Raw genomic sequence first — 288,358 nt, 5'->3', positions numbered from 1 at the left:
TATTTACAGAAAGGTTTCCTGTTGGAGGGAAAACCAGTGACCAGTTCAACACATATTCTTCTTTTTTTAAGGAAAAATTATACTCTCAGGGGTATCAAAAGTCATTTTTAACAGCCAGGTTCTAAATTTCTGAAATCTAAGATGTATTACGGGAACTTATAATATTAACTATATTTAGTGGGCGTTTTATTGTCCATACAAGCCATGCTATTAAAGAAAATATTTCTTTCCTAAGCTATATATATATACATATCTCTGTGTGTGCACATGTGCATGTATGCATGCGTCCGCTCTTGAAGAATTTCACATGATCAGCAAAATGCTTTGTGTTTTATTTTAAAACTAATATAAATGCTCAAAAGATCTTACACTAAATGCAAAAGAAAGAAAAAATGGACAAAGCATTTGTGACTGCAAGCAGTCAAAACAGTTCATAATCTGCATACCAGCAAGAATTGGTCATACACCTTATAATAAACTTCTTGCTAGATTTGCCCACACACCAAGAAAATATTTCAAAGGTCTGTGTCTCTTCAGACTTCTAACTCACTAAATAATTAGGAATGGTTTCCACACCAAAAAGCAAGCAGGTATGTTCACATTTCAAATGAGAGGGACAAAAGCACAAGAATAAAAGTAATGCTTCTGCTTGAGCACATGTGACAGTCTACACTGAAAAAAACAACAGACTGGGTCTGCAGGCACTAGAGGGTTGGGAAATGCTGAGTCTGCAGAAAGCAGAAATGACATCTGTCCAGCAATATCACATATGAGGTGGTAGGTCCAGCCACATCCTCCAACACAGACACTGAAACGTTTACTCAGAATTCCTAGTCATAATACTAGAAGTGAGCTCTGCTTTCCCTTTTTTCCTCTTTTACCAGGAACCTGGGAGGTTAGCTATGCAAAGGTAGCTCTCACAGCCATCTCAGACTTGTTCAACAGCAGCATGAAGGGAACATGGAAGGAAGCTGTTGCCACAAAAGTAGTCACCATGGATATATCCATTTACTCAGACCCAGCTGCTGGGGAGCAAAGAAATGTTTGCCAATAATTGCTGCTTTCAACCAGTCATCTTCCTAGCACAGAGAGAGGCATTAAAACCGTAGACCTGGCATCACACTCAACCTCAAATGAGAATAAAAATCTTGATGATTTTTTACTTTATTATTTTTTTGAGTCTGAAATGTAGCTGTGACCTCTTTAAAGGTGGAGGGTGGCAAGCCATATCTCTTGTGAACTTTTCTACTTTGTGTAAACCCTCGTGTTGTCTTATCTTACCAGGGGATCTGTTGCACAACCACCACTCACAAAAGAAATCACAAGGTCATGAAAATCTTATGATCTGTCTGTGGTGAAATTTCAACCAGCAACAATGAAAGTCTCTTCAGTGCGTTCACACTGACCTGATTTCTTACAGAGGTTTCAGCAAAGCTCTGTCCTTAAAGGACAGAGAAATGTACCTGATTGCACCACCACCCTGTAGACCGAGCTGAGTTGATCTGGTGAGCCCTCCTCATATGCTCAGCCAGCCCCAAAAACCCAGTGTCTTACATGTTGAGCCATGTAAGAGCAGAAGCTGGTGCTGGGCTTTGTGGGTTTTGTACAAGGAAAAGCTGTTTGCCAGAGGATGGTCAGGGTGCACCAGAGAGACGGCTTTTCTGACAGTTCTTCTTTTACTCATCAGCTCATCCAGGGAATCCTCTCTTCTACCATTGCCAGTTCAGGTGCAGGTCAGGCTGTGTGCACTTCTTTCTTCTCCCTCTTACAACACTGTTTCTAACCTGTCCACACACAGGTGTGCATCCAAATTGCTGGATGCTGCTCTTCTGCCATGGGCATTCAAAGTGCTCAGCCTTTGTCCTGGAAAGCAAACAAACAAACAAACAAACAGTCCTGAAGCTATCAGAAATAGAAGGCCAAAGTTAAATATGTCTTTCATAACAAGATTTAATCCAATTTATTCCTGAATTTAATGTCAACTGAACATATATTATGGCTCAGAAGGAACATCAGCTGTATCTCAGGCAGACCAGTCCTTGAATATAAAGGTAAATGTCCTGAGGATGAGGTGGGCAAGCAGAGCTGGGTTTATTATTCAAACTTTTTGAGCTTGCAATGATGGGTTAGAAATCTCATGAAAACATGATTTATTGGAAGATTTCTAATAGATCCTGCTTCTGCTGGGGCTGGAAGTACCACAAGAACTACATTTCTGTGGTATTTTGGTATTTCCACTTGTGGTCCCAGCTGGAACTAAGAAAGGAAGAGGCACACACACTTGGAAATGGTGGGGTTTTGGTCATTTGCCTTTTTTTAGAACCACAGGAAAGGTTTTTTCTAAGTCTACTTTGAGGCAACATATTTGGGGGGATATTCTTATTCTAGCAGATGCTACATAAAATTATTACTTTTCAATTACATAAAATCTGCACTTTAGGTTGGAATTTTATGAAAAATGCCTCTCTGGCTTACTGGTTTATATGAACTCTAAATAGTTCTGCAACATAAGAATTTCACTATGTCAGTCATGCATAATAATAATATAACAATCTAAAATAATAATGTAATAAATCCACTCACTAGTCATCATGGGCCAAACTCTGGCAACCCTTTGTAAAAATGTGCTGCAAACACATGTACAAAAAGTCTCTTAGCTCAGTCCTTCTGGCCCCAAGCCAAGAAGTTATCTAACAGCAAATCAACAGACAAGTGTCACCAGAAATATCTCATAGCTAAACAGCTCTGCTGTGAGCATAAGTTATTCCATTTCAGATGTGGAAAGATTTAATTGGGTTCTATGCAATTAACAAACCTCAATTATGAGTAATTTGTTAGTCATGCTACTTTTGGCTAAGCCTTGCTTTTTTCCTTCTCTCAACTCCCCCTCTTGAAACACCTGCAAATAGATGCATGAAGTGGGGACCGTGGTTCTGGCCAGAACTCTGATAAAATGTCTCCTTGGTACAGATTTTTTTAATGAAAACAGCTGCTCTCCTTAGAGAACGTGCCCATGGGCAAAGCTGTTTTCACTTCTAACAAAGGCCTGAGGAGCTGCACTGACAAAAATTACCTGCTGGAAACAGTGAGTCAGTGTGTCTCCAACCCAGCCTGGTGCTCTCCCCAGCTTGCTAACCTGGTCAACTCTGCATCCCTGCTGGGCAGGTCTCAGTCACCTCTGGTAGAGAAATGGTCTGGTCTGCCTCTCATTTGGACAAGATAAGAGCTGGGGCAGCAGTCCAAGGCAGGGTAGATGCTTTTGAATCACCTGGTGGAACACACCTCCATGCTGTGCTAAATACTCTGCTTCCACTGGGTGGGTAATGTGTGCTTTCCCTCCAGCTCTCCTATTACACCCAGCATATCTTGAACCATCATCTACCTCCTGAAATTTTAACCATATCAGCTTTCTAAATACAAGCCTGTCTCATATTACTGCTCAACAAAAGTCTTTGGAATCAACAGAGGATGAATTTTATTCATCTACTTCAATCTATTTACGAAGATCATTGAAAAAAAATTAGAAACAAAGAAATTTGACTGTGAAGAAAGAATTCTGAGACTGAAAGCCAGGGTTTACTGGAGAAAAGGTCTTACAGATGATGATTGTGCTCATGATGGGACAAAGAACAGCAGTTCCTCCCGACTTAAACTCAGATTATTCATTCTCCACAATCAGCTGTCCTGGAGTCTATGTAAACTTGTGCTCCTCTGCAACTTTAAATGGAAGGGAATTTTGCTCCAGCTTCAGTAAAGCAGGGCTCAGAGACCTCAAGCAAATGGGCAAAATCTTAGTCCAGAGATGGAAGCAGTATAACATGACCAGAAGTAATCCTCTTTAGCAGAGGCTTAGAGGCAGGCTAACACAGCAATGTTATTTTCAGGCCCACACTTAAGATGACTGCAAATACTTGTGTTGATGAGCAATAACTGGCATGCCTTTGACCAGTGTGGTATTACAGTCTGCAGCCTCTCACCTCTCACCCTGGCTGAAGGCACCTGTCAGAAGGAAGCAGTACCTGGTCTGACAGTGTAAAACATAACCAAGGGAATGGCATAATGACATCTAAAATGTAGGAGTGAAAAGAGAAATCCACGACTGTGGTTCTCTGAGCTTGTCTGCAAGGTTCTGCCCTATTCTCCTGAACTATTCCTTGAGAGACATCTGATGAGGCTGCCTACAGATTTGTACACCTGCTCCAGCTGCTTTTATTCTCTCTGATCTCTTCCCTCATCTCCCCCTACGGCAGTTACCATCTCCCCCTTTATGTCCAGTAGGTACACAGGACACCGTGTCTTCACTACTGAAGGCAACAGGTTCTGTCATAGATCAAAATTTCATTTATTTCAAACTCTCCAGTCTGAGGCAAACATCATGAAGCTCTTTTTCCTCAAGGACATAACAGAAAGGGCAGGTTACCTGGACCTTAAAAGCCAAAACCTTACTTGGTTTTACACAAAAATAAATTAAACCTTTGATGGAAAAACAACTGAAAATTTTGTTCCTGATAGAGCAGTTATTTTCAATTAGAAAGGAAGTCTGTCACAAAAATTCACAGTTACCAAAAACTATCAGAAATGTTTAATATTCTCATGAACATAACCAGAGAGTAATTAAGCTTTGGAAAATAAATCTCTGCAGCAACAGTGGTTATGTGCTATGTCCTCATTTGCTGGGGTGAAAACTAAAATTTAACAAGAGAACTTGCAGATTTAACATAAAATAACAGCCAGGGAATACAAATAAAATATAATATAGCAAATGGGGAATAATTATTTTCTGGATTTATGACACCTGTTTCCCTGTTCCATATTCAGGACTGCTAGGGGAAAAGAAAAAGCTACTCACAGAGGTGAAAAGTTCTCATAATTCTTTGTTATTATTATTTTTCAATTAATTTCTAAATATATGCTTACCACACAGTTCTTTATGAAGAAAGAAAGGCTGAGCTATAAATAATATTTCCACCTCAGGGAGTTATTTTAACCTGTAGATTTTTTGCTGTTGTCAGAAATAGGAAAACATTGAAAATACGCAGGTTTTGATTAATTTTAGTCTTGGATCTTGCTTTTAATTACATTCTTTTAAAATACTGATAGTGGTCTGGCAAAAAAAAAAGAGCACTGGAAGACCAAGACACATCTGGAATTCAATCTGGTCAAGGATGTCAAGGACACCAAGAAGGGCTTCTTCAAATACATCAATGACAAAAGAAAAACAAAGGATAATGTGGGACCATTGTTAAAAGGGCGGGGAACCCTGGTAACAGAGGAGCAGAGAAGGCAGAGTTACCCAGTGCCTTCTTTGCATTTGTCCTCACTGACAAGAGCAGCCCTCAGGGATCTCTGACCCAGGACACCAGGGGAAAGGGATGTTGGAAGGAAGACCTTTCCTTGCTCATGAAGGATTGGGTTAGAGAACACCTCAGCAAACCTGACATCCACAAGTCCATGGGCCCTGAGGGGACACATCCACAAATGCTGGCAGAGCTGGTGGACACCAGAGCCAGGCCACTCACGGTCCTCTTTGAAAGGTCATGGACATCAGGAGAGGTGCCTGAGGAATGCAAGGAAGCAAATGTTGCCCCAGGCTTCCAAAACTCAGTCAACCTCCCCTCAGTCCTGGAAAGGTGATGGAGCACCTCATTCTGGAGACCATCACTACCCACATGGATTACTAGAAGGGGATCAGGAGTATCAGCATGGAGTCACTGAAGGTCGATCATGCTTGACCAGCCTGATTGCCTTTGATGATGAAACAACTGCACGGATGGATGAGAGGAGAGCAAGGGATATTGTCTACCTCGAGTTCAGCAAGGCTTTCAAGGCTGTCTCTCACAACATCCTCACAGGCAAACTCAGGAAATGTGGACTGTGTGAGGGAACAGAGAGGTGGTTTGAGAACTGGCTGAACAGCAGCTCCCAGAGGGTTGTAATCAGTGGCACAGGGTCTGGTTGGAGCCCTGTCACTGGTGGTGTCCCCCAGGGCTCAGTACTGCGCCCAGTATTGTTTAGCATTTCACCAATACCTTGGATGAAGGGGCAGAGGCCTCCTCAGCAATTTCCCTGACAACACAAAGCTGGGAGGAGTGGCTGATACCTCAGAGTGCTGTGCAGCCCTTCACAAGGACCCTGACAGAGATGGGCAGAGAAGAACCATCTGAAATTCAGCAGAGGTGAGTGCAGGGTCCTGCCCCTGGGGAGGAACAACCTGCACCAGTCCAGGATGGGGGTGTCCTGCTGGAAGCAGCTCTGCAGAGGACCTGGGAGTCCTGGAGGACAATGAAATGTCCATGAGCTCGCACTGTGTTCCTGTAGCCAATAAGGCCAAAGGTACCCTGGGGTGCACTAGGATGAGCACTGGCAGCAGGTCCAGGGAGGTGATCCTGCCCCTCTGCTCAGCCCTAGAGAGGTCACATCTGGAGTTCTGTGCCCAGTTCTGGGCTCCACAGGACAGGAGAAACAGGAGCTGCTGGAGTGGGTCCAGAGAAGGGCTACAAAGATGCTAATGTGACTGGAGCATCTCTCTTATGAGGAAAGGCTGAGGGAGAGATGACTCAGAGGGGATCTCATCAATGTCTATCAGAAGGGAGTCAAGAGGATGGACCAGGCTCTTCTCAGTGGTGCCAGGCAATAGGACAAGAGGCAATGGGCAGAAACTGCTGCACAGGAAGTTCCACCTGCATGTGGGGAAGAACTTCTTTACTGTATAAGTGATCAGGCTCTGGAACAGATTGCCCAGAGAGTCTGTGAAGTTTTCCTCACTGGAAATATTCAAGAACAGTCTGGACACAATCCTGTGAGGAGAGCTCCAACAGAGAGCTTGGGTCAGATGACCCACTGTGGTCTGTTCCAACCTGACCCATTCTGTGATTCTATGAGTCTGTGAATTTGGGATTCTGGATTCTCTCCCTCAAGTACATTCAGGTAGGTACACAGACTTCTATACCAATTACCATAAACATGCTAAAGGGATTAACAGCTTCTGCCCTATTGTCTCTTCCATCCAATTTCCCTCTGACTGGCTTCTAAGTACGGTGTCTCATATCACAGCAAGTCAAATACTGTTACAATCACTCCACCTCCACCCCAGTGGTGACTCTGGTACCAGCAGGTTGCACACTTAGCACTATTACAGTTAGTGATGGGTGAGCTCCCGGGCGGCAGTGATAAACCCCTGAGACCTTGCCCTGCCTCCCAAGGAATGCAGCGGGGTCACGGCTTGAGTGGCCTCAGATATTGCAGAGGCGGGCACCCTGGAAAGGCTTATCAATAAATAAAGCCATGACTTTAGGTGCTTAATTAAACTCAAGGGACAAAATCCTTCCTCCACTAACAAGCAAGGAAGAGGGATAACTACCCTATTTGTGAATGCAGGAAAAATGCCATACTTATAAAGAGGTCTGTGGAATTCACACTAGGCTAGTAATTTTTTCATTGTTTTTAAATGCTAGTGCTGGTTCTTTAATGCATGATGCAGTTCTTGCAAAAGCAATCACGTTTTCAGAACAGATGCCAGAGGATGGGTAGACAGTAGGATGCAAGGGCTCTAGACTCCATTTGCTGCCCAAATGCTTGCCCCTGAACTCCCTGTAGTCAAGTAACTTCATGAATTACTTTAACCTTTGCTTCTCAGAAAACGCACTTTACTTTGATCTTTGAACCATGATCAATAGAAGGTGCAGAATGGCAGGGAAGAATTTTTCAACTCAGGGGGAAACAATGTAGTTCAAGATGCTCAAATAGCCTTAAAAAGCTCCCAGTAGAATGTGTCCGGAAATTGCAGACCAGTTATTTGCTTCTTCCTGACAGTTTAAAATAGTATCACAAATTCAGTTCCCCATCTTCATTCTGTGGAATATGAGCAAGACCTCTATATGACAAGGACATTTCCTCGTAGCAGCAGAATTTGCTTGAACCCAGACTGAACTCGATCCCCTGTCCCTGTCCTATTGTGGCTACAATAAAGTGGATGCAGGTGGCATATGACTACACTTCTAACACATTATTCCAGAAGTTCCTACATACAAATAATGAACATTTAACAAACAGCTACATCAGCTGAGCAGTTTCCAAGGTGCATTGGTCTACCACAGGAAAAATGTACTTTTTGCAGCAGAAATAGCAGCATTTCACAGTCACTCAGGGAGGTTGTTTCCAAGAATAAGAGCCACAGGCATGTGTACAAATTAACTGGTAATAAACATTCTGACTTTGGTTACAGTCACTGGGCCAAATTCTCTTTGACACTATATCTGAACTATCTTCAGAGTGGTTTGCTGCAATCCTGAAAATTATTGCCTAGATCCACAGGTGCATTAAACTGATGCCATTCATTCTATTCTAATGTTAAACACATACTGCAGTAGTGGGTTACATAACTAGTTTGCTTTTTTTTTTTTTCCTCCATTAAAACATGAGGTTGGCCATATTCCTTGCTTAACCATGTTGAACATCCTCAGGTCTGCATCCAGTGAAGGTCACTCAAAGATGCTAGAGCTCCTTTCCTGTTTGTGACTCTGAGGTTGAGTCCAACACTTGCCATCTCACCCTGCCCAGCAGTCAGAGGAGCTCAAAGACACTTTGAGGGAGAGAAGACAGCACTGGGTGGTGCCCTCTGCATACACATTCAAAAACATCATCACATTTACAAACAATTAGTTCTTGTAGTGCCACACTGAGAGTTGAGACCTTGCTGCAGGTGCTTGGACATCTGCTGCCTGCATCACTGCTCCCTACCTAATCCTCCAGACAGATATGGAGGGTCCAGTATTTACTGTAAATCAAGCAACAGAAAAACGAAAAGAAATATTTTGGCTCCAAATGGATCCTTGTGATGGACAGCAGAACACACTGAAGAATCAAGAAGACAAATTGCAATCCATGACCCAAATGAACACACTTGCTTTCTTTATCTGTAACCCAGTGGTGGGCACTCCTCTCAAATATCTTACTAGTCAATACATAATCAAACACACCTGTAGCACCAGTGAGGCTCATGCCATGCCAGTTCTCAAAGTGTTGACATGGTGTGAGAAGGACCCAGCAGCAAAGGGGAGGAGGAGAGCAGTGAAACCAAGACTTCAATACATCAGTGCTGTGTAGGGGGCAGGATGGGTGGCACAGAACCATGTTATGCTCTGTTTCTCTCCTCACTGGTGGCAGGACAGTTGTCGTAGCTAAGGCCAGTATTAAAGCAGTTAAGAAATTGTCCTCACAGCCTGCAATTCACTTTTCAGCTTCTAAATGATAAACACAATGCCAGGCTTTACTAGATGAGTATCTCGTAGCAATTGCCAACTTTATCAGACCATGTCTTTCAAGGGATAAGAAATTTTAGCATCTGCTGACCTAAAATACCTCCTTGAAGTTTAAGCTGACATTTTTCCCTCCTGTTTGCACAGACAGTAAGCATGCACAGCATAGCTGTGCCAAGCACAGCTCAGCCAAGTGGTATTATCTCTGCTCTTACCAGGGTGGTGTCCAGATCTTATGCTACACTAAACCATAACAGGGTACATTTTTTGTTGGCAAAGCAGATATTTGAGAGATTTTATATCAATGTATTCTCTTTGCATACTTTTAAGTACAATTAGGGGGTGATGGTAAAAAATTAGCAATATTTTTGTGGAAAGCCAAACAATTCAAGACAGCTGAAAAGCAGTTCGAATAAGGCGGGACATGTCTTTTATTCATAGTCCAGAGGTGGAGCAAAGCAATTATACTTTCTGTACTGCAACCAGACTTACATTTTCATTTAGATCATGTGTAATAACTACATACCTTCATCTCAAAAAATTAGTGTTAAACTAGTAACTGCCTTTGTATAATTGGATTCCACCAGAATATCTCATCAGGATTTGGTTCTTTTGGGCACATAGGAAGGCAGCTCACTCCATTCTGACCTGATGTAAACAAAATAGTTCAGCTCCACAGCAAAGTTGACCCACATGACTGCCAGCAGTCCCTTCCAGAAAACAGTTCTGTGATTCAGAAATGAACCACAGATAACCCTTGTTTGGCTTTATGTCGTGTGTCTTCTGATGAATTACTTTATGTTTTGTTATTCAATTACTTAAAGTTGCTCATAAATAAACAAAATATTTTCTTAAAATTAGTGCAAACACATGGCTATTTCTGGCAATGTATTACAACAATTTTTCAGAGCTTTGATATCAAAAATATTAAATTAATAATATAAAATATGTCAGTATAGATATTTTAAGATTATTGATTCACAAGAATATTCAGTTGTGTGGTACAGAACATCTTTCTCTTCCCAAATCAAATGTTTTGAGCTTCAATAGCACACACTCCTACCTCTATTTGCCTTAATTTTAAAATGCCTTACACCTGTGAATGTCTAGTTCTGTAGTTCTTATTGCCTCTTTTTTTGGTTATTGTTGTTGTTATAAAGTGTTGGTTTTTTTCAGACTGTGAAGTATGTGAGAACAGCCCTCCTCCGTGGGACAGTAGTCCTTGCTGCATTCAATTCATTGCAGTTAATAATAATATGGCAATTTATACCAATGGGGATAATGGGCAGCTCACTCAAAGCATTATTCCTGAAAGAACTGTGCATGGGAGCTTGTCTGCAAGCAGCAGATTCAGAAAGATACTGCATGGATCTGTAAGCAGCATGTTCAATATCTCAGCCTGCTGCTGAGAAGGAGATGCATGTTCTAATTTATTTTTTTTTAAACCTAACCAACCATCATATCTCACTGCTTTTTGCTTCAGGAAATCAAGTTCCCTGTTTCACAAGGTCCTGGAAGACATTTTTCTCAGATCAGCCTGACAACATCATCCTCATGTCAGGGTAAAATGTCATTAAGGATGAAACATGTTCCCAGCATAACATTTTCCACTCTCTTTCCTCATGCAGAAGTTCTTTCAAACATGCTCTCATGGCCATAAAAGGTATTGTTGTCAATGAGGTAAGAGCTACTAAGCTCCTCTGACAATTCAGCTTTCCAATCCTCAAAAGCATTGCCTCACTTTGGATATTTCTAGACCATTTCTGTTTCTGTTTTTTATGCAGGGTCTGAGATGATGTTTCACTAAAACACTGTACAGCTTGTGACTGCTGGTGAGTACACAAGCAAACCATAAACATTAAATATTACACCCATTAAGTAGTATTAGTTGTTCATGAAGCTGAAAGTGAATCTCTGAAGGTTCTTATACTTCCTGGCTCTTATACTTCCAAGTCTTTTTTGGATGAGACGGTTTTACTAACTGGTTTCATTAGACAGATTTAAGCTACAGGCAGTTCTGTGCTGTTATGTTTTAAAACTTCACACACTCCTTGGTTTAAAAAGTAATCCCTACTCTACTGTTTTCTGCTTATCTCTTTTTCCTCTTGTCTTTACTGTCTTTATCTTCTATGTAGAAATAAACACAGATTCCTCCTTCTGTGCCCTATGACTGCAACAAAAAAAGGCACTACATCCTAGTCGAGACCAAAGACCCCTCTACCAGCCATCTTTCCTTGTAGAAGTCGACATGCCAGAAAGTTTGAAGGTAGAGCCAAATAGAAAAGGTCTGGTTTGGCTGGCATAACTAGAAAGCATGCCAAGTCATTGAGGTGACTGTACACATATAGAAAAATAAATACATAAAATGATATATAGGGTCACTTTGACCACTGCAAAAGCATGCCAAAATATTGTCACTGTCTTGGCTCTGCTGTTTTAATGGGTTTTGCAGCCCAGCCAAACCAGGCTCTCCATTAGCAGCTTCATTCATTTGCTCTTCTCTATGCAGGCAGAGCAACAGAGCCACTCAAACCCCAGGTGCTCAGCGTAGCAAACTCCTTGTTTGTAAAGAACAGGGGTTCTGGTTTGAATCCCTCTTCTTACACTTTCTGGTTTTCTCATTTTTAAGATAGCAATGAACCTCCTGATGCCTGGAATACTTGGAAAGGGGTGCAGTTAGGAATGTCTCTGAGGTCAGCTGTGTCCTAGCACTTTCCTTTCAGTATCTCCATAAGACAGTCTCTTCCTGTGAGAAATCTTCACTCCAGTTAATTATTCCTACTGGTTTAAAAGCCCCATGCAGACATTTGAATTTACTTTCCCTGCTTCCCTGACACTACCTTTCTTCTCTGCTTTTCAAGGAAGGTATGTGCCAGGCACAGTGATATTTTCCTTCTCAGTGAGGCCACCAGGTACCAGAATGATAAGAGATAACATGACAGTGACACAATACATGGTGCAGTGTAGCAATAGAAACACCTCCCTTTGTTCCCACTGGACTCATCTGATGAATATCCTGCCAGGTGACTTCTGTAAGTGCAGTCAGTGAGCAACCCACTCACTCACAGGATCAACTCCTGGCCAGGGAAAAGTAGCTGCCTCATGTCTTACCTAGGATGTTCAGCTTTGCTGAACAAAGATGATTATATGCCCCCTTTTTTCTAAAGAGGACTCTTACAAGTTTTGCTGTAGTGTATTGAGCTCTGACAAACTGGAAAACCAGAGAAATATCTCAGCCTCTGAGCGCATGCAAATTTCCCCTGGCCCATGATGCATCAGTGAACTCCTGCTGTATAAAACACAGGGATGAGAATGTCTCTTCAGGGAAAACTTCACAGATATTAGTTTAGCAGGAAGCAGAAACACAGTAATTCCCAATGGACATCCTAATTCTCTTGGACAGTGCCTAAATGCACATCTGGTATTCAAGAGCTGTGTTTCTGTGTCAAACACCTGTGGTTGGGTATACCTGTGTGCTTTTTTAATGTTGAAGAGCACAGTACTGGTACTTGGAGAACACTCACAATATTTTTTAATGACAACCTCAATCAAAGACATACAGTTTTTTACTCATTTCCATTCAAGTTATTATCCCAGTCCAGTCTTTTTCTTGCTGTATCATTTTTCTTGCTGTATCATCTTTCTTGCTTATACCAGACTGATGGACTTTAGGAGCAGAAGAGTTTGCCATCTGACTTCTTTTCAATCATAAAATTTTGAGGAATTAATTTCTTTTTCATATTGAGTTGAACTCCCATGTTCTTGAACTTTTAAGTTGGCTTTCAGAAGAACATCCAGTCTTAACAAAAACATTTTCAGGATTTTCAAGGGTGGAGGTTCCATCAACACCTTTAAGAAATCTCTTTCAGTGGAAAGCTGTCTTCACTACCAAAGTTCTAGAATGTTTAATTTAGTTTTTAAATATTTGGTTGGTTTGCTTACTATTTCAGTTGTCATGCTCCTATAGTACTTGTAATTTATGTGCATGTAATTGAGAAAGGATTCACCTCATTTGGCTGTATCCATCTCAGAGCTGGAATTCCAGCTCAGAATGTCTCTGCAGTTACCCTGGTGGAGGACCAGTGTGTCCAAAGTTCCTCCACAGACCCATGTGAATATGAGAATGACTGCTTTCCACATTTGTCTCTATGATCTGCCTAAGAAGGCCAAGTACTTAGATCTGACCTGGAAGAACAAAAATACATGACTAAGTTTTAGATTGCCCTAATCTCACTAGCAAAAATTTTAAGAAAGAGAAAATGAAGTTGTAGAAGCATTGCCATTGAACAAGGCTGCCCTTCTTTAGCAGTCATTGTCTTAGTCTTGTTTCTGCTGTTCTACCATCTGCCCAAAACACATGTGAAACTGTCTAGTCTTTACTTAGCCATATTTAACAATATATTATCTTCTGCTTCTTTTGAATGATGGCAGAATAATATTAAGGTGGTTTTTTCAGTCTTCTTGACCACCACCTAATATTTCAGGATGGAGAAACATTACCTATGGCTCTAGACCGCTTTTTTGAAAACCTGTTTTGTGAGCTGCCTGTAGCTTTTGTTTTAACATCATATACTTTGTTTCAAAAAAACCTGTAATGTTTAATAACTGCATCTGAACGTTCTCCTCAGCACGTGTTTGAACTGAACAGAAATGATCAGTCTCCATTAACTGGCTTTTCCTCAAAGAGTAACATGTGTTGACTGTCATAGCCAGATCAGTACATAAGCATGCACTGCTTTCACCATAAAGGCAGCTGAAGGACAAATACCACACCTGAACCATGGGCAGAGCTCGGTAACATACAGGGAATTGAATCTGTGGCCACACACATGAAAAATGGTGGAAAATCATGATCTGAAGCACTCTTCCAAAAGTCTAATTCCCAGTTCTTAATCAGGTCAGATATTTTTACACATAATCAGTTATTTGTAGCATTTAAAAGGCACAGAGTTCTCCATTCTGTTCTGAGCATCATCTTGGAAAACAACTTCCACAGCTTAAAAAAATTACCATAATCAAAAGTGCAGTGAATTTCCTGCTTCCTCACAAGCCCCAGCCACACCACATGTTTGAGGGCAGTAAAATTGGGGCAGTTTGGATGTAGCACTATTTTGTATTGACAGCCCAAGGTCCGAGAAACAGCTCTTGAGCTTGACTGAGGACTGGAAACAAAGGGAGCAAAAATTTCTTGGGGAGTGACCCAGGCCACCAAAGGTGCCCAGGCTGAGATGCTGCAACACCCATGACCGGCTGGCTGCCACCACCGCTCTTGCAGGGGACACCTGGGGGGGACACCTGGGGGGGACACCTGGGGCTGCTTCTTTTTTTTATGGTATATCCTTCAGCAATAACAGTTCATCCTTTAATGGAATATTAATTACTTGTTTTATTACAGAAAAGCAGCAGCTGCTCTCTTCTCATAGCAAAAGTTCTTTCATTTCTTTCTCCCTGTAAGCCCTTAACTGGTTCCCAACTCCCAGTTTCTGAGCACCTCATACCCTTTTCACCTTCTCTTTTTTCAGTCTTGCAAGGCAATGAATGCCTTTTTCCCTAACAGAAAAAAAAGTATATGACTCAGAATTGATACCTGAAGTTGTGGGCTAACATTACAGATTTTACATTTCCAGATGAATGACAGACTCTGCAAACACAGGTGATAAGAAAAATTCTAAACCTCCTAGTTTCTAGCAAAAATACAGGAAATCTAAGAGAAATTAAATATAGCTAGTTTAAAGAGCAATGCCAATATCTAAACTGCTGCTCAGTTTACAGTTTTCAGGCCAAAGTTTCTAAATAAATGTTTAAACACCTTGGCTGCACAGCCCTTAAAGTATCACAGTGTGTTACTGCAAGCAGATTTTGTTTCATGCCAGAGAACAAAAAGTCAAGAAGTATTTTTTTCTTATTAGGTCACAAAAAATTGTCTGCTCTGGGGTCTTCTCTATGTGCCTCAACATCCAACCCTACAACCAACACAGAGTGATGGTCACCCACCAAGGACAACTTGTCCTAAAATAAATGTTCATGATAGCTTGAATGAATCAGCCTGGGAACAGCCATTTCTCTCCACTGAGGTCAAGGAAATAGATTCAACACTTGACTTAAAGATGTCAATAACTAGGTGGTATGAGTACATTCCAGAGTCTAAGAAGCCATTACACTGAGTATTTCTATGAGGGATTTCACAGAAAGCTTTTTTCTGCTCCCCATTAAAGGGCATGGAGAACCCAATCTTTCTCCTAAGACCTGGCAGATCAATAGAGGGAGCTCCCTTCACACTCTCCATCCCAGACAAGAGACTGCTACTGCTCACCTACCCTTAGCTGTCAGCCTCCTCAGACCAGCATCTCTAAGTCATTGCATATTATGCACAGAGGATTGGTGGAATAAAGGGCTCTATGTGTATGTGTTTGGGACATTTGGACAATCAGTGCACTTTTGGCAGGCTATGGGAAGTTTTCACTCTAGAGGTACCTGGTGTTATTTGCCTGATACACCTACAAATATTGTGATAGAAACATGGAAAGCTTGTGAAGATCTACAGAGGGTTTGAGAAATATCTTCATTCATAGCTTGTGAAAAGAAGGAAGTGATGTTCATGCATATCTGCTAATTTTGCCTGGCTGCCAGAACAGGGAATTACACAAAAGAAGACCTGAAATCCTTCTTGACAGGGTGAAGTTTGTACACTGAAAGACAGGGAAGGGATTTTTCACACTGAAGATAACATCTGCAAGGGCTGCTTGGAATAGGTTACCATTTCCTCTAATTCCTAACAGTGAATATTCCTAACTGGTAGTTAAAAAACAAACCAAAAAAAAAAAAAAAAAAAAAAACAAAAGGAGAGAAAAACAACCAACCCAAACCACTAAAAACAAACAAACAAAACCAAAACAGAACTGGACAACCAAAATCCCAAACAAACAAAAATAAACAAACAACAGCAAAACTAAAACAATTAAACAAAAAACCCTATTAAAAAAATTATTCTGAGTGCTTAGAAGGCATCAGGATGGGATATGAACAGCTGGGGTCTTCCAGGGCCTTCAAAAGGAAGAAGCTTACAGTGGAAGGACTGAGATTTGCTAGGTCAGAAGGTAATGTTGGAGATACCAGGCAAGCTTTGGAAGACATAAATCCTCAGCATTCACCTACAGAGTAACACAGGGTAATCAGGACAAGCAGATGTCATGGACTCTTCATTCTCTCCTTTCAACACCAAAAAGATCCTCTGTAATTCCTAAAAAAAATGTCTTTGAGAGGATATTATCATTAAAACAAAATTCAGCAGATTTGCCTAACCTTGTCATGTAAGATTTCTGGAGTTTTGAAAAATAAAACTAGATCCCTGAACTGCAAAATGCAAGTTGCCCCTTTGCACCAGGATGTCCCAGACTGTATGATGCAGAAGACTCAACAGAGTCAGCATGAAGTAATTTTGTTCCCGTCTTGTGAGGCTGGAGACAGACCACTTTCACACAGCCTCTGCTGAAGACATAGATATGAGAACCCTGAGAAAAATCAATCTGCCCTGTTAATCTCTCAGTCCTACAGAGTTTCATTTTTCAAATAATTACACTGCAGAAGCATTCTCTGGAATACTGGTTGGTCTGTTAGGGCTTCCTTCACCACCACGATATATAAGTTATACGGAGAGCTATTACAGCTTCCTTTCTGTGGGAGAACAAGGTTTGAGAAGTTTAACAGCATGTCCTAAATCTTTAACTCATGACCTCTATTGCTTGTTTGGTTTTTATTCCAAATTGAAAGCACTTGACAGCTATTCTGATCTCAGGCTACTGATAATGTGCCTGCAGCTGAAATGTCACCCATTTTAAGGGGGTTTGGTATAGATATCAAAAGCAAAACAATCACTTCTCTCTTTGGCTTGATCTCTGGGGCATCCAACCCAGATTGAACATTATCTGAAGTATTCAGCGAGTGCTTTCACAGATGTGTAGCTCCTTTTGAAGAACTGTCTCAAGCATCTTTTAAGTCTTGAGTATAAAATAAACTTCAAATCTGTTACAGCTTGAACAAAAAGCAAAGCTGGCAGTCATTCTTTCCTCTGAAGTCTACTGTTTATTGTAGAGAGTTTTAACCATGTTTTAATTTCAGAATTTTTAAAATATGTATTTTCTGAGAGATAAACTTTGATGACTTAACTGTAAATTAAACCTGAGTTGCCTGGCTGCTACCCAGGCATATACCAAGAAGACCGACTGTCTAAAAAGTTCAGCTGCATCTCCCTGGCTGCCCTATAACCAGGACAAGCTCTATTTATGTTTCTCTTAAAATACATATATTTGCTGGCACAGGAATCAGCAAGCCAGAGCTTGCACAGCTGTACTTTCTGCTCCCAAGGAGTCTCACATGGCTGCTGTCTGGCGTGGTGACATCCACACAGGTACAGCATAGAAAAACACCTCTCTTGGTGTAGAAAACCTCCTGCATCTGTACTGAGCAACAGAACTGATACAGACAGTTAGACACTGTGCAGTAAGCTATGTCCTGGAAAGGCAAAAGAAGAATACAAAATTAAATCAGCCAATAAATCTGTGGGAGTGGTTGAAAAGGGAGTGGTGTGGGTGGGATGGGTGACAGGAGAGCAAGTGTATAAACAGTACATTGCATTTGCAGGTAGGTCTGCACCCTAAAGCATTCCTCCCTTGCCAGAGACAAACACAATAGCACATTCTTTAAGAGTCTTTAAAGACTGTTTTTGACAAAGAATAGATGTGGTAGATGAGCAACACAAATTTCAGCAGCAGAGAAAGTAGCCAAGTGAGTCAGCAGAAATCGTGCTCCTTGTTTAAAATAACAGATCGTTACATGTCAGTCAGAGCATGGCAAATGGAAGGATTTGAGTGTATTCCCACCTGACCCAGACCTGGCAGAAGTTTAAACCATCACTGATGAGACTAAGTTGGATATAATAAGTATGCAAATGATAACCCAGAGTACACTAAGTCAGCAGTGGCTTTGTGTGTAATGATTAATGGGTAATTATAGTAACACTGCCATGCATCCATAAGCTCTGTGAATTACTAACAAGCAGAGGAAAAGATGCAGCCCTCACAAATCCACACAATGGCACCCTGCAAATGAGTTGGCTGCTCCAATGAAGAAAGCTCAGTATGAACCCCTACAGACAAATGGGGCATATGACTAAATTTCAGCAGAAGTCTCTGCCTCCACAACAGGTATCAAAAGTTACTGATCCAAGGGAAGTGTTTTGAATGAGCATAGATGCAGCAGCAAACACATGATGTGGTACACAGCACTGGGGATGCTTCTCTTGTGTCAGGAGGGCACTCACAGGCTACTGAAAAGAAGCTGGACCATTATCTACAGCGTCTATGCCGTCCCAGTCACTTTATCTGCAATGTCTGGAGCCACCTGAAGAACTAAATTTCTAACCTGCCTGCAGAATCAAGTTTGCGTATCACAGATTTGTTTTGGCCTTAGGTAGCTCATTTAATGATCCTGCATGACACCTTTTTCCAGTGATCTGAAACATAATAAAGGTGCATTCTCTCTTTGATGCTTTCATGTCCAGTGGCAAATAAAAATCCTCTGTGGAAAATCCCAGCCAGGTCAGAAACAATGAGAGAGATAAAGCTACCAAGATATCATATCTTGCACACAGTACTGAGAGTTTACATAACAGCTTGATAAGAAAGACAATGTACATCAAACTCCAAAAGGTCCCTGGAGACCTGAACTCTCAGTGCTGATGAGAGGAAGCCAGAAAGATCTTGAGATGGCTCCAATCTTTATATCTGTACCTGTGATACCTGTGAGAACAGGGACTTCCTGAGAATGTGCCACAACAGATACAGCAATCCAGGAGTTGCTAGAGCAGGGGAACCATGTAAGTCTCTCTCACTAATCAAGTGAAAATCAAGTTCCAGACAGAATAAATTTTTTAAAACAGCAAAACCAAGTTTATTTTTTTTTAGCAGCAGCAATTTTTCAAGCCAGGAGACTACACTGACACTTTCACCATCAGTGCAGTCATCTACACAAGGAGCTGGTGTTCAGTGGGGCAGTGTGCCAGGAATCTCACTCCTGGCAGCAGGAAAGAGCAGGTGCCTTGGAGTCATGGTAGCTGCAACCTGTGGTGATGGGACTGGTGATACTTTTAGGTGTGCAAGATGTAGGTGAGAAAAACTGAGATTGTGGTTAATGCTGTGGGATCCAAGAGATGTGTTCAGCTCTCAGAATATCCCCTCTCCGCCTTGCATGCTGCAATCTTTTTCCTATTCAGCTGCCTTGCCTACTTTGTCTAAGCATGGAACTGCCATTGCTAGTCCCATGCCTAGAGCTATTTCACTGTTGCCTGGGCCTGTAATAACAGAAAATAATACTCATAATCTTAGAAACCAGAACTTTAAACACAAATTGATTTCCAGAGATGCTTTGGTCAATTTTTTACTTTCTCTGGGTGTGCAGCTCCCTCAGTGTCAGCATCAATTCTGAATTTGCCCAGGTTGGTATAAGAAAAAACTTTGTGTATAGATAAAGGATTTTTCCCCATAATACTCCATTTTTGTATAAGTGAAATGTAAAAGACTTCAAAAAACATTGGAGGGGGAAAAAATGAAGGAGGAACTTAGTCACCAGGATATGAAAAAACTGCTTTTTCTAGACATTCTGGTTGACTTCCAAGCAGCATCTGACAGCTAGAGAAGCACAGTCCATCATGGCTGTTTTTCCATTTCCAGTCCTTTCCCTGAAGCCCTTCATTCTGTAAAACATTCCCTCTCAGTGTCCCCCACACTTCATCCTACTCATGACTGGCTTAAGTGATGCATCTGAACGATCTGAGCTGTGTAAAACACAGCTTTGTACAAGCCTGACACCAGTGACAGATAGAGGGACTCAACACTTTTTTTTCTTGCAGATGTGGTGATTTGGGAAATGCATAGATGCTGAATATGTGCCACTAGATCCATTAGTCTTTGCAAAGAGTACTGAGTATGCTTATGTGTGCACATGGTCATTTAGAAACATGCACAAACAGAAAAAAATCAGTAAAAATTCTAAAGCTTTCCTTTCCATTAACTGATCTTTCAGCTATACCTTACCAACCAGAGAGGAGTGGATAGCCTATTTTCCTTTTAAAAACAGCTGACATACTTTTTATTTATTTATCCTGTATGTTCTAGCTTTAGCAATAGCCTTATCATGCCAGACTTTATTGAAGACATTTACATTAAGAATTGCTTTACTCCATCAAGTCACAAACTTCTTAGTCTAATATCTTGTATTTAAGACTTACCAAGATGTTTCAAAGGAAATTCATTAAAATCCCAGTGGTAATCAAATTGTGGAATAATCTAATTCTAAGATGTCACCTTCTTTTTAGTTGTTGGCTTATGTCCTTATTATTCCTGCTTTCCATTTTCAGTATTTGTGCCAATAATCAAGGTCAGATCCTCACTTGTTATCTAAGAGAGCATTGCTCACCAATTTCAGCTGAGATGCATAATTTCAGATGAAGATGTTTTCCTCTCCTTATTGTGCCCATCATTCCTGTGGTATCAAAGCATTTGCTTTTGGTACAGGAGGATTTTGCAGTTGGTTGGGTTTGGACACTGCTAGTTTAACAAAGGATTTAATAGATCTTTCTGCTCGGGTCATTTATTAATTATCAAAGTTCATTTTAATTCACTACAATTCCTGTGAGTGATTCATGTACCTTTCCCAAGAGTTGCATGGCACCCAGTGAGCAGTGTAACCCTGCTCACATCCCAGAAATCCCCTCACAATTCACCTCTTTCTGCAGGATCCCCAGTGACATTCTGCAGCATGGATTGCACCTGTTTTTCTTTCAGCCTATCTAAACCTAGTAATTTTTCCTTTTTCATATGTTTCCTCTTGTTCCATTTCTAATCATTGATAGTGCTTTCTTCTTGTTCTGTGATTGCATACTTTCATCAACAGAATCATTTGAGGGATTTTGTAAGAGACTTTTTGAAAGGTTTGGTGATGTCCTGAGCAGAGGGTATGAGATAGTTTTAGAGTTCAATCATTCCTTTTCCCTGTCTCCCAACAAAATCTCTCAAGGTGAGAAGAGTGGAGAAGACTGAACAGCCATTGTGTGCATGCTGGCTGGCATAGCCTCCTCCATCTGATGGTGCTTTCCATGGAAATTGTGGCTGCACTAATTTTGGCTGAATTTTGAGGGCTATTTTTGGAGGGTTTAAAAACCTCAAGGGACTTACTTTTATACATGTAAATGGTCTTGACTTAAATTTATTAAAGAAATAAAAACATGCCCCCTCTGCTTAACTTCAGTTAGCTTTCACTGAGTAAAAAGAAGTGGGATGACTGGAGCAGAAGCCAGGATCCCTGGTGTTGGGATGGCTTCTCTGAATCAAGACAGGATCAAACAGGCTGACATAAGTGGAGGATTGTCAGACCATGATGATGGTTTGGGGCAGTCAATAAAAGTCCTTAAATCTTCTGTAATACTTCCCTCCACATCAGGGGTGGAGAAAGGACCAAAGAAGTGAGTTATGGACTATTTGCAAGCACACAAGTGCTGTAATCACAGTTACTGCAGGGAAGGTAAGTCTCAGGGACCTGTAGACAGAGTGACTATAATCTGTCAATACTCTGTATGTAGTACAGAACATAGACTACAGGGCTGCTGCTCAGTAACTCTGAGTGGAGGGATTGTCTGGAGTTTTAAGTCTCTCTTCAGGTGTACTGGGCTATGTGGACCCATGAAAAGAGAGGGAAGTACCAGTACAGGCTGGGGGCTGACCCACAAGAGAGCAGCTCTGCAGAGAACGATCTGGGAGTTCTGGTGGATGACAAGTTGACCATGAGATGGCAGTGCCCTTGCAGCCTGCAAGGCAATGGGATCCTGGGATGAACTGGGAAGAGCACAGCCAGCAGACTGAGGGAGGTGATCCTGTCCCTCTGCTCAGCCCTAGTGAGGCCACATCTGGAGAGCTGTGTCCAGTTCTGGGCTCCTCAGTACAAGAAAGACAAGGAGGTACTGGAGAAGTTGAGCAGAGGGGCACAAAGATAATGAGGGGTCTGGAGCATCTGTTACAAGAAGAGACTGGGGGAGCTGGGCCTGAGAAGAGTGAGAGGGGATCTCATCAACACCTATAAGCACCTCTGACCTCAAAGGCAGGTGTCAAGAGGATGGTGCCTTTTCATCATCTCTTTCCACTGGTGCCCAGTGACAAGACAAGGAGCAGTGGCCATAAACTAAAACACAAGAAATAGAACCTCAACACCAGGAAGAACTTCTTTACACTAAGGGTGGCAAAGCACTGTCACAGGTTGCCCAGGGAGGTTGTGGAGTCTCCCTCTTGGGAGACATTCAAAACCCACATGAATATAATCCTGTATAAGCTGATCTAAGTGACCCTGCCTGAGTGGGGAGAATTGATCTGGATAATCTGCAGAGGTCCCTTCCAGCCCTAAGAATTCTATAATTCTGTGAAAGATGTAATTTTGGAGAAAACTAAGCCCTGTTGGCTTTTTGCAAGTGAGCAACCTGTACATTAAAATAACAGACATTTGAGATCATGTCAGACTTTGATTCTCTAAGGGTAAATCTGCCACTGTTTGGATGAGAAGAAATCAGCTGAAGTTGCATAAGGTTTTTTTTCCTGTTTTAATTTGGGCCTCCCCAAAACTTAACAAATGGCCTTAGAATTTGAAATATTGTAGTATTTAAATAATAATTACTGAACCGTTTCCCAAACCAGGCACATCTTCTCCAGACCATCCTTTCCTTGTCGTATTATGTGGGAATTCACGCACACTTGAAGGTATTTTTTGTGGAGATCCAGGAACTTCCACCTACTGCTCTATCTTGTGGCAGCAGAAGGCTCTGTTCACAGTTGCAGCTACATTTTTTCAATAAACTCAAGTGCTGGCATGTAGGAATGGATGCTGCCTTAGGGGGCTTGGGGAGCTTTCAAGGAATTAAAACTAAGCATCCTTTGGCCACAGGTGAGAAGGTAGCATGCTGTAATTTTCTAGTTAGACAAAACGGGATTGCCTGATTGTTTTCCAAAAGGTACCTATCTGACTACAGTATTAATAAGACAGTCAAGAAATGCTAATGCCGCTGTTTTCCAAGTTAACAGGTGTGGTTGGAAAGAAAAACATTAGAAATAAATTAGATCAATGAAACCTAGGAATTAAACTGTCATTTACAGTAATTTTACGACCATAAGGCACACAGGACTATAAGGCGCACCCCCCAGGAGTCAGCAACTTTCACAACTTTGTTGATGATATAAGGCGCACCGGACTATAAGGTGCACTAGTTTTTTGCAGCGAGGAGCCGCGCGGCACGCAAAAAAGTAACGAATTACTAGCAGGTGCTCGATTTGCCAACATTTTTCAAAGATTGGTGTAGCCTTTCAATGCAGCCCCAGGCACCCTCCCCGTGCAGCGGGCCCTGGCACTCCCACTTGCCTCTGGCACCCACTGGCATGGCTCACGGCTCCCGGCTCCCACCGCACGGCCGTGCCGCATCCCGGCTTCCCCCCAGCTGGCGGCGGCGCTGTTCCCACGGTGCTTTTTCACCGCTTTTCCGTGCTGCTTTTTCGCTACTTTTTCACCGTTTTTTCGTCACTTTCCCACAGCGCTTTTTCGCCGCTTTCCCGTGGCGCTTTTTTGCCACTTTTCTGTCGCTTCTCAGCACTTTCCCATGGTGCTTTTTTGCTGCTTTTCGGTGCTTTTCCACAGCATTTTTTTGCTGCTTTTCACCACTTTTCAGTGCTTTCCTGCAGTGCTTTATCGCCGCTTTTCAGTGCTTTCCCAGGGCGTGTTTTTCCTGCTTCCCCGCGGCGCTTTTTCGCCGCTTTTTGGTGCTTTCCCGAGGGGCTTTTTCACCGCTCTCCTGCAGCGCTTTTTCACCGCTTCTCAGCGCTTTCCCGGGGTGCTTTTTCGCCGCTTTTCGGCGCTTTCCTGGGGCGCTTTCTCGCCACTTCTCAGCGCTTTCCTGTGGCGCTTCTTGGCGCTTCCCTGTGGCCGCGCCGCTTCCCCCTGCTTCTCCCCAGCTGGTGGCCGCGCCAGTTCCCGACTCCCCCTGCACGGCCGCAACTCCCGCGGTTCCCGGCTCAGCTCGCAGCTCGCACTTCCAGGTTCGCAAATTTCCAAACTTTGTCCATCAGATAAGGCGCACCAGACTATAAGGCGCACTTCCGGGGTCGAGGGAAAATTTTAGTCAAAAGGGTGCGCCTTGTAGTCGTGAAATTACTGTAACTTCTGTAGGTGGCCTTTCTGTAGTAAATCTCAGACATATTAGCAGCTAATTAATTTTTCATCTGTCCTTGGAACAACAGATTTCGTTGCCATCATTATCAATCAGGTACTTTTCACGAATCATAAAATCTTTTGTTTGTTTGTTTGTTTATTTTCAACTATACAAGTAAGATAAATGGTCATTTCAGGAAGAACAACTATGATTTTGTCTCAGAAAATGGATAGGTATCTTCTATAATAAATCTTCACTGAGATTATGTTACCAAAACAGATACAGCAAGTCCAGTGCATTCTCCTTTCCATCTAAATAGCCTTTTTCTGTCTTCTTGTATTCCCTGACTGCACCATTTGGCTCATTGAGAGAGCAGAATGATTCAGTGTAGCTCAGAACCAAACTTTCTTCTATCAGTAGGCACTTGAAGGGTTTGCCAGATAGATAAACTGCAGGCTGTACATTTTTCTGAGGGTATCAGCACATACACCAGCCCAAGTAACAGCAAACTTCAGGATTAAGGCGGGAAAAAAATGGAATGTAAATAGATGGAGGTTTCAAACAAAAGTATACACCTGTTGAATACAACCCTTGTTGGTTTTTGGTTTTGTCTTTTGACAGCCGACAATTTATAATATACTGCACTAAATTATTCCCCTTTTAAATTCTTATTTCCCTTATTTTCTCTCTCTTCCAGTAAATGATGCTGTCCACAAAATTTCCAGCATTATGACACTAACTCTCACCACAGAGGTGCAGACCTCACCTCTACCAATGGCAGCAATGCAGACCTGAGAAATACTGGTGTGAGGAGTGCAGGAAGTCACTATGAGAACACAGCTATGCCAGCAACTGCAGCACACCTAGGTTTAGATACCTACACTTTTGGTAGCGACTGGAACAGCACTCCGTGGTTCATGACACCTTCTGTCCAGGAGCTGTCTGGCAGAATGGTCAAAAGCGTGCATGAAAGCATGCGGTAGCAAAGGCAAGCACTCAGCAGTTCTGCAGGACAGTGCCATTTCCTTGGATACAGGGAGTCACCAGGGACAGACAAGCCCAGTGCAAGCAAGGCATGGGTGCAAGGGACTGATAGGGAGAAAAATGGGAGATGAAGGTAGATAAAAGTTATGTCAATATTACTTTATCTTTAGAAATCATAAATGCTGTGGAATACATAGTATGATGAAAAGGTAGAACTAATACAATAATTAATTTGCAGAAAATTAGCTTCAAATACATGGATGAGGGTAATTAAAAAGCTTTAGATGTCAGATGGTAGTGAGGTTCTGGCATGCACTTCTAAAGAGTGCAAACTGCTTTAAAATGGAGCTGGTTCAGTTTGAGAAGGTGATTTTCTAATGTGACTGACAACACAAGAGCTGCTGTATTACCTGGGGCTGCAGGTGCAGGAATGGCCCTGTCTAAATGCAATGATACGTACAGTGGTGTACTTGAGCAGGGCCAGCCCCTTTGCCAAAGAAGCTGACAGCCAACAGCTTCACAGAGACATCCTTCTCTTACAGGCCAGTTTCTGCTGGCTCAGATCAGCAAACAGCATCCATCTGATTCACCCTCTAATGGACTTAAACTATCAGGATTTACTCCCTACATCTACATATAAGATCAATAAATCTGTGCTTAAGTCCAAATTAAAAAAATATGGTAAATTTTTAATGTATGAAGACTGTTCTTATTTTATTTGATTGGTTCTTAGCTAAAGACAATGGACTGCCTTGCTCTATTGGCATGCAGATGTTATTCCCGTGTGTACAACCATGACCAGCTTTGAGCCAGCCAGCTTCATTAAACCACTCTTCAGTAACTCTAATCCTGGTGTTATATACTCCCTCTGGGACCAGCAGGCAGAACCTTGTCTTCTCCCAGAAGACCAGTATTTTCTCTCAACTGTTTTCATTTCCATTTATTAAAGCTCACATGGGAAAAGGTGAGATTAATGTGGTCTAACTCTGTGGCACTCAACCAGTTAGCTTTGCTAAAGCTAATGGGAATTGCTTGGGGCTGCAAATGAAGCAGTGCAAGAGCAAATCTGATTGTGGGCTGAAAAACATGTCTTCTGCATTTACCTGATCACAGAAGTTCCATCTGGTCTTAAGGCCTTACCTTAAGGTCAGAATTGCATACAAAAAAATCGCAGAAGTGAATTTAAAAAGTACCTAAAAACCTTCATTTGTATAATTCTGCCATTAATGTCACTGATACTTTTCCCACCCATTTCCCAGCTGGATTACCTCTGCTGTGCCATACTCCAAGTTTGTGTCTGCAATGCAGGTACAGGACTGGGAAAAAGAATTCTAGATCTTTTAACAACCTACAACAGAGGACCAAGAGACTTTGGTGTAACCAAAGCATGCACCAATATCTCAACTCATGTGCTCAGGATACAGGAATCCCTTTCACAAGCTGCTGCTGGATCACCCACTGTCTGGATCATCAGCAGCCACTTTGCCTTAGCAAAATCTCTATTACCTCTCCAGTAATTAATCAATTCCAGACAAACAGTAATGTTTTTTAGTGACTTGAAAATTCTCATGTCCTAACAAAAAGACTTGGTAAATTGGTATGACATTCTCTAGAGTGAAGGAAAACTGTGCTTTGTGGTCTCTAATAGACTGCAAACCAATCAAGACATTTCAACTACAGTAATGCATTTTGTTAATTTCTCTAAGGAGGTTATGTTTTGCAACAACGAAGCAGAGTTTATCTCTTTACATAAATTTACCTTTCAGCAAAGATTCCTGAGAAGGAGGCTTCCTAAAGGTGCCTTACTTGTTGCAAATCCTGCACAATGTTTAATTTCCTCCAAATTTTCTGCAGTGTTTTTGTCTCTGTAACAAAATTCTCCACAGTGGGTAGATGCTTGATCTTGCTGCTTTGAACCCCAATTTTATTCTGGTTGAAAAATGTTTGAGCAGCCAGTCAGAAGTCTGGATTTCAGCAAATTGGTATTTCCATGCAAAACCCAACCTTGTAGTTTGACTCACTCCACATTGTACCCACTGACAGCCTGGCCCATTTTTTTTGTGCAAGTTGAACTTGAAATAGGGGAAACTATACTATTTCCTTCAAGCATGAGGATCATATACTCCATTTTAGAGACAATGAAATGCAGCACAAAAAAGAAAAAATTATTTGTCCAAATGCAAGAAGACAGGCTCTGAAGGAAATTTTTTAAACATTATTTTGTTTGTTTTTCACAAGGGATTGTTTTGTCAGCTTGACACTCATGTAGTAATGATTTCTATAGCCATGATTTCAGGGAACTGGAATATGGAAGATAGAAGATGGAGGTGAAAGATTTGAGGACTTATTTCCTCCAAAAATACAAAGATGGACATCCCCCTAACTGCTAAAGGCAGGCCTGTGATTCTCTTTATTTGCATCTGACTGTGGTTTCTCATAAATCCCCTCATTATATCTCAGAACTTTTGTGAAGACAATATTTTCAAGAGGTTTAAATGACCCTTCTCATATCAAGTGGAATTAATTGAGACATGTAATAACAGTATTTTTTTCAGAAAATTCTGATTTGCCAGAAGTAAAGCATCATACTGTACAACACGTACTCCAAGACCTTGCTTTCAAGAGCATTTTATAAAGTCTTGAAATTATCAAAATAAAATGTCTCAGAACTTTTGATACTCAAAATTTTGTTTCTCCAGTTTAGCGTTATTTTATTTAAAAATATAACCAAATTAAATTCAAAGCCTTTACGTAGAGTGGAAAAAAAATGCTGCCACATCTGACAATGCATTTGTGAGCATTAGTTACACCATGAAGCAAAGAAAAAAGCAGATCCTGTAAGCAAAATTCATCACTTCTCTGTGTCTTGGGTAGTCAGTTAAAGCAGTGCAAAATAGGTCTGAGCATTATTACTTGTTTATGAGTACCATTGTTCAGCAAAACACCATTACTTAAGTAAAAATATGTTTTAAGGAACAGTTGTAGAAAGCTGTTTTTCTGCCATCTGGAAAAAATGAAGCAGATGGATTCTAAGACATGTTTGTGACATTTGTAATGTAGATATGATGCTATATGCATGCAGAAAATGTGCAGGTAATGGTTTTTCCTTGTGAGCATATGAGGCATTTCTTGGTGATTTATTGAAATCCTTTTCTGCAAAGGTAAGGAAAAAAAATTATGAAGGACTAAGTAGGGGAATAAATCTCCCAAAGGTGCTCTCTGCCCCTCAGTGCAGCACAGCCTCAGTGTCCCACCAAGGTGGCTTTTAGTGTCCCATCAAGGTGGCTTTTTCAGACACCATAAATCCCCTACTCGTGGCAGTCCCACTGTGCTGGTCACCCCACTCCACACTGAGCAGGGGCTGAGGCTGCAGGAACGGGGTACAAGGAAACCAGACCCTTGTTTTCTGGCCATGCTGCTATGAGTCAGAATGGGAGATGGTTAACATAAAAATACGCATACCATGGGGTATGTAAGGTCACAATGAGTGACAAGCTGGGGTAAGACACGGCCAGGTCTGGGAAACATGGTTTTTTCCTGGATAACCCCATAATTGTCTCATCCACCTTGCTGATACGTTCACCTACTTTAGTGGGCATTTACAGTTTCTGCCCTCGAGGCTGCTGACTGACATAATGGCCCTGCTCTCCCTTCCTGCCCCATCCTCCTCTCACTGGGGTGTCTGCAGTGAAAAACCTGGCTGCAAGAAGGGCACCCTCAGTGTGTGTGTGTGCATGAATGCACAAGTGCATGCTTTCAGAAGATGCAGCTCACCACCATGTTTTCCCAGCATCTCCACCCAGCGCAAACAAAGCTTCAAAAACAGGCAGCCTGGGACGGAGGCTGTGTCCAAAACTGACCAAATCTTGTATTTTCTCTGGCTTCACTTAAGGTAAAGAACTAAGAGAGAGGTTCTCTCTCCTTTTCCCCTCTTCAGACCAAACCTGAATCAGAGAGATGAGGGAAACCCATGTGCTGTGCTTACCAGAGGCAGTGTGTACCCAGAGATGAGGCAGGACTGGTGGGAATGGGCATGCTGTGACTTCTACCATTTCTTCTACCCACCCATGCTCTCACCTGTAGCATTGCCTGACCTCTGCCAGGCTGCAGGAGCTCACAGCATCTCTAAAGCACCATGCTGGGTATCTTGGTACCTGGCTGCCAGAGAGATGCCTTTGATTGTAGGCACCCTTGGCCAAAAGCATTACCTGACATGTTGAGCATGTTTAGTGTAAAAACTAATTTCTGCCCCTAATCAGCAATAAATTTTGCCAGGAGAATGCTCAAGTCAAGGGTCTGTCACCCACTCTAAGGGCTGAACATGGGCTTCATCATACCTATACATCTAGGAGAATATTTTCAAGTACTTACACACATACATGCGATACAGCATCGTGAAATGAAACTAAAACATTCACATGTTCTGTGAGAGTAGGCAGACACGAACATTATCAAATAATCTGGCTGCAGTTATAAATATATAATAATATTTAAATACACAAATCTGTCTGCTTATATCTAAAAGCCATTATTTACTTTGTACATAAAAGCACTTTAGATCATACACACATAATAAAGAAATGGAAAGTCTGAAATACTCTACAAGCATGGACCTCATCACCTTCTAAGATTTAAGAAAGAAAAAGTTCACATGGAAAATTTAAACTTAGGCTATCAGGATAAATTAGAAGATCTAAAACATATCAGAAAACTAACTCTTTTGATAATGGTACTCTTTGTAAAATATGCTGTAATTCAACAGAGGTATACCAATCACAGAACTTTTTCTAGTGTAATTCAGAAATATTTTGCAATGGCTGTTCTCAGTGTGAACAGATTTCATCTGGTTTACCTTATGATTTATGTTTCAGAGATACAACATAGAAATTACAAAATTCAAAATGTGATGTACGATCCACTTCTACACATCCTGATTAGTATTTTTAAACTTCAAGCATCATTAGTTTTTTTTAAGGTGAATAATTTAGAATTTTTAGTATTTGCTGTAGTTTTAATCTCATCTTCAAGGTAGATTTTATTAAGTAAAAATTTTTAAATGAGCAGCTGTTAAGAGTACACCCTCATGTAACAGTAATCAGTTTAATGGTATGGTGAGCAAAAGAAAGGGAAACTAGATTAAAACTGAGATTAAAGGAGAGGGTAGAGAAACCAAACATCCAATCCTGTTTTATAGCTCTAGTTCACCACTATTTCTGCACATTTTGTCTCCTTTGTTTAATAATTGCTTCTTCTTCTTCTTCTCTGCAGGAAGAGGTAGTCTTTTAGTTAAAGTACACAATCAGCAATCAGGACACTTAGCTTCTGCTTTCAGTTGTGCCACATTTTTTTTTTTTTTTTTTTTTTTTTTTTGCTTTGGGGAAATTACTTCTGTGATGGTTTTGGCAGGCGTAGAGTTAATTTTCTTCATCGTGGCTAGCTATGTTTTGGATTTGCGTTGAGAACAGTGTAGATAATTCTGGAATGTTTTTGTTACTGCTGAGCAGGGCTTGCTCAGCATGAAGGCCTTTTCTGCTTCTCATACTGCCATGCTGCTGAGGAGACTGAGAGTGCATGGGAGGTTGAGAGGGGACACAGCTGGGATGGGTGACCCCAAATGACCAAAGGGATGTGCCCTACCATGTGGCATCATGCTCAGTATATTAAGTGGTGGGGAGAAGGAGGAAGGGGGGACATTAGGAGTGATGGCATTCGTCTTCCCAAGCAGTCATTACACATGATGGGACCCTGCTCTTCTGAGAATGGAGGAACACCATTGCCTACCCATAGGAAGTAATTAAATAATTCCTTGCTTTGCTTTGCTTTGCTTTGCTTTGCTTTGCTTTGCTTTGCTTTGCTTGCATGTGTGGCTTTTGCTTGCCTATTAAACTGTCCTTACGTCAACCCATGAATTTTCTAGCTTTTGCCCTTGCGATTCTCTCCCCCATCTCACTGGTGGGGGAATGAATGAGTGACTGTGGGGCTTGGTTGTTGGCTGGAATTAAATCACAATAACATCCTTCCTACCTACTGTGATTTTCACAAATGTCAGGGAGGTTAATGACCTTGGCAGGGAGCAAGAGTATTCACCTCCCCACTCCAGGTGAGCTGCCCAGGTAACCTTCAGCTAGTCAATCAGAGGGATGCTCCATCCTCCTTACAGGAAAACTGGAGCAGAAGCCCATCTTCAGAGCCACTTATTACCCTCACCTCTCTCTCTCCCATGACTGCAGAAAAACTGCAGACCCTTACACAGGCACCTTGCTTTAGATGTCCAAGGAAGAGAGTGTGCCCATCCTCCCATGTCCACGGGTAGAACAACATGTTTTCATGTAATTGGGAAGAGGGTTTACCTTAAGATTGATCACAGATACTTATTTTAACTATTTTCATTTAAATAAGCTAATATTCTAGCAATCATTTGTAATCACATTGATAATAACCACTTTTTCCTCATAAATAAATCAGTTTTACATTCCTATTAGCCTTAGTGCAAAGGTGTGAATAATTTAAGTGCATATTGGAAGCATTATGCAAGAATAGGTTTGATTTCTATAGTTCACTTCTGTTTCAGTTTTGTGCTCAGGTATATATAGTGCCCAGTCCCTCAGCACTGAATCAGCACTTAGAAAATCCATTGAAGCTTTGGGCTTTTTACTTAAAACCAGAAATTTACCTTAAGCTCACTGCTTGCTTAGAAAGTCCTGTATGTCTCAACAGCAGTATTTTGGTGTCTCAAATGTTACATGAAAGATCCATTGTTAACCAAGGGAAAATGAATGAGCTATCACTCGTTTGAATACAATGAGGAATATCAATCTCGTTATTTCCCTTCAGCAAGCTTGCATGCTCTGTGGTTGCTGGTGGATTGACCTAGTCTTCAACAAACCATATGTACAATTTTGAAATTGATGAGAAGAGTAAGACAAGAAAAGTTTTGGGGACAAGAGCAATAAGATGGATTTCAACTTGTAATTGTGTTGTTTAACCTTTCACAGCCCTTCAACTTGGCTCTGATACTCAAAAACATGGTGTATTTTCTCCCATCTATTATTTGCAGTAGGCTACTGAAGAAAAAAAATCCAGTGAGGTACACCTCTGAGTTAAAATGGTCTTTGCCAGGAATAACAGCAGAGCTCTTGCACCAGTGCCTCATTAGTTTATGGAAAACAGGTCCCTAAGGAAATGATGGGGTGTAAATAAATTTAAAACAGTTTAGTCTTATGAGTAAAGGGGATGCCAGATTTTTAAAACACTGGTGGCTCAATGATGCCTTAACACTGTGTTTCACATATAATAAATTTTAGCTAGGTTCTACAAAATGTTTATAAATACCCATAGAATGACACAATTACAGACACATGCTTTTAACCTGCGAGTGCACGTGTGCTCTTTGTCATCTCTAAGGGGTATTTTTACTAGTGACAGCAGTCCCAGTTAGATATATTTGTTAGAGGCACAGAAGGATTGCTCTGCCCCTTGACAATCCAGCCCCACTCTGCTCTGTCCAACTGACTTGCTTTGTGTTCGTGGGACATACACAGACCTCACAGGGCCAGTGCAGAGCATGCTGAATAAAATCTTCTCTGGATGGGAACAGAATTCACACTTCTGGACAAAATCCTACTGCCAGCAGAGACTCACATGCAGATAGCTCACACAGGTTTCTGAAGATCCCATACCTGGAATCAGCCTAAGAACCACACCCAGTTCCTCCATGCCAGCTCCATGGATACCAACTGCTGATCTAGCTTGTGATGAGTTTTCCCATTTGGAAAGATCCCAGACTTGGACATCCCCCAGGGAAAGGGTACCAAGATGTCCAAAAAACAGGTGCTGACTTCAGCCTAGGAAGTGAGACTTATACACCTATATCCAGGGGTCCTTATACAAGCTGAGAATCTTTCAGACAACAGATGTCTGAAGACAGATACAAAGGATTAATGAGTCAGACTTTAAGATGGAGCTATATAAAATACTGTGTAAAACCATGTAGAGGTCATGTGAAATATTTGTTTAGGAAAGTAATTTAACAAAAGATAAGCAAAACCAGAGATTTATATGAGAAAATTTCCAAAGCACAAAAAGACTAAATATATCACCAGCACAAAATCCTTAAAGCTTTTATGTGCAGTGGCAAATAAATGTCCCTTGTGGCATAACCCAGTCAGGTCAGAGACAGTAAAAGAGAATACACCTTTGTTATGTTTCAGATCACTGGAAAAAGGTGTCATGCATCACTTATATGAGCTACCTAAGGCCAAGCAATTCTGTGATATCCAAGCCTCACATGTACCACTGCAGCAACTCCTCTCAGGAATTCTGGTGAAGCAATAATCCTGTCTTGTTATAAAACACAGGCAGGAGGCAGTACCTTATTCAAAGGTGATATTCACGCACATTTTAAATTCTAAGTCTCAACATTCATGGCAAGTGTATTTCTGTGTCCATTAATAAGATATCCCTTATTGCTCTAGGCTTCAGTGTAGCTATCTGACAGCAATAGGCCCTGTTTCCACTTAACACATAGGAGCAGGATTACATCCATCCTGAGCTGCCAAAAATTTATGAAGCAAAAATTCTCTAGAGAAAGCTGTAACTTCATACAACATTACTGGGTATTTACATTTACAGTGGGACATAGGACTTCTCCATTAGCAGATATGTGTGAGAAAATATGTGAACCCAGCCATCCTCCTTGTGCCTGTACATCTGGGAAAGCTACTGCATATCAGAGATTTCATCTGAAGGCTGCAATGACTATTTTTACTGGCTCTAGTATTCCTCTAAGCCAATATCAGCACTGGAAATTTGTTTTTACAATGTATTTCCCTGTTTTGGAGATGGGAAGGGGGTTTATCCCCATCACCACCACCAGGAATAAACTCAGTTATGGGCATGCAACTATCAGGAGTAAGCAGCCATTCAGATATTCACTCAGATCACTCATGCTTCATTTCTGAGACCCAAAGATATTCAGCACAAAGAATTCCCCAAGAGAATATGTGGAGCTGTAAAAATTAGGCATCTTTGAAAAAGCCACATATTTCTATGTGCCAATTTGAGCAGGACAGTTTCATTCTGAAATTTTTGATTGTGACCATGGACAAGTCTCCCCCTGCCTTTGCTTCATGGGATGGAGAGCAGAGAGACAGCATGCCCCCACCATTCCCTAGGAGGAACAATACAGGTTGTCCAACACCCCCTTCAGCCCAAAAAGGACAAGGAAAAGGGCTGGAAAAGCTCTACCAGACCTGACAAGGTGGGGCTTCTTACAAGTGAGTTTTTGAGATATTACAGGAAAGATTTTTCTGCAGGAATAGAACTGGTGTCTTGAGTGTTGCTGAATAAAAATAAAACACTAAAGTATTTGGGAATCCTGTCATTTGTCCATAGACAGGATAAGCATTTTTGTTTTCTCATTAGGACACTTTAGTTCAGACAGACTGTATTAATGAACATGCCCAGAACCCTCTGTGGAGGACTCCAGACATCCTCTGAAATGGGCAGAGGAGCCCCACTGTGACAGTGCTGCTCTCCAGAACAGCACTCCAAGCCTGGACATTGCAACAAAATTATACTTTCCCAACTAAACCAGCCAAGGGGAAAGGAGAACCCTCCCAGGTCTATGAGTGTCCTTGTAATCCAGTTGTATCTTCTCTGTCCAGACTCATATTCAAGACTGAGAAGCACCATCACATTCTGGGCTAAATATTTCACTAGCACAAATGTAGTTCCCCAGGGAATAAATGTTTTGCCCATTCTCTCTTATTTACTGGTCCAGATGAAGAACTGGTTGCCACTGGCATAATCACAAGCACTGTCCTGGCATGCCCCAAGCCCAGAGCCCAGGCAGAACTTCCCTGCAGAGCCAGCCCAAAGCTCAAGCACCACTCCCACACAGCACTTTTAGGCAGGCTGACTGCTACAGACACATCTGCAGTAAAATAGCTCACATTTCTGAGGTCTTCACAGCTCCTTGTGCACCCTCCTGGTTCTTCCAGCACTGTTTAAGAAGACAGAGAGGGTAGGGGCTGCCTGTCCTGCCTCTGGCAAGGCAGCAGCAGCAGAGCAGGGCAGGGTGGGTCAGCAGGGTCTCTGACACACTGTCCTGCTAGATTTCCTACTACTCCATCTCTCAGGTCAAGTGAAAAAGCTGCACAGTCTAGTGGGAGATAAATCTACCACACATACACAGAGGAATAAGCCTAACACTAGGTTTCCAGCACTCCCCCATAGAGCTTAGGCACTAACTGATCCCACAAAAGCTGCCAGGGGTCTCCTGTTACAGTTGAATATGTGACACACCACAACAGCAAGCCATCCGTCCTTTCCAGTGTTCTCAGGTCTTCAAACAGACTCAAGCTGGATTCAAGTTTGAAGGTAAGAAGAAGACTTTTAGTCAATTGAAGTAGCTATAGGTCAAATACAGTAACTGGTGTAGCATTATCCAGACATTAAGACCAGAAAATTGACAGAAAACATGTCAGATTGCAAACTCCAGACCCGGGAGTCTGAGATAGCAGGTGATCCTTAAAATTGTAAAGGACATTTAATTCAACACCACTATAGTTAGTATGACTAAACTATAGTTTGAACCTTCATTTAACATTTAACTAGAATAGTCTAACATATTCTAATCCTCAGTGGGATTCCAATGACTAAATTGCACAATAAAATTGAATGAAAAGTCTTAAAGAGGTTGAACTCAAGGCACTGTTTGTTCCTCCTCATTTGCTTTTGTGTGTTACTTGGATTTAGCTGTAACAACATTACATAAAACACTGGTGCATGTTCAGTAATGCCTCTGGAACAAAAAAAAGATGATGATAGGAGATCTCACTACAGCTTCTGCTATTAAGTCTTTGGGGGAGGTGAGAAGAGATTGCTCATTAAATAAGTGTTATAAAGCATTCAGCACTGACAGACCAGTTCAGAAGTAGAAAGTCAAAGGTCAGCTGTTCCCACTAGAAATGTATCCATTGCAGCCAAGCAGTTGTTATTGCCTACTGTCACAGCACCCTTCTCAGAAACCAGGGAGCAGTCCTGGAGAAGCTACAGAAACACCCACAGTGATTAATCAGTACAGCAGCACATCAAGGATTCAAGATGACAAGGCAATCCAGAGAACAGTCCTGTGCACAAAGAGGAAAGTATCTGGAAGCTGCTTTTACTGTATCCTTCTGCCATTCACTAATGAGCATACATATGTAAACTGAGTTACAAAACAGGCTTTGGGTCTGTGTCAGCTGATGAAACAGTTTATAGAAAAATCATAGTACAGTAATTTCACTATTATAAGCCGCATGTCTGGGTGTTGGCAACTGTCTTGGGTTACAAAACAGAATGTGATAAAAGGTATCTATTCTATCACCATCTGTTGAGGGTGGGGGCAGTGATCCTTATCCCCTTGGGAGATATTCTGCTAATGGGCCATGCACTGAAACCAAGCAGGGCATTGTTCTTTATCTTTTCACAACCCATCCTTCCTCCAGGGAGTCATTTTCTGCTAATGGCCCATTGAGTCCCACTGTGCGACTGATAAAATTACTTCATCCCATTGGAAGTTGCTCCAGCCAGGGGGAAGAGCCCAGCATTTCTTACCAAGATAAAAACAGAGGTTTGGGACACTAAGGGAGCCCCTTTCTCCACTGGACTCCAGAGGAAAATTGGATTTCTCCACATCACCACTGGACCTCCAGAGGGAAACTGCACCTTCTACAGGAGCACTGCTCCAACTGAATCACATCTGTCACTGCAGGAGGATGCAGCCACCATTTAATGGGACTGCTACCAACACCCTGCCTGACAGAGTGTCAGGTTGTACTCTGACTTTGTCAGGGTTTGGAGTTTGTTTCTTTGTAGTACTGTATTTCTATTTTAATTGCCCTCATAAAGAACTGTTATTCCTAATTCCCATATCTTTGCCTGAAAGCCCCTTGATTTCAAAATTATAATAATTTGGAGGGAGGGAGTTTACATTCTCCATTTCAAAGAGAGGCTCCTGCCTTTCTCAGCAGACACCTGTCCTCCAAACTAGGACAATATATAAACCACACCTGATTATAAGCCGCACATCCGGATTCGGACCAAAATTTTAGTCAAAATGGTGTGGCTTATAATCGTGAAATTACTGTAATTTTAATTGCTTCTTGGAGGTAACAAAAAAAATCACTTTTCCTACCTTTTTATCTGTACTTAAAACATCTAATGTGCTCTACAACAGAGCACACTGTAAATATTACTGAAAAGCAGAATCTGACTCATAAATTATTGGCATTTTGTGCCAGACAAGCTTGTACTAATGTTTAAACAAGCAGATCACCTGGGAGAAATGTGTTGTACAAGTTGCAGGAGAAACTGAAGAGACAATTAATGGGCATTGGCTGTGCAGCACATATTGTTCCCATGTTGTTCAGGCCAAGGTTGACTGCCTGCCAATAGATATAGAAGTAATTGTCAGCAAGATTTACAGTTACTTTTTTCATCTGTGCAGAAAAATAGAAAGGTTGAAAGAATTATGTGCTTTGTTGAAGGTCTATGCTAACAACTGATCGACCATAGCATCCTGCACTGGTGAATGGTAAATACACAGAACACAGACTTCACATTTTTCTTTATTCTGGAAGTTGTTCTTCATGGCAGAAAGCTGAATTGCCTTCTGATCACCAGCAACAGTTTCTTTTATTTTACACATCCATTCATAAAGCCATCCTTTCTGTTGTCAAACTATGCACCAGGAAAGTTCTAATTCTACCAGTGATAGAAAAAAAGAATATTTTTAGCAAGCTGCACTTTAATGTAACAAAATTAATGGCATGGTCTTTCAGCTTGTGGCAGAACTGCTAGCAGCTCCTGAAGAGGCCACTCTTGTATGTGAACATGGATGGAGTTATTTAATTAGATGTGTTTGACTACAGTCTGATTATATGTATCTCTATTCTAAAAAACATAAAATGGGAAGGCGACCAACCTCAGAATGTCCAGGAAGTTGGCAAAAATAATCACATAACAGCAGAAGGTTAGACATATCTTTTCCGTCTTTAGAAAACCCTGTTGCAAATAATATTACATGGGCATAATTGCATTTATCATTCAAACACAGAAAACAGAAGATAAAAATTACTCTGAAGGAACAAAAATCCAGAAACCTTGCTACGTTCTTCCAGGCTGCAAAACGGATGAACAACAATTCAGGATCAATATGGAGACCCAGACAGTCAATCTGCAGGTGTGTCTAGAAGGTACTGGATTCAAGAAGGATTCATAAAGTTTTCTCCTGGGAGCTTTCTGTAGTATCTCCAGAACCTTTAGGAAATTCTCTCCTGCATTAGTATATGGAAGGCAATGAAGTGCATCATCCCATCAAGGCCTAGAACATCCATTACTAGACTACCTTTTGCAAAAGTGTCTGTCTGTATCTCTTTATTGGCTCCCTCACAGCTCCTCCTGGACAGTCTCACAGACTTCTCCTCTTGGCAAATCCTCCCACTGGGGCTCACAGGGAGGCAGTGCTTCTGCTTTCCTTATGCCCAGCTAACACACCACGCAACAAGCTTGGGCTGGTTTGCAGCTGCACCCCACTGGCTAGTGCTTGTTTTGTGCTCTGACTGTGACACAAGTGGCTCTTTTAGCCTTCTCTGAACAGGGTCAACAGCTCCTGAAGGAGAGTGCAGTTTGCAAATGTGACTCTGAAACAGTCTGGTGTGATCCACACACGTTTGTGAAAACATTTCATAAGCCATCTCTGCTGGAAGTAGGCTTAACTTTGTCCTCTAGCAGAGGTGAAGCTCCCTGTCATGGCCAGTGTAAGCAGAGTTTAACTTCAGCAGAAGTTAGTTGAGCTAATTTAGGGACAACTCTTAATTAGTAGGATGAATCCATTAAGATATACATTCCCACCAACATTTAATATAATAATTAACTGTGTTATTATAACTGTTAATAATTAGCTGTGGCAAATATTAGTCATTAGAGTAATTGCTGTGTGTTTGTCACAGACATACTGCAGGTCAGAATCAATAGGCTGCAGTTCCTCAGCAGGACCAGACTCAGAAATGATGGCAAATTTTATGTATCAAAGTTAGGGCAATAAATGATGATGAGGCTTAATAAACATTAAAATGGATTTTGAGATATTTGACGACATTTTTCAGTCTTGCATCCCCATGGAAAGGAAATGTGAAAATTCTAATATAAACTCTCACATTATTTTACCTAGTCATGGGACTAAGGGATCCCAGGGATGATCCTGGACTCTGAGAGGCTTTTCATATCATCCTTGCATTTTCTGGTGCACTTTATTAAAAGCATGAGTAACAGAAGAAAGAGTAGTTCAAGCTTCAGGTACAAAAGTCAGTAGAACATAAAATTCCTATATGTTTAGGTAGAAAAGAGCCAAGTTTGGACTCTTGAGACAAGCCTGACTAATTCTTCCTCCAGAAATACCATTGTCGTGAGGGGTGAGGGAGAAAAAGTCAGAGGCATAAAATGTATTTCTTCTCCACTGCAGAGGAAACTTTCCCACTAGCAATGCAAACATCAGCTCTTAGTTCAAATCATCAGCACTGATGCTCCATGACTCCACTGCATCCACCTTCCAGAATCTTCCAAGAAGGGTATCTGCTACCTTCCCTCTTTAAGGAGGGATTTCTAAAGATGGGCTTCTTGGAAATCATGAAATGTGTGACTCCTCAATCAGTTATCTGTATGATAGACCTGCACGACTTGGCACACATTAGTACACATTAGCCCTACTCAGTAATACCTTCTCACCATTTACTTTCATTTTCCACACCACACAGTGACCACAGAGATTGACAATAGATAGGTAACAGCACAATGTTAGTCTCAGACCTTTGGGCTGACATTAACACAAAGATAACATTAACTCAAAGATGGGTAACACACTGCCTAGCTGGGAAGAAATGTCTCACAGCAGGGACCCACTGTGGCTAAATGCTGGGAAAATAATTTTCCCAGAATAACTGTCTTCTTTTCTATACAGAAGGGAAAAGAAAGAAAGAAAGAAAGAAAGAAAGAAAGAAAGAAAGAAAGAAAGAAAGAAAGAAAGAAAGAAAGAAAGAAAGAAAGAAAGAAAGAAAGAAAGAAAGAAAGAAAGAAAGAAAGAAAGAAAGAAAGAAAGAAAGAAAGAAAGAAAGAAAGAAAGAAAGAAAGAAAGAAAGAAAGAAAGAAAGAAAGAAAGAAAGAAAGAAAGAAAGAAAGAAAGAAAGAAAAAAAAGAACAACTAGGAAGGTTAAGAGGTTTAGAAAATATGACCTATGAATAAAAAGCTGAAGGAACTGTGTCTGTTTTGCCTAGAAAAGAGGAGTCTGAACGAACACATGATTTTCCAGTATAAAAAAGCCTGTTGGAGACAAATATGAACTGTTCTCTGTGGTTATGGAGAAAAGGATGAAAAATTAATTTGCAATAAAGAAGATTTCAGAGCAATGCAGGAAAGGAGGGAAAGAGTTTTCAGTCTAGGAGGTCAGAGTGAGGGGTGGCCCAAAGCTCCACTCTGTTGGGGAAGACAGTGCAGATTGTAAAGAACAAACCAGACATGTAATGGAATACTGCTGGGATACAGGTGATGGGACATTTTGTGACCCCTTCCAGTCCTACAGTTTGTGACTGAGTTTTGATACAGATCAGCCTCACATTGAATCCAATGGGTTTCTTTGTCAAATCACTACTTCAAAATCAAAATAGAAGATTGAAAATCAGATCACAATCAGATTAGCCAGTTAGAGCTAAATTTTTGTGCCTAACCCTGACTAAATACAGAATAATCACTCAAAGAAGCAGGAATTTGACATGCTGAATCTTCATGCTCTACTTTCAGAAGATAGACCACTTGCTGTGTGACAACATAAAGAGAAGTCTCCTGGGTGTGCCTGAATGATAAAATACAATTCTTTGGCAGCAGCAGACCCAACAAGACTGTAAGGCTGGTTACAGTGTTGTAAATCCAAGGTAGCACAGAAGAAATCAGTAGATTTATAACAGCATAATTGTGACCAGCATAGAAACCATTGTATTTTTGCTTGGAAAACAGTAGTTAGGCATTCAGCAAAGGTTCTTTTTACTCCCCTCAAGCTTTTCACATGATTCTCTGACACATTGCTGTTTTTTTTTTCCATGATCAGACTTCACTTTTTTTACTCAGAGACTTCAGTCAACTTTTAGGATGTCAGGGTCAACCATACATCTGGTTGTTCAAGCGTTTTCAGATTTCATTGTGATGTGTCTCAAACCAACTTCCACAAGTGATGGCTTCTCAAAAACCCTGGCAGTGCCAGCATATCTTAAGCAAGCCTGGAGTGCCTATAAGAGAGGCAAACATGCGGACCACTAGTTCATCTGTATTGTTACACACATGTTCCTAAATTGTAGCTGCCCCCAGGGCTGTTTTGATCTCACTGCTGAAATATTCCTACAGAGCATGTCCAATTGGTGTAGTTTGAACATTGCATGGGCCCCCTCTGTGAAAAGATCCTTTCCAACTCATCTGTAGGGTGTACCACAAAGTGTTGCCATTCCCTTGAACACACCTTCAATGTGAATAAAAGCAAAAGACAGAAAGTTTGGGGACATGGTTTCATGGTGAACATGTCAGTGCTGGATTAATGATTGGACTCCATGATCTTAGAGGTCTTTTCCAACCTAAATGCTTCTATGACTCTAAACAAAAAGGATCCTAATTTCCTGACATCTAACATGTCTCTAATGCTCCACTATCCTCAGCTATTCCCCAAAGGAAAAGTCAGTGGGCTTAGGACGAGACTGGTGAAAAGGCTGTTGAAAACAGGAGTCTAGACCCCAAGGAAATCTGCAGTTGGATGAACCCTAGGTTATATTTCCTCTGCTAACCTTTGATAACAGTTATCTCAAGGTGTGCTGTTACCAGATCTAAGTGTGGACTCGTTCCATCCTGCCTTTCCCTTTGTCCTACTCACAGAGCTCAGCTGAACGACTCACTTGTTTTACAGTTAAGAAGACATTTTTTGGCCATCTGTGATCTTCCTGCACTTCACCAAAATGAGCAGCCAAGACCTTCTTTCAGAGTAACTCTGGAAAGTTATGAAGAATTTCCAAGTCTGTCTTGCACCACCAGCATGCTGCATCTGGAGGTTTTTACATAGATAAATCTAAGCAGGCAGAACCTGCTTGTCACCAGCACAGCTGGGGTAAGTTGCCCACATACTCAAATGCTGCTTACCCTGAAGTCATAAAACCTTAGGGAAGCAGAACCTGCAGCATATCATAGGCCCTAGTTCAGATAAAAGTATTTCCAACCAAGACACAAAACTATGCAGGACCTAGAAACTCAGGCTCTTGAAAATTCAAAGCTCTCTCAGAGAGAAAGAATTGCATTGATTTTTTGATATTTTTTTCCTTCTTTTTAAGATAAAAATAGTGTGCTCCAATTTTGCACCCAGGACCAGTGTAAATTGAATATATAACGTTCAAAACATGCAAAAAGTGGGGTTTCTATCTGTACTTAGTACTCAGTCTATCTGTTCTCAATGAAGTCATGAGAGATACCCATTTCAACAAGGCAGAGGTAACAGCACTTAGGATATGAGTTTTGGGAAACAACACAGAACGGTAGCTTGATTGCTTGGAAAGGAATTCCCTTACTTGCTCAATACGGATTCACCCTCTCCCATGTCTTTCCCTCCCAACCCTGTCTTACTGCTCTTACTCTGCCCTTATTTTATTTTTCTTCCCCCTTGCCAGTCATTTTCCTGTTGCACCTAGACACAGGAGAGTCCCAAATTCCCCTTATAATCCTTAGAGGAACTCAGATACCAGAATAAGCAAGGAAAGCATAACTTGCACAATGATGCCAATAGAGGTTTTCAGCATGTCCATAAGAATGTTGAAACTGTGTTTGGGAGGAAACTTGGTAATATATTAACTCTACTGGCAGGCCACGCATTAGGTTTTTAATCATACTTTAATTTTATATTTATTACTTTAATCACACTAAATCAGAGAGATTTAATCTTTTAGTTTCAAAGGAGACATTCAGCAATTAAAAATACTGCTAATTTTTCATACACATAAAAGCTACTAACACTTAGCTCCTTAATTATCAAGAAATGTATTTCACATGTCACAATTGATCTGTCACATAATGGTAGCTGTGGTGAAAAAGAAAGAGATGATAAATTTTGTGTGTTCTACATACACACCAGTGAACAGTAGAGTTGAGTTAGCTAATTTCAGATTCATTACATTCAGATCTAATTAATTTGCAAGGTGTATGGCTTTTGCAAAGAGAGAGAGCTCTGTAGAGCTGTTATAAAAATAATCTATTTGCAAAGGGTTGAGGTAATGTGTGGAACAGCACATGACATTTCACGCTCATATAGGAAAGAGTAAAAACATGGCATTTGCAGTCATAGATGCTATGATCATTCCCAGATGGTGTCAGACAATAACTGTGCAGTGATACCAAACAAAAAACTGATCATTCTTCCTTATGTTGAAAAAACAATAAGGTGTGCACTGAATTAATATTGAATTAATCTCAAATTTCTCCATGTGTTTGTGTAGTCAGATACATACCCTTTATGGACACATGAAAGTATATATTGGAAAAAGATTGACAAGAAGGAATTCCTTCCAATTACAAAGCTTCACATTAAAAAATCACAGCCAGCTCTGTGGATATGTCAATGAGAAAGTCAGCATGCTCCAAGGAAATAAAAATTTGAATGGACATTCAATGTGGTCTATTTTGGAAGGACCAAGAGGAGAAAAAGAATTTTAAGTTACTTAAGATATTATATGTGTTTTTGTCAGGAAAACATCCTTGTGCCTCTCATGTAGCAAACCTGGTGCCATTTAGACAATTTTTAGACAAGCAATAAATGTATTGAACAACTGAACTTTGTAAGGAGCTCAAACTTAGGAGTTTTTCTCATGTTTGGAAATATTTTATGGCTGAGATTAAAAAATGGAAAAACTATTTTTTATGTTGAAACTTTTCATTTAGCAAAAGAAATACTTGTTTTTGTAAATGTTGAAGCATGACTTTTAATATTCTCTAACAGAGACCCATCAGCTCTTGGTTTTGAACTGATGTTTCTCTTTTCAAAAATTAAATTGTAAGTCTGTGTGGGTGACAAAATGGTGTGGAGGTAAAGACCACCTGAGTCACATCCACCAGGAAAAGAAGTATGGTATGAACACACAGCTGGGGAACCATAAGTTCCACACATAAAGGAGATCTGCCACATAAAGGAGAAAGCGCATTCATTTGAGCCAAAGGCTCCACAAAGCCCTTCTTTTTGCATGCACACACATCCTGTAATCCAGCCTAGATTCCAAAGGCTCCTTAATTTTTGAATAGGCTCAAAAGTGTGTTAATAGTTTTACAAAGAAGACAAATGTCGCCTTTAAGGTTTTACAGGTCTTAAGCACACAATCTGTTACAAAGAAATGGCCTTTTTTATGCTTGTCAGAAGTAGTTCTCATTCATACAGTACTAAGTATAAAAGTGGCTTCAATAACTTCATACCTATTGGTGGGTATGGGTAAAATTCTTTATCTCTAGGAATGCAGAATTTCATATCAGTTTATCATAACTGGGTTTTTGACATCTGACAATTTTGGATATTTTCACAGCTATTCCATTTCTGAGTCACATATATTCACCAAATTATTCTTCATACACCTTTTTATTATGCATTGAAGCAGCTAAGACTGGTCCCAGAGAATGCCACAAAGCACTTACAAGGTTAAGTCCCAATCCTGTAGTCTCCTTGTATTCCCCGGAGCACTCTGTGGCATTTCTCATGTCTGCCAATGTCCTCTAGTGTTCCTCAAACTACAGGATCAACACCTTGGTCAAAGGAGAGGGTCACAAGCTTTTAACAGATCTGCACTAAAATTTTTATCATATCTTTTATGTCTGTAATGTAAGCACAGTTAAATAATCCATGGCACTGAACATTTCACTCAGCTATCCAGGGGTGAATATTACCATTTATTTGGGGACTTGTCAAAGTATTATTTTCATTACACTAATAAATACTGTAAAAGTCAAAATAAAAAATGTTATAAGTTCTGGAACATGTCTTATCTAAATCTATATGATCTGGAAATATTTAGCAGGGGAGTTCAGTAATACAAAACAGAAACAGAAAGGGTCCTGGGTAAAGCCTTAGGGAAATGCCAAACTATTAATTACACATTAAGCGAATGGTTTTTATTTTTGTATTGAAACAGCAACTATTCAAAGTCTATGCTACAGTACAACAAAAATTATTCTCCGGTATAACTTAGTGCAGAAGTCCGAGTTATTTTGATCCCAAGAGTCAAAGTACTATAAAAAATTTTTAAAAATTGCATTGGGATTTTTTTAAGATTAGGAAATGGGAGAGACAAATTCTGACCCATTAGCACAGAACTTGGCAAACACTAATTATAAATCAAAGCTATGCTCTGCAAATATTCTTGAAAGTTTCACTGTATACTTGCAATTTATTTTTCTCACCTAAATTATTTTCCCAAATTGAATTTCATATTGGTAAATATCACCAATACTCCTAACAGTTCTGATGAAATCAAAAGGACTACCCTCATGTGTAAAAGGAGAATGTTGGCCCAATCAAACCCAATGCCTGTTATATGTTGCTGCTTGCACTGCTGGTATCCCTCTAAGGTACTAATAAATAATGACAATTATCTAAAAAAGGATCCCCAAATACTTCCTTCCCAAGGGAATATGCCTTCCCAAGGCATGGCCATAAGCCTTTCACACTCTGTACAAACATGGGAAATTTGCTTTTGTGTGCAAAGCCCCCTTCAATACTCTTCAAGTCTTGCTACATACACTTGTGTGTGTGTTTACACAGAGGTACAAGCTGCATCATCAAAATGCAGACACTTCCAGGATGGAGAAGAGACTCTAATCAGAGTCTGGATGTTCCTTTGGTCTGGGGAAAAGGTTATGTTTTGGTCAGAACATGAGGGTAAATCCTCCCCTAGTATGTAAAGCACCATGGGATCTTTAATGTCTAGGCTGAGCAGACATGACTTCAGTTCTCTAAGGTTTCCTTCATTCCTCAACTCCCACCTGTGAAAGGTCACAGAGCAGTTCCAGTGTTACTGAATTTGTGCTTTACTTTGGATTTTTGGGAGGACTGTTTGGGGGTTTAGCATGTTTGGGGCTTTTTTATTTCTTTCATTTGACCAACCTGTTTTCTCCTTTTGCCTGGTCCTCAGTACCATGAAGTCATTTTCTGTGAAAGCCTTGGATACAGGGTCAGGGAGAAGATGTAATCTGGAATCTGAAACTAGACAGAACACATCATTCCATTAATCTATGTTCATCTTGGTCTTCTTCAGCCTTCAGTGGCTGAAAGCAGACCAGTAGCTGCAAAAGTACAATAGGTAAGCACAGAAAATTTGGACAGTATGAAGAGGAACTGGAGAAGCTAATGTTCAAAAATCAAGTGAAAATAAAGTTACAAATCTGTCTTTGAGCAAAAAAAACTTCTCCACTAACTACAGTCCTTCATTTGTCCTGGTCTGCATGAAACCCTGTGCATTGAACTCACCATCCAGCATGAAAGGGAACTCAGGAACTCCTGAATTAATGAAGAAAGTGGAAGAGAACTAAGGAGAAATTTATAAAAGAAATCCTTAAAGATTCTTGTTTAGTGGAAACCCTTCTCCTTCTTCTTCTGACAGTTCCCATCCAATAAAGATGTACCCGTCTCATTGTTGATTTCTGCCAGCTGTGACATGTCAGCAATTGCCTTCCCTTAGGTAACATTAGCAAACTACCTAAGTATATGGGACTCTTAGCACTGTCCACAGACTGCTCCACAGAAGATGCCTAAGATTTACAAAGGTGTATGGCATTTATATGACTAAAAATTAATAAAGCTACCTTTTCAAAGGACTGCAATTTTCAGGACAGTCCTACGATCCCTTCCCAGTTACATCCTGTAATTCTTAAAATTGCTGCATGTGAAAGAACTGAAAGCATGAAGTCCTGCTTAGCAGATAATGAACTGTAATTCATTGACTTGGGCTTGGATGCAAGCTACAGTGACTCTAATGCCCTTCAAGTCTTCTATCAGAAATTAACACAGCAGTGATGAACACTCCTTCCAAATGCACATTCTAATTTGTGTGAATGTGATAGCATTCTTCTTTGTAGTCTCCCATGAAACCTGAGAGAGGACTTACATTATCCAGGCTCACTTAGTCCTCTCCTCCCACAAGGACATTATCCACTTGACTCACTAGTTAAGGTCAACATAACCTTGAGGTTATCACAGTAATGCCACACGCTTTTGTCTGTGGCAGGAGGAATAGCACAGCACTCTGCAGAAACAGGGATTTGCTTTAGGAAACTCACAGACCTGAATCAGGTGAGATCTCATTATGTGCCAGGGCCATTTAAAACTTAGAGCTGATCTGTGTCTACTGGCACAGAGGGCTACCAATGGAAAATGGGGTGGAAGTCATTGCATAATGGTAGAAAGGAGGGACTGTCCATAGTAGTTAATTGTTCCACTTTAAAAAGTCAAAATAAGCTTACCAAAAGATGTTTTATCCTTTTGCACTCTGTCTTATGTTTATTTTCCTCCCCCAAGTTCCACTGGTTACATCCTTTGCTTATTAGTCTAGAGTCATAAAGTTGTAAAAATACCTTCGTTTCAACTATTGACCACTCTTAGATCTCCTAGTCCATAGCTCCTTTAATGAAGTCCTCAGGCAGCATTTCCCTGTATTCTTATCTGAGTTTGGTAATAAAGCATATCTTAAGCCAACATCCTTTTACAATATATGAACTAGAGCTGGGCAAGCTTTTCATAGCAAATATTTTATTTAGTTAGACTAAGCCTTTTGTTCTCTTTCTGAATTATTACAGAGAAACTTTGACTTCAATTCATCTGGTTGTTATTCACAACTGTTCAAACAACATTGTCAGTGAACATATTTCAGCTGTTTAGATGTTTTCAGATGATTCACTTCAGTTCTTTCTTTCACTATTTGTTAGATGCTGTTTGGTCTTCAAGGGCTGTACTTGGTTTTACCCCACCTGGTGACAATACTACCTAATTCTCACATCACTGGAAGTTGTATGGAGAGAAGCAAAATCAAAGAGATTTCATTATGCCCTCTTTTCAACTGTTGTCTGTTCCCAACATGTATTTCTTACAAAATTTTGTACAAATACATAATAAGTATCTGTGATGAGGCCTATTTTCCATTAATAGCTTTTTAATAAAAGTAATTAGGAATCCCCATACTAAGGGAAATTATTAAAATATCAGAGAACTTCATCTATTTGAAATGACAGCTTCAGTCAAATATCCAAGGTTCCACCTAAAAGTAATAAAGCAATGGAATATGAGACTTCATTAGTTCTGTACCTCACTGAGCTCATTCTTTTGTTGAAATTAGCATTTCTAAATATTTTGTACAATATTTACCTGACTTTAACATGATCTAAGTAGCATACATATCTTCAGATTAACTATTATAAACACATAATATGTTTCTGCAAGTATAAATCAGACAGAATACATAAACGTCAGTTAATCTATTTCAAATTATTTTGATTGCCATACTTCATAAAATAGTATATCCTGTCCATAATAATTGATCATTAATCTTCTTTTTTGCATTTCAAGAGATTCCCAGAAACTGTAAAACTTTCATCTAATCCTCTATTTGCAGTGCAGTAAAACTAGAGTGTACCAAGTCAGGATTTTGTTCTACTCTATATTGTGTCCTTTATGGCCCTGAAAATAGAGTTTCTGCAATGATTTTCTCCACACATGCAGAAATAAACAAAAGCAACACAAATTTGTTAACAAGAAAACAGACTGAAAGAACTGCAGTGGACCAATTTCTATTGTGAAATCAACAATGGAGTTGCAAGCACTTTTTTAAAGGGAGATTTTAGCATCTAAGTTCTCACATTTGAACACAATATCTGGTGAACTTTTTCTAATAATCAAAGCTTTTGTTTTGAACACTAATGAACAGTGAGTCAGGGAACCAAGTAAAAAATACTTCAAAATCTCTTCAGGTGTAGCAAATATTTGAACCTGTATCCTCTATCACAAGCTTTCACTTACTGTATTATGTGATTCTGTGTTTTCCTTTCAATCTGGTAAAGTTATCAGCCATGAATGCAATTTCTTCATATTTCTGCTTAAAATTGTAGCTTTAACATTTACTGCATTTTTGCAATTTATCACTCTTTCTACCCTAGTATAGTATGAGGTCTTCAATTAGCTTAAGCAAATATTGGCAGCAAATCAAAGCAAATACTGTAAGTCCATGGAACACAATTTTCAACTATGGAAAGCGTGGCAGGGATAGCCATGATGTGAAATATGTTAGGCACACTAATTTTCCTACATGGTATATTCTTCCCTGACTATATGCACACAAAGGAGAAAACATAACCTATGAAATGTTCTATTTACTAATTCCCGCAATGTTTTCAGAAATATTCCATTGATTTTTTTCCAAGGGTCATTATAGGACTATTTAGACAGAGCTGGAAACCTGACTAATTACATTTATTAATCTTAGTATCATGTTTCATCAGTATTTTCATTAGTGACATTTTTCTCTCAGATCTACATTTTCTAGAGATGTACTACAGCTTTTTATTAAGCTTTCTGGTCACCAGGAGCTCCAGCAGGGCACTAGAAAATGGTACTATAAAAGACAACTGGGACACTGTCTGTGAATGTGCCTGGACCTGCACACATCCACCAAAGGCTATGTCCACCAAAGGGTGCCTTGCAACATGCTAGGCACAAGCTGTGTTTAATTCAGCAGCAGTGTGGTCAGGACCTTGTTAAACTCCCTGTGGAGTTACACTGGATTTATACCAGTATGATTGTGATTAAGATTTAACTGTGACATCTAGCTGTAAAAATTTCTCTCCTTCCAATTTCCAGTGGCTGTAGAGCTCAATCTTCGCAAGCACTTATCTTCTTTTCCATTTAAATTGCATGCAGGTACCCCAGAGCATATGAACACATTTAACACTCAAGACTCCGTGCTGTCCTAAAGGAATTGCCATAAATAATGGAGAACCCATGACCTAAAAAACAAAAATAAAACAAACACCAAAAACTCCAGACAAAACCCAAAACTGTAATAATCCATGATACACATTTTTCATCACTACTATATAGTCTTGCTGCAGGTGCAGTTTTGCAGATACTGTATTTTTTTTTTCAGTCTGGAAACCAGTCACAATCCATAATGATTATAAAATACATGATTTTATAAAACTCCATTTTACATTCATAGGAAAACTTGGCTTTTGCAGCTCAGCTTTCACTGGCTAGTTTTAGTTTTTTCCATGATTGACATACCATGGAATTTGTAAAAATTATAGAAGCAAACTTAGAAGTATATTAACAATTTCTCTTAATAATCATACAGGAGCTTCATGCTTGGGTGGTAGGCATAGACAACTGCTCACACATTGGTCTCCAACAAAAAGCAAATCATCCCAGGTTTCCTATTAGAGGAAACTCCCTTCCCACCCTCTTTGCTTTTTGGTAGCCTGTGGTGAAGACAGCAAGCACTGGTCAAGCCCAGGCTCCTCCTCCACTACTTTGTGAATGTGCTCCCCCTCATCAAGGTCTCTGTTGGTCTTCACCACCCTCCTTCCTCCCCTGTTCCTCCCTCTTCTCTGCCCCTCATCCTTTTGCCAAAGCACCAAATGAAAGACCACTGCCCATCATGTGATCCACACAGAGGAACTGCAGCTGAAAATACTTGATTAAGGTAATGATCTAATGCCATTCTTTACCTCAGTCATAGACTACATGCTTTTATTTATTCCATTGCCAATTACAGTCAAGATTTCTACCATACACTGCCAGAGAACTGGAAAGGCCTCAGAGAAGCCTTGAGTGAAGAAGATGGATGTCTCTTTCAGGGTGGACTTACACAGAATCTATTGAATGAGTACCTGGTTATGCCTTGCACATAAAACTTGGATTACCTACAAATAAAAATACTATGGAGCTGGATCTCCTTCCAAGTGTATTCCCCAGATAATAGGTAGAAAGGAAAGAGATTCATTAATCCCAACACATTGAGATAGACATGAACAGCTGCATAGCTGGATTCTAGTCTCGAGCAACCACAACACCAGGCAACTGTGTGGTTCTGACAATGCAAGAAGAAAGGACTGAATGCCAAAAGCCACACTGCCTGAATTATTGGTGATGAAATAGAAACCAGCCCTCCCCACACATGCTAGGCTTCCCACATGTGCAGTTTGAGTCAAAAATCCCAGGAATGGGGCCCAATACCCTCAGCAGCAAGGGGACATATATCTAGAGCTAGCTAACATGAAACATGGGCAGCAATGGGGTATTAGCAGCCTCCTTCCACCCCACAGCTGAAGCTCCTTTCCTTTTTGCTTCTGCTCAAGGTCAAGAGCTCCAGAGTAACTCCTGAAGCCCTTTCAGAAACGAGCTACTGAATCATTATGGTGTTTAAAAGGTAGCACAGGATTCTACCCTCAGTGTCTTATGCAGAAGCCTACTGGGTAGAGCACTTGAGCAGTTCACTTCTCTCCTGGTGAAAATCACATAAATGGAGCTGTATATCCTGCTAGGAGACTCACCTGGAAAAAGCAGGACTCACGTTCCAGTGTCTGCTCTAAGGCCTATGGAGATGTTTTCCTATCCATCAATTCCTCAATGCGAAAAAAATCACTCTAAACACTCTGGAAACACACTTGAGAAGTCCCTAAGAGCACATCAAAGGCAATTTCATTAATGTAACAATTAGAAAGCATTAAATGGTAGCCACTTAGTCTTGTTTTTTCTTCTGCACTGTTTTTTTTTGAGCAGGGAAGGGAACTGAGCATGGATTTTTCACACCTTCAGTAGGAGCACTAATCTCTAGGTCTTGGGCATGTGGGTCATAAAAGAAGGGACAACCACAACCTGTGAATGAAGCAATGCTCTGATGCATTCCTTTGAGGTTTTAGGGATCTTACCCTGAGAGCTGGGACGGTCCTGTTTCTCTAAGAACGTGAAGTAGATCTTTCACGTCTGGAGATATAAATCTAACTGAAGTGTGAGCCTCAGCTGCAGACATCCTGATTTGTTTATGTTATTAAGACATTCCGACATTTAGCTGACTGAAGGTGATGAGCTATGTAAAGCTCGCAGTAAGATAATTTCACCTCAGTCCTCACAGGCAGCCATTGTGTAAAGACTGGGTGGTTCAACAACAGGAAAATACATGCTACCTCATCCTAGCTACCAGCAAGTGTTTGGGAGACCTGTCTAGTTGCCATGTTTCATACAACTGTCCTTGGGATTGCTACAACAGAGACATGTATTATGTTTGCAATTCCCCTTAATCAGAAGAGAGACATGAGATAAGCTCCAAAAGGGTTATTACTATTTATTTCTCTACTTGCTACTCTTCTGAATTATGATTTAGATGAAATTTTAGCAAATTTGTGATCTTTTTTGTCCTGCAGACTTTCCCAGACTACTTGCAAAGCCACAGATGGAAAAAAAATGAAAAATAGGTACTCCAGAGAAAATAGAACTATCATCAATAAATAACTGAACAAGAGAAAAATATTAATTAATTTGGAAGCTGAATATTTTTTTAAAGAGTTTCAGAAGAACAGCTTTCTCTCCCCCAGACACAAGCAGTTTCCAAACTGTAAAGCGGGTTTGGAATTGTCATTCACTTTCGGTAGCATTAGACACAAAGAGCAAGATGCAGAGGGGTAAAAGGAGAATTGACATAGATCAGGAGCACTTAGAACTTGCTATCTAGAGAAACATCTGCTTTACTTCCATCACAGATTAATGAAACACCTTACAAATGTTGTGCATTTGTGGAGACCACGAAGGTCTGTAGGCAGCATGCACATTACACAGTGAGCACTACTCCTGTGCGCTGCTTTTGAGCATCACCACCAGAGGTGTTTTAAGACTCTGCAGCCATGGAATTAGCTGTGGTATTGCCAGCCAGCTGTGTATCCTCCATGGACTTTGGAACAAGCAATAAAAGTAAAAAGAAAAACATACTTTGCCAGCTCTTCACAAAACAGAGCCAGCGCTTTAAAACCAAGTGGGTCCTTTTCCGCCTGGCAAATCTCGAGGTCGGCCTCACAGGTCACCATTTGGGATTACGTCAGGGACCAACTGGTTGGGTTCAGGCAGGCTCAAGTTGGTCTGGCAGCCTGCATGAAGTGAACAAAAGCCAGACCAAGACAAGAAGTTGAGGGAGTGGGATAGGAGGAAATTAAGAAGACTGTTCCAAAGGCTTTTAAATTATGATGCCCGTGTTGTTACAATACTATTGGAAAACTAAATTAATTGCTCCTTTCCTTAACCTCCTCCTGCTGTGGCTGTATTTCATTTAGCTAAGGGACTGTGCCACTAAAGATACATCCAATTTCCATGCTGTCCAAATGCTTGTAACCACAGATTTATATTAAACTGAGCTATCATGAAAGACAAGACTGTTCATTAGGTGTCTCTTGGCCTTCAAAATTTTCAAGACTACAGAAGTAGTAGGAGATAACAAATCTACCCCAGAGAGGGCTAATTTCCAAAAAAATATTATCACCTATTTTCTCTAAAAGCAGCAGACTTTAAAGAATCAAGATCAAGAACTCAAATGCTGAGGTACCTTGACTCTACAGCCAGTCTACAGTCTACTGGTAAAAGAAAAGGAATCTTTATAAGATTTTTTGTTACAGTTACATTACTGGAAAACCAAAGGTTTTCTAGGCACTGTAAAGCCATATCATAAAAGCAGACCCCATTTTCTGTAGAAACCAGAGGTTCTGTAACTTCACAATCAATCTGCAACATAAATTGTAAGCATGCAGCTAGATAAAAACAAATTTTATTTAGTATATCACAGTAAAAATCATCTAAATTCTGCTCATTGCAGCTTCATTTTGCTGTCAGAATCTCATTGGTAGCACTCCAAGGAAACACTACTTGTTATTTTTAAGATCTATCACCTTTTCTTGAGTTATTCCCTAGCCATTAAATAGCCCAGGAGTGCAATCACAGCTATGTACACTAGTAAGTTCCCTGTACAGCAAAAGGACTATCTTACATTGAAATGGTAAAGCATGAGAAGTTCCATTTGTTTGCCCTTCTCCCCTTAAACACTCAATGTGACTTTTTAAAGACTGAGGGTTGTTTTCTGTTTCTTCTTACTCTTGCAAGTTTTGTTTCTTCTTAGTTTACTCATGTAATTCATTGCAGACTTCAGGACAGCAACCTCTGTAGAAATTGCTAGTGGCCCACAGAGCTAGCATAAAATAAAAAGTTACAAGTCTACATAACCTTAATTTTATGGTTATAAGCTATATTTACTGCTATATCATAAGTTTGAAAGGACTGCTAAGTGTTCAGTGTGGGAATGGAGGGAATTTCTCTTAAGTTAGTTTTATGGAGAAATGTGTTGTTAAACTGTAGGAAAGGTTACAGTCCTTTCAAGTCCTCCAGAGCTGAATGCCTATTAGGCATTTTTAGGGTATATATAAAATACCCCAACCACTCCCTCAATATCACTCATTGCAATTCAGATTCAAGACCTTTGCTCTGTTCAAATCCCTTTGGTCTTAACACTGTAAATCAACCTGAGTGAGAATGTTATCAAGAATCAAGGTGGTAGAATTTAACTCTTGCCCACCTGCACTCCTTTGACTTGGAAGCATTTCTCAACATAGCACGTAGACACGGTGCAGCTCAGTGAGTCCACAGCAAAGCTGAGACTTTCTCAACATGAGAGATGGGAGTGCTCTAAGTACTTCTATTCTGATTTTATCTAATGAGTCTGGTCAGGCTACAATCACCTGGGTGACTCAGTTTCTCCACCTGCAAAACTACAATGACTACTTTCAAACACACTGAATCCTCTTGTGTCCTGCCAAAGAACAAATGCTAAACAAGAGAAGGCACTGTTGCTCCACACATTTCTCAGCCTCTCCTGTCCTCAATCCCTCACTCTCCTCTGCCAAGGTATGTGCCCACTCAGTTTGCTGGGTGACAATACAATAAGCAGGACTGAACACTGCCTGTAAACAGATTTAACAGAACACCTGTGTTATGGAGTCAACCTGCTCATGTACATTAAATCCATGTATCTGCCTCCAGAGGTGGATTGGCACAACTGCTATGTGACAGAACCAGCCAGAATGTAGAGACAGGATCATCTGTCTGCTTGATGGTACTGCCCTGTCTGCCCCTGAATGTGCTCCTGATGTGTCATGTGTGAGGAGATGCAGGGCTCAGGAAGAGAGAAGCCTGCATTGAAGGCTGTGCACTGCTCAGGGAGCCCTGTAGCTTCTTGGTTTGACACACAACATGCCCCAGTCTTTTGAAAAATCTCCTTTCTTATCTCCATTATTTTAAATTATGCCTGTTATCCACATCTACTGCAAACGTTGAAGTTTCTCTCTTCTTTTTGCTCACACCATTATCATTATCATTTTAATGCTGCATTTTTTTTTAATTGGAAACGGTTTGTTATTTTTACAGAACGTCAAGAGGATCTGAACATGAAACAAGTCTTTGCAATTCAGCCTAGAGTATCATTTAAAACATGAAAATAAATTGTGTGATAGAGAAACTGAGGAACAAATGCTTTCTGGTATTTGCTTTCTCTTTTAGGCATTAGAGTTTTTTAGAGTACAAGGAAAAATTCATTTCGTCTTCCAGCTAGAGTTTTCTAGCAGCATCTTCTGGTTTTAAACAATTGATGATCTACTCTTCCAGTAGAGGTCATGAAAATTAATTTTAGACTGGCCAAACAACCCCTTAAAGTTCAGTTTATCTTCTGCCAGATTTCTGAAAAACAGTAATGTCATTCTGCAATGCCCTCTGCTGGGAGACGCAGCCTGGAGCTGAAAGGAGAGTTACCAGTTCCTGTCCTCCAGCAAGGAACAGATATTTGCAATGAGATGGACTGGATTTTCACCTTCTGTATGAAATCCTGACCTTGCTAAAATCAGTGAGGTCCTAGCTTTTAATTTTCACTTTGCCCTTAAACATTCCTTCCTTTGAAAACTGCACTGGAAAAAAACCTGTTTATTTCAAGTCCAAATGAAAACCTCATTACTCACTTACAGATATTAAGACCTCTTTTAGCATTTGAGCTTCTAGAGGGAGTTTTCATGAAGAAGCTTTCATCTGAAAAAGTCTTTGTTCTTCTTGCCATTCTTTTAAGTCTTTTAACTGTAAAAGCCTGCACAAAATCACACATTCATATTATACAGGTGTGATTCTGCCTAACATATCTTTTCACTGACCAGGATTCTTGTACTGAGAAAAGGAAGCTATGCAGTGAAACAAAGGAGTATATCTGGAAACTGATGAGTGACACCAGCCCTGTCAGCTGCCACATCTGTTTCCCTCTGAGATGCAGTATCCTGGGGCCTCAAAAAGAAAAATATTAATCAGCCCCACTGAGCAGCTAGATATTAGTGTGGTGTTCACACAAACAGCACCTTCACCCCCACATGCACACTCACACCATGCCCCTGTGGCTCACAGGATAGCTTTTCCTAACTCACAACTCTTCCGGAGAATGATCCCTGCAGAATACTTTCCAGCCTTGGCAAGGGTGGTGGAACACTATCTCTGCTTTGGTTTCAGCTCCCTCAGCTAGGTTGGTTTTACATGGTGTTTGTCTCTTACCACAGCTGTGCAATGGGCAGCAAGCAGGAAGGATTTTTCCAGAGTAATCCTCAGTCCTCTGTGCTTGATGCTTTCTCCTTCCTCTTAACGTTCTCACAGCCTAGTCCTTCCTGGCAGGCCAATTATCCTATATTTACTTCTAATTATTATTTCTATCCATTAAATGGAAACATTTTTACCTTGTGATACGTTCTTTGCACTGACCTGCTTTATACCCATGTGCCTCCCTCTGCTCCACTTTACAGGGACTGACACCCTTGGTGCCAGAGAATGCAGGTGCAGTAAAGCTGCACAGTGCCCAGCAACACCACTTTTATTCAAAGTTACACATAATCATCATTGATTTGGAAGTGTGACTGCCTTGTTACACAGCCTTAAAAGCTGACAGGTTTTTTTCCAGAAACAACTTTCCAATGTTTGTTATGCCCTCATAGAGATCAAAATGTCATGGTACTAAGAAGCTTTGAGGATTATGCCATGTTCATTAAAAGGCCCCTAAACAAAGTATTTTTTTGTTTTGTATACTGTCCTGAAAAAATCTTCTGCTTCTCTTGGTAAGCACTACATCACACCCATTAGAAAATGAGCATGTATGTTTACAAACATCCAAAAGTAAGTTTACACCTCACAGCAAGGGCTAAGGTTGTCATCCTGCACACTTACCTGTTCTTCTCAGGAGCAGTTTTCTTTACAAGAGAGCTGTGCAGCCCAGGCAACAGGTGGTGGCTGCTCACATACTCTAGCTTTGAAATTATTAATTGAGAGGAAGGTTGGAAGTAACTGGAAGGTGTTCCAGTCCTCACGCCCCTCATGGGTAAGGCAGCTGTGCCAGCAAACTGAACTGAAAATCCACCCTCTGAGCTGGCATCTTTGATGGAAGGATTTACAGTGAAGTCCAAGACTGGGATAGCCTCCAGCATAAACTGTCCTTTGATCCAAGGCTGTCTCTTAACATCACAAACCAGTGTTATATGAGGAATCTTGTACACACTGTTAGTTTTGCTGCCAAGACATCTTTCAAGAAGTTGTCTCCCAATCTGGTATCTTTAGTAGAAAAATTTCCTTCACAGGAATGCTAGTGGTTAAAATTATGGCCAAAAATCTAGATTTAGCCCTGAATTTTCTCATGTTGATGCACTGTACTACTAATAAGAAATTAAGAGAGTCACTCAAAATTATGTTACCCTGGATTGTGACAAGGAACAGGATTAGAGTAATACCCTGTAACTGGGAGCAAGGAGCTGTACAGTTCTACATACTTTGGAGGCAGCAGAACACCTCGGGGAGAGGCAGTCACTGCATTACCTCCATCCCAACTTCTGGGACAAGAGACTGCAAGGTAGAAAGGCTTGCAACATCTTAGCACCACATCAAAAAGAAGAGTGCCTCCCTGCAATCATTTCCTTCTTATATGGCAATGGGTAGCACTCAGAAATGACTTAGGTATTACCTGGCTCTGCTGACCTCTTATTATTACCTGAGCTCTGGAGAATTCATTGTTTAGAGAAAAGGTCTGAGAAGAGTTCTGGTCAACCTCAACTCAGGCTCACTTTGGTTCCCAGAGAAAAGAGAAGAGAGAGAAATTAACACACTGCCCTAGAAAGTTGGTTTTTTTGTCTTCATCACTGCTGTGCCAAAATCCAGTTTTATCAGCACCACTGAGAAAGCTTTCAGAAGCTTGAGGATAAGAGAACATTATGGCTTCCACCCAGGACAGCCTTCCAGCTTTCTGTCCTCTCTTCCTCCTCTCTTCCTAAGGATATATTGAGATATTAAAAAAAAAAAAAAAAAGCCATCATCATCAAGGTGGTCATTCTGTACTTTTCTAGCCGTCAGCAATCAGTGACCTTTCCATTTGCACCCAAGCAGTCAGTAGCAGACATGATTTGAACAAGCCACTTCACTGATTTCCTAAGAGAGGACAAAATTCAGGGCGTGACCTCAACTCCTTTCTCCTGGCCACAGCTTAGCTGAAGGCCCAGTATGTCAGATTCACCTCAGTGTGATTCCAGGGACTAGTCTGGAATCAATTTGACCCAGTTAGTCTCTTTGATTGCATCAGGCCTTTCAGAAGTTTTGAACAACAAGGATCTAAACAGCAGGCAGCAATCTGCACAAAGCCAATCTTTTCAGTTCAACAATTTTTAAAGGTCTGTGCCTTTTTTCTTTTCTTTTCTTTTTTGTTTTCTTTTGGTTTCAAATGCTTTCCAACTGAGCAAATGCTGCAAGGAGTTCATGGGAGAAAGCCTCGAGGCACCCCTGACTTTGGCACTGTTATCCCATAGACACCCCATACATTTTTGGCACCTTGCAACAGACACACTGACAGCCACAGGATTGATGGAAAGGGAAAGAAGCTGTTTTGCAGTCAAAAGAGAATGTACTCAAATTTCTAAGGCCATTTGAAAGAATGCCAGAATGATACTGGATTTCGGCATTCTTAAGCTCCTTCAAGATGATGCAGCAAGTGGTCTTTTCCACATGTGATGATGTATTTCAGGACAAGAGTTTCTTCAAGATTTTCCAAGCCTGTGGGCTCCTGATCCTTTTTCAAATTACAGAGATGATAGCATACTGGAGAGAACTGTGATTAGTTTATACTCTCCACAGCTGCAAGAGATGAATGTAAAAATTCCACCCCAAAATCCACTTCTTCTGGATTGAATTTACCTACATGACACAGAGTCCTGGCCAAGGGACCACTTAAAAGAGCTGGAGCAGCATCAACACTATTTAGTTTCTTCCATCACATCAGCCCAGCAAAGACTCACAACTCTGACCCAACACATCTCCCCCAGCAGCACTGCCATGGATCGGGTGGGGGCATTAACAGCGACCTGAGGTATGTGGGGAGGAAAATGGAACAATGAAATAAAAGCTTAAGTACGAGGGAATTCAAACAGGGCTTGCAACTCATTAATCGAAATACCCAGAGAATTGTAAAGTACCTTGTTACCGAGAGCTTTGCTTGGAGCTCTTAAGGACAGCAGACCCCACTTCATCACAGGCTGACAAATTTTGAGCCATCGAGGCAACGGGAGGGTACAAGCCTGTGATTTCTGTCTCAGCTGACCTAAGGAGATGGCAATGCTCTTTTTCGCTTAACAGGACCGCTCTCTCTATACTGCTTCATTGTATTTCTTAAAAAATATCATGATATACAGCATCCCCTGACGCTGTGGGCGATGCTCTCACCTCGGGATGTCTCACCTCCCGTGCGTCTCTGACGAGAGCGGCGGTGGAGCTGGCACGGGAAGACCGTGACTGACACCTCTGTGTTTGTCTGGATTTATTAACAGGGCCATTGCGAGAGCCGCCTGTATGGGACTTTGCCCAAAATTGCCTGCCCCAGCTATGGGGGCTGCCAGCTGGGGAGTGCTCCTGGTTTTAAAGGGACTGGGGCGGCTCTCTCCGCAACCTACGCCAAAAAAACAAAAAATAAAGATTAAAAAAAAAAAAAAAAAACACCCACAGGCTTCTCCCACGGGACTTTGCAAAGCCTAGACGTTTTGTTTTGCTCTAAACAGACCAATATCCAGCCCAGTGAACTGCAGTGAACAGACATTAAATCTAACTTCTATTTCAAACCTTTCACTGCGCCCCGTGAGGAGCATGGAGCCAAGTTCCAAACCATGCTCCTTCTCGGTACAGATCATGGACGGGTGGAAAGGCGTAATGCAGCATGCGTAGTCGTGGCCGAGTGGTTAAGGCGATGGACTAGAAATCCATTGGGGTCTCCCCGCGCAGGTTCGAATCCTGCCGACTACGGCCGCAGCCCCGCGGCTTTCTTTTCCCTTTTTTTTTCCTTTCCCTGCCCGTTGTTCAGCGCCGAATCCCAGGAGCGGCGCGGCGAAGGCGCGGGCCGAGCCCCGCGGGAGCCCAGAGCCGCGCCAGCCCCCGCCCCGGGCCCGGCCGGGCGGGCAGACCCCGCCTCTGCCGCCGCCGCCTTGGCAACCGCGGGGCGGCAAGATGGCGGACGAGCTGGACACGCTGCTGGACGAGGTGGAGCGGCGGCTGTGCCGGCGGCGCGGCGGCGGCGAGGAGGAGCCCGCGGCGGCCAAGGAGGGCAGGTTAGCGGTCCCGCCGCGGTCCCGCCACCCTCACCACCCTCCCCGCCGAGCGAGGGCCGCCTGGGGGGCGCGTCCCCGCCTGCCCCGTGCGGCCAGACCCGTCCGGAACCCAAAATACGCGGGCTCAGGAGCCGGAACCGGGCTGTGTCGGCCAGTGTCACCTGCAGCCCGTGTTTTTTAAAGACCCAAATCGTGTGCCAGCGAGTTTAGTTAGTTCAGACAGTCTTTGTCTCCTGTGTGTATCGCAACCTGGGATTAAATATGGCGTTAAAAGCTGCACTAATTTCCCTCCGAGTTAGGGTTGGGGATTACTTGGCTCTGTAACTCACCTCATGAAAGCTCTCTGCATATAACTGGCCTCAAATATCTGTAACTCTCGCGAGAGCAGGGAGAACTTTAGCAATAGCATTGTCAATTATTTTATTCTCTTGATACTTGAGTCATTTCACTGAAATCACAGAATATTCTGCTTTGGAAGGGACCCACGAGGATCATCGAAGTCCAGCTCTTTGCCCTGCCTAGGACACCCCCAGAGTCACACCGTGTTCCTGAGAGCATTGTCCGAACGCTTCTCGAGCGCTGTCAGGCTGGTGCTGTGACCACTGCCCTGGGGAGCTGCTCCAGGGCCCAGCCACCCTCTGGGTGAAAAGCCTTTTCCTGATAACCAGCCTAAACCCCTCCTGACACAGCTTCATGCTCTTCCCTCGGGTCTGTTTTTTCTGTTCGTAATTTTTCTGTTCATAATTTTTCAGTTCATACTTTATTAACCATATCTGCTACAGTAAGCACTTAAGTTACATGCTACACTTTGAGGTGTCTGCCTCAAATTCCACAGTTTTCAAAATGGTGATTTTGCAAGTTTGGTCCTGACAGGGTCATTGCTGACAGTACTGCCAAGCATTCAGTGTCCAACACCCCAACCTGCCCTCAGGCTTCCATCCCAGACATCAGGTTTCCATCCTGCCCTTGGTTTTCCATCCTGACCATCAGGTTTACATCCCAGCCCTCACAGGCATCTCAGACTCCCTTTGGAAGGGCTGTGGACCAAAGAGGCTTGGCCAGATGTCTCCACAGGTGGGGTGCTGAGCACTTACCCAACACATATTTCAGAGTCTCAGGACAGGATCTTGAAGAATCCAATGACTAATGCAAGATGAGCAAGACTTCTACCCTTGACCACATTACTGGACTTCCACATTGTTTGCATAATGATTAGATGAGCACTTAATTCTAATTGATCTAATTACATTCTTGAAAAAAAAGAAGTTACACAGTTTTCTTCTTTCTCAGGAGTAGATTTGTTCTGGATTGGTTAATGCAGCAGTACTACAGGCCTCTCTTTCTTTGACAAAGAGCTAACAAACAGCAGACTTGAGTGTTACTTGAGCAAAAGCAAAGTGCAGATGATCTTTCTGAATGCATGCAGGTAGGCAGGAATTCTCTTGAGGATCCCTGCAGTTGTGTAGCTTGAGTAGAGACTTCCTCTGACCTTATCGTACTCCTGCTGCTGAAGCTAAATGTGAAAAATCAGGGTTGTCCAGTTAATTGCCCAGTAAGTGTAGCAGGGTTTATACTGTCATAGTTTTATTCACTGTTGGGAGTGGCTGGAAGTAAAAAAAGCAAGCAAAAATAAGACCTATGATGGGACAACTCAACAGTGACTGAAAGGTGTTATCCTGTAGTTTATATCTGTTCAGTCATGATTTGGATGGCCTGCCTGAGATACTATAAAAATATTAGGGGAAAGAGGCTATAACTGTTTATATTTTTTAACTCAGAGCTCTTAGAATTGCTGTAGTCTTGCTACAAAAATGAAGGCTGATTTGTTTATTTTTCAGCTCAGCTAAGGTGTTAATGAGGGCTGGCAGCAGTGAAGAAGATCTAGACGACATTATTGATGAAATCTGTAATGACAGCAGCTTTACCACAACACCTCCGGTGAGTAGGGGTTTGGAAGTTCAGAACAAGTCAGGTTCAAATGGAAGTAAAAGCATCATAAGCTAAAAAAATTCAAAACATTAATGAAAACAAGCTGTAGAATAAACTGGGAAAATAAAGCAGAAAGGAAAATGCAGTAATCCTGTGGTGAGGAACAGGAAAGGTATAAAGAGATGTTGTTACCTAGGCAATAACGCAATTAAAGGAAATGCTAGTTTAAAATAGAGGATAGCATTAATGCTCAGAATTGCAGAATGGTTGCAGTTGGAGGAGGGACCTCTGGAGATCATCTGGTCCAACCACCTGCTTAAGCAATACTGCCTAGAGCCAGTTGCCCAGGCCTGTGACCAAATGGCTTTCAGTTATCCCTGAGGATGTAGACTGCTGCCTCTCTAAGTAGCCTGTTCCAGTGTTTGACCACCTTCACAAGTTGTAAAGATTTTTTGTACATTTGAGTGGAAATTATTGTACTTCAGTTTGCACCCATTGCCTCGCCTGTCAGTGATCCCCACTGAGAAGAGTCTGGCTACATCTTCTTTATTTTTCCCTGACTTACCTTAATAAGGTTCTCCTGACCATTATTTTCTCCAGGCTAAACAATTCCAACTCTCTTAGCTTATAGCTGGATGTCAGATGGTCTAAATCCTCAATGATTTAGAGGACCTTCATGGTCCTTTCCTGGGCCCACTCTGTTATATCCATGCCTATTTTGTACTGGACATAGTGCCCCAGACATGTCTGTGAGGTTGTATCTGGAGTAATGTGACCCATTCTGGTCTCCCAAGAGTGAGATGGTGCTGCTGGAGAACCTCCAGCAAAGGCCCATGGAGATGGATAAGAGGCTGAAATGCCTGTCATATGAGGAGCAGCTGAGGGAGCTGGGACTGTTCAGTCTGGAGAAGAGAAGGCTCCAGGGGGATCTGATCAGTGTGTGTAAATAGCTGTGGGTGTAGTAAAGAAGGGGCCAGACTCTCCTCCATAGAGTGACAGTGACTGGACAAGAGGCAATGGGTGTACACTGAAACACACAAAATACCATCTGTACACAAGAAAACACTTTTCTTACTGTGAGAGTGGTCAAACACAGGAACAATCTTCACAGAGAGGTTGTGGAGTCTTAGTCTGTGAAGGTTTTCAAAATGCAGCTGGACATAGTCCTTGGCAAGCTGCTGAAGCTGACCCTGTGTTGACAGGGGAAGGTCCGAGCTGAAATGATTCTTTGATTCTGTCTCATCAGTGCTGAGTAGAAAGGAGGGATCACCTCCCTGGACATGCTGGCATCATCCCTCCTGATGTATCCCAAGATACTGTTGGCCCTCTGTGCTGCAAGGGCACATTGCTGGCTCATGGTCAACTTGTTACCGACTGAATTTCCCACAGCCTTCTCTGCAAAGCTGCTTTCTGGCTGGTCAGCCCACATGGTGATCTGTGCATAAGGATTAGACCTCCCCTGGGGCAAGAGTTTGCATTTCACCTTAGCTGAACTTGAAGAGATTCTTCTCACCCCATTTGTGGAAGTCATTTGAGGTCCCTCTTATTGGCAGCTCAGTCATCTGATATACCAACCACTGCTCCCCATTTTGTATCGTCTGCAAATGTCTTCTCCTCTCACAGCAGGAGATGGAGCTGAAGCCACAAATTTGCATTCTCAAGACAGTTACAATGATAGAAAGCATTGAAAATAGATATTCATTTGGCTATCAGCAGTAGAAAATGGTGTTACTTATACTTCATAATCTCCTGCAGATTTCCCTTATTTTCACAAATGACATTATTTTTGGGTTTTTTGTCTTTGATTTTTTACAGAGTGGCTAAATCTGCACCAATAAAAAATACTTCTATACATCTAAGAGAGAGAGAATTATGCCAGTAAATTAATATAATTTTATCATTTAATGTCATAAATTATATCATTTTATATCATAGATCATATCATTTTATATCCCTAGAACTTCCCATTTAGGATCTAGAGTTCTCATATTCTAGAATTCAAACAAACTCTTCTGTGTGCAGTAAATAAGAAACCTTTCAAACTCTATATTTTTGAATAATCTCAGTTCTTGATGGATTTTAATAAAACAAAAGCTAAAAAACATTAAGGGAGAGGGTTCCAAATTATAACTGGTTTTAAAAGCAAAGTTATTAAAAGGAGGGCATGAAATAGTAATTCTTGATTGTAAAGTCTTACATGATCATGTGGTGTGGAATTCCTTCAGCCACAGCTGGAAATTCAGTGTGGGAAGAGAAGCCTTGTTCCTCACTTACCTGTGTAACAAACTTACCTCACAAATTTGAACAAGAAAATTCCCAAAGCCTTAGTCCCCTTCTGTGACTGAGATTTTCTGGCTCCTGCTTATTAGGTAAAACAGAATATTGTAACTTTGCTGTAATGCTGCATTTATTCTTTGGTTACTTTTAAACAGAAATTGAAGTCTAATTCTACAAGTCTCACACCTGGAAGAAATAGTGTTGTTGTACAGGCACTTGGGAAAAGGTAGGTGAAAAATGTTCAGGCTTGTTGAACATTGCTTGATTATGACTTCTTATCCAATTAGACTTCTATCTTATTAGACTTCAGTCTAATAATACTGCTACTGCTTTTTAATCTGTGTTGACATTTCTTAAGAATGACATTGAGAAGAGAGACAGTCTTTTTAAGGAAAAACAGGTAATGATAAACAGGTAATTTCAAAGAACTGTTAATGTATTTTCATGTGGTCAAAATAAATTATTATAAATTTATTAATTATTTAAGCTCTTGAACAGCATCTTCCTTTGCCTTGTGGACATACACATTTATAAAATGCTGCAGTATGTAGACTCTTGTATATTTGGTATAGAGAGTGATTTTCGTAGAGTTTTTCTTTGATCACTTCGATAATGAAAATTTTGAAATTCTGTAGTTTGCAAACATTTGGATGCTTTGCCTATATTTTTTAATATAAATACCATGCTGTTAAACTAGGAGAAATGTTGTACTGCTTTCTCCAACCTGTTTTGCTATAATTTAGTATTTTTTTATGAATCCATATAGATGCTGTCCAGTGTACCTGGGTGGAAGTCTTTCACCATCTGGGATAGGAACAAATATTTCGAAAAGGTAGAAAACCTGAAAAAATATGTGCTACTTGGTTTATCATTATTTTTATTCACAGCTGTGTTTCTGTGGTGGTACAAAATTCTGCATTTGAACTGGGCAGGACAGTCATCTAAAGAAGTGGCTGCTTGTAACTGCAATTGAAATCAGCTGGTCCCTTCCAGTCCTCTGTTGTTGACCTCTTGACCTTGTGTTAGTTTGAGATGTTGAAAGATGCTTGCAAATGAGATGTAAAACCAAAAATCATTAACAAGTAGTTAAGGAAATTGCTGCTGCATTGTTATTTTTCCTGCCTCTCTTCATCTTTCTGTATAATGCCAGGTATGTGACTTAAATCAGTGGACTGGTTGAAATCATCCCAGAACCTGAACTGAAAATGGTTAGAGTGCTTTGCACTTGCAGCTGAATTTAGCAGAAGAGGTACTTCGATGATTTATCCACAACTTCCTATAGACCATTACTGCATTTCCATGTGGCAATTTTTGTAGTACAGTAGTTTCACGAATACAAGCCGCACGGATTATAAGCCGCACTTCCGGTGCCTCGACAATGTTGCTGTCTTTGTCAGTAGATAAGCCGCACCCCGAATATTAGCCGCACTTTCGTTCGTTGCGAGAATCCGTGCGCAGCTTTCACAAATTGGCCAATTAGTAACAGGATCGCGGCATAGCGGGCTTTACTGGCTCGGGGCGGGGCCAGGAAGGCTCGGCCCGCTCATGGTTGCTGACGGGGCCGGCCGGGTGGTGCTGCAGCCGCCGCCGGGCTCACTGGCCCCCCTCTCCCGTCAGCACCGCCCCGCCGCTGCGTTTACGTACTTGCCCTGCCGGCGGGCCAGGCACTGCCGCCGCTGGCAGGCATGCCGGCCGCGTCGCCGCTGCGTTTACGTACTCGCCCTGCTGGCGGGCCAGCCACTGCCGCCGCTGGCAGACATGCCGGCCGCCTCGCCGCTCCGTTTACGTACTCGCCCTGCCGGCGGGCCAGCCACTGCCGCCGCTGCCAGGCTCGCCGGCCGCCCCCTCCCATCTGCACCGCCGCCGCGTTTCCTCGCCCTGGCCGGCACTGCAGGCCCCCGCACTGCCGGGCTCCCCCACGCTGCTGACCCCGATTCTGCTGGGCTTCCCCCGCTGCCAGGCAGCCCCACCCGCCGGCCTTCCTGCTTCTGCCATGCTCCCCTGCACTGCTAGCCCCAGTTCTCCCGGGCTCCCCCGCCCTGCTGGCCCGGGCTCTGCCGCCCTCCCTGCCCCGCCCTGCTGGCTCAGGCTCTGCCGCCCGCCCCCACACTGCTGGCCCCGCCTCTGCCAGGCTTTCCTCCCTCTGCCGGGGCCGGCCGGGCTCCAGCTTGGCTTGGGGCTGCCGCGGGCTCTCACTTCCGTGTTGGCAGCTTTTAGAATTTTGTTAATGTATTAGCCGCCCCGGAATATTGGCCGCACTTCTGGGTTTCCACCAAAATTTTGGTCAAATTGGTGCGGCTTGTATTCGTGAAATTACTGTAAGTACAATTGTGTACTCAACACATATTTGGGTGTTGCCCAGGTGCTGTTGCAGTGAGGTAGACTACAGAGAATATATCAAGTGAATATCAGTTTATTTTATGTGTTCAGTGAGGAAAGGAACCTGTAAAAATAATACATTAACATATCATTAAATCACATACCATAATTCTGAACATGCCAGAAATATAAAAGCATTAAGATTAGCTGACATTGCTTCTAGTATTTCTGAGTGAGTGCTGTACTTTGGCCCATTTGTGATGGATGTATATTTATAAGTCTGACTCAATTGTTCTGATTCTCTGATTGTTTGTTCTTCTTTGTCCAGAACGTGTGATCAGCTACGTTGTACTGCTTGTGACTTCCGTGTGTCCCTTTTCAATGACTACATCTGGGATCAATCCTGTGATTATCTTTTTTTCAGGTGGGTCTGGGGTGGGTATTAGTGTTGTGCTACTGTGCTTTGGGGCTCAATAAGGACAGGAAAGATGAAAAGTCCTTAGCACTGCTGTGTCATCTGAAAAGAAGCATGCATGCTACCTGTTTGGGATCAGGTGGGACAGTCTGTGGAAAGAGGGAAGCAATCTCCCAAATCTGTTTTCATCCTTTTCTATCTCTTCTCCCATGTCCCTCCCTCTGCTTTTAAAAAGAATTCAAGTTTCATGGATCAAAAGGCCAGATTATTGCTGAAATAAGCAGGTAACCCATGTGATGGGTTGGACTCTGCCAACCACTGCAGGGTGTTTACAATGTCAATATGAATGCAGACTGTTCAGCATGTGCTTTGCAGCTCACCTTCAGTCATAGGGACTGTGATGGTTTCAAGTCAGATATTTTTTATTCCACTATCAGGTGTGCTGTCATGTTCAGTGAAAACTGAAAATCAAATAGCTTTATTTCTTAACAGATTTCTTGAAGCAAGGTTTGTTTAAATGGAGAGGTGGCCTTTTTGTTTTCTGCTTATATTGTGATGTCTTTAATTCCTTAAATAGTTTTTGAAGACTTAAAAGTAAGGAGTTCTTATTTCCAGTTTCTCTAAAGCTAATGCCAAGACTTAATGAAAGGTGTAGTGGGCACATTCCTAATAGCATCAAATCTGGATTCCTCTTATTTTAGTACAGTCTCTGTGTGTGCCTGTTAACTGATAGAAGAGGTGAATATGTTCAGAGTATGTGCTTGGACAGTGATGTGACTGTCAGAGAAGACATTAATGGAGACATCAGCTCCTTTTCCATTATTTTTCATGTATTACATCTTTGGTTATTCCTGTATTTTTCTTCCAGTCTCAAAATTTGTATTTCTTATTGAATACCATTATTTTTCCCATTATTTAAAGCAGCTTTGAAAATACCATGCTACAAAATTCTCCTAAGATTAGTTTGGTAGTGGAAAAGGTTTAAACAAAAGTGGGATTCTTTTACTTACCCAAAGTCAAAATTATTTTGCTTCTCAGATCTTGAAATTAATAAATGAAACAAAAGAAAAAAATATATGAGTGGAATTAGTATCATATACTTGTAACATTGATTAAAATCTGTAATCTTTAGCAAGATATTTAGCTGTTTATTTTACAAACCTGAATTTTAGAAAGCAAACTTAAAGCATTTTCCTTCCATCAATTTAACTTTTTCTAAAAATTCTTCCCTTTATACTTGTCTTGCATTTTCTTTATTTAATTTGGCTTGTTAATGTTTTTGAGCAATTCAGTGGCCAGTGGCCAGGAGAAGGTAATAAGAGCAGAGATAGCCAAAATGCTGCATTTTCACTTGCTTTTTTTGAAACAACTTGGTTTTGTCATAGCATGCTGATTTTTCATTTGTTATGGTTAATGGCTGCGCAGGAATTATTTCTGGTTTTATATAAGCCTACCCTCTTATGGCCATTTCATTTCAGCCACTTTAACAATCACCTTGAGTAGCAGTTCCTGATGAAAAGTTTCATGATGAAAGTTAACTCTGTAATTGTATCCATTATGCATAGCAATTTTTACAGTAAATTTGATATGATAAATTCATTTTTGGGTGATTTTTTAACACAAGAATTAGCTCTGCTTGATTTTCTTCCCAATTCTTTCTCTGGAGGATAACTGGAAGTATCTAAACCCAACAGATAAAATTATTTACAAAAACATCAGTCTGTAGTTGAGAACACAGAAACTACACACTGAGACTGCTCTCAGGAAAGGATTGTGTTCAAAACAGAATTCAAATATATCCCCAAATTCATCCATGACAGTGATATTCAGAATTGTCCTTAAGATGTCTTCTGATTTGAAATGGCCTCATTAATATTTTTTCTTCAAAAAAGAACAGAACAGCCCTGCATCCTAAGATGAATTCACTTCTTTGGCAGGAATAACATGCCTGAGCTCAGTAAACTAAGAGCAAAGATGATAAAGAAGAAGGGAGCACGTGCATATGCTTGTCAGTGCAGCTGGAGATCCATTGATGAATTAACTGACCTCCAGACAGAGCCACAGCTTCGGTGGGTTTGTGGTAAACATGGACAATGAAGTCTCCTTGTGTGGGATACCTACTTGTATGGAAATGGCTCTTAAAATCAATTTGTTTCCTACCCTGTTTTCTGAGAACAGATGGAAAATTAAATACTTCGATCTAGAAATAGATTATAATACCCAGATTTCAACCTGAAAACTTTTTTTTTTTTTAATTTAGCTGTCTTGCAAAGCAGTGTGGGGAGTTGAATTATTAGGAGAAATAACCAACTTGGAGGCTTTCTGGAAGCTAAATGAGGTTAAAGTTCATACTCAGTAGTGTTAAACAAAAGAACAGAAAATAACAGACTTGAGCATGGGCAAAGCACCTTGAGACTGTTCCTCACATCTAGCGGAGAGCCTTATTTCCCATGTCTGCAGAATCTTGGACACAAAACGGTGGTTTGGGAGACAGCCATGACACACAAGCTTATGAATTTCTGCACTGACCTGAATCCTACTCTTCTGGTTTGCTCATAGTTGTTAATAAGCAAGTGGTTGTTTATCTCCTAAAAATTACTGTGAGATCAGTTCTCATCTTAAAGAGTTCAGCACATCCCAAAACTTTACTTTCTTTTACCCACCAGTAGCCAAAACTGCAGGTGCTGAGAATTTTCATCCAGTTCCTACTACTTTCTTCAGAGCACCTTCTGCTGACTAAGGACTTCTACCACAATGAATTTCTTGAACTTCTCTTCAGCCCACACTGCACAAGAGATGAACAAGTTATTGTGCAATTATTAAATATGCAATTTTAAAGAGATTCTGAAGGGTATGTCACTCTTTTATCTGTATTTTCAGGAGAGAAGGGCTCAGGCTTTTAAGAGTGAGAAAATACATATCCGCAATGATGTTCAAATACACTTTTTTTTCAGTTTTACTTAACTTTCGCTTCAGCTTTTCTTTAAAAAAATTTTATATTCAGAAAGTGTAACTGTCCTGTTTCAACACACTCCCTTCCCTCAGTAACATTGTTACATGGTGAACTGGCTTGCTTACAGTCAAACTCACTGTAGTTTTATCGGCAGTCTGTCAGTGGTTTTGCTGTGCAGTATGTGTAACTGTACAGATAAATTCAGAACTACTTACTTTAGGCAATTCTAGCTATACAGAACCATTTCCCTTTCTCTGAAGTTTTGCTTGTGGTTCTAATCTGTACATTTGTTCGGTTTCTGAACTTTTCCAAAACAACTGTGTGATCTTATAGAGGTGATTCTTGTGTCTGTCGCCCTTTTAAAGAGCAGATCTCAGTAGTGATCAGAGGCATCATGCACTCTGCACCCTGCCTACCTTGTCTTTCCATGAGTGCTTCTTTTAGAACCTGCAGAGCCCCAGCAGTGTGCATGGGAGGTCTGGCAGTGCTTCTTCAGTGCTCCAGACTGCACGTTCCAGTGCCCACACAGCCTTGCTGTAGAGTCAGAGGTGAGTTGGCTTTGGAGAGGTTCTACTTGGCATGATGGTATAGATATATTTCCCTAAATGTATCATTTATCATTTTCAGAGAATTTAGTATTTCAGGCTGAAGTTTCAACTGCTAGACTCCAAATTGCAGGTTCAGGACCAGAGACCAGTTGACTAATGCTCAGTCAGCTCCTAGAAGAGCTCTGCTTGCCTTTCTGTCCTTTGTGAAGATGTAGCCCTGGTCTGGGCTGTACGCAGTGAGTGTTCCTGGGTGTTCCTCAGGTGGGCTCAAGCGGCTTTCATGCCTAGAGAGCATCAGTGCTAAGGATAAGAGAAGAACCCAGCATTAGGTGACAAGCTCTGGGGAAGAAACTTGCTTTCCATTCTTCTTGAAGAATGCATTTCAAAAAGTGCTGAGTTGCCTTGGCTTTTCTGTTCCAAGGCTATTTGGAACTCATGACCAAGTAGTTCCACAGGGTATATTTTAGCTAGAATTGTATTGGAACTTGTGCCACAGTGTAGAAACAAGCTGGGCTTGCAACCTGTAAACAGGAAATGGGGAAAATCCTAATTCCCATCTCAGTTCATGAGATCAAGTCTTACGTGACTTGGAAAGGGAGCAAGTCTCCTGTACCCTGAACATTGCCCCGAAATAATCAGGCTTATTCAAGTGTAGTTAACTTGTTTCTGGCCTTGGTCAGAATGGTGGGATATGACAGCTTTTTGTCCAAGGAAAGTTGTAAACAGGTACAGAAATAGTGCTTCTGGTACAGGTTTTCAGAATTTATCGTATTTCTAGATTTGAGAATAATTGCTACATCATTAGATACAATTATTTTGGTGGAAGAAGGAGCATTATTAAGATTTGATTTCCTTTCCTTTGCTTTCTTCAGTTACATGTTACAAACCACTCCAAAGTCCTCAGATGAAAAGAATGTAAAGAAAGGTAAAACTAGAGCGTGAATGTTCGTTTGATGAAGGTATTGTCAGATTGTACAAGGTTTTCCAGATGTAGCCCAGACCCTAAGTGATATATCTGTGTCAGTTATCTGAGATAGCAGGGATTATGTAGAGAATTCTGTTTAAGAATATGTAAAGAATTCTGTTTAAGAATACAACTCAGTTGTTGTCAAATGGAAGTATTGGAGAACAGTGTTGCTAAGTATAAACGTGACCATTGTTTTCCTCCAATTTTTTGCTTTGGAATAATAATACCATTTCCATTTGTGAAATGGGAAAGGTGAAAATTTAAGACTTTTGTTTTGCCTATTGATATGCTTGGAAATTTTCTAGCCTGTCCCATTAGTCTGCAGCAGATCCCTCAAAAAAAAAAAGCAATGAAGGATGACAAAATGAGATTGCATCAAATTTTAATATGCTGCTCTGACTTATCTTTCACTTGTTTTATCTGCAAACTATGGAGGGTGAATATAGTTTGGAAGAGTCATTATTAAGAACTGATCTGCCATTAAAGCTAAGGTACAGAAGCATAATAACATTACATGTAGCAAGCTCTGCACTGTATTATATCAAATAAAGATACTTTTTTCCAAACACCTATTTTAGTTTTGTGCTGAAGATATTCTGCAAATGCTGCCACTTGCTGAAAGACTGCCACTTCTCTTGTTTCCTGACATGTGAGTCTTGGGGGTCATGTAACCAGCACATGTGGTAGTCACACAATGCAAGAAGTGCTATGTTGGGAGCTGCATACGCAAATTTTCTTCCTGCCAGGCTCCTTTTTCAGAAGATCTGACGTTCTGTTGGTGGTGTGACACCTGATAACTGCAGGCAGGTGGAGTGAAGGAGCATCAGGTGCTGCTCATTTGTGAGGGCCACATCTGATGCCTTGGCATGTGTGCTTTGAGAAAGTTTTTCGAATGTCAGCACTTAATAAAATGAAAAGTTGGAACTAATCTGGATCATGTGTTATGTGAATTTTATTGTATTGTTCCTATCCAAGAGAAGCCTTTTAAAGATGATGTTTTCTGTGTGAAGGGTTATGACATGTCCTTAGTTCAAAAGCATTGTCCTGCTCATAAGAAGCAATAAGTACTGTTGTGTGTGTTTTCTCACATCAGTGGAGATGCAGCAAATAGAGGAGAATTAAATAAGCTTTAACATTCTTTACTAGCTGACATGAGAAGAATTATATGAAATTATAATGAAATGAAATTATAGAGAGCTCATGAAGGTGGATTCATTTGCATCTGCCATGGTCCACTTGCCTTGAGTCTTGCTGTAGAAAACCGTTCATAGTAGCAGGGAGGAGTTGCTCGGCATATGGGAATTGGAACTTGTTTTTCCACATCAAGAAATGCCATGTGACTTAGAGTAACAAACATAAATACTTCCTGTAGCTCATTCTGATTCAGATTCCAGGCATTGGTGCTATTCAGGCAATAATTATTTCCCCAACTTAATTGGCAGTGTGGACATGGTGAGGATACTCAGAAACCAGCCACTGCCTCAGCAGTACTCCTGACTTATTTAGGACTTGCAGTGATGTTCATGTGTGTTTCATTCACTTTGATAACTTATTTTTCTGTTGAGTTAGATGTGCTTAAGGAGTACGTGACCAGGGTTAATATGTGATTATAGAATCCAGTCTGCAGAGGGCAGGGCAGTACTGCTGAGAGTACAGTTCAGGCTTCTGCTTCACTTACAGAACCTCATACTCCTATTTTCTATTTTTTTCTGTAATAGTGGTTTACATTCAACAGACCAAGGCTGCTTGCACTTGTCTCCTACTAGTGTCATTGTAAGTGGGGTAGCCAGATGTGTAGCAATTCTAATTGATTTTTGTATAAATTCATCCAAATGGTCTTCAAGTGGTCCTTGACCAATACTGAAGTAGATTAAATTTTTAACTGTCATGTAAAGAAGTATAATAACTCTCTGTATTTTATTGTTAAATGTAGATATATTTGTGTATGTTTATCCTCTAAAAATATCAGTAGAAAACCTGAAGTGCCTCACAATTTTTTTCACCCTGCCCAAATTAATTTTCAGGGAAAATGTTAAATAATTTTGGCAAGTAGAGGTTGCACATGTTAGGATCTTCTAACGTTCAATACAAAATTTATATAGCACACACCCAAGGTGACAGCTCTTGAAAAGGAAATAGTAAAAGTCCAAAAGTTGTTCCTGTCTATGTAGGAAAGAAATGTAGACCAGAAATGCTGCAGAGCAGTCTGAGATACAGCATGAGAATTGTCCAAAGACCTGCATCCTGCAGTCCATCATCCATGAGCCTCAGCTGAGGTTAGTGAAGTCTCACTCTCTGAACTCTTTCCTGGTTCTTTGGGAATTCTTTGGGAATGCAGAAAGTTTGAGTGTTCAAAGCAGATGTAAAGTGGATGGAGATCAATATTATTTCCAGTAACCAGAGAAATTGTGTCTGTTTCTGCACAAGTGACAAGAAGCACAAGCATAAACCATGAAACTGAAGTTTACTTACTTTACTCACAAAATAGGGAGTATTAGCCTAGTTACACCACAGGCAAGTGATTTCTCTAACGCTTCATTCTTTACTTACTCGATTTCTTCTAATAGGGGAAACAACTGAATTAAAAGTTTAATAGAGCAGAAAGGAACAAGCAAGGCTGAGTAGCACACTGTGAGAGGTTTCATATATGTTTTGATAAAACATTTTTTCACCTATGAAATAAGCCATTGGTTGTTGTTTGCTTCTAAACTAAAGACACGTGTACGTGAAAGAAATAAAAATACCATGCTGCAGGGAGAAGTTCAAAAGTCCACCATTTGCCAAAGGCAAGGACAAAACTCCACATGGGAGGTGTCCTTTCTAGGAATCTTTTATGACTGCAATTCCACAGTCTTGCCCAGAAGAGGGGGGGGTGAATCCATCCCCCCTATTCCCTTTTTCAGGGTTTCCTGTAGCACTTTGACACCTGTTTCCTGTTGATAGGTTTTAGAGATAATAGCTAACATAGATAGTATATTTAGATATAAGAGCTAAGATATTCAGGGTTTGTAAAACCCTCTTAGACAGTGGTTTATAACTGTTACTCAAATAGAAGCAAAAGATCTTTAACAAAGTTTAGTGAAACTGAAGCCCGTGCAGCTTCAGAACGTTTTGCTAAACAGCTGAGAGGCAGAGAGGAGGAAAGGCATCCTCACAGCAGTCAAACCAGCGCATAATATTCTAGCTCCTTAGTACCTCAAATTCCTCTGCTTAGAAAATGTGATTGTCTGCAGAGGGGAAAAAATGTTCACTCTTGAGTGGTGATAGGTGATATTTATAAAGTAACCACATAATTTTTCAATCTCTATCTAAAGGCAACTTACTCTAAGACATTGCAGTAGATATGATTGTGAGCATGCATCTTTCAGCTGGGGGTTTTGGGGTAGTCAGCAGTCTGAGTGTGCTCAGAGTTCCATGTCCTGACTGCCCTGATGTAAACAGCAGTCACAGGAAGGGGAAAGCCAGAGACAGGAAGGTTGAATTTAGCATCAAATTCCTTATCTAGGCAGAGTGGTCTGCTCAGGATGCTGATAAGAAAAAGTGTATAAATTGCTAAAGTAGGCTGTGATAGCTGCCTGGCCCTTCCTGGGAAGACCATTCTCATCAGTGTAATCAGAGTACAATCTTACACGTGCAGATGGATTTAGGAAGGGATTATATCTGGGGGCCACTTATCCAAAATAATGCTTTGTGTATTACAGTCTCATTCAATCTGGGTTACTGGCACTTGCAGGAAGAGATTAATCTGCATGCTGAAGTAGGAGGATGTGTGTCTTTAAAAAGAAAAACTTTGTCATAGTGGGAGTTATTATTAGTCTTACTAGCCATTAAGCAATATAAGCCTTTCCTGAATCTGGATACTCACTGCAATATCTGGTTTAATTTTTAGATTACCAATTTTATGTCAGTGCTGGCACAGCTCTGGTTCCTCCTCTTCAGAGATAAAAGCTGTTGCTGCATTGTCTTATGTGCTTTGGATCATTGAGCTGTCTTGTTCACAAGTGACAAATACATGGCTTCAAAGCACTTATTTGCAGTGTAATCAGTTGCTCATTAACATACGATGTCATTTTCCTTTTGATTTATGTGTGTGTATATTTTGGGAAATCCATCTGCCCTGAGTCTACAGCACAGCAAAGCACCATTCCATCAATATGTGCTGATCAGCGGCTGAAGTGGCACAAAGTGCTAGCCTCCTCCACACTGATTTTTCTATGAATGATAACTCTCATTTCTCATGTCTTCCCCAAAGCATACTGAGAAATTATTTTGGCTAAAATTCTCACCTGGAGGCAGTTTAAAGCAGTCTTTTAGTTGCATCTTCACACATATTTCTGAAACACTTTTCCTTCCCCTTTCCCTTTCCCTTTCCCTATCCTCCATGCTAGATTTATATTTAGTTCCATTCCAGTGAGGAAGGCTAGAAACAAACTGTGAAAAAGGAGAGTGGTGTAAAAGAATCTACCCATGTTCTGAAGAGCAATAAAGCAATGTGTCCTGGGTCATTGCAAAGACAACATTCTGTATTTGAATGGCTAAAATAATTCAAGTGTCCATTTGTTCTGCTTACTGGACGTGGGTAACACACATCTCCTGAGCACAGGAGGACATGGTGACACAGCTGTCAGCAGTCTTAGCACCAGAGTATCCAGCCAGGTGCTCCACACCAGGGTTGCTAGGGTAAGCTAAAATCTTTAATCATTCTAATTTTGTAAAAGAGTTTTTCTTCTGTGGTATATTGCAAATCCTTCCTAAAACCTGGAGAACATTACTTCTTTATAAAAGTGTATGTTTGTAAACTGGATAATATCCAGATGTTAAAGCATTTGGCAGACCTTGCAATAACAATTCCCTACTCCGGGTTGTCAGGCAGTGCTGGGCATGTGGTCACCTTGCGTATTTTCAGGATCCATCATAAGGCAAATGACACCTTTAAATAGGGGAAGAACAAACAGCCTAATGGGCACCTCGTGGCGGAGAGCACCTCATCATGTTTGTCCCAACACATTCTCACGTCATTGTTCAATAGGGTAACAGGCCATAAAAGAACGAAGCAGCTACTTTCCTTTTCTGTCAGATGTTGTAAGTTACTCATATTTCCTGTCCTGCTATTTAAAGGACTAAAGGCTGAAAATGAGAGTTCATTAACTTGTCTGGAATTAAACATTTTTCTTTTTCTACAGCCATGCTCAAATGAATGATAGTAACTTCGGGCTGGAAGGCATCACCTTGTGCCTTGAGACAGGACTACCCCTACAGGAAGCTCAGGCTAACCCCAGGTGCAGGTTTCTGCACCCAGAAACGCCCCTCCCATCTGCAGGGGAGCTGGGTACACATCAAAGAAAGTGACAGCACGTGTTCCATGCCAGCTGCCCCGTGAGTCCCAGGAGGAAGGGAAGGAACACCCTTCTCTCCCTGCAGACTGATGGGCTGGGCTGTGTCCTAGCCAGGAACAGAAATACGTGGGAGAGCACGGGAGAACACGGGGGAATTGCAATAAGCTAACAGCACTGTGGATTTTAGGCACTTGGTGGTATTTTTGACAGTCTTTAACTGAGCACATTCATGCTTCATACATTTTAAAATAAAACATCTCTTCCCACACTTTTTTCAGCTCCTGTTGGCTGTTGTTTTCTTTGCGGACTTGAAACTACTCTTATTCATCCTCCAGAAAAATCCTTATCTTTGTCTGAATGGCCTGGGAAAGGCTCAGGGCATGCTTGCAATGCAAACTTTGAGGAAGTAAATTTAGTTTCTCAATAAATCTGGCCAATTCAGCTGTCACATTTGACAACCATCCTTCTAAATTTTGGTGGAGACTGAGATCTTCTCTGGGGCATGTTGTCTAGAGTTGTGGGTCCTTGGGCCCCAGGAGGTCACAGGCCACATCTAATAGTCCAAGAAGGGTAACTAAGAAAAGCAATTCTGTTTTCAGCAGCCTTAAATTTTCTGTGCTGGAAACTGTACTGCTGAGGAAAAATTAAAAAGTGTGGGTTTGCAGATTGAAAGGTCTGAGAGCACAGCCACAAGTGAGACAGCGACAGCTGTTGTGTTTTTCAACACAAACTTTGAAAGATGTTTTCAAGAAAATCTTTCCACTGTTTAGCATATTCTGATTCAGCACTGGTGTGTAAACTATAGACCATTAACATATTTGTGTACAAGCATCATCACTTAAATTGCTGCCGTCCAGGTAGGTGCGAGTGAGCACTGAGGAGCCTGCTCACTGGAAAGGCACACCTGAGGGCTCCCCTGTTCTCCTAATTACACTCTAGGGGAAGTTTTAATATATGGCACAACCCTCCCTGCCAACCAAAGGGCTCCATTTTTCTTCCATGCATCTTGAATGCAAAGGAAGGAGCTCCCAGCAGGAGCTCCTCAGTGGTTGCTGCCAAAAAGAGTAGCAGTGAGTTTGAAAGGGGAAGGAGATGGAGAATGCTTCCTGTGAGATGAAGGCCCTTCCACACCTCCTCCTCTCCTAAATCCCACGCTGCTAGTAGGGATCTGGGGCTCTACCATGAAAGAAGGCATCTGTGAAGCCACGAGTGCACTGCATTTGAGGAAGGCTTGTCAGCAGCCAGAAAGCAGAGGAAGATGAGATGGATGAGGCAAACTGCATTTTTTTAGAAGTTTGGGGAGTCCAGACAATGAGTACTCACATACATCACCTACTTTTTTAAATCTCTCCATAAACTGCTAGTCATTTAAAAAAAAATTCAACTCTTAGCAAGAAAAGCAAAAAAGTAAGAGAATAAGCTACAGCCACAGTTTAATGACACAGAGTTTTACACCTTAGAGCCTTGAGAAATTATCTTCCTTTGATTCATAAAATAAATCAACATGATGCAAACAGCATCAGGAACTTAATAGTTTTAAGAGGAGTTGATGCTAAAATAAGGTATGCCAGCCCTGAAATGCCTCCAGACTGTGGTTGTGTAATGGGGATAAGTACAGTACTTCTTTGGAGCATTAACCTGAATTAAAGGATGAAACGACTGGGCGGCTGGGCAGGGATCAAGCATACCCCTGGTCACTGCTGAGGCCTTGACAAAAGGATTAGAGAAATTGCAAGATGGTCTTTTAAATACAGAAATTCCCGCTGAGGAGTACAGCAGTTTTCTTGAAAGGACTGAACTGTCTCTCAGGGCAGCCGTGGCTGCGCAGGGAGGCATTCAAGAAAGGGTTCAGGGGTGTGTCTGTGCCAACCCTGCTCACCCCACAGGCTGCAGTGGCTCTCCACAGAGTGAGCATTGCTTTCCAGAGGAGGCAGATGGGTAAAGTATTAAGGACTGATGCAAAACCCGTTTATTGTGTCTATTATGCGTCAGGAGTTACGTCCCTAAATCCCTGCGCGTCCCAGCAGGGGAATGCTCCCCACGCAATGCTGCTTGTTGACAGCCATCCTTTCAACTCACTCCTCAAAATGCAGCACACAGCAGTTGCTGCTGTGCCATGGAAATACCCGTGGTGTGCTCCCAAGTCACGTAGAGCCTGATGTTCAGCTGGGGTCAGGCAGTGTAATCCAGGGCATGCCTGGCACAGCTGGCTCATCCGCTGCAGGCATTCATTCCTTCCTGAGAGAGCACAGGCAAGGCCACACACCAGCGGGAGGCTCCACTTCAAATACAGCCCTTCAGCTGGGTTATTCCAGGTGTTCCTTGGGGAGCTTGTCTGGATTTAGGCAACAGCACACACACAAATGCCATTTGTTTGAACTAAATCTACTGTTTTGCTTCAGTTTGAGAGATATCTCAAAGGAACACACCTCTCTGTGTGCTTCATGACCTGAGAATGGATTTTAGGAGGCTGCTGCCTGCATAGGGCCTGTAATGCACTCTGCCCTTGCAGAGCTGCCTTGTATATGGCACACAGGACAAACTTACCCTTCCCATCGCTGTGATAACACACTAGATAGGTTTTCTGCAGGGGAAGCCTACTGGGCTAGTATTAGCCTTCAGTGAAGGGAAGACTGGTCCCTGTGTAAGTGTGTTGTATTCTCAAAAGAGGAATGATGCTCAAAGGTCTTGCCCAGTAGATAAAGATTTTAAGGTTCCCAAGTGTTGGCACACTCTTTTTCCCTTACTGCACTGCCAGCTTTCCCCTGCTGCTGACATTAATGCAGCTCCATGGCTTTGTTGCAGGGATTTTCACACTTATAACACCTTGATGGGATGAGCAGGTTTGGCACATACATATTCCCTCAACCATCACCAATGCTCACTTCTGAGGGCTTCTTCTCTCAAAACTAGCTCCCAAAATTGCAACAGAATAAGATCTGAGTCAAATTGCACACCAGAAAAAGTCTTCCTTTGCCACTGATTAAAGGCAACGTGAAGACGTTTGGCTGACGTGTTCCCCTAAACTGATCATGGGTCTGAGCACTAAAACATGCTGTAACTAAGCAAGGCAAGCTGGCTCCAGGACAACTTCCCATTAGGAGTGGTTTAACACCTGCTGGGGAACAAGTTATCAGTGCCTTTGCTTGGTTACATCAAACCACACCTCAAAGCTGGGAGGATTGTGCATCATCCCTTTCAGCACAGTCTAGAGTTAGCCAGAAAGAAGAACAGTCAGCCAGACTTTGACACTCTCCTAAGAAAACTAGTTTAATAGTCATACCTCTGGAGCTTATCTAAATGTAGGATTGCATTAATTCAACAGGAACAATTAAACTAATTGAAGCTTTTGCAAAACACTGTGCACTTACATTTTAACCAAATGTCTTTCATACCTGCCTCCACCATTGCTTGTTCCAACGATTTTTGGTGCGTGCTTCCTCCACATTTATACACGTCACAAAAAAGAGCTGAGAAAAGCAGTTTGGCAACAGGTTTGAATTCCTCTTGAATAAGCACTGGAAAGTGACTGGGCAGATGACAAATTTTAAAAGATAAAAAAGCTAACAGCTTCTTTAGTGAGCTAAATAAGCATATAGCTGAAGCCTGGGGATGAAACCCACCTCTCCCCCAGACACTGATGCCTTGGGAGTGACCTGACTGCCTTGTCCTGCAGCAGAGGTGCCATGGCAGGGCACTCAGGGATGTAGCTGTGCAGTGGGATCCCATCCCACTGTTTATTTTCTCCATGCCATGGGCTTCAAAAATAAAGAAAATGACAGCCTGTCACCACCTCATTTCTGCCAAGCCCAGCTGCTCAGAGATCTCCAGAGAGTCGCTGTCCAGCTGCAAACCTGGGTGACCAACGCCCAGCACACACAGGGCATCCGTGGCACTGCCCTTCCCACTGTCCCCTGCCAACAGATGTGGTCCTACCCACAGGGATGTCCCCACATGGCCGAGGTTTGGCTTTGCAAAGCACCCTCAGCCCTGCTGGCAGGCAGGAGTTGAACCAAGCTGGCTCCTCAGGGAAAATTTTGCCCGTGTGATTTCTAGTTCAGTAGTTCCCACAGCTAAAATACAAAGCATTGAGGCTGAAGGGTTTAAAATCTGCATCCACACTAAAATGAACTGATTATTTTATAGAATTATTATTGTTGTATAAAAATGTATGCTTCAGATCCCCTCAGAAGCAAATGTTGGGGTAGTGACACATGGTGGGAAGGAGAAAGGCTCACAGAGGTTTCACCCCTTTTCATCCTTTAAACCACATTTTTAAATTATAGTAATCACAGTATCTGATCATATTCCAGACTGGCAGAACCATTCCCAACAGAGCTGCCCTCCTTAAAGTATTTAACCTTTAAATGTAAATAGATTTCTTTTAGATAACTTCTATAATTACAGATATTTTTGCACAATGAAATGTCTGTTCATTTCCTGTACAGTCACCACTTTTTCAATTTGGCTTTTTTTTTAAACAACTGTTTTTGCAGAAGTAAGAAAGTAACATCAAGTGCAATTTCATTGTCTTTACCTGCTTTTAAATTAGTGATCTAACAACATGTTAAACAACCATCACTCCAAATACTTCAGTTAGAGCTGAATCAATTGGCGTGCTTAATTGTAACCAAGGAATATGGGAAATATGGAGAGAAAAATCTATCAAGAAAGAGAACCTTTGGAATGCTTGTGTACGGATATGTCCTTTTACCAAACCAGTATTTAGCTATCTCATAAAGGATAGAACCTGGAGCAAGGAGCTCAGCTATTCCTGCAGTTCTTTTACCTTAATTTAAAGCATCATGCACTTAAAATGGAAGAGGATCCCCTCTATAACAGCAGATACAGGGTGCAGATATTTCCTCTGGGCCCTAAGAGTTCCTGAAGCTCACAAACCTTTCTCTTGCTGTCAGAGCACACTGGCATTGAGGTAGATGAAACACTGCTTTTTAACACAGAAATAATCTATCAGAAGTTGTGCTGTCACTGCCACTCCCCTTCCAACCACAGGCATTTGGTGGGGTGAATCAAGAGGTGACACTGTGGACCAGAGGGCATGGCCAGCAGTGAGTACTCAGTGGGAGGTTGAATATAATTGGTGAAGAAACTGGAGGAGGCAGCAAATAGAGAAGAAGAGGTTAAATGTGTTTGGGAAGTGCAGGACCCATTCATGTTTTAGAGGAAACACAGGGAGTGATGGGGACAGATATTTGTGCCAAGGAAGCCACAAGGGACAGTGACAGACACAGCATGGCAAAGGGTGACATTAATGCCCTTGGAAGAGACAACTATGCCAACAACACTGGCAAAGGAGGAGCTGCTTTGTGTCCAGCAGCAGCCTGGGAGAGGCATGTGGAACACTGAAGTGCTTGGGGTGAGCAAGGGCTGTCTGTCCCACAGCACCTCCTCAGCACACTGAGGTCCCTCCTCCCATCCCAGGCAGGGCTCTCCATTTGTAGGGACAGGCTTTGAGCCTCTTACTGCCCTTCCTGTCATTTTTCAACTGCCACACTACATGGTATCGACAGTAAGATCTGGAGGATTATCCAGCCCTCAGCCAGGAGGGAAGAGACAAAGGCTCAGCTGTTTCCTCCTGCTGTAGTTGTATATTTCTATCTCAGTGGCTATCAGAAACTGGGAAGGGGTATGGGCAGCTGATAGCATGGCTGCTGTTCTCCAGCTCCCTGAAAGAACTTAGTTACAGGAAAGGAAATTAAGCAAAATAAGAAATCTATTTCCACTGTCCTCCTTGGCACTCCCTTTCCTCATTCCAGCATCTGGAAACACACTGCAAGCCAAGAAATTACCCCAGCATATGCAGGGTTATGCTGTACCAGAGCACAAGTCCAGAGGTGCCTCCCTTCTGTATCCCAGACATCAAGAGGCTTCAGCTAGCTCCAGTTACTTGTGGAGCTGCAGAAAGGCAGAAAAGCTCTTTCTGTCCCACCAAACAGGTGAAAAAGATACTTTTAAACACTGCAGGAAGTTTCCTTTCCTTGTGAAAAAAAGTAAGGAGGATGCATTTTTGCTCCCTCTGATGAGTGCCAGCTAAGTGCCACCCTTGTTCTTTCTCCTCTCTGTGACTCCAGAAGTGATGTTGCTCCTCTTGGCACCTGTATGTACCTCTCCTGCTCTTGGTCCTTGGCCCAAAGGCTGTTTCCAAGCACTGAATCTTCCATGAACTCTGTAGCCATATGGCCTGCACAGGGGAGCCCTTACTAAATTTTACAGTAAGCAAACAAGGACTCAAAGCTGAAAGGCTCTTTAGGGCACAGCAGGATGTGTGGTCCATGGAATGTTCTGTCCACCACTGCTTCCAAAAATGTGGACACTGCAGCAGCTTTGGAAACATCAACTTTACAAAGATGCTAGATGAAGTATGGACAGGTTTGAGCTATTTCTGATTCCCACTTGGAATACTCAGCTTGCAGAAGAAAAGCCCAGGTACTGCAGAAATGAGAAATGGGTAATAGACTCATAGAATCATAGATCATAGAATATACTGAGTTAGAAGGGACCCACAAGGATCATCGAGTCCAATTCCTGGCCATGCACAGGACACCCCGAGTCACACCATGTGCCTGAGAGCGTTTCTTGAACTCTGCCAGGCTGGTGCAGTGGTCATTTCCCCAGGAGCCTGTTCCAGTGCTCAATGACCCAATGACCCTCTGGGTAAACAACCTTTTTTTACCTTTTTTTTTTTTTTTTTTAAATTTATTCAAAAACTAAGCTCTGTTCTGAGACATCAGCCTGCTGAAAAAACACCCTGAACTCCCACAACAGAGTGTTCACAACCAGGCAGGTGGCTGTAAAATGACACCATGGGGCCTGAAGTCCCCTTCTCTGGTCGATGCTGCCTGCCTTGCCAGACCAAAATCCACAGTGGAGGAGGTGTCATTGGTAAAAATCTCCTGCTGGGCTGGATCAGACCCCACTTGTGGCTGGGGCTGCTCATCAATGCCTCTTTCAGAGTAGCAAGTTTAGCAGGAGACACCTGAGCAAACATGCCCACATTCCCAGCCTATTTTCATATCCCAGGGTTCCAGATGTCATTCCTGTGCCTCTGTGGATGCCTCCAGCTTGGCAGCTTCCTCCTGTGCAGCCCACAGAAGGAGGACCCACTCCTTTACCCAAATCAACATGCTTTAGTGTGGTTTTGAAGCAGGTTTAGCCCCATGGGTACTGACTGTGCCTTGACGTTTTGGCTGCTCTGCTCAGAGACACAAGCACTTCTTTTATTCATCAGGGAAAAGGCTGTAGAAAAAGAAAAAATTAGTATTTATTTGGTTTTCTTCTCTCAGGAAGACTTTCAAAACACACCATTTCTGTGGCTTCAGCCTCAAAGCCATCTGAGGTCTCTTGTGGCCTCAGCTTCTGCACTGCTCTGCTTGAGCCACAGGCACGTGGCTGGGTGGAGCTGGGTGCAAGAGGAATGCCAGGTGCTGTATTTAGATTCCCATTTGCTGGGTAAGTGAAGACCTGGTGAACAGGGGACATTCCTGTGAGCTTGCAGGACCTGCCTTTCATCCCCACCAGTGGCCACTCACCTCTGAGCCACTGCCCCAACGCTTTAATAAGGCTCATGCCCTTGCTGGTGTGGGGCATAGCCAGTGGAAATATTAAAAGAGCCACTTAGGCATGCTCAGAAGTTCTGCAAAGCATCTGTAGAGTGGTGCTGCCATGGGCAAGCTGCCCTTTGAGAGCTGCAGAACTGATTTTTCTTGTGCTAATGTGACTTGGAGGGGCTAACACTGGGGAGGAAAGTCTGCGTGGTTGGAAACAAAGGTAAAATTAGATGAGCCTTTGACGTTTGTCCAAAGTGAATTCAGCCCAGAGAGGCCTGAGCATCCATACAGACCAAGATGAGGGATCTTATTTCCCTCATTAAAGGGGATCTCTCACCCCAGAGTGCTTAGAGAAGGGTGATGTGGGCTGGCCTCTGGCACCATGCAACTGCCCAGGCAGCTCCAGCTCTGGCCTGGTGATATTTAAAATTACCACTTCCTTCATGCTGAGACCACAGGACATGCTCTGACATCCAGGGGCAGCCTCTGCATGAAGCCGTGGAGCCTTGACAATTGCAGCTAATCACTGTTTACTCCCTGGATTCCTTCCCACCTGCCACTTGCAGCAAGTTAAAGTAAATGAATAATATTTAAATGAGTAGTGCATTTGTGATTCCTAGTAATTTCCCTTGAAGTAGTTATGATGAGCGCATTAACTGGTACTAATTCATCATGCTGCTTGTAATCTGGCCAGGATTCAGATGGGAGAACCTGTTTTCACAGCAGCTAATAAAAGGTGGTTTATTGCTGCCCTACCAGGTGTCCTGGAGCTCCAGTCACCTTTCCAGCACAGCAGCCATGAGCATCTGCTTCTCTTGGCACAGACTTCTGGTTAGAGACATGACAATTTACAAATAGGCCAGGGCTGGTTATGACTCAGACCTAATCACCACAAACAATCCTTCTGTTTCATCAAAGGAAAACCAGATGGAGCCAACATCTACTGGACACTGTGCAGGTCAGGTGCATTGTCCAGCACCAGAAGCCCAAGATGTGTTCATAGGCCTTGCCCTAAAACACAGTGCAGGCTCAGGAAACCAAGTTACACTGTGATTATGCATCATGCATCACGCTTACAGCTGCTCCAGCCCACACAGGGACCCCCTGCTTCTGGGGGTCCATGAGGCCAGACCTGCAGCAGGGACTGGCACAGCAGCACCGAGGACTCAGACCCAGGAGTCGATTTCCAAATGGGAAGCTGAGGAAAAGGGCTGCAAGAGGTTGGCAGGATCCCCAGGTCAGGGAACGCTGATAGTTGAACTCTGTGCTTATTTCCCCTCAGCAAGGCAGGAATTAAGATAAAACTTGGCTTATGAAGGCTGTGTGGGCTCTGCTGACTCATGCCAGGATATTGGAGGAGGGGGCTTGCCTTGTTAGCCAGAGAAATGGCAAGGCTGGGAGAGGAAGCCAGGGCTGAGATTTCCATCCCACTTCTGCCAGCACACCCAAATCCCGTAAGGCAACACACTCATCCAGTGACCTAGTGGAAACTGCTTACAGGAACAGGCAGGGAATTTGTCAGTGAACCCCTCTAATTTGAAAGTGTTTATCCCAGTGAGGGCAAGGACAGAGGGCACTTGCCCTTAAGGAATGCAAAAGAGTTTGCCAAGTACCTCCTTATGGCTAAAGATGCTAAGCTTCTGCTAAACCCATCAGTTAAAAATAGCGAATAGCCAACAAGAAAAGAAAGAGATTTGGGCTTTGGGGTCCTGGTCATGGCCATAAGAAGACCTGACCCATGTTAGCCCCCAAGCCAGCAATATCATGGGGTTGCTAATAGCGTCACATCCCTGTGTCACTGCATGGCAGCACTGTCCCTGCTCTGCCAGGTGCTGGAGCATCCCTGTCCCACCCCTCCTCTCTCAGCAGCCAGTGCTCCTCATCCCTCAGTATCGAGTTACCGGGCAGGGGACAAACAAGCTCAGCCAGGAGCAGGAGGCACTGCAAGGTCCTTGGGTTAGGTCTGCTCTCCTTCCCCACCAGGACAGTTTCATCATGGTCAAGTGCTTCTGGCTAAGAGAGAAGCAAATCCTGGTCCATCAGCTTTTGCTCACTGCTGATGATGTGCCTGTGTAGCAACAGTGCAACTTGTGGGTGTCCAGCCATGGATGCAGAATTTAAAAAGCCTCACAGCTGCATGGCCACAGCAGAGCCCCTGACATCCCCACGTTCAGTCTGGTGAGGTGCCACCACTACCCAGAGGCAGCAGGGGGGAACTGTCCCCAAGGAGCTGCTGTTTGCAGCAGTCTTCCGCTCTCCAGCATTTTGAAAGATGTGCTATGAAAGATGATATTTTTTGGAACCAGATCCCTGGTTTTAATCACTCAATACTCCATGTAACATCAGGGAGATTGCAGTCAGGCAGAGGACTGCTAGGGTGTGATAACACACATCTAGTTTTGCCTTGTTGAAGGACAGTTGATCCATGGCCTCAAGTGGTTATTTTGCTTCTTACCTCCCTCTACTCAAAACTTGGACAAGCAGCTGTGCAAAACAGGCTGTAGACACTCAGAGGTGCTGTAAGGTTATCAGGCATTTAGGCAGGCACCAGCTTGCCCTTCATTAGCGATCAGACCCCTAAGAATGAGGCTAAGTCAGGTCTAGATATTTAAAATTACATTTTGATTCCCTACACTCTGCCACACCACCAGCAACCATGTGTTTATGTTTAAAAAAAACCCTCAAAAGCAAACTACAAACACTACTGGGTAGTATTAAAGTGGGTGGGGATGGTTTATCACACACTAATGCAGACTCAGATTCTTTCTCCAAGATGCAGCTTATTTCACATTCATTATGCTTGGGCATCTGCCCCATTTTCTAGATCTCATCTAAAGCCAAATTTTCTCTGTTGGCAGTACAAGACTAGGGCTGTCCCTCTGCTGAGGGGTGAAATTGGTAATTTTATTGTGTGAAAGGCAACAAAACCCAAAACCTTTAAGCATTTTCTGCTGCATTATCCTGCTATCCTAATGAAAACTCTGGAGACAGCTCACCCTTGGAACCTCTTCTGTGAGCCAAGTTTTGCAGCAGATAACTTGGCTGGCCAAAGGACTCCTTGGCACGTTATCCCACAGATGATGGCATGAAGGCAATCTTGGCCTCTCCAAGGGGGGGCAGTGCTTTCTCCCCTCTCCTGCATCTTCAATCCCCACGGCCTGTGCTGTGCCCATCAGTGAATCCATGTTCACTCCAGACCCATCCCAAACTACCCTCTCTGTCATCACCTAATCAGCAAAGGGCCTGGTCTGAGCAGCAGCTCCTGGCCCAAGGCTGGCCAGACCTTGGCATGTACCCCACCACAAGAAATGTCCAGAAGGACAAGAGTCATCCTAGACCAGCCTGACCACATCCCAAATCCTGGTTCTTTGTTTTTCTAATCCATTTTACTTTACTGTTATCTGATCTGTCTTTCTCTCTTTCTTCTTGTCTCACTTCCAGGCCGTTCTATCCCTGCTTTTCCTTTGCAGCCGCTTCCCTAGCTGTCTTCCCTTCCCTTCTTCAACATTGCAGGGTAAACCATCATCCCCATACATGACTGCCAGTATTCAGAATGCAGATGACAGCCTTGTGAGCTCTCCTGAACTCTTGCCTTGCAGGCTCAGGTGCCATATCACAGGCTCATGCTCTTCCCTGCTTCCATCCAAGGGGACAGCAGTTGACACTTTTCTGGACCTTGGCAGGAGCCCAGGCAGTGCCTCCAGCAGCAATCACACCAGCAGCCACCTGGAAGGGAGAGGCTGGGATTGCCCAGGTTAATCCCAGCTCTTCACTGACAGAGCCTTGGCAATGAAAGATTCTCCTAAATTAGTGAAAAGAGGGGACTACCTTGCTCAAAGGGTTTGTACTTTTAGGTCATTGTACCGTGCTTTCACAACCATAAGGTGCACTGGATTATAAGGCACAGTATCAGTTAATGGTAAATTTCCAAACTTTTTTCCATATATAAGGCGCACTGGATTATAAGGTACACTTTTTTTTTTTTTTTTTTGCAATGTTGATCCGTGTGCAACTTTCGCAGACAAACAAATTACTAACAGAATCGCGTGATCGCGGGGCTTACCAGCAGGTGTTCAATTTGCAAACATTTTTCATGGATCGGCGTAGCCTTTAAATGCAGTCTAAAAAAAACCAAAACACTAAAAAAAATATAGAGAAAAATCACTCACTTTTATTTAACTTTTAAACAGCTTTATTTTACAGTCAGCTCTATTCATCTTCCATGAAATCTTTGAGCTCTCCGTCCTCCTGTCTTGGTTTAGGGGACAGTATTGCCAGGAAAAAGGCAGGAGCTTTTTCCTAAAATGGAAAGTGAAAATCCCCTCCCTCCCAGATTACTATAATTTGGAAATTAAGGGCCTCTTAGGCAAAAGGTATGGGTTTAGGAATAACAGTTCTTTACTGATGTATCTACAAGATAAACAAGAACAACATCAGCTATGAAAAATCAGTGACAACACAGAACGAAATTCGGTCTCAGACCCTTTGCTAGTCACAGACACTCTTCTCCGCACAGTCTCGGTGGAGAGCAGGGCGGGGTGGTCCCCTCTCAGTTGCAGCAGGAGCAGGAGCAGAGAGGCGAGGCGGCAGCGGCAGGGCTGTCCCAGGCGGGAGAAAGGGGAGGGAAACTCCGCTCACCGTTTGCATCCCGGTTCTCAGCGCTGTTCTCAGAAGCAGGAGGCTTTAGCAGTGCCAGGGTGCAGGGCGGATTTCACCACAGAGAAAACCTCTCTCCTCTCCGTTCAGGCTGGCAAATGTCATCCCCCACTCCCCCCAGAAGGACAAAACAACAAAACAGACCGACCACTAACTCACCTCCCCCCCAGCAATTGAGCCAGCCAGACAACCCCCCACCCATCTTTTTTGTCTTGAGCAATTAAAAGCTGATGGAGTTGCCCTGGCCTGCTTTCTTAGCATGATAATGGAAAAAATCCTCAACCTCCATCGAGGGAAAGAGTAAACCTCCCCCCTCCAACACCTCCATATCGGAAATCATCAATCTATTTCTATGTTCTTTTGCATGGTTGATGGCTTTCAATTTAAAATCTGCCTCGTAAGCAAGTCTCCTTTGTGGAGTCATTTCGAAGTCACTTTGGACTTACAGGACTTCTGGTTTCACAGCATACTAATACCGCGTAAAGTCGGGGTCGAGGTCAACAAGCGCGTAGAATGAAGGAAATGTGTCCGTCTCCCCGTTAACACCCCCCCCTCAATAACGCCTTCATCCCCGGGTAGGCAAGAGTTTTTCTCTGATTGGTTTATCGTGGTCAAAAATACTCGAATCATCAAAATCTCCACACTCAAACAATCCCCTAGTCTAAACAACGTAGGCGAATCCACTTCAACCCATTTTTGCTTGGGAAAGGTGTGGCACAGTATCAGTTAACAGTAAACTTTCAAACTATTTTCATATATAAGGCACACCGGATTATAAGGCGCACTTCCGGGTTTTGATCAAATTTTAGGATTTTAAATGTGCCTTATAATCATGAAAATATGGAATATTGGCTATGGAGGCCAAGGGTGGGGAATTGATCCAGGGAGAAGCAAGGGGGAGAGAGTGGAGATGCACTCAAGGCAGCAGTATCAGGCTTTGGAAAGCACATCAAAGCCCCTAAGCCACTACACCGTGGCTTAACCAGGAAACACACCAAAGCTGCCAAACAGAAGATAAAAAGCAGGAGCAGTGTAGCACTTTGCACAGAGTTGCCAACTCTCCAGCACGTAAAGGTCAGAATTTAGTGCTTAAAAAGCAAGAATTTACATATAATGCACTTGGCTTCTCCTTCAGATTGGGAGCCTTTAGGATTGTGTTTCAAGTTTTCCTCCCAAACCACTAACTGCATAATGAAACCTGACATTTTGATGTATTTCATATTATTCTGGGAAGGTGGAGCTTTAAGTAAAACACCAAATACATTAAGAGCCAGCAACACCTTTTTCATGGCCCTCTGCAGCCGGCTGCCATTCTAACAGCCAGCAAAAGGGTTCCTCTTCTGCAGGCTGCCAGAGCAAATTAACCATCCTGATTTCTCTGCTGAAGAGGAATGCTGTGTGGTCTTACCAACCCCCAAAAAAATGACAGCAAAACATGAGAGGGGCAGAATCTGATTGAGAAGAAAATTAATAACCAACCATGTCATTCACTCCCCACTGCTTTTTGGGAGGCATTGCTGAAGCAGCACACTGCCCTCACCCTGGGTAAACACAGCACTATCCTCCCCACCTGCAGACAGGCATCCAGCCCCACTCTGTGTCAGGTAAACGCCCCTGTATTGGTACCCAAAAATGAATTCACACTGCTGTTAGGGGTCTCCCCCTGCATAGCTTCCAGGCAAATTCTTGCCTTCTCCAAGAGCTCTGCTCATTCTTAGTTTCTTATCCAGTTTGTGTTGCAAGACTCAGAGCTACGACTTTAGCCAGGTCTTCCGAGGAAAGCAGTCCTCTCCTGTTTAACATGCTCACACAGGTTTTGAATCTGCCCTCCAAATTTTAACATAATAAGGAGAAGGAAAAAAAAAAAAAAAAGAAAGAAAATTAAAGCCTTGAAGCCTGCAGAAATCCTGTGAAGATAGAAATAGTAAATAAAAATCTTGGCATCACCCTCATGGCAGAATAGGCTGATAAAGGAAGCCAGCTTGCAGCAGGCATCCCCACAACAGAACCCCATCTCTTCTGGCTCACACAGCTGCCTGGTCTACAGGGCTTCTGTAAAACTCCTACTTTGGGCAGCTACAGCATTTCAGAAACACACACAACATTTCTCTTGTCCTGTGTGTCAGCAGATTCACACAGCAAACAGGGGCTCTGGCTGCTCCCAGTGTCCACAGGCTGGAGGGTTTCATGCAGAAAGGCCCTGAAGACAGTGACTGCACCATGATCGGCCCTTTGCACCACACAAAGCCTGATGTAGGTGAGTTTATGGCAAGGAGCAGGTTTCTCTGCGTGTGGCACGGTCTCCTTGTGATGTTCTCCATGTCTGGGTGCCTCCTGGGTTTGAACCATGAGCCTCCTCTCTGATTTGCTTCCACGATAAGACTTTCAATAACTAACTGCATGTACAATAAAGTAAATATTCAACTAACTCAGAGCTAGATTGCAGGTCAAATGTCTTTAAATCTTTCTTCTCTCCCGGTTAAAAGCAAAAACCCACACATGCAGCCTGCAGGGGAAAGATTGCTCTCTTAGCACTTCCCTCAGCTCATGAGATAAATAAGCAGCTACCAGCTTTGCACTTTACAAAATATAGGCGAGGCAGCTGTGCCTCTGCATACCATGGTAATGTGCTGGGAAAGAGCCAGATGCCTGCTGAGGTCTGGCTTCTCTTCTGCACTGGATCTTTAGTTCTGCCCTCCAACCCAGCTCACTGGCATGGCAGCACGGGCTGCCTGAGCTGTCTCTGGCCAGGAGAGGAGGTGGATGCCCTCTCCTGTCCTTCCCCACCAAGTGGAAGGGCCACATTCATACAGACTCAGACTAAAGAAAATCTCTAGAGAGACCATGGCTGAAAAGCCCAGGCTTAGAGAGAGGAAAGAAGGAATGTGGGATACATCCTCGTTCCTGGTTATGGATCCTGCAAAGGTTGTGGATTCTGCAAAAGTGAGTGCCAGCCCCAGGGCAGGATGTCACCATGAGGACCAACCAGAAGCCAATGTCCAACTGTTTCTGCAAACCACCATGGATTTGCTGGGAGCCCCTTCTGCAGGGCAAGGCAGTGGCTCTTGGGAAGGGGAGGCCAACTCTTCTTCTCCCACTGCTGGCATCATTTCACCGAAGGAAGGACACAGTCCATCATGTAGAACACCTGCAGGCAAAACAGAAAAGGTTTGTGTCCAACCTTCAGCCTGACATTCAACAAGTCGTAACTTCATTGATGTCCCCATCCTGAGCAAACTACACCCAGCACACTCTGCAAAGTGCTTTGGGACTGCTGGAAAGTTACTTTTCTCCTGGTATGGAAACTTTTACTTGTAAGAGTGAGAAACCCAGACCTGTGAATGGCACATGTTTGTGGCTGAGCAGTGCTGCCCTGTTTGGAGCAGTCCTTTGTTGCAAGCAGCAAATCCAAGACACCAATTACGTCTTAGTGCTTCTTGTCTGTGAAGAGTTGAAACTTGAGAGACAAAAGCCAAAAAGTAACCACATGCTGCTTAAACAGGGGCTTGGCTGCCCACCAAGTTTTAGTGACCACAGTGACTGTTCCCTGGTGGAGAAACACAACCCAGAGCCAGGTCTCACTGACAGCTTGGCATCTCTCCTGAGATCCCCAGGACACCGAACAACTTCCCCATGGGACAGGCAACAACTGGCAGTCACTCACCCTAAGCATTTTACCAGGTGGGAGCTCATATTCGTGAGTTCCACAGAATCATTAAGATTGTAAAAGACCTCTAAGATTCCCAGTAAATTGTGCATCTATGTTCACATTAGTTTGCTGTTGGAGCCACAAGGATAACAGGTCCCTAAAAGGGCTTTGATTTTTACTTGTACTAAGAATTGTGTTGGAAAAACAATTAGCAACACCTAAAACTGGAAGTTTTCCACTGTTCTCAGTTTACAGACAAATAGCAGAAACTGGCTGCCTTTCCCTTCCCCTCCATACCTTTCCTGCTTTCCACCCAGCATGCTAGGGAGAGGGAAGAGAGCAGCCAATTTTCTTTCACAGGTGGTCTGCTGTGAACCCCTTTGGGAAGAAGCCTCCATCTCTGGATCAGATTCAAGTGTTCCCTTATCTGTGGTTGGAAGAGTTGCCCTTTCTCACAGTTCCAAGGAGTTTCATGCCTTCTCCTCAGTGGAGCACTTCAAAGCAGCTCTGCACAGTCCCCGCCTCAGCACAGGAAGGGACAGAAAATGGCTGTGGCCATCTCCAGGGAGCTCCCCCTTTCACAGGGGCTGACCAGAGCAACTCTTGCAGCACCCATTACCCCACCTTGCTCTTAAATCAAGCTGCACTGGAAACCTACCAAGCACAGCTCAAGTTCCTGACAGCGCCGAGCAAAGGCGCGGGGAACTGCAGCGTGTGCGAAGGGAAAGAGATCAATGGTGTCTTTGACAGATGAATGAATCTGAGCCGAGCAGAGACTCACAGATTTGGGGAAAGCTTTCTGAAGGCCCTGAATAGCTTCCTTGAAGGCTGCATTGCACACTGCTCTGTGAGCTAGGCTCCACTGAAGCCCAGTCACATCCCTGGGAATGGCCCATGCCCACGGTGGCACAGCCGGATCTGAGCGGGGCAGGTGCCATCTGGAACAAGGCAGGCTCTGACGCACAAGGGGTTTAGCCCAGTTAGAGCTTTGCAGAGCATAAGCTGCACCTTTACATCCATCCACCTGCTAAAAAAGCCCTGGCAGCCACTAGCTGCAAGGCAGGCACAGCATGGGAAACCCCCTCCTTCCCACCACAGCCTCTGCAATTCCCAGCACAAGCAATGACACAAATTTTAAGAGGAAAATCCCATCTGCAGCATTACTTTATTATTTAACCTTGGTTCAGCTCCCCTCCTGCCCTTACATGAAAAAGTTGCCTGTAGTTCTGCTTTGACTTTTCCATGTGTAAAGACAGCCCTGGTTGCTTGGTCACTAACAGGCACCCACCCCCTCCTCCCCACATCCCAAAACCCACAAAACACAGCTCTTAACATCCAGACAGCACCATTGTATGGGTCAGGCACTTTGTACAGTGAGGGACTGGGGCAAGGAGGAGTCTGGTGCATCCTTCCTGGAGCCACAGCAGTGTTGAGGGTGCTCCCAGCGCACAGGCACGCTACGGGTGAGAAGGATTTCCACCGAGGCTCCCAGCACTGTCCTCCTCTCCTTGACAGAGCTGAGAGTGCTGCTTCTGTGGGAAATGTGAGGTTAGTCTTGATTACCAAATCTCTGATCGAAGAGAAGAAAAAACTGCACACAGCAGAGAAAGTGAGTCAAGAGGAAAACAGCCCAGCAGTCTCCAAACCCTGCCCTGAGCTTCTCTCGAATTGCCCTGAACCAGTTGTTTCTCTGTGACTCATATTCCTCTTCTCCTTCATCTGCCCTTTTTTCTTCCCAGTTTGTTGGAGAAGGCAGGTTTAGGCATTCCTGTGAAGTGAAGCAACAAAGGAGCCCTTATCTCAGCAGGGATGCAGGGCTGTTTCTGTAACAGCAGAGGTGGGGCATTGCCTCCCAGAGGCACAGAAGCACCAGGACACGAGTGCTTAACGCCAAGGCAAATGCCCATCCCACTTTACTCGGTGGTTTCATGCTCTGAGCACCACATCCTCTCCCCACCTTCTGCATGGCTGGAAGCGCAGCAGCCACCACACTGAGCTGCTTTGGGCATTGAGGACAAACACACGGAGGTGAGGGAAGTCCTGTTCCCACCACCACAGGCTGTGATGGAACCAACACCCACAGATGTGCTATTTTAGTCACAGGCAGGCCCACAGGTGTGGCAGCGGCCATGCCTCATCTGGGATGTAACCATCCCAGACACAGCCAAGATTTCTGGCATGGGAACTCCTGGCTGGAGCAAAATCAAATCCTCACACTGTGTTGGGAAGGCCAAATCAAAACACTGTCAGCTCTTCTGCTAGAAAACAGAGAAGTATTTGAGAGGTTGAGTAATAGTTCTCTCACCTAGAAAGAAACACAGTGTGGGTGAGAATGCATGGCAGAGCAAAGAGATGGCAACTGGGTAAACATCCTTGTGTGAAAAATCTGGGTACAAAGAAAGAAAATACCGGTAACTTTTAAAATCCCTTCCTCTTTCAAAACACATAAAAATACAACTTTTTTGGAGGGGGGTGAGGGGGAAGAAGGAACACAGCTACATAGGTGTGATTAACAACCTGAAATAAAAAATCAAGTTAGAAGAAGCTTACATGCCCAGAACTTCATGATTCAATTTATACAAGGTAAAATATGCCCTTGCAACAAAGGCAGCAAACAGTATCTTCAGCTGCATGAGGGAAAAATTGTCAGGAAACAGAAAGAGGTGATCCCTCTCCTGTACTTGGCACTAGGGAGGCCATACCTGAATCCAGCCCAGTTGTGGGCTCTCTAGCAGAAAAGAGACATGGACATACTGGAGAGAATCCAGTGAGGGCCACAAGGATCATTAAGAGATGGGAGCATCTCTCCTATGAAGAAAGGCTGAGTCACCTGGAAAAGTTCAACCTGGAGAAGAGCAGGCTCAAGGAGAACCTTATCAATGTGTATAAATACCTGAAGGGAGGGCACAACCAGGAGGGAGCCAGGCTCTTCCCGGTGGTGCCCAGCGACAGGACCAGAGGCAATGGACACACCCTGAAACACAGGAGCCTTTCTAAATGTCAGGAAACATTTTCACCATGAGGGCAACTGAGCACTGGAATACATTGCCCAGAGAGACAGTGTAGTCTCCATCCTTGGGGATATTAAAAAGCCACCTGGACACATTCCTGAGCAACCAGCTCTGGGTGGCAGTTCGTGAGCAGGGGCTGGTTCAGACAACCTCCAGAGGTGCTCCCAGCCTCAGCTGTCCCACGACTTCCCACAGGAAGCAGCAGACACCATTTTCCTTCTCCTCCCAGTTTGCACAGGTACTAAGAGAACAGGGCACAGATTTTTGTTCAGCCAAGGAGTCACTTGTCACTACCCAGCCTCACATCACTGGTCTGACAGTACACGGGACAGAGGAGCTGAAGGAGCACCATTAGCCCCTTGCTCCTGCCAGCAACTGTGTTGTATTCATTCTGTGAACCAACAAGCTTCCTTCTAACCCCACTTAGATTGCCACTGCGTGCTGTGGTGAACAGCAGCAGTCAGAGACACGGCAGGGGCAGAAGCTGGCCCTGTACACCAGCACTGCCGCTTGCACAAGCAGGACAACTGCCTGTATGCCTGATACTCTTCTGACAACCAAAACAGCCTCTTAGCACGGGTACCAACAAAGAGCACCAGATCCAAGACAGAAACTGCAGATAAAGCTTCTGAGCCAGCAGCTCCAGTGCCAGGTATTCATTGCTGAGCCCCACCTACCCGACAGAGCCAAGCGACAGGTACAAGACATGCTGATGCTTGTGCTATGAGCGGATTGCAGTCTCTGCACTCACTGCTACCAACTGCAAACTTCACCAAACCCATCTGCATGCTGGGCTGATCCTCCCTGCACCCCCAAACCAGCTCTGCGTTACCCAGCCCGCTCAGGTGAGGGCTGCAGGGGCACAGCTGGGCAGCAAGAGTTCACTGCATTTTTGGAGAGCTGCTGTGGAGCACCCAACAGTGCTGGGCACCCTCTTCCAGGGCAGACAGGCACAGGGCACTTCAGATGAGGCACGTTCCTTCCCCATATGTGGATTTGGGACAGCCTGGCAGGAAGTTACTTGTCTCCAAAACTACATCAAAAAATCTTCAGGCATTTGCAGCCACTAAGAATCACACACCAAACTTGCCAGAATTAATCTCTACATGTAACAGCAGTAACTTTTTCCTTCCCAAATTGTTCCTGTTCCTTGGAAAAGGGTGACAGAGAGGGTCCATGTTAACACTGTACTCCTGAAGCCACCAGTATGCAGCACATCGAGACTTTGGTTTAGGCATGAGCAGAACTGCACTGTGCTCATTTGATTTGCATCAGATATTCCCTGCAACAAGTCAGATAGATTAGTTTACTCACAGAAAGATGAGGATTTTCTTGAACTTACCACATTTGACTTCCATCAAGGGAAGTAACAAATCCTTTTATCACGCGAACTAGGAAGTACTTCAACAGAAGGTAAATCTCCTCTGTTTCCAGTTGTCTCATGTGAGACAAACTATATGCATCATTAAAAGCCAAAAAGAGTAATATTCAAAACAGACTTTTTCATGGGCTCCTCCTCTCACATGCTGTTGTTTCCTCACTGTTAAGAACATTACACAACGCTCTTGTTTAAAAGCCAGATTGATCTTTCCAACATTTAAGCCCACCTATCCAAAAAGTCAAGTTATTGTAAGTAACTTCCAGGTCAGATGCACATGGGTAACACTTTCACAGACCTATTACAGACTTTTTTTTACTTTTAATAGTAACTTTAGCTTCCAGACTGCAGACCCTCCAAAGCCTGTACCCTCTGAAGCTGGTTGCCTTTCCTTCTGCATCTGGCAATAAGCACCACAGCATTTTGCATGCTCTCAGAAGGCTGAGAGGCCGGTCTTTCTCTACAGAAAATGTTTGTTTTCTCAGTGTAGCACTTAGCTCTGTTGTCTTCCTCATTCCCAGCACAGATTGCACATCCCACTGCGTGTTGTAACACCACAGGAGTGCTCACATTGTCCTGGCCACACCAGAGAGGCAGGCTCAGCCCTCAGCCATTTATCATCTAGGGTAATACCCTGATAAAGCAAGTATGCAGCAAGGCAGGTGGGGAAGGAAGGAAATTACCTACATATTTACACAGATGGAAGCAGATATCCCAACTCATTTTGGAGTTGTCTTTCTGGAGAGTACAAGCCTGGAGTGGGGCAAACAGGTACTAGAAGGAACTGACTGCTATTTCCAACAGACAAAGCACATCCCCTTCCTTTGCTGCTGGACACATTTCTCAGAGACTACTGATGTTATGCAAACCTCGTACAAGCCCAGAGGTTAGAAGTGCTCAACAGCAGCACCAGGCTCTGTAAATAAAATAGCCAGCAAGCCCTAACTCTCATTACAACACAGCCTATGATTAAATTTGCATAAAGGCAACAGCTTTTGGAGATGAAAATCTAAATACTAAGTATAGCAGCCAGATGCTAAAATGAATCAGCAACAAGACACTCACACCTGTAATAGAGCTGACCACATCTACTTTTCATCAGCAAAACAGACTACCTGAGAAAGGTGCTCTTGAAGGTCTGACTGTTGAAAGACTTAAGCCCTTGAACTCATTACCATTGTGCCTCAGAATATCTGAATAAAATCAGCTCTTGCTTTCTGCCTGAACACTTATTTAGTCTGGGAGTATCATCTTGTCTAAAAGGATTTGTAAAGAAGGTTTCTTTTAGAGAAGTTCTTACCCTTTAATCCAGTTCCCTTCTGTGTAACTGAGCATGACCCTGAACAGGGCAGGGGGGGAGGCTGAGAGTGCAATCAGTCCTCTGGGCTTCACCTTGGCCTTTGCTGCTGCTGTTACGCTTGCAGAAGTTAACCTGAGATGGAGTTTTTAAAAATACCAGGTAGAAGTAACTGCGAGTTTCATAAATGCAAAACTTCATCTCAAGGGACAGATTTAACTAGTTAGATATACTAAGTAACTAATGAGCCTTCTTCTCCTCAACATATTATTTCACTGTCAACTCAACTGATTCACTCTGCTAATTTTCATCCTAAATGTGTCAAAGTATAGTTGAAGCATTTTGATGTTTACTCTGGGCACATGTAGTATTTCACAGACAATTAAAAATATACATAGTAATTAATCTCTATTCCAAAGACCGAAGTTCAGATTTCTTACTGGTGAATGAGTTTCAGAGAATGTTCGGGTCCCTGCAGCAAAGCAGAGCTGTCTCCCATGCAGCAGATCCATGGTCACTGTGCTGCACTCCCGAGCAGCTCCCAACTCCATCACGGCAAGGGAACAGAGATTCTTCCCAGGGAGAGCACCAGGAGAGACCCGATGAGTCATGGGAGCCAGCTCTGGCAAGAGACCCGGCAGCAGGCACAAACAAGTAGCTCAGATTTCATCAAATGAAATGCAATAGACAGCCAAAAGACTTTCTAATATTCACTACAATAATTTGCTATTGGAGGGGTAAGGGGGGAGGGACAGCAATACTCTAACTCTTTTCTGACTGTATCTGCTAGCAGAACCAGGCATGCTTCCCTCAGTTCAGGGCTTACAGGGAAATACAAAAATCACAATACAATCCATAATCTGCTTCCACAAACATTAACCAGCAACTACGACAACCACTGTTTCATTTGCATTAAGAGATTAGCTAAAGCATATCACCCCGGGGGAAGGGGAGCCTCACATAAATACAAGGTTTCTGACTGTGATTTTCATAATCTGCCTGTTAGAGACAGGATCTTAAAAGCCCCACGGCAAATTCAGCACTCATCAATCCACTCCCCCATTTTGTTAAACTTTGTTTCAACTGAGTAGCAGTGCTTGACCCTCAGATCACAGCTACAGCAAATTTAGCTGCATCAAATCCAGGAGGAGAACAGCTGCATTTGTCTTAATAGCAGTTAAGGTGCACAAACTAAAATTAGTAGTGTTCAACTAAAATCTTCAAAAGAAAGACTCTTCCCTTTCCTTTAATATTTCCCACAAACAAACTATGAAGTACTGATAAAGAATGTGCAAAATGTGAACTCAGGTAAAGCAAATCTGTACTTATTTTTCCAATACAGAATCTTCAAGAAAGCAGAAACTGACTGCAGAGGCTTGGAGGGGACATGCACACTATTGCTTTTATTTAATTGAATTTGGAAAGATTGCCCATAGATAATGACTATTTTATCATCTGGAGAGTGCAAAGGTTTTGGGCAGAGTACCAAGCTCCTCTCCTGTTTGATACCCCAAGAAGTCTCATCCCCAGGGTGGTCTGGCAGGACCAAGAGCAGAGACCTGCAGCGCTGGAGCTGGGCCACTCCAAATGCAGGGCCCTCCAGCCTCCTCCAGTGACTGGAACTGTCAATTCCAGCAACCAGCACCAGTCCAACAAAACCCAAACTTTGCAACGTGCTTGGTCACACTTCTTTTAAACCACTCCTTAAGTGCATAAGTGCCTTCTAAATCCATAACCGCATTTGTTTCAAAATTAGTCCTAAACTGGGAGCATAAACCTGCAGAAGAAATTTTATTAGTATCTCCTGACAGTGAATAAACCTACTGTTAAACTACTTGTCAATATAAAAAGCAGCTGCCCTGTTTTCTCTCACCTTTGAAGGCCCACAGTGAAAAAAATTAAACACAGGCTTGAAGCTATACCATATATTTGTAAATAAAGTAACTTGACAGAACAAGATTACAAAGTATGAAATGAGCCCTTTCAGAAAGTTTTAACTACAAGAGAAGTCAGTGTTCAGTCCATTTTATAAAGTTCTAAACAAATATCACTGAGGAATAGGAATATTTCCATAAAACACATTTTTAATGCTTTTTTTAAAAGCTTGGACCATATACAACAGTTTCAGATGAAAAATTCCACACACACACATTGGTTTGGTTACAGCTTCAGGGGTCAGTGCAGCACAGTGCAAGTTTCATTCACAGATAAAAAGATATATGAAGTAGGTACAAGTACATTCTCAAAATACAGGATGTGATCTCTCAGAAACCCTTTTCCCACCACCAAAAGGTGCTGAAAAGCAAAACCTATGGAAACCAAGGGGAAAGTATGCAAGGAGATGGACTCTTTAATAAGACAAGTTAATATTTGACAACTTAAGAAAGAAGAAACAATTGGATAAGGAAGAAGAGGACTGTTAGTCACTGGGAGGTTTGTACTTTGATTCCATGGAAAAACTGAAGCTAGCCAGTCTCCACTCCTGAAACAGAAATACCAAGAGGTACAAAAAGTAAGCACTATTAACTCAAAGTGCCTTCTCAGAACAGCCCAGTTTCCCTGCTGCAGGGTCACCACTCCCTCATCCTTCAAGGAAAAAGTATATGCAACTATTTATTTCCACTAGTCTTTCACTATATACAATCTGGCAATTTTACAAATCTTCCTGGTCCCAAGCGTGCATCAGTGTTTTTCCCTTTGTGTATTTATTTCCAAGTAGAACAAACACTCCTCAGTGCTTCTAAAGAAAGCCTTATTTTTAGAAATTGTTTAAGCTAAAAATACTGATGCAATTTTCACCTGAAGCAATGTCTTGCAAAGTAAGAACGTAGAGTGCCTCTCTATAGAAGCTAAGTGCATCTTTAGCTACCAGAAATCTCATGGAGGGACACGGCTCTGAAGTATTCTGCTAATTTTTATAAAAAAATATGACTGACACTTTCAGCATACAGAATGGGAGACTAGTGCAACATGCAGCATTGATTGTTTATTCAATAAATATTCAACCCAATTACTGCCAACCAAGGCAAACAGTGCAGAAATTGTCATTTAGAGATACAAAAGTTTAACATTTTTTTTGTATAAAGTAAATTGCTACTATATTCATACAACTATTTCAAAGAGGTTTTTCTGCTTCAAAATTGAGGTTATTATAAAAATACAGAAACATATCTGAGAGTTTAACATGTCTTTGCAAGTGTAATTTTTGCATTTATACGGGAACATGACACTTCTGTATTCAAGAAATTAAAATGAACACTATGATGGAGACATTTTCTGCACTGACAATTTCATGACAGTCCTTAAATACATCTTTCTTGGTCCTGGGTGTACATTTAAAATGAAGTAACTTGCATCTCACATTTATCCTGAGGTCAGCTGTGTAAAAAGGAAAGCTAATTCTGTAAGGATACTTGCACGCTTCTTCAAAATATGAGGTCATTTTTAAACAAGCCAGTAAAACTCCTGGAAGGGAAGAAAAAACCCAATACTCTCACCAGTGTTTTGAGAAAAAAAAATTGTGATATTTTTGGGAATTAAGTCCAAAAATATGTAGGCTAGCACACCCAAATGCTGTATCGCCCAACTAAAATTTCAGTATGCATTTGCCAAATTTGAAACTTAGAAACTGTTCTGAAAAGAAAGTATATAAATCCCCGTGAAAACCTCCCTAAACTTCCCATCTCAAGATCCCAACCCACAACTCAACTTCTGCAAGGAGAACTCTGCTGAAGTCTGTGGGAATCTGCAGTCTCTGCCTGCAGAGGTGAGGATGTGCCATTTGGGTCTCCAACATCCACCATGGGGTGCAATTATGACCTTGTCAAAGCTCCACTTTGAACACAGCAGTTATTTCTAATAGCACCAACAATCTCTCAGATACCAGCATTTAGGCATACAGACATAAAATAGGTTTGTTTCTTCCTGAATCAGCACAATTGGTACAAGGCACTGCTTGGCATAGGAAGTCATAAGTAACAGCAAAACAAGGGTTTCCAAGTTCTGTGACATTTAGGTTTGTACATTGAATGACCTTGTAATTAATTATATACCATGGCTAGAAAAATAAGATGATCTAAAGGATTAACAGAAACATCACCATCCCACGCGTGCTCAGTTTTCCTCCCTAGATCTGAAAAAACCCCACATAACATACCAATGTGAAACATCAGAAAGTATGGGTTGTTAAATTAAGTACATTTCATCCTCCAATCTCCGACAAAAGTCTAACCTAGAACACAACTCAAGTAAATGAAGTTGGAAAATATTCTGATAACATTTGCACCAGTCTATCCCTGCAGAGGAGAAAAAAAACAACTATTCTCTAGAGAATTCATAGATTGAGGCACATTGCAGTTGAAGATATTCAGGCATATTTCATGGCTAGAACACGGTTTCTCCGAGGAACCTCACTACAGACTTCCCCAAAAGCAGCTCCATATGGTTTGAAACACAACTTGCAACACATGGAAAAAACGTTAGGTCCTTAATCGCTACTGTCTTCATCATCATCATCATCAGACACATCATTTAAAGACGACTTAGGCGACTGGCTGTAGGAGTCTGACCTGGTGGACTGACAAGCAGTCATCTCCCCCGTGGAAAGGAGGTCATAGCAGAAGTCGCAGATCCTCACTGGCTTGGAGGACTGGCTCGGCAGCAGAAACCTCTTTTCCGAGCACGGCCCGCAGACGACGAAGCCGCACTTGCGGCAGTGGTGACGGCGGTTGACGGGCGTGAACTTGGCTTTCTGACAGCGCATGCACACAGTGGCTTCCGAGTCCGGGACCCACACAGCTGCGTGTTCATTGCTAGGGGTCTTCCCACTTTTGGAAAGCAAATCAGAAACACACTTGTTTATGTGGTTCATCCACTCTGACTTCTCTGTAGCAGTGGCAGCATAAACTGCAAAAGACTTTGTTGGTGTCTTGATGAGCCACCCGTTCCGTAAGTCCCCCTCATCCTGGATGGAATCAATGGTGACGTTTTCCAGTGGGATTATGTGCTGTTTATTGTATTTCTTCTTCTGGATGACAATGTTACCATAAACAAGAATGTCATTGAACAGGAAGAACTGCCTTGCTTTGGGCTTCTTCCTACACAGTTTTGTTAGGACTCCCTCTCCAATCAGAACACGGCCAGGAATGGTGAGGGGCTGACCAGCTGCTCCAAAGCAGTTTTCCACTATACTTATTCTTCTAGTGTTTGCCTCACTGTTTGCCAAGCGATCCACCATCTTTCACGAGTATCCTAAAATTAGAAAAAAAAGTTTGTTATTAGAACAGGACTGATTCAACAGCAAGCAGCCTTCCCCAAGGAAGGTACCAACCCCAAATTTCTTACAATATCTAACAGGACCTGCTGGCTGAGAGGCATTGACTTGGGCTAGATTTAAATCTCAGTATTAACACCTAAGAAGTTTTAGCAACTGATCAGTCTTTTTTCCAAAAGCAAAAATGTTCTTGCAGCTGACAGCTATCTTTATCACACAGAGAGCATCTACAGCACTGCATTTGAGAGCCTCTGGCAACAAACTAGCTCCCCTTTGCTAAGGTTACTGTGTCCTAGTTTAATGCTCATATTTCTCTGTATATTCTCCTGAACCTAATCCAGATAGCAACAGGAAGTATCATCCATCATTTCAAATTCTAATGCTACAAAAACATCAATTTAACTGAGCAGCCTGAAGACCCACATTAGTTTTAACACAACAAACAAATTATATAATTGCTGTTCACATAGGAAACCACACTCCCCGAGCTAGCACACTACTGCTCTTTTTTTCCAGTCCATAAACCTCAAATCGTGGGCCAAAACCATGAATCTACCTGCTGGAAACATTCTGTACAGGCCACAGCTTGCACCCCCCACTACATCTGCTTTCATGGCAAACTCTTGAGCCAGGAACAGGGAATGAGTACAGCTGGTGGCTCACCACCTGCTTGCGGCCACCTTCATTTGGCAGGAGTCCCACAGTCCCTCCCTCCTCACCTACATGAGCCACACCTGCATCCATCACATTCAGCTGACCTACACTGGCAGACCTGCACAGAGGACAAGCCATACAGCTCACAAATGCTCCTGAGAAAAACTAAGTGACCCGCACCAGCTCAAAGTTTAAAAAAGACTATTTTCTATTTCAGGAAGTGCTAATGAACTGTATGCTCCAATTACAGATTAAAGCCCCACCTTGTTGTTCCCCGAGTAGCAAACAAGGTGTTTTTGTTGTGAGAGATAGCTAAGGCTATCCATCAGGGAACTAAAATTAAGAAGTCACTAGAGTGATTCATACCTTGGCAAACCACTCTTGAGCCTCTTCTGCCCTAGAGTTTCCCAGGGAGAAGTCTGCCAAAGGCAAATCCTGCCAGTCCGACCCAGATCTGCTCCCTTCAAACCCCTTGAGTACAGCCATGAACCTGAACTGTTGTGCTGGATGGAGCAGACAACTGGCAGAGGCAAGTACTACAGACAAACCTTTTCTCAGCATGCAGAAGACGTTCATTGCCCCAGGCCTCGCACAGGGCTGATGCTCACAACACCCTTGGCTAAAGCTGCGGCTTTGAACAGTGAGAAGTGCAGAGCGGCAAATACTCCAGTGCTTGCTACCTGTGCTTTGTAAGATGATCCCAGGTTGGGAAGTCCCCTACATTACTTTCTTTTTCTTTAATCTGCACTGCCTGCCATCAGTACAGCATCAGCCTAAAACCGAGAGGAAACTGAGCTGAAACAGGGCTCAGACTTGATGCTGCTCAGACTCCATCGCTCTGCTACAACCTGACCCAGGAAATCTTCCCCCCATGAACCAAGGCACAGATACTTCCTTACAACATAGGGATGAAACCTCTCATCAGGCCTCATCTAAATAAGCGTGTTACCTGTGGTTACACACATCCACGTGGCCAATGTGGAGTATTATTATTGTAAGTTACTGCTTTGAAAGTGTAATTATTTTCACACTAAAGTAGTTTGATAAGTGAGCTTGCACAGATATAACTACTTTCTTTAAGCTCTGCACACATTACATTGTATCAAAGTCTGACACTCAAGACAGAAGAGCCTCCAAAAGTTATTTCTCAGCACTGTTTTTGAATTTTCTTTACATGCCCCACAGCATTAGTTACAATACATGAGTATTGTATTAACTAGTTTTATGGTTAGGAGAATTACAAAGTCACCAAATGCAAAACAATTTTGATCTGCAGAAGGTGAAGATAAAATACAAACTGCCAAGCAAAAAGTAGTAAGAAGGGAATCGAAAGGAAACTAGGAGCTTTTCTGTGTGTACTTGCTGTTGTCCTAGGCCCCAAATTCAGGTGCCTGACTGCTAAATCCCAGGATCTGGAATTATGGTTAATTGCCATTAACTGCCAAATAACCACTCCCATTTAACAACATACAAGAAATAAACACACATCAAAACTGAACCAACAGCCCTTCAAACTTAAAAAGCAAGGTCTCAGTCACAGGATCAGTCTAAAGTTATTTAGTAATCCCATGCTCTCCATGAACCGGGAAAGGACATCAGTCATCAGAATGCAAAGGGGACAGACCAGAAAAAAACATTTTTCTGCAGGTACAAATCAATATGTAACTTATGAAGTTACACTTTTACACAAATTACCTACAAATTACAGTGAGATAAATGCCTTTGGTAGTCCACAGGGAGAACACTACTCCCACCTCAGCCCCACAAACACAACCATATTAATGGGTTTCAGTGAAGCCACAGCCACCTGTAGGAAGCAATCGCTGCTCCACAGCTCCAACTCAGCCACTGCACTCCCTGCCAATAAACTGCAAACTCAGTTCAAGGCCACTGGAAAAGCTTTCAAAATACAAGTCACTGGGAGATGAAAACAAGGCAAGAAAAAGCTAAAGGTTTCAATTAACTGTTCCCTAGGACAATTTAAGAAAAAACAGCTCTAACCAGGATTGTTTAATAATCATAATGGCTTGAAACCAAGACAGACAACTCTAGAACTTGTGCTGGACTGCACTTTGAGCTGTTTGTGAAAATAATCACTAACTGGTCCTTAAGTAAGAATCCTGGGAAAGTTAAGGACTATTAAGTTCTTAGATAAATCACATCTCTTCTATATTGAAACTTTTTTTTGTAATGGATAACATTCTCACCTGCCAGCCTCAAGGCCACAAGTGCCAGAGACTGCTGCCTCCAATTCCACTTTTCCAAGACATTAATTGTCTTTTCCCACACTAACAGATTGGACTTTTTAGAATAAGCACTCAGATATTTTTCTCAGGAGTTTTTAAAGAACTAAAAAGTAAAAATCCATCTGGAATCCTATGCACATAAAAGTTCGTACACCTTCACTAGCCTTTTCTGAGAAAGGAAGTAAGTTCAGAAATGGACAGGAAACTGCCCAAAATACATCCTGATTACAAATAATCATAAAACATGACAAAAACAGACCAGAAATACAAGAGAAGACATCTCTACCTGACAGGAGCTAAAGTTATGAGAAGTGCACCTCTTCCTATCACGAGCACACTGACCAAAGAGATTTAAATTAAAATATTGTCTGGACACACAAAAGAATTTTTAACCCCAAGAAGTCACAGTCCAAAAGCAAAGTTATTAATTACCAGTCTTTAAAAATTACAATCTTGCATTAAAGCATATTCAGATCTATTGTAAGAGATGGCAGATCATCATACCCTGGAACTGGGTGACGATAACCTCCTCTCTTCCAGCTAAACTTGATTCTAAAGTTTCTACAGTTGACTACCATGAGAAGTAGATACTGGACTACTGCTCTGAAGATGAAGGATCCCAAGCCCTGATCAAACAAAGCAATTCCTGACTGAAGGCAACCTGCTGAAAACATGCCCAAATCCTTCCCCAAGCAAGTGAGGAATAAACCAGAATTACAGGCTTTGAAATAAAGGTTAGACAGCTCCACTCAAGGGGAGCTTGATACAGATTCTTAATACAGAATCTTAATACAGATTCTCAGTTTATGTATGCTGTGAAGTGAAAAACCTCAGACTATTATTCAGACTTCTGTCACATGTGACTAATTTCACACTTACGGCACACAATCCCTAAAAGTCCTGAGGCCCTTATGCCAGAGGGACTCCATTTGTGATGGATTGATGGTCCTCAAAGACATCAGATTCATTTGCCCTGTCCAGAGGGCAGCACACTACCAGCTGATAGTCAAAACATTACACCCCCCTCCCCCAAACAAACCAAAACAACACAAACAGATCACTTTTTAAGCAAAGTAGCTACAAAGACCTACTTTGTAAGTAGGATTTGGCAAAGAAATAAATCTCAACTCTCAAAATGCCGCAATACCTTCAGTTCCTCCCTCTCACACACACTCTTAGTACCTTCCATGATGAAAATACTGAGTAAAGGCTTTCATTTCCATGGCATAATATGCTATTCAAAAGTTACAAAATATTTCATGACACAGAAAGCCCCAACTCTTCTAAAATATAAAGCACCACTTTTATATTTCCGCTTTTATTCACAATAAGCTTCTAGAGAAATTACAATTTTGTTTTCAAGATATCAAAATCACCTTGCTCCCCTATTTCAGTCTAGTTTTACACTTGTATCCTGTTGGTGCTCTAAACCTCACTCCTCAGATGCTGAGTACGGATCACCTGCAGCCACTACGGAGGACAAACACCCCAGACCTCCACTTCACAAATGTTTTGCTCACTGCATCAAAAGTCAGAAGACAGTGATGTCTATATTTGAAGAACTAACAAGTTACCCACATACCTAAAACACAATCCATGTTGAGGAAGTCAGGCACTTACTACGGTTATTAACATTCCAAACTATTGCAGCAGGAAAATAATTCTATTAGAGTTGCTGTGCACCAAGTCACTTTCCACATAATTTTTTCTTTCTGCCACTGTATCCTGGAGACCAAGCCAATGACCTCCCAGGACTCAATGCTTCTACAGGTCTTATTTAAAATAGAATGTTTATTCAATATACTAGCTCTGCTTATGATAATGGCCAGACTAAACTGCACAGAATTGCTGCAGAATTACTGCAACTAAGGAGTCAACTAAAAAAAAAAAAAATGCAACCCTGACTGACATAGTTACACCCAATTCAATACTGACAGAACACTTTTCAAGTACTACATTAGCACTGTAGCACTTAGCATTAGCATCATAAGCAGAACCACAAATATCAAAGGTGCTGGAGGGGAGAAATAAGATTTTAAGAGCTGTTATGGCACAGTGATGTAGACTATGCAGTCACACTACGTAGACAGATCAGCACAAAAACATACTACCATCACAACCAACACTCCCTTCAGGCTGCAGGACAAGCACACACCAAGGGTGTGCAGGAGAGGGACACAACCCAAATTCCCAAGTTTCTTCAGCAAGACAGCAGAACTGGCATTGTTCCACTACTTCTGGCTTGGGCAAGAACAAATCATGTCCAGTGTACAGTCCCTGCTAACAAATGTTAATTAATAAGCATCTAACTTCTGGCATTATTTTTCTTCAACACTCCTTCAAGGGAGAAAAATATTACTGGCTTTGTTATAGTTGTCAGTTCATCTATCATCATCTTTGCAATTAGCTACTAGGTTGTTAACAACTACATTTAAGACACTGCATTAATACAAACCAGGCAGTCTGCATTTCTCAGAGCCATGGTATCAGGACACAAGTAGTTTATCCACTCCTATGAATATTCATAGTTAAAGGTGACAGATTTAAAGAAAAGCATATTTAAGCTGCTGCAAAAAGCACAAGAGCTCAGAACTAATCACAAGGAGGCCCATCCAGTCCTCTTGGATGCAGCAGGATCCTGGATGTTTCAAAGACAGATTTAGTAGCACAACTCCAATAAAAAAGTGTCACTAACCATACCACCAGAATGGACAAAGTGAAATCTAGATATGTGTGCACTGGAGCACATGTAGGGAATAAAAAAAAAAAGTCAGAAATGGAGGAGTACAAAAAGGAATAAAGAAAGCAAAAGGTAGAAACAGCAGATCTAAATCAAAGCACTTTACACCTTGCCACCCAATAAACTTCTAAATGATTATCCAGTTGTCATAGAGCCCTCGTTCTCACACCTGCACATACAACGCCAGTAACTATGCTACACCACATGCATTCAAACTAACCAATTTTCCTTCTCACCTAAAGGTCAGGTACATAAAAGTTCATAAAAGTTTCTAGTTAGAGTCACTTAATAGCAGGCAAAAGCTACAGGTTTTATCATGCTTGACTCCACAGCTTGAAGGTTTGAAATAAAACAGAAATTTCAAACAAAATAATTTTGCTTCATTATACTTAAATCACACAAATTAAACATAAATGAAAGGTACAGAAGATTAAAAAAAATTTTTGCAAGACAGAAGTAAATTGTAAGCCAACGACAGACAAGAACTATCTGCAGACCAAATACGTATTGTGCATTAAGTGACTGGTTTGTGACTCATTATTTGGATCCACAGAGGAAAATATCACACTCTCACTAAAAAGAGTTCATCAGGCAGAATCAGTCATTTAATTACGTGGGAGTTTTTTAGTAACAGGTTTCAAATAATTGGTATATATTATATTATCACATCAGACTCATACTGATTTCCTCTTGTAAGGAAGACAGGCTAATTTGAGTTACAGTTGCATGAACACGAACAATTACGTTACCCAGAACCCCAACACATCCCTCACTTAAAGCTCTGTCTGAAACACTAATACCACTACATTTTGTGGACAAACTTCCAGCTATAAAGGCATGTCAAAACTGTAATACAGTATGGTACCCTCTATCAGTATTATATACATTGTTCGCAAGAGCAAAATTTTACATTTTGCACTACTGCCAAGTAAAACACAAGTGTAAATTTCTGAAGTGCAATATGTTTAAGGAATTAATGCGCTGAGAATAGTTTCAGTGTAGAAAACTGCTGAACTGAAAACACGCACCAGAGATCTGACCCAAGTGAGAAGACAAATCAGCATGTTTTAAATCTTACTTCAGCCTCACTAGTTACACCTCCTACCCTGCATCCTTCAGTACATCCAGAGGATGATACTGATGCTGATCCTGGTTGGCAAAATTACATTTTCTGTGGTCTTAGATCTCATCAGCTGCAACCAGAATCCAAGCACTCATGCACAAGCCACCTTGATGGTTCTTGAAAGATAGTGCTAATAAAAACAGCTAGATTAAACTTAATACAGGAAGAGGCATTTAATTAAACTTTATTTCTATAGTTCAGCAAGTAAAATAAAATACTGAGGAAAATTAAGTGTTAAGTATCAAACCTATTTTTAATCCACTAGTATTTCATTCAATTGTCTGCAATTACTTAAGCACATGTGTAACAATTAACTGATAGTTTTTTTAGTATTAATTACATATTTGCATTATTCACCAGTTGTTTTTTATTAAATAGTAAAAACACCAATTCGAGCATAAACTTAAGTGAAATCAAAAAAATGTCACCCACAAAAATATTATGCTGATAGGAGATAAAGGTAAAACAAATGTTTTCTAAAGGTTCTTTATCACTGCTAAAAGCTGACACGACAGCAACAACTAAATGCCTGTGCTGTGCTGGAGCTAGCTGGATGCTATTCAAAACATAAGACAACAACTGTCACTTAAAGAGGAGTACAGTCTTCTAACAAGCAGTTCTCTTAATGATTCTCTTCAAAAAAGTATTCCCCAAACTGCTGTATTTGACAGTCTTGCTATCACTATCAAAACCAGCTGATAAGGACACAGAGGATAACCCTGATAATGTATCAAAAATGTATCAAGTACAACAAAAAAGCTTCATCACAGAACTGAAAAGAGCAGAGATATTAAAGAGACTTAATCAAGGCAGAGATAATAGCAGGAAATGAGGCAATGAGATCCCTCTGAACTTCAGCATAGTCTTTATCCAGATAATCACTTCTGACTAACCTGGTTAATGGCTGCAGTGTTCAGAAAGGTACTGAGAGTGGAACAGAAACTTTGGGTTTTTTCTTGTCTGTAAATCAAGTCAAACAACCTTTTCCTTATGGCAATATAAGCTGTTGAATCTTCAAACCATTTCCCACACCCTTAATAAATACTGGTATTTAATAAAGTTCAAAAAAGTGCAAGATAAAACACTAGAAAAGATGATGGCAACACCAAGGCTGCTTCAGATTACAGATGCAAAGATGCTCGCAACATTTTCATCTGAACACTACATAAACAAACAGTGTAAGCAGCAGTCAGTAGCACACTGGCAGGAAAGAGGGTGCTATTGTAGACTCTCCCAAGTCTTATTCTACAGAAAATCCTAAAAATCATGAAAACCGTATGAACATATTTTTCTTCCCCTCATGAAGACACATCTTCCTGCATTGTGCAAGCCCATGGAGCAATGGCTCCAGTGAAGGGAAACACAGATTAGCTAACTCACCCCTTTACTGGTATATCCAGTATGACCCAGCAGTCTTAACCCTTCATTTGTCCCAACCTGTTGGCCAATGCTGTGGCATCAACCACAGAAACCACGCTGGAAATATGGTAACAGCAATCACATTACTTCGTACTGCGCAGCCTTTGAACACTGCCTTGACAAAACTTCAGAAACCCTCAGATTATTTCTCAGTCCAGCATATAGTTATGTCCAACTACATCATGAAAGTCATGAAAGCAAATCCATGCATTTGTCTGGTTGGATGTCATCATAAACCTATAATTACTATAATGAACTATATGATAGTTCATACAAACTATAATGAACTGTTTTGTTTTTAACTGCTGCACATGACTGTCACAAGTCAAATCCCACTAAAATTCTTTTGGAAAGTACAGCGTAGAAATTCTTGTTTTAACTGGTTGACATCTTATAGTTTAGTTATTCCTTCTATAAATTAGTTAATTTTTGTAAAATCTAATTTCTATCTTACAAACAAGGACTGCTCTTTCACTTCAGTTGACCAGTTGTGTAATAATTGCTCATATAATGTAAATAATTCTAAATGTATAACAATAACAAAAAACCTCACTTTATTATCAAATCTGCACAGCAAGTACATTGCTTTTCAAGTTTGCATTACCCAAATGAGTTGGGAATTCCTGAGTTAGGATTGCCTAGAAAGGCCAATTCAATCTTCAGGATGGAAACTATTTCTAGGTAGATCTTTGAAGATGCATGACCTTATATTCCCTATCCCACTCAGAAGCTCATTTGGGTACAAAAAGCTATTTTTAGCAAAACACTATTTATTTTGCCAAGCAGCATATGTATTAGCACAGCAAGTGCAGAGCAATGCTGCTTTACTATCCAGGCTACTCTGCTGAACAATCATCACACTCCCTGAGCAGCTGTATGCAGGCAAAACCATCTAAGTTCTGCACATTAGCTGCTCACAAGGTTTGGTATTTAACACCATAAACCTCAGCCAGAAATAAAACACCAACTTAACTTGCTTGTAAACAGAAAGGCTAGCTCTCACATCGAGAAGTTACAATGCTAAGTAATCACAGAGGAGACAAAGAAAATAAAGGCACGCAGAAGAGGGCTGTCCCACCAGACATGTCTGGCCTGTTTTAAACCTGCCCTGCATGAAGGATGAGAGGAACCACCTTGGCCATAAGGCCACGTGCAGGAATGGCAGCACCCCTGCTCCAAGCAAGAAACATGTGGCACCCATCAAAGACACAGAGAAATCCAGAATTGCTCAGTTCAAAGCTGCTCCCACTACCTTCTCCTGCTTGGAGAAAACACAAAAGATGGAAATGCAAGCAGTACTAAAGGGTTTGTACCACAGGGAAGTACATCATCAGGAGGCTTTCATGCACTCCTAGACCAATTGGAAGGGGTTGCATTTCCCTTCTGTCCCCTGTTGCACTGGAAGTCATCCCTGAATGCCTCTTAGGGGAGAAGATACCTCACTGCCGAACTCCAGGAGGAACATTCTTGTAAGAGGTCCAACTTTTTAATTAAGTCAGCTGCTTATTACCACTGTCAGGTTTCTATTTACAATAAACCATGGTAGCTGGTACTGTTTTTGTCTTCTGGCATGAGAGACAGACCTGCTGCTGGGAAGAAACACATAATTCTCCATCCCCCACCTGGCAGTCAGGGGCTGGAGCAAACAGAGCAACTATCTAAACTATCCTGTGTCCTTACCCATCTCTTGATAAGCTGAGCCTTTCCCAAGCACCTACACAGGCTTACACAGCTTTGGGCAGCACTGCAGGAGCCGAGGCACTGCCACATTTAAATGTGCAAATTCTTAACACTGTTCAAGATGTGAAAGAGGATGCTGCTAGCATGGGCACATGGAATAGCTAGAATTAAAGGAAAAAAAAGCAACCAAACAAAAAATACACACAAAAAACCCCACAGCACACAGCCAAAAACCCTGAAAGCTTGGATTCTGCAGAGATGAACAAACAGGCAGGCCTGATCCACCACGAATAATGCTCAACTTTGACAAACTCATCTCAAAGCACAGAAAGCAAAGGCAGCTACGGCCCCAGCAAATACTTGCAGCTGTCAGCATATTAAAACAGGGGTAAGTAAAAAGGCTGACATTCTGTATACCTAAAAAATCGTGTATTCATAAACTACAGAACACAAGTGTGCCCTTCAAAATTAATTAACAAACAACTAACTAAAAAAGTCCTGTATTAAAATCAAATTTTTGTTGTCATGGGAAAACACCTTAGTATTTTGACTTGCCATTTGCATGTATTTAGGAGCACTATCAGTGGTTTAGCTTAACTTCTGGTGCTAGCAAACTGCATCTTTCATCTTAACCAAAGCACTGGGGACATAGACCAGAGTATAGTTTCAAAATCAATTTCCACAGATCTGAAGTCCAAAAAAGCTCATGTTCCTTCTGAAACTTTCCACAATTCTGAGTAGATAAAAGACATCAGAAGAAACACAGACAACAGATCAACACCTTCAAAATGTTCCTGAAGCAGCTCCAGAAGACACAAACCCCATCTGCTGGGTCGGTGCCTAAATGATCACTTGACCGGGCAGCAATACCAAACACTGGGATGCATTTTTCTGTTTACAATTTAATGTTTCCCTACTCCAACTGTTCAGCTGTTTGGAGAGTCTCTCCCAGCAAAGGTTACTCTCCAGTTTGGCAGCAGGGACTCACTCCTCCCTTCCAGGCCTGGACAGGAGCCGGGTGTGTCCCTCCCATCCGATGCACTGCTTTTTAAGGACTGGTGATAGCCCATTTCAGCAGCACCGGGCCACACATCTGGACAGCTGGGCCAGCACGTTACTTGACAGATAGACACACTTAACACTAAATGCACACTGGGCAAGAGACAGGGAAAAAAAACCCAACAAAACAAAATCAGTCAAAAGGACCTGACCAATTTCTAAGCAAGCTAGATCCTGCTTCAGCTTTGTCAACCCAGCATGACAAAGAATCCACTGCATCAACATTTTAAATTTAGAAAAGACCTATTTAAATTCTTTTGAGGAGGGGAGACATCATCATTAGTATAGAAAAACACAGATCCAGATGCAGCTGTTCTACAAGAACTATTGCCAAATCCATCTTGCATGCAATTTTCCAAAACCAGATTGGCTGAGTGGTTTGTTTTTGTTATGGATTATAACAGCACACATGAAGGCAACTTGTAAATGGCTACCCAGACCGTCTCTCAGTCAATGTGAAAAAGAGGATTTGGTTTCCAAAGTACTGAATATGGACTGAATATTGGACTGAAATAAATTGGATTTTTCAGCATGCTTCTTGCAGTAAATTTAACTAATAAGTACAGAACACTTACAGAAAGAGCTCTATCCATCTGTAAGACACAAATATATATTAAAAACAGCATCTCCTGGATCTCAGGGTACCTGCTTGTTTAGCACTTCAGAGCTACCAGAACAGCTACGTGTTCCAAAGAGTTTCATCAAGTTCATAGAATTTATTTTGTTTTTTTTCTTTCCACAAATGCAAACCTGTGACATACCAGCCTGTTCACTGGCTCGTGTACTTTTGTTTAAGTACCTGTGCACAGTAAGACAGTGTTTAAAAAAAATAAAAAAACTTCCTGTTTTAAGTTTTCTTCAGTTCACTTTTATTACCATTATGAGAGAAGTTACTGACTTCACTTACAATCTAACAAGGACTAGAGGACAGGTAATAATTCACAGCATGAACAAACTAGAGAGTTACCAAGTAGTCAGAGTCTGATGAGAGTCATTAATTTTCTACAAAGTACTACAACACAAAAGGACTTCCACTTTTAACAAGCCAGGTTTAAAAAGAAAGCAAAGTGCTCCCAAGGAGTCTCACAATTTACAAACACAGCAACGTAAAATGAAAATGAAATAGTAATGATGTTATCAGTTTTTTTCACCTCCTGTGTTCTTTGAAACCTGGAAAAGAAGCTGTACAACAAAGAGGTTTCTTTTATCAGCTCACTAATTTTAAGCATTTCCACAAAACAAAACAAGACACAAGCCAAGTAACAATAGTCAACCTTCTCTTCTCTGAGCAGGTGCAATCACCTCAACTTTCTCCTGCTCCTGGCCCATCTAAGCTAAGAAATTTCTACTTCAAGAGGTAACCCTAATAATATATTATTGTAGAAATACTTTCAGGAGGCCAGGCAGCTGATCACTACCTAACAGGATCAGACAAAACACTGCTGGAGCACATTTTTAATATTATAGTAGAATAATAGAGAGTAGAATATAGTAGAATATACAGACATACTGAATTCTTTTAAATTCTTCACTCCTTAGTTAAAAAAAAGCTCCAAGTAATTTCTACCACTAGTTCATCAGCAAGAACAGACTAAGGACAAGTATGACTGGCTGCAGGTAATCCTTTTCCTACTATTTAAAACCACTTAAAGAAGTTGCCCAAATAGGTACCAAAAATGGCTCACACCCCAGTAACCATGTGCAGGGTTGGCACTGGGAGATCCCAGAGGCACAAGCAGCCGAAACACAGCCTAGGGTTTGGAATCAAACTACATGTGATTCATGGGATTTTCAGGAAGCTTGACAACACTGAAGTGCTGCAATCATGGATCTGTCACTGGCAATATTTAAAATATATTTATCCAGCATTATTTAAAAGCACATAAGCCGACATGCCAAGGGTTGAATTCGCTTTCTGAGCAAGGGGCATAAGACCTTTGTTATGTCACATGCTGCTACCTGGTGACACATGGATGAATGGTGAAAACTGACATCTGACAGTTATAAATAAAAGCCAAAAGGAAAGTTATAACAATGATACCTTAAATAAAACTTGTCAATCTTCAATGTAACCAGCCTTTCAAACATAACCTGGGTGTTAAAAGGGCAGCTCACTGGCCTTGATGCTGTTAATCAAGATCAGAGAGAGGGGTGGAGGGAGAACTAATCGTTGTCACACACAGCTCTTAGAACAGAAGTACACTGAATATCACTCTCAGAAGTTTTACATTACCAAGTATTGACAGCTAAGGCAGGAAAAATTTAAAGCAGAAGGAAAAGGGTAAAAACAAGGAGTTATTTCCTGACAGAACCCCTTAATCACAGCAGCTCACCGTAGGTGATGGCCTTCCTAGGAAATGCATTCACTGGCCCTTTTCCCTTTCACTGCTTGTCAGATGTGTTTGATTTATTTTAGTTACAGGGAAAGCAACTGGAGTAAGACTAGCTAGAGGACAACTGGAAAAATTGCACAAAGGTTTGCACTGAAGTTACACTGCACAAGAAGATGCTGACAACCTGAACGGCTGCATGTACGACAGACTGCTGATTTGGTTAGCAAATTATGTGCACACTTTAGAAATGCAGATGTTAAAGAACATGCTGTAACTTACTTTTTCAGAAGGCATACTAAGTACTTAAAAGCAAAACAGTTATCTCTCGATGATATGCTGGAGGCACAAGAAGCATTTTAAGAAAGCTAAAGCTGCTGATACAAAGATCGTATTTATCACTATTTAGCAGCCCCCTGTGCCTGTTGGAATCCATAAAATTTCTCAACAGATTGCCTCTCAACACAGTAACTGAGTGCTTGCATGTCCTCTTATTACATTCACCCACATTCTTACAACCCCCATTACATTGGGGTCAGAGGGCAGGGTGATGCAGCAAGAACATTCCTGTATTTGAAACCCTTAAAATTCAACTTCTTTTTTTTTCCTTCTTTTACAGTCTGACAAATACCAAAATCCTGCTACATTACATATACAGTATGCTCAACACTGTTTTACTGTAAAATTAAATGATGCAAAGAGAAAAAATAGAAAGTCACTCCCACTTCATTTTTAAAATCCTTAAATTATTTAGAATCACTAATAAGCTAAAAAAATACAACCAAAAAAACAAAAAAAACCCCATTATGTCCAAAGAAGCAGTACTCTCACCTATTTATGTAACTAATGTCAATGTGTGCCTTTTTGACTGTGTAGCATTAAAGTGGCAGGCTGAAAAGAAAATCACGCAGTACTCTTCTGTTCAATAACACCTCTGCACAATAACATTTATTTTAATAAAAGGAGAATCACTCTCAATCAAGCCACTTCTCATGTGTACAGCATTTATTTCAACCAGACTACTCTGGCAGCCCCGAATTTGCAGGACTCGCTAACATCATCATATCTTACAGTTCACGACAATAAAATTATCTTTAGTAAACAAATACTACCACACCTATCTACACAGTAGTTTTTCACCCCCCTCAACTATAAAAACCAGTCCTCCAATGAATCATGAAGACAAAAGTTATCCCACAACACCAAACTTGGCACTTGCTGCACTAGGGAGGAAGTTTTAAATACATGCTTCTATTTCAGAAATCCATATTTGCCTGTATGTATTCTCTTTTGGAACAATCTCCAGATTATGACACTTTCATCCAAACACTGAATTAATTCATGAAAGGAGTAAAAAAAAAATAAAATATATATATAAGCATGATCCATAACCTAAAAAAATACAAAAATAAAACTGAAAAGTAAGCTTGAATATTAACAGACCCTGAAATAAGTCACAAATGTACCTTTGCAACTTGAAGCTGTAAAGAATAAGGTTTCATTTCCTAATACAAAATCAACAATTTAAATTCCTTACCTTCATTATCTCAGAATCGTATCAGTTGTTAACACTGGATTTCCTTAGTTGGCACCACCATTTAATAAGTGTATTCTAAAAACAAAACCTGGCATGCCATTTGCTTGCTAGGACACTACTTCCAACATTTTATCTAACTACACTTTCAGAAAAATCAGATCTGCAAGCACTAAAAAATTAAATTCTGCCTTATCTATGTGCCATGCCTTGACCCTAAGGTTTCACTTAAACACCTCTAGCCCTCTTTGGTGAAGGCAAGGCACTACAAATGCTCTAAGTATATGAAATCAGTGTTTGTACTTTGCCATAATTGCTCTCATGGGGCTTTTGGCTCTGTCATATCATGCCTCACCTGAAACTGCAGTTCCATCTCTTTACTGCTCTGAAACTGTCCTGCATCCACTAACCACAACAGTGAAACTTAAAAGCCATCATATCTTTTGAATATAGCAAACATTTTGTCAATGATAATTTTTGTAAACTAAAGGGCTTTAGAATACTATGGATAGATCCTTCTGTCACTCTGGGCACAAGTTTAAAATTACTACAGCTAAAGCTCAGCCCTAGAATTAAGGGAAACAGAACAAAGCTCTAGCTGAAAAATTATTTCATCGCCGCATCTCATGAAAGCTTGCTTTTAGGTGAAAAGATGCTCCTCTCTTTCTACAGAATACAACAGAGGAAACTGAACCAGCTTCCCCAGCTAAAAATTACTACACACCAGCTTTCATTTAGCATTTAAGGGACTTCCTCTACATGAGCTTCTATGTAGAGCAAAACTCAGGCACACCAAACAGCACACAGCCGATTTGCATTCAGAAGCAAGAATCTGGGACTCAGGCACACACCACCTCACTTTCACCATTGTTTTCAACAAAATTGGTGGCACTAAAACTCTTGGGAAAGTATTATTTAGAAACTGAGCTAATATAAAAGACATTTAGCAACACTGGGATTCCTATTACCCACTGGGATTAGTCAACAGTATTTAGATTAGAGGCTAAAAGCAAGAGCACTGCCTTCTGAGCTAAAGAACCGATTCCATTCTGCATGCTGATGACTGCACACAAAGCAATTAATCTGCAGGATCTCAGCACCGATTACACCGCTGTCTTTAAATACTTCCCTTCTTTCAGACAGGCATCCCTAAAATAATTCAATATACAAGTATCAGAACTTAAAATCTGAATATTTAAGTTCTCCTTATTTCAGGAGAGAAAGAGGAATTTGCAGTCTCAGTTTTGAAACAGATTCCTGTGTTGTGGGTCTGGTTTTAGAGTCACTTTGCCAACTGTATTAACCTCGTCTGACCTTATGCTCTTAGGCACATCGAAGCTTCAGATATAGTATTTCCCAAACAAGCATCAACCCTTTCAGCAACTCTTAGCACAGCCTGAATTAGAACTTAACGATGCTTCTGGAACCAATCGCATCAATTCAGCCAAAAGACAATGCTTGATGCCTGATTAAGGATATAAAAGGTCCTTTTGGTTATCTACAAGCATTGTACTGATGCTTCATGTCAAAACCCGAGTCAGAGCTATTTCCCTTAGCAGGGACAAAGCCGATGCCAGGACGTGCTGCTCTCAGACTCACCCACCGCTTTCTTGCCATGATGAGCAGTTTTGCCATTTATAAACATCAGTGCCTATGAACATAAGCATTTCGAATGAGGCGAGAGGAAAAACACGCGGCTGTCTTTTCTCCAGCTACTTTCAGAAAAGAGCTTATGAGCCATACGTATCTCTGGCAGAATTAGGCGAATTTCATACGGAAGAAAAAGAAAAAAAAGCACCTTATGCTCGCAGCCGCACGACTCACGGTTCCGCTGGTTTTTCACCACAGCGTCAACACTTTTCAGGCGCTTCGCTCCGCGAACGACACGGAGTTTCACCGGGCGAGCGCAGGGTCGGGGGCAGCGCGGCCCCGCCAGCCCGCCGGGGCAGGAAGCGCCCTCCGCCCGCCCCGTCCCGTCCCGACCCGCCGCCTCGGCGGAGTCACGAGCCCGGGAGTTTCGGGCACTTACGTAACGCCGCCGTTGCTGTTTCTCCTCTTTCCCGAAGAACTCCTTTCCGAGACCCCCCAGTTCCCTCAGAGCCGAAGAACAAGTCAGCGGCCGCCGCCGTCGCTTCCTTCCCCAGGTCCTGCCTGCCCCGCCGCCTCCCTCCCTGCCGCCGGGACGCGGCGCTGCCCCGGCCCCGCGGCGGGACAGCGGAGCCCAGCGCCGCCTCCCGCCGGGAGCTCCTTCCCCCCAGGCAGCCCCCGGTTCCCAACATGGCCGCGGGAGAGCGGCCGGAGTCCCGGCGGAGAAGGGCTCCGCGAGGAAAGTTTCCCTCTCGCTCCCCGGCCGGCACTAAGCCGAGCCAAGCTAAACCCCGGCAGCCCAGAACGCGGCCAGACAGTGCTGCTCACCCGGTACACCCCGCTCCGGCCGGCGCCTGCCCCGCTCGCCGCACGGCCGCGGTCATACACCCCGCGCCGGGGGACGGGCTCCGGGACACCGCCCGGCGGGGCGGGGCCGCCGCCATCTTGGGCGGGAAAGAGCGGCGCCGGAGCCCGAGCTGCCCACAGACCGCCCTGAGCGGGGAGGGACGGCCCGAGGGCCGCGCTCGGCCCATCCCGGCCCACGAGTGGCACCTCGCGGGAGAGGGCTGTTCCAGGCACGAGACCTGCCTCGTGGGGTGTTTTAAAAAGACAGAATCTTTCCATTCTTGGTGCTCGATGGCGAGTTTGTGCTCGCGCCTGTGGCTCTTAAGTATGCTCGCCCAGAGGTACTTCAGGATGGGCGCGTTTTTAACCACCGCTCTCTATGCAGCACATGGAAGGGAATCAGTAACACCTTTCAGTATGAAGAGTTGCTGGCCAGCCTGAAGAAACTGTGGCAGGTCTGCTGAAGGGCTCCCACCAGAAACACTGTCAACACGCGGAGCCCCTTCCACCCTCTGTGTCAGAATTTTTTGTGTGTACATATCGAGCCATCCAGAGCAGTGTTTTCCAAATCTGGCTTAGCACCTGATCCTCTAGGATTTCAAGCCGTCGATGGAGGCTGTCAGAGGGGAAGGGTGGCTGGGAAGGTTTTGAAGAGCTGTGGGGCAAGCAGGGGTAAGAGGGTACAGCACCATTAACTTCTACGGTGTTGCTCTGGAAAATGGCCCAATGGGCTTTTTTTTTTTTTTTTTACCCCTCCAAGAAAATTTCACTTGCATGTAATATGGCAGTTTCATTACTCAAATTTCACATTATTGAGCAATAACATGGTTCACTTTTCTGGGGATTAAAAATAGGTAGCGGGGCTTTCCAGTAGTAATCATGAACCCGCTGAGCTTTCTGACTTTCACCAGAGTTTTCTGTCCCAGCTCAGACACAGATAGGCAAGAACCACATCACTGAGCTGGGTTTCTCCTGCTGTGGAAGAGAGACACAGGAAAGGGAGCAGGACATGGAGGTCTGAGCACCCTACAGCATGACAATCTGGTCTTCCACTTCTCCCTAAAATCCATGCAGTGTGTCAGCCTGAGCTGTCATGTAATTATTCTTAAAGCACTGATTTATATAAGGTATGGGCCAAGCTGTTTAACATGAGTTTTTGGAAACAGGTGCTTTTGGCTGTTAAAGCCACAAATCTGAGAGTGTGTGCAGCAGGGTGTATTTGGCAGGTGCTTCATGTGTAAGGAATTCAGGCACAGACAATATTTAAATTGGCCACAAATGTCTTCATTTTGTGAATGCCAGTTGCAGAGAGATCTTCACACCAGAGGATCTTTTATGTATGGGCTGAGTTGGTTCTTGTGAACCAAAAAGATCCCTTTGTGTTGTAAACTTCTGTAACTTGTCCTCTAAATCAATTTTCTTGGCATCAGAAGCAGTTTCATGGTTAATCAAATTTTCTTTCATGCTTACAAATAATTTTATAACACCCAGTTGAGTCAAGATGCAGCAGAAAGTTGGATACAAAGTGAAGCAGTCCTAGTGTTTCTGCCTGTGTGTCTGTTTTAATTCTCCTCATGAAGTGCAAACTGATTAGTTAGAAAGAACTAACCTTGTTTTCTCAAAGGTTTGCAAAGTGTAACTAATAGCAGTGAGATGCTTTTTCTACCATATGTAGTAATGGAAGATCAGCACGAGACCTTAACTCTGGTTAAAAGAAGAATAAGTAACCTGTTGTCTGAGGAAGGCTGGGAACTAAAAATGACTTAATGTTATCATGCAAAGCAACTTTAAGTGCTATGAAAACCTGCCATGACTTTTTTCTGTTATTTTCCTATAGCTTCAGAATTCTTTTATTTCCTGCTCAATGGGATTTTTTTTACTCTGTTCAGCAAGAGGAAAAAAGTAAGCCTGAAAGTGGTCTGTTTGCAAATCCTCAAACAGTTGTTCCCAAGTCTATTAAAAAAGTAAACATTTGACCTGTTTTTTAAGTACAGTTGAAAAACTTGGTTAAATGCCAGTGATTCTTGCTTTGTATTCACTGTATCGAAATGCCATACTGATCATGTGTGCCAGTTTCAATGGAGTTTTTTGTATTTATCTCTCTTTGCTCTTACATGTCTACTTTGTATCTTAGTACTGCAGAAGCAATCTTGCAAAAAACTGGCTGTACAGAGAAGATGCACAGAAGGAAAAGGATGGGAGATCATGGGGTGTTCTGCTGGGAAAAGTAGACACTAACTTATTTTACTATTTCACATAGAGTGATTATTTATTTGTAATTTTAATTTAGCTGAAAAAAAGTCTTCCAAAGCACAGTGTAGGCTAAGGTGACATTTATTTTTGCTTTCTAATTATAATTTTACTGTCAGTTATGCCAGAGCTGTGCTTTAAGGGTGGAGGAAATACCTTCTTCAGAAAATAAGAAATAGCAGTGATATGCTGCAACACAATATCTGTATTGTATCTTATACTGTGCTTCCTGAATTGCCTTATGATTTTTTGAATGAACAGCTGTTTCAGGGCTTGCATTTTCACTTCAAATCTTCACAGGGATCACATGAAAATTGAACTAAATGTCTGGTGTCGAGCCAATACAAATATTTGTTTCAGTAAGGATTTTTACTTCATCATGTCAGTGAGACATTTGCACTATTTATGAAAGCTTCCAGTAATGGGCTCTCTGCAACTCCCTTGGCTTACAGGTTTCTCTCGATTTGAAAATTGCTGTAAACCTTTCCTTTGCATTGACATCGAATTTCTAATGGAACTTTATTGAGGCTGCAGCTTTCTTTAACATATAAAAGTGCTCCAAAATTTTCAGCACTGTTGAATGGGGGGGGGGGGGGGGGGGTGGTTATCAGTAGTAAAAAGTAGTTTTAAGAAAATTAAAAAATTTAAAATAGATAAAAAATTTATAGAAAACAGCATATATGTAGGTTCAGATATTTACTGTGAGGCCAGATGGCCAGATTATCCTTTAAAGGTATCTTGCCTTTAAAAGTTGGGAGTTAGAGATTTTTTCCTTTGGAGTTCCACAAACAATGAATTGCCTACTGGTAGTCAGCTGTAGTTTGCTTCATGGAAGTCCTCTTGTCTCTCCCAGAAACTCTGTTTTTTTCAAATGCTCAAGCATCCGTTTTGCAATTGACAGAGCCTGCAACCAGAATCTTGCAGTGTTTTGTTGTGCTTGGGCTAAAATAGGAATCTGTTCACTTACACAGCTGAGTTCTGTGTTACAAAATGAAATTATTAGAGATTTAATTATTAACATTATATATTCTTGGTCAGCAAAATTCAGTCATCGTATACGGAAATGGGACTTTAAATGTTTTGCTTTCAGTAACTTTAAAAAGTATTGCAAACAATGAAAATCAAATCTTTATGTCTTTTGCTTCTTTATTAAATGACATTGATTCTGAAGCAGAGCATCTTGGCTTTTCTAGCTGATTGAAATGCAGAAATGCAGAATACCTTCCCAGCTTTACATTACTTCTTCTGTATCACCTGCAAAGGGAGATCCAGAAACCTAAAGCTATTTAAGGGGCAATTAAATGCTTTACTCTCAAGTCTCGCCTTCTGTGAAAACGAGAATGAATATGCATAACTAGTGATTTCTAAGTTATCCTGGTCTCAGCTTCTGCACTGGAAGTTTATTTGGCTCCACTGTGTTGTAACCACCCCTATTGGTTTGTCAGAGCTTTTGGATGTGTCCTTCTGGGAGGTTACTGTCTTTTCTCAATGTTTTGTACATACACATTATCCTCTTTATTCATTTAATTTTCTGCCTTGTTGAATTGTGTAAGAACCCTTTTGACTTTTCTGACACTTTAGCTTTTACTGTTGTCTTATCCATGAAGTGTTTTGCTGAGGAGAGCAGAGCTGTGTGTTTTACATGTGGGGGTTGTAACAGACATTTTTCCATTACGATTTTTTTCTTATGTGGGTTTTTTTTTTTTTTATTTTAATTGCAGAGATTTCCTATTCTATGGTACACCAGGGATTGGAAAGACACTGATAGCTTGTGCACTTGCTAATGAATGTAGCCAGGGTGATGGGGGAATAATATTTTTTATGAGAAATGGTGTCAAATGCCTGAGTGAATGGGTAGGAGAATATGAATGATGGTTTCATTTAATATTTAAGCAGGTAAGATTGAAATGTGCCACATGTTCTGTTGGAGTTGTAACTAATTTTCTGCAGTCAAGAAGAAATTCTTTTGCATGTTTTGTCAGGTCCTTCCACTGAAATGGGACTATCGGTGTTTCCTTTACCAGAGGAGTTTTGAGGGGCTGGAAATCTTGGGATGTATTGGGAAATATTAATAATGCAAACAAGAACAATTTTCGAAGCACCACCACCCCCTCAAAAAACCCCAAACTAACCAGTTCCAGTGCTCTTGTAACCATAATGTTTTTCATGTATTTTTCTCTTAGTGCTGTTTTCCTGATGTCAGTGTTCCTGTGTTTTAATTTTAGGCCTATCAGATGCGACCTTCAATTGTTTACCTGGATGAGACTGATTCTCTTAACTCCTGTATGTGAACAAGACCAAGTTCATAGGTAGGACATGTCTTGTATCTTGTGTAGAAGGTGCTTGATCTTTGTGAAAAGAAACCTGCAACCTATTTAACTTATGTTACACCTTCATTTAACCTGTAAGCTAGTAATTCAGTGCTAGCGAATGTCAGATGATTTTAAATGAGAAATGAAAACAATTCAATAAGCTTGAAATCAGCCCAAGGTTTGTGTTATCTGTATCTAATGTCTTAAAACGAGTCTTTTGCAAATCAGCATCTCATCATTAAAAGCTTGTCCTTTTTAAGGGATCAGTGGGGACAGTTATGCAGAACTGAAGAAAATTTACTAAACCAGTGAATGGAAATTGTATTTTTCTGTTAGCTCTGTTGTAGGAGCACTTCTGGCACTAATGGATGGCTTCACCAGCAGAAAGCTTGTGGTAATCAGAGCCACCTGCAGACTGGAATTGTAGATCCTGTTTTATAAAGACTGGGCACTTTGTGTGAGAATTCCACTTCAGCTTGCCAAACAAAGAGGTCAGAACTTCGACTCAGCCTTAGTGCTTATGAGGCAAAGTCCATCTTTATAACAAACCCCTGTAACAAGGCAGCATTGCAGAGCAGTGCAAGTCTCCATCAGCAGTGTCCAGCTTGGACACCAGAGAGCTGTCTGGAGACTGCATTCACTGTGGACCTGGTACTGGATATGTCTGAGTAACATGATCACAACAGGCAGTTAATTCTCTGGTCATTTTTGGTTTCATTTTGACCAGAGATGGAAATGGGATGCTGCCAGACACCAAAATGTTTAAAAAAGAATGAGTTTTAAAAGTATGGCTATAGCATCTTGAAGACGAAAAAAATGGTGTGCACACAAGAATTTCTTTTTGGTAACAAAAGCTTTGATCGAGCCTGGTGCTGGAGCAAATTAAGTGTGTTGGGATCTAACGTTCTTACTTGTACTTATTAACAGAGACTTGGACTAAGATGTAAAGCACACTGCACAGGTGCAAGGCTTAGGAACCTTCTAGCTCATTGGCAACAGCTAAGCATAAAAAAAAAAAAGATTATGCAGCAACCAAAAAGTTCTGGGATGGGGTGGTGTGTGGGAGACAGTGTGCAAAATTTGAACCCTGGTTTTGTGTTTTTTCTCTGGCTACCACTAATACTTTTTAGCACTTTTTTGGGAAAAAAAAAAAGATAAAAGGCTTCTTGGATTGAAGGCTAGCAAAAATGCACTAATTAGCACAAAAATTTGTCTCCAGTTTTTATTTGCTTCCAGGAAGAGAGGATGAGGTGCCATGAAGTAGATCTAATAAACGATTCCCCACTGCGGAAGAATTCTAAAAATCTGCCAGAATTAATAAGGAAGTACTTCAAAGAAAGTCTTGCAAAGATCAGAGATAAGTGACATTTGACATTTTCTGGATGAGTGACAGTAATTTGAGTTGTAACTACTCTTCTTGGTAGTAACTGTAGCAATTTGGAATGGAGTGCTAGGACTGTTCCAGCTAGAACTGGCAGAAAAGCAAATTTATTGAACTGAGACTGTCACCATGAAATTTTGCTAAATTGCAGAGAATCTGATGAAAAATATACGTTTTCAGATAAGTTTTTTACTACAAATTTTTTCCTCATGGTCATTACATCTCACACTTATGAAAACTCAATTTTGATGGAAGGTGTACATGCCTTTTATTTCACTGCAACTCATAGCAAGTGTTTAATGTAACAAGTTGAGAATTATTGACTTTCCTACTTGAAGACACAAAGAGAGTATTAATAACTGACCTTTAAAATGTTTAAAAGTATAGCACATAAGAAAAGTATTTGTGTTGGGGTGAGGGCTTTGGCGGGGGGCCATTGTGTTTTTTTAAGAGAAAACTTAGGACAAACTAAAGTGCAACCATTTTGTTTTCAGGCAAGAAAAGGGATTTTCAAAAGTCACACATGAGAAAGGACCCTGAAGCCGTTGGACAACTTCCTTAAAGAGCTGTCTGTGCTATAAAGAACTGTGTTGGTGAAATATGTGGTTTACAAAAACTTTCAAGGAAGAAAAAAACCCAAATACCAAACAATCCCACATTTAAATGACAGGTGACTAAAACTCCAGGTAGGACTTTCAGATGCACTTCAGGAGCCACAGGAAGCAAGAAATTCCCTGGGAGTCAGAATGTGGCACATGACAGCAAACCAACCTGTTTGCTGTGCTACAGTGAGCCTGCTCTGAAGGCTTTCCAGGAGGAAATTAGGAGCTGTTCCTAAAGTCACTGTTGGTTTTCCATCCTTCCAAACTGCCCAAGACATGTAAAAGGCGGAGCAGGAAGGACTCATAGGACTGTCTGTGCTCGTATGACAGCAGGTGTTGCCAAGAACATGCTATACATCAGGCACTGCGGGACGTAATTGATGAAACAAGTGTTGCCTCGGTTTTGGAGGCCCCTTCAACATCCCACTTTTCCTGCCAGGCCATGGAACTCTTCTGTGGAAGAAGATCCCATTGTGGCAGAGCCATTTTAAGATGGAGGAGGATACTCAGGGAGGAGCACCACCATTGCAATGGTTGCAATGCCTTGGGTTTGGGTCCATTCTTTCTTGCATGCTCCAACTCTTTGCAGAAAGCAGAAGCAATTTAATTGTCCCACATTCTTCAGTGCCTCTTGTTGCACACTCTATTCCTACAGCAGTGCACACAGGACTTCCTGCCAAGCCCCATCTTTATGTCTCCCAGAAACTCGCCTGCAAATTTTCTTCAACTTCTGGATTTCTCATTCCCACAGGATCTTCCATAAGGATCTGCACTCAACCCAGCTTTCCCACACCAGCAGTCTGTGTCTCCTGGGACTCAGCGCCTGCTCCAGTGGGCAAACCTGGAGTAACAAGGGTGGTCTGAGTCGGGAGTGTCCCTGCAGCCTCCTCATGGCTCCAGTCCCATCTTGTGTTCAGGCAGCACATAAGAGGACACAGCAAAGAATGAAACCAGCACTAGAAGCTGGGAATTAGACCAAGGTGCTCCAGCCCCAGCTGTCCCTGGACAGGGACAATTCCTGTCCTCCCTGTCCACAAGAAGAGACAGACCATGGTGTTAAAAATCCACTATGGAATGGTCCTGGAGTGACTGGGAGAGACTGAAGGCAACCACGGAGACACAAGGTGACATAAGAACTTCCCAAAGGATGTTGATTCCAACCCAGCATCAGGGTAACCCCAACCCCAAGGACTCCAACAGCCCATGCCTGGAATCCCATGCTACATTCCAACCTACTGCCATCCCCCCATGTACACACCCATTTGGGGTCCATACCCTGGCAAGCTCATCCCAGCACCCTGTGCCTGCTGAGGCAGCATTCCTGAGACCCCTCACTCAACCAGCACTGTTCCACCACTGTGTCTCTGCCTTAATGTAAATGCTGGACTGATGCCAAAGGGTTGTGTGTTCCTTGGGTGTCTCCATGCACTGGCTGTGTGTCCTTGGTGTTGAGTCCAGTCAGAACACACCCATGTCTTGATGGGTTTGTGTGTCCTATGGATCTGCATGTCCAAAACTAGCACGCATACCCAGGGACGGAAGGACTTAGGAATGCGAAACTAAGTAAATTTTTTATCCTCTGTCATTCTGTAAAGTGACAAGATTTCACCTGTTGATCATCTTTCTCTTTGCTCTTCTTTTGTTTTTTCCCCATGTTTGTGGTTTTGGCTCTTTTCCAGTTCTCTTCCATTTTTAATGTGTTACTTCCTGTGCTGCTACTGCTGCTCCTTTTTCTTTCTCTTTTTCTTGTTGCCTTGGCTCTTCAGAGCTGGCACTGCTACTCTGCCTTTCAGCTTGACTCTCCAAAGACTGAGGCTACACTTATCCACACACACAAAATAAATTACATTAATTCAAACAGTCACCCTCTCCCCAGGGTTTTTCCTCCCAAATTTGGTCTGGGTTCTTTTTTTTTTTTTTCTCTGTGTGTGCTTACACCAAAACTTCTTCCAGCTGCTGATATAATACCTGACAACCTGTGAAAGGACAGCTGCTATTTTGTGAGTGTAGAATACACCAGAAGGGTCAGTCTTTCCCTCCCTTCTAGCCCATGACCTACCAGACCTATTGATGGATTTCAAGTGGTGTATACTGGCCTCTACTGGTACTTGACACCCATTTTTAATGTTTATTGTCCAAATCTGCGTGCTCACTGACTGCACTGTGTGTAACTAAGGATGACTCTGACTGATCAGAATATTGCCAATAGAAATGTTACAGAAGCTCAAGAGGAAGACTGTAACTTCTGCATTTGTGTGTCTTTTATATTCCCAATCTGCAGATTTACTCACTGAAAAGGTCCCTTTGTCCGTTCAGCAGAGAGAGATGTTCCTCAGACTGGAGGAACACTGTTCCAATACCTGTCAATAATTAGAATCATCGTTGAGGAATTCGTTTTTAGCCAAACCAAGGGAGTTTTGGGGGTTACAATCCACTATAAACTCCCATCTATAATTAATAGGTGAATATGATCTGGAATTGAGAGCATGAAGCTATCAATGTTCAATAGTGCCAGAAATTTCTGGTACCCAGCAATACTGTTTGGTTTGGGGATTTCACTGGTGTAACATTTGAAGATGTTGAGGTGGCTGGGTCTGATGTTTCAACCAGTCTCTTTTCCACTCTCTAGAACAGTGAAGAGTCACCAATCTCCAGGTTAATGAATAAACCACATTTCAAAGCCCTCCAAATTAAACTACACACTGACATTTTTGAAGGCTAAATCTCTCTCTATAGCCACACCACCAAAAGAAGGAGGCAGCAACAATTTTCTGTCTGCAGATGGTCACAAGATGAACTAATAGTTCAGACTAGAAAAAATATTGTTTTTGACAGCTAGAAATGAATTTTCCTTGCTGTTACTGTTGGTGGCGTGCCGGTTCAATTGCAGGACAATATTGTGTGCTCTCAACACCTCACCAGGTTGTTGGTTGAGGATCCTTGGAAAATCATAGAGAGACAGCTGACAGTGGCATCTCTGCCTGACCTCTGCAGCTCAAACACCTTCTCTTCTACTGCCACTTAAATGGAGGCTTTTAGGATTTCTAACCTTCCCTGCCTCCTATCTTCAGAACACCTTTGCTTAAAGAAATGGTCCAAGTCCAATGGGTTCATATTTTCTATCCCATTATCTCAGCAACTAACCTCTCCTAGCCAGTAATTTCAACCAGAGAGGAAAGTCAGGAATCCAGGCCAGTAGCACTGACATCCCACAGCATAAAATGGTTCATCAAGAGGAGACTACTGTGAGAGGGTGGGAGATGGGATGTATTTATTACTTGCTAAACTGCAGGCATTTAAAAAATGAAATTATCATTCATTTTACTTGCAATAAGTTTACAGTCCTGGAAAAGCGTTATTGTCATAGAGGTTACAGGTAGGGCTGGCTCCTATGCCTCAAAGGCTCTAGGAACCCACCATCTCTCTCAATAATGTTAGAACGATTTATTCAGCCATCCATTTTTGGGGGGAAAAACCCCTCAGGACCCAGAACTAGGAAAAAAAAATGTCCTTTTTTCTGTGTCAATAACTACAAGTCTGACACAGCAGGTTCAGCAGAGACCAGCAACTGAAAGGGCCTGGACAGAAAATATAAAGTACTTGATACAGCTAAAGATTGGAAATAAAGACCGTCACTCCAAGCAAAAAATTCACTGTAGAACTGTTGTAACATTATTATATAAGCCAACAGAAACATGCAGTCTTTTTTTCTCAGTTAATCAGTTACCAGCCAATGAAACTGAATACACAAGTAAGTCCTATGGCTATATAAAATACATTAATAGTGTTTAAATGATCATATATCCAATCTGTAGGTAACTTCTAAGTAAATACTGCTAAATTTATTTTCCCTGATTTGGGAGAAAGTGAGAAAAATGTATTTTGAGAGGAAAGCTCTTCAATTGGTGTTTAATACTTCATGCAGCTCAATAGACATGGGGTGGTTTTTAATTATCAATTCCTCCAGACAACTGCAGTCATATAAAGGTGTCAGGGAAACAAGAACTGACCCGTTTTTCTGGCCACATGTGTGCATTTTCTCACGTACATTGAACGTCACAACTCTTGCAGCATGCAAGGTTCTCAAGACATCACAGCACATGCATTATTCTCAAAGTATTACCATTTATCACAGTCTAGTTTCACATAACAGCACCAGTTCTAGTCATTAAACAACTAGCTTTTAGTAAAAAATAATAATAAAAAAGCAAAGAGCATCCCAAAGAATATTTCTGTGAAGGAAATACTGTGAAACAAAAATGAGATTTTTACTACTTTTGTGATTTTTGCAGAGTAGGTAGACCCTACAAGGTAAAACAATACAAACCATACAGAATTAGCTAAAACTAAACACAAAAAACCAAATAGACAAGCTTCTGTGCTTTTAAGTAATCAAAAAGCAGTTAAAGAATGGACAAAGTTGGCAGTTCAGGTGAGGAAAGGACGCATAAATAACTCAAACCTTTCTTTACATGTAGCCATTTGCAAACTTTGAAAAGACTGGGGCATGCCAAAAGCACGGGCTTGTGACTTAATGGTGCATTTTTTTGGGGGGTTTTTATTTTTCTGATTTTTGTTTTCCCCTGAATTGCACTGTCTTTCTAATAGGAGAGTTTGATTTGTTTGCTATTAATTCAAGAAATTATATCAATTCAATATATGATCAGAGGCCAAAAATGCTTTCAGGGACAAGTCGAGTTAGTCTGTCTGCAAAGACAAACCACCAAAAACCCCTAAAATTCCTGTTTAGCAAGTCGAAAAAGATACACTGTTCTGCAGGTCTGAGGCCAGTTGTTTCCAATTACTTTATTTCTAGGATATATGTCTAAAGCTGAGATTCTGAACTTCGGAGGAACAGAACTGTCACTGTGTTTCCGTTATGCCTTAGCCAAGTGCAAAAAAATAATCCATCAAAGTATTCCGTGTAACCAAATTAGGTGGATTTTTTCATTATTACTTTGTCCCATCCTTCATGATTTTACAGTCTGCTGATAGCAGAGAGCCACAAGTGTGCCAAGACCTTGACTCAACTGTCAGATCTTGCCACACATCAACACCATTTCTATTTGGGTGCCAAATTTCCTGAAAGGCATTTAGTTAGGACTTAGTAAGAAGAATATAATTACTGCATAGGAGGAGGTAAGTGTGTGACACAGGGCAGTTGGTGAGTTTGTTGGAAAGAAGCACTTGGAAAACATGAGCAAAATCAGCTTGGGGCAAAAAGGAAGATAGAGGATGGACGTGCTTTTTTTCCCTAGAGTGAACCAGTACAAATATTTTATGTTACTGTGCCAGAAGTGCAGATTTAAGCTGAAAGACTGCAGGTCCAGGTTAACACTGGTGCTGAATGAATCTTCAGAGGACAAAGGAGAGATGCCAGAGGCTGAGGAAAAGAAACTAAATAAACAAGGGAGGAAAAGAGGCAGAAGAGATGTCTGTGCTTTGATATGGGTGGCATGAGAAGGAACAGAATTGCTTTCAAAGATTTTCTTACTATGTCATACAGTTTAATGAGGTTTCTATCCCAGGAAAATCAGAAGGGCATGACTCCAGCGAAGTCTTGTGCGAGTATGACCAAGTTTAGTATTCATCTGAAAGCCCAGGTACCAGTCACATTCACAATGATATTATTAATTTTTTCTGCTCTTTTCCCTTAGATATATCTTACCTTGCCTATACCAAAGTTAGGTACCAACTCCCATAATGGAATCATCCATGGAAGCAATTCTAAAAGACTATTTTCAGCAGCAACAGGCAGCACTGTAGCACAACGAGTGGATGGCAACTGCCTGTGAGAAATAAACTGCAGTTTATTTCTATTGACTGCTGTACATGTGAAAACATCAACCGCATTAATCATCAACCACTCCACTTCCTGCACACTCCATTGCAAGTTTCTCTGCACCTCAGATGTCAAATCCAACCTGGAGCATGTAGGGAAGTGACAGAGAGTGAAGTGTTGATTCTCAATAGATTCCTAAAATACCTGTGTGAGGTACCAGCACTATCACTACCTATACTATTTTACAGTACCTGTGATAAACATTCAGTCACCTGATTTTTTTTGATTCTGTATTTTGGTTTTCAAACAGTACCTAATTGAAAAATAATCTCTTGGCTTTCATTTCTTCTATTAGTAGTGTCCCAGTAATAAACAGTGTAGGGTAAAAAAGCTGTACTTCAAGCAATGTGGACCCAGAGTTCCATGTGAAACAGAGTAATTATGTCCTAAAGTTTGCAAAGCAAGGTGTTTTTCCTAACCTGAATTACAGTAGTTTCACGAATACAAGCCGCACGGATTATAAGCCGCACTTCCGGTGCCTCGACAATGTTGCTGTCTTTGTCAATAGATAAGCCGCACCCCGAATATTAGCCGCACTTTCGTTCGTCGCGAGAATCCGTGCACAGCTTTCACAAATTGGCCAATTAGTAACAGGATCGCGGCATAGCGGGCTTTACTGGCTCGGGGCGGGGCCAGGTAGGCTCGGCCCGCTCATGGTTGCCGACGGGGCCGGGTGGCCCAGCTCAGCGCCACGGCTCGGCGGGGCTGGCCGGGTGGTGCTGCCGCTGCCGCCGGGCTCGCTGGCCCCCCTCTCCCGTCAGCACCGCCCCGCGCCGCGTTCGCTCGCCCGGCCGCCGGGCTGCCGCCGCCGCCGGGCTCACCGCCCGCCCCGCGCCGCGTTCGCTCGCCCGGCCGCCGGGCTGCCGCCGCCGCCGCCGCCGGGTTGCCGCCGCCGCCGCCGGGCTCGCCACCCGCCCCGCGCCGCGTTCGCCCGCCCCGCGCCGCGTTCGCTCGCCCGGCCGGCACTGCAGGCCCCCGCACCGCCGGGCTCCCCCACGCTGCTGGCCCCGATTCTGCTGGGCTTCCCCCGCTGCCAGGCAGCCCCACCCGTCGGCCTTCCTGCTTCTGCCATGCTCCCCTGCACTGCTAGCCCCAGTTCTCCCGGGCTCCCCCGCCCTGCTGGCCCGGGCTCTGCCGCCCCCCTGCCCCGCCCTGCTGGCTCAGGCTCTGCCACCCGCCCCCCACACTGCTGGCCCCGCCTCTGCCAGGCTTTCCCACCTCTGCCGGGGCCGGCCGGGCTCCAGCTTGGCTTGGGGCTGCCGCGGGCTCTCACTTCCGTGTTGGCAGCTTTTAGAATTTTGTTCATGTATCAGCCGCCCCGGAATATTGGCCGCACTTCCGGGTTCCCACCAAAATTTTGGTCAAATTGGTGCGGCTTGTATTCGTGAAATTACTGTACTTGGAGCTCTACTGTACAGAGCTGTAATCGTAACATGACATTTTTCCCTAATGCTTTTTTCTTTTGTATCCAAGTTGCTCATTTTTATGAAGCTGTGACTTTTGCCAAAAAGTATAAGTCAAGCATTTCCTAATTCTCTCTCTTATTGCAGACATACCTATTCCAGGTATAGCATACTTCAGCTACTGTATTCCAAATACAGAGAAATCCTGATTTAAGACTGCATATTTGTGTGTATATCCTATGATTCATGCAAGATATTCTCAGGTGGATGGAGAATCACAAGCATGTGATGGGAAAGCAAGAAAATTTACACATGGGGGGCATTTTGTTAATACTAAAGTGGGACATTTTCTTGATACTTGTACAGTTGCAAATTCAGTTGGTTGTTAACCAATGCCAATTCAAACAATTATAGGAGGGATATTTAGCTTGTGAAATAATTCAACCAGTAATGGACTATGGCTTGTTTCCACAGCTGGTGTAGACTGTTCCTCTTGCTTTTAGTAAACTAAATTTTAGGAGACGGTTTCTTTTCCTAATTTTTAATGTAAAAGGGCTATTTACATTTCAAAATAGCCCACTGACAACCTCCTAGTAATGTTGGTTATTAATGTCTTAGCAGTATTTATGATGGATTGGGGTGGGGTTGTTTTGGTTTGTTGTTTGCTTGTTTTTATTTAATAGGAACCAGAAAAGGACTGATTTTAAGCAGTAATGACTTTTAAACCTGAAGTTTGGTGACCTGAAGTTCATCCTGGACAAAATACTAATACTTGCTTTTTCTCAAATTCTTTCAAAATCCAGTGTTAGAACTGTGCATACATAGAGTTGCGTTGTTATAAAGTTATCCTGTCCATTGGAGGAGAGAAGCTGCCATCCTAGGCTACAGCTGAGGAAAGGGTCAAGGACAGGCCTAGCTACAATTTTGCACGGATGGAAAAGGCTGGAGAAGGACCTGCCTTTCAGAGGATATTGCTATAAGGAAAATTTGGGAAGTTGCTAGGTTGCAGAGCTGGAGGATGGTCAAGGCAGAGGAGGCTGCTGTTTACCTGCATGATGAGAAAGGAAGTATTACAGAATCACAGAATCATCTGAGATTGAGTCAAACCTTTGACTGATTTCCATCTTCTAAACTAAACCACAGCACTAAGTGCCACATCCAGTCATTTCTTGAACACTTCCAGGGATGGTGATGCCACCACTTCCCTGGGCAGCCTGTTCCAATGCTTAACAACCCTTTCCACAAAGAAATTCCTCCCAATGTCCAGCCTAAACCTCCTCTGGCACAGCTTGAGGTTGTCTCCTCTCACCTGGTTGCTAGTGACCTGGGAGAAGACTTCACAGGAGAGTGATTCCTTTTGAGAGCACAGACAGGTCTGCCTTAACTGTCCTGACTCAGCCCATGACCAAGTGCAAAAAGAGGCGTTTGTAATGCTTGCTCCAGATCACAAAATAAACAAGAGTAAACGTGCAGCTGGCCTGGTAGCAGGGACAGAGCTGAAGCCTTTGCTCTTAATTTGGCAGGAAGAGCTGCATTGCCTGCACAGGAATTGAACATTTTCTTTTCACCAGACCTCTTTGCCACATTCAGAAACACCAGTGATACGATCCTGCAGCTGATCTGAAAAGTGGACAGAGCCTGTTACATTAAAAAAAACCAGCCAGAATGCTCCCAATCCAGTACATACTGATTGTTCTTGGTTTGTATCACCTTCATTTGTATCACCACCTCTAGTAATACAGAAACCAGGATCCTGAGCTGAACAAATTCAAAGAGAGATGTCTTACTCAGGAATAAAAACTGCAGATTAACCAAGATCACAAACCAACTTCAAACATGTAAAGCAAAATCAACAGATGAAGAACTTAATGTTGGGTTCCTAAGATTTCTACTATGCTGACAGTTTGTGATAAAAAAAGCCATGAATCTTGTTCACAGAAATTCATTATGCAGCATTTTACACAAAAATACAGGATGTTGTTATACAGCCAAGCATCTGGGGTGATTAGCCCAGATTTAAGAAAAAAAGTCTCTACGAAAAGCAGCTATTTACTAGAACAAGGATGAGGGCAGAACAAACTACCAGATTTGTGCAATTGAATCAAGCTGAATGTTAGGAAAAACATCAACCTTGATCCTAAGAGATGCCAAGTACAAAGCTACTAGTAATTTCCCACAAAACAACCCCAGTCCAGTATCTTTAGAGAGAGAGAGGACTAAAATTACCTGTAACATTCAGGAATGTTTTCACAGTACCAAAGGAGAGGAATTCAGGGAAGCCAAGCAGGAGTGTGTTCTGAGACATGCTGAATACTCAACAAAGGGGCAGTTGAACCCACATTGCAATGACAGCTGTGGGCAACTACAGAGACAAGGCCAGGAAGAAGACACAGCCACACCAAGAGCAGAGTGAAAATGCCAGAGATAAAATATGTATTTTGTTTTATCCATGCTAATCCATACATATTAACGTATAGGCTCTCTTTCTTGGTTGCAAAGCTATCCTCCCACTACCTATAATCACTTCAGTGCTCCATCTCAGCACACAGTTAAGTAATTTCTGCTAAAGCTTTTCCTGACAGTTTTCTTGCATTCAAATACATATGCTCATTCTTGCAACTCTGAAGCATCATCACTACTTGCAGGAAGTCTGCTCCTTCACTAAACAGAACTACTTAGCTGATTTATAGGGCATTTACTGTAACTGTTTTTGGGCACAAACAAAGCAGTCTTTTTTATTTTTCCTTTTCTCAGCAAAGAATCAGAACTGTCAGAAGTATCCATTAGCAAAGTATTTGTCCAAGTATTCTGTCATACTGCTGTTATTACAGGAAAGACAAGAAAAGCAATCTCAGACAAGGACATATGACTTGGCAGACAAGTGAAAAAGAGACATCAGCCTAATATTCCAAGAAGAAACTTAGCTACTGCCAGCAATCTGACAGCTACAGTTCATGTGCATCTGCTGTTTCCCTGGAACAGCACTTTGCAGAAGTGTTAAGTCAGACACTTCACAATTCTAGCAAGTTAAGACATTGAAGAAAAAAAACTCAGCACTCATAATCCATATTAAAGTAATCAAACAAACTTTAATATGTTTTTTTCCAAGATCTAATATACAAATGCAATGGTAATAATGTACCCTTCTTTTGTAAGCTTGGATGAAATATATTGAAGTCCACTTTTCGCATGTTATATAAATAATCATCTATAGCAACCTAGAAAAGAAGAAAAAAGCTTAATACACACAGTGCACACAAGTAATTAGGCATTAAATTTAAAAAGCAATGAGACACTGAATGAGAAACTGCAAAAAAGGCTTGACAGTTTGCCTGTGCTATTAAATGGTAGTGTAATCATCCCATTCCAAGCATATAAAAAAGTCAAGTTTTGTGAAGAGAAGCATTATCTTTTAGTAGACCAAACACCAAATTATAATATAGACAGGATTTGGGGCTCTTGCATCAGAACAGTAGTCTATGAATAAATAGACATCTTGGGTGGAATGATGTAGTTAAACGAGAAAGATTAAGTGTTGATCTAAACTATAAAGCTCTACAGACAGTCAGGCACACGTTATGATTTCTATGAGTTTTAGGTACTACATCCTCCCAAAACAGATGTGAAGTAGTAGTTAACATGCTTCATTTGACACTCTTCACAAATTTATCAGCACAGTAGTAAGTCCATCACTTAAAGAGTGTATATATCACACCCACCGTACAGAAAAAAGCAGGATACGCCTTCACAGGAACTTTCTTACTGAAAGATCTAGCCTAAAAGTAAATGGGGTAAGGTGGGAGAGAAAAACAAAACACAAAAAAAAGTACTTATCAGAAGAATTTAACATTTCCAATTAAACATCAAGTACTATGTATCATGCTTAGAGGCAACAAACTGTATTAGCATTATTATCCCTTTTTGACAGCCTGAAACTGTAACATTCAATTCCACGAAAGCTGTGTACAGAAGTAGTTACACAAACGTATGTAACACTGGGAGAGGCTTCTTGCTAAAATGCTTACATGATTTGACAGACCTCAAGACTACATACTATAAACCAAGGAAAATTAGCATGCCTTGTTCCAGCTAAGTCCCAAGTTGCATCTTGTTTAGTGAACAAAGTTTAACCATTTTTTTTTCCCTCCCAACAGACAGAAATGATGGAGCACCAGAAATGCATTTTTCTGAGCACATCTTTTTGGTTCAACGTTGCCATCAGTTCCAAGAGTCCAACTGTAAATGCTTTGGTTACATTTCTAAGACATCAAAATTATCTCAGTTCATCAGCATCTACATATAAAAATCTAAAGCAGAGCTGCATCAAATCTGCAATTTAAACTCATATTCAACTCAGTACATTTAACAGAGCTGAACAAGTCTTCCTGTAATGCCTGTCTATAAAAACAAAATCCCTCCTTGTTTTGCCTTTTCTTACAGGCTGAAACAAAGTACCTCTCTATAAATACTGATAAGAACGTGTGAGTTTGTTTAGTTTTTCATGAACCTTTCCAGACAACTGAGAAAATGAGCCTGAAACTTTAGGAGGAAAATATCATCTTTTCAGAAGACAAATGATTCTAAAGTTTTGTGGTTTAATAATACCTGTGTGTGTGTGTATCTATTTCTAGAATAGAAAAATGTTCTTCTCTGATCTAATGCTCCGCCCTTCTAGTATTAATTGCAAGATGAAAAATAAAGTAGTCTTATTTGACCTTCTCAACCCAGAATGGGTCACATGTCATTCAGAAAGCATTTTATCTCCCTTGGTAAACTGAGTCCCATAATGATGTAGCACAACTGAGACAAGGGCAGAAAGCCAAAAGGGAGACCCTTTTTCACAAAAGGAATTGGGAAAGGGGTGCTGAAAAGAAAGAGGGAGAATGTGTAAATGCATTTGTAGGCTTTCAAAGGGAACGCTTTAGGGGACTGACAGAACATTATGTTAGATGTTTTTATGCTCATAAGACACACAAGTCCTAAGGAAAACTGCAATCTTCATTATTATATTTTGCCACCTGCTGGTCAGCAGTTGCAGTGTCAGGAAGACCTGACCATACTCCAGAAACTTTTTTTTCTCAAGATTAAGGGCCACATGACTACAGTATGCTTCATGTAACAAGGCTGAGACTCCATTCAGCATTTCAGATTTATCTGTCTTCTGGCTGTGAAATGGGGATAGTAATTGTTACCCTCATCCTCTAAAATACCTGTTTTGTGCAACAAATGCTGAGATAGGTGAAATCTCTCCGCAAGTTTGAACCTTACCCTACCCTGTAATCCCAACTAAAACAAAGGGTAAGTGGCTGTTAAGACCCCCAGGCAAAACAAAATGGTTATTTTACACTGCAGAACAGATGCATTTCAAGGCACCAGCCCATTAGATTTACCTAAAGTCATGAAATACCCAACAAATGCTGCCAGCAAAACCCATTTCATCCATAATGCAGAAAGTATCCTTGTCCTTGCATTAACAAAGACCATCCGATCATGAAGGAGGCCAACACTCTGTTACTGCTGCCAGCTCTGACCAGCTCAAGTGGTTTGAAGACTCTGGAGTTCCTGCACTGTCAACTATTTACTGATGATGGGAGACTAGAAGCAAGTATTCAGAGAGGATATTTTTTTTTAAATTTTAATTAAGATGATATAACCCATCCATTAAAAAGGGATGGGAGGGAGAAAATGGGAAGAGTGCCAGGATCAACATTCAGCTGAATAAAATGCTAATGCTGCCCTAATCTGGTTTCTTTGTATTTATACTTTTCTCTTTAGTCTCCAGTTACATGATCACATTGCATATTTTCCACAGGACCCTCCCAGTGCATAACATGGGCAGGGCTCTAGGAATGAAGTGGTAAGAAAGGAGGCCTTTTCTCTCCAGAAGCTGTTAGGCTCATGTTCAGATCCAGGGGACCAATGCACTATAATTATCAAATTATCTAAAGGCTCTGAAGAACCAAATTCTCTTCCTGCTTCTGTCCCAAAGTTTCCATACAATACCAGCAACCAAATTTTAAATATGTGGACCATAAATACACATTATTCACTTTCCACACCTCGCACCCCTGATATGAGGCATTTCAGGCCAGGCACTAGGCATTTTTCTAAGACAAAACTGCAACTAAAGGCAATGGGTTTTATACACTGTACATTATGGGTTGAAGGGTGGAGAATAAAAAAAAAAACAAGAAAAAAATTGAAATATTTCTGCTTGAACAAAGACAATTGACAGTTCTGATGTTGTACTTTGTTCCCTGCTTCTAAATGGAACCATTTTCTTGGGCATCTGACCACAAAAACTGAGACATCACGTTAAACAACATGAACAGGAATGCCTTAAATGCGAATCATAATTAGTGTATGAAAAATAAAGCCAAAGGGTACACAGAACCATAGAATGGTTTGGGTTGGAAGGGACCATCTGGTTCCAACCCTCCTGCCACAGGCAGGGAGACTTCCCACTAGACCAGGTTGCTCAGAGCCCCACCCAGTGTGTCCTTGAACACTTCCAGGATGGGGCATCCTCAGCTTCTCTGGGCAACCGGTTCCAGTGCCTCACCACCCTCACAGTAAAGAATTTCTTCCCAATATCTAATCTAAACCTGCTCTCTTCCAGTTTAAAGCCATTTTCCCTTGTCCTTAATGCCCTTGTAAAAAGCCCCTCTCTGGCTTTCTTGTAGGCCCCCTTTAGATACTGGAAGCTAACATATACACATTATTAACATCAAATAAAAACATTAATCAGCTCAGTAGGCACTGACTGAAACCACTTTTGACCTGCTGAAAAAAGATGAAGGGCTCCCCTATTTTGATTGCATAAGATAGCGTGATCACACGTAATGCTGTAATTGAGGATTAATGATGCAAATGCACAGATAAATCTGGCATTTCTTTTCTCTGAAGTAGTATCCTTCCAGACTACCTTGACTGGAACCACTGGGTGTAATACTCAAAGTGTACATGTACTTGTAGATGCTAAGAAACTCTTTGCAGCTCTGTTTTCCAGCTAGAGGCAGACAAAGCATTGCCAATAAAACACTCTTCTGCTTTTGTGCTATGCACTAGCAAGCATCTGAGAATGTAGCTAGAATAAAAGCATGAAAGAAAAAATAAAATAAGACTCTGCAGTTCTTCAGGGCCCATCATCCACTGTTCTAACCAGACTCCCCTAACTGACTTGGCTGCATGCCAGAAAAGAAATAAACAGAAAGCACCTTTCTCAACACAGCTTTGGGCATGGCTGGTCATGCTAGGGAATTAATCCCCGCTCCCACACACAGTAACCCGCAGTTACAGGCAACATGCTCTGTTTTCCTGGCAGCCATTCCACTGTGCTGTGAAATATCATATGCAGATGTGCTTTCTATGGTGCTCATCCCATGCTGGCACTTAAAGTTTCTTTCTTCTACTTATTACAAGTAATAATTCTTTCAGGCAGCATATATATATATATGAAATTGAACCTGGATGTCAGCAAACTTGTGTCCTATACATAAAGAGAATATTCATACAGAAGTAGTAATATTTGGATCTTTTGTGTGTAGGGATTTTTTTAATGTAAACTCTCAAAATAATAAAAGGCAAAATATTTGAAATTAAGTAAGCAGCTTTAAGCCCTGTAACAACAAATGCTTTGTGAAGACTAGCATCAGTTATGTTCATTTAGATAAATAAAAAGAAAGGAATCTCACATGTTCTAGATGAATATGAGCCTGGCTGGCGATGTCATATATTACATCTCTCACATTTTTCTCTTGCTTGCCTCTTATGAAATCCTCTTGTGAAACTCCATGCTAGACATAGGAAGGAAAATCAAAATCAAAAAGAGAAAAAACCCTCTATCTGCTTCTCAAAAACCTGTCCCAGCAACAAAGCCAAGGACTAAAGACTAAAACAGCCTAAATGTTCTATCACTGCTCTCTTATTTTTTTATTCCCTTTCTTTTGGTCAGTCATTTGGAAAAAAAATAAAGAGAACAAAGAGAACAGTTGGTACAGACTCTCTGCACAAGTTTGTTTCCTAAAATGATGTGGTCAGTAAGACAAAGTCAGATTTTAAAGTTTGGGCAATTTAGATCAGTTTAGATACCTAATTTTTAAAACCATAATCCAAGAATCAATATTAAGCAGAAGAAAGCCAGTAACAGCTACCACAGAAGCCATGCTGGCTTTTGAGTCTTGGGATTAGTGTGCATATCCCAAGCTTGCAAAAAAACCAACCAACCCCCAACGGACAAAACATCAAACAAAGCCATCTCCAAAAACACAACCAACCAATAAAAGCCAGAACCACCAGAAAAGAACCCTTCCAAACCCCAAAAAGCCAACTCCAAACTTATTCTTTGACTACAGTGAGCAATGTTAACACAGAATATGACTTATTCAGAATTGCACCAGCTGCACACTCCTCTCAACAACACAGGCATGTGAGAGCTGTATGAAGGTGGGCAGAAAGGCTTCACAGGAGGTACAGGCTCAGGAGAACTTCACAGCTCTTGCCAGCTGAAATGCTTACACGATTGTCTGCACAGAAGGGATACAAGCTGTTTTTACAGCTCCACTACAGAACACCTACCTTGGCAAGGAATGACTGAATTTTCAGGCTATGTTTGAAAAGCTGAAAACTTGGAAGGCCTCCCATAACATGCAGTCCCAGAAGGGCTGAAAGGAGAGTGCAATTCCTTTCTTCAGTCTTATAACCCTGACCTATATTAATATCCACATTTTTTGCAGCTACGTACATTACTAAACTTACAATCCAAACTTTTAATTGGATTGAAATTATTTAAAAACGTTAATACCGTTCTTTTTCAACAACCAAAATTGATGCAATTATGTTGATGCCCAAGGTGGTTGTGTTACTATTTTCTGAGTATTAAGACTGGAAATAGAGGACTAACAGCTGAGATGCCTACAGATTAACCCATGGAAAATTAATGAAAAATTCTGGGCTTTAATCCCATTTTACTTAAGCTGCAAGATCGTCTAAATTTCATTGCCAATTTGATGTACAGTTTAAATTGGAGGATTATACCATCTCCTACAGAAATGTACAGAATATAGGCCTATAACTGTCAAATATGGCACAGAGAAACCTCACAAACCACCAGCACATTATGAAAAGGTAATAAAGAGAAGCATAAGAAGATTGTTCAAAACTAAAATTTTTCACAGTGTTTCCCTTATAGTGACAGGAAAAGAAGAAAAAAAAAAGAAAATAAAAAAACCCCACACCCAACCCCAAAATACAGAACTCCAGGCCCCATTCCATACATGCACTTTTATACATTTTTGGAAAAATTCCTGAAACCTAAAGTACTACTACATTTAATAACAACAAACAAACCCAAAGAGAAATCTTGAGTTTCTTGAAGATCACTCCTCTCACTTCCCAAAAGATATAAAACTGTGACAATGGCATATTAGCAGCCCACAGCAAAATGAGTAAAAATGAATAAAAAACATACCATTTCTTTCTGGCATAATACATTATGATCTCATATCTAGCCTTGAGAAACACATTCAGGAAAAGCTATGCAGTTCAATTCCAGACTATTTGCTTCTCTTACCAGCATACAAATGTCCATAGGAAGAAAGACCTTTCGTCTTGTACAATGATATGGAGTTGCCCTTAAACAAGTAACTATGCCTTGTGCTTTCCCAATGTGACTGGCTGCATGGTCAGCATGGATGTCCCTCACACCTAAAATTGCAGAAAATAGTTTAGAAACATGAAGTCATGCCTTTTGAGGAGCATGGTCTTCTCTGATGCGTATCACAGTCAAACTTTAGGAAAGCTACATGCATTGGTCCGTGATAGAACTGTCCATGTGCATAAACTGCCTCGAGATCTCATCAGAGGTGCAAAACAGCAGGAAAATTCATTCATTTCCACATCCAGGAGCAAGATGCCTCTTGTTAGAGTATCTGCAAAGGGTATACTTAGCAGAGCAGCACCTATCCAGATTTAACACACTCGTACACAAACTCATTTGCACTTGCATATCCTCTTCCAGGGTAACAGTATTCTAAGAACTGCATTTCCTGCCAGAAAGTCATTCAAGTGTGAGACTTCTGACAAGCATTAATGCTTACAGTGTGGTTTCATGATTAGCTGCAGCTGACTAATCAGTATAGTGAAGTCAAAGAGAATATTCCTATGCTTCACCTTCCAAATCCATATTTCTGCCCTGTCCCTTGTGCTGTCAGTAGCAATGAGGCAAACTGAATCAGATCACCAAAACAGTGGAAAACTAATGTTAGTTACTGCACAGTCACACAATTGTGAGAACTGAAAGAGGCAGATGAGTGTGGCAGAGCACCACTGCTCTTCATGGCAAGACCGTACAAGCTTGGCTTAGACTGATTATAAAGCTGAGCTGGGATAAAATGAAAATTTAAATTAAAATTCATAAAAAAGCTAACAGAAACAGCGTTCTACAAAGAAATGAGGATACAGCAATTACAGATTGATGAGCCTAACTGACATCTGGAAATAACACTGGAGGTACCAGATTCACTGCAGAAGCCTGAGTGTTCAGTTGGCCTCAGAATCCTCTCTGAAAAAGTGACTACACCCAGACTACAGAGACTGATTTTGGCAATGGCAGCAAAAAGCAAAGTGTGGTTTGGAGGAATCACTGGATATTATTTACTAACTACTTGGGTAATTAGTTAGAGAGCACAAATATTAATATTAATTAAATGACAGGAATTGAGAGGAAGTACCAGGACTTCAGTTGAGATGACGACCAGTCAAAATGAGCTTGACAAAAGAAATAACCTGAAATCAGTAAGAATAAAACAGCACTAGTGCTGTGAGAGATACACACTAACTGAAGACTGGTCAGGAGTAGAGTCTAAAAAGCACAAGAAATTTAGCAAACATGACCTGAATGAAACCAGGTCTACCTAGTTTAGAAAACACTGCTGATGGGCAACACCAACAAAGCGGCTGTATTTGATTTGTTTCTCTGTTTGTGGAGAAAAAAAATCACAGAAGTTAACTGTTTAATATGCAATGAAGGAGACTTTTGCTTAGATACTTCATTACCTTTGTATATTTAAGAGAAGTTAAACATGACAACAGAACACTTAGAATATCCAGAGTCTCCATACAGATTTTCAAAATCAGTTTTATCTGATTTGTACAAGGAGTGAGTCATCCATGACTGAACTTATTCAGGATTTCTCAGAATGGAAGACACTGGCATTTCTCATAGTCCTACATTTCTTCAATAGGAGATTCAGAAAGATGCTTGCAACATTTCACTGATTTCCTACTGAGGAAGCAAAATTCAGATGTTAAGAAATAAGTTCCTTGATTCTTCAAAGAAGAATGTACTCACATCTCTCTCTTTTTACTTCTCTTTTTTCTATGTTTTTTATCTCTTTTGACATCAATATTTGCCTTGCATCAGATTAGTCTGACAAGCAAGAGGAAAATACTGCTACGACAATACTAAAAACTAAATAATAACAATAATAATAATTTTCACCTTTTTTTTTACATCCAAGCTCATATTGGAAATATTTCTATAAAACAACAGACACCTAAATGAAAATGACCCTTTTCTTCACTACAAATGAGCAATTCTTTCCCAATCTGTGGTTCTTACAATAGACACGACACAGATGGTAGCTCTTCATCACAGGGATCATCTCTGTTGCATTTTTTTCTAGCTCTTCAATTACTGATAGTTAGCCTACTTCTAGGAAGAAGAGAGGATTCAGACCCAAATTTACAACATCACCAAGGGAAGTTTATAGGTTGGGAAGTTGCCTGTTTCAGGATAATCAGTGCCCATCACTGCAATATAGAACAACAGCTGCAGGATACTTATAGCACTTTGGATTCTGACAAGTACGACAATCAAAATACAGTGAAGAGCTGAATTTACCACATTCTATAAGAGGAGTAAGAACAGAGAAAACAAAGCAACAAAGAACAGTAGGAAACTGCACTTCAATGAGATATGCACTGAGCAGCTTCCAAGGAAAGAACAGAGCTCTACGACAGCTACAGTACAATTTCACATTTATGGTTCAGCATTCAAAAGATATCTGAAGGTTCTACCCAGGACAACTTTTACTGAAATTAAACTCCAGGGGAAAAAGAGCGAGCTTTTTGAAATATCAGTAAATATTGTACCTGCACTAATGAGTCATCAGCAAAACCTAGAAAGGGGAAAACACCTACCCAGCGTTTCCAGGATGAGGTACAGGAGAGCACTCTGAGTGTTCTCAGCGTATGTTTCGAGCTCCTGGATGTTACGGTACGCCCTATCATCCAAATTCTTCTCCTGGAATATAAACACAGAGCTTCAGTAGAACACAAACGTAACTGCTGTTCATAAAGGCTTATTGCTACAGTAATGTCAACCCAATGCACTACCAAACACAAAAAAAGGACAAAATTGAGAGACAGAGTGAGACAGTACAAACTCAGATAGAAGCAGTCATTAAAGCTTATAGCAAGCCTAACAAATAACTGCTCAATTGCAGCCAAGTCTGCTTATAGGAGCAAATACAACTTTCTGCAATAATATGAAATTAGAATTCTCCATTAAAAAAAGAAACAGCCACAACAAAACATCATATGGTATTCTTACATTATAAAGTTGTCAATTTTAATATTTAATTTGTATCTGAAGTAGAGAGAAATTCAGATAAATAGGAATGTGTTTTTTAAAAACATAAAATCAATGTATGAAATGCACACAAGTGTTAAAGTCATGTAAGAAACCATAGACTCAAAAAATCATAGGTTTGGGTTGGAAGGGACTTTAAAGATCATCTAGCTCCAAGTTCCCTGGTATGGACATGGAAACCTTGTACCAGACCATGTTGCTCAGAGGTCCACCCAACCTCTGGACACCTCATAGAGAGCCCACAACCTCTGGGTAACCTGTTCCAGTGTTTCACCATTCCCACAGTAAACAATTTCTTTTTCAGATCTAATCTAAACCTACCCTTCTTCACCTCAAGGCCATTGCCCTTTATCCTATCACTACATGCATGCCCTCATCAAAAGTCTCTCTCCAGCTCCTCTAAGCCCCTTCCAGGTACTGGAAGGTGCTTTAAGGTCTCCCCAGAGCCTTCTCATCTCCAGAATAAACAGTCCAAAATCTCTCAGCATTCCTTCACAGGAGAGGTGTTCCAGCCCCCTGAACAACTTAGCGGTGCTAATAAAAAATACACTCAAAATAATGAAATACAACCAAAACTACAACATCCTCCAGCATTCCTCCTGTCCTAGGAGTTTCTGTGGCTGAAACATACCACTCTTAAGACTAAAAAACAGTCTTAACACTAAGAAAGTCTTAAGTCTTTGGTAACATGACCCTCTGCAAGTAACTGATCATCAATCTGCTCAATTTATAGCTTCATGAGACATTACTTTAGCAGCAAAATTAGCTTAGGAGATTCCTGAACTCTGCTTTTCATTCTCGTCCTTGTGTCAGAGTTTGTAGCAACATTACTGTACCAGTGATAGTCTTAATCTTGTTTTTCCCCAGGAAAATGGTGGCTATTTTAAACTTCATGTGATGTGAATGTTCCAGTTTACACCACTGCTTAGAAAAAATTCCACAGCCATGATGAGCAGTACGAAAGTGTGGCAGAAGGGTTCTGATAGGTCATTTAATTTTTGTGATTTTGTATCCACGTAAACTCACAAACTACACCAATTTAAGACAAAAATAAACAAAAGATTCTATTAGCCATTTTGGCAGACAAAACAAACTTTGAAGAGTAGCACCAAGAAAGAATGTTTAAAAATGTAGCAGTATCATTTTTAAAGAGAAATACTGCTGTCTGGAAAATTACACAAGCTTTTGTTTTACAAACATAAAAACAGGGAAAAGAAAACTTAAATATGATTAAAGCCAGAATCAGACTCTGAAGGGTAAATACTTACTCTTTCATCTATGATCTTCATGAACCACATTTTAGTCAAGTTATGCCTCTTGACAGCCTGAAAATTATCAAATAAAACCTCTATATTAATGTATACAAAGTGATGGTAGTTCTGCATTCTGAAGGTTGAAATACATTTCAGGTATTTAATACAAGAATTGTATTCACTGGGTTAAATCAAAGTGGCATGTCAGTGGAAAATGAGAATTTTCTACAAATACAAAAATTTACAACTGGCAATTACTGCAAGTTGCTGCACACAGAAAATAAATACCAGACATCAAGCCAGCTAACAAAAAGCATTTCTTTAAAAATGTTCTTGAAATTAATTTATTCTTGGAGTCATATGCTCCCACTAAATATTTGCAGACAACGGTGTTCACTTTCCAAAAAGAACAGAGTTTCCTCCAGAGTCTAGCAATAAAAATATTTCCCCTGTAAATTCTCAAGAAAATGTCAGCACAACATACCAACACATACTGTAAAGACAGAATGCTAACAAAGCAATACAATTAATATTATGGGTTTGTTTAAAAAAGATATCTCACAACATCTCATATTCATGCATTCTTCTTTTGTTTCTTGTCTTATATTTGACTTCCTTCCTGTGCTACTCCATTCTATCAACTTACCTTCTATCCCCTTAATTCCACACTTAGAATTTTTCAGAACACATTGTCAGAAAGGCTACAATCACATATAAAAACATCTATAAACAAAATATACAGAGCAGATTTCTCACAATTTATTCCTTATAGTTCACTTTCAACTTTCTTTACATCCATCATATTAGTAAATATTTTTCAAGGTTTGACAAGACCAGATCTTGTTGATTCCATAATTCTGCTTGGTATATGAAAAGGTACATTTTAAGTTATAACTACAAATGTCAGTTTTGAGTCTCACTTTTTCACCTCAAGTATCATTTTGTAAATTAAATCCTTGAAATACTAACAGGTCAAGACTTAAAGGACCAAACTCAACTCTGCTAAGTTACCCAATTTATACATTACATCCATGTTGAGTTACCTTCATTCAAACACATAGGTCCTCATTTCTCCGAAGTTTGAAAAATTTGCTTCTTCCATGCAAATTAACAAAGAATTAGGCCCCAATTTTCATACATTCAAAACAGACAGAAAAGTAAGATCACACATCATACAGCTGCTGTGTAAGTTTATATTAAAGTCACCAAGAGCTGAGCTATTAATAATTCTAGAAATACTATTAAAGACTATTTATCTACTTTACTAGTGCATAATAATTTGGAACCCAAATGGAAGTATTTATTCTAGGATATACAAAACTTCAAGAACACATTTAAATATCATAAATTAAACTTATTCTGGAAAATCAGATTGTCTTCATATAAACTCAACAGCAACAAAGAAGCATACATAGAATATGCTGTGCAAAGACACATTAATTCTACTAACAGCTCTGCAAGGCTTGTGAGTTCAGGTGTCTTTCCAAATCCTTTTTTCTAAGAATTTCAATTACATTCTTGGACATTTGTGAGGTCATGGGCTTCAAGTAGGTCATTCCTGCTGAAATATGGAAGTAAAATCCCATCTTGACTGTAAAAGCCATAAAGCTACATTGAATTGCTAGTTGTTAGTCCAGTGCTCTGCAGTGCTCAGAGCTATCAGAGCTCCTAAAAATACTTTCTGAATTATCTTTCATAATCTTATTTTGCAAGCAGTTCTGTTTGGATTGTATTACACTGGTCTTCCTTTACAGGAATCATATAGGAGGTGAAATCTCAAAGACCATTCTTCTTCCACTTCAAAACCAATTTTCTGTTCTGTGAGAAAGGAACACGACTGGTAGTCTTACCTACTGGAGAGGGTTGCAACTGGTATCACAGAATCTGAATTACTTTTATCTGAATACTGTACTGGTTTTGGCTGGGATAGAGTTAAGTTTCCTCACAGCACTTTTATGGGGCTGTGTTCTGGATTTGTGCTGGAAACAGTGTTGTTGGTCAGAACAGATGCAGCACGGCACAAAACACTGACATTACTTCCCAAAGTAGTACTAAAGCAAACTTTAGGACAAGAAAGGTGTATTTTACCTTCCACAATTCTGTAGCAACAGGCTGATGTGGTGGGTTATCACCATATATGCCCTCCACGGCATCCCTCCAGAACTGCATCCGCATCAAACCTGTAGTCTTCTGAGTTACAGAGTCTTTAATCTGGAAAGGATACATCTGGAGTGAAATTCAGCATCTTTAAGACACTTGTCTATCTATGCTGAAAAGACAGACACAGGACATAGTCAACTCAGCAGGGAGAGCTCAGCTCTGACTGGACATTTATTCACCATAAAACTCAGGAACACTACATAGAGTAAATGTGAAATCTCCACCACAACTTGATTTTAAAACCCACAGAGTTTAAGTTCTGGTCAACCCTCACCTTAGCTTTCTTCCCTGAAGGAAAATAAGCAGTGGTGACAGCAGCAAGAGAGGGCACACCACAAGCTGCCAGAAGCACCAGCCAGGGGTTTTGCCTGGTCAGCTTACTTCCTGGATCACTCCCTTCTGGCAAGCACTGCCAACTTTCCTGGTTGCACTGGCAGTTTCTGGCCACCTACCAAAGGGGAGAGACTGCAGCCACTCCTCTCCCACAACTCTCTAGCAAAAAACTTCCCTTCTGCAGCCTTTTCATCATCTCACTTCTGCCAACAAAGACTGGATTATAGCATCCCATTTTTTGACCAACCTTCTACAGTTAGGATTTAGTGGCACTTTAGCCATTAAATGCACATGAAGTCAGAATTAAGATGCAATCATGTATGTAACAGTATCAAGAACCACTGCCTGTTATAATTCAATTTTAAAATGCATTAAGAAAAAAAGTCATAGAAATTATATACATAAACCAAATAATAGTACAGGCTGGGTACTTTTCATGGGCCATTCAAAACTGGAGGTTCATACTGCACTATTTATTCATTGCCCTTGACAGTACAAAAGTTGATCTTGGCAAAACACCACCCACTACAGAGAGAGTACCTACAAACGTAATTTAGAATATCAAAATTGTTATTTTAAATTTCCAGAGTTCACAAATGTATTTTAATACCTGCCTGAGCCAGTTCCACATTGAAGGCTCTCAAGGCAAAAGCAGATGTTCGAGATTCCGCAGGCAACAGCAGAGAACATAGAAACCCTTCATAGTCACGTTTCCTATAAAAGAATCAAAATGTGCATTTGTTACTTACAGCTCTAAGTCATTAGATGTGTTATTCCTTAGCACTGAACTCCTGAAAGAGTAGCAGAAAGTTATAGCTCAAAACTCTGACTTTGCAAAAGTAGCAGCTTTTAGGCTTGTTTTAAAATAAGACCAAGTCCAAGAGAGAGAGCAGGCTGTCTGAACTCTCAGTGCACCTCTGAAATCCACAACTCAAGATATCTGGCTAAAGCCATGAAGCAAGGCTGTGGCAGAACTGCAAAGAGAATCCAGATTTCTGATCCAAACACAAAACCACATTATTTATAAGACTGTGCTCTGGAGCTTGGCAGAAGCGTGCTTGCTTAACCATTCAGTTTTTGTTTACTGGCAACTGTATTCAAAGCATAAAACCTCCGGGAGTTGGCAGTTTTGCTGCAGGTAACTCATTGCCAACCGGGAGTGATGTGCCTTTGTTTGGCCACGTGGGTGTGCCACGAAATTGAAAACACAGTGCTCAGAATCATAAACTACAAAACCAACCCAGCTAACAAAAACAGCTGACCACCTCTGAAAAGCTAAACTGTTTGTTTTGAACAACATTTTCGTGTACTTTCTGATAAGCCTGAAACCTGATTCTTCCTTAGAACAAGACGAACTCCCAAGTTTGGCCTGGAGAGTGGAGAAGCAGGTTGTCAAGGAAAACACATGTACTCATTTTCATTATGTTTGCTGTTCTTGCATGCACTCATATTTCTTTTGAATATGATCTTAAAATAGAAAGCCAAATTAAACCCAAGGGTTATTAAGATTGCTACTTTTAGCATCAAACAAAAAGGAAGTCAAGTTTAACAGAGATGCTTAACCCTACAACACACAGCAGCTGAAAACTGTCAAATGCTTAGTTTCCACAACTGTTGTCAAACTCTTTTAGACCTTGATGCAAATCCAGGAGTATCAACCAAAAAAACCCTACACTTTTGAGTTGTAGTAGGCTTTAAAGGACACCTTCATATTACAGAACAGATGTGTTAAACCTCCCTCAGTTAAGACACTTTCTAAAAAGCATTATCAGCTCAAAACCTAGTATTTTTTTCAAGACTAATTGTAGAAATACTCAGTATTGCTCACCCTAGAGAGAGCTGCATGATTTACAGCCACGTTTTCCCAGTTCCAAACTGTCTGTGTTGTTCACATAACACAGAACCACCTCTACTTTCAGAAAGGAAGCAAAGAAATATGTTACACAAAGTACATAGCAACACAATACAGAACATTGTCTTCTCTGTGGTAATGGTGTTGACATGGTGGGATTTTGGTTGGGTTTTTTTCAATTATTCCAAGCTTAAAAATTTAGTGTAGTAAATCCATTAAGCCTCAGTAAAATAAAATTGATATTGTATAGATCACATTCCATCCCAACCCTCTCCATGTATCAGTGAAAGGAATGAAGAAAGGAGGGAATGACCTTAAGTCAGGTATTGAGTGTTTTCATAGTTTTCAGATAAGTATAAGCTTAAATATGAACCCACAGACAGAAGAAAAATTACAGTAATTTCACGATTATAAGCCGCACAGAGTATAAGCCGCACTTCCAGGTGCCAGCAAATTTTCATTCTTTGTCCATACATAAGCCGTACCTGATTATAAGCCACAGGTTACAGTACAGAGTGTGATAAAAGGTATCTATTCTATCACCATCTGTTGAGGGTGGGGGCAGTGATCCTTATCTCAACGGCAGATATTCTGCTAATGGGCCATCCATTGAAACCAGGCGGGGCATTGTTCTTTATCTTTTCACAACCCATCCTTCCTCCAGGGAGTCATTTTCTGCTAATGGCCCATTGAGTCCCACTGTGGGACTGATAAAATTACTGCATCCCATTGGAAGTTGCTCCAGCCAGGGGGAAGAGCCCAACATTTCTTACCAAGATAAAAACAGAGGTTTTGGGACACTAAGGGAGTCCCTTTCTCCACTGGACCTCCGGAGGGAAACTGCACCTTGTACAGGAGCACTGCTCCCACCATTGAATGGGACTGCTACCAACACCCTGCCTGACAGGGTGTCAGGTTGTACTCTGACTTTGTCAGGGTTTGGAGTTTGTTTCTTTGTATTACTGTACGTTTATTTTAATTTATCTAGTAAAGAACTGTTATTCCAAATTCCCATATTTTTGCCTGAAAGCCCCTTGATTTCAAAATTATAATAATTTGGAGAAGGGGGTTTACATTCTCCATGTCAAAGAGAAGCTCCTGCCTTTCTCAGCAGACACCTGTCCTCCAAACTAAAACAGCAACTTTTCATTCTTTGTCCATATATGAAGCCGCACCTGATTATAAGCCGCACTTTGGGTTCGGACCAAAATTTTAGTCAAAATGGTGCGGCTTATAATCGTGAAATTACTGTAGTAATGGTCATAACCAGACTTTCCCTATAATGATTTTATAATAAAGCTATCAATCCACAAGCTTGTCTTTGAAATCAGGCATCATAGACAGTAAAAAACATAAAACATATCCATAAGGGAAACACATTTTTAGTCAAATAACTTGAAGTGAATTTAGCTGTTTAACAGAAAAAGGAAGATCCAAGAGAAAGGGCATCTTCCATATTGCAAAAAACAAATATACATTATTAAAGCATAACTCAGCTGTACTTCCTAATGTGTTTCAGACTTAAATTCAGAACTAGGGAGTTGCTGGCACTTGCATAGCCCCAAGTGTTTTATTTGTGTTTGAATAATAATTCCTTCCACTTATTTTTTATAATTATTATTTCCATGCAATATTTGAGCTACTGGGAACAGCAGCTTCAATCAAATGATGCCAAAAGCATAACTACCCTTCATTTTATTATTTTGAATGCTTGAGTATTTTTCTAATTAGTCTTTTTATCATTTAACAAAAATACATATTAAAAAATTTTTTAATTCAACCATCTCCTTGGAACCTAACTATTCTGCTCACAGTTGCTTGTTACCGGAAATATTCCGGCTGCAGATGTTAACTCTACCTGTATATTGGCTTTACACACAGCCTCTGGTCTCCTGAGTATCAGGGAAATAAATCCTGAGTAGAATAACTAGGAAAAGAAAGCTGTATTCTGAAAAGCATGCAAATTGCAATGTGACTGTGCACTCTGGTCATCTGTACAAGCCAGCTTCTTGGTGCTGCACTCAACATTTAAGATTGTCCCATTTCTCTCCCTTAGTTTTCCTACCTCAGATATTACTGCAGACCACACACACCTTTCCATCTTTTACAAGCACCGGTTTGGAGAAGAAATCCTGTTCCACTCTTTCTATACACACATGGAACCCTTCTCCCAGCTTTTGTCAATCATCTGGAACAACAGAACTGTGCAAATACTGCTGTATACTAAGGAAATTACCTAGATCTTTACTAAAAGACTTGTTTAATATTTCACTTTACAAATAATTGAATTTCTGGGAGCTACAAAACAGCCAAGGGGCCCTACACATTGTTTATGGCCCAGAGTCCAAGAAGGAAAAGTGGCCTGGAAGTGTCTGTATTCCTGCTCTTCTTGGAGCATTTCGGGTTTGACAAAAAAAAAAAAAAAAAAAAAAAAAAAAAAAGAGGACGTTTTGGAAACATAGCCTTCCTCTTGCGTTTAGGATAGAGCTGCTCCAGCTGTCAGATGTCCGCTGCTTTGACCCGTTTTTCCAAAGAGCACTCAGAAAGCATGGCTATTTCTCAGCAGCCAAGATCTGAAAACACTCAGTGTTTCTACACATCCACTTCGGTGACCTCGCTCTCCAGAACACCGATCCAAGGAAACAGGAAGGTTCCACACTTCTGAAGAAACGCAGCCGTGAGGGGCGGCAGGAGGAGGGGGAGGCTGCCCAGGAAGGTCGTGGAGTGTCCCTCTCCGGACAAATTCAACACCCACCTGGACACGTCCCTGTGTAACCTGCTCTAGCCTGGGGGATTGGACTGGATATCTCCAAAGGTCCCTTCCAACGCAAACTAATCGCTGGTTCTGTATGCAGGCTGAATCATCCACGCGGCCTAAATACGCGCTTGGTTTCCATGCTCCCAACACGGCGTGGTCCCGCCGGCCCACACGGGCTGCTTTCGGGGCCAGGAGAGCCCGAGGGCGGCCTGGGCAATCCCAGTCATCCTTCCCGAGAACTCCTCAGCGTTCCGGTCGGGTGGGAAGCGCTGCCGAGCTTTCCCGGGCCGGGCTCGCACCCCCGCGCCCGCACCCCCCGCGGCGGGCACTCACCGCACCAGCTCGGCGCAGTACTGCAGCGCTTCTCCGGCCGCCGGGCCGCTCCAGCCCGCCGCCGCCGCCCTCCCTCCGAGCGCCGGCGGCCGCGCCAGGCGCTGCCCGACCCCGCCGCGCCGCAGCGCAGCCCGCGCCATGCTGCCCGCCATGCTGCCCGCCATGGCCACGGGCCGCCGGCAGGGGGCGCCCGCGGCCGGCACGCTGAGGGGGCGCGCGGCGCTCTGTGCCTGCCAATGGCGGCCGGCCCGGACCGCCCCCTCAGCCTGCAGCGCCTCTCGAGGCCAGCCCGTCCGCTCCTCCGGCACTGCGCCCGGAAAGCGGCCCGCCGGAAAAGAGCCTCGGGGCGCTGGTCGGCAGCTGGCTGAACGTGAGCCAACGTGTGTCCAGGTGGCCAAGAAGGCCAGTGGCATCCTGGTCTGTCAGCAGTAGTTGGCCAGCAGGACCAGGGCAGTGAAAACATTCGGCACCTCAAGTGCTGTATCCAGTTCTGGGCTCCTCGCTGCAAGAAAGATATCGAGGTGCTGGAGCATGTCCAGAGAAGGGCAATGGAGCTGATGAAAAGTCTGGAGCACAAGTCTGATGAGGAGCAGGTGTTTAGCCTGGAGAAAAGGAAGCTCAGTGGGGACCTTAATGCACTATACAAGTGCCTGAGACGAGGTTTTAGCCAGGTGGGGGCTGGCCTCCCAAGTAACAGGTGGTACAACAAGAGGAAATTGGTATAAGCTGTCACAGAGGAGGTTTAGGTTGGACATTAGGAAGAATTTCTTCACAGAAAAGGTGATTAGGCGTTGGAATGGGATGCCCAGAGAAGTGGTGGAGTAGTAACTCCATGGAGATATTTAAGGAAAGACTGGATATGGCACTCCATGCCTTAATCTAGTTGATGTGGTGCTTGGTCAGATTTGGCTTGATGATCTCAGAGGTCTTTTCCAACCTAATTGATTTTGTGATTAAGTTTTTAAACCTGGTGCCCAAAAAACTCAAGGAAGCTGAATTGTAAAATCCTCCCTGTTTTGGGCAGTGTGGTTGGTATAGGAGTGGCTGTGGTACTGGGAAAAGCCTCTGGCTGCTGTACTGTGTGAGGGAGAAAGGCAGAGCGGTTTTGCCCATGCAGCACAACTAGCCCCAGGGTTCCATCCTTGGTAAAATGTGTTTGAGGTTTGCAGCAGAAGCCCTATTTCCTCCTTTTAGCTGGCAGAGGGGTTCCTCACAGTACAGGCTGGCTGAACTTTACCTAGAGACAGAATGGCTCTGTTAGCCACGTGGTCATGGACAGAAATTTTGAGCTTCCTCAAAATTTGGCCTATATGAGGATAAGACAGCAGATTCATACAAAAATGCCACTATGCTTAAAAGCAGTTTCACCTTAACACTACACCAGCCTATTAGTAACTAGCCCAACCTAGCTCTTACAAGAAGAGGCACAACAGCAGTCTGACTCTTCTTTCTATCCCCAGCTGTGCCATCCTCTTCCTTGGTGCCAACTTTGATGTTCATTTTATACTACAGGGAGTTAAACCAACAGAGACCCATCCACTGCTCACTTTTGTTTTTCATGAGTTCCTTTTCTGCCAGTTTGGTGTCTTGAATTAGTTCACTGCATGGGCAGCTGAGCAAGGGGCTGTGGGCTCACGAGAGGGTGGGCTCTGCTGGGTTGTGGGCAGTAACGTGTGTTCATGAGCTTTGCTGCAAAATGAAGCCATGCAGCAAATACAGGGAGAGTTTTGAGTGGGCAGTGATATGAAAGGGACAAGGCATCTACTTGGAAATGAGAGCAAGCCTATATTTTGTGTTACAGAGACGAGGAGGAGAAGGAGGTTAGGGATCACGCTTAAACATTATTTATGTTATTGATTAGTGGCGCTTGTGGGTTTCCTCCGAACCTTTCGTCTTCCCTTTTTCTCATGTCTAAATTTCTCTCTGTCTTGAAAGTCTGAACCTTGTTTTAAACCCTTACTATGCCTTGAGCAGGATTTATTGTTTGTCAGGGCACCCAAAGAAGGTCATTTAGCTTTGGGTGGAGGCTGAAACTGCTGTTGTTTAAGTTTTCAGGGAGAACCCCTAGATAAACGAATCCAGCTCTTTCAGCTGCTGCCAATTCCTGGCAGAAGGGTTACATAAACATACTCTAAACCTCAAGGGTATTATAAATAAATCTTTTAAAATACTAACTTTTTTTAAGTCTCTGAACAAAAAGGGTGCTAAACTGATTTAAACTCATAGTAAGAAAAGAATAAACTGGTTGTTTATTTAAAATATTAATCCTGACCTTGTCCTCAGTGTACTGACATTTGTTTCTTATTGTTCTGTACCTTTACTGTTCTTATTAAAATACTTCTTTTTTCTTTAAACAAATACTCCAAGTGTCATGTGTAATTACTAAAAAGCTTCCTCAAGACTCTATAGATTCTAGAAGGTTAGCTTTTTGTGCTGCCAGCGCAGTAGGAGTAATGGCAAATTTTTAACAGTGTATATGAAAATTGAAGCTTGGTAAGAGTCAGCCACAAACTTATTTTTCCTTATCTCACTGTTAAAAAGCATATTTCATCACCTTTTTCAATATTTCTCTCAGAAGCTGAAAGGTGACCACCTCTCTGATGTATACTTCTTACTGAATATTTTGTCCCACTGACTCCTCAGACAAAACTGAAATCCTTGGGCAGCAGTGCTAGTGACAGCAATGGCTGGTTTAGGCAGAGATGGTTCAGTTATCACTCTAACTTGGCATTTCTGGAAAAAAACCCAAGTTCTGTGCCAAGGAAATACTGATCAGTTATAGCCCACCCTTGTTAAAAGAACATCCAGGTACAATTTGTCAACAGAGAAATGAGGAAAACTGGCAAAACAGACGCTGAAGTTTAGGAAGTCTACATAGACTCTTGTAGACACAAAAGTCTTCAAGCAGAGAACAGAGCAGGGAAGTGAGAGATCTCTCACAGAATATCCAGTGACTGGCAGCTAGGGTGTCAACTCGGATATGGGGGACAGTTACTAGGATCCCTCATCTCTATCAATAAAAGCAGAAATACAAACAGGGATCTGACAGGTCTGTTCTCTACACTCACATGGCTAAGGATTCTCTCTCTCTCTCATTATCTTTTTTGAATAATCCTGGATTAATCCCAATATCAGGGTTAAGGAAAAATCCGTGTGTACTAACAAGAGTGTTTCCTGTCAAGTTCCATGCCACAGTGAACAGGCATATGCAGTTATTTTTACCTGAACTACCAGAAGTATTAAACCAGAAATCTTTCTTTAAGGAGAACACTAAGAAAATTACATAGTTTAATGGCAGTCCTGATTAAATAATAATGCATTAATGTGTGTGCTAATAAATAACAGGCCACTTTAAAACACATTTCCCCCATTCTTCATGCTTTAAACATCTCAGTCTTTAATTATGAAGTAGATGAAAAGCTATCCCAAAGGGCATTGCAGTGAAGGGGTTTCATCTTCATTTGCTGCTGCATATTTTATTTTTGGTATGCTTCTCTGTAGATAAATTGCTGGTAAGCCTTTGTTTATTTCTTGTTATTATTGTGCTCTTTCACTTCCCAGTTTCAAGCACAAATCAGGTTGTACAAGGTGGTGTGCTAAAAGCAGTGGGAGACAAAGGTCTTGGTGATTTACAGAGAGTGAGTACCACTGCAAACTTCCTTGGCTATGTGCTGCAGGACTCGGCTGGAGCAACTGTCCTGCAGAGGGGAAGGAAACAGCAATTTTTCCCAATCCACTGGCACTTTGCTAACCACTGCACTCAGTAGGAGTGGCTGCTCATCTGATATCCCAAGCCTTCTGGGGTTTTACCTGGGATTCAGGTATACTCCCAAACAGATGGATCTATCAACACACTTTACATAATCCATCAAGTAAAGGCCAGATATTACCGACTTCTAATTCCTTCTGATTCAGACTGCATGCAGACTTCTGAGTGAAACAGTGTCATGCAACTTTTTGATACCTATATTTTGTTAGGTTATTCTCATCTCTCTTCAGACAGCAGATTAAAATTTCTACAGAGAGCAATTTAGAATAAGGAATAGCTTCAGCTGGTCAACTTAGTCGGTCTCCTTGCTGTAGGTTACTGACTGTTTCTGACCAGAAACCTCTCCACAGCTGTGCCACATCCTTTGAACACACAAACACATGGATACAGAACTTGGGGCCAAGTTTCCAAGTGTTTAGTGCATCGTAACTGCCCAGCTTCAACTTTGGGATCAAAATAAGACCTTCGACTTTAGAAGCCTTTGCTATTAATCTCATGTTCCTTCAAAAATCCTGCTCTCTGGGGGACAATGTACTCTCCTAGGAATTTTGTCCCTAGTTTTTCAGCACCTGTGGTAAAACTTCCATACTTCATGAGAAGAGATTATTTACTTGGCCACCCTTGCACAGGAACTTAAACCCACACAAACACAGTTTGGTTCCATGTGGTTGTCTGGTGTGACACAGTTACAAATGCACAGTATCAAATCCTGTGTGCACAGTATCAAATGCAAATACAGTGAATATTTGAATGGAATTCACAAAGTGTGTGCTTTAAAGATAAAGTAAAGCCAAGTCCTTCTACTGCAGCTTTGGATGCAAATGTATTTGTAATGAAATCCTGGTTTTGTCTGTATCCCTTATCTTGCACCTGTTATCATCCTTCTTGTAAAAAGCTTAGGGGGTAAGCTTGCCAAATGATACGCCCCATCTGTGCTACCTGGATAAACAGTGTTAGCAAGAAATATGCAAACTGAAAAGCCACAAGTTCTTGACAGACAGGTACCAGCACTTTCCCTCTGCCTAGCAAGGACAGGGTCTTTGTGTTCTTTCAAGAAGTTGCCAACCTTTCCTTTGAAATTCTTGTGAAGTTGTTGGGAGGGAGATGAGAAACAGAGGGAGCTGAGGGTGTGCAAGCTTGTTTGAAGCATGCAGATGAAGTCAACTGCAAATACAACAATTATTTCAGTGGAATTCACCAAGTGAATGTTTCTTCACCAGAACCTAAATTGACCTAAATGTTGTATCTGCTGTGTTGAATGAAGGTAGATGTATTTGTTGTGTACACTGCTTTGTTTACATCTCTTTGCTTGGACCCCTGCAAACAAACTAGCACTAGAAGGAGGGAAGATGAGTAATGAGAAACTGCATCACCAGGACTTGTCCCTGACAAGCCTGGAAAGAAGTGATAGCAGATACAGAATGGTGAGAGAGGCCTTAGGCATTTGGGCAAAGAGGCAACAACAGTAGAGAGAACAACTTGTTCCAGAGCCTTATCATGTTCTACTGAGGTTTCCCCCACTTCCCTATGTTTTCTTTTTTTAGGAACATACAGGAGGGACCATTATTGAGTTATTAAAGCACAGAGTTGGCAGTTGGGCTTCTGAAGTCCTGTCATTGAGTTCCTGTGGCAACACATGTACTGTCTGCAATGGTCACCTCTGAGAGAGGCCTGCATTTCATGGTCCTGGGCCAAGTCATCTTAACTGATTTGCATCTTTGGTGTTCACATCTCAGGGCTTTTTTGGTGCACAGGGCACATCACTGCTGCATATTAATGGGGGTACAGGGTGGTATGAGAGCTGTCCCATATGGGAAAGATCCCCAGGCCTGTGTCCAGTTTTGTTAACTGAGGGACAAGAGACGAGATCAGCAGCACTTGCTGTGGCTGGATACAGACAGCTTCCTCTTCTACTGTTCTTCCTCTTGTGCTCCCTATGCAGGCATGCTGGGGCTTGTCACTTTTGTGTGTTAGAATGAGGTAAAGGGTAGAATCTGGCATCAGGAGTGACCTGCAAGAGAATTTACCTAATGCCATTTCACCAAAAGAAGAGACAGAATTAGGACCCACGTTCCTTTTGCTGTTTGTCCTATGTATGGGGTCTGTGTCTGCAAGAGCAAGGAAGGATCCCTCACCTGATCTGCCTGAGCCTTGTCAGTCAGCAAGGATAATTCATAAACTGGTTACCCTGGCAGAGTCCAAGATGACAGCATGTTTTGGCATTTGGATATGTTCCACCAGACACAAGCCAGGAACTTCTGATGTCTTCTGCTGTTTAAAAAACTAGTGGCCTGAGGGGATCCCTTTTTATTATGGTCAGCTCAGCCTAACCCCTGACCTGTCCAAGAACTTTAACCAGGCTCCAAACTCTTGCAGGGTTGGGTGTGCTGCCAGGCAGTTGGGCAAAACATTGCAGGTTTGCTGGCAGTGCTACAGCAATCCATGCACCCTTGCTGCCTCCAAGGCCCTTGTAACAGCTTGTAAAAGGGCTCAGAGAAAACCTTCTGTGCAGAACAGACACTCCTAGGATGTTGCAGACCAGGCAGTGTGCCAGTTGCCAAGCATGAGACAATGCTTTGGGAAGCTCACCTGTAACCAATGACTGGCAGCAACATGTTCAAAACTTGTAGAGCTACAAGGACACAGACTGATTCATTGCATCTTGACTTTTGCTCTCTGTGTCCCAGTGGCAGTCTCCTTCCCTGCTCCTGATATGAAACTAACCTCTCCTCCTCTGTCCTTCCTGCATCCCAGACCCTCATGGCAGGTGTCAGCAGTCCCAGTGCAAAGAGGTTGTAGAGTCAGCTGCTTAGCAGGAGACTGCCCCAAATCCTGCAAACTTCTTTTTGAAAAAAGTTCTTTCTGAAACCCATTGTGCAAAGGTGAAGGGTTGCCAACCCAAATAAATACTGTTAAATGATCTGACAATTTTTATACCATGCAGGCCATAAGGAACAATTGTAGGGACAATGTAGAATACAATGTAGAGACACCTGCCTAGGCTCCTGAGACTGTACAGCATTTGTTCTACTTGTATTTATTTTTAAATGGTTGCTGAGGGAATATGAGTTTTCCTGGGACTGGTTCCTGAGGTAATGGATGCCGATGTACCAAAGGTCCTGTGGCAGCCAACTGTACCAAAATAATGCCACATGCAGAAGCAGGATCTTGGGTGTCTTGAGTATGTTTTCTGACAAAAACTTGGGCACTTCCAGCTCCTCAGATCAACAACTCGGGCCTGACCATCCAGTCAAACTGCTTTCTGCCTGGTCTTGAGCTCAGGTAACTATGTCCCCTTCTGAAACTCAACCTGGTTCCTCAGGTCACACAGAGTGCTTCCACCCTGTCACATTGTTCTGCTCCATCTCACAGTGGGATCCTACTCTTTCAACCATCCACATGAGCATTCTTACAGATGGTGTTCTGACTCCTCAAAGAGAATCCCTCCCAGCTCTGCTTGGACAAAATAATTTGTTAGATCCCGGGGGCCTAGGAGAGGGGACACACTTGGGCAGCAGCCAGGAGGATCTTCTGTAGAGGGCTCCAGGGCACAAGCAGACATGGGAATTTTGATACTGAAATTTGCAGTGGTAAGTAGAAACAATCGCCCTCAAAAGTGTTCCTTATCAGCCAACCATAACAACTAACAGAGTACAGCATTTGCTGGAAAGAATGAGATGTCTTTCTACTGCCCTGCTTTTCACTTCCCCACATTTTTCCAGTGACATGGAATCTCAAAGCATTTCTAAAACACCTTTTAGAAGTCAACTCTTTTCAAATCCACAAACACTCCAGTTCTGAGCATTATAAATGGTCATGCTAATTAAATGCAGCTAAAATAGTGAAAAGAGTTGCAGGGCAGACAAGATCAATGATAAAACACCCTGAGAGAGAACAGAAGGGGAAAAAGTACTGTAGAAAGGTGATTTATGGTGATTCTCTGGTTGCTGAAGCAGAACAATTATTGAGAATCTTAAGGAGAAAGGAGCTTTAGGTTGGAAGATTGACGACTGAAAACCATGGGGAAGTAATCCTTTCAGCACTAGCATGGCAAAGCTTCAGTTCTGGGAGGCAGGTCAGTGTAGGTCAGCGCTGGCTCTGGAAATGCTGAGCTGGGGAACCTCTCTGGTTGCTTTCTTACACCATGTTACCTCCTCCCCACCCCCTCTTTGACAAAGGGAAGCCAGTGCATTTTGGTGGTGTCATTTCACATTCAGCTCCACAGTCTAATTCCTAACCAAAGCCTGCAGCTCTAAGGCAGCCTGATGCAAGGGTAAAATAAATTGCTCCAACATGGTGATTCATACTTTAGCCTAGAGTTAGGAATTTCTTAAATGTAGGTAGCATTGGGGTCCTTTTGTCATCTTTTACCCTATATAAGCTACTATCACCTTTTGCCATAAGGACATTTCAAGGTCCATCTTAAAGAAATATGCATTTGTGAGTTACTTTGTTGCCTCCAGTAACCATGTGAAAAACAAAGCAAGAATAAACTTTTATTCACAGTGACATTATTATACTTTCCTACAAAAGTTGTTCCTGCCCATGACAGGGGGGTGGAACTAGATAATATTTAAGGTCCATTCCAACCCAAGCTGATCTATGATTTCGTGAGTGTATAATTTGAACACATTGTATGCAAATACATAATAAATAGTATTCCAGCCTGACCAGTAAGTCCATTGCAAAACAAGATGAGACTCGGAAAGAATCAGCGTGTTGATTTTTGAAACTTTCAAATTTTTTTGGATTAACATAATTACATATTTGAACAATTGTACTGTTGTGTTTGGACAGTTATTTTATGACCATCATAGGCTGTAATCAGACATACTTGTCTCACTTTAAAGATATAATTTTCTTTGTTTCAGGAGGTTTCAGACAGCAATTATTACAATTGGATGGTGTTCCAATAGCCAGTCTCAAGGAAACTCCTATGATCATTCACATCGACAAATTGTGTCAAGTGTGGTGTTATAATGTCATGTAACAGCAAAACCGTGTCTTTTGCTAATGTTTTAATGACAACTGTCTCAAGTAGTCCACGTTTTCACAAAGTGTTTCTTATTCACACATAATAAGCTGGTTGCAAAAACACCCTTGGAGGATAAAGCTAATAAAATAAGCAGCTAGTTATTACAAACTTCTTAACTTAATTTTATTGTGTGGAAAAGAGCAGTTTTCTTGCATGAGAAAGACTCTGCTGTTGCCTGCAAGGTTTTCACATGGCCCTGGAGCTTTCACATTGTTCCAGTCAAAGGTGTCAATCAGACAGTTGCTGCACTTTCACTGTTGCCAACCTGTGCACCTCTATGTATTTCACAGGTTGGCTTTATTCAAAAAGTTATGTATAGCTGTAAAGTATTAGTCATTAATCTGGCACGATTTAGATGTAAAGTATTAATCCTTAATCTCATTAGCCCTTTACATGCTAGGTTTGCATTCTCATTTCCTTTCCTTGCTAGTATAATAATGTTTGCAAACAAAATGCAAGCTCACTTTTTTCTGTTTCAGAGATGCATTTGAGAAATCTCCTGCTGTGCTTCATTCTCTCAGAGAGTAAAGGAACCTGCCCAGCTCACAGAGCTACTGCACTTCTTCTTGCTCACCGTGACTAATACAGTTACATCAGAAGGAGGTTTAAAATAATTTCACTAGCAGTTGGAGCATGAGGTTTGTCTTCAGCCAGACCTCAGACTGTGCTTTCCACAGCATTTGGATCACTGAAATACCTTTATACAAGCCTAACTGGCGCAATTAGAAGAATGACTCCTTGCAGATATGTGTTGCTGTAGCAACCTAGAGGGAGAGCAGCCAAAGTGCCCTCCTTATTTAGCAAAATAATATTAATCATGATAGATATATGCATATTATCCTCTTTGTAAGGCACTTGCTCAGAGGTAAGTGCCTTAACATGTCATAACAAGGATTACTGTAATGGAGTTTAAATAATTTGATGCCAAGGTAAAATTCTCTCAGTAGTAACCAAAATTACATTGAGACAGAAACATAGTCAAATGTTGACCAAATCTTCCAGAGTATAGGCGGAAGGCTTAGCTGTTCAATGCTTTGATTCCATTGCTGTAGGAGCACTGGAGGGAAAAACCACCAAAGGTGTCCATGGTGACAAGGAGAGGCCTGTGTTGCTGATATCATCTCAAGTCTTCCTGCTGAAGACCCCAGTAATTCAGTGGGAGCACTCTTGGCAGGCTTGGAATCCACCTGCCACCTCCTTTGTGTGGGAGGGACTCCATCTTGCTGGCAGTGGATGTGGATATGTTTAAAAGTGTCAGTGGTGTTGGCAGCACAGATCTGCTTCCCATGTGGAAAGAGTGGGAACAGCTGCTTTGCAGAGTGGATCCAAATGGTTTGTTCCTGTCTCTGTTTTGCCTGTCCCAGTAAAATTGCACATCTCGTCCAAGCATCACAATCTCTTTGAAGTGTCAAAGGGACCATGTGAATTATCCAAGACTCATGACTTAGGACTTGTTTTCATGAACTCTTTTGATTTGAAGCCAATGATAAGTCTGGTATGATTGTTTGCTCATAGTTATTAATTTAACACAGTTTTAAATTTTGTCTTTATGTCTTTGCACCTGGAACAGTCACATTGTGTTGCCACGGAGTACAAGAAAAACCTGAACTCAGCCCTGACTGGGACTGAATAATGGGATTTCCATTTCTAAGATGAAGAAGCAAATGAGTAGCATGAATAAACAAGCAAGTCTGAAAAAAAACAAACACTCATCTTGTGGATGAACATAGAAAATGGAGATGAAAAGGTATCTCAAGAAGTTATCTTTACCATCCCACTCTTTATAGATGGATAAATTTTATCTCTGTCATTACTGACTAAGTTTTATCTGATCTCTTTTAAAAAGATTTACAATCCCCAGGCAATCTTGCCTAATGCATCACTAGCCTTATTTTTAGAAAGTTTTCCTAATGTCTAACCAAAGCCTATTTCTGCTGCAATGGAATGTCTTATTAATCTGCAATATCTTTATTTTTGAAGACTGCTCTAACATTTCTGTTAGGTTTCTCTTCACTAGAGGAAGCACCCCTGTTTGTCCAGTCTTCCCATGTAATTTGTATTTTTCTAGAACTCTGATCATACTCCTCTGTAGCTTGATGAATTTTTATCTCTCCAAAGCATGGTGGCCCAAGCCAAGCTTGCTGAGTTCTCACTGATCTTTTCCAATACTAAGGAAAGTGGAAGAATCACTTCACGTATTTTATTGCCGCTATTTATATTTGTACTTCTCAGTACGTAGTTTGCTTTTTTTGAAAGAGTATGCAACATCCAGAATATTTCTTCAGGGCTGCTCCCTACTAATTTGCTCCTCAGTCTGTGTTTTTTGCAGTGGATTAGTCTTGACCAGACATAAAATATTGGATTTCCTGTTCTTAAATAGCCTCTTATTTTTTCACTAACAATCCAGCTATGTAGTTAAGTGGTGTGAAATTGCTTAGTTGAACGCTAAGCTGTTTTATTTCTTCCATCTTACTTTCAAATTTTTTTAAACTTTATCATGCTGGCTTATGCCTGGGATCTATAAACCTTCAGCTTTGCTCTAGTTATAGTCCCAGAGCACAGGTACATTATGTTCATGGGCAGCCTGGATGTGGCCCTTCCACTTACACTGTTCCAGAACGGTGTTATGATTATAGCTGTTTGACCTGTTGCACCATTGGAAGTTCAGCTTGTTCTGATAATAGTGCAGTTATGTTTACTGTCCTTGCAGCTCTGGCTATTACATCTCATTACATCATTTTAATAACTCAAACACTGACATTTGAGTGATATTATGTCCAAAATTCAAGCTCAGAGAAAAAGGGTTCTTTAACTTCAGAGTCTTTTATTTATCTGTTCTCTCGAACTGCCTGATTTCTCACAATACATTCCACACTGTGTTACAACCACTCGTTGTGTTTTCCCAAAAACCCTGGAAGACACTGGAAGGCCCTGCTTCAGCCAGAAATTTTTTAATAAGAAACTATTTCTTATACTTCAGCACTTTCATTACAGCAGGATAAAATATGTACCTTTAAAATACATTGGGTAGCATGCCTTGGAAGCTCCGGCACAGGTGAGACAAATGGTTTGTGGCACATCAACTGTTGGGGCTGACCCCTGGGAGATACCAGGTGCTAGAAGGGCATCATTCTCAAGTTGTCACATTCTGTCATACTGCCACTCATGGCCAAGAATGTGCTGTTTTGGTGTATTTGTTTAAGAATTGAAGCATACTAATTTACTTTCTCTATGTTTTGGACCTCACACCTGCTGAATTATCAGCTGGAAGAATATCCCAAGAGCATGTCTACTTCACCTTACCCAAAAACCTTTCCAGCAAGTTATAGCCATTTGAAAAGTTCTTAGGCAGCCTAGAGTAAAAAGGGTTAAGTGCAAACACCTCTCTTGCATCATCCCAGTGGAGTGCCTGGCTGCCTGGCCACATCCTAGGCATAAGGAACTCAGGCAGAGTTACGTAGTCTGTCCAAAGCCACACAACAGGTTAACAACTAAATCTAGAGCTACAGGTCTCTTGCTGTAGTGGCCGGACAACATGACCTTGCTAGCAAGTTTTACTAAAACCTTTGCTGTCACCTGCGTAGTTATATTGTGATGTAGGGAAGCTGAACCTTTCTGTGAACACTAACTTTTCCAAACTGGAAGGGCATGTGGAAGGGACAATCTGTTCCTTGCCTGAAGGCTTCATTAACACAAATCTTGGAGAGACTGAGACTTCATAAATTCATTATTATTCAGGACCAATTTGAAATGCTTTCTGAAAAAAATAGATGCATTACCAGATCCTGAGCTGCAGAGATTCAGTATGCAAAGATGACACTTGCACCTGGCTTGTGTGAGATGCTTAACCCCACAGACAAGACCTCCCACACCATTTACTCATTCAGCCACACTCAGCTGGCACAGAATGCTGGTGTTCATGTGTGTCAGCTACGTAAACATGCATGCATGCTGTAATGCACTGCATAAATAAATTATGAAATACACAAAGACACACATATATATTTAACATATAATATATCCCATGTTAAAATGGGACTATGGACACTAAGAACACTGTGAACTATTGACTGCTTTGTTACAAATGCAGTGCCTGAGACCCAGGTGCAGGAAAGGTCATGTCTTTTTTATCCACCATGATCACCTCAGCCTCTATTACCATAGACATCATTTGTTCTTCTCTCAGAAGCATTTGGCGTTTTCTTTTTTTTTTTAATTGGGACTGGTCTGAGTTATGGTGAGGAACACTGGGCTCACTATTTGTAAGAAGCATCCATGGCTGAAAAGAATAACAATGCAGAATTATGGTGTGTGGCTTTGTATCCTGAAAAGACTAAGAATTTTTTCAAAATAATGGTAATTTACAATTAGCTGGAATGTTACAGTTGAAATCCAAGTACATCTAAGCATATGATATGATTCATATTACTTGGTGCAAAACTGATGTTGCTAATTCTTTTGTAACTTGTCACAACAGAACAAAGATAGTGGGCTCTATTTTAGGAAGCATATGAATCAGCAGGAGAGTCAAAAGGAAACAAATAGATCACTGGTGAGACTAAAAATGCCTCAGAGATGTGAGTAGTGTGTCTGCTGACTCTGAGGCTGTGCAGAAAAAATTCGAGGAAGGGTTTTAAGCATGGTTAGCCACACAAAAAACATTTTGAGCTGACAATTTAAGGAGGAAGTCATCTTGCACACTGTCCGTCCTTCTTAGGCGATTTCAAACAAAGATGTGATACAGACAGACACTGCTTATTCTTTCACTGAACATTATCTGACAATCTTTGAAAGATAAATTCAGGAGAGGAAAATAAATTATATGATCAAGGCAAGTTCCTCCTAACAACCTGTATTAACTGATCAAGCAGACTTGCCTATACATTGACTATGGGGTGCTGATCATCTTAACATCACCACTGAAACGAAGAACAAAAAAAATGAAGGGTTAATAACCCATGGTAATAACCCATCAACAGCTGAAGCATGCAAGAATTTCATAAATGTAACAAATGCATGTTCAATGCCACAGTCAAAAATTCACGGGTCACTTCCCCTTTGGATGTTAAGAACACTTTGCTTGGCTGTGTTAGGTGGGAGGTTTGCTTCTGGAAAGGCTCTCTAATCACATGGCAAGGAAGAAAACAGTAGAAAGTATTCCTGGCTGTACCCAGAGCTACAATAGGGTCTTTTATTACTGAGTGCTGAAGGAGAGAACAGGTTCAGGCAAGAATAGTGAAAATGCACTGGACTTCTTCTAGTACAAGAGACAAATATGAGAGAGGACAGACAATCCCAATGGAAAATATTTAATTAATGCCTCTGGGCTCAGGAGAAAAATCACTCCCATAATGACAAGAAGAGGCATCTGTCTCTGGCTCTCTGCTGGCTGGCACTGTAGTACAGTACTACCTCCTGTGATGCCCAACACACTTCAGTTTAATGGAAGTCAAGCTAACAATTCAAATGCTGCCACTGAAGGTGCTCTAGGAAAAAGCAGAGTTATTCAGACCACTGAAATCTGTACTGACTTCTGAGAGGATTTTTATTTTGACAAGAAGAAAAGTACGGCTAAAGCTTACCATTATTTTTTCAATCTGGCTATGATTTATAATGGCTTTCTGCCAATAGCAATTTGAAGGCAGAGTTATACCTGGTTTTGCTCTCAAACAATACAAAAAGCAGGATTTGTGTTTTGACAGTTTTGAAGGAAAATTAGGTTTTTTTCTAAAATGCACTCTGCTGAAAAGGGCAACAGATTGGATGTCTTAAGATAATAGCTCTTCTGAAAATGGAATCCCTCAACTTTTTCAGTCTGTCTTAAAGGATCATATCCAGTAATTTCTGCCTCCTTGGATCTTTCTCAGCCAAATCATGAGGGTTCTAGTCATGTCAAAATTGGATTCTTGAATTCGTGCAGTAGAAATACAGCAACAGGTCTCTAACACCTGTTTTGCATAAAAGTCTGGAAAGGCCTGCTCTTACTCAAATTATAATTTGCTGTTTGGGAAAATAGCATTAGAAACTTGTGACTTATAGCAGAAACAATCAATCTATCATCTTGAAACCAATGTGGCAGAAATCTTTGCACTAAATAAAGTCAGGGGAAGAAGAGCAGAAAAATAACTGCCTGTTTTAGTTGAGACTGACGTTTAAATCTAGAAGTCCACTTCAAAAATGGGATTGACATTTGTACAAGCACACAAATGTCAGACTGTGCTTTTTTAGGCTTGGATCTGTTTAGACTGTTCATGCTTTAAACAGCAGGTTTGAAGTGTTTGTACCTAAATTTGGACAGAAAGCTTTGTGCTCTTTGGAACAGTAGCTCGTATCTTTTCCATAGGAACAACAAATAAAAAGTCCAAACCAACACAACAGTATTTCGTTATGGTTAATCACAAACTTGAGATATTTTAAAAATTAGAAACCCTGGCTATTTCTGCATAATGCATTCAGTAGGACAGACCAGGATCTATCTGAAAGCTGTGATCTTGCAGAATCACACAGAATCTCTTCCCATACAGCACAGGACTTTCTGCCACAGCCAGATGGAAGCAGTAGGGCAGCAGGTTTCAGACTTCTTCTTTACTAGGGTTAAGTTCAGAGCATCGGTTTATAGCTTACCATTAAACTGAAACTTCCATTTTGGTAGCTGTGCTAGACTGACCTTAAAACAATAGCACACATCAGCAAAGGTGACTGGTGTGGAGGTTCCTGTACTGATACACCAGATTCTTTCTGTGTATGAACTATGGGTGTGTTTATCCAAATCACTCAGAGTGATATCAAGTTGATTTTTGCAGATTGTTTGAAAAGAATTCTTATTTATCTTTGTCTGGAGGATATATCTTGTCCAAAGTTTAGAGCAGATTATTTTTTTAGTATGTGCAAGCTTTGTTTGGTGTGGTTCTCCCTCCTGCTACTCAGTGTTTCTAATAGAGACAGATCTGCATTCTCACCTACCCTTGAAACAGGCAGGACTGTGAGTAGGGCCTCTCCAAGAGGCACAACACATGGCAGTGCTTTGTTGTACGCTCAATGCACTCATTGTAACTCACAGGTCTTGTGGTAGGAAGGTCACTCTCTACTCCATGGCTAGACACATATTGTGCCCGCTCAATACTGCTGTAGCATTTCATCGCAGTGGGAGCCCAGACAATAGGTCATGCCTTGCATTAATGTGTAGGATCTTGAAAAATCAATACAATTCAAATAACAGGGGACTGCTGCCCAGTTGTTTACTATTCCCAGGACACACAGAGCAGCAATGGCTGTGCCATTAAGCTGCCACTGAGCACACAGAAAGTACAATGTGTACAAAGAAAGTGCTCTCTGCTAACTCATACCAATAAATCCAGAATCATGCATGGGCATATCTATTGGAATATGAATGGTTCCCTTGCTCCAGAGATCTCTTCAGAATATTTTTTGTAATACAAATATAAACATTAAATTCCTGAAAGGAAGGCCAGTTTCTGAGTCAATTTTTGTGTCCAGCAAGCCCTAGACCTAAGCAACTCTATCTCTTTTGCTGAGGGCCTGCTCTAACAACCATTAGAATAAATATAAAGGCTAATTGATTTGAAAGGCTTTGGATAAAGCGTCCAAGGCCACAACCTGCACTTTGCAATCACCAGAAAATTTATCGTTGACCTCAGTGAGTGGAGGATGAAATACCTGGGCTCTTGCTCAGCTGGTATTTGAGTCCACACACATAATTTATTTCATTATAAACCATTCATATGCCTAAGTATTTGTCAGATATGGAGCAGAAGTATGATGGTTGCCAGGCTGAGAAAGAGAGTAGCCTTCAGAACTGCCTTTCTCCTGCCAACAGCAATGATATTTGAGAGAAATAAGTAAGTTCATTGTTTCCACCATTTTGTTACAATAGAGAATTAAGAAATAAGTGAAATGAAAATGGAAGAATTTGAGAGCAATACTACAGAAACAGGAGAGCTTCTATTCCTTCAATTACTTCTCAGGGGACTTCCAAATTATAAACAATGACTTTTTATCTTCATAGGAGTCTGTCTCAAATACAACCCAAGCTTTCCTAGGGCTTGCCTACACTGAAAAAATGCATTATGTTAATTGATTAACATGTAATGCTTAATATAACAATCAGTATATACAAAGACTAAGGCTTTGACATTTTTTGTTGTTGTTGACCCAAGGTAACCCAGCTGCCAAACATGACAGTTCTTGTCTACACTAAGTGGTTTGTATCCCCTTAATTAACATGTTCTAACACTATGTAATTTTGCAATACAGATTAGTCCTTTGGGGCATTTATTCTCTACATTTAATTTTCTGTCTCACCTATCTTGAATTTGCAGATATGTGCTGCTTCTCCCCTCCCCCTTCTATCCTGATGCCACTATCATTGAAAATTGCAGAGACTTTGTAGGCATTCTCATTTCTTGCTTCAACTTATAAACTGAAAGCTCAATAAAATTTACTACTTATGTCCCTTGATAGTGCTGATATTATAAAAATAAAGTTGATATTTTAATTCAGGAAGTGCTAGTTCTGCATAGAAAAGTATCATCAAATGCTAGTTAATTGAAGCTTTTGCAAAAATATTGCAGATTGTACAGCTAGGCAGTCTCTTGGTCAACTCACACAGCCTATACCCAGCCACAGGAAGGCATTTGCAGCATTTTTCCAAAATCTACTTTCTCTATTTTGTTCTACATAAAGAAGCTTTGTCCTTACAAGAAAATGAAGGGAGAAAAAAAAAAGAAAGAGAAAGCAAAAAAGTAGACAAGAAAGATATCATTAAACATGGAGGTTAAAAGATCAAGTTTATCTGGACTCTAGCAACCGAGACACTCATGCTGCACACATAGTATTTTATTACAAAATGTTATTATTTTGTAATAAACCAAGTTCCACAGCACAACTGAAAGTATGAAAAATCCTAAATTGGTAGGACAGGTTGCATGTAAAATGCTGGTTAGCTACATATCACTGATTCATTTCAGTGTCTTCTGAAGGACACAGATCTTTGCCCATCCAGCACTCACTGCAGTCTGAAGTGGCTATTAACTTTCTGATACACTCAGTTATATTAAGTGATTGAAGGTGTGCAGCACAGCTACAGCAGCTCTCCTTGACTGTAACTTCATTGTCCAGAAATTCCTTTCTGAGACCTGAGCAGCTAAAACAAAAAGTGCTAGATTTACATTCATTGCCTTTTTTTTTCCTCCCCTAAAAAATGGGGGAAGTGATCTAATGCATGACTTTTCTAAGGCTTTACATCTGTGACTTGGTAACTTTACGGCCCAGATAAGGTGCCTCAGCCTAATAAATGGTGAGAGATGTGATTCTTCTCCTGTGCTCTGCTCCCATAAGACCCCCACTTGGAGTCCTGCATCTAATCCTCAGCACAGGAAGGACATGGACCTCAGTCCATGAGAGGTGTGAAGGTCCTGGAGCAGGTCTAGCAGGCAGCTACAAAGTTGGTCAAGGGACTGGAGCGCCTCTCTTGTTAAGAAAGGCTGAGAGAGTTCTGTTCAGCCACAAGAGGAGGCACCTGAGAGGGGACCTCACCAGTGTCCATCAGACTCTGAAGGGAGGGAGTCAAGAGGATGGACCAGGCTCTTCTCAGTGGTGCCAGGCAATAGGACAAGTCAATGGGCAGAAACTGATGCAAAGGAAGTTCGACTCGGACATAGGGAAGAACTTCTTTACTATGTGAGTGACTGAGCACGGGAACAGGCTGCCCAGAGATGCTGTGGAGTCTCCTTCACTGGAAATATTCAAGAACCATCTGGACACAATCCTGTGCCATGTGCTCTGGGATGGCCCTGCTTGAGCAGGGAGGTTGGACCAGGTGACCCTTCCAACCTCACCTGTTCTGTGATTCTGTGACCCGTTGGAACAAGTTCAGAGGAGTGACACCGAGGTGATTGGAGGGATGGAGCACCTCTCCTGTGAGGAAAGACTGAGAGAGTCGGGATTGTTTAGCCGTGAGAAGGCTCCAGGGAGACCATCAAGTTTTTCATGGTCAGGGTGGTGAGGCACTGGAACACTTTTCCCAGAGAAGCTGTGGCTGCCCCATCCCTGGAAGTGCTCAAGGTGGGGGCGGTGAGCAGCCTAGTCTGGCGGAGATGTCCCTGTCCATGGCAGGGTTTTGGGACACCACCACGGCCGGGTTTTGGGACACCACCAGAGCAGACTTTTGGGACACCACCACGGCCGGGTTTTGGGACGCCACCAGAGCAGACTTTTGGGACACCACCACGGCCGGGTTTTGGGACACCACCAGAGCAGACTTTTGGGACACCACCACGGCCGGGTTTTGGGACACCACCAGAGCAGACTTTTGGGACACCACCACGGCCGGGTTTTGGGACACCACCAGAGCGGACTTTTGGGACACCACCAGAGCGGACTTTAGGGACACCGCCGCGCCCCCGCTCCCCGCCAGCCCACCTCGCCGCGGGGCGGGGCGAGGGGCGGGGCGAATGCGCAGGACCCCGCCCCCTCCGCTCCCCGCCCGCCCGTCACGTGCGTTAGCGACAGGCGGCGGCGGCGCCCATTGGCGGAGCGGCGGGGGGCGTGGCCGGCGGCCGGTCCGTCAGCTGCGCCGGGCCCTGACAACAAAGGGCTCCGCGGAGGCGGCCGGGCGCGGGGCTGGGCTGGCCGCGGTCTGGGTGAGTTGGCTTTGCGGGGAGCTGCGGGCACCGAGCGCGCTGCCGGTGTCCCGGGTGCGCTGGTCTCCCGCGGTCGGAGCGGTGGAAAGCAGCAGCGGCGGAGCTCCCGTTTTCCCGTGCGCCCATCCCGGCTTCTCTCCGCCGGGAAGGCGCCGAGGCCGGGGGCTCCTGGCGTTTTCCCGGCTGTGCGGCAGCCAGTGGTCCCGTCCGTGTGCCCCGGACAGGCTCGGGAGCGCAGCCGGGAAGGTGCGCAGCCGCTGCGGCTGTGCCGGGCCGCCGGACGCGGCCGTGTGGAGCCTCCTGCTGGCGGCCCGGGGCGGGGGGCGCGGGGAGCGGCGGCTCGGCTCCGACACTGGGGTTCATTGGGAGGGGTCTCTTTTTGGTTGTGTTTTCTTTTTGCTTAGCACGTACCCCATCTATTCTGCTAGGTTAGTAACAAAAAAAGAGGAAAATATACTTTTTTAGTTGCAGCGGTACTGTATTGTTGACATTCGTTGGATGTGTTATCTGTAACAGCCTCTTAATCATTACTGTAGCTGAGTCAGTTGTTCCCAGGCTTGTGTTTTCCTGCAGCTGGCAGTTCCTGTCTAAGAACCTCTCTCGGTCTCTGTCCTGCTTTCCTCCCCGGACGATGCCCCTTGATAACAGCCTGACTTCTCTTTTGCTGTCTGACTTGCACAATAGAGCACAAGTGTGGCCTTTTTAAAGGCGCTTGTCCAAAAGGATGTCAAAGCATCAACCACTTTCTAAATGTGCCGTGGTTTTAAGCCCAGCTGGAGATGAAACCAGGACAAAATGATTCAGATGTTTTTTTGGATCCTCCTTGGGGTGGGGGAAGGGAAAAATGGGACAAACTACTTTTGATCTACAGAGAGTAATTTGTGGGTCAAAAGCTGAGGTTTGTTTCGCTCACATTCTTGGGAACAGTGGTCTCTCTTATTTGTAGAGGTTAATTATTTTGCGTTGCTGTGATGCCTTGGGAGCCTTTCTAGAGGAGTGTGAGCTCTCAGCTTGCTCCACTCTGTGCACAGAACAAAAAGACAGCCTGTGCCTTAAGGTACCTCCAGGCTTGGTCTAGGAAGGAGGCAACATATATGTGTGGGAGTACAGGGAAAGCCAGTGCTGATCAGCAATGCAATGGCTTACTAGTTAGCCTAAAAAAAAACAAACTCATTTTTTCATAGGCCTGGTGCCAGGAGAGAGTTACGGAAAGATGTGGAAGGTAATTGGAAAACTACGGACTTCAAGCTTTCACTTAGAGTTCATTTCCTTATCCATAGTAAACTCTGCCTATAACTGAAACACTCAAACCTTCTCAAGGAGGTACTTAGGAACACTGTAGGCATTTGGCATTTCCTTAGGTAACCCATCCAGGGCTTAGCAACCTTAATGGTTAAAAGTGTTTCCTGCTAATAACCACTGAAAGTTGAACTTTGCTGCTGTTTAAAGCCACTTCTGCTTGTTCTGGGAATACAAGAAGGCAATAGATGTTTGCCTCTTTCTTCACATAATTTACTGCTGTAGTATTTTTTTTTCTTCCCTCTATTAAACTTTTCAATTTTTAAAGTTTTTGAAATTGATTTTCTTTAGGCTTCTGATCATTTTTGTAGCTCTCTTTAGGAGAGACCTTATGTTTCATTTTCGAGTGTGGTCCTTAAAAATAGACCTGTATCACAATTGCAGCTGAGCCTGTGGTTTCTAGTCTTGTGTTTTCCTGCAGTCAGCCTTTTCTCTTGAGGAACCAGAGTGCATAACTTCATGAGTTTCACTCTACCTTTTCATATTGCTACTGAAGACTACTTGGAATTCTGCTCCTATCCTTTTGTGCTGTCAGAATAAGGAGGAAGCTGCATAAATGTGTGCATGGAGCAAGTGTTTGTCCTTACCTTGAACAAGTGGGTAATGGGGTCTGGTTTCCTGGGATAAGATGACACAGGAGGCCCAAATGACTCTTTAGTGTGGCCTGACAGTTCTAGGGTGAAGCAGGGGATACTGGCCTATATATAAGCAATATTCTTTATGAGTTGTATCTTTTAATACCTGGGTTGGTCTACTGTTGTGTCTTGCTTCCTTTCTGAATGCAGGCACTCATACTGTCTTACATGGATATGTTATTTTGTGTTTAATTATCAAACAGGTATTTAATCATTAATAATTCTGACCTGTTGTGATGATTCAAATATTGCTATGGGCAAAAATAACTTGGTGAATATTTTCCCCATAGTTTTTACTTTTTCACCTGCTTTAATGGCTTCTATTTATTGGCTTATACATAAATATCGAAGGCTGTCAGTGTGCTGACTTGAGGTGTTTAAACATTCAGCTTCTTGGTGCTAAGATGATTTTTTGTCTTAACTGCCAGATGCAGAGGTCAGGCTCATGGTGACCAATTGCATGTAGGTTTAGGGGAGTGAATTGAGAAATAGTTAAACATATCCCATACTCTTCCATGTTCCTTAGACTTAGGATACATGATTAGTTGGGTGGTTGCTGTGAAAATGATCTCACTGGTGACTCTGTGGTGTACTTTGAACCTGAAGACAGGATGTGCCTTGCTACTATGTTAACTTTTAGTCAGCAGCCCTTAGATGTGTATGATGGAACAAAGAAACACTGCTTTGGGCTTCCCTGGGAGCCCTCACAGGGGCTCCTCTGTGTCAGAGGAGACGAGTTGTCTGGAGCAAAAAACATACCCTTGCCCTTGGTATCTCTCTGACATGGAGGAAGATGGGGAGGGAGCTGGGGGAGTGTAGACACAAGAGTCCTGTACAGAAATCTTTCCTCCCTTAGGAGAAAGTGGGACTGACAGCACTGAACAGACCTTTTATTGGGGAGGGGGTCTGAGACAAAGGCAATCAGCTCCCCAGAGAACCTTAGGATTGGGTTTTCTGTATGTATCTAGCTGGGAGAGGAGGGCGAATGCCAGTGAAGTTGCCTCTCCTCTTTGGGGAAAAATGTTCACTGGTACCTCAGACTGCACTAACAAGGGGTTTTTAATTGGTTTCCCTAGGAATGTTACCTGTGGTTTTGTCATTAAGATCCTTGTCATCATTTTTTACAGGTTTCACAAACTGTTTACAAGTCATGCTTTTGCATGTCCTGTACCTAAGCTGATAAAGCATCTATGCACTTTAATCTCGAGTCTGTGCCACTTTGCTGGTAGTGTGAGCTGTGCCTTGAACCTTGGATATAAAGACTTCCCAGCCAAAGTCTTGTTCCTGCCTTAGTAATGTTCCAGAGGTTAAATAACATGCTCATGGGAGAGATTGATAGCTTGTCCAGCCAAAAGCCAGAGTTCAGTGAGAAAGAAGATGACGAATGGATTCTGGTTGACTTCATAGGTAAGATGTCTGTCAGACATAAGTTCTGCCTTTGTTCTTGCTCTGGCTCTTGTTTGTCTTACTTCCATATGAACAAACCAGTAGCTTGGGGAAACTTTATCTTTGCAAAACCTAGGTGGGATTAGAGTGAAGGGTGTCATCTAAACAAATGTTGCATGTTGTGTAAATTGGTGAGAAAAATGATGTCAGCTTTATAAGCCTGACACAGGCTTCAGCAGAACCACTTGTACAAATAAAATATTTGACTTGTTTCGCAATTATATAGCTTCACTGATAACAGTTGGTTCACATGACTGACATGGCTTGTCTGGGAGCTCCTTTTTCCCCTCCCCTGCTTTTAAAAAGTAAAGACTTGTATATGTGCTAACAGGGCCTTTTTTTCTTTTTATTATTTTTTCATACCTCATTTCTGGCTATATGCAACTGTGCTGTTTTCAACATCCTGCGATAACCAACCTCCATGGGTTCCTCTCCACTGATGAATGGTCCCCTGCAGCAGACACTTGCACTAATTGCTCCGTGGAGGAAGCAGACATTGTTGAACCATCAGCCACGGACAGCTCGCCTGTGTTCTCTTGTTTATCGTCTCCCTTGGAACACTTGCCGGAGGCCAGCGAGTCTTGCTTCATCCAGTTTGAGTCATGTCCTATGGAGGAGAGCTGGTTTATTACCCCTCCCCCATGTTTTACTGCAGGTGGATTAACCACTATCAAAGTGGAGACCAGTCCGATGGAGAACCTCTTAATAGAGCACCCCAGCATGTCTGTGTATGCTGTGCACAACACCTGCCACAGCCTTAATGAGACTGGATGTGGGGATGAGCAGTTTCACAGCCCAGGTAGTCCCAGGTATGTCGGAATTCTCTTGTCAAGGAGCTCTGCTGCTGAAAATATCTGGTTTCTCCTTGATCAACTTAGACACTTAATACTGAATTTTCCAGCTTATTTCAGTGTAGGTGAATAAAGCATGAATACCACATAAGGTGTGTAGAGTGGTCAAGTGCCTGCCTAGTCAGAAAAATGTTATACAAGATGGCCAGTTGGCAAACAGTTGGGTGTATGCATTTTGGCACTACAGTGAATATTTATGGAGCCTTGTTACTCCTTTGCAGAGTATGTTCCAGTCCTGTGTAAACTGGTGGCAGTTAACTGTATAGCCAGTAACGCAGATAGGAAAGCACTTTGCCCTCTTCACAGCTTTGTGTGTTTTTCATAACTGCTAGCAGTCACCTTGTGAGGTGAAACATAGAACTTTAATGATCCTGGCAGAGAAGTGGCTTGGGTTTAGGTGGGAGGCTTCTTAGGTTTTTGTTTTTTTTCATTCCTCAACCTAGTGATAGATAAGGACAGAATTAAATTTACCCACAAGTGGCTTGTGGAGCAAAAGCAAACTGAAAGATTCCACAAAACTTAGTCCCCTCAATGGGAAAATCTGTGCTGCAAACTTCTACTTTTTAGCAAAGTAAGAAGTGCTTTATGGTTTTGGATCCTAAAAATCTATCCATGTGGGTTTATTGTGGAGGCACATTTGCCATGCACTGCCATTCTTTGGTGTTGGTGTATGCAGTTATACCAGTATAGCATACATGGCTGTATGCAAATAGAGTATTTCTTTGCCATCATGACCCCACCCTTGCCCATGTGTTCCTTGGTTTTGAGATAATTTGGTGTTTTGTGAATCCCAGTTAGTAACAAAGACTGATGTTTCATACCATCTAGTTCTTAAGTTTAGAAACAATAATACTAAAGAATAGTATCACAGTATACTAAGGTTTGATATACAGGAAGAAATGACTATAGGGGCTGAGTTGCTGGAGGTATTGACCTGTCTGATCAGCCCCTTGCCATACTTAAGTTTTTAGTTCAAAAAAACATGTGACTGAGATTATATGCTGCTGTATAATGTTGAAGTATAGCACTGGTACTATTGATCTTGGTGTGGGAATTGTATAATTATTTGGGGAGGACAGTTTATGATCTTAGGCATCGGGGTCTAGGTTTAGTTAAATTGGGGGAAACTGTGAGCAGACAGCATCTTTAAAATGAGGATCTGAAGGAATCTGCAAAAGACAGTAAGCCACTTTATCTAAAATGCCAATTTGCACTGAATAATAACGCTCAGAAGTTGGATACTGACTTTTCAGTCACTTAAATTTGGGACATTGGTGTAAATTCATCCAGAGAATAATCATGTCTTGCATTATACAGTACAGTTAAGCTGCTTTAATGTGTGGGGAAGCTAGAGGTGTGCTCTTCAGCTGGTCATTTTCTTCACACTGAACTCTGTCCTGTTGCTTTGTCAGAGGATCTAGGCTCTTGTACAGGCTAGGATGAGATTAAAATCTAAAGCTGAGGTAGAATGCAGTATGTGGGAACATGGTTACAGTGGTATTGCATTAAGTTTCAAAAACTGTTATGAAGTCTCTAGTGGTTTAATGGTTGGCCATTTAATATTGTAGGGCCAAGAAAAGCTGCTTAAGGCACACTGGCACAGTAAGTACTACTGTTTTGGAACAATGCTTTTTGTTTGATCAGGCTGCTAGCAACACTGCTTCCTCTAGAGCCTTGTCTGCCAAAGCAATACTGGTTTTAGGACTAACCTTTGTGCCAAATGATTACTTGATCAAGCCTAACTACATCTGCTTTAACAAGCCAAAATGCTGAGTGCAGAAAAATTACTGAAATAATTGGGGTGGGGGTCTGAAGCCTTTAATGTTTCTTGTGAGGTGTGGTTCTGTAGCACAATGAGCAGGACACTTCTGCTTTCTAGCAAAAGAGACACTGGAAGCACAGCAGAGAATTTATGTAGTGGTGGTCTGGCTTAAGACACAGCCCTACTAAAAATCGATTTTGACAATATGATAGAGACTTACCGATCCTCAGTGCATGCAGGTTACTAGTGCCAGCCTACCAAATGCACCTAAGGTAGCAAAATGCTGCATTTTGGAGGAGTATGTGGCTGTTTAGCTAATTCAGACCATCTCTGCTATCCCAGTGTCACTTTATGATGACAAATAGAAGAGTGTTGGTTTGCCAACCATTGCTAGAAGGGTATTTGATAAGAGGGGAGAAAAAGCTTAAGTATCTTCAGCTAGCAAGTTTAAACCAGTCTTTCTCCTTTTGTGGAGGAAATCTCTTTAATTTTAAATTCCTTTCAAAGCAAAAGGATGTTGTATAAACTTCCCTATTTGTCAGATTAGTCATATTTTTCCATAACAAAACCACAACAGTTTGCTGTTTAACAGTTGCTGCCCTATGCTAGCTAAGGGTATACTTAGGAAATACAGGTTGCAATAACTGTGTGTCCTGGTTTAAAGGGACAGTATTGCCAGGAAAAGGAAATGCAGGAACTCTCAGACAAAAAGGGTATAGGTTGGGAATAACAGTTCTTTACTGATATAAGACAAACAAAAACAGCATCAGCTATATAAAAGAAAAAAAACAGTGACAGAACGGAACTCAGTCCCAGTCCCTTTTTTTCAGTCACCGATGGCTCTCCTCCTCCGCACAGTCCTGATGGAGCAGGGCAGGCGGCCTCTCAGTCGCGGCTGCTGCAGGAGCAGGGGGGCGAGGTGGTGGCAGCGCCCCAGGTAGGAAGAAAGGGTGAGGAAAGAACTCTGCTCACCGTGGGCGTCCCAGTTCCCAGTTGTTCAGAGGAAGCAGGAAAGCTTTAGCAGTCCGAATCCAAGAAGCCTGATCCCAACCACAGAGAAGGGAACCTCTCTCCTCCAGTTCAGCCGGCGAGCTTCGAGAGTTCTCCTACTCCAAGTGTCCTCCTACTTGCCGAAAAACAAAAGCAGGACTCCACCTTTCCCTAATGGAGCCATCAGGCTGGTTCAACCATTCCTTTGTCTTCAGCTCTTAACGGCTAATAGGAGAGCCATCCCGGCTAGCTTAACATAATAATGGGAAAAATTTCTAAACCTCGCCAACCCACAACATTATCCACCCCAAATTTTTTCCATGCTAACATACTACATTAAATTAGAACCTTTAAATTATATACATACATGCAGTTACAGACACAGTACCATAGATAGTTCACCCTAGGACAAGGTCTCCTTGGGGTGTGCATCGGGTTTCTCCATCCTTTTGCATCACCCACCAGGTACAACCTGGTCCTTGAGCAAAAACCACCCCACGGACAGGGTTGTCTTTGCTGGAGGCAGAGTTCACCCAAACAGTTTTCCCTAGCATACCTCTCATGTGTACCACTGGAACCTTATCCCCATCTGGTGTTCCCAAGAGCTCAGATTGGGCAGGGCCTGCTCGGTTAGTGGAACCTCGGGTATTCACTAACCACGTGGCCTTTGGTAGATTACTTTCCCAGTTCTTGAAAGTCCCCCCACCAAGTGCCTTCAAGGTGGTTTTAAGCAGGCCATTGCACTGTTCGACCTTCCCAGCTGCAGGTGCATGGTAGGGGATGTGGTACACCCACTCAATGCCGTGTTCCCTAGCCCAGCTGTTTATGAGGCTGTTCTTGAAATGAGTCCCGTTGTCTGACTCAATTCTCTCAGGGGTGCCATGCCTCCAAAGGACTTGTTTCTCCATCTTGAGCTTTTGTGCATCTTTTTCATCTGACTTAGGTTTTCCAAAGCTTCCTAATTTTGATGAACTGGGATTGGATGGTGGAGGAGGGAAGTCTGAAGAATCTATGTCATCATAAACATCGTCTCCATAATCTTTTCCAGACTGCTTTGTTGAAGAAGATGTGCTAGCTGTAGCATCTTCATCATCAATTCCATCATAAATATCTTGATCAGAAGGAGGAGGTGGGAACATGTTTCCACTTCCACCTTGGTCACCACTTTGACTGCTGGTAGTGTCCTACTCTCCAACATCATCATACATTTCTTGGTCACTGTCTGTATGCTTCGCAGCAGCTATGGCAGATGGTTTTTGCTTTCTTTTTAAAGAATCATAATCAATCTCCACCATAGTTATTTTAATGTATCCATAGCGTCCTTTTATCCTGCCCAGCCACTTTCCTTCTGGGTTGTCTGTGAGGCGAATGATTTCAATCTCATCTCCCTGTTTGACAGTCAGTTCATTCTTCCCTCCTGTTGCAGAGTAAAGAACTTTTATTTCACCATCAAACTTAAACTTTTTTCTGAACTCTTTCTCCTCTTTCTTTGAGACCTGATCAACCTGCTCGTTGTGTCGGTGCTCCTCATTAGCCCGACTCTTGGGGACATGGGCATCCACATGATGAACTTTCACAGGTAGCTTCTCTACCCGGGTGGCAATGTCTTTCCACTCATCAGCAGCCCAGATTGGTTTTCCCCTACGTTGCCAGTTTGCCTTTTTCCACCTTTCCAACCAATCCCACCGAGCATTGGCTACCATCCACAAGTCAGTATAAAGGTAGAGCTTTGGCCACTTCTCTCTTTCAGCAATGTCCAGGGCCAGCTGAACAGCTTTGAGTTCAGCAAGTTGACTTGATCCACCTTCTCCTTCAGTAGCTTGTGCAACCTGTCGAGTGGGGCTCCATACGGCTGCTTTCCACTTCCGGTTCATCCCCACGACGCGGCAGGAGCCGTCGGTGAAAAGAGTGTAGCATGTTTCATCTGCTGGCAGTTGGTTATACGGTGGGGCTTCTAGTGAAGCAGATGAGTGAGATGGGCCAGCTGATGAAGGAGTACCTCTCCCCAGCTGGTGAGAAGCCCTGCCATAAAGGGGGAGAATCCAGTGATGCTGTAGTGGAACCCATAGGTGTTACATCTGCCCAGGGTCCAGCTGAATTGCAAGGGCACTCACAGCCAGCAGCAGTCGCCCCTGTAGAAACTAGGAAGTCTAAAATGAAAACAAGGCACCTAGACAAAGAGGACCAGAGAGGAGGGCCCTCACAACCAGCAGGGGAGCCAGAGATTGAAATCATCACCGAGTCCCTCTCTTATGAAAATCTCCGCAATCTGCGGAAAGATATTGCACGACGGGGCCAGGAGGCTTTGACAACTTGGTTACTTTGGGTCTGGCACCTCATGGGTACAGGTGTGCACTTGGATGGTACAGAGGCAAGGAATTTGGGATCCTTGTCCCAGGACTGAGGTGTGGACCAGATATTCGTAAGGGAGCCAGGCCCACTTCCCCTCTGGGAGCGGCTTTTAATGAGTGTAAGAGAGAGGTTTGTCAACAAAGAAAGAATGCAGGAGTACCATAATAGAATGCATTGGAAAACCATTGAGGAAGGGATTCAACAGCTGAGAGAGGTGGCGGTACTGGAGGTACTCTTTGGGAGGGATGGACAGCATGACAATGACCCTGACAAGGTCAGGTGCACAGGTCACATGCTGTGGAACCTGGCAAACCGAGGTCCATCTCAATACACCACCTTCATTGCAATGATTAATGCTGATGAGCACCGAGAAACAGTGAGCTCTGTTGCTAACAAGCTTAGGGATTTTCACAGTATGATGAATGGCGCAGTGCAGGCCCAGGTTTCTTCCGTGGTCCAGGAGGTGAGGGGGATGAGGGAGGAGATGAAGGAGGTGAGGGGGATGAGAGGTGACATAAGTGAGATGAGGGAGGAGATCAGGAAGATCAAGGCAGCACCAGTGCGAGCCTCATACCCCAAGGTTACAGCCCCATGCCCCCCAGCTAGTGGAAGAGGGTACACCCCACGAGCTGACCTATGGTTTTTCCTGCATGACCATGGGGAAGACATGGGAAAATGGGATCAGAAACCCACTTCTGTCTTGGCAGCACGGGTGCGTCAACTCAGGGAGGGAAATGCTAACCGAGGGAGCTACACTAAAGTGAAGGTAGCCTCAATCTCCCATGACCAAGGTGCTGGGCATTACAGAAGGGAGGATGATCTGTCAGACACACTTGAAGGAACCTCCACTATGTATGTCCAGGAAAGGAATAATAGCCAGGGCTAGAGGGGCCCTGCCTCTAGCCAGGGAGAGGCATGGGATAACAGTCTATTGGATGGTGTGGGTCCGATGGCCTGGCACATCAGAACCACAAGAATATATGGTATTAGTTGATACTGGTTCACAATGCACTCTAATACCATCAGAACATGTGGGGGAAGAGCGTGTTTCCATTGTTGGGGTGACGGGGGCATCACAGGAATTGTCTTTGCTGGAAGCTGAGGTGAGCCTGACAGGAGAGGGGTGGCAGAAACATCCGATTGTAACTGGCCCAGAGGCTCCGTGCATTCTAGGCATAGACTTTCTCAGGAGTGGCTACTACAAAGACCCAAAGGGATACAGATGGGCTTTTGGAATAGCTGCTGTAGCGACAGAGGGCATTAAGCAGTTGAACACCTTGCCTGGACTGTCAGAAAGCCCATCTGCAGTGGGACTCCTGAAGGTGGAAGAGCAACGAGTGCCAATTGCCACCTCAACAGTGCACCGCCGGCAGTACCGGACGAATCGAGATGCCGTGATCCCCATCCACAAGATAATCCGTGAGCTGGAGAGCCAAGGGGTGGTCAGCAAAACCCACTCACCCTTCAACAGCCCCATCTGGCCCGTGCGCAAGTCTGATGGAGAATGGAGATTGACTGTGGACTATCGTGCATTGAACGAAGTGACTCCACCACTGAGCGCTGCCGTGCCGGACATGCTGGAACTCCAGTACGAGCTGGAGTCCAAGGCAGCAAGGTGGTATGCCACCATTGACATTGCCAACGCATTTTTCTCCATTCCCCTGGCAGCAGAGTGCAGGCCTCAGTTTGCCTTTACATGGAGGGGTGTGCAGTACACCTGGAATCATCTGCCCCAGGGGTGGAAACACAGCCCCACCATCTGCCATGGACTGATCCAGGCTGCACTGGAAAAGGGTGAGGCTCCAGAACACCTGCAATACATGGATGACATCATTGTGTGGGGGAACACGGCAGTGGAGGTATTTGAGAAAGGAGAAAAGATCATACAGATTCTGCTGAGAGCTGGCTTTGCCATTAAAAAGAGCAAAGTCAAAGGACCTGCCCAAGAGATCCAGTTCCTGGGAGTAAAGTGGCAAGATGGACGGCGCCAGATCCCCACTGAGGTCATCAATAAGATCACTGCGATGTCTCCACCAACCAGCAAGAAGGAAACACAAGCTTTCCTAGGTGCCATAGGCTTTTGGAGAATGCACATTCCTGAGTACAGCCAGATTGTGAGCCCTCTCTACCTGGTCACCCGTAAGAAGAACGATTTCCACTGGGGTGCTGAGCAGCAGCAAGCCTTTGCCCAGATCAAGCAGGAGATCGCTCATGCAGTGGCCCTTGGCCCAGTCAGGACGGGACCAGAGGTGAAGAATGTGCTTTATTCTGCAGCCGGGAACCATGGACTGTCTTGGAGCCTTTGGTAGAAGGTGCCTGGGGAGACTCGAGGCCGACCTCTGGGATTCTGGAGCCGGAGCTACAGAGGGTCTGAAGCCAACTACACTCCCACAGAGAAGGAGATCTTGGCTGCCTATGAAGGAGTCCAAGCTGCCTCAGAGGTGATTGGGACGGAAGCACAACTCCTCCTGGCACCCTGACTACCAGTGCTGGGGTGGATGTTCAAAGGAAAGGTTCCCTCCACCCACCACGCCACCGACGCCACATGGAGCAAGTGGATTGCCCTCATCACGCAACGCGCCCGCATCGGAAACCCAAATCGCCCTGGGATTTTGGAGATAATTACGAACTGGCCAGAAAGTGAAAATTTTGGTCTCAGCGATGACGAGGAGCAAGAACAAGTGAGCCGCGCTGAGGAAGCCCTACGTTGGGCGCCAAGATCTGTCCCGGTTTAAAGGGACAGTATTGCCAGGAAAAGCAAATTCAGGAACTCTCAGGCAAAAAAGGTATAGGTTGGGAATAACAGTTCTTTACTGATACATTTATAAGACAAACAAAAACAGCATCAGCTATATGAAAGAAAAAAAACAGTGACAGAACAGAACGGAACTCAGTCTCAGTCCCTTTTTTCAGTCACCGATGGCTCTCCTCCTCCGCACAGTCCGATGGAGCAGGGCAGGCGGCCTCTCAGTCGCGGCTGCTGCAGGAGCAGGGGGGCGAGGTGGCGGCAGCGCCCCAGGTAGGAAGAAAGGGTGAGGAAGGAACTCTGCTCACCGTGGGCGTCCCAGTTCCCAGTTGTTCAGAGGAAGCAGGAAAGCTTTAGCAGTCCGAATCCAAGAAGTCTGATCCCAATCACGGAGAAAGGAACCTCTCTCCTCCAGTTCGGCCGGCGAGCTGCGAGAGTTCTCCTACTCCAAGTGTCCTCCTACTTGCCGAAAAACAAAAGCAGGACTCCACCTTTCCCTAATGGAGCCATCAGGCTGGTTCAGCCATTCCTTTGTCTTCAGCTCTTAACGGCTAATAGGAGAGCCATCCCGGCTAGCTTAACATAATAATGGGAAAAATTTCTAAACCTCACCAGCCCACAACACTGTGGTGTGGCTTCCTGGCTCCTTAATAGCTTTCCCCAGAAAGGTTTCACTTGCAGTTCTACCTCCAGCACTGTTTAATCTAAGGGATCACCCCACATAGAAAATTGTAGTCCCATATTTGCAATTACCCTCATGTAAATTAAACTGGTATAATCTGCAAAGGATGTGAAACCACTGTGAATTTATTTGTGTTTGTTATTCATTTATATTTTGCTTGATATTTGAAGTGCTAGGTTTGGGACAATATCCAGTGAATAAACAGGGGGAGACCAGCATGTCACACATGACTGTTCTGGAGTCTCTAGTCTTCAGTCAATCATATCAAGCTACCCAAGGATCTAAAAGTAGGATTAGGATATTTAAAATAAGAAAGTAGAAGGGAGGGAGTATTCCCTTGATAACAAGGAGCATTTCCCTCCAGTGTGGAGTGGGAAGAGGCAGAAGAGCTTACTTCATGTCAGGCACCTGCAGCTTCCCAGGGTAAGGCTACAAAGGGTCTGCCATAGCAGACCTGACTTATGTCTACAGAGACATACAATAATTGTAAGTTAAGATCTTCCAGAAGAGACTTTATGATAAAGTCATGCTAGTGTTGGAAGACAGGCTTCCCAAGAGACCTCTTAGTGTCATGCCTGGGTAGTCTCCTGGTCTTGTAAACATCTTTCCTGGGCACCACTAATCAGTTGACAGCTGGTTGTTAGGCCTTGAGTGGGGAGAGAGAAGGCAAGAAATTCTGCTGCCACTGTCTCACACCAGCTGTAGCACTCAGATTAGGGTTTTGCATTGCTTTTAAAATGGCTAGGCTATTTTTAACTTTGGAAGTTTCAGGAAATGCCAGTAATTGTTCTGTCAAGTAGGGACGTCCTTTTTCAATATGTCAGTCACTGCTTGCATAGGCTGCTGGTTTGTTTTTCACTAGTGCATGATGAAGCAAGGGTTTGCCAAAACTGCTGACTCACTGCTCATGAAATTTAGGAGGCTGGTTGAGGAACAATCCTTCTAAGTTATTTCTCATGTGTGTCACAACTGGTCTACCTTTCCATTCCTCTGCATGAACATTGTTTGGATTTACTTGTGTGGCTGATAATTGAAATGCGTTTTTGTTAGTGTGCTTCTGTTTTCAGGCTGAACCATCTATGTTCAAGATGATTTTAAACCAAACTTTGCCTAGTGGATAACTTTCAAGTCTTCTAAAGCTGGAGCAGTGTGACACACATTGCCTTATTTCTGATTTGTATTGCATCTTGGGCTTAGAGAGGTGATGTGGGGAAGAAAGAGCACAGTAGGATAAGACACCAAAAGTCCTAAGGCTGTTGTGGGGCTTTCACACACAGAAAGTCATTTAGCAGCACTGCACATTACTTACCAGCATGGTAAGTGGCTTGACCTCACCTCAGCCCAAATCTTTGTCCAGTAGAATAAGGGTACCCTTTTGAAATGCTGGATGTTGATGTCCATGTTTTAGCCTTTATTTTGCTTGTCATTCCAAAGCACCTTAGTGGTGACTGATACCTGCTTGTTACATTTCTAGACTGGAGGCCCGAAATGAAACAGGACAGCGTGTTCACTGCTATGTCACGGCTCTTGCTACTAGTTCAACTTTTCTGGAAAAGAACAAGAGCTTTCGTCCTACCCACTGGATAAAGGAGCATAATGAAAGACAGTATCTCAACAGAAACAGTCTCCGTCGCCAAAACCTTACCCGGGATTGCCACTCTCGGCAAATCAAGCACAACGGACTGTTTGTTCACCAGCCTTGCCAGCGTCAGTTCAATTACTGATGGTTCTTGTGGTTTTAATCTCTGCTCTAATTGTTTCTTAGGTTGCTCTTGTTTTCATGTGTAGGTAAGTGTGGTCAATCTGAAGCTGATCGTCAATCCCTTGAACACAATCATAAACTAGTGTTGCGTTATTTTCAAAAGACACATAAATCTCCAAACATCTTGCATCAAGTTCTAAATGTTGATGTTAAATATCAATGTCTTGGAAGCCTATCAGTACAATAGTTTGTGTGCTGTTTTATAAACTATTATGTATAGATGGGTTCTTAGTTGGTATTTTAAAGAAACTTAACTGAGATGGAAATCAGTTACATTTTGCATTAATCAAAATGGAGTTAGAAAATTTGAGGTTAGCCATGTGCTTTAATGACCAGTACTTGACAGCTTGTGTATCTGTCTGTATTCAGCATATATGATTATTTTCTAACAAGGAAATACTATAGCTGCCAGTGGATATTACATAGCTGCGTTGAGCTATTTCAAGAAGGACATCTCATCTAAATTCCTAGAACTTACTTGTGTTAGTGGGGTCTGTGTAGGTGAGCTGGATACTGGATATGAATATTGAAATAGGGTTAAATGTCCCACCAATATTGTTGCAGTACAGTATGGCACTGGTGTTACAAATGTAGTACCTTACAGTGGAGTGGGAAGAAAAGAACCTTTGGGTAATGTGCAGATGCACAACACAGAGAACTGAACTGGGTTTTACTAGGTAAACTTTGAGTTTCTCTAACTATTTCTGTCTTTGAAGCATGTATTTCCCCTACCCTATCTCATTTAATCTCTAGTCTAGTTAAAGGAAAAAGATGGTGGATTGACCATTCTTTTATTCCTATCAGTAGCTGACTGCTCTTCAAAGAAGTCAGGCTGATGGACAGCTATTTGAGCTACAAGTTGCTTTTAGATTGTCTCATATTTACAGATTGAGAGTAGCTCAGAAGTAGCTAGAAGGAAGCTTTTATTTGAAGTTCTCCTAATTTTCTCTCTTTGTCTATGAGAATGAAATCCAAGTTAATGGGGACTGGAAATGAAGGGCAGTGTGAGGCAGGGAGAAGTGGATGCTGAGCTAAACACAGCAATAACAGTGTATAAAAATTGATTGATCAGCCATGGTTGTTCTCCTAGCCCACTGGAGGCAGGAGGACTGGATAGCAATTCTATGGACCAACAGGAAAGAAAAGCCATTCAAAACTATCAAGTAGTTTTCTTAAGAACACTGTGCAAGATATTTTAGAAGTTGGCAGGCACTGCTGACTGCAACTACAGGTAAAGTTCACCTGTTAACAAAAGCTGTGTTACACAGCAGCCAGTGGTATGCTGAACCCTGATAGATCAATCTGGGAAGTGAATTAAATGGGTATGGAAGTAAGGAAGCAGAAATCTGCACTGAAAGAAGAGGGGGAAGTAAAAGTAAGTTTATCTTCCTTTTTGCCAGTGCTTAATGTGACTTGCTGTTTTCCCTTGTATTTAGTGCCTAGGGCAATACAGTGTTAACATTACACTCAGCTGTGTCTTCCAGTAGTCCTTACATAGAAGATGGTATAAGGAGTCATGTGGGGAGCTTTTGAAATAAGGCAAGGTCAATAATGTGAATTGTTCCAGACCTATGAAGTATTTAAACTCGGCCAGGTGCTTCAACTTCACTGAAGCAAAACCCTAACAATTCAGATTGACCTTGATGTAGTGGTACTGTTGCATGTTCTGCAGCTGGAATTGTTGTGGAACCTACTTAGGATACAGGGAACAGCATTTATAACCTGTGTTTCACTGCAGATGTGCTGCTTCATTGCAATTAATGTCACAAAGGGATGTTGAAAATAATTAAATGTGTAAAAGCAAGAGGTGCTTTCCTGGATGCACTTAGGGGTTTTTTTTGGGTGGGGGGCATTGACAAGTTGAATTCACATAGTCACTGAAGGAAAACAAAATTAGCCACATCATGAGTTTCTAAAAGAGATATTTTGTTACTACTGTTTTAGCAGTGTGTGCCCATGTTCATACAGCAATTCTCATGTGGTCCAAATACTTTGGTTTATCTGCAAATAGCTGTAGTTTCACTAGTCTCTTATCTGTTCACAAGTACTCTTACTTGCTTCAGATTATCTACTTTTATCACTCCAACTTTTTGTCTAGCTAAACTTCCTTATGCCAACTTTCTAGCTCAGGAAAATTCTTTGCTTTCCTGTCTTCTTTATATAAGTAACTACTTTCCTTCAGCTTTAATTTTCTTAAAGTGCAATGAAGGAAGATGGAGTCTCCACCTCCCTGTGTTGGAAGGAGCAAGTAATCCCTTAACTCCTAATGGGGAGATGGAGCTGAGAGTATAAGGCTCCCAGGCATTAAAATGAGAGCCTTGGTCTGTTCTTCTCAGTAGGCAAGTAAATGCAACTTTAGACTGCTCCTAGAATTGGGAGATACTGATCTTTTTATACTGCATTACTAGATGACTTTCTGGTGATGAAAACCTATATCTTTCAGGATATAAACTATTTTGTTGCACAAAGCTGTGCTTCTCAATTTGTAATATTGGAAACCATATTATTGTGTGAGATAGTACTACATCAATGGCTTTTTGTTAATTTGTTTTGTATATTTATGTTGGTCTAGCCCTCTTTTGTGCCTGGAGCTATTGGGCAATTAGATTTGTTTTGGTTTTCTGTTTTAATAGTGAGCTGTGTGGCTTTTTATATGGTTTTTTGAATTGTATTAAAGTGTGTGTTTTTTCTTGTAAAAGTGGAGGCCTTGCACTGTCTCATACTGATTGATATTCATGAATCTTGCAGAAATTGTATTTTCATATGTATTGGTCAATGGACAGATTTGCATTTTAAACTGTGCCTTCTACACAGCAAACTTGAAGATTCAAAAGGGACATTTCAGTTGGGATTAATACTGTACATCAGTCTATGCATATATGGCAGCTTTTCTCCAGAGCCACTTCTCTATTTGTAGCAGTCCTTTTGATATGGAAGAATGTGTGGCTCTTATTTTTAATAGCTTAACACAAGCTGAAAACAGACAAAATACAGCACTTTGCCAAAAAAAAGTAGCATTGCTTAACCAGTGTGTATTTACTAAAGTGATCTTCTGTATTTTGTTTTCATAGTGCATTCTGCACACTGTGGGAAAACATGATCTTAACTCTCAATAAAAAATGGCCTATTAAAAATTGTCAGTCTGTTCTTTAATGTTACAGGTTAGTGAAAATCCAAGTGCCTGAGCATCTTGTTCAGGTGGCAGGTGCAAGTACTGAGTGTCTCAATGACTGCTCTAATACAGCAGGTGCTCTGGGACTTGGTCTGAATTGCTGCTCAGGTGATGATAAAGTGCATCTGAGCAGGGTGGCACATCTCTGCTGACTGCTGCCTTTCCTGATCAACATGCAGGAACTCTGTAGGTGAACAGGACAGATTAAAAACATATCAAGTGTGCAAGGGGTGGGGGGAATTATTTGTGTATCTTGGCTGAACCTCTCGTTTCAACTCATGCCCCACTGTCTATCATTTTCCTGCCATGCACCACCATGAAAAACTATGGAAAGCTGCTGGTACAGATATTCTATGAGGGGGCAGAGATGCTGTGCAGATGCCTAGGAGATGGGGCTAGGAAAGGCAAAGCAAAGGCACCTGCAGCTGAACTTGGCCAGGTATGTGAAGGACAGCAGACCTTCCACAGATATACCAGCTGCAAAAGGAGGAGCAGAGGAAGTGTGGGCTGCTGATAAGCGGGACCAGAATCCATGTGACAAAGGACATGGAGAAGGCTGAGATACTCCATGTCTTCTTTGGACATGGAGAAGGCTGAGGTACTCCATGTCTTCTTTGCCTTGGTGTCTACTAGGAAGACCATCCTTTGGGATTGCACGCTCCTGATGCCCGTGGGAAATGCAAAAGCAATGAAGATCAACCCTTGGATGAGAAGTCTCAAGGTAAGAAATGCATCATACACAGTTTTATGGATGCACCCATGACTGATGAAGGAGCTGGCTGATAGCTTTGTGAAGCTGTTCTTAACAATTAAGAAAAATGGACAGGATTCCTGGGGGCTGGAGAAAAGCAAGTGTCCTTCCTATCCTTGAGGCAGACAAGATACAGGGGAGCAAGACTGTTCCCTTGATGTCTGGGAAGGTAATGGTGCAAACAGTCCTGGAAACCAGTTCCAAAGCGTACAAGAAGGTGGTTAGTTGTAGTCAGAATGGACTTATGGAAGGAAAAGCATGCCTGACAACCAGATAGCCTTCTACAGTACTGAGCCTTAGATAACTGGCTCAGGGGATGAGGGGAGAGTGGTGGATGTTGTTAGTCTGCCTTTATCAAGGCTTTTGACGTTGACCTCCATAACATCTTCCCAAAGTGATGAATTATGGACTGTGTGAACCAGATGGTGAGCAGGAGAGCTGGCTGAACCCTGTGTTCAAAGTGCTGTGATCAGTCACATGAAGCCAAGCTGCAAGGTTGTTTTACTGGTGCACCCTATCAATGCAGGATCCTTACACTGTTAGAGCTCCCAGGATGAGAGGATGTGGATGTACTAGAGGGTATCCAGTAAGAGGCCAGGGAATCATAGGATTGAAGAGTGAAACAATCAGGAGAGGATGAGAGCTGGGATTGTTCAGGCTGGGGAAGAAAAGTCTGGGGGTATATAAGAAAAAAAGTCAAGGTATATAAACAGCTGAAGGGGCCAATAAAGACAACAGAGCCAGGCTCTTCTCTAGTGGTGCCTAATGAAAGGACAAAAGGCAGTGTGCACAAGCTGAAATACAGGAAATCCTTGCATGTAAGAAATGGGTACAATGATCTTCACCACATTGTTATTTGGCTTTTTCTGAAACTGTGAATGTGTGGGGTTTTTTGGCTCCAGCCACTGCAGATCCTTGATCTCTGTGGCTTTCCAAAGATCATGGAGAATGGTCTTGAAATTACTTCAGCCAGCTGTCTCAGCACACTGTATGCAGGCTTCCATAGATTTGTATGGGCTGAGTTGCTACAAGTAGTTTCTGCTTTAATTCTCACCCACCAAACAAGCAGGGTGACAAAATGATCTGTTTAACTGACAGCAGTGAAAAGGTATTTGTGCAACAAAGCATCCATCTTCCTAGAGCAAGAACTGAGTACAGTCTTTGCCTCTGAAATGTAGATTTTGTCCTGTATGTTTATCAAAGCAGCAAGGCTATGCTGAGAGCTGTAGAGTATTCTTCAGGAGAAAGTTTGATCAATTATGCTTGTATTATTGTATCTACACAGATAACCTAACATAGTTAAGCTGATGGTGCTCCTTTTGGGGCTGCTTATTTCAGACCTGGTGCAACTTTTAAATTTCAGCTTGGACAGTCTCCAAAACACCATGAACTAGTGTTTTTTGAAACTTCTCTGTGCTGAAGCAAAGATGTTTGTATGAAGGGTTGCATCAGTGTAACTATTGGCTTAAGTTGTCACTTTTCATTCTAGTTTCTGTCTATATAAATCCTTGTATGTCTCTGATACAGTGCCTTCAGCAGTGTTAAATGTCAGAGAGAACCATAATTACTATGTTTCCTCATCAAGTCATTCAGTTTTTCCTTTCTTTGTCTCATTGAGTTCTGGTGCATGTTCACAGCCACAAAATATCATGACTGTTATTGAGTGACACTTGCAAGGAAAGTTTGGGCTTTTTGGAACATGTAGGAATGATTCATCAAAAGAACATGCTGATGCTGTGGCACTGTTATTCCCATGATGTGGTCATGATCTGAGACTTAAGAGGATACATTTTGCAGACAGCTTTTTCTTGATGAAAATATTGTTCTGGAGTAGTGCTATATATATAATATGCTGCTGTATAACTAATACTTCAGAAGTCTCTTGACTTGCTCAAAATTCCTGTGGGGCAGACTGATAAATGAACACTCAAATACCTTAATAAGGGAAATAACTATTGTAATTTCATGAGTAAGCTAAGGAAAAGGAATAATAATTTAAAAAACCCCAACAACATCAACAACAAAACAAACAAACAAAACTAACTCCAAATAGATAAGAGTAACAAAACTAGGCTAGGAGAAGGCTTTAGATCTCAGCTTGCAGACATGGGCTGTGCCACAGGTCTATTCTTGTTTCTCTACAGACTTCAAATTGTTGTGTCCAACACTCAAATGTTGTGTCCAAACATCACCTCCTATAGGGACAGGAGCAGCAATTCCCAGTGTCAGAAGTCCAGGGACTTGGTTGAGTCACCATTCCAGGATGTGTTCAAGAAAATGGCTGGATGTATCACTTAGTGCTATGGTTTGGTTGATAAAGTGATGCTCAGTCAAAGGTTGGACTTAATGATCTTGGAGGTCTTTTCTAACCTTAATGATTCTATAATTCTACAAATGTGTCTTGTATTAAATGGGGAGAAAAATATGGCTTCCGTGGCTGGCAACAAACTGGCAAACACCTGAATGAGTATATATGTTTTATTAATGGCAGATAATTTGGGGTGGAGTTATCTCCTATCACCTTTGCCAGTGGAGAGATTCTTGGTGTCCCCTAAACATGGCAAAGCTAGAGGCTATGGGGAATCATAAGTCTTAAAAAGGTGTTAGCTATGGTACTTGGAAGCTGGAGCATCAGCAGTAAACACTTTTCACCTTGCAGGCTTGGAAGGGAAAGTCCTGAGCCCAGGGCTGGGCAGCTGTAGGTTTAATGAGGTGCTGTGAGTTGTCTGGATGAAGAACCCCATATACTCCCAGGTCACAGGCAGAGCCAGGGAGAAGAAAGCCTTCCCCTGTAGCCAGCTGTCTGCTTCTCCTGGCAGCAGGGTAAAGAGGTATCTCCTTACATGCCTAGGAGATGACCCTAGGATAAATTAAGCTGTTTCAGTTTTTAAAAATATTGTATTATGGTCCTACTTGTCTTCTACATGGCTCTTTTCTGTGACTCCATATTCTTTATTTTCCTTTACTTAGTTATTTCCTGGTTCAAAAGGTGTCACACTTGCAGACCAGTGGTTAAGCAGTACTGGAAAACATGAGGCAAGTGTGTCTTGTTATTTCCTTGTGCTTCAGATAAGAGATTCAACACACAGCTAGGTGAAGATAAACTCAGTGCTTGGCTATTAGTTACGGGTGCTCCTTCTCACTGGGGAGAAGCTATCCCTACTGGGGTGTGACTGTGGGCTTTGCTCAGGAGATCAAGTGTAAGAATTGTTCCTTAAATGTGTTTCACCTTTGGTGTGTTCACAGCAGGAGTTTAAATCTTTATGTACAGGAAAGGCTATTGGTCTCTGACATTAATATGAGTTTTCATGGACACGAATAAAGTGCTTTCCACATAAAAGGGCTTTTGGGACAAGAGAACGTTTTTTCCAAGATTCGTTCTAATAAGAAAAGGTGCATGATCTCAAGAAAAAAAGAGGCAGGCTACTAGCAAGAGCCAGAAGGACATAGTCCATTGGTTTGCTTTATAACTGCTGTGAAGTGACACCATCTACTTCTGAATGTGAGTTTAAAAGGCTGGTGACTCTGACTCCCCACCTCCTTTAAAAGTGTGCCTTCAAAAACTTAATTCAAAGAGGAAATCCTTGTATCAAGCTATACTGTTCAAGGTTTGACACTGTAAATTGTAAAGGAACTAGTAACTATTCTTGATCTCTACTTGAGTTTTCTTCCTCTATTATTAAAATAATTCTCAGTTATTATCTTTTAGTTAAAACTCTTAGTTTGGATGTCTTAAGCTGATTTGATTGCTACACAACCTGCTTATCAATAGTTGGTCTTTGTCTGTGCTCTCTGTTGCTGGTGTTTGCCTTAGAAATATATATTAATTTGCTTATGACTGAAGGTTTACTCTGCTATATTTCAGCTAACAGGTTCTAAATAACAGTAATATGAGCTCTCTCCCCCCCAAATCAGGGAAAAAAACCCAAACAAACCACAAAACAAATCAATCTTTTAAGGTCTTAAAAATACTCCTTAATGCATATTAAACTGCATCATGCCTTCTTTAAAAATAAAGAGGTTGTGGAGTTTCCCTTGCTGGAGATATTTAAGGACTTTCTGGATGCAATCCTGTCCATGTGCTCTGGATGACCCTGCTTGAGCAGAGAGGTTGAGCCAGACGACCCAGTGTGCTCCTTTCCAACCTTACCCATTCTGTGATTCTGTGAAAATGAATGAAACAAACAGGAAAGTAGAATATTGTAGGTTATAATAGAAAACAAGGGTTTTCTAAACCTCAGGGGTTTCAGGCTGTCTCATGCTCTTCAACAGGAAAAAAAAAACCTTTATGGAAGGGTGCAACTTCCTGGTAAAGTATTTCTCTTGAGGAGGTATAAAGCTTTAATGGTGCTTTGTTTAGGCTATGTATCTGGAGCCTTAAAGAACCCTAAAACTCCTCTTAAAAACGGTGAAGTTCATCCACACCAGAGCAGGCCTTTCCCTTAACTACCTTGGGCTGCAATGCAGGATGTAACCAAAGGTATGTATTGTATCACCACCTGTTGAAACCAGGTGGGGCAGTGATCCTTATCTTTTCTAGGACCCATCCTTCCTCCAGGGAGATATCTTCTGTTAATTGGCCATTGAGTCCCACTGTATGACTGATAAAATTACATCATCCCATTGTGAGATGCTCCACCTAGGGGGAGGAGCCAAGCATTTGCTACATCTGATATTTGGAACATCAGGCTTTTTCCCCTGGATTCCAGAGGAAAACTGAACCTTTCCAACTGCACCCTTCTACAGGCCACTACTTCAACAGAACCACATCTGTCACTCCAGGAGGACTGCAGCCACCATTTAATGGGACTGCTACCAACACCCTGCCTGACAGGGTGTCAAGTTGTACTCTGACTTGGTCTGTGTTTTGGGTTTTTTGTATTACTCTATTTTAATTTTCCTAGTAAAGAACTGTAATTTATATTCCCATATCTTTGCCTGAGAGCTCCTTAATTTCAAAATTATAATTATTTGGAGGGAAGGGATTTAATTTTCCATTTCAAGAGAGGCTCCTGCCTTTCTCAGCAGGCACCTGCCTTTCAAACCAAGACAAACAGCTTTGACAAAATGGCTGTGACTGAAAAGGGCAAAGCACAAGCAGATGACCACAGCAATATACTTACTGCAAGGTAGGAGGAATATGGGACATGATATTCCATGCTATTTTTGTGCCCAGATCACAGTGGAGCTGTATGAAAATATTCTGATGATATTCTGCTTCTTTCCTTGGGAACAACCAAATAGGTTCAGAAACTCTCTGAGAGAAAAGCAGTATTGAGCACACACTGACTAGATTGATCCTCACAACTTTAGACCTGTGCATTTTAGATCCTTGGTAGATTTGAGGCTCCTTCATATAGATCCATAAAAGGATAACCAAGAAAAACAACCTCAGGTGTGTAAACTTGGAAGGTTTTAGCACCTTCTCGAGAGCATACCTACAACGGGTAATTGGGGAAAAAAAAAGAAAGGAAACCACTAGACTAATCTAAAAGGACTTGACAGATCCCAGCACAACTATTGCTCAGCAGTAGTATATTTCTAGTAGCTTGAAAAAATCTCCTACATTCATCTTCCTTAAGGAGGCATCCACACAGTGAAAGAGGATGTACTGTGTCAATCCACTTGGAAATGTCCCAGCGTGGACTAACTCCAGTCTTATTGCCACATCAAAAGGTCAGTGTGTTAGCTTGTATTAAAATCATAATTTCACTGTCTGCTGCAGGATTTGATTGCACATTAGCTTCTGGAGGTTTGGTTTGGTTGGTTGTTTTGTGGGATTTTTTAACTGATGAAAATTTATGGGAAAAGTTGCTAGCAGGATGGGGAACGCTTCTGGGACCTAGTGCATTTTCCACTACGGAATCAAAGCCACAAAAATGTGGCAGGTGATCTGCAACAGCTCACATCAAAAGGTCTAGAAAAATAAGCAGCATAATCATTACAGTCTTTGTGCTGAGACCTATTCATGGCCAACCAGACCCATTCAATTTTTAGCTACCATTCCCCTTGCAGTATTCTTGTTCCACAGTGTGCCATGGAAGTTGTTCCTGATGTACAAACCCAATTTGCTGTGTGGAGCCTGGTTGCCAACAAGCCCTAATCAGGCATCACTGAAGGGTAGAGGTTTTAGGGAAAAAAGATAATTTGCCTCTCTTCTCTTGCTAGCTGAAGTTTCAGTTGTTTTTAACAAATTAGTTATGGTAGTATTTCAACTTCAGCAGGTCAGCTAAAGGCAGGAGGTCAGTTAGGTCAAGTTTGCCCATATTCAGGGGACCACCTTTTATTTGTAGTCAGTGGAGCAGGAGATAAACTTCCAGACAGCAGGATGAATCTTGCTGGTGGATTCCAGTGGAAATCAACTAGAAGAGATACCTGCATACCTACTGCAGGCATCCTGAACTATGATACAGGTTAGATTTCTTGCAATGAGCTGATGCAATATATTCAGTTGACAAAAGATTCTTTAAATGACAGAGTTTTGGGCTCTTTTACATTCCTTTTGTGCCACAGCTAGCAGATTTCTTCATGGCAAGGTCTGGAACAGACATTTTGCAGAGCTGAGGTGGCTGGCTGCAAGGTCCATCTTGCAACATGTCAGTGCTTTACTTGAAGTTTCCAGGAATTGTTGTCCCCACTTCATGAGGCGCTGTAAGGACACACAGCTGAGTAATGGCCCTTAGTACCCAAAATTTGGGACCTGTTAAACTGCTGCCAGTGACCCTACTCTGACATTTCTGCCTTGGTGGGCTGCACTGCTTTTCTTCTTGGCCTTTACAATGGCGAAGCCACCGGAGGGTAAGCACCTGGGTATTATGTTCAATTACAGTAATTTCACGATTATAAGCCGCACAGAGTATAAGCCGCACTTCCGGGTGCGAGCAAATTTTCATTCTTTGTCCATATATAAACCGCACCTGATTATAAGCTGCACGTTACAATACAGAGTGTGATAAAAGGTATCTATTCTATCACCATCTGTTGAGGGTGGGGACAGTGATCCTTATCTCAATGGCAGATATTCTGCTAATGGGCCATCCACTGAAACCAGGCGGGGCATTGTTCTTTATCTTTTCACACCCCATCCTTCCTCCAGGGAGTCATTTTCTGCTAATGGCCCATTGAGTCCCACTGTGTGACTGATAAAATTACTGCATCCCATTGAAAGTTGCTCCAACCAGGGGGAAGAGCCCAACATTTCTTACCAAGATAAAAACAGAGGCTTTGGGACACTAAGGTAGCCCCTTTCTCCACTGGACTCCAGAGGAAAACCGGATTTCTCCACATCACCACTGGACCTCCGGAGGGAAACTGCACCTTCTACAGGAGCACTGCTCCAACTGAATCACATCTGTCACTGTAGGAGGATGCAACCACCATTTAATGGGACTGCTACCAACACCCTGCCTGATGGGTGTCAGGTTGCACTCTGACTTTGTCAGGGTTTGGAGTTTGTTTCTTTGTAGTACTGTATTTCTATTTTGATTTCCCTAGAAAAGAACTGTTATTCCTAATTTCCATATTTTTGCCTGAAAGCCCCTTGATTTCCAAATGATAATAATTTGGAGGGAGGGGGTTTACATTCTCCATTTCAAAGAGAAGTTCCTGCCTTTCTCAGCAGACACCTGTCCTCCAAACTAAAACAGCAACTTTTTGTTCTTTGTCCATATATAAGCCGCACCTGATTATGAGCCGCACTTTGGGTTCGGACCAAAATTTTAGTCAAAATGGTGCGGCTTATAATCGTGAAATTACTGTACTATAATATATACTTGGAGACTAAACCTGTGTTTATCCTTTAATAATGTTACACTTGGGAAAAGATAAATAAATGGAAAAAAAAAGTGGATTTACTTGAAGGCGCTGTGGCTTCTCTTTGTCTGTTTTGCAGTACATGTGCTCAGCACTACAAGAAAGTGCCCATTGTTCCTCATCAGCAAAACGGCTGCAGGTGCCCTGAACTGGGGGTTTTAAAGAAAAGTATCTGACTACAAGACTGCTAGGTCTATGGTGCTGTGGGGTTTGGTTGCTTTTGGGGTAGTGTGGGTTTTATTTTTGGGTTTTTAGCGTATGTATTAAGAAAACTCCCTGCAACCACTGACTGATGTTATCAGAAGCTGTGCTAGCACTGAGGGTGAGCTTCAGCATCGTCTGCTGGAGAAGGGGACTGGAGGGTGGGTGCTCCTGCAGGGCCCTGCTGCCTTGGACACGGTGGAACCCTGAGGGGCAGTGATGGGCCTGGCTGGCTGGTGTGGAAAGCGGCTCTGTAGGTGATAGGGCTTGTCCATGGGATGTCATGGAGGCTGTGCTTGAGGGAGACCTGTCTTCAGCTAGCACAGAATCTCAGAAGTAATTAGGTTGGAAAAGAACTCTGGGATCATCAAGTCCAACCTCTGAACAAACCATGTCAACCAGACTGTGGCACTAAGTGCCCTATCCAGTCTTTCCTTAAACACCTCCAGGGATGGTGACTCCACCACCTCCCTGGACAGTCCATTCCAATGTCTAACCACCTCTTCTGTGAAGAAATTCTCCCTAACATCCATCCCCAACCTCCCCGGTACAGCCAAGGCTCTGTCCTCTTGCCCTGTCACTTGTTACTCAGGAGAAGAGGATAACCCCTACCTGGCTACAACTCCTTTCAGGTGCTCCTAGAGAGTGAGAAGGTCATTCCACCCCCGTGCAGTGCGCTGTGCGACAGCCCGCGGCTGCCGGCCACCACCGCCGTGAGGGGTGTCGGCGGTACCGGCCTGGGGGGCCGAGCAGGCTGGGCAGGCCGGTGCCGCGGGGCGCACGGTGCGGGGTGTCGGCGGTACCATCCCGGCGGGGCTGGCAGGCCGGTGCCGCGGGGTGTCGGTGGTACCGGCCCCGTGGGGCCCGGCAGGCCGGGCAGGCCGGTCCGCGGCGGGGGCTGGCAGGCCGGTGCCGCGGGGTGTCGGTGGTACCGGCCCCGTGAGGCCCGGCAGGCCGGGCAGGCCGGTCCGCGGCGGGGGCTGACAGGCGCGGCGGGCCGGCGGCGGGCGTGCCGTGTTTACATCCCGGGCCGCCGCACGCTGCCGCGGCTCCGCGCGCTGCCATTGGCGGCTCGGCCGGCGGCCCCGCCCCGGGGCGGGCGGGCTGAGACCCGCTGGGCGCGCGGAGCCGCCGGCGGAGCTGCCGCTGTCCCGGCGGAGCCCGGGTACCGATGGAGCGGACCGGAGCGGGGTAATGGTGTCGGGGGTGCCCCCCGCCAGCGGCGCCGGGTGGCGGAGAGGTGCCGGGGCAGCGGGCGGCGGCAGCGATGGCAGCGCTCCTCCCGGCGCTGCCTGGCGCTCTCCCGGACGCCTCTGCCGGCGGAGCCCGGGCAGCCGGGCCGAGGCGCCGGGTGTCCCGCGGGGTGCGGGGGTCGGCGCGGCCCCGCGGCACAGGGGCGGCGCTGGGGCGAGCGGGGCGCGGGCGCGGACGGGCGGGGAAGCCGCCTGCCGCCCTCGCACATGCGCAGCGCGGGCCCGGCCGCGCTATATAGCGGGTTGGCGCCGGCGCCAGCTGAGCAGCGCGGCCCGGGCGGCAGCGGCGGAGGTGTGCGGGGGTCCCGCCGGTGAGCACGGGGGCTGGCTGGGCAATGAGGGTGATAATAATAATGATATTGATGATGTTGATGGTGTTAATGATGATGGTAGTGGTGGCGGTGTTGAGGATGGTGGTGATGATGGTAGTACTAGTGGTGGTGGCGGTACCGGTACCGGCAGACACGGTGCCGGTGCTGGGGGGCTGAGACGGACACTGGCAGCGGTGGCTGGGAGCAGTGAGGCGGGAGCGGGGTGACCGGCAGTCGTGACCGGGAGCGGTGAGGCGGGCTGCCCGCCCGCCCGGGCAGCGTTTTGGAGGGAGAGTGGCTGAGGAGGGCTGGGGGGAGATGTTCCCGCGGGCGGCCCCATCCGCGGGGAGCGGAGAGTGGCGATGGCCCGGGTGGGCACCCGCGGAGGGAGCAGCGCGGTGGGCCGGGGTCCCGGCGGGATCCCGCCATCGGCCGCCCCCCGCCCCATCGCAGAGAGCCCCGCGGGGGGCGGGCTGCCCGGTTTTGGAGGGAGCCCGGCGCGCTGGGGGCGGGGATGCCGGCCGAGCAGCTTGGCGGGCTGACCCCGACCGCCCGCCTGCGCCGCACCCCGGCGGGACCCGGCTCCCCCGCCTGGCCCTGGGAGCGGGGTGCCTGTGGGGACAGCCCCTCAGAGCCCCTCTCCCTGCTCCGGGGGTCCCGCTGAGGGGTGTCCCGGCGGGGGGTGGGTGTCCCCGCGTGTGAGGCGCCGTCCCGGCAGCCCCTTCCTTCCCCCTCAGGTTTTGGAGGGAGCCGCGCTCTCAGCCAGGCGGGAGCGCGGGGGGGGGCGGGGCGGCGGTCCTGCCCTCCCGCGTCCCCTCAGCACCCTCGGGAGCGGGTGGGTGTCGGATCGCCCCTCGGGGAGGGCAGGGCGGGCGCCGGCGGTGCCCCCAGCCCAGCCTGACCCCGGCACAGGCCGCCGCCGCCTCCCCGCTCGCTGGAAATTGGCGCGGAACCGGCGCGGCGGGAGCGCGGGCGGCGGCGCCCGGCCCGGCCCATCGCGGCCCGGCCATCCCGGCAGGTGTGGGGGCATCGCCCCGGAGGGAGCGGCAGCGTCCAGACGTGTGTCTGTGTGGGTGCCTGGAATGGACGGTGTGGGGGGACTAGTGGGGTCACAGCCCCAGGGACTCCCCTCATCCTCCTGTGTGGGAAGTGTCCCTTTATGACTTCCCTGCCCCCACGCCCAGGCAGCCTGAGCTAAACTGCTGGCATACCTGGGCACCCTGGGACACGGGGCTGCATGTGCTTTTATACCACAGTCATACTCTACTCGGGCATTCCTCAGGCTAGTGTGCCCTTCTGTTTGAGCTGTGTGAACCATGCTGCTCTTTGTGATGAGTTCATTATGCAAAGTAGGGAACTTGTTTCTGATTTTGTGAGAACTAACTGTGCTTATCCTATTACTTTGTTCCAGGTAGAGATCTTATAGCCCAAAGAAGATGTCAAGGCGCAGGTAAGCTGTTAGCACTGTACTAAGAGTATCTGTACTAATCTAACAACTGCTGCTCTCCTAATGTCTCATGCCTTTTTACTCTTTGCTCTTTGCAGTAGCCGTCTGCAAGCCAAACAGCAGCAACCACTGTCCTGTCAAGAAGAAGCTTCACAAGAACTGCAAGCACTAGATTATCTCCAGACCAGAAAAAGGAGAACAGCAGAGGTCAGCGGGCCATTTGGGCAACTTGGAAAGCTGGATGATACTGGAAGCTCTCCAGTGCATTTGGATGGGACAATCTTTAGTTTGCCAAGTTACAAAGTGGGGCAGGGGTAGCAAGAGTTTGCCTGAGCTTTGGGAGGGTGTGCTTGCCACTGTTGATGTATTGATGTGTGTCTCTCTTCTCAGCAGGAGATTAAGAAAAAAGAAGATGGGAAAATTGCTAAAAAACATCAATATGAAATTAAGGTAATTCAGTCCTGAATACCATTTCAAGCTAGGTAATGGAGTTTGTCTGGTTTGTTGGTGGGTGTGAAATCACACATTCCACACCAGAAAGTACTGAATAGGGGAAGTTTGTATTTTCAGATACTTAAAAACTATGGGAGCTTAGCACCTTTTTATCTGTTTTGGCTTTTTTACACGTGACTTGGTTGCAGATAAAAGGTCCTTCAATGTAAAACCCACTGCAGAGTAAGGTTAGGTGAAAAAAAGAGAATAAGCCCAGATATTTCAGAACTATTCCATGTACTGAGCAGGTAAGGCCTAGAGGCAAGTCTAAACAAGATCACTGCACTTGTTTTAACTTCAGGTGTGGTTTCATGACCATTTAGTTAAGATTCATCACCTTGCAGAACATCTTTACTTTCATTTAACAGATCTTTTGATTATTTAAATCAATTTAGGAGTGTGTTTTCACTAACACAGGAAATTCTTAAAACTGATGTGCCTTATGTTTTTCTACTTTAAAGCAGATTAGTAAAATTATAACTTTCTCTTGCAAGCAATATTGTTTGTAGTTATTCTGTTTGCAAAGTAAATGAGATGGACAGCTATGGTGAAGCGAAACTCTTGTGATTGTGAAGTTGTCTTTGTAAATCTTGAGTAGGAAAAAATGCTGCATAAGTACATCAGCTCTACCTGAGGTGAAACTTAAGTGTTACAACTTATCTTTGCTGAGAGGGGGAAATCCTGCTTCCCTGTCTCTCTCCTTGATAGCAGGCCATGCACTCCATTCCCTGCCTTGCTCCACTCTTTGAATGAAGCAGTATGCAGGTTCATCTTGCTAATTTGGCACTACAAAATAAGTTAAAGTTCTGTCAGGTTAGTGAGTTAAATCAACCCAGCAGAGGGTCTGACAAGCATTGGGGTGGAATCTGGGCAGTGAGGATCACAGGAGAGAAGGAGGAGTAGGACCTCACTTTTCTCTTGGCTGCGTGCATTAAGGTCAATTCTGCTGGAATGTGTGACTTCACCCTTGGGATACTTCAGTCTGGCTATAAATAAGTTTAGATGTGCTAAGGAGTCCTGTGTAGCTTGCCTTACATGTAAACTGTATAGGAAAAGCTTCTGTGTTCAGAGACAGGTGTTGCCATTCTTTGTGAATGGGATTCCCTCTCAACTCCTCAGAGAATAATTGAAGTTCTGTGTCACCATTTTGAAGGCTGTCAGCCATTACAGCATTGCTTGTGCTCCAGGGATTTGATACCTCTTTACTTGTATTGGTTACATACGACCAAACAAGCATTAGTGAAATGAGTGATGGTTAACTACAGTAATCTAGAATTCCTTCTCTAAGGCTTTCTGCATGAATACCTTTGCACTCTTCTCCTTTTGAGTCATTGCATCCCATCAGCTTTGGCAAGCTGAGAGAGTTTGCAGCTGCTGCTTGCTCAGTGGGTATCTAGCTCTGGAGCTGAGTTGGGTGGCTCCTCTCTGGAGCACTAAACTGGAAGATAACAAGTTGCTAAATTTCCACTGACAGACAGTAGAACCTCCACCCCCTCTTTTCTTTTCCCTCTGAATAGATAAGTAGATAGGACTAGCAACCTAATGTCTTGTGTTTTAGTAGCAATTAATATATTTTCCTTTTGTACTGTAACTGAGCTTTTCAAGCAATGGATAGGCTACTTGTGGGTTCATAAACTAAAGACGGTCATCTTCCTCAAAGCTGAGTTCCCAAATGCATCCAATTTATTTATACATGTTCCATCTTGACTGTGGAAGTTTTTGTTGGCCTTTAATTTTCATCTTTCTTGGTTTCAGTACTTGGATCAATGCTGAGATCCAGAAATACTAATGTACATTACATATATCATTGCTGTTACTGTAATCTACTTCTTGCCTTTCTTGCTTTCGTAGTAAACAGCATTTAAAAGATACCTTGTTTATTTTGCAGAGTTGTTGGCCCCCCACGATAACAGGAGGCATCTCACCTTGCATAATTATTGAAACACCTCACAAAGAACCAGTAACCACTGACTTCTCAAGATTCAAAAAATACAGATTCAGGAACCTCTTCATAAATCCATCACCTTTGCCAGAACTCAAGTAAGTTTAACAGATGGAGTAATTGTTAATATCTGAACTACTCTAATAAAATCTGTTGTATTGTGTTTATATAATACACACTTCTACTTGTCTCCTTATCCCACAAAAGATTTGATGTACCAGCAAAAGACAGAAATTCTTGAGTTTGGTTGTTTGGATATTTTTGCACTGATCTTATAAACACACCAGACAGATAGTTTTCACCTTTCAGAGCTGTCCTTTTATAAATTAACACTGTATGCTCTAAGTGGTTAAGAGGCGCATAATGGTTAAACTAAACTTCTTTCAGTGCTATTGGAACTGAGCAGCCAAAAATATTTAACAAAATTTTATTACAGAACTTAAAAATGTTCAAATAAACTTGTGGCAGTATCACTGTGCAGGTAGCTTGCTAATGCAATGCACTTGGTGCAGACACGGTTCTAGACAGTTGCCTTCTGCAGGAAGATAGCTTAGCTGACTAAATTCCAGTTTTCAATTTCAGAATTTCCTAGGCATTCAGGTGTGTTAGATAAGTACCCAGTTGGAGTTTGTATCAGCTTAGCATTTAATGAAAGAGGTATGCATGTATGTAATGTGTTAAGGAAAATTTCTGCCAAGGTGAATGAGAAGAGAAGCAGAACAGGAAGCATTACTTTAAGAGAACCTTTCTAGGTATACTTTGGTTGGGATTTTTTTGTTCTGGCCCAAACTGGATCAGAACTTTGAGATGTTGCCAGGTGATGCTTTGCCTCAAAGACATGTTCAGATACAGAGTTCCATGCAAGGTGCTTAATCCTGTTGTTGACAGGCATCTGGTAAAGCTGAACTCCATCTTTTCTGATTAGCTGAATAAGAGGATCATTTACTTTTCCTACCTTCTCCATCCTTCCCTAACCTGCTGTAAGAAGATCACAAGTCATTTCTCAATGCCTGTCTGCTTAAACTGAGAGAGTTGTGCATTAAACAAGCAAATATCTCCCTAGCTATTAACTTAGGAGGGCAACTGAATGACACTGACCTGGGTTAAAATTTGTAGGCAATACCAGTGATCAACTCTGTCTCTCTGCTTCTGCTTGGGGGAAGGTAAATACATAAGTCCAAAAATTTCAGTAGGAAATGGTAATTTCGTTGGTTAACATGCTTTTCCTCTTAGTACCTGCAGGATGAGAAGTGCGTCTAAGAAAAACCCGTATCAATTAATTTAATAATAACAATTACAAATTAAGCCATATTCATGATATAGGCATCATCTTCCCAAACAGACTGGAGTGCTAATAAATAATAAATATTAAGTTAGTAATAAAGAAGAACTAAATTTTTCTCTGAATCGCTTGCTTCTGAGCCTTGAAGTAAGCTAGAAAAGTAAAGGGATGGATGAGTGACTTTTAAACACTCCAGTTTTCTCAATCTAAACTGGACAACTTATGTTTGCTTTGTGTTTCCTGAGAAGGGGTATATATGTAGGCAAAGTAGGAAGCTCTGGTTGCACATGCAGCTTTGAGAGGCTCATGTTCAGTTTTACTACCTGTTCTGTAGAACTGGACTTGCTGGTGATCTTGGCAAGCTGGTGTTGTGGTAATGTAAGATGTTCCAAGTCTTCCTGCAGTTTTCCAATTACCATAAGGGCCTTACAGTATGTGGAATTTTTGTTTCTGAATGTCTGTAAATGATAAATAATGTCTGTTTTTATGTTTTTTGTGGGTTTTTTTTTTTTTGTGAATTGTGTATATACTTAATAATGCTTTGTGTAACTTTATTCCATAGCTGGGGAAATTCCAAAGACGTCTGGCTCAACATCCTGACGAAGGAGAACAGATATGCTCACTGCAAACACTTCACATCACTACATTCTAGTTTGCAACCTCACATGAGATCGATACTGCTAGACTGGCTCTTAGAGGTGTGTACTTTTAGTTACTTTGCTGAGTGTTGTGCATGTGAAGTAGGCAGCAGCTTTTACAGAAAGATCTAATAGTAACATATGCCGTTATAAAAACATGGTAAAACTGTTTTGCAACGGAACAAGTGACTGCTTTCCATCCTCTTGGTGAGCTACATCTGGGCCTTCCCAGGCAGAAGGCACTGAACTTTCCCCCATGACAGCCAATGAAAGCGCTTAGCTTTTGCTCATGACACCCTACATCCTGCAAGGGAGACAAATCTCATTTTGAGACACTTGTAATGAAATTGCTGAACACAGACCAGTTATGGATCTCTAACTTAGGGGGTAGACTGTATCTAAATAGCCATGAGACAACTGCATCTGTATTGAGGGATTTATGACCCTGACCATGTCAAGAGCTCTTGAGTGTCAGCCCATGATGCTATTTTCTAATTTCATAGTGAATTTGCAATTTCATCATATGAAGTGCGCAGAATATATCAATGGCTGACAAGTAAAAGTTTTTGATATAGGCAGCTGTTATGTGAAAAGGTTATGAATAAATCATATTAGCAAGGAATTTGAAGAAAAATGAAAGTATTTTTTAAAATACATTCTGTTTAAAAACCCATTCAGATTGTGTGCTTCACTAGTTCCTCTAATGTGGAATTTACTTATTACCACAATTAAATTAATTTGTTGCTTTTTTTTAAATCTTGAATTAGGAAATCATCCCATTTCCAAACAAAAATATCAGCAAGGGCACTGCTTTCATCCAGCTTAGTGGTTCTATATGCCACAGTGAATTTAAATCCCAGCAGCTTTGAGACCTCCTCCTAACACTCTTCTGTAACATTATAACAGATACTGCTTAACATGTTTCGGAAATGCAATTCTATAGAAACTGCCCATTATTTATGGGTGTGCCTTGTCTACACAGTTTTAGTTCTGAATCTTCTTGAGAGCAGTTGTTAATAATATCAGAGTAACACATAAATTAATTATCTGGCAATATATCAAGTCTAAAAGAGTGGGGCTGTGCTATTTCTGCCAATCAGTTGCATTTTTGGTGGTCAGGAAGGGATGTAATCTGCAAATGAACTTCCAACCCTGTCTTGGGAAATAGCTTGTAGTAGTGAGATTTTATTCTGACTTTGTATCCAAGTAAAATAATGCAGCCGCTGGGATCTATTCCTTGGATTTTCTTTTATTATATGTAGATTGTAAGTAATTAATAGATATGTAACTGCTTCCTAGTTGTGGAAGGGGTATGGAGTTGCAGATGAGCTGGATATGTGATAGCCCCTCCCAATTTAATTAGAGATTAGGTGAAAAAGTAGGGCTCTCCCTAAGATCTCCAGGTCTGGGCACTCTCCTTTTTTTTTTGTTCAACTGGCATTTGAAACACTTGGATACAATGAGAGTATTTAAAAGTTCTCCCTGCCAGGGAAACCAGCAATGGGATTGAGCAGATGGCGGCTCCTGCAGTTTTGTTCCTGCTTAGTGAGGCTGTGTGCCTGAGGGGCTGCAGGCAGTGCTCCTGGCCTGCCAGCAGAGCCCCCTCCAGCAGGAGCTTCCAGGCTTCTTTGCTGTACAGCCAAAGACTGATTTTTCAGTGGTTCTGCCCTAGGACAGACCTACTGGGAATTCAGTGAGGATTTGACTTCAGCTTGAGGCTTGAGAGTATTCTTAATCAAGGTAATTAATATGTGTAGGTGTAGCTGTTTTGTTGGGTTTTTTTCCTCAACAGGCTTTCTTCTTTCAATGGAAAAATGGTTACTATTTGATTTGGAAAAAGTATTTTTGGAAGTCTGTTAGTACATGATAGGAAATTCCCATTTAGGTGGTAGCATGGGAAATAGCTTTTCCAATGCCGTGCTATCCGCTACATCCTACCATACCTTGGTATGCGAAGCTCTGTGTGTGCAAAAGGTGAACCTGCATGTTGCTGTTAAAGCTGGAATACTCCAATGTGTATGCACAGTTTTTAAACAGAAAACTGAATTGTTTGTTTCCCCCGCTGTAGGTGTGCGAGGTGTATGCGCTCCACCGGGAAACCTTCTACCTAGCTCAAGACTTCTTTGATAGGTTCATGTTGACACAGAAGAACATTAACAAGAGCATGCTTCAGCTCATAGGAATTACCTCATTATTTATTGCCTCCAAACTTGAGGTAAGAAGCCCTGTTACAGGAGGAGGATATAGAATTTGGAGTAACTACAAAGATAGTGATAACAATTATTTCTTGTCTGGATCTTTTGAACTTGATGGTGTATGTGCAACACTGAAGGTCAGAAGGGAAATTTTTTTTCTCTTCCTTCAATTGTGCATTTGTCAGTCTCTTGGAGAGTAGTTTTTGTCCTCCCTTTCTCCAGCAGCAGGGAAGGAGACCACATAAACTTCAAAAGGCATGCAAATGGGCTAGAAGTAGTTTTGTTTTGTCTTGTCTTTTTCCAAATACACAGCAGTTGGCAAACAATCTCAGGAATGGGTGTGGGACTTGAACAAAGCCAAGGCTAAGTCTTGAACTGCCTGTACAATCAGGCTGATACCCTTATGATATCCTCCATGAAGTGGAGTGCGAGTTTTAAGTGCAGCAATGGTGATACCTCACATGTGTGCTGCATCCATGGCCAAGAGCATACTTTTGGATAATGCATAGACTGACAGGAAAACCTGGGGTTGGTATCTTGGAACCCCCAGATCTCACTGTGATTCCCAAAGCAAGGTTGTGCCCTACGAGCAGTCACCTGTCCTAAGGAAGTGTGTGGGGCTGTGGTGATCACAGAGCCAGCTGTAGGGAAGAAGTTTTGCTGGCAAGCTGTCTTACACACCAAGCTATTCTTGGCCCCATCTGGCATGACTGGCTTAGAAAATTTCCTTAACCATGGATTTTGGCAGTTACAGTGGAATTTTCTCTCACTTTTTTTTTTTGATTACATCAGCACCGACATTGCAGGTAACCTGTACCAGCCAGCCATCTGTAGGGGAATTGGGATAATGTATGTTTTTACAGCATTGGAATGGCTGAGCAGAAAGATCTATAAATGAAAGGGTGTTCTGATTGCTTGGTCAGCATTTATTTCCCCAGAAGCTCAAAGAGTTGCAATGAGTCCATTGCATTATACAACAGATACTAAAACTTGAGTAGGTTATGTGTTATCTCCTTATCCTGTAAGTTTCATGTCAGTTCATATAATGAAAAAAACACTGTTGTAGCATAAGAAATGTTAACATGTTAATATGGACAGAAAAGTATTGCCCAGTATCTTTCAGCCTTTCTTAGAACAGTGAGATGCACTCATCTTCGTTTTCTCTCCCTTTAAAGGAAATCTACGCTCCTAAAATACAGGAATTTGCTTATGTCACTGATGGTGCTTGCAGTGAAGATGATATTGTAAGAATGGAACTTATTATGTTAAAGGTAAGAATTTGCTGTGTTTGCAAGTGTTGAGTGAAAGACTCTGCAGCTGAGCCTTGTGTTTTAATGTCACTTACTTGCTTAGAAAAAGGAACCTGTCCCTGTTTCTGCACAATAGTGAAGCCTTTGTTGTGTGTGCAGTGGACCTCTGACACCCTGGCTGGGATGCAGTCCCTGACTGGTAGAAAAGGGCAAGTTTTTCATGCTTGTGTGAATGTAAAAGCTCTTAACAGTGCAGCCAGCCACAGGCAAGCTGGAAGGCTGTCACTGTAATGTACTACACTTGCCAACATCCCTTGCTGTCTAGGAACAGGGGCATTTGGAGAGACAGGCAAAGATCTCACACTGCTTGCTGCTCCTCATCTTGGAAAGGATCCATCTTTACTAGCACAGGACTCTATGCATTTATTCTTTAATAGATATGAGCTGCAGGTTCACACAGCTAGCCCAAAAGCTTGAGGAAATAATATTCATTTCCTAGCTTCTGCATGGAGAAGATATATAAAATCCAACTGCACAGGAAAAAGGGTACAGATTTGTTCTGATCTTAGCACAGTCTTCTCAAAAAAACAGCGAGAATGCAACCTAAAAAGAATATTTCTACTTGAAGTTGTAAATATTTTTTAGTTTTTAAGGATATGTGCAATAATCTCAGCAGAGGTATAGAAGAAATCAGATCACAAAATTATTCGTGAGTGGTTTAAGGCACTTAACTGTTTGTTTAATATTTTCAGGCTTTAAAATGGGAACTCTGTCCAGTGACAATTGTCTCTTGGCTGAACCTCTATCTTCAAGTGGATGCTCTGAAGGATGTTCCGAAAGTGCTGCTACCTCAGTATTCTCAGGAAAAATTCATTCAAATAGCCCAGGTAGGTAGCAAACTGTTGGAAAACGGTTCTTGGGGCAATGACAAGCACAACTGAATATTACACCCTGAAAGCCACTTTGTTCTTAATGTTCCCTTGTTTCCCCTCGCCTGTTACTTTGTTAAGGAACGTGCAAGTTTGACTCCACCAAAGAAATTCAGTTTTGGGGACAAGTACCCCTGTGTTTCATGTCTCCCTTTTCTATATGCTGGAAAGATTAAAAAATCCACTTTATTTTTTTAATCACTGTGCATTCCAGCATTCTATAAAGAGCAGTGACACCTCTGAGAGGAAGGTGGATAATTTTGGACTCTAGGCTGTTTGTACCTGTTGCTGCCCTTAACAGTGTTTCTGTGTAATTGCCAACAAGGCAGCCTGGGGAGTGTTTTGACTATTTTGGAAGTGCTGTGGTTCCATTTGTATGGGCATGTATTGAGCCCAGCCTCAGAGAGGCTTACTGAGGCTGGGTAGCTCAGTGGTGTAAATATTGCACTAGGCAGTATTTAAATTTATGATGGCACCTTCCTGGAGCTCAGCTCTGTTCTGGGGCAGAGGCTGTAGGAGGACTGCTGTGTGCATAGCCCTCTCTGAGACAGGATCATGATAAAGTATCAGCTCGTTAAAATTTGTTACTCTTTATTTCCTCAGCTTTTAGACCTGTGTATTCTGGATGTAAATTCTTTGGACTTCCAGTACAGAACACTAGCTGCTGCAGCGCTCTGCCACTATACCTCAATCGAAATAGTTAAGAAAGCTTCAGGTAAGATGCCTCTGTAAAGCTTGGCCTTGTTAGGCAGGGCATTTTGGAAGTTGTCACAAGCCCAAATCTGTTTAAGAGGATATTGGTTTACCAAGCTGTCAAAGACCAAAACCTACATGGACACTAGTATTTGTTCCCTGGGTTTCTTTTCCTTCTAATTTCACTTCCTACCACTATTTCAGATGTTACAAAGACTCAAAAGAAAGAAACTCCTTCAGCAGTGCAGCTTTTGCTAAGGAATTGAAACATTTATTTTTCTTGCTTTTGGGCTAATATTTGCTCTGTGACTTCCAGGTGTGTGGGAGAGCATTAGCTATATATTTGGCCACTTTTTCTCCTGAAATGTAGTTCTTAAGCAGTTGTGCATTCTGTCAGTAGCACCCAGTGTATGTTTTTTATAGCATGTCCCACAATCTTGTGCTCAAGCCACAAGTCACTTCAGACTCCCCCGGAAAGCAACAACAGCCCTTGTGACCTCCTTTCACCCTCCACAGCTACCACCCTTTTAAGTAACAACATCAGGAAATGTTGGCTGTTTCTGGGAGGATGTTTCTGAATCTTTATCTGCAATATTATTTACTGTGTTTTTTAACTCGTGGCCATATTGCAACACGGTGCAACTCCCCCATGATTACTAAATATATTCCTGTGTTCTACCCTTTAGGCTTAGATTGGGACAGCATTTCAGAGTGTGTACAATGGATGGTTCCTTTTGTGAATGTGGCAAAAAAGGTCCCTGTGAAGCTGAAGAACTTTAAGAAGGTTGCAGCGGAAGATCGACACAATATCCAGACCCACACAAATTATCTGGACATGCTGGTAAGTGGTTTGTGGATGTGCACTTTGGCAGCTGAGAGTTCATTACACATCCTTTGTCCTGAGGCAGCTGTGAGTGGCCCAAGCACCTCCCTGCTCGCACCTGGCCTGGCTCACCTCGGTGAGTGAGTGCCCAACCACCATGCTATAAACAACACATGATTTACCCTAACGCTCCCAGGTCATAAGCAAACACTTGCATTACCAGTACTGGAGAGGTGTTTATAAGGGAATAATCTTCACTTAGTTATGCAATGTCACTGTGGTTTTCTCAGTATCCTGACTCTGGAGCATTTGAATTGTATGAGTGGTGTGAGGAAGCACTGCTGCCTCCTACTGCCCCAGGAAAGGAGACCTTGTCTCAGGTATTAACTGTTGTGTTCTTTCCCCAATACACAGGAAGAAGTGAACAGTGGAGTAGTGTCTACTGCTCCAGGGCAGTTATCACCTGTGTCAACAGGAGGAATAATAACCCCTCCCAAAAGCACAGAGAAGAAATGAAAGAAAATCTATTGTCATGAACAAATTCAGAAACAAGACTTGGTGCTTCAGAACAAGACCACACTAAAGGTGACCCATGCTCCTTACTGCTATTCAAGACTTGGGCAGTAAAAGACACAGCAGATGGAAACTGAGACCAGCATCCTCCTACAGCCTTGACAAAAAGAGCTCAGCTGAGCACTGCACCCTGCTATCACAAGAGCCTGGACCGCTTTGGTCCATTCTGATGTGACTTAATGGTGATAATTCTTAACTTAAGACTTTCAAGAACATTCTTAATAGGGCTGGGTGGCAAGACTTGTCCACTCAGCTTTCATGGCAGACTTGCTTTAATGTGGGTTACATGAGCAGGAGAATATTGACAGCTTGTACCTATTACCTCTTCTTGACCCATTTTCTTTCCCTGGTAAGGTCAGAGCTCACTTGTGTCAGTTAGCACCCCCAGCTCCAGTGCAGTATTACAGAGGCCTGTGGTTAAGCAGTTCACATCTGAAACCACTCTCTCCATGCAGGACAGCGCAACCAGCCTTGCATCAAATCCCAGCTCCCCAGGAGGCTGATGAATTTAAAGCCCTTTAGGCCTTTCACAAACTTCAGTTTTAGTGTATCACTGACCTCAGGTAAGAGTACCAGCAGAGCACCTGCTGCTGCAGTAACCCTAACTGGAAGAAGTACAGTCCCCAGCCACCCACTTGCAAGAAGAAAGAACAGCATGAGAACTGGAGAAGGTATGGAATAAAGGGAGTCACAGGTACTCTACAACCACTCATGTCATAGGAACAGTATTTTGAACTGTGGAGCTGTGTGTGATCAGTGTTTATAAACAGCATTAACTACTGTGTTTTCCTTGGAATATTCACTACCTCTGAGTCACTTCTGTGATGAAGGGCAGTATGGGGAAAGAAGGGCATCAGTCCCTCCTCCCTCTTTCATGATGCTCCCATGTGTGCCAGCCAGGGACAAGTGTTACATGACACTGAGCAGCCCACAGTGCTGCACTAGAGCATCAAGTGCCATCCACATTACACTCACAACTTGGCAAACTTGAATTCATGTTTTCTTCAAACAAGCCATTGTGGAACTAGCTGCAGTTGCTTCCAGCCTTCTGTACAGTTTGTAAAAATAAGGGGTTTATTATAAGATTTCATCTATTTCTAAGAAGAAAGAAACTAGACTGTAAATGTTGTACAAAAATTTAAATGAATTTTTAAAAATAAAGTCTTGAAAGATTTTTTTCACTGTTGTACATTTCGTAATAGTCTTCCAGCATTAGCCTAAAAGTAAAGTTTTGCCATTGCTTGAAGAAACTTCTTTTTCCTTCTCTGTGCAGCAAGCTGTAGAACTTCCTCAGGATTGCTGGCGTTCAGCTCTGTCTGGCCAATGGCTTTTATCTTGAAACAAAAGAGGAGACACAACCAGCATGAGGCCTTCCACTAGAGCTGTTTCATTTCAAAGCATTTTCAGCACTAGTTCCAGGGGTGATTCGTTTCTGTAACATGCCCTACCACCCCACCCCTACAGCTGCAACTTTACATAAGTCTCAGATTCTAAAACAATTGTATGACAAAATTAAAACTGGAATTGAAACCACTGTTTCAGAGGTGATTTCAGGGGGAAAAAAGACTAAAGAAATCCCAGCAGCCTGAGTTAACTTACTGCTATCTGCCTCTTGTCTGTCTCGCCTCTTTTGTGGTGGAGATCTGAGGATGAGTCAAGAAAAGTCACTTGGGTAGGTAATGGACTTTTCCCAGCTGTGAACATCCAGTATGTGGGTGGGGTATTCCAGCAAAAGGATACATGTCAAGTACTCCAAGATTGTGACGTCCCAGATGTATTCATAGTAAGAATCCATGGCATCATGACTGAAAGATAAGGCAGGTTAACTGATACAGTCATATACTGTGTTTAAGCATCTGTAAACTTCATTGTAGCATTTACCTGTTCTGTTCCTGCAGTGCCTTAAAAGCAGTTTTATAGTCTACTTCTCTGAGGAACTGGCACAAAATAGCTACCTGTAAGGAAAGAGTCACAGTGATTATGACAGCCTTAATCCCCCACAAACAAACCTCCCACACAATGCCTTGTTCATTCTACTCCTTTTCTAGACCTAATCTAGACCTTGCTTCCAGGCCAAGCAAGTTCTGAGCACCTGAACACAGATCATTCTGACACTGACAAGCAGCAAAAGCTAAAAGAAAAAGGGATTTAGTCAGAGCAGAAGGGATTAATTTGGCTTCTGGGTTTCCAAATGCATTTAAGAGCTTTTAAAGCAGAGCCCAGTACAAGCTTTCTTATTTGGAGAACAGCAAGAGCACCTGCCGTTATGAAAAACAAGGCCAGGCTCCCACCACTACCCCACAGATACCTGCTCTTAAAAGAAAAACCCAAAAAACCCAGTCAACATTATCAGAAAAAATGTAGGAGAAAACACCTAGATTACTACTTTTTACATTTCCAGTTATGTGCTTATTTACCCATTAATTTTGCTTCTATAACTGTCCTAGAAGCAAAGGTAACAAAATCTACTCTACTACAGATTGTGTTTCCAGGGGAAGTTGAATTCAGTCTTTTAAGTTATCCCCAATATAAATATTTCTAAACAAATGTTTTAGCTAATGCTGTGTTTCACCTCTTACCTGGGTGTGACAATTGAGTAAAGAGCAACACTTGATCATTCTTTTTATCACCTACAGAAAGGTTAAAAACAAAACACATTCTGAAATGCTTGTTTTGGAACACAAACTGCAATTTTTAATTCAAGGGACCAGCTAAATAGCTGTCTACATTTCACCACCCCCTAAAAACTCTCAGGCTTTAGCACATCCACTGATGAACTGAGCCTTCATCACTACAGAGATTTCCAGCACAGTAGGAGCCAGATGTTTTCAGCAGGTGGAGCTCAGGTGAGCACTGCTGGTGAGGCAGGGCTGCTGCACTGTGCTGAGTGGGGCTGGCCCCCAGCCCTGCCCAGCGTGGTGCGGCTCTGCAGGAAAGAGCCAGGGATGGGCACACACAGTGACTGTGCTCTGGGCTTTTCCATCTGTGGTTTCCACAGTGCTTTCCCAGCACACAGCTCTGCAGGCTCTGTGAACTAACAGAAAAGCCTTCTGTGATTCAGAAAAGGACAAGTCTCAGATTCTCTACAGCTTTCAAGCAGCAAGCCGAAAAAGGACTGAGGAGGACATGTATTCCTAAATGCATCTAGATATAACACCTCACATGCTACAGAAATGTGTGTGTGCTGGACAGTTCTGCCTCTGCATAGAATCAGGATGCTGACTGAATCTAAAGAGACATTTTTGTAAATCCCACTGTAGCTCACCTGGTCTGTGTACACATCTGGTGGCACCATCTTATTAAAGAAGTCTGAGCACACAGCTCCTGCCTGTAGGTAATAGTGAAGGGCTGCTGAATACTGATTAGTTGCTGCCAAGGGGAAAAAAGCAAAATAAGGTCTCAAAAGTAAATACAGCAGTTATTTAATACTCAGATCAATTGTTAATAGAATGATTCAGATGCATATCTCACAGCTGAATTCTACTGGGAAAATGACTCATGTTTCATTGTTTAAAAAGCATGGACACACAGAAAGTGGTTACACAGTGGTAGATGGAAAAACTACACAATCAGGGAAACTAGCACCACAGCAAATTCGTGCCTTTTTGGGATTACTTTTATTTTTTCGGGTAGTCGATCTTGAATCCATCAACCTCAGAGTGAAAGTTTATCTTCAGTGAGCTTAGCACAAACAGCAGTGAAGGAGTTCAGCTGGTGTGAGTGAGAGGAACAGCCCTGCCATGGCTCAGCACTACCTCTACCTCCAGTAAACTCTCCTGAGCTGCAGAGAAGGCAGCAGCATCAGGGGCTCTGCAGCAGGAGCAGCCTGCTTGCCCATGGCTGCTGAAATACAGACCACTGCCACTGTTCCAACCACTTTTATTTCAAGCACCAGCTTTGAGGCTCTCTACATATATGTCCTGCTTCTGGGATGCTGCTGCCCTTTGTACAGGCAATAAACACTGAAAAACAGGTTAATAACCCTGAATCACTCTCCCACATGTAATGTGACAGCACTGAACACTGGATTAAGGCCCTTCCTCTCACCCAAAGGGTATAAAGCTGTAGCTATTCCTCATTTACAAATCCTTCCTCATGCTTCCTCATTTGCAAACCCTTGATACTTCCCCATATAAAACACAGATCCTCTCCATCCTGCTCATTTTGTGCTCCACTGAAGCTGATTTCTACATTTAAAAGCAACCACTATTTATAACTTTCCAGTCACTTATAAAACACTCGGGTGCCATGGGTTTGCACAATTACACCACTCAAGGACCAGCTGCACTAGAAAAGTGAAGTTAAGAGCAACTTAGAGTTTCCCTCACCCAAAAAGCAATCAGAAGCTCAGTCTATCTGTGGGCTTAGACACCTTTCCAGACAAATCCACCTACACCACTGCTTCCAAAGACTTTAACCTCATATCACTTGAGCTTCTTTTCATAAAAGGAAATAAAAGGAGGGTTATGCCAAACAAATCTCAGAGCAGTAAGGTACCTCCACACATGTAAACACAGAAATTGGTTTCACTTACCAAAATAAATATCTGCCTGAATAATTAACCAGAAGTGGTTGTTTGCATTGATAGTCAAGGCATAGCTGACCAGCTCTTTCACTGTAATAGCAACAGCTTCAAAGTCCACTGATTGAAGACTAAAGGAAAAAATAAAGAAAAACAATTCCTAACTTACTGTTTCGTTTTTTTAACCATTAATTTGATTTCCCATCTAGTTCAAGTCCAAAGCACCTTGCATTAAGTGGGAAGCATAAATACCACCAGAAAAGACTTTATGTTGACTAAGACTGCTGTTATTACAATACAGTAAATCTGACTGAACAAATACAGCCTTCACAGGCTTCAACAAAAAGCCACAACTAAACCAGATTCTGAGATCCCACCCCACAGAGCCTCTAAATTTCAGTGGAGAAATACAGTTTAACTCAGACAATAAATCAATACATATCATTTGCCACTTCCTATTTTGACTATTATTCAGACACACCTCAAAAAATATTAGCGATTTCATATGTAAGTATTCTATAGTTCACATAGTTACATATAGTTTAATAAAAAAACCCCCATTTTTTCCTCTCCTCTTTCTTCTTCCCCCTATCTCCATCAGGACCATCAAATTATGACCAAAACTCTCCATGCCCTCAAACCAACCGTCCCAGAGACAGAATGGGGACAGTGATACCTTTACATGGAGAAATCACACTGACAGTAACTGGGACCAAACCCATCACATACAGTATTTTCAAAAGTGTTTTTCATCATCATCTTACTTGGGGATGGATGAAGGCCAGATAGAAATGTGTTCTGCTGCAATATCATTCACAATGTCTTCCTAAGAGGAGAAAGATGGTATGAGAAACCACAAGAAGAAACATTTCAAGAAAACCAAGAAAGACTTTGAAGATATATACTAACCCGAACATTATGGAGCTTGACAAACAGGGACAATATTGTAGTTAGAACCAATGGCTCCTGTAGGAGAGAAAAAGTATCCTCATGAACTGAGAAAACTCCACTTCCTTCCCTAAGCTTCAAAACTATGTAAGAAGTTCTGCCATCACTATAATTTCCTATTGAAATAGGACAATATTTTGTTAAGAGACCTGCAACACAAAGATACTGCAACAATGTTTCTGTAGAAAGTTTTTAATTACTTCAGATTTTCCTGAATAACTGCTTGGATACAAACTTTACTTTTGTTTTACACATCTTTATGTTGTTTCTGTGATTACTACCTAACCTCAAACTTAAGCTAGGTTTACTACAACCTTCTATGCATTTACAAACCCAGAAGCTATAAACAATTTCTCTCCTTCTTACTTCTGCTGCTTAGTATGATGCATGTAGCAGCTTCTGTCTCCCTCCAAAAGGAATGCTTTGCTTCGTGACAGCTGCAATAAAATACACTCCCAATGTAAACAGATCTCCATCAGAATTCAGGGTAATTGTTTTTTTTACAAGCTATTCCATACTGCTGTATGCCAGGTATAGCAAATTCAGATTTTTTCAGCCATACAAAATACACATATAATGTAAGATTTTCTGGAATTTAATACAAAAAGTCCAGAAAAATACTACACCAAAAGGAAGCTTCAGTTGCAAACACATTTTCAACACCACTGTGACTTACCCGAAGCTTTTTGATGAAGGACAACAGTTCACTCCTAAGTTAGGGACATAAAAACTCATAAGTAATCATACACAATAAAGAATATATGCACATTTAAAACAAGAGTCAGTAGAGCAAATTCCAAAATACTCCTTCATCTCCAAGTTTACAAATGCAGGGCAAGTAAATGAAAATGCTCAAGTAGTCCATTCACTTTTAATACAGTAACTAGCAAATTTTACACTAAAAACAGGTTAAGTAAGAGGTATGTTCTTCTATCAAGCTATAAAAGGCATGAAAATCACAGAAGCCAACCACTGACTCTAAAAGGGAAACCAACTGAACTGTTCTGCAATTCCCCAAGCTAGGTTTGCAACAATGACCTACACACTTATATAAGAGGGCGATCATTTATCACGCACTTCGATTTCCTTGTAATGAACATCAGAAATTTTCACCATAAGACAATCCAGACAAGGACAGCCTTTGGAAAAGGTTTGATTACATCTTTTCCATGATAACAACAGGGTCACTGCCCTTTAGTTTGAATCAGAGGGGTCAGGAAAGGTTCAGTAACCTGGAGTACACCTGTACTCCTTTTCCTTGCCAGAGTACACAAGTGGAAGCTACAGCACGTCCTACCCTCCTACGCCTGCCCCACAGCAGCGTAAGCAAACGCAGCTGGCCTTTAGCTCACGTTAACTTGATTAGCTCAAGGAGAGGCAAAGACACAGACAGAAGGTTTGATAGAGGTACCTTTCCCAAGGCTCCTGTGTGGAGAGCTGCTCAATATAATCACACATGGCAAACTGTACCATATTAGACAACTTGTATTTAGGCTTAGACTTCAGAACAGGCCAAATCACTGGACATAGACAACTCAAGAGTCCTGAATCAGTCATTTGACACTAAGGCTGCCGAGGTGTCTGACAGGTGTCTGTCTTGATCTAAGCAATCTGATTTTCTTACTCTTTGCAGAGCTTAGCCGAACTAGAATTTCATTCCAAGACAGAGTAATATTTAGCTTTAGACTCAGAAACAAAGTATAGATACCCATGCTGTGAGCTACGTGCTTGATACAGCTATGAAAGTACAAAACTGATACAGAATAATTCTATTTGCTGCAAAGCAGATACCTCCAGCCCATCAGCTAAACTGCCTCTAGATGCCATTGAATTTACTGGAAGATCTGCACTGGTTATAATGGAAGCACAGCCATATATGCTTCAGTTTCTGCTTGGACAGCTGCCTCCCTCACATTCCTTTTCTGCCCCTGAAAAGGAGAGTCAACACATTCCTGCTAATACGCAAATCCCACAGCGGACAGGATTTTTACTCAGATCTTTAGCTGCTGCCATTACTCAGATCATGAAATCCAGACAATTTCTGATGAGAACATGGGATCAAACTAACCATTCAAGCCATCTTCAGAAATAATTTCAGAAAACATACCTGTACATAATACCCAGTGTAGACTCCCTGTGTTTTATCAAACTCACTCTTCCATCATTGCCGCGTTTGTGCTGGTTGGATACGCTGCAGATTTGTACAACCACTTCCCAGAGATCTTTAGCTGTGCGTCTGCTTTCTTTGGGACCTGGCAGTTCCTTGCATGTAGCAGCCAGCAACTGGCCCAGCTATGCAATGCAACAGAAGAAATACAGGAACTAAGGCTCCTCTACATCATCTACAGCAAAGGAATCACTGGCATTTAAAATGGCTAAGCAAGTGATTTTAAATTACGAGCTACAAAGCAATGTGAATAAATTTTGCAGCAAAAAACAGTGACGAAAGCAGCTGGCAAACAGGAATTGAACAGAGCATTTTTCCATTTATTAGTTCCCTTGGTCTGTATTTCATTATTACAAGTTCCAGAAAACAAACTTACATACTGTATAAAACCTAAACCAAATAAAATACTGTTTTACAAAGACTGGTTCTTTAGAGCTCACTTAACTTCTATATAGTAATTAATCTTAACTGAAACTGGCACAATGTTATACAAAAAAGTTGAACCTCAAAACAGAAATTAGGAAGTATCATAGGTAAGCAGAGCAGGGTAAAAATGAACCTGTCCTGAAATACGACCTGCCTTCTGCTCCATGACCTAACAGAGAAGTTGAAACATTGCTGTGAAACAATTTTGAAAACATAGTTTCAAATAAGGCAGGACTTGAAAGTTTCCAAAAATTAAACTGATGTTTGGGTAAAAGAATGGAACTCTCACAGTGCATTTGGGACACAAGTATCTCAGGAACACAAAAGAAGCCAGACATTAAACCAGAAATCTGCACACTTCTCATACCTCCTGCATCAATCCAGGCTGAATTCCTGCTGAGGAGAGTCCTTTAGGTAAGTGCTACAGAATTTCAGTTGTGGATCATAACCATACACATCTGATGGAACCAACCTTAGCTGGCAGCCAACAAGGGCAAAGATTTCACAGCTTCCATGTTTTTTGGCAAGTGCTAAACATGCTTGTTGCTTAGCCCTACTATGTTCTACCCCATACTTAATTTGTTACAGCCACAAAGCCCCACACTCTTGAGCAGAAGGGTACTTGCTTTGAAAAATACAAAATACTTCAACAAAAAGTCAATTACAGTTTGAGAAAGCTTTGAGACTGAGCACTTCTTACCTTCACATAAGGATTAGTTTGAACCAGAGGTAATGGAACTTGCATGGTCAAATACTCATTCTCACACCAGTTTAACAGGAAGGCAACACATTCTTCAGCTATAACTTGTCGAAGAGGAATATCTAAAAGGAAAGGAATTTGTTGTTTAACTTCTTTATTTCTGAGAAAACAGTGTTGTAAAATGGTGTTGTATGAAAACAAGCAAAACCCATACCCTCTAACCAGCTGGTTTTGCTCCACAGCTATCACAGGGAAATATGATGCTTAGCCTTACAAGAGACCACACCTCAACAAGTGTTTCATCTAACCACAACAGTACAATGTTACTCTCTCATTATGAAACCAGGAGAAAGCTTTTAACAACTAGCAAAACCTTTCAGGTAGAAGTGCAGACATGTTTATCATGTCAAGTCCTTTAAGTGGCACTGAACAGAAACCGTCAATGTTTAGCATTGCTAGGCATCATGCTCATTTCCAGCTTCTAAAAACTAATGAAACTTCTAAAGACCTACTAAAACCAGTATCAAAGTCACTGTTGTTTTTCCACTTATACACCCAAGTGCTTAGCCTGCAATAGAAAGCTGATTTATTTTGCGGTGCTTTTTTTTTACCACTTCTCCGAAGGTTTGTGCTTTACTGCATCCTAGGAAAGACAGGAATGTACTTACCAGGTACTCTCATTTCCAAATATCCTCGGACTCTGCTTATAAGATCAGAAGGAGGACGTTCTCCAGAAACACCAGCTCCAGCTTCATGAGTGTAAATGTCCAAAAGCAGCATTTCATTCAGCATGACCTGACGGAGCTTTGGAGAAAACTCTGTCACAAGCTCCAAGCAAGCAGCAAAAAGCTGTTTTGCATGGACAAAATCCTGCAATAAAAATTATATGCATTAATGATTCCTAAAGAATTCCTAAGAGGAAATACTACAAGCTGAAGTGCATTCAGGTCTATCCTGGCTGAACCAGCCATGGCATTCATTATCATCAGAATTGCTCAAGCATCACACAGTGTCTATTTATGAGTCCTTTGGACTCGCTATTAAGCTTAAGAGTTCCAGATCTTTTGAAAACAAAACAAGGATTTTAAGCAAAAACATGCAACTACTGGTATGTTTGGTGCGATTCTGTTTCAGCTGCACTTCAGCAAATTTGTTAATTACAAGGAAAATAGAACAGCATCCCAATAATTTCCTTATGCAAAACACTTACTCAAAAGTACAGCACTTAGTATCAGTAAATCAAATCACCAGAGGATTTAGATGCCACATGATTTAGACAACATAAAACTTCATATAAATGAAATTATCTCCGGGCCCAACTCACTGGAAAGACATTATCTTTGCTCTGCTGATGGAACTTCGAGAGACAGAAATACTTAACCATTATACAACACATGGAGCTCGTTACAACACCTCCCTCACCTCCCAATTTTTCAGTTCTTTTTCTAAAAAAGGGTCTTGCAAATTTCCCATTTCATTAAGATTCAACTGTTCAACCAGTAACTCAGATGGCTTGCTCACCTTAATGGCACAGCAGTGTAATCCCTTCGCCATCAGGATGTAGACCAAATCCCTAGTCAGACTGTCTTTGATTCCTAAAATAACATTGCCGTAAACATTTGGTACTTCCCACTGGGAGAGAAACGCATAGGACATTTGCACAGAAACAAGTTTTAGAATTCACATCACTGCTTAAAACACCACAAACAAACCCCAAATACTGAAAACGATTGCCAACTCTTGTCTTTACATCTAATCACAAGTAATGTACGGCTCATTCAGAAATAAAAACGCCCAACTACCCTTTGTTCACACCCTGAATATGCAACAATTAAGGGGAAAAACAAACAAACAAAAAAGAAAAGAAATCTTTACTTGAACAAAAAGCCTTCCTTCTCTCCTGCTCCCACCTTCTAATGACAGAAATTTAAGCTAAAACAATACTGATATCAAGTTAGAACACTGAAAGCAAAAGCTATGAAAATATCTTTTTTTCATAAGGAAAGCTTGTATACAGCCAGTAATTCTTCAAAACAAAGGTTACAGGTTTTGTTATAATACTCTTCACATAGATTGTGAGTTTAGATATGTATCATCATTCTTATTAAACCATTGCTATGCAGAGAGGGAAAAGATAAGTCACCCTGCGGATCTATGAGGAAATGTTCATTGTATGCAATATGATACCTAACCAGTCCTTGAATTACAGTCTCTCCTGACCACAAGAACTAAGTTACCTTATTAGAGATTGTCCAGAATTGGCGTTCTGAGGTCATACCATGCAACTCAATTAAGATCTGGCGAATCCTCCAAGGATCCACTGACAGTATGAGCTGATGCTCAAGCTGGCCAATATTGACACTTGCTGAAGCTAGAAGAAAAGTAACCAAGTCTCCAGCACATTTCTTTTCAATGTAGGTACTTATAATTCTTCAGGATATAACACTTCAATCAGAACATAGTAAGAACAGCAGATACATCATGCTTCCGTAGGTCCAGCCATCCTTTTGTGCCCTTCCACAAACACCTTGTGCTACCTTAATCCTGACCTAAAGAGCTGCTTGCAAGCCCCTTTCCTCACTCCAGCAGCTCTGAGTACTCCTGCTATTGCAAAGCAAGAGATTCAAGATCTGCATTAAAAGTGTGTTCCTATAGTGAAAATACACATTGTCTTAACTGGCTTAAGTTACTGCAAGACTGCATTAGAGCCGAAAAGGTAAGTCCTTTCCAGCTCTATCCAGCACCTCTTGTTAGCCTTGACTTGTTCAGCTGCACAGCCAGCCAGCCATACTGGGGAAATGACTGGTTCAGAGGATCTGTTTTACTTTGGTAGGTTTAAAATTTCATTCAGATGGCACTTGCGGTCCAGCGTACCACACAGTCACATCACTGCCCTTCTGGGAACAGCTGCCACAGCCACATTTTGTTCAAACTAATGCCATACTCTCTCACTGCTACCTAGGACACATTCATTTGAGCTTATCTATTACACTCACTTGAGATACAAGCAAGTAACAGCCATCTCCTTGAACAAGCAGGACGTGCACCAACTAACAGGAAGTATTCCCTCTAAAAGCATTCTAAACTTTTTTGAGAACAGACCTGCACTTCGTAAGTTCAAGGTTTTCATCATGGAAACAAGGCACTGTCTGCTCATAAGTTAATGAAAATGCTGTGAAAATTACCTGGGATATCATAAAAAGAAGTCACAGGTTTTGTGCACAGATTGATTCGAGGAGATCTCTTCCGCATTTGGTCAATGAGCAGCTTCCGTTCGTCATCTTTCAGCAGTTTTATGAAAAGCTCATGAGATGAAATCATGAAGACAAACTGAAGATCTTCCATGCCCAAACACAAGTTTCTAAACAAATAAAAATGTTAGTACATAACCAGGAAAAAAGTGATTATTTTTTCAGTTATAAGTTCTTGAAATATCTATTGCTATATTACATTGCTTACAAATTCATATTATCTTAACATGGGTACATACTTGAGAAATGCTGCCATTCTTCTCTTCAATTCTTCAGAAGCATTTTCCAAGTTTATTGACCCTGAACAAACCTGGAAGATTTATAATGTTTCATTACAGCCAGTGTTACTGACCAGCATTCTGTCTCACAAGTACTAACAGCCAGTAAATCTCTAATCTCAAGTGAGGCAACAAAGTTATACAATCATGGAATGGTTTGGGTTGGAAGAGACCTTAAAGATTATCCAGTTCTAAAAGCCCTGCCATGGGCAGGGACACCTTTCACTAGATCACACTGCTCAAAGCCCCATCCACACCCTGGTCATGAACACTTCCAGGCATGGGGCATCCACAGCTTCTCTGGGCAGTGCCTCATCACCCTCACTGTAAAGGATTTCTCCCTAATATTTAATCTAAACCTGCTACTTTCAGTTTGAACCTATTACCCTTATCCTGTTCCACAACAAAATGCAAAAATCCCTCTCCAGCTTTCTTCTGGTCCCTCTAGGTACCTGAAGGTGCTCCAAAATCCCCTTGGAGCCTTTGCTTCTCCAGGCTGAACAACCTCAACTCTTTTGGCCTGCCTGTTGTTTTTACTTTGTCGAGTAATTTTAGAATATGCTTAAGTGCTGTTGGGTGGGAACTAAGTGCAGCACTGTTGGGTGATTACCCTAATTCATCTGGAATCAAACCAGTATTTCTGTTTTGCTCTGTGTAATTCTGTCATTCTATTACTTTGTTACCCAGCTGTAGAGAGGAGACTAGCTCTCAAGGGTTTCTTGTAAGCCAGAGAAAGTAAGGTAAGATTTGACTGACAAAGTTTGATAAAGAAATCTCAGTACAACTGTGTGAAATAAGACTGTCTCTGAAGTAAACCTGGTAACAGTTATTACCATCACATATGGATCAGTTTTCTTTAACCTGTACACAAGATAGGATGCTTCAGACAATAGTGATCTTTCCTCAGACATAATCCACACTCCTTTTTCCTACTCCTCTGGTCCACAGAAGCACCAACACTGAGTGCCACATTATCAGTCAGCCTCACAAGATCTTTTAGCACATAAGTTTAAAAATGAAATATTTCTAAGTGCAAAATGGTAAGATTCCCTAGGACTTGGGTATTTTTTTAAGCCAGCAGTTGAAAATTAACTAGACAGTTGAATTTAATTGCCAGTTTGCAAGAATATTTTTTAGAAATATGTTTCAGTCCCAATATGAGTATTTGACGTAAGCTTTTACTTGCTCTGCAGTAGAGAGTACTGTCAATTAATTTTTGCCACATGCTTGAAGAGACAAGCAAAAGAACTAGGCACAAGTTCATAAAAGACATTAAAATAACAGCAAAACAATAAAAGAATTAAGTTCAGTTTAAGCAATAACAGTTTCCTAAAAAGTTTCACTATGGGTAACAGTGTAGGTCTCACACAAACAGTAACTTAGGATCACTTTACCACATGCTAACTTCTACAACAAATCTGGTAAGGGAAAGGTGGTCCTCTTCATTCTCTCAGTCTTTGATAATTTGATTCTTTGTTCCACAAATACAAATACTCAGCAATATCTCCATATAATTTAACAATGTCAGGAATAGCAGCGATTTCAAATACAAGCTGAAGAAACAGCTCTCTGCTGGATCCTCCCCAACAGATGAAAAAGAGCTATGAACAACAGATGCAGAACTGATCCCTGAGTGGAACTGTACTAACTGCAAACAAGTTGAATAATGTTTGAGAAATCACCTTTCTCTGCTTCACAAATCTGAGCACCACTTGCAATAATAATAGTTACGTGGGGAAAGAAATCTCTCACTAAATACCATTTTCAGTTCTAACTTTAGATTAATGCTTTACCTCAAGAAGGAAGTCTATTTTCTCTTTGCTGGGTTTCAGGAACAGTTGACAAAACTGAATATCAATTATTCGACCTTGTAATACATCGCAGACCGTGTTGCACACACAGACTTTGAAACAAACTTCATCCAGAGCATCATTCCTGCATGAACACAAAACTGAAGATTACAGGATAGTTCTGACAAACAAAGAGTGATAAGCAAGTGGAAAAAATAAATTAAGAAAATCAGTAAAGTGATAAAATTAACTGTTAACGTTCATTATGTTTTTTCCATATATGGCCACAGTGAGATCCAACCAAGGAGCTGTGTGATGATGTAAAATGCAGTTAAGACTGCTGCTAACAGAAACGAAGGCTGAAGTTTCTTGGATGTAATATTTCGTTGTTAAAAGATTTGACATACTTTCCACAAAAGATGTAATTTCATCATCACTGAACATTGATAATTATTTAATGTCTCACCCTTGCTGAGCTTTTTGGAAGAGTTCTCTTAGCACTGATTGTCTGAACTGTTCAGGTAAACTGAGAGTTAGGTTATCTTCAAGGAATATCTTCACTAAGTCCTGTAACAAAACCACAATTGGAATAGTCAATGTATAATCCAAAAGAAACAGACAGAAAATCATTTCATCTGGTGAAAATGATCAAACTAAGAGAAGCAGCTCACATCCATATTTAACACCAAAATTCACTGAACAACTAAAAAATTTCTCTATTACCAGAAAAAACAAAGAAAAACCCACAAAAATCCAAAACAAACTTGCACATCTAAGTAGCAACATTCCCTGAAACCCAAAGAATTGTAATCTACCTGAAAATCCCTTATTCCAGCTGGCAGGAATTATTTACCATTGTATGGAAACCAAGATATCTCAATTTAATATGTACCAGATTACATTATACTCCTCAACATATAGGATTTAAACCACTATGTTATAGGTTAAATTACCATTTAAAATTTCTTAAAATCCATACCAGCTCAAATGGAATCATCCACACAGAACGGTAAGAAAACCCCTCAAACATACTTATTTAGGCATCCTACCTGATATTTGCCAGATTTCATACAGCTGTGGATTTGACTATATGGAGTTGCCTGTTGAGATGCATCATCAGAAGATGAGGTAAGAACTTCACAAGCTTGACAATACCCAGCTAACCGTTCTTCATCTATGGTAAAATGAAGTGAGGATGAGCCATTCTGAAAAGTAAGAGTTACATCAGATCTTAGCAGCAGAAGTATTATCAAATATATATATTTAATTCAGAAACAGAGACTCACAATTTCCCAACTAACAGCAAAGGAACAAAAGAATGTGCACTTTATTTAAATAAAAACTGGAGTTCTGAAGCAAAATAAAAAAGGAAGCATACCTTACTTATAAACTGAGATGTACTTTTTCAAAAGGTTAGACCACAGGCAATCTGATTTCCAAGGGAAAGTTAGATTTAAAAAAAAAAATAGGAAGTGCTGTATGGTTACCTTCCTCAAAAACACATCATCACCACGGACACAGGATGTACTGTTCGGTCTTGTTACTATTAGCACTGGAGATGTTATTTCTGCATTGTTTGCATCAGTACAATTTGTGTAAAAGACTATTCATTACAAAACATAGAACAAAGCAGCAATACACTGCAATCAATAAATATAATTTCAAGCCAGACACAACATGAAAAAAAAATACTGTCAAAACTTCAGGAAGTTTCTTTAAAAACTCTGTGTACCATTAAAATTATTAAACTGCTAAAGAAGGAAGTAATAATTTAGACAAGGGTTTTTTTTTTCAGAAGAGCAGAATACACATAAAAAGAGCACTTGTTACCTTTGCAATCAACTCCTTTGTTTTGAAAAACTTTTCCTTAGCCTTTTCATGAACAGATGTATTTGTAGATCCTTGCTGGAAATAGATGGCACCCAAATCATAGCAAACCTGCAAACAGCACTGATGTCAAACACACTGCCTTGGACATCATGTTTCAAGTCAAGATTAAGTATTTCAGCTCAAATGTTGTATGTACTATTCCTATTTTTATCTAATTTACCAACATACACCTCACCCCACATACTTCAACTGCTTCCTCTTTAACTGCAATCTCAGTCTAAATAATTCTGCACAAGCATTACAAAATTAATTATTTTCCCATAATCACTGAAAACAATGCAGTAAGCTGTCCTTGTCATATAATGGGTTATTTCAGGGGATTGAAGGGGCAAAAGTGAGGTTTGGTGGGAAGCCACAATATTTACAATGATTTTAAAAAGTTCTATTAACGTAAAAATGAAGCCAGTATTATTTCATTGCATTACAAAAACAAACAAACAAAACACACAAACAAAAAAACAAGACAAACTCCAAAACAGAGGGAACCTTGATAGAAAAAATACTACAATTTACCTCAGAATTATTACTTAACACTTTTTCTAAAGAAACAGATATAAACTCTAAGCTTTAGTACACAAAGTGAGCTACCTGGCACTGTATCTCCTCTGCACTGATTTTCAGTCCAGCTGTGGAACTCTCTGTTTCTCCATTCACCATACCAGGTTCCATGGCCAATAAATCCAGAGTTCTTATAGTATGGACATAAAGATCTTTGTTTAATTTAAGTGCTCCTTCTAGGACCAGGATGGAATCAGCAGCCTGCTCCTTCAACTGTAATAGTTTAAATACATTAAAAGAATTAACCTTTTGGTTTTAACTCTGGCTTTAAGTTAATGCTACAATTTTAACAGTTCAGTAAAAGGATTAAAAAAAGTTCTTACACAAATATTCTATACCATGCAGAACTGGCTTTTGTATTTCTTATACAACAAAGAAATTCATATTCACATGTAAATTCGAGCAAAAATAAGGGAAAAGAGCCTCACCACTTTCAAAATATTTTCAGTTAGTTCCTTTTCTTGTTGAATATGATTCATACTGCAAGTCAGACACAAGAAGTAAAGAGTTCAGTTATTAGGCAGATCTGCATGTTATTTCATGTTCTAGATCACAATGATTCATTCAAGAGCTTGGTTTTGCTTAACTACATTTTGAACATCATTATGCATGACCACTGACTGCTCTTATCTATCTGTATCTGAAATACAGAACTTTATAATGAAAATATAGTTTTGTATGAGAATGTGGTTCAATAAAATACGAAGTTGCAAAGTTATCATTGCCTCTTCTAAGGCCAGATTGCCAATACCAATGCAATAGCAAAACAATGAAGAAAGTTTCCACAGCATCAGGTCTCATGAAGCTTCAACATTTAAATCTTCTCAAACATGTCAGGGGCAGAAGTGTGTTTGCATGTTTATGACAAAAATTAGAAGTATTTTAAAATTATTTTCCCACGCAGATTTTTTTTTTTAATTCAGGATCAGGTTGATACATATAGGACAATATAAGAGCAAAACAAGGAGAAAGAAGAGGAGTATGTTTAATCAACACACTTAACAGACTCTCTCAAAACAAATATGGTCTAGTGCTTAAGTATAATTTTAACATAAAACATAAGAAAAGCACCACTTATAGATACTTCCAACTTTTGGAGAAATCTGTAACATAAAAGTCACAGACAAGTTGTTACTAAAGCCTCACAGCTTGTAGAAGGCAAAATGCAAGACTGATTTTAAATTACAAATTACTGCCCAATAAAGCAAATGAAAATACTTTGTTATTTCTTAGGTTATCATACACAATGCTTTAAACTGCTGTAATAAAACAACCATATTACACAGGATACTCTAAGTTAGGGATGTAAAAGAATGCAAAAATACACCCTATCTAAACTAGAGCATAAGCATTCTGCCAAGGTAAATTGTCATCTCCCTTCCCCCCATGATTTTTCATGCCATGACAAAGTCACAGAGACTATAACACTGACAGAGTGGAACAACAGACAAGTACATGTATCAAGTGTGTCTGACAGGAAAGTGAGAATATACTTGAAATAAATCTAAGTTTTCAATGTCACAACTAGACATTTTAAGCAACTGCACATTATTAATATGATTTAATCCACTTAGAAATTACATTCCTGACTGTAAAATATCCATGACATCCAAATGAATTATATCTGTAACTTACACATTTAACTGAGGTGGACCAGGTTTCACTTGCTTTACAGGAAAACTACTTTGAACAATGGTCCTTATGGCCCTACATAGGGAAAAAAATTAAGCAAAGAATGGTATTAGTCTCAGAAGTGCAGGCCTCTTGATAATAGCAGTTTACCATTTCAGAAACTTTACACTATTAGAATACATCCTTTACTCAAGAGCACATCTAGCAGCTAAGAAATGCTCATATATGTCCATAAAAAGATGAAAGACGAAGATTTTTATATTTATAAGGAGAGATTTCAAATCACTATCTTGACTTTTTTTTTATGGTAGAAGACCAGCTCTACAATAGCTTTTCAGACTCAGCTCCTTCACTATAACCTAGCAACAGATCACAATATTTATTAGTCCTTTAGGATTCTTTCTTCTTCTACATATAATTATATAGATAAAAGAAAACACTGCTTTGTTCTATAACAATTTTTTATTATTGCCTGGTAGTAGTTTACCATCTGTTGTAGAGTAGTATTGCCATTGCAGTGGTTGGGGGCAAGCTGGACAGATCTACATCCACATGTTTAGTTCCTGGGGGAACTTTGCTGATACACAGAAGTTCATTCAGCAGCATGTTCAATACAGGAACAGACAAGCTATGAAAAAATAAGAGAGAATCAGGTACTTCATGGAGTAAATCTACTGATGGAACGTCAAACAATACACACTGCTATTCAGTACTGGATTATTACTTAACATCACATGGATGTTTATTCATCATTTGAGATCAGGTATGTAAAGCAGTTACCAGCATTAGCTACATAAATTAAGCCCAAGTGGATGGGCCCAAGTAGCATTTCAGTTGCCCTGACAGCTGAACTACTACTCTGTTCCACTGCATGAGCCCACACACACACACCTTACCAGAATAATCCAGTCACCTATAACAGCACAACCCAGTAATAATAAGTTCTTTCAAAGCAGCCCCAGATCATACTCCCTGAAGGCAAACAATCCGATTTCCATCACAAATGAAATTTCACTCACATAAAGTGAACAGTGAAGTTAAGGCTAGGAACTTTAATAGAGCTAAGTAAAAATATACATTAGCTGGGACAAAACTCCCTTTAATAAAGTAAGACATGCAGGCTGGACTACACTGCTCCAAGCTTTTGTGGTATAATTTTACACAACTAAAATACTATTACTAATTCAGACATTATTTGAAATTAGATCAAGTTACAAAGTACCTTTGATCTTGTGAAAAATTTGCTTTCTTTGCAAGCAGTATTGAAAACAACCAGTGAAACCATACTTTTAGCAGCCAAAACCAGGATTTCTGTTTAACAAATTTTAAGTCTTGTGTTCTATCAGAAGCATTCTACAAGGAGCAGCTGAGGGATCTGGGGGTATTTAGCAAGAAGAAAAGAAGGCTCCAAGGGGCCCTCATCACTCTCTATAACTCCCCAAAAGGAGGTTGCGGCAAGTGAGTGATCAGTCTCTTCTCCCAGGCGACAGCAGGAGAAGAAACAGCCTCAAGTTGTGCTAGGGGAGGTTTAGCTTGAATTCTAGGAAAAGTTTTTCACCAAATGAGTGATCAGACACTGGAACAGACTGCCCAGGGAAGTGGTTGAATCACCATCATACCCTGAAGGTATTTAAATCTGGCAGATATGGCACTTAGGGACATGGTTTAGTGGTGCGCTTGGCAATGTCAGATTAACAGCTGGCCTCGATGGTCTTAAAAGCTCCTTTCCAGCCTAAACGATTCTACAATTCCATGCAAGTTAGAACAAGGGCAATTACTGTCCCCTTATGATTTTGCACTAAATTATAGATAAAGGTGGAAAGAGACCTGTGTGAATAAGGAAATTCTGCCATTACCTAAGTGTAAACAGGAAGCCAAGTGTAAACAGGAATTGCCTGGACACAATCCTGTGGCATGTGCTCTGCGATGACCCTGCTTGAGCAGGGAGGCTGGACCAGATGACCCACTGTGGTTCTTTCCAACCATACACAATTCTGTGATTCTGTGAAGTGCAGCTCCCTAATGTGCACTGCCAAAGTGAAGTAGTTCCCGACTGCTCTAGCTCATCAAACCATTCTTCAGCTGAAATTTCTAAAGGAAAGATGCAAAGCTGGGGTTTGCCTATTTCAACCACAATAATTTCAGTGACCTACTTCACAGATATATGGAGTTCTTCACATCAACAAAACTGGAGCAAGACTTCCAACTTCAACCATGTGAGAATGAGGAAACTTATTCTTGTTTTGTCACTGAAGAAAACACAACCTCCAATTCATCTTTATGACGCTTACATGTATGTATCTTAACGTCTAAAACATGCTTTTTTTCCTCTGTAATATTGTTGATTTGTTCAGACACACTGCCTTTATCAAAACCGTTTCCTAACTTACAGCTAAAATAAAACTTGATTTCAACTGCCACACCCAAAAGGGAGCAAGACAAATTTCCATTTTTAAAAATAAATATCTCAAGCCACTTCAACTTAGCAAACTTAGCATGAAGATGCACAGACGATACCTTTTTTCTAGTACATCCAAATCCCACTTCAGGTGAGCAGCAACTTTAAGAGCAAGAAGTTTTAGAATGCGGTTTCTTTTGTTATCGGGTGGTGGCTGGACCTGGTTCTGTTCATTCACTGATGGTTTTGAAGCTTGTTCCAAGAACTGAACAATCAGCTGCACAGGTGGTGGGTCTGCAAAACACACAGCCACTCCTCAAATGCTTTGTAAGCCCAGAATTACTTTTTTCCCCAGCTATGAACACGGTTCTTTTATCCTTGGTGTTTATAGTGCTGACATTGTTACCTGGTAGATTCTAATCCCAAATGGTGTCCTGCACATGCTGACTCAAATCAGACTATTAACATATCTTTAATTAACATTAAAGTTCACTTGACCATGATAACTACACTCTCATATTTTCATTTATTTTCACTATATTGTATTAATTATATTTCAATACTTTGAATCTACTGAGAATAAATGCTGCCAAATGAAATCACAAGTGAACTGTTGTAAAAATTATATATATACTTGTAATTCCCCTCTGCGAGCACTTGTGAATACATTCAGAAAATACTTTCAGCTTGGTTAAACAACAGCATCAAAAAAGCACCCAAATGTCTCCCTTACAATAAGACAGCCAATACCTTTGAGGTCTTTTGAAAAAAAGAGGTCAAACCATAACTATTATACTCTCACTGAACTTGGTGAAACATAAAATGAATATTACCAATTTACTTAATCAATTATAAAATAGAGTATAAAATCTAAGCATAAGATCTAAGCTAGATTATGCTTAAATTGACTTTTTATAGAGGCAACACTGGCCCAGGTTTTCCTGTTTCCTCCACCTCCTCGCAGAATTCGGGTACCGAAACAGATGACTCCCATTTATGACTGTCAAAGCATCAGCTGTTTTTAAATACGGTCACTTCCTTACAATATACATCAGACGAGATTTCTATTTATTCCAGGTGCAGTGAGCAATTTCAGCACTGAACCTTTCGGAGCCCCTGCCACTAACAATGCTCCAATGGGAGAAAACCAAACCAGCTGCGAACCGCAATGATGCTCACGAGCAGCCCTTCCCACCGAGCAAACAAACTACAGCACTTCCGCACACAACATTCACACATGCGAAAGGAAAAGCGATCTACCAGACAAAAAAGACAGAGAAACGAAATTATTAAATAGGAAAGATAATGCGAAATGAGAAAAACGGCGTTACTGCCGGCGGTAAATGCCGCCGCACGGCCGCGGGCAGTGCCCGGCTCCCTGTGCCGCCGCACCGAGGCCTCACAGCCCCGGAACGATGCTGCCCCAGGAGGGGCCGGGCAGCGGGGCCGGGCCGGGCCGAACCCAGGCCGCGGGGAGGCGGCGGCCAGCAGGGCACGCACCGGGAGAGGGCTTCTGCAGGTGCTGCTCCAGCAGCGCCTCCTCTAGCACGAACTCGAACCACGACGTCTGAGGCGGCGTGCATGGCCGGCTGGAGGTGGCGGCTTCTCGGTCCGCCGCCTCGGCGCTCATGCCGGCCGCTCGGATGGGCCGCGCACAGCCCGCTCGGCACCGCGGCACCGCCGCTGCACAAGATGGCCGCCGGGCCCGGCCCCTGGGAGGCGGCGCGCGCAGGGCCCGCCCGCCGCTGCCGCGGCCCGGGTTCGCGGCCCGCACCGCTGGGCCTGGCGGGGAGCCGCCTGGCTGGCTCCCTTATGGAGTCGGTGGTTTTCTTCCCGAAATCACTAGTTCGATGCATATCCCCTGCCATGCCCCGCAGCCGTTCCTCTGCCTTTGCGTCCACCGCGGTCCTGTCCCTGCAGGGCGTCTCCTGTGAGCACTGAGGCCGATAAAGGCTCACCCTCCATGCTCCAACCCATGCACACCCGAATGCCTCGTAAAAGGGTACAGAAATTAGGATCCATTGAGGCAGATTTAAATCACGGAAGCATAGGATGTTTAGGGGTTGGAAGGGACCTTAAGATCATGCAGACCCAACCACTGCTGCTGTGGACAGACGCTTCCTACCAAGCCGGGATGCTCAGAATCCCATCCAGCCTTCCAGGGTGGGACATCCACAACTTCCCTGGGCAACCTGTTCCAGTGTTTCACCACCCTTTCCTGGTAGGAAAGATGGATGCTAATGTCTTTACAAATGATTCCATGAGGAGATGATTTAGGAGATTTAGGAGAAATGAGTGTTACTGTCTTTGAAATGAGTCTCGGGGAACACCAAACTGCACAGATTTGTGACAGAACCCAAGCATTTTGACCAGACATTTTGAATTCCTGAACTTTAGGGCATTAGGAGAAATGGGTGTGTGCAAAGCCTATTGTAGAGCCCAAATGGTCTGAACTTTTTGTGGATCCCCAGAAGCCAGACAGTCTGAACTTCTCAACTTTAGGGAAAATGACGGTACGTTTTTGGGGGAATATGTGGTAGGTGGTTTGGGAAGGCTGTACCTTCCCAGTGTCTCAGCCAATGGGGAAATGAAGAAGGTGAGGTTTAGGATAAAAGGAGGCTGCATCCTCCAAAACCTCAAGAGACACCCCACGGGGGATTACCTAGTGGACTCTCTCCCTTTATTAGAATAAAATTGCAGAACTCCTCTGCCTCCTTTATGGACATTGGCTTTTCATAGTGTGGCATTTATGTACACAGTTAGGAATTTATTTCCTAATATTTAACCTAAATTTCCCCTCTTTCCATTTGTACCCACTCCTCTTATGCCAGGGCTGGGGAGGATGGGTGGGTCAGGAGATGGGTGTTCCTCCAGGCAGGGTCAGGAGACGGGTGTTCCTCCTCCAATGCCTTGAGGTTCCTTCTGGGGTGCCAGAACTGATGCTTGGAAAGACCTGGAACAGAGACTAGACAGAGCAAAAGGGATAAAATAGGTATTTATTGAAAGGATACACCTTGAGCAGTGCAAGAGCCCAGCCTCAGATACACCCAAATCAAATCCAAGACGGATCCTGGTCACAAGTCTTTACACTTTTATAAGTTTTGGTTAATTTGCATATTGGGGTCAGTTATCCAAACACAGCCCCAGGCTGTGAAGTATCAGCCCCCTGCCTTGCCCCCTTTCCCTCATCATTGTTTATGCTTTTTGGGTACCAGTTGTCCTTGATGCTCTAGCTAGAAAGGGATTGTTTTGTCTAACTACCCTGTGAAGAGAACTTACCAACCCCCAACATGAAGTTTCAGAGTTACACACTAAACAGCAGAAATTCTGAAAAATATAAAAGCTAAAACCCAAGGCATCACTATCACTACAGTTCCTGACAAAGAATCCCTCTCCAGCTTTCCCGTAGGCTCACTTTAGATACTGAAAAGCTCCTATGAGGTTTCCACACAACCTTCTCTTGTCCAGGCTGAACAGCTCCGACTTTCTCAGCCTCTCTTCATAGTGGAGATGCTCCTGTTCTCTTACCAACTCCATGGCCCTCCTCTGGATTTGCTCCAACAACTCCATGTTTGTCTTATGAATGAAGTGGCAGAAGAGCTTCTCTTTCTGCAGTAACAACTTCCAATGTAATTAAGGTGTCAGCATATGCATAGTCTATGTCTGACTGCACCACTCTCTCAACTACAACTAGCCAGGATCTGGTTCTGAAGATTTTCAGGTATCCCTGTTCTTAGAACATGTATATGTCCTGAGGATAAGCAGGATGACTAGCAGAAGCTTTTATCTATTTCAGTAATTTGGCTGAGTTTCTCTAATATTTTACCAAGAGAAGAGTTCACAAAGGCTGCACAAGTGGTTTGCAATGTACATTTATGATTACATACCATAATATTACAGTACTAGAAAAGTTTTTCACCCAGAGAGTGGTTGGACAGTGGAACAGGCTACCCAGGGAAGTGGTTGCAGCACAAAGCCTGACAATTCAAGAAGTGTTTGGACCATGCTTTCAGGCAAATGGTGTGACTCTTGGGGCTGTCACATGCAGCTGTCAGCTATAAGCGTTCTTCATTTTTCTATAAGTAACCCAAGGAGATAGAGGAAAGTTCTTTCTCATCTTATATGAGGATAGAAGTCCACTACATGTCCTGAGTTCAATGCAATTTATCTTCTGTCCTGCATGTTACTTTGTGTGTTCAGTTATTTGAGGGAAATATTTCAGCTGTCCTGAGTTATTGGTTAATGCATCCATATGTAAAATGTTCAGTTTCAGAATATGAATTACAAAATAACCCTCAGGGAGATCATACTCTATTAGCATGATTTGTAGCACACTGTTCAAATTAGTCTCTTTTGGAAGAGACAGTTTACCAATAATTATGCTAAGCTTTACTTGATACCAAGTTCAGAAGAGTCAACTTAATAAAGACCAATAAAATGTGTATCCACTTTATGAAAATGTTGTAAGAATTCAACACTTGGAAGAGTCACCTTACTGAAGTTCTGTGGCTCAGCAATTTTAATTTTCGCAACAACATATGTAATATCCCTTGGTGTAAGAAATGTTGTAGTTTCTTACCACACTACACATATATCTTTAGAAAGGAGGAAAAATTTAAATTAAACAAGATGTGGCTGTATGCTAATATATCCACTATATTTATTTTTTATGACTTCGTAAGAACAATCAGTGCTCAGCCATGTGAGGTTTTGGCATGAAGGAGTGGGTCATGGTGACTCGTTCTCCAAATCTTTCTAATAAATATTACTAATTTAGTATAATTAATACAAGTAATTATATGAAATGAATGGAAATTGTTTTATTCAGTTCACATGGTACTTTCATTCAATCAATTTTTGAGGTAAACTATTTTTTCCAATAGTATTAAAATCTTCCTTCTAGGTACAAAACTAATTTACATTTGCATTCTTTATGCCAAGTAAAATGATGAAGTGTGATGAAAGATCTAATTTTAAAACATTAATTATAAATCAAAGCAAGTGTCAAGACTTTGATAAAAAACAAATGTTTAGTATCAAGGTAATTAAAAAATCCCACTGAGTTGAAACCAGTTAAAAAACCCTTGGTGCTTCAGAGCTTACAAGCACTCTGTAAGCACCTGTTAACATTTGCAGATCACCCCGTGCATTGGGAGCTGCCCACCTCAGAGAGGGAAAGAACAAGGTGATTTACCTATGGTCACAGAGCTGAGTGTTCAAGTCAATGTCAGATTTCAGAACCTTCTGATTCCCTTTTTTCCATATTAAAACCAGTCATTTTTTGAAGAGCAGGAGGAGGCAAAGGAGTAGAGGCTAGGTTTCCCTATTTCCCTATTTCCCTATTTTGAGGATCCCAATTTTTACAATGGCTGTCCTGATCGAAAGAATTCAGTTCCAACTTCTAACTTGTCTTCACACCTGCTATCAGCTCTTCTGTTTTCCAGCTGCACACTTTGAAGAAGGGTTTCATGTGAAAAGCAAAGTTGGACATAAAAGTTTGCTGAACAGAAACATTTTCCAGATCCCACAACTACCTTTAAGAGTGTAAAATTGTCACAAAGTCATGTTCACAGATGGGATCTTGCTACTCTTTTCCCCTTAGTACAGATAATTAGAAAAAATGGTCTGACAGAAAAAGTCCCACAGAGTTGGGCAGCCTGTGAGCGAGGTGGTGTGTGTCATGTCATGGAAGAGCAGAGTTTAGGAGGATACAACAAAAGCCGACATGAAACCAGAAATTGTAAATGTTTATATTTAACATTGATAATAATTATTTCACAGTCTAAAATTAATCCAATTTTAAAAAAGAATGCTCTATGCATTGTTACCCACCTGGTAGATTTCATATTAACACTAGGGAGAAAATAATTCAAGTTCTTGCATCCAGGATAATTCTAGTAAGTCACTGTGGTCTACACAAATAAAAAAAGATATTATAATACTATTCTATAGGTGTCCTACATTCCAAAGTTTTCAAGAAAATTCATGCTTTGAAAGTCTTTGCACTTATATAATGAAATACCTTTGTACAGTGCATATAAAAAGATAATTCAGATTATCACTCCTGGGAAGAGTATATCATGCTATTGTAACTAAAAACTTGCTTCATGTAAGTTACTTGATGTAACTTATATATAAAAAAGGGCATTTTTAAAAGTAGTGTCCATATGTCATGACAATGTGTCAAGTTCCTTTAACTCCAGTTACAAATTTTCATTTGAGACCACATAGAGTTCTTTAAGCTTCTCAAACTTTGACCCCCACTCTTGGAGGCAATCGTAATTCAGATCTTCATCCCCACTGATGGAATCTAATGAGCTAAGGCTCCCTGCTAGAGAGCACTGCCCTTCCAAGCAGTAAAAATGAATAGTGTCTGCTGGCAGACTCTTTAGATCATTGTCTGCATCCCGTATGATTTGAGAAACATATTCCTTGAAGTCTGGGATGTTGGTAACAGCTGATATTGATTGCTTTTGATGTGCATGTTTTGGGACTGAGTCTCTTTTCGGGCCAGTTGGTGTCCTGGAGTGTGGAGCAGCTGCTTGTAAGGAGGAGCGGGGAATTTTATGGAGAGGTTTCTTCAGTTCATCTATATCATAAGCATTCTGCAAACAAAGAGAATGCAATTATCAGAGAGAAACAATTCAAAAGGAAACTGATTCTGAAAATGTTTTATAACACAAGGCAATTCTGTGAATTCTGTGAGTTCTCTATAAGCTGAAGAGGAGAGTGCCTAGTTCAGAGGACTAAGTTCAGATCATACCAAATCCCCCCATGTAATGATAGTTTTCAGCTAAAGCAACAACGATGTGTCCAGAGCAGCTCCCTTGAAAGTGGGCACACATGACCGGAATCATTAAAGGTACAGACCAGGTTGAAATAGAAGCCTCCCACTTAAGAGGACTTCTGGTTAAAAAAAAAAAAGGAAGAAAAAAGCCTGTTTGATAATAAGTTATCTAAAACGTCTGGGAGCAGAAAGTGAGGAGAAGTTGGATTTGCAAAGCTGGATTGAAGCTGCATCATACCTGGTCACGCTCTCCACCTCCTTCCTCATTATAATTGAAGACATTTTCTCTAACATCCTCCCAGCTTTCACGCTCTTCAGGAATGTGGTAAATTCCTCCTTTCCGAAACCCTGAACTTCCCCACTGACTCCACACTGTGTAGGAAACCAAGAGTGCTGGAAGAAACAAAGACACATATTTGTTATATGATGTATGACAAAGTATGTTGCATGACAAACAACTAGTTATATGATTCCTGAGATATTAAATCAACTCTTAATTTGACAACTAAATTTGCAGGTAAGAAAAGAGTATTGTTAACATATAAATAACTTAAATTTGTGAATGTAAAGAATAATCTATGTATATTACATCATAAACTTCATTAAAAGGGTATTTTACTTACCTAAAGGAATCCATTTAAATAGAAGGCATTTTGGCCAATCTCTGGCCTTTCACCAATCCTGAGTAAATAAGATACCCAAAGTAAGTAAACCACTGTTTTAATGAAGGTTACAAGTGTAATATAATCATGGAGTCTTTGCTATTACGAGATGTGTACACAGTTTATTAACATGAACAGTTTTATGGTGTTACTAATTTTTCAGCCAAGGTGTAGCTGAAAAAGGGCACAGTGAACATCTCTCTCTGCCCACACTTTTAATGAGGCTTGCCTTTTAAGATCATGAACTTTCTAGAAGAACTCTTCCTTCCTAATATATGAAGAGCATACATAGCTGTAGGTCCTATCTACTACAAATGTAAAGGCTCAGGGCAGGTGGGAGTTTCAAATGGATGTGGCTGCACACAGAGTTGCACACAAAGATGGAAAGCTCTTACTTAAGAAGGACTGAAAGTAAGTGACTCTGGAAGAGAGAAGTCCTAACTTTGATTGAACTGTCTTCAAAGCAAGTAAACTGTAACTATGTGTTGTTGTCTGTCTCTTAGCATCCTCAAATAGCAATATCCAGAAAAGAAAAAACACTAATCACAACACTCAGAGGTAACGCAGACTTAATTCAGTGGAACAAGGTACAAGATTAAAAATAAGGAAAAAAGGTGCATGATCTCCTACCTAGGAAGACAAGGAGGCACATGCTGATTGCCAGAATAGAGCCAGAGCTTAGTCCAACAGGTCTTCCAGCCTTCACCTGGCTAATTTCACACCATCTTCCCTTGTAACCTTCAGGGCACTGGCAGATAGTCTTGTCTTGGGATTGAGCCACACAGGTACCCCCATTCCTACAGGTCCAGTGTCCACAAGGGGATGAAGTACAGTGTCTGAGCCCTGTAAGGGTGTCAGTCACTTCTACTTTCCCAGCTGGGCACCTGAACAACCAAAGCAGATGATATCTTATAGTCAAGCAAAGCATCTGGAGCTGTATGTTGTTTTGTGCAAAGTTTGTTACTATTTCTTTAAAGTTCAATTATTTTCAAGCAAACCACAAATACACACCGACAGTTTGAAATACATGGAAACTCTAACTTAGTGAGCTATTAGACTTATGAAAACATGAACGCATGTTCCGTTTTACTGATCCAGAAGATACGCAGAAGAGCTTCTCTCTTTCCTTAAAAGAGGGAGCCATCACTTTCTGACTAACCCTTTTTCTACATCCTTGCTCTAATCAAAGCCCCTAAAAGAAAATAGACAGCTGAAATCAATAGGAAAAGAGCTAGCAAGCATGTGGTACAAACTTAGCAATGTTCCTTTGGACTCTGGGAAGAAATGTCATTGACCTCCTCAAAATTACTTGTCTTGTCTTTTAGGATTGATTTCTTCTTGTGTGTAATTGGAGAGGCCTTGTAGGTATAGTGTGTGAAGTCACAGACTTTCTTTCTGCAATCCAAAGAAGAAATTATACTGAGAAAATGGCAGAGACTTCATATTGTTCTTTCAGAAGCAGTCTCAAGAATGGAGTCCCCAGATACAGTTGAAACCATCTCACAGCCTCTTCTAGCTAAGAAACACCAGACTTCACAAGTGCCAAATTTTGTCTGAATTCCAGGAATTCAAGTGACTCCTTCTCTCATGTATTTATGTTTGGGGTTTTTAAACAGAAATGCCTGTATTTTGATAGGCATATTTTAATAAATATTTTGAAATTTTTCTTTAAACAGTAGATCTCCAAGAAACTAACAGTATAGGATAACAGCTGTTGGGCTTTGGCTCTGGCCCTGGGAAGCCAATTTTAGAATCAAGTTTTGTGACAATCTGATTTTGAAAGTCTCATTGTTTCATAGAAATGATGATTAATTTCAACTTCTTTACAGAAAATATAGGCAAATGTGTTGTATTTGCAATATACTTACACATATTTATAAACAAATATATATTATATATACATATTAATTGATGTGTATACACACACACTGTCTATATACACTATCATTGTATAAATACATTATATTAGTGTTTTTGTATAGAGGACAGACCATAGCTTTTGCAATCCACCTTTTATCAAAGGACATTTCATGTTCTCACTGGTCTCCTGGTGATCTTCTCAACCATGGAAACAAAGGTGGAGCAATTAGGCTCCACACCAGACTTGCAGAAAAAGGCAAGTCTAGTCCATGATTGGAGATGAGATGGAGAGAAGGATTTGTTCTCAGAATGGCTCTCTCTGGCCAGCAGCCACAGGGAATTTCACTGTTAGAAGCAAGTTGCCTGGTCAAATGTGGAACAAAAGCTTCCCAGCCATCCCTGGATGAAAACAAAAGCTTCATGTACCGGCATTCATATTTTCTCCAAAGGTCTACACAAAGGAAGGGGCTGTAACAGGGCTGGCTGCTGCAGGCACTGGAATGGCATCCCATGGTGACCCCCTGCCGCCTCAAAATTAATCCAAACTCTGTGCTTCTGCCTTCCACAAGGAGTGGATGACCATCCAGCTGGACATCACGCATACAACCTGCAACAAAGCGGAGAAGTATGCACAGAAGTACATTGTTAGCTACTTCTTCACCTCAAGCCTTGCCCCCAGAACATAAGCAGGAGAACTTAGAGCTGTGCAGAAAACTTGTTTAAACATTGTTTAAATACATCTCAGTTTTATTTTAGGAGACCTACAGAACACATGTATATTTTGCTCTGTCAATCTACAGATTGATACTACTACTCCAGGAGAGCTGCACTGTACCAATACCACAGTTCAGCAGAACTCTGCTATGAATCAGATCAGCTCCACTAAATTAATCTAGACTTAAGATATAATCTTAAAGGTAGGGCTGAATAAAAAGCAACGGAATGGAAAAAGGTGTCTTCTTATTGAACCACAATCTCAAAGCACCCAGGAAATGGAGAAAGCACCACAAATTGCCTTGCAATTCCTTCTCCTCCTGCCAAGGGTTGTTTTGCCTGTTCCTTAAATCCTTCCAAGGCAAAAACAGGAGTGAAGATGAGTACACTGCTTGAGACACGGGAAACCCTGATCTAGTGGAAGTGCCCCTGCCCATGACAGAGGGCTTGGAACAAGATGATCTTTAAGACCTCTTCCAACCCATTCTATGATTCTATGAAACAAAAAACTGAAGTGCTATTTTTTAATATTTTCAGGAAATCTCATGTCTTCACTAGAACCAGATACAATAGCACATAGGGTTGAACACTGAACTCCCATCAAAGGAAGGGCATAGTAGTCCATATGGGAATTGTTACCTGGGTTTTAGACTATCCAATACACTCAAAGATGCCACTTTCAGGCTTTAATTCCCCCCTATTAGGGATCCATCATATCACTTACCTTGGAAATCACTCTCTGAATGACTGGGAAGGTGGTTTCCTAGCACGATGCTTGCCCAATCCATTTCAAACCATCTATTCACACCCAAGACAGAGGTGACTTCTTGATCACCTCCACCACTGTTAACACGCAGGGTAAATTCATTGTTGTAGCGCTCCATGGTCAGAAGAACCCACTGGCCATTGTTTATATGTAATGTTCTCATTCTCAAAGAGTGATTTTTGTCCCCCAAACTGAAGTTAACACTAAAGAAACCCTCAACCACCTAGAAGAAGATGATAAAGACCTTTAATAACAGAAAGGCACTTCTAAATGTTATTACACAGTCCTGACTCAAAAAATGGATGTGAGTTTTTAAAATGGAAATGGCACTCTTGTTTTTAAGTGCTTTATTCCCAGATAAAAGTTACCACAAGAAAACTGCAGGTGAAGGGATTATCAACTCTTTGTTTTACAGGCCACTCTTTTAACTCACAGTTAACTTCTTTAATCAGTCTTCTCCCTACCGATATCTACCTCTAAATCTTCCCAGCTGACAGTCCTGTTTCAATTAGAATAATTAGCTTCTCTCTAGCTAGTATAGTCCAGACAGCTTTTTTTCAACAGCAACAAAAATGTAGAGGCAAGTTTTACAGACAAGGAGAGAGAAACCAATGGAAAAAGCAAGTAGGACAAACAAAACAATCTTCTCGTTCACACGCATCACATGGACATTTCACAGGCGGTGCAAACTAGAATTTATGCCATGAAAGTGTAATACTGAGACGGACAACACAAATGAGAGTGGTTACCCTCATATGGAAAATCCTTGCTCTTTATTACATTACAGAACGGGCGTCTTTAATCAGAAACTGCATCTTTTTCTCTCACTGTGGTACTCCATGACAAATGAGGAGCACTCCAGCAGAGCAGCTCTGCTCACCTCCAGTCGGATGTGTCCGTTCCCGTCTGCAGAGGCCAAGCTGAGCAGGGTGCTGTGGGAGAGCCGGGTGCGCACCATCAGCTGGATCCGAGTGCTCCGAGTGCTGAGGATGCTCCTTGGCTCGTAATGGATCCAGCTGTCCCTTCCAAAAGCCCATTCTGGCAGAACTGAGCACAGCACACAAAATCAAAGGGAAAACCTCAGAAATGGCTGCTCCCTCAGATTTCTGCTCTTTGAGAATTTACTAGCTCCGAGTGTCAGAGTTTTAGTTCTTAAGGAATTTTGGCAATACGAGGAAGCATCATGGACAGCAACCTCTGTCCCACTTCAAAGGGAATTAAGAGAAAATAAATCCAGGATTCAGAATTTAGGCAGGTAAAGGACAATTAGATACTGACTCTTGCAGTCTGCCTGTTACAAGCTGTATGTTCTACCCAATCACTCCTACACTGTGCCCAAATAATTATTTTTTTCAATCTGAAGCATATTTTCCAGTAAAGTAGCTCATGTTGATCTGAAAAATAGAAAAACAACCCCCCAAAAAAACAACCAAAGAAAAGAATCAAATGTTTCTTTCAGCAGTTTAGTCCCATGGTTAAAACCCCCACTGTTAGAAAATAAGCACTTTATTTCCCATTTCGATTGGCACAAGAGAAAGCCTCAGAGAAGGCACAGGATTTTTTTAACTACAAAGGGAGATTAAGTTAGTGTTTACTATTTTAATTAGGGAAAATGCACTGGAATGATTTGTTTCCCTATCCCTCTGAGGAGCCCAGGGTCCAGAACACAGTCTGAAGAAGTTGCACTGCACACTTCTGTGGAAATCAAACACCACTAAACTACCCAGGCCCTGATGCTCTTGCAGAGAAGGCACCTTCTCAGTCTCATTCGCTGACAACAATTCTAGATCTGTTTTTGGGTCAAGCTTAGTTGAAAAAAAGAAATTTCTTTTCACCAAATATAGTTCAAGTTAGTTAATAGACAGGACAGACACTAGGTCACCAGCTGCTCAGCAAACATCAGTGTCATGCAAGTAGAAATCCAAACAGTACCCAGTTCATCCTGGGGCATTTAGTTTGGTTCTTAGGACATGAAATATGAAATGATCAAGAAACTTAATTTCTGCACTCTCTTTTCTTTTCACTGTTTGCCTGCTCTCTTTCCTTTCTTGAAGCATGTTTTATTTTCTCTTCTAGGTTTTTCCCCCCACATTATTGTTCCTAACCCAATTCTCTCTTGTTCACCGTCTCTGCAGCTACAGGCTCTAGCTGATGAGCAGACATAGTTTCTCCTGGGATGCTCCAGTGACTCCTGTCCTCAGCTGTCTGCTCCTTGCTGTGAGCATGTCACAGTCATTCATAAAGCACCAGCTGCATACCAGCATTTCGCAGCCCAATATATTAGAAGAAGCTGGTGCCAATCAAAGTTCTTCTGTTACATCAGGATATGACTTATGGATTTTGAACAATTACTTTCTGAGTCCTTGGTTTGTCCCACAGTAATGAAGGATAGAACCAATAGAGCAGCTGGGCTTGTGATGCAAAATAATGCAAAACAGAGTAGGATTTGAATCCAGGCAGATGTTTATAAACCAGTATCATCTGTCTGTAATACAAAAAGCTTAACTATATTAACCAATTTTGTGGTCATTATGAACATCTTAAATAGTGAATGCTCCAGGTCTAGACCATGCCAGTTACAATTCCAGTCCTCCCCATCTCTGGACAGACAGGGCTTCCACTCAGTAATGTACTGTCACACTTTTTAAGTCTTGTGTGGCAGATGGAGAAAGAAGAGAGGGTCTGGCTGCCTGCATAGGGTATTATTGTTCTGCATACAAGAAGGAAAAGTAAGTGCATTGAGCTGAAAGGATATGTGGAATGCACCATTGTCCTGTTCATTAATTCCAACATATTGATCCAACACTAGCTTGCAAGGACCCCTTTCCAGCTGCTCACTGCTGCTCATCCTCACCTGCAGCTCACTCAAACTACAGGACTGAGGGGATAATTCTCTTCCAACAAAAGCCCCCAGAGTTATGGGGCACTGGTGCTCTTTACAGACTGTTATGATCAACTCCATCATTTGTACCTTGTACACAGAGGCAGGTAAAGTCCCAATAAACACCTATCATTCACTTCTGATTCCTGCTTGGCTGATGAAGGTTTTAAGATAGAGGGGACAGAGACAACTTCAAGTATATATTCCCTGTACCCTGAATATGGGCTACTAGGAGTTTAAGAATTTATTTCCTAAGTTTTTGAATTGTGCTAAATTTTTCTACTTTCTTACAACATCTCTGAGGTTTTCATTATCCCCCATGAGAAACTTTTGTTCTGTGATACATATTTCATGCTGACTTTGTACAGGATAGCATATTTGTTGAAACCAGACTGATGTTATGTCCTCACCTACACCCACTGCTGTGGTCTAGGGGCATTGCTCAGCTTGCAATTCATTCTAATGACAGATACAAATGTGATTATCACCATTTTATAAATGGGAAATGGGGCCTGAAGATGACAAGAGGATTATGCCCACATGTTCATTAAACTTCATTTTGTGATCTGCATGAACAGAGGAAAAAGACACAATGCAGAATATTTCCCCTTTCACCACTGAGAAATAAGGTGGTGATAAAAAGGACAAAGCAATCTGTCTGACCACTTCCCTACCCTGCAAAATAAAGTAGCTCTTAACACAAACCTCATCTGTGACATTATCTTTATTTAACAAGAGTTAGTAGGATCTTGACATCTTTGAAGATGTAAATAATTCCCAGAGTAGAGCATGGTGTTATTATTCTATTCAGTTCAAAGTCATGGCAGTATAACTTTGAACATTGGAGCAGTGTGTCTGATGCTGTTCCCACAGATCCTCACCACAAATTTCTCCCTAGAACTTGCAGTACCTTTTTCACATGTTAATCCAGCATATCCTGGGGAGCAGTCACAGTGAAAGAAATCCCAGCCACCAACACACTTGCCATGGGTGCCACAGGAGGCCATCCCACCACTCTGACACATTTCATCCATAAGGACACAGCCAGGAGCACTGTTCAGGGACTCTGCAGGGTGCTCTAAATCATAGACCTGGAAAAGGTCAAAGAAAACCATCACAGCAGGTGCCTACAATTAGCAGCAGTAAATCCAAAACTGATCTTTGTGGCCCTACCTTACTATCAATGATGACATTGCGTATGCAGCCCACAAACCCTCTGAAGTGCCTTTGTGAGTTGTGGTAAGGCAAGGTCTTCTTAACTCCACCCAGCTGCAGGGGCTGATGGCCACTGAAGAGCTTACCCATGCTGAACAGAAGGGAGGGAAAGAAAGAATCAGTGGCACACAAAATACAACAGCTTGGCTGATTTCACCACCCCACCCCTACCTTTTTCTGTAGCTCTTTTGAGTAGTTGTGTTTCAATTTTGGTTTGTTTTTAGTTGTTTGTTTGCTTGGGGTTTGTTGTTAGCTTTTTTTTGTTTTGGGGTTTTTTTACCTTTGAGATCCCACAATCTCTCCAGAGGCTTCACAGGCAGACAGATCCATTTGGGAAATCTTCTTAGTGACACTGCCATTGTCTCTAACTGAGACATTCATGCAGTTGTCAAGAATCAACTTCACTTCCTAGAAAAATGCATTATTTAAAACAATTATATCCAGAGACATGCATATATTTTAATTACATATTTTCTTTCACTTAGCAGAAGGTAGAATAGTAACTAGCAATTACGGTGAAGGAAACTTTGTTAAAATGATAAAATATTCCACATACTAATCTGGAAAGTTATTGCACATGGCATATAACTAAAGAGCCACACAAAAGAAAGATCTGACTCTGCCATGACCATGCCAAGTCATTGACATGGTAGAGGGAGTGCAGGACATTCTTGGAGTTTTCTGCAAGATGAGAACACAGAGAGATAACCCATCAGGCTGCATCCCAGATCCTGACCTGCTCTTCAGCTTATGTGGGAGAGAAGGGGGAGCTGAGCAGATGCCTTCAGCAGTGTTATATCAACAAGATATTCCCTGTACACAGAAGTGCATCTATCTCCTTTGTGCTACACATCTAAAGTCTCTTGGTGGGGCAGGGCTTCTCACTCAGATAAAGCACGAGTACAGTAATTTCACGACTATAAGGCACACCCTTTTGACTAAATTTTTTCCCTGAAACTGGAAGTGTGCCTTATAGTCTGGTGCGCCTTATCTGATGGACAAAGTTGCGAAATTTGCCAAACCAGAAGTGCGAGCCGCAATGCGGGGGCGGTGCCACGGGAGCGCCGAGTCGCGAGGGGGGCCGGGAGCGGGCGGCCACAGCCGGTAGGAGCCAAGAGGGGAGGGAGGGAGCCAGCGCCGGCCCGGGCCCGGGCGGAACAAGAAGCCGGGCGGTGCCGGCCCTGGCCTAGGCGAGGGGGAAACGAGAACCCGGGGGGCCCTGGCCCGGGCGTGGAGGGAACAAGAAGTGCGAGCCCGCAACAGCCCCGAGCAGAGCCCGCCCAGTGGCGGCATCGGAGCAGCGGCGGCGAAGCCCCTGCGGCCGCCAAAAGGCAGTGCCGGCTGAGCCCCTGCGGCCACCGAGAAGCGGCGGCGGGAAAGCCCCTTGTGGCCGCCAAATTGCGGTGCTGCCGGAGCCCTTTGTGGCCGCTGAAAAGCGGTGGCGGGGAAGCCCCTGCGGCCGCCGAGTAGCAGCGGCGGGGAAGCCCCTGCGGCCGCCGAGAAGCGGTGGCGGCGAAGCCCCTGTGGCCACCGAAAAGCGGCGGCAGCGAAGCAGTGGCGCCCGAGCCCCCGCAGCTGCTGCATTCCAGCACTAGCCGAGCCCCTTGTGGCCGCCGAGAAGCGGTGGCGGGGAAGCCCCTGCGGCCACCCAAAAGCGGCGACAAATGGCGTAGCCCCGGGGAAGCGGAGAGAAGCGGCGCCGCCGCCACCGGCCACAGGGAAGCCAGGACGCAGCACGGTCACATGGTGGGAGCCAGGTGCCATGAGCCGTGCCAGCCGGCGCTGGGGGCGGGCGGGAGTGCCGGGGCCCGCTGCATGGGGAGGGCGCCTGGGGCTACATTTAAAGGCTACACCGATCTTTGAAAAATGCTTGCAAATTGAGCACCTGCCAGTAATTCATTACTTTGTTGCGCACCACGGGGCTCCTCGCTGCAAAAAAATAAGTGCGCCTTATAGTCCGGTGCGCCTTATCTGATCTACAAAGTTGCAAAATGTGCCGGCTCCTGGGGGGTGCGCCTTATAGTCCGGTGCGCCTTATGGTCGTGAAATTACTGTATTTCACTCAATCACATCAAGAAGCATTTAGCCCCTGGATTATCACAATTCTGTTGCCTAAGCAGCAGGCAGTACAACTAAACAAAAGAAACAGCATGGCCAGTTTCATAACTGGATCAGACTTCTCCAGGCTTTGCTCTGCTTCACTGCTTCAAGACTAAGAGGATGTCCAAATTGACAGACTTCTACTCCTGCTGTTTCAGAGACAATGGAAAATTGAGTGATTGATAAGAGTTCTACAGAAGGGAAGAAGGATTTGGAAGGAATAACTAGGTACATGAATTAATGCTTACACAGGACTGCCCATATTTACACTTGCCTTTCCATCATTTACAATTTTAATATTGTGCCAGCGGCGATCTGCAACATTAACTTTTTGTGACAGCTGCAGGAAAAGCTCACCAGAGCTGTGGCTCACGGTCAGTGATGGGACCCCACCAGAGAGTTCTGCAAAGGAAAGACTCTTATTGGATATGCAGTAACCATATTCCCATTCAAATGAAGTCAAAATGACTGTTGCAGCTAGATCTTAGTTGGAGATCTTAAAAAAAGTCCAGCTTCTAACAGTGACACAAAGATATGAATTAGGCAGACTGGCAAACCATTGTGCATTCTCCTTATTCTCCAAAAGTAACTTTCTGAGCCTTTTTAAAAACAAAACCCCAAAACCTATGAACTAAGTGGAATCTCACCTTCACACAAACAACACAAATACTTCATGGGGTGCTAACCTAAAGCAAGGAAATTTTCCCGTTCTCCCGGCTGTCCTTGTGCTGCTGGTCCATGGTACAACAAAAGGCCATCAACAACTTCAGTGATAAACTCTAGGGAGATGCGGCTCTCAAAGCAAGGCTGAAGAGGAGGGAACCAGGCATAACCATGGCCTCTGAAGCTGTGTTTTGTCTGCTGGCAGTCTGGTCCATGAAAATTTGCAGGACATTTGCATCTATTTAATGAAACAATAAAAGCAAATATCCATCATTCAAACAGAAGATGCAAAGGTCTCTTCTGACAACAGGATTCTTCACTTTAAAAACAGGACTCCATAATGCAGGTAAAGTACTAAAAATGTTCTGACTTTTTTGTACAAACACAATATAGATTTAATCTAAGTTCTACTATGTCTGGGCAAGGATATTCTGTGAGTAAATGATGGACCTGCTGTAATATGTAAAGCCCATGAAAATCTCTTACATAAAAAAAGTTATCAGCTTGTCTGAAGACTTTATAATGTTGACAGGAAAAGCAAAGGAATCATAGAATGCCAGGTTGAAAGGGCCTCAAGTATAATTTGGTCCAACTTTTCTTGGCAAAAGAATGATCTAGATGAGATGGCCCAACATCCTGGTAGTCGAATCTCAGAAGTGTCCACTGTTGGGTAAACCACCACCTCCCTGGGGAGATTAATACAGTGGTTGATTATTTTCACTGGGAAAGAAATTCTGCTTGTGTCCAGAGTCTCCACAGGAAAGATATGGGAGGGTAATGTCACCCAGAAAAAGTGGGGTGTGGCAGTCATAGATTTTGGTGTCTTCACTCCTATTGCAAGATACTTGATAGCTTATTTCTTTTACACTCCAACAAGAGAGGCTTGGAGTTCTTTCCTTAAAACTCTGCAGAAAAAATTAGCCACAGTACGACAATAACAGAACCTGTAAGTGGGAAACCAAAGGAACCACAGAAATGGGGAGAAGGACAGGAAGGGAGATCAGCTGGGCTCCTATTTCTTGGTTTCTGATTCCCATAGATTGCTAGTACCTTTGAGAGCAAATCATGGGGGTAGGATGCAGGAAAAGATGACACATAAAACTACTGAAAATGGAGCAGAAACAAAGAAACCTCAGAGCTGAATAAATGATGGGTGATGGAGCCTACCTAGAGTTTCTGGGCAGCAAAATTTCCTTGTCTGATTATACCTGAGCAGCAATGAGAACTTTAGCATGACAAGAGCTTCTGCAGCTTCAGTCTGGGTCCTGTCACCCCTACCGAGGGTGCTACAAAGACTGGCCAGTATTTCTGCTTGCCTATATTGGGATGATTATTTTTAAGCAAACATGCTGGAAGCCACATTCTGGAAGGGGATAAGGCTAATTCTGAGCTAGTACAGTCCTATCATTTTTTTCATCTTTATACTATATTATCTATGAGATTTCATTTTTGGAGAAATAAGTGAGACAAGAAATGGAGGGAAGAGGTTATTAAGTGACATAAGAGATGTAATTAAAACATTTAACAGCATTAAGATGTTTAAGGCAGTCTGCACAAACTAAGAGCATTTTGCAGGGTGGCATTAATGGAACTGGTGCAGCCTGGAATATTTCCAAGGTTTTCCTAGAGACTATGTTGAACATAAAATACATGGACCTGAACATAGTGGTTCTTTTGCAAGACCTGAGTGTGAAGCATAACAAACTGAGATCTGAAACAGTGAGTGGGAAGGCTGTGATGGTTCCTGAAGCCTTGAGTCATCCTCCTTACAGTCTGCACTACATGCATTTTGTTTGCACACCTTATGAAACTTTACCAACCTGTAGCCCAAAACAGTATCCACACATGTGCCCCCATTGAGACATGGGTTTGTCTGGTATGAGGAGCAGGAAAGATGAGGATTCTCCCGAGCAGCACAGCCACACACAGCATGACTCAGGACTGTCACAGATACCAGTGAAACACTTCCAGCTGTGGTTAGGGTTGGTACATGGTTCTGTTCATGCTTACTGATGCATCCACTGCTGTGAGTGCAGTCTGCAGTCACACATTCATCAATGCCAGTCTGGGTGATATTTATGCCCAGAATGCTTTCCAGCTGAAGAAGAAGGAGAAGAAGCAGAAGAAGCAGCAGAAGCAGAAGCAGAAGAAGCAGAAGAAGAAGAAGAAGAAGAAGAAGAAAAGAAGAAGAAGAAGAAAAGAATAAGAAGAATTAGTTGCAATCATCTGACTTTTCCACTAAGTTCACCAATGACAGCAATGAAAAGCCCAAGTCTTATTTATCTTCAAAACTGGTTGCTGTGCCAATTCCTTCCAATATCAGCCTCACCCTATGCAGGCAAAGGCAGCTCAGTCTGGCATCTGTTAAAGCTAAAGCCTTGGTGTAAGTCAATTACAGCATGAATAAGCATTTCAAGGGCAAAAATATTGTCAATATTTATTAGAGAATGAGTTGGTACAGCTCTGCACCAACATGTTCCCAAGAGAGCAAATAATTTAACTCTTTTCAATATGTTTTTTTGGTGGATTGTTTTTTGGGTTTTTTTGTTTGATTGTTTGTTGTTTTTTGGGGTTTTTTTGCTAGAGGGAAAGGAACTTTACTAAACTTTAAACACATATTTCCAACCTGGTTTTGTGCTGGAGAGTGGCTCTTTTACTACTTTGCTCTCTTAAGTCTAGAAACTTGAAACTTTGACTAGTTTGGGAATTTCAACTACAGAACTAAAAATTGAAACATTAAAGCAAGAGCCAAACACATTCTTTATACCGTTTTATAGTCTTTTCAATAGAAAGACATGTTTACAGTCCCATTGTGTTTAGGTGTTACTATATATTTAGAGTCTGGCTTTCAAAACATTCCTATTTGAAACTTCTAGTAGAAGTGCAAAAAGATAGTTTGATTTTACTGACTAAAACTATCTATTTATCTCACACATTACTCCCTCAATCACTCCAATTGTTCACATTCACTAGGCAAGGGGCATTACCTGAATAGACACAATGAGAAGATGCTGTGGTTTCATACACAGGATGGATACTTACCCAGGCTCTGGAAGCTGCTACATTGCCATTAAGTTTTTCTGCTTTGTAATAAGGTGGACCATAAACTGCAAACCAAACATCAACCCCTCGGATTGGACTTGGGCTATTCAGTACACTGAAAATGTGAACATTTTCCAGTTGAATGGAGAGAATTTCTGAAAGCAGCTTCTTCATCTGGTAGTATTTACTTTGTTTTTCGGGGGACTGGGATATGAACTCCTCTGGTGTGATACCTGTAAGAGAAGTTGAAAACTTGACACACATTTCTTGGAACTGCTGTAGCAACAGAAGAGAGGAGCATCACAGAATAAATCATAAGGTTGCAAAAAATGCCAATTCAGGAGTATTTTCATTTTTAGGCTCTGAAACCTTTTGTGTTTGCTCCTGCTAAACCTGTGTGTTCTAAAACTTTTTTGAATTTTTTGATTTCCAATTTTTAATTCTTTTTTTTAATCAGAAACATGTTTAAGAAGATTTCACTTTTCCACAAATGTTGAAAGAATTTGGTGAATTTCAGGCAGGCACTTGTTCAAACAAAGTTTTTCTTCTGAAATATAAGTTGCTGGGGTTTTTAAAAGTTGGTGTAGAAATCAGAACATTCCCCTGCTGTCTTTTTTCTCCACAAATGTTCCTTCACATGCAGCATCAGAGGACCATGCAAAGATACATTTTCACACCCTTACCTAGAAAACTATTAATTCTCATCCCAGGTCTAAGAGCATTCTAAGCAGAATCCTAAGTACCACAGCGGTAACATAAAAGACACAGACTGTACCTGAGCACATTGCTTACCTTTTATTCTTAAAGAACCAGCATTTTGCAGGGCATCATCTTTGATTTCCTTCACTATGACCTTTACAGTCGAGATAACATCTGGCCAGACTCCATCAATGACTCTAACTCTAATGTTGTATGTTCCTGGTGGGGTTCCTTCTTTAATAGTCAGCAAACCTGAGTTATCATTAAGGATAAAGTACCTGTAATAAGAGTTAAGCCAAGGAACAAGCTATGAGAAGTTCAAAAGCTAAGTACTAATTATCATCACAGATGGTTTTTCTGAACCACTTTCTATTTATCAAAGAAAGCAGATGTGTTCCCTCATGAAGGGACAGAGTAGAACAGAATTTTTTTATGTTGTCTCCTGTTAGCTCCTAATGATTTTTCACCAGTGTGCCATTAAGGTTTCTTCCTGCTGCTATGCTGTATTAACTGTGTAGGAAGACTAAAGATGCACTAGCCATAACTTTGGGAACAGTGCAAACTCCTAGGGTAGATACATTCACTGAGAGTGACACCTCTGTCAAAACCTCTGAGTGGCACACGTACATCTCAGCCCCAGTCACAATCCAGACACTCCCAAGTCTATCTATCTAGAATAAATAAGGTCTTAAAACCAGTGCTGATGTGGAAACAGCAGGAGCTTGGATGGAGGAATTTAGAAGTTAGTAGGTATGTTTCCTGTAGTGGCTCACTGATACAGATTGTGGATATGACTGTGAACAGGAATTTGGAATTCTGGCCCATGATGCAATGGGCAGCAGACTGGTTCATCATGCAGGATTATTTACTGCGGAATTATTTACTCAGAAAGGATTTGGAGATCTACACACAGAAGTGTCTAACCAACAAAATGCTTTTATACTCTTGTTTTCAAAAAAAAGTCAGAGTAAATACTTGCTATGATTTTGTGTGTGCTCCATTTTCCCATCAAATTCACACAACTCCCATTTTTCTCTCCAAATACCTTGATGTTTTCCCTTCAAACTGGTAGATTTTGCGACCCCAGTCATCAGCATCAGGGGCACTGACCTGTCCCAGCACAGTTGTGGGGAGAATACCTAGAACAACACAGCACACAAGTGCACAGTCAGAGCTCTCACATGTACACAAACATGTACTGGCCTAAGCACACGTGTTGTAAGCCTAAGACCTCTACAAAAATAGTTGTGGTAGTTCTTGAGCGATGTGCACCAGTTTGCAAATGCCACATGGTGCCCTGCTTATCACGTTTGCTGTATGACTACACAGATTTAATTCTACAGGTTACTGCAATGAAAAGCAATGGAAAGGACAAAAGAAAAGCCACCTCTGAGAACTTTCACTATTTTATCTGCATTATCCAACCGGCTTACAAAGTGGTTTAGACAGGGATTGGTGTTTGGCAGGATGAACAAGCAAAATGCAAACTGTGTTACAAAGGGCAAAAAACAATAGCAATTACAGCAAGATAGAAATTACAGCAAGATAGAGAGGATGTCCAAAATACAGAGTACAGGCTTATTTTGAGTACATGGTGAGACTGAGGTGAGACGGAAAGCAGCATGTATTCTGATGGTTTTGCATCTTCTCTGCAAAACTGACAAAGCAGTGTTTTCTGGATTTACAAAACTTACTTCTGAAGCAAAGGTCGATAGTTGTCTGAATTCATAAACCTGCTGAATAAAGAATCAAGGGTACACAAAGATGATAAATGCAGGACTTCACCTCGTGACAAGGAACAGCACAAACCCAAACAACCGAGGAACTGAATGTGAGAAAACTGTACCTCTGTGGCAACCATGGTGACATTCACTGGACATTTTGCAGGAGACAGCACACAGGATGCCCTGATGTTTGATTCCCACAGGAGATGAATGTAACATACAGTGATTCTCTTTTTGATCCTTTTGATTCTGTCTCTCCTTTATGTTTTATTTAATCAAAGATCTGAGGTCTTGAATTGTCCCTCCCAGAAATTAACTGATGTACCAATGATTTTAAAGAAACAACTAAAATGGAATTCAGGCTTAATGAAAACATTTGGTATAAGCTACAGGTGGGGTTTCTCAGCAAATAGAAACTGAATTGGTTCTGATTTCACAATAAGCTGAACTTGAGTAATTATGCAACAGGCAGTACAACATTTCAGTACAAATAAATGTGAGTCTGCACATCATCTACTCAGAAGTAGTTCCTAGTGTGCCACAACAGACAATCTAATTAATGTGTTATCAAACCATGGGACACAGAGCAGAGTAAAAGAGGAAGGAATGCCCTGAGCCAACATGGATCAAGCATCCCAAAATACTTTTACCTGTGTGGTTTATTTTCCTGATGGGCTTATTGTGAGGGGCACCAGATCACAAGAATAGTGCTGCCTAATCGCCAAAGCAAGAAGGGAAAGATGGCTTCTCTCACACTGGAGGCAGCTAGCATTCACAGAAAATTCTCCCCTAACAGCACTTTTCAGCTGAAGACTTGGATGGATGTTTCAGCAGTTTACATATGAGTTCAGTTTAGGTCTATTCACTAAAATTCAATTCAGTCTGGAGAAAGAAAAAGTTTAAGGAGGAGACAGAAAGTTCTCAGCATTCAGGCTCATAATTTCTCAGCAACATTATGAACTTTGGTAATTTTTTCCCCCCTGATATGTTAATGTGTCGGAAAACTGTATCTGAAACCAAGAGACCATTACTCAAGTTTGACAGAAAGGTGCCAAGAAAAGCAACCAGTTATGCTCCTTCTTCAAGACTGGCTCACTTTCTTCCACAAATCAAGTGGCCCAGAGTCCTGTGCCCCACATAAACTACTGCTCTCTGTTGGGATTTAAGCAAATTTCAGTAGCACCTCCACTATCAACTTATGTGGAACAGGACAGAGTCCTCCTATAAAACTGAAAGCTACCTCTTTTGACCTTACGTGACACTTGGAAGCAAAGATGAGGGAGTCATTTACCATCATAGCTGTAAATGAGGCATTCCATGTAGCCAGCAGAATGCGGGTGGTCATTTTGGTCCCCGATGTTCACGGTCAGTGTGTTGGTGGAGCTCATGGGGGGCAGCCCGCTGTCTGTGATCAGGATGGGCAGGTAGAACGCCTTGTGCACCTCCCTGTCAAAGGTGCGCAGTGCGGTGAGCCTGGCACTTCCGTTGTGCAAGTCCTGCAAGCTGAAGCTGGCCAGGCTGTCGAAATCGCCGAGAAGGCGGAAGGAGAAAGGCGCTCCGTTCACAGCAGTGTCTCGGTCCTTGGCATACAGCAGCGTGGAGGTCTCGTTCATTTGAACAACCTGGGGAGAAGCTGTGTTTTCCCAGATCACTGGGTTATAATGTGCCTCGAACTCTGGCCCATTGTCATTTACATCCTGCAGAGTCACTAAAACAGTGGCGCTGCCAGTCAGAGGGGGCTGTCCCATATCAGTGGCAATCACAATGAGTTGGTACTGAGCCACTGTCTCATGATCCAGCAATCGTGCAACCATCAGCCACCCATCACTGTCCAAAGAGAACTGGCCACCTGGATCAGACTTGTTTAGCAGGTGGAAAAAAAACCTCCCATTCAGGCCAGAATCCAAGTCCACGGCAGAAACCTGAATAACTTTGGTACCAACTGGTACATCTTCCCCAAGTGCAGCCACTTCATAGAACTGGGGATAGAAGACAGGAGCATGATCATTTGAGTCCTCCACATAGATCACACAGTGAGTGATGCTGAAGAAATCCATGTCCTCTGCTTTCACAGTCAAATTGAACACCCTCTCATGAGGCTTCTCAAAGTCAATCTGTTTGCGTAGTCGGATAAACCCACAGTTGTTGACTTCATCTGTCTCTATGGAGAACTTGTGGTCATTGTCCCCATCAACGATGCTGAACGTCACCATGGCGTTTTCTCCCTCATCTCTGTCCACAGCAGACACCACCACCACCTCAGTGTTAACACTGGTGTTCTCGGAGACAAATGCTGTGTAAATCCTTTGCAGGAAGACTGGAGCATGATCATTGACATCAGTCACCAAAATAGTGGCGGTGCCTGTCCCAGTGAGCCCTCCTCCATCTCTGGCCTCAACCACCACTAGGTACTTGTCTTCCTTCTCACGGTCCAGGGACCCGAGCACTGTAGAGATGGTGCCACTGACTGAATCAATTGAGAACAAGTTCAAATTAATTTCGTTTTTGACGTTCTGAATGATACTGTATGTCAGCACAGCATTTATACCAGCCTTGGGGTCATCGAGGTCCACTGCTGTCATTTCCATGACAGGAGTGTCAGCCGGAGAGTCCTCAGGGATGTGGCCTGTGAAGCAGCCATCTGACACACAGAGGAAAAGGGGCGCGTTGTCGTTCACATCCCTCACTTCTATGATCACATCTGCAAAGCCAGTCAGTCCCTCTCCGCCCTCATCCGTTGCAAGAACGAGGAAGCGCCACGTGGATCGCTTCTCTCGGTCCAACCTTTTGTGTGCGCTGATCTCACCTGTGCTCTCATTGATGCTGAATTCGCTGCTGGCTCCCTGTCCGTGCAGGGAATAGTTAATGGCATTTTGATCTGCTGCCTGGTCGGGATCCGTTGCAGAAACCTGGAACAAGCCACAGCAGGCAAGTGTTTGTATTTTAAAAATTCTTTTATTTAAAAGAATTCTTTTATTGATGGTAGCTACTACACTGCAGGCTAAATGAATAGTGTGCATTTTAACAGCAAGCATCTATTGGGTTGAGTCATTCAAGTACTCTTTCAATAAACATCATACACAGCCTAGAGAAACAAGATGAGGACATTTTGACAGACTAATACATTCTACACCCCATTATATTTTGGAAAGACAAAAAACTGTAGGAAGAATCAAGTGAAAATAATAACAGTTCTGCTGAGCAAATATTTCTTGTGAAATTCTTTGGCACTGAACTACAAAGGTAAGCAGAGGCTGATTCTGTCTGAGTGAACAGACTGCCGTGAAAACAGCCCATATCTCCAAGCTGATAATCAGCACAGGCCAGAGAGTACTCCCAGCTCCTGATTTGCATCCAGGGATTGTTTGGGAGATTGCTAGTTGGGCCTACCAAGAACTGCTCTAACAACAAAATAACAAGGATGATTGAGCTGGAGTCAAAGAACAATCCCTGGTAATGTTTATTTGGTAGCATAAATTTAACCATTTCATGCATGAGGTACACATGCCAACCGTTCTGTGCTTATACAGTTACTCAAAATGTGCCAAATCTTCTTTGTAAAGGGAAGTTATCACATTTTCCAATACTTAGAATCACATAATTTTAGAATCAGTTTGGAAATGACCCTTAAGATCAAAACCAAGCATTATTTATGTCAGTCAAGAGAGCAAGTCCGCCACGCAAAATTACCAGGCTTACTTGATTCTATTCTTTACAGAAAGTTGCTGGCTAATTCTTAATACCAGGCCTCACCCACCCTAAACAAACTGTCTTTTTGGATTTGTGTGAATGGATGGGATTGAGCTGAACACAAAGCCAGGTTTTGCCCTGGTTTGTGGAAGCTGCTTTACCTTTAGGACAAGTACAGGCAGATCTGTGAGCTCCTCCAAGACACTGCCCTGGTATTCATTCTGGGTGAAGACTGGTGCTTCATCATTCTTATTGACAACATTGATGATGATAAGAGTGTGGTTTTCCCATTTTCCATCAGAAGCTACAAGCCGGAGCTCATAATGTTGTTCTTGTTCATAATCCAGAGGCTGAGCAATGAAGACAGTTCCAATCTCAGGTTGCACATCAAAAACCCCTTTCACATTTCCTGAAGTGATCTGATACCTTAGTTTGGCATTTGCACCTACAAGAGAAAGAAACAATTGCCCCCTGTTCACTCTATGAATGCTCAATCCAGCTATGCACAATGGACATGTATCCAAGAGAAACCTTATTTGCCCAGATTGTTGTGGTGTGCATGTGTGAGATAAAACATAGAAACATACACAGAATGATCTGTGTATGTAATTTGAAGGTTTTGTGCACAGTATATGGCAAGCTAGGTTTGCATTTATCTTGACAAGCATAATTTACTGACACAGACAAGCACACTTGTTGATTGCTAATGGAGAAATTGTGCCTTTAATTTATTGTGCATTCATTTTCCAATAATAAAGTAACAGGCTATGAAAATACAAGAAGCTGTTTTTACTCAATGTTTCCTAAGCCTCTCATTTCAAATGCCAGTATCCCTTAACTATTTTTAAACCACTGGGTGGTGCTAAAATATAACAGAAGTCCTCCATTTTGAGCAAGAATTCATCTTAGAACATTCCACCTGTGCAACAGCAGTTGTTTGATTGCTGCAAAACTTTTAGGGACAACAACAAAACTTTTAGGAACAACAACAAATCGTTTAGTGCTTCCTGTTTACTTATTTGGAAAAGTAAAAACTACATTGCATTCCAGTATACAAAGTCATTTCCTAAATGAAATAGGTGAGCTGCTAGGAGCAAAAAGAATATTCAGGTTTTTAAGTTGTGAGCCAGCTGTGGATGAGAAGACTAGAGGAGTATGGATGGCTAGCAAGTGAAAAGGCTGTGGTCAACATTAGTGCTCAGAAGGACTTGGCCACCTTTGCAGAAAGAGTTTGAGCATCACTTGCTAGCAGCTTTAGTCAAATTCTCCCCAGGGCAGCAGCTGGTTTTAAATGGCCTCTTTACACCTCCCTCATGGGTACTAAGAGGCACAGGCATTGCAGCACTACAGAAAGGACTGGCCAGCTCTCACCTGCTCCCAGCAACACGTCCCTCTGGTTCCCATTTGGACTCTGTTACCAGCTGCCTTCTTTTAATCAATAGATTTGTTTCTTTTGGGAAAGCTGAGCTGGACCAGCTCACATCAGTAACCAAAATGCAAAGACAGGGACTGACTAGTGGTACATGCTGTTGGACTGGCTCTGCCCATCTGGTCTCATCACACTGTGGGGGCAGCTTCACACCATCAGAGCTGGTGTCAGTATGAGCCCAAATGGGAGATTTGACTTTCCCTTTCTTCCTGACTTCATTTCTGGCCATTTCATCCCACATTTGTCAGATTCTTCCACAAGCATATTTAACCCACTAACTCAAAGCACACATTTGATATTCCACAATTGTGGTAAATAGAACTGACTCCTAGGGAAATCTTGAAAGCACAGGAGTCAGCAAAAAGCAAGCATGTGCTCTGGAAAGAATGAGTGTAAAGTTACAGCAGTGTTGTGATTCCAGATGATTCCATTCTGCCCCAAAGACATTGCCAGCTAACTTAACCTTTGCGCTACAAACCTGAGCACCTAAGTAAAGAAAACACTCACATGTGCCCAGAACTTCTGTCCCCACTTTTACAAATGTTTGAAATGTGGAATTGTCAGCTGAATGCAGAGAAGCGTTCGTCCATGAAGAAGGCAGCCCTACACACAAACACAGGGTGACACTAAAAGGACTTTAAAAGACATGCAGGGTCCACTCACCCTCATCTTCATCATTTGCTGTTGCTGTCACAACAGGAGTTCCAACATCCCTGTCCTCATCTATGCTGACCTCATACACTGGCCGAGGAAATGCCGGAGCGTTGTCATTCACATCGCTGACAAAAATCCTCACGTAGGCTGTGTCTAAGGAGGAGATGCAAGAGGAACACACAGAGTAGAAATGGCAGAGGTGGACATACCATCCAAGCCTATGAAAGCTAAAAAGCTCAATATAGAATGGCTTAGATTTACCTGTGTTGGGCTGCCCTTGAACACCAGGTCTAGCGGATTCTGATAAGTCTTGAGACTGAACTTCAATCAAGTAAGAGGCTCTTTTCTCTCTGTCAAAAGATGCCTGGGTGGAAATAATTCCTGTCTCAGGTTCAATGGTGAAGAACCGATAATCCTCATTAGCATCCTTTAATATTAAGTAATGAACCTAAAAAGGAAATAGTTAAAAGAGGTTACATTTTCAATTTTCATTTGTATGTCCAAGTGCTGTGACCTCCCACTTCCTCAGTAGCCTCCTGGTTCTGCCTGCAAAGTAGCAACACTGAGGAAAGACAGATCATCTGAACATGATTTTTCTAAGTCTTTTGTTCATTTGGATATTAAAAGGGCAGAATTCTCGAACAGAAGAACATCTGTACCAGTGATATCAAGGCCCATCAAGCCTAGTGTCTAATCTCCAACAGTGGCCAGTAGGATCAGTTAAGACAGATCATGAATAACAGGAGAATGTATGGACTGGCATCTTCCCTGGTGTCTTCTCAGCGTCTAGTAATTCACTGTGCTTCTGATCTCAAAAAAAAAAAAAACCAACAGAAAAAAAACCAACAAAAAACAACAACAAAAGAAAAAAGCTAATAATCTAGTCCTGTTCAACAAGACTGCATAAATGAAATCTTCCACTAATGAAAGGTATTCACATTTTTCCTTTTAATGAAGGTCATTCTCTGAAAAAACACTGTTTTCATCCCCACCCCCAAGTCATGCACAGAGCAGGACCAGACTGTCTACCGCACAGGTTACTCTTCAGAAGCTGCAAAATGACAGTTCCAGAACAGCAGATCTCCACTAGCTACAGTTTCTTCACAGAAGAGCTAGTAGGATTTTTAGAAATCACTCAGGAAAATGCAAAGAAAATGAGAAATTCCCTTCAGAATTCTGCTTTTTCCTAAGGTTGGGTCATTATTGCTATGATGGTCAAATGTTGGTTTCACCAATGATGGTATTTAATTTACTATATTTAAATGGCTGTGAATAACTGACAATAATCACTAATGGTCAATTAAAAAATGAGCTAAAGAGGTAAGAGTTTGGAAACATGTCCTGCAGCCACAGCCACTTGTCTTGTCATGGGAGCAACCCTGAGCATCCTGCAGCAGTGCTTTGTCATGATTGCTGGATCAGGATGAGCTGCCACGCTGCAGGACCCTGAGATCACAAACAGCATCTTCTCTGCCTGCATCCCACGTGATGCTCATCAGCCATAAGACAGATAAATACTTAAGTGCTGTAAGAAGTGCTGGTGGCTCACTACCCTGCCATCTGCTGACTGCATATTCTCACTAAGTACAATACTGCCACTTGAGTGGAAAAGAAGTGAATTAAGGTCAAACCTCTCCATGTAGGCCAGAATCCAAGTCCATAGCTAACACCTGAACCACGGACGTGCCAACATCAGCTCCTTCAGGCACAGACACCTCGTAGTTAGAGGACATGAAGAAAGGAACATTATCATTGACATCTGAAAAAGGTGATGAGGATCATGGTAAGAAAATATTTGAAGATATTTTTGTTTACTGTGTTTTGTTTTTTTCCCCCCGCAGTTGTATTTTGTTTGGAGGAAGAATTTACATTGTTTATAGCAATAAGCAATCCTGCTCTGGGTTTTCCCATTCTCATGGTAGCAGTCAGGAGGCATTTTACAGACACTGGGCAGTTTCTGGGAGACAGTGGCTTATCCCAGCTGAGATACTGGCTAATGATTTGACCAGAGACATATCATGAATGCCAGGACCAGGAGGGCTTTCATCCACAGCTAAGTTACTGAAAAGGGATTTTTCCTAGTTAGCAGAATGAAGTTTCTGCCAAAATGTGGTACCATTAACTGCACTACAGGAAAAACCTTTTGGGATAGGGTCCATAACCTACAGTGAGGCTCAGATTCTGCTCTACAGCCTGAAGGGGTTTTGCATTGATGGATTGTGAAAGACAGGACAATGTTGTGATAAAGTGAAGCAGGAAAGTTGGATTCCCTTTCAAATTACTACCCCATTCTCATTTCCATGGTGGTGGGCAAGACAAATGTTTTTGCTGGAGAATTCATTTATTCATATTTTCATCTGAATGTTTGCCTAACAAAAGTACAGTAATTTCACGACTATAAGGCGCACCCTTTTGACTAAAATTTTCCCTGGAACCCGGAAGTGCGCCTTATAGTCCGGTGCGCCTTATCTGATGGACAAAGTTCAAAAAAATTGCCTACCCGGAAGTGCGAGCTGCGAGCCACGGGGGGAGCCGGCAGGGCCATGGCTGCCAGGTGGAGGTGGGGCGGAGCAGGGGCGGGCATGCCCCGGCCCTGTGGAGGCGGAGCCGCCCCTCCAGAGGCACGCCCCAGCCCCGTGCAGGCGGAGCCGCCCCTCTAGAAGCACCCCCCGGCCCCGTGCAGGCGAAGCCGCCCCTCCACAGGCACCCTCCAGCCCCGTGGAGGCGGAGCCGGCCCTCCAGAGGCACGCCCCGGCCCCGTGCAGGTGGAGCCGCCCCTCCACAGGCACCCACCGGCCCCGTGGAGGCGGAGCCGCCCCTCCAGAGGCACCCCCCGGCCCCGTGCAGGCAGGACGGCCCCTCTAGAAGCACCCCCCGGCCCCGTGGAGGCGGAGCCGTCCCTCCAGAGGCACGCCCCGGCCCCGTGCAGGCGGAGCCGCCCCTACACAGGCACGCCCCGGCCCCGTGGAGGCGGAGCCGTCCCTCCAGAGGCACGCCTGGGCCCCGTGCAGGCGGAGCCGTCCCTCTAGAGGCACCCCCCGGGCCCCATGCAGGCAGCACGGAGGGGCGGCGGCCATAGCCCGGCCCCGGAGAGGCAGCACGGAGGGGCGGCGGCCATAGCCCGGCCCCGGAGAGGCAGCACGGAGGGGCGGCGGCCATAGCCCGGCCCCGGAGAGGCAGCACGGAGGGGTGGCGGCCATGCCCCGGCCCCGCCGGATGCAGGCAGGCCTGGGGGCCCGCGGCACCGCCCCTGCCAGGTACAGGCGGGCCCGGGGGCCAATGACTGCCGGGTTGAGGCGGGACCTCGGCCAGCAACCGCGCGGAGGGAGCTGGGGGCGGAGCCTCGCTGCAAAAAACAAGTGCGCCCTATAGTCCGGTGCGCCTCATCTGATCTACAAAGTTGCGAATTTTGCCAACTCCCGGCGGGTGCGCCTTATAGTCCGGTGCGCCTTATGGTCGTGAAATTACTGTAACTCCACTAATCCTGCAAAAAGCAGGGATTAATATCAGATTTATAGTTTTATGTGGATCTACTGGAACAGAGCCTTCTTAAAAGATCCTGCTAATAAGGAGGTTTGGATCAGATTTTTGAAAATTGCACTTATCATAGGGATCCTTGCTATTTAATTTCTGTTGTTGTAATCTCAGTATGCGACGGAAAATTCTGAATGTAACAAAAACCCCTAAACAGATATCCAACACAAACCCAGCCTATCTGGGCTGTTTCTTTTTCTGTAGCACAGACTATTTCCAGTAATACTCATCTCCTTTCAATAGCTTGGGAACAAGTACTGGATTTCTCCTCCTTTTGAAAGAAAATCTTTCTAATTACCTTTACAGAACCAGGCACTAGTGCTGCCTAAACTTTCAGACAGCCCATTTTTGCACTATCACATCTCCACATTTGATAGTTATTCTTAGGAATTGTCTCACACAAGCCTTTTTAATGACTGCAGAACTTTTTACAATATAGAAATGTACAAAGCATTCTGAGGTAGCTTGGCATTTCATGGATGTTACCTTAATTCGTGGCATTATACTAAAAATAATAACAATATTGTTCTGAACAGCAGCAAAGCTTACCTGTAATATTCACACAAACAGTGGCAAAGGAAGCTAAAGGAGTCATTGCTACATTTTGTGCCCGGACTGTCAGGGTGAAAAACTTAGTTGTCTCAAAGTCAAGTGGTTCAGCGACTAGAAGAGAAGCAGATCCATCAGCTCTGTTTGGCTTCAGATAGAAACGAACTGGCATGTTAGTCTCTGGAACTTGACCCTCCTCCAGATTATACGTGACCCTGGGATCACCAAGAGGGGATGTGGCTTTGATGGTCTGAAGAAGAAAAGAGCCACCACATACATTCATGAAGCACGGGGCTGCAAGTGTTACGTGTTGAGTTTGATGGCAGAAGCATACATACGTGCATGTTCTCCAAGAACACACATGCCTGTATGACTGGGGGAACAGACAAAATAGAAACATTTACAGAGCTGAGTCTTATTTTACAATATCTAGGTTTGATGAAGGTGTTTAATCAACAGGAAATCTATCTGCTGGAACAGCTAAAGGAAATCCCTCCTCTCTCCTCCTTCCAAAGCAAAGCCGATCCATAAAGAGACCATTTCTCCAATGAGTTGTACACTTTACCCAGCAAGTTACAGAAAAAAAAAAACCCAAGCCCTAAATTTTTTGCAAGTGCTTGAATATTACATACAGGAGGAGGAAAGCAAGAATTATGCAGCAATATATAGAAGGCACTGTCCTTAAAGACTAAGTCTGTATGTGTTGAAAAGGAATTGGTTTGAGTTAGAAGAGTCTGAAGCAAACTATGTTACTGCATGCTCTTGTGCTAAACTGCGAAGAGCTTTAGGAAAGACACAAGCTAGTAGCACAGCCCACTGAGGATGGAGGAGTGAGGAGCTGGCTCTCGGCAGGAACGCTCAAGGATTTCCCTCTCTGGCAGCGCACAAGTCTTGCTCCTGTAGAAGCACACCTTGATGGCCATTTGTGCAAGAATTCACTGGGAAAACTGCTGCCAGCTGAAATGCCAGCCTATTCTGCGGCAGGTACACCTGACAAACTTTAGTGGGTACAGAGCATTGAAGGCTCATAAGGGAACAGAGCAAAGCAGTGAGTCTGCAGAGCGGGCATCCGTGTGCTTCTGACTCAGAGCACAACAGAGGAAGAGGTGAAATGAAGAGGGAGGGAAGTAATCACGCTTGTAACATACCACAATCTTGGTGTCACGAATGGTGTTTTCGGGGATGGTTACCCAGTATGTGCTCTGCTCCCACTGGGGTGGCTGGCTCAGTGCACTGGTGACTGTCACCGTCAGCTCCACTGTGCTGCTCCTGTTGCCGCCGTCTGTCGCCACAATATAGCGGCTAATGTGCATTGCCTGCCAAACAGAGACAGAGGGTACTTGAAAACCGTTTTGTACACACCAAGAGATTGCAATTAGCCCTCTGCAATGGGTTTGAGGGGCTGAGTCTCACATTACCTGGGGTAGCGGGCAATTCACATACACCCAGCCTGTGCTGGGGTTGATCTGGAAGTATTCCAGCTGGTGCTCTAACATTGAGTATGTGACAGCAGCATTCACACCCTGGTCACTGTCGTGAGCTGCAACTCGGAGGAAACTCATCCCCACTGGAGTATCTTCACTAAGGAAGTCTTTGGAAAGACAAAGGTATTGTCAGCAGGTCTGCTCTGGTTTATCAGGCTGCTTTTGTAAAGAAATACCTCTGTTAAAGTACCAACAGTGTCACCAACCTTTTAGCTTTCCCTTCTCTCTCCCCTGTCTGAGCTGCAGGTGCTGCAGATTTACTGACATTGTGCTGCCAGCACTGCCTCCCCATGGTGGTGCTGGCAAGCCCCACAGTAGCTCACATGCCCTCTGCTTCAGATCACAGCCCAGCCTGCTGGGCTCAGCTGATGATAAAAGCAGTTGGCACCAAAGGGGATTCTGTGTGAATTGAAGTAATCTTGAATATGAGTGGTGCTGGCAGCGCTGCCAGTGGGAGGCACTAGGTAATTGCAAAGCATAAAGACTCAGGTCACAGCAAAGAGACCTCCAACCCCACAGTGTTTTGGAGAAGCTGCCCAAGGCAAGGGCAATGATCATTTTATGTATGTCTCTTTCCTTAGATTTCACTCCCTGCTCCCAGGAATCCACCTGTGTCAAAGGTCATGTCTTTCTGCCCGTAGTTCTAAAGCCACCAATCTTTCTTTGAACCTGCTCAGATAATTGTCATCTAAAAATCTGGTGGAAAACTCACACATTTGAAGAGCCCATTGCACAGAAGAGTAATTAATTTTGTCTTCCTAAAGCCTGATTTCTGGAAGGGACACCAACCAAATGATGGGAAATCATGAGCAGTCATCCTCTGCTCCCCTCTACTCTGCAAGACACAGTTTTATATCAAGCTATCGCATCCCTGCCAGCTGTCTTCCTTCCACAGCTGTCTTTATATTACACTGATTTTTGGTCCAGCTCTTCCCTCTATCCTCAGCCATCCAGTCCCAATGCCTCCTTCAAGTAGCTATGTGTCTTGCCTGATTGTGTCTTTGAGCTGTTTGCTGGTACTGACTCCATCAGCTCAGTGTATAAAAACTGAGAGTGGGAAGGCTGCTGCAACTGGGTTTAGGCAACCCAATCAGTCTGTTAATTCGTGTCTTGCTCAGAAACTTTCATGCCTTTGATCTCCCTGATATGTGTTTCCTTTAGTACTTTTGAGGTGGGATAATCAGAACTGCACTTTGCTTACGGGGTGGTCATGTTTTCTCTTTTGGTCTTCTCCTTAAATGCCTACCTCTGTAGTAGTGGAGTAGTACAACTTCAAACAACAGCAACCACTTGCTCCCTGAACAATAATTTGAGATTCAACTGGCTTCACTCATCCCTGTGTCACTAAATTGGCTTCACTTGTCCCTGTGTCATTTAATTGTCCTGGGATTCTTGTCTTTGGTATGTCAGCAAAAGACAAACCTAATCTCACAAGAGATTTACCAGCACTAAGATATATCAATGAAAATGGAATTAACTGCCAAAAATCACTGTAAAATACTCCTTTTTTCGTGTTTTTGCTTTTGTGTGTGTGTATCTGTGTGCGTGTGTTTATGCAGTCTTTAACAGTCAAATTCTGTTAAATTGCATTGTAAGAAAACAGACAAAGTTACTTGGAAGGGTGGTGCTCTCATTTAATGTACAGTAAATTCACGAATACAAGCCGCACTGAGTATAAGCCGCATCTCTGGGTGTTGGCAAATATTTTGGTTTTTGTCCATAGATAAGCCGCACACGAATATAAGTCGCTCTGTCGCTCGCAGCGAGGACCCGCGTGCAATTAGTAACAGAACCGCGGGAGGGCAGGGTTTACTGGCTGAGCTAAGGCTGTGCAGGCTCGGCCCGCTAGGGGCTGCTGACGGGGCCAGGTGGCCCAGCCCGGTGCTGCCGCTCGGGACCGGCCGCCGCTGCCACTGGGCTCGGTCACCCCGGGTCGGCGCTGCCCCGCAGTGGCAGGTAGGGACGGAGCTTCCCCCGCTCCTACGGCAGCGGCGGCGGGCGGGGACGGAGCTTTCCCGCGCCCGTGGCACCGGCGGCGGGCGCGGCCCAAGCACCCCCCCCCCCCCCCCGGGCCGCGGCAATGGCGGCGCCCCCCCCACCCGTCCTCCCCTGGGCTGTGGCAGAGGAGGGAAGAAGAGAGCTCTCCCGCCTCTCTCCCCGCCCCCCGTGCTGCCTGCAGGGAGCCAGGGCAACACAGTAACACTGTAACAATCGCGGAATGCCGGCTTTTACTGGCAGGTGCTTGGCTCTGCGCCCTGGCTGGCATGTCTGGGGTTGTAAATGTCAGAAAATTATTCACATATTAGCCGCCCCCGACTATTAGCCGCACTTCCGGGTTTCCACCAAAATTTTTGTCAAATTGCTGCGGCTTGTATTCGTGAAATTACTGTACTTTGCTTGCTGCTGACACAACTTTAACATTTACTGTACCATCTCTAATACAGTTAAACATTTCTTTAATGTCTGTTTTGCAGACAGATGGTAAGATGCATGGCTAAATCAGGAATTTGACCAACATCCTAATGCTGAGAGTAAAGAACTAGCAGTTTCCAGGACAAATAGAAACCTATGACTAATGGCATTTGATCTGGTTAGGGAAGAAGCTATTTTTAATTCTGTGACGTTCAAGCATTGATTACTTATGTAGAAATGCTGGGGAAAGTGCTAGGCATAATGTGCCCTTGTTATCTGCAGTTTTGCCATCTCAAAAAGCTTCCTTTGCTTCAGAACCTTTGCTGGTGCCCTCTGTTCATGAAAAAAGAAAAAAATCTGCCTGTTCCTCGGAAGTGCTGAAGCCACGATAATTACAAATGCAACCTCTCAGCTTCACTGCTTTTGAAAAAGAAAAGTCATGGGCAGTTTCACCTGAAGGACATGTGTGATGGTAGAAGAAAAGGGTTCATCTTTGCACAAACATTTCATCAGGGAGTTGTTTGCTGTCCTCAAAAATATTTCTCTCTAGAAAGATCATTGTTACTCAGCTTCTCCGTGCTGCTTTGGCCAGGTTTGCAGAAGATGCTGGTAAGACTGTAGAAATGGCTATTCAAAATCTACACATTTTAGTGAATTTGGCACTTAGAATTAGTCACTACAAGATACTTTCAAAGGTGCAACACAATTTTCCTTCTGTCCTTGTACATAACTCTGAAGTGTGGATGTATATTTAACTCATTTCCCAGCATGTCACTTCTTGTTACAAGTCTTGAAATATAAACATCCAATTTATCCTTCTAAAATGCTGGTATATGTGATATTAAGGACAATTTTCTTATAAGCCATATTCAGTTTAATAAGGCACTGCTTTGCCCTCCTTGACATTTCCACACAGTGGCAAAAAAACTCCAAAGTGAAGTTGTTGGCAGATGCATCGGCAACATTTTTTTTTTTTATTTTCAAGCAATTATGCAAGGAAGGACCTGTTCCAGTTCAACAACTACATATTATGCTCATGACTTGTGGATGACACTAAATGTAGAGAGTCCAAGTGTAATGAAATGCAGGATTCTAGTGGAGAAGCATCAAGTCAAATTAAACAAAAGCCTGATGTAAAGCATATCATGTGGGGATGAAAAAGGGAATGTCACCAGGGCAAATGGGAAAAGCTAGCTCAGCAGGACAGATACAGCAGACATTGGCTCCCAGCCAAAGGCAGACTAGAAACCAAGGATTTTGTGCTGTTTGACATAACATAAATTCCACTTCAGTCTATTCAAACAGAGGTGCTGTGCTGCAGAGACACGGATGACAATTGTACTTCTAGTCAGAGTTGATTTCCCAGCTAGGATGTCATGTTTTGTTTTGGGACATCAAATAAAAATTCAATGTTGAAAAGAGCAGGGCAGAGAAAAGCTGCAAAGAGAAGGGATCAGATCTGCCTCCTCTGCAGGACTGAAGTATGTCAGTGTTTTTAAGAGAGCTGCAATAACTAAAGAGGACGGGTTAATTCTGCACATTTCCACTGATGATGGGTTAAACAGTAACTGGTAGGTGGGGAACAAAGGAAGATTGGTCACCTAACAAGCTGACCCCTGTTATGAGGAATAACCTTCTAATGAGATTCATGTGGCAGCAGTGGGACAGGTAGTTAAGCAGCACTCACACTGGTAGCGACTCTTCTCAAACTTGGGGTCGTTGTCGTTGAGGTCGGCGATGAGGACGGTGACCTGGCACACGCCGACCAGCGGCTCCTGCGCCCGGTCGGTGGCAGTGACACACAGAGTGTACTCCCTCTGCTCCTCGCGGTCGAAACTCCGCGTGGTGGTGATGGCTCCTGCGAACACAGACACCTCCTGTTGTGCGTGTCACCTCCTGTCACAGAGCAGGACTGGATCTGCAGAGAGGAAGCTGCACATCTTCTGTGCAAAAGGAAGCTCTGACCGCACGCAACACAACCGTGAAGCCTGATCCTCACTGACCCTGCAACGCATGTCTTGGACTAGACCAACTCCAGTTCTTGTCTCTCATCTCCTCACATGTCATGTGAAACCTTTTTCCTGCTGCCCTGATAGAAGCTCAGTCTGTGTGTCTTGTTATCTCGTGGAGCACAGGACTTTCTCCTTCTCACTGAAGGGTCTCCCTAGGTTTACTCCAGTGGTAGTACAAGTAAGTGAATCATTATTACAGTAATTTCACGGCTATAAGGCGCACCATTTTGACTAAAATTTTGGTCCAAACCTGGAAGTGCGCCTTATAATCCAGTGCGCCTTATATGATGGACAAAGTTGGGAAATTCGCCCCACACCGCGGGAGCCCTGTGCCGCGGGAGCCACGGCCACCCCGAGCCAACCCAGAAGTGCGAGCCATAAGCAGGGGAGGGCGCCTGGGGCTGCATTTAAAGGCTACACCAATCTGCAAAAAATGTTTGCAAATTGAGTACCTGCCAGTAAACTCTGCAATCGCGTGATTCCATTACTAATTCGTTACTTTGTTGCATGAGGATACTCACTGCAAAAAAAAAGTGCGCCTTATAATCTGGTGCACCTTATATATGGACAAAGTTTGGAAATTTGCCAACACCCGGAAGTACACCTTATAATCTGGTGCACCTTATAGTCATGAAATTACTGTACTTTGAGGAAGAGTCGCACCACAGAAGACACAAGTGATGCAACCAAAGTAACCTCTGCTACAGGAGTGGGAGGCTACCTCATTGAACAGATTAAAACTGAGAAAAAACATATAGTGGATAAATCAAACAAATTTCTCCAAATCTTCTAATTTTCCTCCCTACTAATCAAGTCTCCCTACCTCAGCTGTTTTCTTCTTGTTAGCAGATTTCAAACTGGCCTTCTTGAGGCCACTTCTAGACCTGTTTCTCTACTATACTCAGAGTTCTTCTGCCCTGTTGTAGTCCTTTCCAGTCTCCTGCAAAGTCCTGGACATAGCAATATCCCATTTTCCTATTTTGACTAGAAACATCAACAACTATATAACATCTTCATTTGAAATAAATCATATATTAAGACATTGTTGCCCTGTTCTGGTATGAGGGTTTCACCTGCAGTGCACTGAACCTCCTATTTGTGCATGAGATGAGAAATAATTTTTCACCACATTACAGGGAAGAATAAACTTGTAAAAATCACACTTTTTGCTCTGCATTTTTATAGCTACCTTGATCCAAATAGGAAGGTGATACAGAACACATTTTAATCTTCTTATTGAACAGGGCTTTGTTTCTCTATTTCACTTGTATTTGGGGCCCCCAATATAAGAAGGATGTGAATCTGTTGGAGTGAATCCAGAGGAAGGACATTAAGATGATCAGAGGGTTGGGACACCTCTCCTGTGAAGACAGACTGAGTTGGGACTTTTCAGCCTGGAGAAGAGAAGGTTCCAAGGAGACCTTACACCACCTTCCAGTACCTGAAGGTGGCCTACACAAGAGCTGGAGAGGGTCTGTGGGCATGTAGTGATAGGACAAGGGGTAATGGCTTTAAACTGAGGGAGAACAGGTTTAGATCAGCAAGAAATTCTTTCCTGTGAGGGTGGTGAGACACTGCCCAACACAGGTTGCCCAGAGAAGTTGTGGAAGCCCCATTCCTGGAAGTGTTCAAGGCCAGGCTGGATGGGGCATTGGGCAAGGTGTAGGTGTCCACAGCAGAGGTGTTGGAAAAAAATGATATTTCAGGTCTCTTCCAACCCAAACCATTTTATGCTACTATGATTTGAATCACTGCAACCTTAATCTAATCTAATCTAATCTACATGGCTATTTACATACCCTGAGCATTTCCCAGTGTTCATCCTATAAACTGTCACAGTTACATTGTTAAGCATGAGCCCACATGGACATACTGATAGAGCAGCATTTTCATTCCAGCACAATGTCATTTTCACGTTTTCTCAGTGACCTGAAGCTACTGACCTGTGTCTGGGTCAATGCTGAAGCCCAGGGAAGCTCCGTCTCGGTGCATGAGCCCATACTTCACCTCTCCATTGATGCCAAGGTCTGCATCATAGGCTTTCACCTGTAGCACATGCGTGCCTGGAGGCTGATTCTCCAGAACCCAGGTGCTGTCACTGTAGTAAGCGCACTAAAAACACACCCAAACATCCGACCCTAAATATTACACAGAGGCAACATGAATTTGCTGCACAGTGTCAATATTTTTTTCCAGAGAAAAACTTGGAAGAAAATCACTACTATTACTTATGCACACAAAGAAATCAACCTCTAAGGGAGAGGAAGGAGAAAGGAGAACGAAGACTTTACACTTCCTCTATGAAGAAAGCTGACTGCTGTTCACTTACAAGTTCATTCTGCTCTGCACTCACAGACCCTTCAGCCCACCAGCAATCACCAGTAGTTATGGAGACTCTATTACCCCAGTTATAGCTTAGATGGGAAAAGAATCTCTGCAGAAAGACATCTTACCTCTCTGAAGACAGGTTTGTTGTTATTAATGTCATTAACTCCTACAATAACCTCAGCAAAACTGCTGAGACGAGTGGGTCCCCCTGAGGCGTTGTCATCTATGGCAGTGACATTCAGGGTGTACTGTGGCCCTTTCAGTCTGGGGGGTGGGTTTCTGCGGAGTTTAATGATACCTGAATTTGGAAACATAAAGTGTTATGCTAATTTACTGTGCAAACACACAAAATCATGCGAGCATCACTTTTCTCTGTCACTGTATTGCTGGCTCAGTTTGTATTTTGGTTGGAAAGCACAGGAACCTGTCATCTCAGTCTGCACAGCCTTGGACCAGGATCCCAAGTTTTGGCTGATAGCTGAAGAACAACCATCGTATCAAAGAACTAATCCTCACTGATACAAAACATCCCCATTTGCGGATTACATAAATATGGTGCTTTCTTCTGGCTTTTGATATACAGGTGGAGCAGAGTCAATAGAGATTAGAGAATAAATAACTGTGTTCTTAAACCTCTTTCCTTACCTTTCTGGCTATCCAGCTCAAAGTTGCCCTCCTCATTGCCTCCTGTAATCAGATAAAGTAGCCCATCTCCATCAGGGTCCTCTGCCCGAACAGTAGCCACCAAGGTGCCGGGACCAGCATCTTCCGAAAGGAAAGTCCTGTAACTGATGGACATAAGGGAGCAATGGCAGCACACAAAGTATCAGAATAACCATGTCAGCCTTCAGCAAGATTATGCACTCTTTATGAATGGTTTTTTAAAGTTTTGGAATCTTAAATTGGTTTAAGGTATGACTTAGGACTTCTTTGTACAGCATAGGGTACTTATTTTAGGATTGCAATCCTGTGCTTTTGGTATACATAATTTTGAAGGATTCTTTGGAGGATAACAATATGCACATTATACATCCTGTATAGTCATATATATCCTACATACATCATTTACATATGATCCTGTCAAACAGGATCACATGTCTCCTAAAGTTGAGAAAAAGGACTAGTATCTGCCATGCAGTGTTTCTTATTATTATATGTGTTTCTTACTGAGATGAATGGAAAAAATTATTTAATTTTGTAAATAAATATATGTATGCTTTGTATTTTAAAACATGTTCCTACTTCAAAATTGTGCAAAGAATAGAAATTGCACTGATTAGGGACAGGAAAGAAAAAGGAGTCTTAAACAAGTAGGGGCTCATGAAATTAACTTACAATACAATCTGTTGATGCTAACATTAAGTTTTAGTGTTTGCTAACTACTATATTCATTTGTCAACTATTTATATGTGGGAAACCACTGTGAGACTTAGGAGTCAAGGCAGTCAAAATCATTCGCTGTATAGATAGGTCTTTGATTCATTCTGCTCTTTTTCTATAAAGTCAATATACTGGTATCACAAATGAAAATATATGATGTAGAAATGAAAGTCCAACTCCTAAAGCCTTTACATATAGAAATTACCCTTCAATTTTACCAGTGCATGAAACAACAAGCGATCATTTAATCAAGTGCTGTTAAGGTTACATGTATGAGCAGCATCTTTTAAAGCCCAGGCAGGGTTCAGGGTGCCTTACAGGGGCTGGGAGAAGACAGGAGCCTCGTCATTGACGTTGGCCATTCGGATGCGCACCGACGCCGTCCCCGTGCGAGGGGGATGTCCTTTATCGACAGCTATCACCACAAACTCGTACATGTGGTTTGCTCGCTCAAAGTTCAGCCTCTGGTTAGAATTGATGACCCCGTGACGTGTGATGGAAAAATCAGTGCTCTGGATGAAGTAAGAGATCTCAGAGTTGGAGCCAGAGTCGCAGTCTGTTGCAAGCACTGTTAGAGAACACATTTAACAGAACAGTCATTCTGCAAAGGAGATTTATTTATGCTGTTTCCCAACTCTGTTTTTATCAGTTTTTGAGAACAGGCTGTTTCATCCATAAAAGTGCTTTGCTTTTTTTTTTTTTTTTTTTTTTTTTTTTTTTTTTTGTGGTTAGAGTCTGGGAACTTAGCAGGATTGGGAACTTAGCAGGATGCTGGGAGTGAGAAATCAAAACACTTCCCTTTACTTCCCTTTACTCCAGCCTGATTGCAGACAGAATTTGCAAGGGAGCTGTGATCCCAGCACTGCACAAAATGCTTTGTACAAATAGCAGTCAACACTGCTAATTAGCGCTCAATCAGTATGCATGTTGGTTGAACATTATCAGTCATAAACTCATTCCTCACTCTTTCCAGGAATGCCATATTCAAATTTAATTAGCTCCCAGCTAGTTATATACTTTTTAATTACCTGGCGCTTCAAGGTATGAAGAGTGATTAAACATTCCTCCCCAGTAAGCGTTTATTCAGTATGTTGAGTGTCCCATCTGCTCAGAAGCAACAAACCGGCACAACAAAGATCTGGAGCTCACAGCATAGCATCAAAAGTGATTTTTAAGAGAGGAAGCTCACCTCTCCAATTACCTTGCAATTTTTCTAGCCTAACACTGAGGCTTCACATCATACCCACACTGGTAATAAACAAACTCCTTATTCTACCAATGGGATCCAGATGCAGCCAGGCATCACACAGCCCTCTGGAAGCAGAACAGTGATTGCAGTGCCTGGACACCCCAGCAAACTGCTGCAGCATCACTGACAGAGGGGTGGCAGAAGCAACCCATCACTATCAGAATATTAACTCAGAGCAGGAAAGGAGCAGAGAATGATTTCAAATGTACACTGAAGAACTGTTCTACTTAGCTGCAAAAAATTTCAACTACATCTGCCTGTGGAAAGTTACTCATCTTTGTTTACAAGGATATTTAGACTGGTTGTAACATTTTGTTTAAAATCTCTCCAAATCCTGCTGTGAATAAATGTTTGTGTGTGTTACAGACTACAAAATCAAGGGCTTTAGAGTTAATCACTCTCTTGCTGCGCTGACAGACAAAATACATTAAAAACTCAAGACTAAAATGACAGTGATTTAAATCTGTCAAATATAGAGGTTAAATGTTGTTTTTAGAAAGGCATGCAGAACGTCAAAAACTTATTTGATTTGAAAAATTCTGATTTAATCTACAGTCATTAGTGAGCCATTGTAACCACTCACAAAAACACGTTCTATGTACTAAACGATATGCTTCTTTTCCCCCAGATGCTTGCTTCTTTTCCTCCAGATGTTTTCTGGCAAATAAGGAATGTGGCTCTTCCATGTACATGACAGAAACATGCCTTACTTCCCAATAGCAAGTGGGAATTCTATTCCTCTCCATTTCATTCCATCCTGGAAACCGGTGTGCATTGCAAAGGATATCTTAAGGATCACGTGCCAGCCACAAGCAGCTCTGTGCTGTCTTTGCATGTGTTCTGAACTAGCTTAGCTCAAGCTAACTCTGGTTCAAAAGCTGACTGGGTTGCCAGCCACAGCTCCAAGCCTTGCTCTGCTGGCACAGCGATGCAGCTGAAGGCTGAGGGCCCTTCTGGGACCACCCTCCGTGCTTCAGACTTCGAGTGTGCTAAAATAAAAGCAGCTGATAACTGAAACCTACATTTGCATCATCCACAGTTTTAATAAAAGCATGTACTACAACACCTTTTTCACTGCCACCAACAGCTACAGGCATACCCAGAACGGCAAAAACTGTCTCATATTTGCATTTATTTTTGTTTGTGGTTCATTCTGAGACTGCAACATCCCACCCCTCAAGGAACTACAAGAAGGGTAAGAGCTGTTTGTCTTTTTTTTCCTGATGTACTTGCTTTGGCAGTCAGAGTTAGTGGCTGCAAGGAAGCTGTACCTTGTGCAGGATAAGACCTGTGCCACTAACAGCCCTGCTCAGCCCTTCTACAGCAGGTGAGTCTTCACACACCCATTTCCACTGACTGTCACCATATTTCCATCTCACACTTTATTTTCTAAGACGGCTCTTTCTCTTGCAATGTACCCCATGTGGCAAGACGACAACACAGGATGCAATTCCACAGCTTTGACCTCCTGCTTGCTTTGGACATGGGGCATACATTTTTTCCCCCACAAGTGGAATTTTGATGAGCTTTACAAGTCCTCTGGACAGAAGAACATTCATCTCTTTAAGGAAAATCACATGCTTAGCAATTTTAGAATGTGGTTATTCTGACCAATTTCTTTCTTCTTAAGAGCAATTAAATCTAAAAATTAAGTATGACAAGCTCTGAACTCTCTTAGCAAAAGTCTTAGCCCCCTTACACAAGGGAAGCTAAGCTTCTTATCACCTCTGCAACCTGCAAGTTCAGCTCCAGCTTTGGGAAATTTACATTTTGTCTTCTTGCTAAGTCTTACCTTAGCACATACTCATTTCTCAGGGTTCAGACCCCCTGAAAGTCTTTTATCACAATACTATTTTAGCCTCTAAAAATGTCAACTCTGTACTCAGGGTTTATACACAAGTGACACATGGCCATGTTAAAAACACCAAACATGGAATGATAACTGGTAAGCCATAACCATAAATATAAGTTCACAGGATTTCAAAACATTTTTCGTTTAACACTTTGCAAATCAGTTATACAGCATTAATGCCTATTTGACAAAACTAGTTGCCCATTTTAAAAAGCCCTGTTTTTTTCTTAACACATTAAGAAAAACTAATTGTAGCTGCTTCTGGGACACAAAAAGATTACCAAGATGAGTTGAAAGATGGCTACCACATTTAAAGGAAACTAAGCCACTTCTTGTCAGCTGCTTTAACTGTCCTTGGATACCACAGGATTTCTCCTTGAGCACAATACAGTGATTCTCACCTGAAGACACTCACAACTCTACTTCCAGGATACCTAAATGTCATCCACAGACTGCCAGGAAAGCTGCCATCCACATCTTACAAAGGCAGTGCCTGTGGAAGAGAGCACTTCCTCATGGCCACAACATGGAAACGCAACAAACCAGCAGGTCTGTGGCAGGACTGAAATGAAAGGATGGTCCCCACCTTGCAGAAGAGACGTCCCAATAGGAATGGTTTCGGGAACGTTGTCTCTGCTGTAGATGGAGCGCTGGAATTCAGGAGAACAGTCGTTTTCATCTGTGATATGGACCATGACCTGAGGAAAAAGGACACATTGAGAATGGATTTTAGCTTCTACACTGCTAAAAGAGCACCTCTTTTGGGACACTGCAGTGACACAGTCAGTGCTTTTGCTGTTGTCCCATCCTTATACCTCTGACGCTATTCATCTCACACTATCCCTGTAGCACAGAGAAGTATTTGGTCCTCCACTACCAAAATGGGAGGCAAAGCCAAAAAGTAATAACAGGAGGTATTTGCAGAGCCTAGATGTGAGCCCAGGGCAGAGCCCAGATTTCTGCCTGTACTAAAATTCCTCCTCCTTTCCCAACATCCTCACCAGTTGGGGCTATCCATCTGTGTACCAAGGATTGCAGACCACGGGTGGGACATGAAGAGATTCATGTACCTCAGTCACACTGCTGAGCGTGCTCTCGGCTTCCATGGCTCTCAGCAGGAGGTGGTAGAGGTGGTGCTCACTCTCGTAGTCCACGGGGTGGGTCAGGCTGAGCTCTCCACTCTCTTGCCTCACCCGGAACAGCCCGGAGGGGTTCGTCAGGAGAGTGTAGGAAAGAGGCTGGCTCTGGAAAGAAACAGCCTCAACAACTGCCACTCTGCAAGGAACGAGAGAACAACCTTTGCTTCAAAGCAATAACAACAAAAGTTGTCTCCTCAGCAGCTAGAGGAGGAGGACAGGATGAGGAAAGGTGTCTTGCTCACTCTCATCAATGCTTGGCTCAGCTTTGTATTCAGACTGGAAACCCCTTTTGCTACAGGGAGCCCATCTACCTTCTCTTCTCTCGCCAAACTTATTCACTGATATAGCAGTGCTGAAATAACAAGCCATTTCAACCCCCACTGACACTAAAACATCTTTTTCTTCCCTATTTTAGCCTTTTAAATACATGACAGCAGTTTCTGGTTTACCCCCAGTTTCTCAGTTATTCATAAGCAAGTGACCTGCTATACTTCTGAGTTTCTCTGTAGTTCTATATTCAGAAAAGAAATGGGTTCAGACATGGATGAGAAAACCATGGAGCACAGGGCTTTCCAGATCCTGCTGTCCACCTTGGCAGGACATCAAATAAATGTTTGCCTCCCTACTGTGACTTATGTTTTGAAGCTCCACCTCTCACACCAGTCTTTCACCAGCACAATACACTTTTAGCTCATCTCACTAAAAGCTCCTGGGAAGTAGAGAAATTTCCCTCCTCCTTCTCATTCAGTCTCTCTTAAGGATTAGTGGCACATCTCCAGCAATTTTTCCTAGGTCATCAGTTTATTTTGAGGTTTCCTGCTCCTTAGAGGCCTTATGGCACTGTTCCACCTGCTCCTTAAAGCCCATTCTGCTCTCAAGTAGCTGAACAGTGACAATAAACCCAGAGCCTGCTTGAGAGCATCTCCCCACTGTGACTTGGCTTAGCTACTCTTCAAGCAACAGCAGAGCCCCTTGGGGATTGAGCTTTATCTATTTGTACTTCATACTGGTGCTGTTATCTCAAGAGTCTGGCAATGACTTGTCTTTCTAGAAATTCATATACAAGTCAAACTGGACAGATCTGGTTAATTAAAAGACTATTTTTCAAGCATTTGTTTAAATCACATGGGGATGCATAGCCAGTAGTTTGGCTGTTCTAATCCATGATGCAATGTACTGAGACCCCAGAAGCATTAAAATAATTCCAGTGCCCAGACTACATCTGATGTATGGAGACTCATGTCCCACTGGAGACTCTGAAACATCAGGAGAGGTGTAATTTCTTTTAGAAAACACAACATCATTTTTAAAGTGTAATAGGCAAATGCATATAATGTAGCCCTGAGAAGCAAAACCACAAAAGTTTCACACTACTGTGCTCTGTGAAGCTCCTCTCAGACTGCAGGGAGGGAGCCACCTAACCAAGCACAACTCACTTTTCTCCTGCTGGAGTGTTTTCAGGGACAAACACACTGTAGGACATGTTGGTGAACTGTGGAGGTCGGGAGCCTGCCAGGATGGAAACGGAGGCATAGGGGCTCTTGTTGCCGTACTCATCAGAGGCTTCCACAGTAACCACATACTCCTTGTTCCACGTCAAAGGCAAGCCAGTCGTCATGATCATGCCAGTGTCCTTTTCCACCTGGAATCGCTCCTCACCACCTACCAATACACACAGAGCTGGTCTGAGACAAGCCCCACAGCAGGAACATTTGCACCTTCACCATCTCAAGGTAAGCTATCCTCAACTCATCCACCTATGTCCTTGTCAGCACTTCTTTTTACTTTTCCAGTTGTTCACCTGATCTTTCACTCACACTGTTTTGTTGACCAGTGTAAAAGAGACTAGAAAGAGTAAGAAATGGAGCCTTAAGCTAACAGTAAAGCTGCCAACTTCAAAATAAGCAAAGAAAATGACAGCAAGAAAGATTCCATCCATATAACTTTTATTTACAGCACTTCCAGCTTCTACTTGCTGTACTTGCTGCATCTTTAAGGGTTCCCCAAGGGAAAAATCTATCAATTAAATTCTAAAATGGGAACTTGGTAAGAGACATCTGCCATTAAACAGAATTCCACCTTTTTTTCCAGAGCAGCCCTACCTGCAATGAGGGTGTAAGTTATGCCAGCAGTGGTGTTTCCGTGGCTGCTGCAGCGTGCGACGAGCTGGTAGATGAGAGTGCCCTTGCGCGCCTCGGGATCGACGCGCGCCAGGTACGGGTACGGATACATGCCCCAGGACAGGAGCTCCTCTTCTGGGGCTAGCAGTGTCACGTGGCAGAGGTGCCAGTCATCATCTGCAAAAGGCACATGGATTTCTAGACATGGTCACAAACTGCAGTCAGGAATGTTAAGATCTTATCCATTAGTATCTGTAAACAAACTCAGAAGGAAGCTTCCACTTCAAAGGACATGTAGAGATTTAATTATTGTAGCACCCACAGCTGGTCTGTAGGTTAGAGAGGGTTAATGAATGAGGTTTGTTTTGAGAAGTATTCTCTGACCAAGGCTATTGGCCTGGAGGCCAAGAACAGAAGAAGAAGAAGATAAGCAAGAAGAAATCTGCAGCTGGGAAAAGTATTTTCAGAAAAGTCTTGAGAAAAACAGAGGCGTAGATGGGTTTTACACCAATGAACGTTATGTTGATCTATTGCAGCCAATGAACACAGTGTAAACTGTGTAGAGTGTATAAAAGACAGCCAGTTGGTGCAATAAACAGATATTAGCCTTTTCAAGTATAGTGTGCTTTTTGTGTGTCGCTCCTGCCCCTACAGTGACATTTAATCACAGTGTTTTTACCTCTAGGGAGACCTATATTTGAACCTTTTTAAATTCACAGCAAGTCACTAACAGATGCTAAAGGTATATTTTAGCTTCTTGAAGAAATTTTCCTGAGCACATTTGTGTTCTAAAAGTAGCCTTAAGATTTTACTTTAAATTAAAATGAACGTATTATTGAATGTAGAGAATAAATTTGAAAAAAAGACAAACAAAATGTAGAAAGAGGGGTATGTAGAAAGGTACATAGGAGAAATGCACATTTTCTGCCTGTTAAAAAATGATCACATACTTCAATGAACTGCACTGAGGTTGCAGGTCTGTGAAGGGCTACACCACTGTGAAATGAAACACCCACCCAGGTGTATGTGTGTCTCATACAGGAAACCCTTCATCTCTGCCTTCAAGAAGGCCATTTCACACAGGATGGAAGAACACATGAGCATGTCAACAAAACCAGCACCAAAGGCAAGAAGTAAGCCAGAAATTCCAAACCCTTTTAAGTGTATGTCTCAGGGATGTGATGCTAAATAAAAGGCTGCCCACAGACAGACATTCCCTGACACACCAGCCCTGTACTTACAGGCAGCCTGACCCTGCAGTAAAAATACATGCTAGACAAATTTCCAAGAGATACTCATTCCCAGGAGGGAAAAAAACTTAACTGAAGTTCTGTGGGGTTTTAAAATATCTAAAATAATTTAAGACATTGTTTCCTTAGTTTTTATTAGATTACATGGTTTCTGGTGTTCTCATGTACCAGCACTGCATACAGGAGAACATTGGAACATTGTTTCTCTTTTTTTTTTCTTTCTTCCCCCTCTATATTGATGTGTAGCACAAAGAACAACCCACAGCATGAGGCAGTAGCTCGTAAGAGCAGCTGGAGCAGTCTATAGCCAAGAATGAGGGTTGAGAAATACATGTCCTAATTCAGCCACTTCAGACAGTGTTACTTTGATAGTAAAGGGATGAAAACTTGCAGGCATGAGCATTTAAAGATATTTTTGTTCATTCATTGGTCTAATTCAGGCAGTTCTAATTTCTGCAGAGACTGAATATCTAGACAAGTATTTCTCCCATTTAGTGAAACCTGGAGAATGATTTTTTAAATTATAATTATACGGATTGATCTTATTATTGCTCCATGTAGGCAATCCAATTGTTAAGTACCAATCAATAACAAGGTCTTAATCCTGCAGCAGGTATTGCAAAACCCACCTAAAATCAGCAGCAAAAGAGGGATTTACATTTGAATAAAG

General features: G+C 42.3%; 7 protein-coding genes and 1 non-coding gene across 17 annotated transcripts; 4 read left to right on the top strand and 4 right to left on the bottom strand.

Annotated features, from left to right (window-relative positions):
* The first annotated feature begins 60,871 nt into the window (after positions 1 to 60,871).
* TRNAS-AGA lies at positions 60,872 to 60,953 on the top strand. The gene has a single exon. It is a non-coding gene; the product is annotated as a tRNA-Ser (tRNA).
* A 193-nt stretch (positions 60,954 to 61,146) lies between these two features.
* Positions 61,147 to 70,566, top strand: CFAP418 (cilia and flagella associated protein 418). Its single transcript, XM_033080338.2, has 6 exons — positions 61,147 to 61,255; positions 63,094 to 63,193; positions 65,617 to 65,687; positions 66,228 to 66,293; positions 68,109 to 68,204; positions 70,133 to 70,566. The coding sequence occupies exons 1-6, from the start codon at positions 61,155 to 61,157 to the stop codon at positions 70,290 to 70,292; spliced, it is 594 nt and encodes a 197-aa protein (XP_032936229.1). The 5' UTR covers positions 61,147 to 61,154; the 3' UTR covers positions 70,293 to 70,566.
* A 30,458-nt stretch (positions 70,567 to 101,024) lies between these two features.
* PLEKHF2 (pleckstrin homology and FYVE domain containing 2) lies at positions 101,025 to 122,081 on the bottom strand. 3 transcript variants are annotated; one of them, XM_033082527.2, is made up of 2 exons: positions 122,031 to 122,081; positions 101,025 to 104,808 (listed from the first exon to the last, which is right to left on the bottom strand). In XM_033082527.2, exon 2 carries the CDS (start codon positions 104,792 to 104,794, stop codon positions 104,045 to 104,047), a length of 750 nt encoding a protein of 249 aa, XP_032938418.1. In that variant the 5' UTR covers positions 104,795 to 104,808; positions 122,031 to 122,081; the 3' UTR covers positions 101,025 to 104,044. The 3 variants fall into 3 exon arrangements, with proteins under 3 accessions (XP_032938418.1, XP_032938435.1, XP_032938426.1); XM_033082544.2 differs by lacking the exon at positions 122,031 to 122,081 and adding an exon at positions 121,645 to 121,676; XM_033082535.2 differs by lacking the exon at positions 122,031 to 122,081 and adding an exon at positions 121,414 to 121,522.
* A 16,822-nt stretch (positions 122,082 to 138,903) lies between these two features.
* NDUFAF6 (NADH:ubiquinone oxidoreductase complex assembly factor 6) lies at positions 138,904 to 157,319 on the bottom strand. Of its 2 annotated transcripts, XM_033075257.1 has the most exons (9): positions 157,180 to 157,319; positions 152,851 to 152,950; positions 151,832 to 151,954; positions 149,759 to 149,815; positions 148,040 to 148,142; positions 145,410 to 145,543; positions 143,533 to 143,634; positions 139,558 to 139,614; positions 138,904 to 139,056 (listed from the first exon to the last, which is right to left on the bottom strand). In XM_033075257.1, the coding sequence occupies exons 1-9, from the start codon at positions 157,317 to 157,319 to the stop codon at positions 138,928 to 138,930; spliced, it is 945 nt and encodes a 314-aa protein (XP_032931148.1). In that variant the 3' UTR covers positions 138,904 to 138,927. The 2 variants fall into 2 exon arrangements, with proteins under 2 accessions (XP_032931148.1, XP_032931157.1); XM_033075266.1 differs by lacking the exon at positions 157,180 to 157,319 and having other exon boundaries at positions 152,847 to 152,950.
* A 22,486-nt stretch (positions 157,320 to 179,805) lies between these two features.
* Positions 179,806 to 194,303, top strand: TP53INP1 (tumor protein p53 inducible nuclear protein 1). 4 transcript variants are annotated; one of them, XM_033073804.2, is made up of 4 exons: positions 179,806 to 179,985; positions 180,485 to 180,833; positions 182,444 to 182,477; positions 190,882 to 190,985. In XM_033073804.2, exons 1-4 carry the CDS (start codon positions 179,874 to 179,876, stop codon positions 190,897 to 190,899), a joined length of 513 nt encoding a protein of 170 aa, XP_032929695.1. In that variant the 5' UTR covers positions 179,806 to 179,873; the 3' UTR covers positions 190,900 to 190,985. The 4 variants fall into 4 exon arrangements, with proteins under 4 accessions (XP_032929695.1, XP_032929686.1, XP_032929677.1 ...); XM_033073795.2 differs by having other exon boundaries at positions 180,482 to 180,833; XM_033073786.1 differs by lacking the exon at positions 182,444 to 182,477 and having other exon boundaries at positions 190,882 to 194,303.
* Positions 194,304 to 204,605: 10,302 nt separating this feature from the next.
* Positions 204,606 to 217,642, top strand: LOC117001459 (G1/S-specific cyclin-E2-like). Of its 4 annotated transcripts, none has more exons than XM_033069860.2 (12): positions 204,606 to 204,669; positions 206,081 to 206,119; positions 206,215 to 206,323; positions 206,510 to 206,566; positions 208,497 to 208,648; positions 210,395 to 210,530; positions 212,539 to 212,685; positions 213,841 to 213,936; positions 214,668 to 214,802; positions 215,448 to 215,559; positions 216,224 to 216,378; positions 216,775 to 217,642. In XM_033069860.2, the coding sequence occupies exons 2-12, from the start codon at positions 206,106 to 206,108 to the stop codon at positions 216,874 to 216,876; spliced, it is 1,215 nt and encodes a 404-aa protein (XP_032925751.1). In that variant the 5' UTR covers positions 204,606 to 204,669; positions 206,081 to 206,105; the 3' UTR covers positions 216,877 to 217,642. The 4 variants fall into 4 exon arrangements, with proteins under 4 accessions (XP_032925751.1, XP_032925740.1, XP_032925731.1 ...); XM_033069849.2 differs by having other exon boundaries at positions 206,507 to 206,566; XM_033069840.1 differs by lacking the exon at positions 216,775 to 217,642 and having other exon boundaries at positions 216,224 to 216,564.
* Positions 217,643 to 218,057: 415 nt separating this feature from the next.
* On the bottom strand, positions 218,058 to 239,161 carry INTS8 (integrator complex subunit 8). Its single transcript, XM_033069816.2, has 27 exons — positions 238,994 to 239,161; positions 237,613 to 237,787; positions 235,583 to 235,723; positions 235,099 to 235,170; positions 233,892 to 233,943; positions 233,494 to 233,676; positions 232,846 to 232,953; positions 232,065 to 232,220; positions 231,482 to 231,582; positions 231,019 to 231,160; positions 229,187 to 229,257; positions 228,882 to 229,057; positions 227,934 to 228,067; positions 227,218 to 227,328; positions 226,365 to 226,566; positions 225,697 to 225,818; positions 224,511 to 224,695; positions 223,080 to 223,113; positions 222,365 to 222,421; positions 222,220 to 222,281; positions 221,468 to 221,586; positions 220,199 to 220,302; positions 219,513 to 219,563; positions 218,815 to 218,888; positions 218,674 to 218,738; positions 218,533 to 218,576; positions 218,058 to 218,267 (listed from the first exon to the last, which is right to left on the bottom strand). Exons 1-27 carry the CDS (start codon positions 239,121 to 239,123, stop codon positions 218,151 to 218,153), a joined length of 2,988 nt encoding a protein of 995 aa, XP_032925707.1. The 5' UTR covers positions 239,124 to 239,161; the 3' UTR covers positions 218,058 to 218,150.
* Positions 239,162 to 241,475: 2,314 nt separating this feature from the next.
* Positions 241,476 to 286,622, bottom strand: LOC117002881 (neural-cadherin-like). Its single transcript, XM_033072421.2, has 32 exons — positions 286,421 to 286,622; positions 285,755 to 285,980; positions 284,250 to 284,454; positions 283,766 to 283,877; positions 280,397 to 280,646; positions 279,344 to 279,486; positions 278,824 to 278,996; positions 278,314 to 278,482; positions 276,046 to 276,216; positions 271,881 to 272,053; positions 271,611 to 271,778; positions 270,463 to 270,712; positions 268,011 to 268,138; positions 266,641 to 266,827; positions 266,389 to 266,532; positions 264,458 to 264,741; positions 261,898 to 263,515; positions 259,928 to 260,021; positions 258,976 to 259,160; positions 258,184 to 258,416; positions 256,962 to 257,239; positions 255,165 to 255,379; positions 254,753 to 254,880; positions 252,659 to 252,786; positions 252,337 to 252,469; positions 252,074 to 252,254; positions 249,163 to 249,329; positions 248,241 to 248,505; positions 247,229 to 247,409; positions 245,573 to 245,826; positions 244,519 to 244,673; positions 241,476 to 244,098 (listed from the first exon to the last, which is right to left on the bottom strand). The coding sequence occupies exons 1-32, from the start codon at positions 286,548 to 286,550 to the stop codon at positions 243,697 to 243,699; spliced, it is 7,530 nt and encodes a 2,509-aa protein (XP_032928312.1). The 5' UTR covers positions 286,551 to 286,622; the 3' UTR covers positions 241,476 to 243,696.
* Positions 286,623 to 288,358: the final 1,736 nt, after the last annotated feature.

The sequence above is a fragment of the Catharus ustulatus genome, chromosome 1, assembly GCF_009819885.2.
Source record: "Catharus ustulatus isolate bCatUst1 chromosome 1, bCatUst1.pri.v2, whole genome shotgun sequence".
Lineage (NCBI taxonomy): Eukaryota > Metazoa > Chordata > Aves > Passeriformes > Turdidae > Catharus > Catharus ustulatus.
The sequence above is the reverse complement of the archived record's forward strand: the minus strand, read 5'-3'. Positions and strand labels throughout refer to the sequence as shown.

Excerpts from the sequence above, each read along its gene's own strand:
- INTS8 (XM_033069816.2), bottom strand. The coding sequence starts at position 239,123 with ATGAGCGCCGAGGCGGCGGACCGAGAAGCCGCCACCTCCAGCCGGCCA. Across the intron at positions 235,171-235,582 it reads ATACTACTCTACAACAGATG|GGCCATAAGGACCATTGTTC; the intron begins GTAAACTACTAC and ends TTCCCTATGTAG. Across the intron at positions 222,422-223,079 it reads CCTTCATCAAAAAGCTTCGG|GAGCCATTGGTTCTAACTAC; the intron begins GTAAGTCACAGT and ends TCTCTCCTACAG.
- NDUFAF6 (XM_033075257.1), bottom strand. The coding sequence starts at position 157,319 with ATGGCGCGGGCTGCGCTGCGGCGCGGCGGGGTCGGGCAGCGCCTGGCG. Across the intron at positions 151,955-152,850 it reads TCAATGTGGAACTGGCTCAG|ATTAAAGACTCTGTAACTCA; the intron begins GCAGGTATTAAA and ends TATCCTTTCCAG. Across the intron at positions 149,816-151,831 it reads TTGCTACAGAATTGTGGAAG|GCTGTCAAGAGGCATAACTT; the intron begins GTAAAATACACC and ends GATAATTTTCAG.
- PLEKHF2 (XM_033082527.2), bottom strand. The coding sequence starts at position 104,794 with ATGGTGGATCGCTTGGCAAACAGTGAGGCAAACACTAGAAGAATAAGT.
- TP53INP1 (XM_033073777.1), top strand. The coding sequence starts at position 179,874 with ATGTTCCAGAGGTTAAATAACATGCTCATGGGAGAGATTGATAGCTTG. Across the intron at positions 179,986-180,481 it reads GATTCTGGTTGACTTCATAG|CAGACACTTGCACTAATTGC; the intron begins GTAAGATGTCTG and ends GGTCCCCTGCAG. Across the intron at positions 180,834-190,881 it reads CACAGCCCAGGTAGTCCCAG|ACTGGAGGCCCGAAATGAAA; the intron begins GTATGTCGGAAT and ends TTACATTTCTAG.
- LOC117002881 (XM_033072421.2), bottom strand. The coding sequence starts at position 286,550 with ATGTATCCGTACCCGTACCTGGCGCGCGTCGATCCCGAGGCGCGCAAG. Across the intron at positions 280,647-283,765 it reads TGGGACGTCTCTTCTGCAAG|TGCTTGCAACAGACTGCGAC; the intron begins GTGGGGACCATC and ends GTTCTCTAACAG. Across the intron at positions 245,827-247,228 it reads TGGAGAAAATATGAATGCCG|GTGCCCAGCTGGGAAAGTAG; the intron begins GTACATGAAGCT and ends TTGGTTGTTCAG.
- LOC117001459 (XM_033069830.1), top strand. Across the intron at positions 206,324-206,506 it reads GAAAAAGGAGAACAGCAGAG|CAGGAGATTAAGAAAAAAGA; the intron begins GTCAGCGGGCCA and ends CTCTCTTCTCAG. Across the intron at positions 210,531-212,538 it reads TGCTAGACTGGCTCTTAGAG|GTGTGCGAGGTGTATGCGCT; the intron begins GTGTGTACTTTT and ends CCCCCGCTGTAG.
- CFAP418 (XM_033080338.2), top strand. The coding sequence starts at position 61,155 with ATGGCGGACGAGCTGGACACGCTGCTGGACGAGGTGGAGCGGCGGCTG. Across the intron at positions 65,688-66,227 it reads GTACAGGCACTTGGGAAAAG|ATGCTGTCCAGTGTACCTGG; the intron begins GTAGGTGAAAAA and ends GAATCCATATAG. Across the intron at positions 68,205-70,132 it reads TGTGATTATCTTTTTTTCAG|GAATAACATGCCTGAGCTCA; the intron begins GTGGGTCTGGGG and ends CTTCTTTGGCAG.